We start from the raw sequence: 288,358 nt of genomic DNA, 5'->3' as shown, positions 1-288,358 counted from the left end.
AACGTATTTCGTGTTAAAATTTTGCTTCTGTGTATCTTCCTCTATATTGTCGGAGCACCTCATGATTTTGATTATCATGAATTTGAGCCGTATTTGTGCGTTATTATTGTATTGTGTGTATTTAATATGACATTTTATGTGTAAACATTGTGTTTTGCATTACTTAGTGTGCTTTATTTTGTTTTTGTAGAATTTACCCTTTGGAGGTTCAACTAACTTACTAGTATTACAATTTTCAACTGGTTAAACTAGATGCCATTCTCCCGGGGATATAGGGCAGAATACAGTTCCTCATCAATTCCTGGCTACAGACATAGCCATGTCTTGTTTAGGCCAAGTTTATTTCATACAACCCTTCCCAAAAATATTGGTCGGTTGGGAGGACTTTATTTTTTTTATTTTCTACACCTTACCAGATATTTGCTGGCCTAAGTTTATCTTTTTGGTATATAGACCTGTTTCATTGCCGCATCAGTTTCAGAGAAGAAACACTATTTTGGCCACCAATAATTGAAAGATTTGTATATTATAGTGCCTAAATACATAACCTGAAGTAAAAAAAATCCTGATTTTTTTTTAAATTCTCGCCCCATTTAAAAAGAAATGTCATTTTTAGGAGCGGGAGGGGATGTAAAAGAGTAATCAAGGGAACCAAAGTTTTGGCGGTAATCAAAAGAATGTAATCCAGGGACAAAGACCAGACACAGAAAACAGACATACACAACAAAGAACATAAAGTAACTAAAATCATACAAACAAAGTAACAAAATCAAATGAGCAACTCGGACTCCACGAAAACTGGAAGCATGGACTAGGTGCACCGGTAGGTAAGCGTCGTCCTCTGCCTTTTTAGAAACATCCGCCGAGGTGCTCATAAAAAGTCAAGTCTGGGGTAGAAAAACGAGAAAAGGAAAACTACGACCCGTTGAATAAATCAGTTTTCATGGTGCATATACCTATGAATTAATTTTATTTGATCTTAACAAGAAAACCATATCAGATTATCTGAGTCTTTACTTTCATATGTCCTCCCTTGATATTTATATAATATTTTAAATTTATTTTTCCTCGGAAATTTGACTAGCAAAAAAAATAGCACCATTGAAAATCCCAGAGTACACTTCCCACTCTCCCCATCCTCATTGGCCTATACCTATGCCTTTTTCCCCATGCATTCACCACCACCTCGTTCCCCATTCGTCATGCTCTATGTCTTATTCGCCCAATGATGCTACGAAGTACATGTATTATTAACATTTTATCATACACAAATTCATATTCATATCTAAAAACATAGATTTGTCATATCAGTATTTGCAAAGTCGATATGGATTCCCCACTTTCTTTGCTGTACGCCCCATACCCAATGCCCCATTACCCCTTTATTATTACTATACGCAAAGTAACAATAATTACAAAAATGTGTTTGATTACCTACATGTACATTAAAATTTCTACTATAACAATCGTGTTATTATTTCCTTGTGTAGAAGCTTTTTTTTTCTATTTCCTAGAATTGAATATTTTAGATTTCAGATAAATAAAGTCAAGTGTTTCAGTAGATTGTGCCCAAATTTGTCCGTTTCAATCTTTATCTTGAATACATGCTATCTTGTTTTCCTTCCTTTTTGAGAGGCTTGTTTCCCTTTCCCAAAACAGTAAAATCGTTCACTGTGCACTCCATCCTTTTTACATACATTTACAAGGCTTTAAAATAAAATATATACAAGATTATGACTACCGATACATTTAAGTCTAGTCTAAAACATCCAAACAATGAATTTAAAGAAGATATATAATATTATAATACATTGTGTGTATATCTCTGTGAAGTAATGGATCTGTACTTTAGATGGAGTATGACTTCAAAAAGCACAGCCAAAATACATATAAAATTTAGGAGAATTGTTTACAAAACCAAAAGTAAACAGTACACACGATTCTTAAATTGATACGCTGTGTACTTTAAATTTACCAACATATTATGTGGTACATGTATGTACATGCAGATTTTGTAAAATCTATAACGAAAACAACAGGCAATGAATGTAGTTGAATGAGGATTTGTAAAAGATAACGGGGACAAATGTTTTATTTCGTCAAATCTTATCGTTCTTTTGTTTTCGTATTAAGTAGACTCCAGATAAGAATCATGCAAAATGTGATTCATATGGTCGGAAAGCCTACATATTTTTATTTTTGACATTTGTTTTAAATGTTATAATAAACAGAAATTAACATGTGGCTTTTGGGATAACCCTTATTCTTGGGAGTTGAAAATTATATAAAATGTGCTATAGAATTTAAAAGATAGAGATCGATCCCCGGTTGAGTCATACCAGAGTTTATAATTGGTAGACAATACCTCTTCACCAAGTTTTAATTTTTAAGTGAAAATAAATGGTTCTCTCCCTGTTCGATGGGTCAATCGTTTCTAAATACCTGCGATTGGACATTAAACAACAATTATTCAGACACTCCTTGAGACGTTTAGGTTTCCCCGCACACGCAACACCATTAATACGATGATAAAACTATAAAGCCTGACTGTAATAATACTAACTGTGCATGAAATTGATGTGACCGGAAGTCGCAAACTAAGAACAATTGGGTCTTTTTGTTGTTGATTGTTTTCAACAGTAGAAGAGTCGGTTCAATGTAAATCGGAAACGATGCACACAATCCGAGTCGTCTGGACTGAAAGTAGTCAGACGAGGTTAGATCTGATTCCATTTTTTTTATTAGGTATTACTAAAGAATATATATCAGGGAAGGAAACAGACACAGCGTTTTGATTTTCAGCATCAATATTAATTGTATAAATATGAACTGAAAGACTTATTTCCTGTTATGTGTTGAATGATCAATTTCATGGAAAATCATAATTTCCAAAAATACATAGATCACAAACCATTTTCCTTGTAAGTACAAATGCATAATTATAAAAGTTAGAACTGATTCCTTTATATGAAATCCTTTAAAATACAAGTAAAAAATTATCTATTGATTGATTGAGGTTCAAAGTCATATTGCAGAAAGTACATGTACATGCATTTCATAAGCAAAACATGAACGTTTGACTAATCCAACAGATTTTTGCTTTGTACTAGTACGACAAGCTGAGCCGGATCTTTCTTCTGCTAGCTCACAGAAGCAACAACCCGCAGGTAGACATTTATCAACATTTTCGGAAAAATTATTCTGACTCTGAACCCACCAGTCGTCACTACATGTATATTCGTACAAACCGCACGCGCGACGTGCTTTGCAGGGACGCAGTTGCTACCAATATGAACATCTTTAGTGTGAAAGATTCCATGTATGACGATAAAAACATTGTATTGTACTAAAATAATCAAAATACAAAACAAATGTGTTACTGAACCAACATATATCAATTGGACCGTCAGTAGCACACGATGGTTTATCCTAAGCTCCATGCAGTGGCAGACGACTAAGTCCCTGACGAACAACTTGACAGGTCTTTCTCGGACAAACGAATAATGTCGTATAAAAGCATTATTTTTTCCCAACTTTGCAATATTTTTTCGTTTTCGTAAAGGGCTATCTGGAGATTAAATGGAGAGTTCGAACTTAGAGGATCTTCTGAAATTAAAATTATGTCTCATGCAGTTGTATAACAACGAAACTTACTTAAGGCTGTTAGCTGGTCATGTTCAGCAATTTTTGTCAGATTTTTCGGACTCCTCTGGTTTTATCCATTTCATCGCTTTTATATTTTTTGCACAGTAACCCCAACTTTTCTTTCCATAATTTCATTAAACACACCTAAAAATGTTGTTAGGTATTTTCTAAATAAAATCCTTATTATTACTTTAGTGTTTTTACAGATAGAACCTGCTGAGACAAAACCCCCTTAAAAATCTAGAAAAATCTTTTTCCCGCCAAAATTTAGAATGCTTATATCTCAAAATGCACAAATTGACCCATCTATTTTTTTCTTCTTATATTGTTTCTCGTCTTATCATGAATTATCTACAAAGATTTCACAACCCTTTGAAATCTTTGTTGTTCTTGAATAGAGCATTGGTTATCTAGTAATTACATTTCGATATAAACTTCTACATTCGTTTCTGAACTGTTTATCGAATGATAAATAAACAATCGGGTGAATCGCACTGTGTAGAAAATATCCCCTTAGTAAAATAGAGTACATGAAATTAAAATCGCCTAAATTTTCCAATCCGACGATGATGTAGATAAGGACAGAAGTCACGTGCAAAAGGAACCCCGTGAATGAAACCCCTGTTGCTACTAGCAACATTATACTAGTCGTTCTACTCTCTTTGAATCTTTTTTGACGCTTTTTTCTTCTTTGAAGTGTTGACGAAAACTGTTCCAATGTGTCAAAAGCAATGCTGTCTTTCCTGCTTGTAATTTCGGACGAGCTCGGGTCATCAGTAGCCGATATTGCTTCCGAAAATTTCATAGTTCTATGCTTCTCTGTTTTCAGTTGCCTCCTAATAACATGGACTATGTGTGTGTATGCGACTGCACACACAATAAAGCCAATGAAACATGCAGTTATCACAAGCGCTACATATACTTGAACAATAGAACCTTCCTGTTTAATATCCTGACATCCTTTCCCTACTACTTTCCCATACTCTGACATCAAATCTCTTTTGTCCACTACGTCGTATACAAATATAGCTGGCACTGATATGGCTGCGCATGATAAAGCTATGATTATTGTTAGCCTCTTTGAAATCTCAAGTGACAACTGCCATCGTAAAGGCGCGCAAACTTTTTGTCTTCGCTCCAGAGCAACTGATATTAATAAGGTTCCAGCAGTAAGGCTCAAGTAGTGCGTAAGATAACGCGTGATCTTACACAACGAGACCGATGGGTACGTTAACGTGTAACGGACTTGCACGAGCTCAAGTGGGATACACAGCACACAAGTCACAAGGTCTGCTGTTACCATCCATAGCAAGAGGATCCTAAGTGGGGACTGGGTGTATCGTTTGAAGATAAAAAGAGCAAGAATATTCCCTGTTGTTCCAAGAAAACACAAAATACTAAGAAAAACGGTGACAGGAATACTGTTTTTTATGAATAATCGTAAGTCCTCTTCTTCCAATCCAGCAGAGTTGTTGATAAGTGGAAAAGGCTCGTCGTTCGCACTTAGTGTTGTTGCAGTCTGGTAGGTGAATACTTCAAGGGTGTTGTTGTGGATCCTGAAATATATATATATGTACGTAAAGATACATGTATATGTATTGACTAACCTAAAATTGGGCTTTTTGGTTTTCGTTTTGTTTGTTAAATTTTATTCGACAGGAAACCTGTCAAAACCAGACCTAATTATAAAAGCTTTTTAAAAAAACATGTATACAGATTTAATGCGTTTTTAACTTGTGCAAACCGTCAAAATCGACATAAATGTACAAAATACGATGATAAATCCTACATAGAGAAGTTTTACAATGTATAGAACAAAAAATGAAGCCTCTCCATCCATAGAAACAATGGGTTAAAAATGGCGCGTCATTTTGTTGAATTAGGTCTTGGACGTCTAATGGGTTTTATGCCTCTCATCAAAAATGTAACTCTTTAATTTGAAGTTAAATGTGGTACCTTTATTTACAGAAACACGTTTTGAATGTCCCGAAGGTTTTGCAGTTTTTTGTTTGTGTTTTTTTTTGTTGCTTTTTTTGTTTTTGTTTTTGTTTTTGTTTTTTTTTGTTTTTTGTTTTTTTGGACAAGCAGTAACTAGCCATAAAGGGCCTATGGGGATACGTTACCCCAAAAAGCTGATCATGTGAATTTAATTTCGAAAGATATAATCAGAGAAAAATTGTAATGTCCGACGACGAAATGAACGGGACTTTCCAGAAAAAAGTCAAAGTGGCACCATTGTCAACAATACTAGCGTTATCAGCAAAACCCAAAAACAAAACCTTGATGAAACGTTATTAGCATTAGAACAAGAAAACAAAATAACTGTTAGATAAACTGAAATTATGTGAACTTGTGCAGAAAAATAAAAGACTTAAAATAAAACTCAAGCAAACAGACTTCAAAAGTAAGTAGAAACATGAACAACCAGAAAGATTGAACTTAGACATATTACGTCAAGATCTCCAACATAAAGTCACTGATAAACAGAAGAGTTTAGTGGGAAAATTATTTGTGTCCGACGACTCGGATAGTGATGCTGATTCTGAAGGTAAGACTCGGTTCATACAAACATTTAAAACACTTAACTATCCTAAATTCAAACTAAAAAAGAACGAAGGCATGTCAAAATCACGTGCATCCCGTAAATCAAGTGACAAGGCAGTTTTTCATGTCGCGTGGATGCTTGAATTTGCTGGTTTGTTTAACATAGGGTCATGCATTTAAAAAGATGCACACAAAAACACTGTCGGCTTAATGGAGGAGCATTTTTGTAGCTCATGTTGGATAAAAGACTTCCATAAACAATTTCAAACGAATCAAGGTCGAGGTCGAGGTTCAGACAGCTTAGCTCACAACTGGCAAAAAGACCGAGACTTTCCTGCCCGCAGATGAATACACGAGGGGAAAATATGTGTTGATTCAACGTGTTCTAAAACTGATAGAGTTGAAACTCGAACTGATAATTACTAGGTTTAATAATTGTGTTATCGAATGGTATACATACACGTATACAAAACATAGGACAGTTAGGTACACACTCAGAGGTCAAAACTCAATTAGTTGACATTGGTAAACCTAGTGAAGTTACATTTAACCCCCCCTCTGAACAACAGGTACAGTCAAAGCAGTAAATTAAAACTTTTGAATCTGATTTAAAATACTGTAACACCAATGATATTGTATTTACAAGTAGTGAAGTTATAGACACTTTGAACATATTACACATAGCAACATTGAAAATGTGTCTGCGCATGCACCAAATGTACATTCGTAGGTATTCATAATGAATATATTGATGAATACATCCAGAAAAAGTTAGAATATAAAGCATTTACTGGTCCATTCAAGGTTAACCCCTTTCAGGTCCCTTTAGCTACATTATTTGTACATCAATATTGTCATCTGTACCAAAACAGGACATAAGTGAGCGTAGGACTATCATGGATTTGTCCTTCCCGGCTCGGTCTTCAGTCAATGATGGTATACCTAAAAGCACCTACATGGAGACCCATTCACATTACACTTTCCACGACTGATTATTTAGTGTAGATCATAAATGAAAAAGGTCCAGGTGCCTATTGTACAAAGTCGATATTAAGAGATGCTATCGATGGTTATCAGTTGATTCCCATGATTATTATTTATTGGGTTCAATGTAGAAAGGTAATTTGTACTTTGATACAAAAAAAAATCATTCGGTTTGCGAACTGGGGCTATGGCCGCACAAAGGACGATAAACGGTATGAATGCACATATGCAAAAACATGGGCTTCAATTGTGTGAATTACATTGATGGTATCAGTTCAGCTGAACAGACAAACATGCTGAGAGTAGCTTTCAAAATCTCAAAACTCTGATTAATGATCTTAGATTCAAAGTAGCGAACAAAAATGTCTGGTCATCACTTATGTGTATATGAACTTCTTGCGATTTTAGTTAGTTTAAAAGTATGGTGGGAAAATTTACTAGATAAACGTATAGTGTTTCAGTATGACAATTCGTCGGCAGTTATTCTTCTTAACACGGGTAAATGTCGTGACCTTGTTATGTTAAGCATAGCTAAAACATTTAGTTAATATGTGCTCAATTTAACATTCAGATAAAAAGTGTCCATATCAAAGGAGTAAACAATAGGGCAGCAGATATATTATCGCGTTGGGAATCACTTCAAAATCCGAACTACAAACTTTATGAAGTTCTAGATGACAATTATATATTAGACATTGAAGTTCCGAACTACTTCTTTGATTTAAACATTTCAATCTAATTTCAGGAGCTGGTATAGATGACTGGTCATCACTTCATCAGAAGTCCAGGATTGTTTTGAAAGCTGCTTTCAGACCCGGAACTTATAAGAACTTGACAACTCAACTAAATGCGTACCTTTTATTTTGTTAATAGTTTTGCCGAACAGCATTTCCTGTTGACCAAGAGACACTCTGTGGATATTTGTGTTTTATCCGATAACTTTAAGAATAGTGGATCGGTTAGAAACTACCTTACAGATGTTAAAACCTGGTCGATACTGTTGAATTTCGGTTTCGAAGAATAAGATTGACCTTATCTGGAATTGACAAGCATAATACCAATGATCCTAACATCAAATTGCCGTTTCAGCCACATCATTTATATCAGATGTATGAAGATTTAGACTTGTTTAATATGCAGGATTCTGTGTTATGGGCTGCAATAACTTATGTTTTTTTTATGCCATGTCGCGAATGTCTCAGTTTGCAAATGATTCAAAGAAAGCATTTAACCCTAAAGAGCAGTTAACTCGAGGCGACATTCAAATTATAGAGGAAGGAATATTCATTAGGACTCAGTTGTCAAACACAAATCAAAAGCATAACAGCATTCATCAAATTCCTTGAAAGATAATTGAAGATTGCGTGCTGTGTCCAGTATTAGCATATTCTAAAATGTTAATACTGTTACCAGTACTTCCAACAGAACCTGCCTTCGATCTCAGTAATAGTGATGGAACTATTCGTGCTATCTTAAAATCAAATCTTTGCAACATGCTTCATAATTTGTTGGTGCGTTGACACTGATCAATATTTATTTCATAGTTTGCGTCGAGGCGGTGCCACGTGTGCGGTAGCATCTGGATGTACGGACTCGGAGATTTGTACAATAGGAAATTTGGCATCTTCTTGCTACAGGGGTTACATCAAACATTCTACCGACAAACTCTTATTTCACATAAAATGGGAGAACTCTGTAGGAACTTCAGACCTTAACCTTTATATATGTAACCGTTATTTTCGCTTCTGTTTTCTGTGCTTGGCATTGATTCGCATTGGTGCTGGTGGTGATAATATATATAGTATGACATTTATTTGCGTCTTTGCTCATTATATTTTGTATGCGTATTTGCATTAGTATATTGTACACACTTTATAACCTGTATCTTATTAAACACCAACTTTCAATGCCAACACAGATTTCAATCACTCCCTTTTTCTTGTGGCAATCAAAATTTGTCGATCCCATTATCCTTGTGTCCCATCCCTTTTTCATTTCATCATCATCATTTTATGTTCATTTTATCATCCCTTTCATGTTTATCGCCTGAATATATCTGAAATATTGCTGCTCGGGCGTTAGACCCCAAAAATCAATCAATCAATCTTCTCAGCCACCCTATAGAGTACAGAACAAATTACAAGAAATGATACAAATGTAGAATAGGATATAAAGTGAAATTATCTACAAAAGACTTATTTTTTTGGATGAGAGACTTTTAACTGATCAGACAGGTTTTCGTTCTTTACAGTTAAAATACATTATTTTTTTTTACTAGTTATTACCCTTGATTTACATGCATGAAGCGATCTGTGGAGAAATCTGGTTTATACCGAAATCGAACCAAAATATAAAAACTAACCCTGTTAGAATATATTTCAGCTCAAGGACAAGTGTTTGTTTCAAGTAGTTTAGCTATATTTGTAGTGTTAATACTACGTACATTATACTTAAATTCGATAATACTTATTTTGTTTCCTAAAACAATTTGTACTTTGAACTCAAACTGGTTAATCAAGTACATGTACAAAATGTACATAAGGACCGTTTGAATTTGTACGTTTGTACTCCCGTTTGCTATTTTCAGTTTCATAGATTGGTTATATTTGAATTTAAAGAACATGTATTTATAAACGAATATTATTGTGCTACTTACTAGTAGACTTCACTTCAATTGTATAACTTCGCACTTTTACTACAAAGAATTAGATTCAAAAGTCATTTTCTTGGACCCCTTAGTTTTTTATTTTTTCACCAAACGGTCGGCATTCTAATATGAACAAATTGTGCTCCTCTACTTGCTGACCTATTCCTTCACTCTTATGAGTCTTACTTTATCTCTGATCTGATCCAACAGAAAGAACATCGTTTAGCAAGATCATTTATCTCAGTTTCGCTATATAGATGACGTATTATCTTTAAACATGATAATCTTAGAAATCGATGACAAAGGAAAACTATTGACCGAACTTTACGACAAACGTGATGACTTTTTCATTCAGAATTGTCAACTTTCCTTTCATCTGTGACAACATTTTTAGCACCTGCGTATGGAGTGTTAATATCACAGCTCATACGTTATGCCAGAGCTTGCCGAAACTACGCAGAGATTTTGTATCGCGCTAGAATTTTAACAATTAGGCTTCTGGAACAGGGTTATGTTGCTACAGTATTGAAATCATCACTACAGTTTTATGGTCGTCATCTTGAACTCAGGAATCGTTACGGTGTATCCATCTGCGCCATGAAAACTGATTTGTTCAACGCGTCATAGTTTTTCTTTCTTTTTTCGTCTATCCCAGACTTGACTTTTTATCAGCTGCTAGGCAGGTGTTTCTAGAAAAACAGAGGACACTTACCCTACCAATGCACCTGGTCCATGCTCCCAGTTTTTAGTGGAGTCCGAGTTGCTCATTTCCTTTTGTTACTTTGTATGTATTATTTTAGTTACTTTATGTTCTTTGTTGTGTATGTCTGTTTTCCATGTCTGGTCTTTGTCCCTGGATTACATTCTTTTGATTACTCTTATAACCTTGATTCCCTTGATTACTCATACATTAAGAGTCACACAGTCGGATAACGTATTTTTTTGTTTGCTGTCATCTGATGAGTGCAACTCTGTGTGTAGCGCTTCCCCTCAACACAACTGACCATCATTCGGTGGCGGATCCTAAAGAATGGGCCTGGGGATTTCTGATTTCTGGATCAGATTCCATCGTCTCAATTTCTGGATCCGCCTCTGATACTTGAAAGTGACAAACAATGTAGCAGTCAAATGTCGACAACTGCAAGACTATTTTCATATTCATCCGGGGGGAATGCCGCCATTATATACATGTATTATATGTGACCTTTTTATTATATACTTATGGATAAAATAACTCGTCGACCAGTGGTCAAGCTGTACGCGTTTCTACACAATAGTAGAGTGTCTGGTCTGGAGTAGATATTGACCGTAAAAGTATGTAGAATGACAAAAACCAACCATTGACAACTCCTCAGTGAATTGAGCCATGTTCACCCGACATTGTAAAATTCCAAAAATTGAACTTGTTTCATACCTAAGTTCTAAACTTTTGGGAAAAAATGAAGGGCGTTATGTGATAGTGTGTTTTATTTTGTTAATGTGTATTACTAGTTCGCTATATATATTTATATAATAATTGTAATGTTTTCTTTATGTATTCTAATTTTAGCGGCTTATATCGTTAGCAACACATGGTAGTTAACCATAGACTTTTGGACATGGACAAGGTAGATGACGACGACGTGCGACGCTGTTGGATTTCCTTAGTTTTTATTTCGATTTTTTCCGAGTACTTCGGGTATCTCCGTCTCATGGTTGAGTTGGTCGCGCTGTGTAAACTTTCTGATTGCCTGCTACTTTTTGGCGGTATATTCTCCTCATGCAATAAAATTTTGGGTACTTGTTCTTATGTTGTCGGAGAGTTCACATCGAAAACTTTAATTGCATTATTTTGGACATCACCATTTTTTAGATAGTCTCATGTCAGGTTCGTTACTTACTTGCATGTTCATATCTTGGATAGTTTTGTTCATAATTGCCGCACTATACTATTTAATTCGTTATGGAAGTCTGGTATGAATGCGTGCTTAAAGTATGAACTGGTTTGTTTAATTAATTGCTTAACTTTTCATTCATAGTTCATTTTTATTATTCTTTAAATTTAATTGCAATAAACTTTCTATTAAAATAGCAAACCAGTTCCGTGAGATCTGCATACATGTAAATATTTAGAGTGTTGTGTGAAGCGCTTAATTTGTACAATAATGATTAAAGCTGCATTGGCTGTCAAATTTGTTCAGTTTTGATTCTCCTGAATTTTGCTGATTCAATGAAATAAGTTTGTAGTATTGCAATTGGAGAAATCAATGTCGATAATACCTATAGAATATTGTGAAAATAACGGGTTTTTTTAATCAGAGAAGATCGATAGCTCTGATCTAAGAATTTTTCGCCATTACTTCCGAAGATTGCCGACAGGACATACACGTAAGTTAAACATTTTTTTGCCCCGTGCAGGTCCGGGTGTTAAAAGAATAGGCCTGCAGCAGCGCTAAGCTTGTCGTAAAAGGCGACTAAATAGTGCTCAGAACCCTAGCCGGGGCTAGGGCGCTCTGCCCACAGACCAACTGGGATGTGTGCCCCAGGTGGTGGAATGGGGTACCCCTGGCGTGTTACATGCTGGGGTTGTCAGGCTATAATACGGAAAACCTGACCGCAAACCATAGTGGTGCACCGTGTTGGGAAAGATGCCACGTTCCTCGCACGTGAAAAAACCCTACTGTGGTATTCTCTCGGAGTAGGAAACATAGGGCTCCGCCACAGGAGGCTAAATTGCCCGACCCTACCCACCTCTCCCTATTTCCAGTGGCAATCAAAATTTGTCGACCCAATTGTCCTTGTGTCCCATCCCTTTTTCGTTTCATCATTTCATGTTCATTTTATCATCAATTTCATGTTCATCGTCTGAATATAGCTGAAATATTGCTGCTCGGACGTTAAACCCTAGCAAACAAACAAACAAACATAACAATACTTTTACCTTGGTAAAAAAATAACAAAAACGGCTACACAGGTAAGCACGTGTTTTGTTTTCATTTCATTTCATCTATTTCTTGATTAGTTTTCAAATGAATAATGACCATATTTGAGCCACTTTATATCAGAATAAGTAAATTTCAAAAGGATTCTTGCGTTTTATTTGAACTTTTTTCTTTTACGGCTTGAGTCCGTCGGTCTATCCTTCCCGTTGAATAACCACTTCCGCTTTGCAATCAGATTTGTTATTTTAGAAGCGACCCTTTGAGCACGCGCGTATAAGGTCACCAGATGTAACATGCATACGAACTTATCTAGGTCGATTATTTGTCTTGCAAAACAATAAATATATATATATATATATATATATATATATATATATATCTATAGATATAGATATAGATATAGATATATATATATATATATATATATATATATATATATATATATATATATATATATATATATATAGACACCTATTTCTTGTATTTAATGCATTTTATGTGCAGATATCAAATGAATTTATACATGAAAAGTACAAATTAGTAGAAATAATTCAAAGTTAAGGTATACTTCAACAGAAAAAAATTTACGAATTTGACAGCTAATGCAGGTTTAAATGTAAAGTTTATAACTGGTTCATTTTCACGGCAATTTAAGCCGGTACTTTTACTCTCCTAACAAGGTATAGAAATTACTATATCATGGGTCAATTCTTATTGACTAGTATCTCATGGTCAAGTGACTCCATTATTCAACTTTTGATGTAGAGCACTTGCACGATTATGTGAGGTAACTGCTATTTAATTTTCTTTGTATAGTTTTGTTGTGTATTTTACTCCTTACGCCAAATGCAACCAATTATTGCTTCATGCATCTGTATGTTTTTAAATTATTCAATTAGAAATCTGGTAAATTTACTTTAGATTTTTCCATGATTAGTTTTGAATACCGAATGGTAATGACGAATCACTAAAGTAGGAATTTATTTCATTTGCTCTTTTGCAATGAGCGCATATTTCGTTTCTTTTGTATTTTTGCAATTTTTAGTTAAGATTAACTTAACTGAGTATTAAGCTTAATGTTATAAGCGTTACATGTTAGATGTTTATATATTGAAATGTTCATTTTGTTACAGTGCCTTTTTATTCTGGAACTTAATAAATTAATTGAATCCTAACAGCGTTTATTTGGAAGATCACCCCAAAAATTAGCGCTACCAGTTACATGCACATTCATAATAACTCCGTAAGTTAAAAAAATTACTTGTACTTCTGTAATAATATATATATATAGTACTTACATCATTTTTTCCCTAGGATAATCTGCAATACAGAATACGTACTCTTTTGATACATTATATAAAGCGATTTCCTGCCAATTTGAATAAAAAATTTAAATTAAAAAGACCAAAATATCACTCATACTGATAATTACATTGTATTAATGTGCAGTTTATTACAAGTTTGAATAAACCGTAACATTTATTTTTCCTCTTCAGTGATTAAGCACATTCACACTTAAAGTCTTCCATGATATAAGGAAGTGGCTAAAAGGCAGAATTGCATGTAAATGAACATGCAGCTATAGTTTGCAAATGTGAGAGAACGAAAACTTAAGCTACTTGTACATGCATACAAATGTACCAACAGAGTAATGCAATATTTATCTTAAAAGTTTGAGCTCATGTTTGTTTTTCTTTTAAGCATGATTAATTCGGTTCCTCAGCTTTGAGTTAGCTGTCTTTTTATTTGCTCGGCTTTGTCCCTGGTTACTACTTATTTGAATTTTAAGGAACCTTAAGTCACTCCAGATTTTTTGTAGGAGTTCATACAGGATTGTTAAGTCTTTTTCTAGTTTCAGTTTTCCTTCCGGAATTTTAGATGTAGAACTATTGAAATCCGAAGACCGGTCTGTGTTTTATTGTTCGTTTCCGGGAAATTAAAACGCTGTATCGCTATGCAAAATCTTCTATTTTATGCTTTTCTTAACATTTTTATCCAGTAGAACTAGATATTTGTCATTTTTTATCAGTATTTTTTTCACAAAGAGATATTATGCTTTTAACATTGAACTCAATGCTATATTAATGACGAATCTCAATGCATTTGAATGGGAGATGAGGACCCATTCTCATGAAATCGCGGAGTCACGTGACGAGACTTACATACCCTATCACTAAAGCTTTAGATTTTACACCTTGTTTTCCTTAGTTTCATTTTTTTTATATATATAATAATATATTTTATTCGGTTCACTACATTGTGTGTGTAGAAAGTTTTGAATATATTTCCTGTTTTTTCGTTCTTGCCATGTACATATGAATTGTCTAGTTGTTCACGCCTCGGTATTTTTTCCCGATACATTCTAACACTTGATTATCATTGTTTTTTATTTATTATAACAAAGAAAACTTTATTCAAATCATCTCTTCTGTATTTCTCTGAGCTATGTATTTTATTTTGTTTTAATAAACACATACTGCCTGTAGTAGAGGGTGTTGCGCTATAGTATCACACGAGGTAAATATATCACACGAGACGAAGTCGATATATTTACAGAGTGTGATACGATGCGTAACACCCTCTACTACAGGCAGTATGTGTTATTATACACATACTGCCTGTAATTGAGGGTGGTATACACAAATTTACCACACGAAGGAAGAATATCGCACGAGACGTAGTCGAGGGCGATATTCTTTTCTGAGTTGTGGTGATCCACTATACCACCATCAACTGCAGGCAGTATGTGTTATATTAATATACTGAATATCTTTTAACCATTATACCACCCTTCTATTGATTAACAAATATCAAAAGATCCATTGACTTAATACTGCTCATTGTGAAGTGTGGTTTTTTTCTCTGCAAAACCATTCTTTGGCGTCCTTGTTTGCATCTTCAATAACCTCGGCAAATAGCCATTGTAACTGTCCCCTGGTGTTTTTGTTTTGGGAGGAAATTAGAAAATGAACAGTAACACCGGACTGCACAACGGTAAGGACAAGATAGATTTCCGGTCGGAGCGGGTGGTATACTCGAAGGAAGGGTTGTATACTCAAAGGAAGGGTGGTATACTGGAATACCACTTATCCTTCTATCCAATCAAAATTGAGAATTTAATATGATGTTTAATATATTATACTGAATACGACAGTGTGATATTTCGTGACGTGGAGGGTGATATATCCTAGCGAGTATGATATATCCCAGTGGAAGGTGATATATCGTGTGATATATCGCTGCCGACGGGGTGATATATCGATCCACCAATCAATGTTCAGTGGGAACGGGGCAAGAAAGTGTGTGCAGGGAATAGACTAAAATAACTCATCACCCTTTACCCAATCAGAATTCAAGATTTTTGTATGAGAAGATATTATTTATCTTACTCAATCTATATAATACAAATTCTGAAAGACAGCACCAGTTTACGAAAGGTACACAAAAAATGTACGTGTAAGCGCATTATCAAAGGCTGGGGGATCGTGGATATAAATGTAATCGACACTACTCACAGATGGTTTAAGAAGCAGTCTCTACAAAAATCAGACAGTTTTATTTCTATTTCGGAAACAGTTAATGGTCATCTAACCAATCGGTGGTTTCGTTTTTTGTTTGTTTGTTTGTTCGTTGTTTGTTTTTTTTTCAAGTAAAAATCATAGATTGTACATAAAATTGGCACTATCCAAGAGTTATCGTTCTTGATTTTGTTTTATATTGTTGATTTTAATGGGAGGTAAATGTATGATTTTCTCAAAAACAGAAATAATTGATGTTATGTTAAAATATAGTATATAAATAGACCGAAAAACCATCGTTTGTATGGTGGATTTTTCTACAGCATGAATCACTTTATCATATGGACTGGTACTTAACAGTGTAAGGTTTTTCCTTTTACTTTTTATTGTGTTACAAAATGTGTGTTTATGTGTGTGTTAATTATAATGTTTTCTACGATATCTTCTTTGAATTACTCCGGTACACAAATCAAACCATTACTGGAGAAACGCCTTTCTACGGCAAATTTTAACTTGTAGTAATTGTGTATAAGATTTAATTTCGGTATTAACTGCTCGCTTTGTTCATCCTTCCTTGTTGTTAAATAGTATTTCAACTTCCTCGTATTTATGTGAAACTTATTTTCTGTAAATCACAAACCAATAGCGATCCGGAACTATTAATCGGAGCATACGATCCGGTGATCAAGGTTGTGACAAAAGCCTATCCTTGTCAAAACTCTTGCTATGTATAGCATTCATTCTGAATTCTATAATTTTAACATATTTTTTTCTTTTTCTTGTTTGTTTGTTTGTTTTTGTTTGTTTTTTTTTTTTTGTTGTTGCTTGTTTGTTCTTTTTTTGTTTTTGTTTTTGTTTGGAAAAAAAGAATGTTAAATAATAATCATTAATTATATAGAGGTAATTCTGAAGGTCATATATCAATGAGATACAAATATGTTAACAAATCATTTCATTAAACATTTCATAGATACAAAAATCTAACTTTAATTTTTGAGATTTTTTTTGTTTTGTTCTATCCAAGAAGGGTAACTCTAAGGACTTGAAAAAGGCTAATATTAATGATTGATCTGACTGTATGATGTTATAGATGTTGAGGGTTTTACTTTACTACTACCGGTTGTAAGACGAATTTGTAAATCTAAATCTGGAGGTTAATGTGTTATTGTCCGAGATAGTGTCTATTAATATGTTCAGTAGCGGTCTTTGTAAGAATCATGCAAAATCTGAAAAATGTGGTACACCCCAAAAAGGCTACATATTTTTATTTTTGTTATTAAGTAGTTTTATGGGTGTTTATTATGAAATGTGTAATTTTTCATTCTATTGTATTTGAGTGTCATCTACAGTTATCTCCCTTAATTTTGAAATCTACAGTGCATTATATATAATTTTAATCTCCTAAGAATACGGGTTATATGAAAAACTTTATGTTAATTTCTGTTTACTATGCCAATTCAAACAAAATAACAAAAATTAAAATGTGTAGGCTTTTTACCTATGAATCACATTTTGCATGATTCTTAGCTGGAGTGCTACTTAAAATTAATTATCCAATTACCTGCTATAGCCATTGTGTTTTACGGTTTACAATTAATGACAAACTATTGTTTGATATGTTCACTGAAATTGAAGATGTTATTGTAGATACAAACCTGCAAGTCTGTTTACTTGGTAATTATAATGCTCACACAAAAAAATGTCAACGAGTATGTCGATATTGATAACCATTAAAGGCTTGTAATGTTGCAAACGATGATCAAGACTTGATTAATAAACTGCAGAGGAATGTGATGCGTCTTCTATTCGCTAGTCCAAAGATAAAAATAGATCGTCATGAAAACAGATTGATGAACTTATGTAAAAGTACGCAGTTGTTCTTTGTAAATGGTCGTTTTGTATCAGACAGGGGTATAGGTCAAAATACATGTAATAATTCTTTAATTGGCTATGTAACTGTTACTCCAGATTTATCTAAGACTTTGGTGTAGTATAATATGACCCAATTTTTATTGATGTTCATAATCCTGTATATTTAAATTTAATATGCTCAAATATAAGATCTGCCTGTGTTCAGTGTCCTGTTACCGGTACATCTAGATCTGACTGTGTTCAGTGTGCTGTTAATTTTGCCGGTAGATCTGACTGTGTTAAGTGTGCTGTTAATCCTGCCGGTAGATCTGACTGTGTTCAGTGTGCTTTTAACCCAGTCGGTTGATTTGACTGTGTTCAATGTGCTGTTAATCCGGCCGGTAGATCCGACTGTGCTCAGTGTGCTGTTAACCCTGCCGGTAGATCTATCTGCCTGTGTTCAGGTTGGCGATTGTGGTGATAATAGTGATACAGACATTAATGACTCTGATATCGCAATCACCCGTGAGGGTAAATCACATGTTAAACCTAAATGGTTTAGTGACCGGGCTGCAGTATTCAAAGATAACATACATGTATGTGTGAAACAGATTGATTAACTATTAGTTAGATTGGGAGACATTGATTCCAAAACCACAAACACTGTAACAGTTCACGATATAGTTGAAAACTGTAATTAGTATTATTAAGAATGCTGCTGTTGATATGTTTGTTAAAACTTCTAACAATGTAAAGAAAAATTGTAGCAAACATTTAGTCATTGTAAAAAATATTTTAACAGTGAATGTTATACAAAACGTAAAGTTTATCGTAAAGCTGAAATGTATCCTTATAGAGTACGCTCTGCTCTTAATTATAAGGATATAGTATGTAAAGGCAAAGAATATAAGAATATACTGAAAAAAAACAATTTTGAGAATATCAAAAGGCATTTATAAGTAAACTTAGAGGTCTGATCCTAAATCATACTGGTCATTACTGAATAAAGGTTGTAAGAAGGGTAAATCGACCCAGCAAAAGGTGGCTGTGAATGTATTATTTGATCATTTTAAGTTTTTTAAGTAATGTTGTAAATGATGTTGATATTGTTGTACCAGACAATGTTATTTAAATTCTAGATCTAACTGTGCTCAGTGTTCTGTTAATTTTTGAAACTATTGCCTGTTTATGTACAAAAAAATAATTTGGTTTTTGAAAGTGGTAATGTACCAGATTCCTTGTCTCAAGGTTATATATGTCCTATATACAAAAACAAGGATGATTCCGCAAATAGAGGTATTTACTATACTTAGCTGTTATGGAAACATTTTATGTGTATCTTAAGCAACACATTATTCAGTTATCTGGAATCTTTAGGTTTGTTATGCGAAGAGCAGGCTGGTTTTCGTAAAGGCTATGGTACTGTTGACAAAATTTTTAACTTGTCTTATTGATATGTATTTATTTAGAAGAAAGAAACTTTCGTTGTTGTGAACAAGGTATTATTATGGCAAAAACTGTTACGTAATGGTATTGATTATTGTACAAAATTTATCATAAATATATAGTAATAATATCAGAATGCTAAGTCTTGTGTTAGATCTGGTAACTTCTCAGAATATTTTGCCTCTATTGTACTAGGAGTCAGACAAGGTGAGAATCTTTCACCCTTATTGTTTTTAATTTTCTTCAATGATCTTACTGAATTTTATCACATGCTTATGATGGTTTCACTGATGTATGTAATATTTCTCATTTGTTATTTAATAACGATGAAGTTTTCTTTAAATTGTATTTGTTATTATGTGCTGATGATACTGTCATATTTGATGAATCTGCTACTGAATTACAATCTGCATTAAATGCTTTGTATTTGTACTGTGAAACATGGACACTCAATGTTAATGCAGCGAAGACTAATATGGTGATTTTTTTCAAGAAATAGAAAGTGTGAGAATACTCAATAATGAACAAATAGATGTATTTGGAGATTTTCAATATTTGGGTACAGTGTTACAGAGTTGGCTTCAACTCGGGGAACTTGTAGAGCGAATTAGCATTCAACGAAATACTATTTTCAACTTCTCGATTTTATTTTTTATTGCGCCATCTTTTACGCACTCCAACCATCAACAACATAAATTATGTACAACACATTCCGACACCATAAAAATACGGATTTACTAAAATGTATTTATCACGGAGCTGGACAGTCATATTCTTACTTAAAATTAAATATTATAATTCAGAAGAAAATATAGATGAAAATGGATGAACTTACAAAAGGCATGTGCAAAAATATCATATATTTCACAACAGTGTTCTCCAGAAAAGGTTCTTTTCATAAAAATAAGGTTAGACTTAAATCAAGAAAACAGTTTACGAACAGATATACTGTCACAATTATTTGACGCAATGGTTGCACCTATTTTTGATATATTGTGCGAAGGTGTGGGGTTATTAGAATAATGACATAACTAAATCTTTGCAATTAGAATTTTGCAGTATATACTTGAGATTGAAAATGTGTACGCCAAACTGTATTGTCTATGGTAAACTTGGTAGAACTCCAATGTCTATTTGAAGCTAGAATAATTGGTTTTTAGCAACGAATTATAAATGGGAAAAAAAGAGAAAATATCTCGAACATTGTATGACATGTTATATAGACATGATGAAGGTGATGTGTACTTTTCTAAATGGCTATTCTGTATAAAAAGATATTTCAAATGATTGTAATATTTGATTCACCTAAGAGTGTAAATTATAGAATTTATAAATCTGATTTTAGTTTTGAAAAATATCTTACTGTGCTTCCACCAGATTTGTTGTATAATCTTATTAAGTTTAGATGTAGCAGTCATAAATTGCCAATTGAGACTGGTAGAATTTTCAGTATCAATAGAGCTGAAAGTGTGATCTTTGTACATGTAATAAACAGGAATTGGGTGATCAGTTTCACTATTTTTAACTGTAACTTTTTTAGTCAAGAAAGACACAAATTTATACCTGTGCATATCGACATGTATAATAGCAGAAATATTGTTAGTCTGTCACGATAATTATTACTTGTCGGGTAGGTAAACGTTTGCAAAATTGTAATGTCTGTATTCATATGATCAATTAGATATGTAATTCATTCATCTGCAAACAACTACTTCATGTGTATATACTATATGTTAGTTCAGCCATTATTATTGTTTGCTAAATGAATTGTAATATTATGCCCATGGTCATGTGAGGCCATTAGTGAAAACAAAAGTTTCAAAAAGTTTCATGCATCCATGATGGTATGGTTGTCTGCAAACTTCTCAATCTTCGATCAGAAATCCTGTCCAGTTTTCCCTCTAAATTTGAGTAAGGTTTGGTATTGTATCCATTTGTTTATACATGTACCACTTTTAAATATATACGGGAACCCGGATTAGAGCGTTTAATCGAACACAAACAAGAGGCAATCTCCAGACTAAGAAAATCGACACACACAACAAAGAACATGAACCAAAACCTGTCCTAGAAACAACAACCACCAAGTTGCTAATAAAATGTCACGTCCGATGGAGACGAAAGTACAAAGAAAGGAAAACTGTGGTGTTAAATTTAACATAGATAAAATCTGTATGTAGTCTAGAACCAATATATATTGTATACAATTATTTTCGTTTCAATACGGATGAGAATTATGTGGAATTCATGCAAAAATTAGGAGACTATTTTTTTCATTCTGAAAAGCGGGGGAAGGGGGCTTGTTTCAGATTTTTTAAATAATCATCCTGACCCTGAAAATAAAAACATAATTACATTTTCTGACCTCAGTCCAGATCAATCCGCATTTCCTCTGATCCTACAACCCTCCTCTTTTTGTGTGGATATTGATATGTCGGGTTTGGGTCAGGACGACGTGCCATACAAAAAGTTGGAGATTCCGGAATCATTTTTCTGTATGATGTTATACCATATTTGCTACAACAATTTTTTATTGAAGTTTTGATCATTTTTCATGTCAGACCATGCTTTGGTGACATTTTGAATCGTAATCTCGGAATCTAACTGAATATTTCATAATTTCGGTGGAAAAGTACATGTCTGCTACCGTTCCGTTCCAAAGGAAACAAGCTCCGCCTACTCTCGTGTCGCGCCACTTCACAGGTATTACGATTCAAAATGTCAACAAAGCAGGATCTCTCGTGAAAAATGATTAAAACCAATTTAAATTGTAATTATCAATATCCACATAAAAAGAAGAGGGTGGCAGGGTCAGAGAAAATTTGCAGTCAAGCTACATCATACAGTGAAATGGAAATAAATAATCTTGCCCCGGTGTGGCTGAAAATATTTTTTCTGACCCACAAAATGTTAAAGAAATAAGTATTCTGACTCCTCAAGATTCGCTAGCCCCCTCTCAAACGCTAATGAGCATCCCTGTTAGATGAAACAACTATGTATGCATGTATATGCACGGAGCAGATGTAGACAAACTGACGAAACGGTTCAAATTGCACGGTAAAGTTGTACAAGTCGCCTCTCGTGAATACATTTTGTACTTCTTACTTGACATTAAAAACCAATGTAAAACAAAGCAAACCACTGCCCATACAATTACTGAGGTCTCGTCACACTTGTACGGTTAATTGATCAGTTCCTATTACATTTACAATAAAGCGTTGTTTGACTTTTTGGAGTGGTGTTCTGAAGTGGATACGTTAATTGGAGTATTGTGAACTAAGTTCAGATTGTTTTACACCTGGACTGTTTTAGTGAGAAAAGAGTATTTCACATTTTGTCTTTGTGTTCGCTTGCATGCATAAATCTTTGTAACAGTTGCAATGAGGTTTTCTAACGTAAATTAGTGCAAATGTATTTCTAATACGTGTAGAACGGCTTTTTCATTTCTATTTCTATTTTTGTATAGTATATATTTAGTAGAACTAGATTTGTTAGTACTTTTTCTTACGACTGCAAAACTGTTGCACGGGAAAGTGTTTGGTGGTATTTAAGGGTGGGTATTGGAATCAGCATATAAGGGCAAAAACGTATGTTAGAATCGAGGTGCCAACAGTAACTTTGAGGGTGTGAAGGTCTGCATAGTATATTTATCAGTTAGTAGTTTGATTTATTTAAGAAAGTTTTGTATTCATATTTCATATAGCTGTTTAATAAACTGATTGTTTCATTTATTAATAAATTAAACAAAGGTTAAAAATAGGAAGTTACTGCCAGCAAACCAAGACTAATATCTGTCTTATCCTTTATTAAAAGCCATATATAAGAGTAGAAATAATTCAAATTCGAACGATGAAAGAGGCATTTTCGCCACATGTGCTATGGAGTATTACATTGTAAATACTTTTGCAACATGCACTATCGTTGGACAAAAGTGTACGAATGAACTTGTACACGGTCATGTATTTACAAATACATACGGCTTCCTCTGAATGACGAGTAAAAGTACAGTGCGTACATCACCATTCCAACATTTTGTACTATAGGATTAAGCAGCTATTTTCGGTCGTTCATACATGCATGATATTCAATCCTTATAATTATATCCCGACATTTAAAATTATTTTTTTAAATGTGTTGAACCGGTAAATGTATTTATAGAAACTAGCGAAGTTCATGCAAGTATGAACTTTCCGGCAACAACGTTCTCGACCAATCAAAAACGGCTACAGCCATCAAAAATCTTATGATTAGAATTATATGTACATGAACTTGTTTTGTTCATATGTTGGAGAGTGTGACATGGCTCATGGGGGGTTCGATTGTTCTGTTATGTTATTTTAATATAGGTATCGTTGTTACTCCAAAACAAAAGACGGTACACCTAGACTCAAATATGTATAGTTCTTGGTAAAGATTCCTCATACTTTGTAAAAAAAAATCCCAATTCATCTTCCAAATATACCGAAGATGTTTTCAAAATGTAGGAATCGTTTATCGACAACATACTTGTCTACTGTGGTGGACGCGTTTTTCAACAAACGATCGGCATTCTAATAGAAACAAATTGTAAGGCTCTACTCGCTGACCTATAGCTTCACCCTCATAAGTATGACTTGCAGCTGATCAGATCCAAAAGATCAAACATCGTTTAGCTAGATCCTTTAATTTCAATTTACGCTATATAGATGCCGAACATTGTATTTTCGTTAAATAATCCTTGTTTCGGGAATTGTATACGTGAAGTTAATCTCATATCTTGACCTACACTTAGAGATCGCCGGTAAATGGAAACTATTGACCGAACTGAAGTTTTATTGTCTTTATGAACTCGTGGATCTTTACGGTGTATCCATTTGCACCATGAAAACTGATTTGTTGAGCGTGTCATAGTTTTCTTTTCCTCTTTCATCTCCCCTGGACTTGACTTTTTATGAGCAACTCGGTGGGTGTTTCTAAAAAAGCAGAGGACGCTTACCCTACCGGTGCAACAGGTCCATGCTCCCCGTTTTCTTAGTGGAGTCCGAGTTGTTATTATGTACAAATTATTTTGGTTATTTTATGTTTTTGTTGTGAGTGTCTGTTTTCCATGTCTGGTCTTAGTCCCTGGATTACATTCTTTTGATTTCCGCTAGAATCTTGGATCCCTTGATAACTTTTTCGCAGTGATTTACATATTACATTATATGTATATGTACATTGTATCGGATTATAAAATAATCATACTACTAAGCTTACTGAAGGCGTTTGGATTTGTTAAAATTGTATTTTTTTCTCCCAAGGCGTGATGTGTAGCAATACATCTTTTTCAAAGGAGGCTAAGGAAGTACATCTATTCATCCTCGTGACACTAATACATTAAGTAGGTAGACCTAGGGTAAGGGAAATAACTCTTGAAATCATTGATATGTTTGTATCGTATTCAATTTCTCCAAAGCCTATCAAGCATTAATTTGGAACAGAATGAAATCAATCCAAGTTACTTTAATCCTTACATTAGAATGATGTAAAATGCTTTATACAAACCTTAAGGTGATTTGTAAGAGTTATGCCCCTTAGCCAAGGCTTACTTCCTTAACTTACTACCTGGTCAGGTATATTATCAATTCCATTTTTTGTCTTGACTGTTATCCCACTTTAAATTCCCATTCCATGTATCCATGCCATGGCTAATTAAAGCCCATCTGAATACACAAACACAAAACCGTTTAGAAAATATTACAATGTACAGATTTCATGACAATATAACAACAATGGAATTTTTAAATGATCTTTTTAACTGTATAAAATTTCAATCGATTGTATGGAACTTAATTATATTTTTTGCGGTTGCTTTGTTTACAAAACTACTTGAAATACAACACTTTCATCTCAGATGCGTTTTCAATTTGTTTCTACGTGTAGAAATACATTGTAAATTAGGTTTATTATTTTTCGTGTCTAGTGAGGTAGGTTATTGTTTAGTTGATTATAGAGCCGTTTTTAATAGATTTATTTTATATATTTCAAAGACCAATAATAATTGGGCGTGTCATGTAGATTTCAAGTTTTCATACTTCATTTGCAAGTTCATTTTGTTTCAAACAAATAAACATTATTTTTGGCATTTAATACTTAAAATTATTTTCATCTCGAGGACAACATAGTTATAATCCACGGGGTTTACTTTCCTTTTCATTCTGTTTGTTTTTTTATAATTTTGTCTGGTTTTACACTTAAATAACCTTTTTCGTTTATTTTCTTTCAATGCGTTCTCAAGTAAGAAAGGTGTGAGTTCGTAGTATTATCGATAATTTTATGTCTACCCAATTTTTTCAACATGTACATGTAATTACTTTATAATTTAAGAGATTTTTTTTCGAAAAAAGTAAAAGTACCTGTTTATAACAACATGATCTGGAAACTTTTACAAATCCATCTCATGTTATGTAATACTCATACACTATGTATACATTCAATGCAACATCTAAAAAATAACAGCATATTATTATTATGACAACGTTTTTATGAAAATATATGCATGTAACTTTAGAATTCAGAGGAATTGAAGAGTTTAATTCAAATGGAAATGAAAATTATAAAATATTAAGTAGTACTCCAGCTAAGAATCATGCAAAATGTGATTCATGGGTGAAAAGCCTACATATTTTTATATTTGATATTTTGTTTGAAATACCATAGTAAACGGAAATTAACATTCAGTTTTTTATATAACCCCAGTTCTCAGGAGATAATAATTATATAGAATGCACTGTAGATTTCTAAATTAAGGGAGACGACTCTGTAAATGACACTCAAATTCAATAGATTCTATTGGATTTTCAATGTTGTTTATCTCCTAAGAGCAGGCAGATTTGAATGAATAATTACACATTTCATAGTATAGACCCATAAAACAACTTAATTCCAAAAAATGAAAATATGTAGCCTTTTTTTGGGGTATATCACATTTTTTCAGATTTTGCATGATTCTTACAAAGACAGCTACTTAAATAATAGGTTGGAAATCAGTTGTTAACTTTTCTACTCTTTAGAATAAAAGTACCGTTATAAAGTATAATTGTTTTCTTCGTCGTTAAGAAGATCTGAGCCAAACAGAAGTAACTTGCTATTTATTGCGATTGCACAAACTACATGTAGTTTATAATCAGATACATTAATATCGATAGATAAAGCCAACATAACAAAAAATTTCCACACACATATAAAAAGATCTTCTGTAAGTATAAATTTGTCAAATTCAATTCATATCTATATTATCTGATATGGCACTTCTATTTAGGCATATCTTTAAATCTTCCATTGTGTGGGCCTATCGTGGGTTAACATGTAGATGTATCTTATCAGCGCTAGCACCCTGGTAGTATTCTTTGTTTCTGACCCGAACGACCCAGGAAACTGCTGCTATTATAGACTTTTTTTGTTTTCTTGTAGAAAGCGAAAATTCACATGAATAAGGAAGAAGAAAATGGTACAAAAACCTTCTGTAAAGTTCACACCAATGAACGGGCCGAGTTTTTCTGTTGTCAGCATTCAATGATGTTGTGCCAGGAATGTTACCTTGACGAACACCAACAGTGTTCCCCTGTCTTGCCGGTAGAGGACGTCCTGGAAAATTTTAAAAATGGTGCCGCTCTTGAATCGATAGAAAACTGTGTCCGGAAATTGAATTCAACTTTAGATGACATGACTTCTAAGAAAGAATCAAATATTGAAGATGTAAAACAGAAAAAGCAGAGCATTAAACGAACAATACAAGAAGCAAAGCAGAAAATATGCGCATATTTGGACAAACTCGTCACAAGTTTGGAAATTGAAATTGACGAAAAATGTAACAAAATCGTTGAACGAATAAGAAAAGACAGAATAAAAATAATGCGCAAAAAAGATGAGTTAATGATATTTTTAAATGACATATCGAAAGCAAAAAAAGAAGGCTCGAAGATTCAATTACTTGAAGGTCAAGACATACAGAAATTACAAAAAAGCCAACACCAAATGGAAGAGCGTATCAAGTCGCTAGAGAATGATGACAAACATCTCGATATTCATTTAAAATTATCAGATCCAATATTTGCATACGAAAATGTATTTCCAAATTTTGGAAGCGCAGTTATTTCGGAGAAATCCATGAAATTGCATGTTGATGCTAAGAGGGTCACCAATGGAACCGACATATTATCTTCACAAAAATTCGAAATACAAATTCAAAACAGTATAAACAATCACTCAAAGGGGGTACATGTAATACCTGGGAAGCTTGTCCATGTAAGCACTTTTCCGACATCGGTACTCGGGAAAGGTGTAAAAATTTTCCGAGCATGTTTCTTACCCGATAATACATTGTTACTGGCTGGTTATCAAGAAAAGACATTGTACGTTTGTAACAAAAACGGAAAGGAATGCAAACGAATCCGGGTAGCGAACTTCCCTGGAGGGGTAGCTCTTTACAATAACTCCTGTGCACTCGTTAGTGCTTGGCAACATGGGATTCAAAGGATCGATCTTAAAACACAAAAAGCGTCAGACAAAATAAAGTTACGCGGAGAATGTTCAGCTATTGCAACCTATGCGAATAAAATATGCATAAAAAATAGCGATGAACATTTGACAGTGATTGATCTTTACGGCAAAATTTTAACAAAAATGCCTACCATGTTCAACCCATGGGAAATCTACCTCACCAATACTGGATGCGTTTACTATTCTAATCTACAAAACAATGACGTTCACTGTGTTTTTCCAGACGGAAGTAACTACATTACTTATAGTTGTCCTGAGTTGATGGATCCAGCTGGACTCGCGGTTGATAATCAAGAATGTCTCTATATTTCAGGCTCGCGTTCAAATAACATTCACAGGATATCGGGCGATAGAGAGAGAAAAGAAATCGTATTGTCCTCAGAAGATGGTTTGCGTTCCCCATCTGGAATGGCCTTCAATAGGCAGACAGACGAATTGCTCATCGTAAATGAAGAATTTTCATCAATTCGTATATATCGAGTAACCAGTTCTGAGAGTTAATGGATGGAACACAATGTGCTAACACTCCTCCACCGAATTTCGTTCTCATTAAATAATTTCGAACAAATATAAGGCCCTTATATCTTTTACCCATGTTTAGATCCGAAAACCAAAGGTTTGGGGAATTCAAGGATTATTCAAAAATATTTTAAATGCAAATTTGATGCTCATTAATTGTGTTTGACCAAATAGTATTGTATAATGAAAATAATCGAAGAAAAAACTATTAAACATATAATAAATATTTTTAATCTATTTTTTCTTCGATTATTTTCATTATGCAATTTTGAAGCTGAGGACATTATCTTCATACAATTGTACATGTGAAGTGTTGTGTACATGTACAATGTACATATTTAGTATACACATGCACATGCGCTATTCTGCATATAAATATTTACTAAAATTGATGTACTACCAAGCATGAGGACTTAGCACTAAAACGATTCGACCACTGCCGATTCTGTCCTAGGAAAAAATCAGACCGAACCTCCCCTTTTTCCATGACAATTTCTTGCAATAACTGCTCTGTACTCCTGACGATTCAGAATTAGTTGACAACGACAGAACGTACATGTAGGTCGCAACTGTTATTCATATTGAGTTTTGTTTTAATTCCAGGTTATTATTGATAGAAAATATATAGAAAAGTATTCCTATCTTTCATGTTTTGAAACGTAACTATAATAATTATTACGTTTGCGTAAACACAAGGACAGGTTGAAAAAATTTGTAAGCATTTAAAATGTTCCTGTTTACGCATACTTTATGTAATATTTGAATATTTCATGAGTCAAAGGTTACTTATTTGCATTTTAAATCAAAATATCCAGTTTGATCTGATAAGACTATCAATTTAATAACAAACCATGATATTACTGTGAACCGTTACATTTGATTGTCAATTTAAATAAAAGAATGAAACTTGAACAATAGGTTTTATCTTAAATATCAGCTTGTCTTTCATACGAAATTTCTAATAAACAAAACATGCAAGTACAATGATTTTCATCGTGCTCGGGTATTAAAATATACAATCGGACCGCATTAAACTTGCCATGCAGTCATTTGTACCAGGGGCAGATCCAGGATTTGAGTTTAGGGGGTCGTTAATTGAATTACATGCCGTGCAAAGCAAGGCAAAAATATCTTGGGGTCAAACTTGTGGTGATTTTTTTTTCTTACCAATTTACTTACATCCGGTACGCCAGTCCTCGGATCCCCGCCTGTGTAGTTATGTAACACAAATTTTCTTTACGTAGCAGTCTTTCTGAAAATTGGACCGAAGGTGATTTATATATGTCGAAAACCCACTGAATTCAGTTTTTATTTCTTGTGCAGAAACTGTTACTGATCACATAACCAGTCTTAGTTTTTCATTTGGTTGTTGCGCATTTGAGATAATGATTATATAAATTGTACTTGAAATTGGCACTTTGCAAGAGTTATCGTTCTCGATTTGGTTTCATTTGGTTGATTTTAGTGGGAGATGAATGATCTGAAAATAGTGCAGAAATGATTATGTTATGTAAAAGTACTTGTATAACGCATAGACTGAGAAAGCATTGTTTGTTTGATGGGTTTTTCTACGCAATGAATCACTTTACCATTGGCAGTGTCTGAATTTTATGTGGACTACTACTTAGATATTTGGTGGATTTAAAACACAGTAGTCACAATTTATATGGCTGGATATTGGGAAGAAAGATAAAGATTGCTTGTATACATGTAGTTACAATGGAAAAATATCGGAAAATAAAAAAAATGAATTTAAGCATCTCTAAAGGATTAGGAATAAATAAAATGAGAATGTATTTGGTAAATATTTCAAAGAGACAATGCCACCGGAATGAAACATTTCAGCTCATGACCGCCCATAGGTCTTCAGTGAACGATGAGCTAATCCTCACGCCACAGAACAGGTTGCAGCTGAAATAAAATCTTCAATATTCTGCATCGGTACTATAAAATGTGTGAAGTTTGTATTTAAGTATTGTGGATAATTTCGACAATACAAAAGTATTGTATGGTTCTCATAATGACAAACAATGTACTATAGTACCAGTCTATTTATAGTTCAGGTACTGCTTATTGTAGAGGTGAATCTTGGGAGTAGAAAAACCTAACGAAAATGGATGGGTCCTACATATCTTCCATGTACAAGTATATAGTATATTTACGCTACGATATTTAATTCTGTATTCTGATCTGTATTTTTTTTGAAAACCATGTACATTTTTATCTCCCACTAAAATACACCAAATCAAACCAGATCAAGAACGATAGAAAAAGAACGAGATAGGGCGAAACACGAAACATAACATACATCAGTGTATAACCTAAATACAAAATAATAAATACTTTCAGAGATCACTAAAAGGTCTTCAATAAGTGTAAACACACCTTTAAGTACATTTTGTAAGCTCTTGAAGGCCCCGAAAACAAAGTAATACAGTCCACGGTAACTGAACGATGACAAATCTTCAAAATCAAACGAAAAAGTAATATAACGACACAAAGACACATTAATGACGGAGGACAATCGCATGAAATCTGCGGTGGGGTTAAAGTAGTTTTACATGTATAATGCCTTAACCACCCCCTTAATGTAAGGTAAAAAATGAACTGAAACAACAAACAAACACACTATTTAATTCAGTCAATAATACATCCAATATTTTCCATGGAAAACCTCAAACCACATAGGCAAATTAGAATTCCTTTGAAAGAACGTTACTGAAAGCTATCTCAGAACATATTAAAGAATGACAATACCATCAATACTACCATCATTAGAAAAAATCGGTCACAACAATGTAAAATGCAAATACCATCAGAGGGTGCTTCAGGAATATCCTCATCTAGGAATTCATAAGTAAATCATGGAAACTCCATTTTACATGTATTTTTGTTTTACCATGGTCTGGCCATTTATGTCGCACTGTTTTACCCCAAGCGATAGCCAGGGATTAAATAACTACATAAATGGCCAGCCCATAGTAAAATAATGATAAAATATAGTTTCCGTGATTTATATCGATTCTAATAGGACTACATGTAGTTTCTTCATATTTTTAATATTTATAGACGCAGCCTATGAGTTGCACGAAATGTTGGTCATGTGTTTATCACTTTTTTACCTTGGCTGTGAAGCTTTGAAGAACGTCATACGTGATTAGAATGGGAAAGTTTACAAAAGAAAAATGAAAATCGTCTATTTTGTCATAAATTTTATATTGAAAGTGTAATCAAGGGAATCAAGGTTATAGCGGTAATCAAAAGAATGTAATCCAGGGCCAAAGACCAGACATGGAAAACAGGGATATATAACAAAGACCATGAAGTAACTAAAGTAATACATACAATGTTACAAAAGTAAATGAGCAACTCGGACTCCACTAAAAACTGGGAGCATGGACCAGGTTCACCGGTAGGGTAAGCGTCCTCTGCTTTTCTAGAAACACCCGCCGAGTTGCTCATAAAAAGTCAAGTCCGGGGTAGACAAACGAGGGAAGGAAAACTATTGAAGGTTTTCGTTCTAAATCAAGAAAAGGTGTATGAATACTAATACTGTTAAACTTGGTCAACTTAAATTCTTTTTGGGAGATATCTTGAACGTAGTTTTCAAAGAAAGGAATGTTTACGGTCAAAATATTATCTAGGTATCTAAAAGTACTGTATTCTTTAATTCATGCAAAAGATCATGTTTTGAAGAAACGTTAAAGAGTTACAAAGAGTGTAACAGTATAAAAACAAATCGGCTATAAGAGAAGCACAATTAGTCCCCGTCGGAATTCCAACGACCTGTTAACTCTTGCAAATTGCTAATTTCACAAACAATCTATATAAATTATTACTAATATGAAAAGTTTGTCAACCGAATGTCAAACTAAGACCAGTTCTGTGAACTGTACTTGTTTCTGAATTAAAATTAAAAGTGGCTATAGTGGGTTTTTGACATGCATGAATCATCTCCTGTCTGATTTTATAGATACTTATTTAAGTAATATACTTTATAAATATCAGACAAGAGATGGTACAACGTACGTGCAGAATCCACTTAAATTGAGAAACAGTTACAGAGCGCATATGTATCAAGTCTTCATTTTCATTTGGCCGTTGTACATTTGACATGTAAATATATGTATATTCAACTTGTATGCAGTTTTACACTTCGCAAGGTCTATAGTTCTTAATATGTTTGAATTTAAAAGATGGTGAATTTTTAGTTTTCTCCACAATACAGATTTGTGTACAGAAAAAATAAACAGGTCGATCATGCAGTTATTAAAACGTGGAATTTGTAGTCCGTGTACACACTTCTACCTGGCAATGTCTTCCTTTATATGGATCGGACCTTAAATACACGTACACTTGTTCCAACGTGGACACTTGTACATGATTTATTTTCTTATATCAAGTGTACGGTTAAGTCGAACATGTTGTTGACTGAATCACAGTAAAATACTGTGTATTGGGTTTATCAAATTAAGTTCAGTATTAAATTTATTTATAAATACAAATTGAAAGGTAAAACTGTGGGAGGTTGTGTATAATTAGGTACACTGGGGAAGGTGTGAAATTATTTGGGACTACATGTAGACGACGATTTTTTTGGATACCTACTTCAAAGGATATTAGTATGGATTACTTGAATGAAACTGTCGCTTTATCTCATGAATTGCATGTATTTTCACATTTTACACGGTACATGTATATTTATGTAGTTACCGATGAAAATTAGTAAGTATATAAAAAAAACTTTCAGCTTTTCTCTCATCATAATAATTGTTCGAATAATTTTTCAAACATTTTACATACTTTGTAATGTTCCTATTCTATATCTGAGATACTGTTAGATTAGTTTAAACATATTTATTAAGTAATTTGCATATTTTAACATCAAACCAAAAAGTCTTATATCAATCCGTCTCCTGAAATCATGAATAATAATTATATCATATAGCATAGCCCAAGGAATTAGTGCTCTAGTGCTTATAACGTGCATTTGGTGAGTTAGGTGCAAAGCGAATAGGTTGATATTTAATGCTCTATGAATTAACTCAGGTTATAAGGAATAATTTATTAAAATTATTCAAAAGAAGTAATTGTGTAATTTAAGTTGTTAATCAAATGCGTTTGCTCTGTATCAAAAAGTTTTGAACTTTGGAAAACATTTCAACGTTATACTCATCAGACATCTCATCTGATCAAAACAGGAGAATATTTGAAGTCAGTTGATCAGGAAGCTGAAGTGCTGAGATATGTTGTCTCCTAAGCGATTGATATAATAGACAAAAGAGTAAGAAGTGATTCGCAGATTCTATTTCGCCGGTATAATGTGGATGGAATAATGTCTTTGTCGAATAGATCTTTATTTAGCTCGCTACACTGAAGACGAAGTCTGGCATGTAGGATTTGACCTTTGCGTGATCTGCAATAGTAATATATTGGTTTTTTTACTATCTCATTTTCGAAATGAGTTTTGAAAATTTTTACTGATTGCCAGGTCTTAGTATAATTTGGTAATGTGTTCAATAACCGAATAGTGGAAGGTAGAAAATAATTAGAATATTGGTATGTTCCACAGTAAACTGATTTTCTCGCCGAACACATAATTTCTGCCATCAAGTTTCTATATATAAATTGTTAATTGATGTAATTCTAGTACCCGCTGTAACAATTCTTGCTGCATCAATTGAAATCTTTTCAACTTTGAGTTTAGAAAAAAAAGTAGTGTTTGTATCCCATATTACATCGGCATATTCGAGAATCGGTCTCATAAAAGTTATGTAAAGTTTTCAAGGGTCTGTCTTTCCAAAATTACTTTATATTTTCGTAATACATTTAAACGATTGTGTGCTTTGGTTGTAATCATATCAATATGACTATTCCACCCACCATTATCAGATATTGTAAGACCTAAGTGTTTATGCTGCTTAGCTTGGGCTATGATGTCATTATTAAGGTACAGTTCTGGGTGATAAAGTTTGTTGGTCTTTCTAGAGACTGCCACGCTTTCTGTTTTACGGGTATTCAATGTGACACAAATGTAAGCCATCGCTTAGACCACAAATGGATTTTGTTATCGTTAAGAGTAAGAGCAGCTGACTCAGGATTGTCAACAATAAGATATAGGCTAGTATCATCAGCAAATAATTTAATGGTAGACTTGATATCGGTAACGATATCATTTATAAAGATAAGGAACAATGAAGGACCAAGTACTGATCCCTGAGGAACACCGGCTCTTAGCAACAACCATTCAGAAAAACATTTTTTAATAACAACACGCTATTTCCTCTCCTATAAATAGTTTAGTAAACTAAAGTATTCTAACAAATCATTGCAAATTCCAATAGTCTTTAATTTACAAATCAGTCCTCGATGCCAAACCTTATCAAATTCTTTACTGATATCACAGAAGATAACTCTTACTTCCTTTCCTTGATCAAGTGCTTTTCCGAATTCATTAGTTATACTTATTAATTGGTTGACGGCTGAATCTTCTAGTGTAAATCCAGACTGGTTACAAGTAATTATTTCATTTGACCGAATGTTTAAAGACACATCTTTCCATGACTTTCCCAACGACATTTATTGAAGATATGGGTCGGTAATTGTTTATTTCGTTTTGAGAACCCGATTTGAATGCAGGGGTTACATTTGCCAGTTTCCATGTTAAAGGGAATCTACGTAAACGCAAGGACATGTTAAATAATTTGCTAAGGGGGGATTTCAAACAGAAGATGATTCTTTTAGAATTCTTGGACTTATATTGTCAGGACCAACAGCTCTAGTTGTGTCTAAGCATTTAAGTATATCTTCAACTTCTCCGTCAGTGAAACTAATAGAGGACAGGGAATATATAGTTTCTTGTTCTATTTGTTCTGGTAGGGTCTTATTCGAGTCGTCTATCCTACATTGATAATTGAAATATTCATTAAAAATCAACGTCTTTTCTTTGTCATCGTCGATTAGATCGTCACCAATCTTTAAAGGAGGTATTTTACGTTTATTAAAATTTCCTAAGAGCGATTTTACTCATTTCCACCAGTTTTTTGCGTCAATCTTATCATTTATTATTTTGTTTGATATGTTGCTATAAAAGTCAGATTTCGCATTTTTAACGGCTAGATTCTTATTTTTCTGTATTTTTCTGAATTTTTCCCAACTATCCGGACTATCATGCTTTTTTGCCTTGTTATGACAGCGGTGTTTCTTCCTAATTATTTTTTTTAGGCGAGAATTAACCCAAGATGGGTCTTTCTTGTTTATACTTATGATGCGCTTTGGTATAACCTCGTCACAGACAGAAATAATTTATCCGTAATATTTGAAGTATACGAATCTATTTGTTCATTTACAAATAGAGAGTCCCAGTCTACTCTAGCGAAACGATCTCTCAGTAGGTTATAATATGCTTGTTCATATAGATAGATTTTTTAAAGGGTTTTTGTGGGTTTGATTTTGGGAGATTTAATATTCCAAGAGTGGGTAAATGTAAGCAAACTTGGTTTAGGAGAGGCGGAGCTACATCAGTGATCAACAGATTGGTTGGATTATCTACTAAGGGATGATGAGTGTTTAGTAAAATGGGTAGATTAATTGATCAACTGCTGAAGGCTAAAGATTTGAAGAAGATCTTAAATTTTATTGTTTGGAGAATTAGATAGTTGATAAATATTAAAATCACCAGTTACAATAATGTCTTTATCAGTATTCAGGGCTAATTCTAAAGACTCGGGGACTTCTTCCAATATATCATCATTACTATTAAGACTAAAAAAAGAAAGAAAATTGTGTTGTACGGTACATTTTATGTTCCACCAAATAGTAACGATACTGTTAGATTACAACGTAGATACCTGTAGATACATGTACATGAAACTTAGAGAGTCAATGAGGTTATAAACAACATAATATACATAGACTTGTTTAGCCAGCACTCCACAGTATTGTAGAACTGCCTAATTTTGGTCTTGTAATCTGATGCTTTGTAACATTTATCACTTTAAAAAATTGTCAAGCATCTGTAAATCTATATATCTAGAAATAGCTCAAGCCAAGGCCTTCAGGATGCAGTAGAAATTTTCTGGAGAAAAATTACCCACAGCATATAGGGTTACCATAGAAACCATGCAAAAATATGCGAAAATTTGCAAAAAAGTTCATAAAATCAGGTTTAAAAATACCAAATTTCCCGCAAAATATCTGAAATTTTTATTTCAATCCCTGAAATTGTTCAAACTTTTCCCTTCAAAACCCCTTCCTCATATGGGCATCGCCAGTTAGATTTTGAGCTATTTCACTTTGTAATCCACTTATTAAATTTAGCATGGTAAAAAATTGACTTACTTTCACTTTCACAATGAAGTCAAATTGTCATTGAAAAAAAGCCCCTTCAACATTGAATATATATAAAACATTGCAAAATACTTTTAAAAGTCCCCTTTTTTCAGAAAATGTTTTATCAACAATAGATTCTTCATTTTTAATCACTATAGCAACTACCGGTTTCCATTCATGTCATTTTTCATCCCTAGCCAAAAGTGCGAAACTAAACTAAACTGTGGAGTGCTGGCTTTAGGAAATATCTCGGATAAGATTGTTCAGTACAGACTCATTAAACAAAGTGTTACTTAACAAAGACCCCAGTAACGGTTGTTAAGTACAGACTCACATATAAAGATCCCAGTGACGGTTGTTAAGTACAGACTCACATATAAAGACCCCAGTAACGGTTGTTAAGTACAGACTCACATATAAAGATCCCAGTGACGGTTGTTAAGTACAGACTCACATATAAAGATCCCAGTGACGGTTGTTAAGTACAGACTCACATATAAAGACCCCAGTAACGGTTGTTAAGTACAGACTCACATATAAAGATCCCAGTGACGGTTGTTAAGTACAGACTCACATATAAAGATCCCAGTGACGGTTATTAAGTACAGACTCACATATAAAGATCCCAGTGACGGTTGTTAAGTACAGCCTCGCATAACAAAGACCCCAGTGACGGTTGTTAAGTACAGACTCACATAAAGATCCCAGTGACGGTTGTTAAGTACAGCCTGGCATAACAAAGACCCCAGTAACGGTTGTTAAGTGCAGACTCACCTAATAAACTGTTAAGTACAGACTCACCAGACAAAGATCCCAGGAACGATTGTATAGGACAGACTCACCTAACAAAGTGTTAAGTATAGATTCACCTAACAAAGATCCCAATGACGGTTGTTAAGTACAGACTCACCTAACAAAGTGTTAAGTTCAGACATGTAACAAAGATCCCGGCAACGTTTGTTAAGTAGACAGACCTCAACTCATGCAAAGGGCGATGAGTCCATATTATGTCAACCTATCTTAAATACTGCGACTGCATCCAGTTTGTCACGTTAGTAATTTAAGTACCAACCATGATAATGGAAATAGCTGGGGAAATAGATAAAAATCATTTAGTAATTCTGCAATCTGTCAATTTTGATTTACAGTTGTATCATTGTGTACTTTATTTCTAAGATACTTAAAAGTAGGTGAACATGCACGTTATTATATTGATAAACATTTAATACGTCAGTCGTTTGGCCTTATTTCAAAACTATTGCCTTTTGATGCTTCATCAATGTGTTGTATTTTAAACTTAAAATAATACTGTTTCTGTACTTAGTCTAAATTCGGAAACAAATAATGTCAGTGGTTTAAACTGTGAAGTGAACTTCTAACATGTCTCTCAAGTGTATGGCATTTGCACAAATAAGCATTGGGAATTAATACATTGTGTAAAGAGACCAACAGAAACATACCGTTTTAAAAGCTCGACCTTTATCAAACTACAGGACAACTCTAATTTGAAACCGTGTAGCCATTAAATTGAATAAATCAGTCAAAGATTTTAATCCTCAAAATTCAATGCATAAAAATGTACTTCTAAAGTTAAATGCCAGTTTTAAATAAGTGAGTTCTCATATTACAATATGATTTTAACATAAAGTCTATCGCGGATCGAATGAAGATTAATTCTTTAATCTCGTTATAATTTTACGATTCATTGGTACTAATCAGCACAGATTTATAAACGACAGACATTAAAATATAAACGGTCATTCATTGTTAAAGGGGTCAGCCATCTTTAATGATGATTGTTTGGTTTAGTTATTCTAACTGATTTCGCGTTTCTGTAAGTACAGCTAGCAAAATTTGTTTTAGTCTAAAATTCTGCTCATGCAGTTGATATATGTGTTTATTTAATTTATTTTTATTCCATGTATCTTCTGTCTCCTGGAGGCGTGTTTGCGTCAAGTGTCGGAGTCGTGAGTTCAACCCCTAGCCTAGTTATACATAAACAGTATGTACCAAAGATAGTAAAATTAGTGTTCACTGTTTTCTTGCCATACAGGCGGCATTTAGGAGATTAAATTGCTCGTAGGCAGATTTTTCTTGACTTCGTGAAGGTTGTTGCTTCTATGCACATGAGCATTGAAATCCGGCTTGAGAACTGAAGGTTATTCATCACATAAGTTTTATAACACTTTAAACTCGGTATTTCCTGAGAAATTAAATTAAAATTTTACTTTTATTCATAGATTCCATTCATATACAACATGCGCATGTACATATACTAAGTTGATCTGTCTGTATGTACATGAATTACATGTACATGGTAGAAAACTGAGTTCCAGGATCATGGGGAAATACATTTTTGTAGAACTTCTAGATGTTTGTATTAGCTTGATAATACAAGTGTACAAACGTACCAAAGTCACGTGACAGTTCCATAGATATTCCTTTTTTTTCGTTCTGCAGTAAAACCTGTCTAAAGCGAAAATATGAATCCTGAATAAACCAGAAACTTATATCTGAACCAGATTTCGTAGCAGATTAAATGTGTGTTTTAACCTATGCAAAGTAAACATGCCCCTAAACAGGTCAAACTTCATACCAAGTCTTAAATGATTTCTGTTTAGACATGTTTCAATATGCAGTACTTTAACCCCGCCGCATTTGTCCGAAGACCGGAATTTCTTTAATCCGTCTGTATATATTGTTTAGTTTCCTTTCCAGTTTACTTTCATGTTGATGGTGTATATCGGGGCAAGTATTTAGCTGTACCTGTATACATTATTTTGGGGTCAGCTGCAGCCTGCCCTGTGGTTTGAGGCTTTCCTTGTCATCCACTGAAGCCCCATGGGTGGCCTTAAGTTGACATTTTTCATCCCGATGGCATCTCTAACATCTTCACCACATCTATTTTCGTTATATTGTTACTAGTATGCTTTATTTTATTACTTTTAGAAGCTTAGGGAAAAGTTAATAAAGAATATGTTTTTTTATATCCCTATCCTTCATTTTTATAGCTAGGTGTGGTGGCTTCCATTAACAACCTCTATAGCCTAATGTTTATTTCAATGAAAGCTACATAACTATGGACAATTGCACACAAGGAATGACGGGGCTTGTAAATAAACGGAATATATGTCACCTAGTCAACCTATAATTTTAAAAACGTTAAAAAATACAGGTTGTATGTATGTATTTTTGGCTTTCAAAGGACCTTTCAATTCTGGTTCAGTGGATATAGAACAAAGATGTCTTTCATAGAGTACTCCCGGGAAAATGCTATATTATACATACACATATTAGTAATCAGCATGCAATGGGATAACAAGAATTATGGTACGCATGACAAAGAGTGTCCTATGTAATTGTTTTCCTCATTTTTGTCCAACTTTTGCACGAAATCAACAAACGGTTCCAACAAAACAATGGGTTCCAAGCCCGGACCTCAACCGCCCTTTCAGATCCGCCAATGAAATACCTTGACGTCGATGACAGTATGAAAGAGTACATGCGTTATTTTACATCTATTTTTTCGGTAATTTTTTTGTCAATGTAAGAAAACAGAACATGCAATCTGACCATGGTGAATAAAAATCGTGATAATGTAAATGACGACACTGACTGTTACAATAAAAAATACCATGTACTTGTGTTTCAAAAAAGTTACGGCTTTGTACATGAACATGTATTCAGCATTTCGTAGATACTACGGATGATTCGAAATACATGTATAAATGTTACAAAGAATGCAGATAAAACTATTTAACGGATTTGAATTTCTGTATTGAATAGTAATATTATCAGATTATCACATGACATTTTTGATATCACATGTATTATTAGCCCTTGGTTGATATTGGCCCTCGAGCCTGCGGCTCTTGGGCCAATATCAAACCTTGGGCTAATATTATGTGATGTTCTTTTTATCATATGCTTCACAATAGCAGCGAAAAATAAGGCTATTAAATCATCCATTTTGAAAACACCAAAAAAAACCATAATATTTATCTTTCAACAATTTAATAATAACGGGATAATAACAGATATTTGATGTTGAAACTTTTAATTTTATTTATATTTCAATTCTTCAGTAGTGAATGGCTCAGATTTTCTTTTTTTTTAATTCCAAGCCCCTTTGCCTTCTTTTAGTTTTGATGATAGAACCTCTCTTTAGTGATGAAATCGTGGATCCTTGATTATGTTAATGTTGGCCTTTTCTGAGAAATATCTGGAGATACTACTTTGAAATGTTCTTATAGCTCCGGGTTCATATGGTGTACCATCACTTGTTGAAAGTTCCACGAAGAACCGGACCAATATTTTATCCAGTTCGGGAACTGGAATTTCTTCAATTTGTCGTTGTTCTGAATGTTCTTCCAGCCAAAGCGATAGCACTTTCATATCACTCACAGTTTTACGTTTTGTATTAATATTCTTCATAGACTCCATGATATCACCACTCTCTATTTCCATCATACCCAGCTGTTCGTCTACTTCGTCGCTAGACACCATATTGTCATCAAATACGATAATTGCCGAGCGTTTACGGAAAGGGGTGTAACATCACTTACGGAAAGCCAGGTAATATCATTCCGAAGCATGTAATAACATTTTGATATCAGCCCGCTTAGACAATCTCGAAAAATATCAAATTTTTTGCCCTAAAACTTGCTTTATTATATAGTAAGAAATGATACCTATTTTCTATAAGTACATGTATATGATAAATTTAAATACATTATATGAACATCGATTATGAAATAATAAAATTATATGAATCATACATGTGCATTTAACTGTATTTCCATAATTACATAATTACATTGAAAATTGGTTCTTGTACATGTATTATCAGTTTCGAACTGTACAAAAAGAAATTACATGGGAAACAATATATCTTTATAAGTAAAACAAATATGTTACACAAGTATTTATCAACTCATCAAAATATCGTTGGACCAAAGTTTAGATGCTGAACATCACGCAATTAGCAATAAGGTTTTTTTAAAAATTATGTTGATGGCTTGCCAATCATTGTATATTTATTAAATAGAGACTTTTTGTTCGAAATAATTGACATTCGAATACTTAACGAAGGAGTCGAATTTCATTCTTATGTGAACCGTTAATGCCAAAAAGAATTTTAAAATTACCGACTGGATCGTATTTTATTGTGTTGCGTGAAAGAGCGTAACAGTATTGTATGATTTAGTAACTATGTAATCTTCGTTGCAGATTTGAAGGAGAAGTGAATCATTAAAACAGGATGCAGTGTATTTTTCATGGCAATGTGGTGTTTAAACAATTATAGATATTGGGATGAGTTTGGTCAGTCTCTTAAGTTGATAGTCACGACGAAATTGCTGTGTGTCGTACATCTTTTTTTATTCCAAGTTGAAAGTGTGCTTATAAAAAAAGTTCGGAATTTTCGGTGAAGGACCAAAGTCTGTTCCAGGATTCCCCAGTATGTCGAATTCTACTTCATCTACCTACGGACTTGAAGAGCTCAATGATGACATGGCGGCAAGACTACTTCCGGTGATGATTATTGTTGGTTTCTACATGCTCGTTGGATTATTTGGAAATCCACTAGTTGCAGTTTATTACGGAATGTACGCAAAACGAACTCCATCACATAACTTTATTTTCTCTCTTTCTCTTTTGGATTTGATTATGTGTTGCGTAGATATGCCACTAGAAATAGTAGACCTTAGTCAGTATTACATTTTTCATAATGTAGCTGCATGCAAGTGTATGCGTTTCATCAGTTATTTTTGTAGCATAGCCTCGGGATGCATTTTACTCGCTATTGCGATAGATCGATACCGTAAAATATGCCAACCATTCAAAAAGCAGCTTACTTTAAAAACGACGAAGATTATGGTTTTGTGTGCTTTGATATTTTCTCTTTTCGTCTCCTGGCCTAGCTTAGCATTTTACACCGTTGTCCGTGTAAATGTGACTAAAGTCCCAGCCCTAGAAGGGTTTGATTGTACATTAATTAAAGATAATGAGTACACAGCACTTGTTACAGCTTATAACGTTTTTCAAGGAGTGTGTTTTATAATTGCAATAACAAGTCTCATCGTCATGTACAGTTTAATTGGGAGAAAACTCTATCAGCTACGAAGCTTTAAATTTTATGCATCTGAAGACACGCCGCGGCCAAGTAATGGTCATAGCTCATCATACACAAGTTACAGTGACAACGAAACACCACGTGCAACAAATTTACGACGCATGTCATCTAACATTATAGAAATTCCGGACGAAATTGACGATAAACCTCTTGCAACTATTAAAGTAATAAGCAGTGGGAGTAGTTACTACAACAAAAGTCGACCTACGTCCGCTTCGTCAGGTTATAGGTCAGCCTCGTTTAGCTCTAGGGGGTCAAAAGTTCATCCGGACAATTTAAAACATAAGGACTCCACTATGTCCGAAAGCAAAATACCTCGAACAAAATCGGATGTTACTGCAAAACGGACGAAATCAGACATGACAAATGGGGCTATTCGTGGCGTTTCAATTAGCAGCATCGAAATTCCGGATCGTTTCCGACATGGATCTGTTAAACATGCATTTTCTGAGCGGTCAATAATGAGCAAGTTTGGGTCCACTACGTCGCGTGTGACGCAACTATCAGGATTAACCGAATACGATGACACGTACTTCATTCCAGATGAACAACCGGAAACACGTAACGCAAAGCCTAATGGCGATATTGACGACCCGGGAAAGAAACTGAAAGCACAAAACATACGCACTACAAAATACACTGTTATCATGCTTTCAATTACAGTAACGTTCGTTATTACATATCTCCCCTATCTGGGGCTTATAACATGGCGGACATTAGAGGCTGACAGGCTGTCGGAAATAATGACAAAGTCAGAACTTGTGGCCTTGGAACTTTTCTTAAGGTCATTTTTAATTTCAAGTATTGCGAATCCATTTATTTATGGGTTTTTAAACACAGGATTTAAAACTTTTGTTATTAATTTATTTAGAAAATTTTGTTGGTGCTGTCCGTGTTTTAAACAAAAAGTGAAAACTTTTCATGAAACAGATCCTACATTGTCGTCCTAGGATGAGATTTGTTATTTATTTAGATAATAAAGAATACATTTTTTTAGTTTAAACATATTTATTAACTACATTTAATTTGCATGTTTTAACATCAAGTCAAAACAAAACTATAGCAAATTAATTACAGGATTCAGAAACAAGACTTAAAGTCTTATATCAATTCGTCTCCTGAAATCATTAATAATAATTATATCATTCACATATATGGCATAGCTCAAGGACGTAGCGCTCTAGTGCTTATAACGTGCATTTGGTGAGTTAGGTGCAAACTGGTTATGTTTAGTGCTCTAAGTATTTACTCAGGTCATAGGCAATTTCCAAAATTATTCAAAAGAAGTACATTGTGTAATTTAGCTTGTTAATTTAAAGCGTGTGCCCTGTATCAAAAAGTTTTGAACCTTGGTAAATATTTCAACGTTATACTCATCCGACTTCTCATCTTTTCCAAATAGAAGATTTGACGTCAGTTGATCAGAGAGTTGAAGTGTCGAGATATGTTTTCCTGAGCGCTTGGTGTAATGGAAAGAAGAGTAAGAAGTGGTTCGCAGATTCTATTTCGCCGGTATAATGGGGATGGAATAATGTCTTTGTCGAATAGATCTTTATTTAGCTCGCTACACTGAAGACGAAGTCTGGCATGTAGTATTTGACCTTTGCATGATCTGCAATAGCAATATATTGGTTTTTTGTAATACCTCATTTTCGAGACGTGTTGTGAAGATTTTTACTGATGGCGAGGTCTTAATATCATTTGGTAGTGTATTCCATAATCGAATAGTAGAAGGTAGGAAATAATTAGAATATTGGTAAGTTCTACAATAAACTGATTTAAATTTACAATGTACATGTACGAGTTTGGCAGTTGTATGGATTTGATTTACTTTGTTAGGAATCAGAGTTTGAAGATAGTACGGTTTCATATTGTTCAAAATCTTGCACATTAGTGCTTATTTGTGATTTTTTTTCTTGCCATACATATACAGCAATTTCTGCCATCCAGTTTCTATATATATAAATTGTTAATTGATGTTAATCTGGTACCCGCTGTAAGTATTCTTGCTGCATCAATTTGAATCTTTTCAACTTAATGAATTTTAGAATAGCAGTGTTTGTATCCCATATTACATAAGCATATTCGAGATTCGGTCTAATAAAAGTTATGTAAAGTTTTTCAAGGGTAAGTCCATCCAAAATGACTTTAAATTTTCGTAATACAAACAATGGTTATTTAAACAATTGTATGCTTTGGTTGTAATCATATCAATATGACTATTCCACCTATTGTTTACACTACATGAATAATGATATTTACTATAATGTATATTGAAAAAGACAGAGGTATTACTAATTGTACACTGGATATTATTTCATACTAAAACAATAATATCATGAATATCATTCAGATAAAGTGAACAGAATTCAAAATTTATAAACATGGATAAGTGTGTTCAACAATGCGATTAGTGTTTTGAAATTTTTCCTGGATAAAACTTAATCATTAAATGGTATCCTGGAAATGATATACTAATACATATACAATGTACCTGGAAATAAATGATATCCAAGATGATATTTATCAGTTACATGTAAATAATATTCTGGATGAAAAACTATGTGTAAAACATCCCATGAAATATATAACATCCAAGATACTTATTAATATCTGAAAACATCCTGGATAACACGTCACATCAAAATCTATCCGAATCTTTAACACCTAACACTGTGAACTCTATTTACCCATTACAAAAAACAGAGCCCCACTTTTTTTAAAGTACCCAACAAAAAATTCCTTTCAGACACTTGTATGTTTAATCGCCATAAGATTGTATATGGAAACACTTTAATATCCACGGAAACCATTTAACAGTTATAAAATATCCCCGGAATAAATTTAATATTAATTCTATTACTGTGGAGAGTATTTCACACAGGATATATGTACTACTGGATGTTACATATTCACAATTTCAAAGATTTTACATCTCAGTAATACTCAGCACTTACATAATATAAAGGAAATTAATATATTACATCGTAGACACAACTTTTTATACAATATTGTAGTCATATCTCATGGGGTCGAACATGCATAACTATACGTCCGTAATTTGTCTCGGTTTCTTTCTTAAATATAGAGACGTGAACATCGACTATACGATACTTCAAAAATCAGTCACACTTTTTATTACGTACATTACATGTACGTATACCATGCTTATTTGCGTATATAAAAGCACTATTCGATTTAACCACTCAACGTTCAATTTGAACTACGTTACATTTTGAGTTATCGCCCTTTGACTGCTTTTATACTGTTTTAAATTATTTATTTTGTTAGTCGTGATTCTGTAAAAAAAATAACGCAAAAAAATACTTCGTTGATGATACTCTGACACGCTTTACGTCATATTGCTTGTATGTGTCCATATGAAATGCCAAACCATAAAACAGGCTTACATGTACATACATGTACATTTACAGAATGTACATAAAGTTAGACTAAATGTAGGTATTCGATGAGAAATTTTAGTATTATACATGTACATGTACATGTAAAGTGGAATGATATTATATACAGTATATTGAGTGAAAATATTAGCATCAAGTACATGTATACTTGTACATACAGTACTTTTGAATCACAATATACTTTCTTTCACACGTTAATTTTCGTGAGTACAAAGCACAGTTATATACATGTTTTGTACCTGTTATGGGAGAGATCGACATTAGATGCACGAGATCTGAAGTTGATTACTTTGGAAGACAAACTCAATAGCTATCGTTACATGAATGAGATCGGAGATGCACAAATGTTTTACACTGTACTACGTACATGTTAATTCATAGGATACGTCTGTGTGCATCTACATTTAAAAACAATAGGTCGGGTAGTGTATTGGTCGCCTGGAGTGAGCAAGGTCGTGTGGTCGATCCTTATCGAATCACACTGAAGACTTTAAACTTGGTAGTCACTAGCACACGGTATTTAGGAGATAGGATGACAGTCGTGTGGCTCGGAATCAGAATAAAGTATCGGACGGGTGGCATAACATCTGTCATATCACGTTTAACTATTATTGTAATCAAGCAATCGTGTGTGTGTGTGTGTGTGTCTGTGTGTGTGTGTGTGTGTGTGTGTGTGTGTGTGTGTTTAAGGGTTAAAAATTTCGGTGAATTTCTACACCGATTTATATTAACTACAGAACTGGTAACCATCATGTATCGTACATGATGAGGAAACAAGGGATGCATGCCCGGTGACCGGTCGATTCAATACCCACCTTTGATTATTGGATATCCTGGTTATGGTTGTTAAAGTACAGGTGGTACAAAAATGTACATGTAATATAGACATTATAAAGCATGTTCTTTCAATGAAGTTATAAGTTCATATACAGCGCATACATGTATGTATTAGTTACGTCGATTATGAATGTATTATACATGTATATCTATATACATGTATATATACAGATGTTAGGTATACTTGGGAACGCATAGTTTAAAAAACAATAATGCTACATTGTACCATTTAACACATAAACTGATACACGACATCATGAGCAACTTACTAAACATTATACTATACATTTCATAATCACAATATTTGCCTGTCCATAAAGTTCCTGTATACTTGTATGTGTACGTGTAGGGCCGATTAATCTTTTAATATGAATTTCGACTACAATGTACATGTAGCTGATATCGGTGTAGTAGTCATTCAAAACATTTAAGAGCTGAACATGGAACGACTGATTTCTGCATTGTGTATATCATTCTTAAAGTAATATAAATTTCCAAATGCAACTAGATGTACATATAGGTCATGAATTGATATTTAAACACGTAAACCGGAAAAATAACAAAAATCTAGTACACTTCATTCTATGGGTGCCTCGATTTGTGAGGTACATTGTTCAGATGTGAATAATATGAAGACTTAAAAACAATTTATAATGGTTTGTTTGTTTATTTACCTAGTATCTTAAAATCGATGGTCGTGAACTTAAAAATCCGACCAAAGTCTGTATAGAAATATAAAATAATCCGGATAAATGATAAAGATGGCAATTACTTAACAATATTACCAACTAACAAAGAACGAAAGATATTTGTATAAAATCACTGTTTCATATATTTAAGCCACTTAATCAAAGATACATGTAGGCATCTTGTTTTTGATCAGTCATGCTACATGTATGTCCGACGTATACATGATATATACATGTACATGTAAACAATTGAATTGTTACTTTAAGTTTCGTGAGTGGATTTGTATACATTGTTCTGGGTTTCAAGACAATTTTTCATGTTTCTTTCTATCAGTCCTTTGTTTTGTTGTAAAATGGAAAACTTTTTTCTTTTCGTTTTTCGATGGATTTCGACGATAATATCAGATTTTGACTCGCGATGTTTTGAAAACTCAAAGCTGTGTTTACAATACAAAGAACAATATTTGATTTGAAAAAAAGGATATGATAGTTGGAGTTGATTCGATAAATTTAAATTTATTCCGATAAATCTCATCCTCTCAATTAAACACTTATGTGTAAAAACTTGAAAAATATAAAACAAAACAAAGCAAAAACAAAAAATCAAACAATCATGTTTATCAATGATTTTGAAGTTATCTGAAACCAACAATAAAAATAGGCCACAAATTAGATAGTCATGTCACAACAGTATATTCTGGCGGCTAGGGAAGATGACCCATATTTCTCTTATGAATGTGTTTTAATTCTATACCAACCCAATGATCTCCTCTGGTTTTTAGCTGGTCCTTGAATTTGTATTTTCTTTTAACACAGACAACTCTATAGTAGATTTATACTTTCACAAGCAGGTGACTCCATAATCGATGCCTAAAATGTAGATAAAATGTCAGATGAAGACTTAAAGGAATGTAGCAAAAGATTAACTTTGGCAAATCTTGCTGAGATCGGGAATGTGGGTATTTGTTTAGTAAGCCCCCTGTATACTTACGAAATAATGACATATTTTCTATCTCACACATTTTGACCTTATATCAAATCTTGATGAAATTCCCACCAAAAAAAATCACAGAAGGAAGTAATGGATATGATAGTAAAAAATACAATTTTTTTTTAAATGATCTATGATGTAACTTCACAAACAATGACATGCGTTAAAAAGAAGAAAAAAATTATATTCAAACGGATTTCATTTGACAGGTACAAGAGACATTATCTGAGACCGCTTTATAAATGTCGTTCATATATATAAAAAAATGATGTAATCCAAATCTTCGGTTGTTTTCTCTTTTGTTTTCTTTTTGTTTTATCTATTAATTCTATAAGTCAATAGTCAATGCTACTCTCATGACTCAATTCAAATTTCGATATGTGAATTATTATAGTACATTCTGATTTATTTTTTTTAAATTTGAATCATAACCTTATAATTCTTATTGATCAATGATGTGGAGGATTATGCACGAAAATGGAAAAAAATGAGAATAAGTAGACAATGAGCCATGGTCAGAGTGGGGAATCTAATCTTGAAACGTATGAAAACTATAAGTTCAAAATGTAGGTCAAAAAATGTCAATACTACATAATTTTCAAATATCTTGATGTAGCCAAAATTAAATGGTACAAGTTCGTTGTTGTGCACTACCGGCAGACAAAGCCCAAAACAACATTGTTTTTGTCTGCAAGACACATTATATTCAATGTTTATTACCGAATTAGACGTAGAAATTGATAGCAGTAGTAACTCTTATACTGCTACACTCTCGGGACACTTTGTCCATGATCCCAGTTTTAGTGGAGTCCGGGTTGCTCATTTACTTTTGTTTCTCTGTACTGCCTTTGAGTTAGTTTTAATTAGTTTATTTTGTGTGTGTCTATTTTCCCTTTCCAGTCTTCATCCTTGGAATAAATCCTTTGATTTCTGTTCGAATCTTGGTTTCCTTGCTAACTCTTGCTTAAAGAAGATCGAGGGGCAAGTATGCATGCATGTGTTATGACACTTTTTGGACCTTTAATTATAAAATGCTAGCTGGACCGACAAAAAATTATATGACAGTTGCTACGCTCCTTTAATCATTCTTTATGCTACCGAAACCAAACAAAGAATGTTTTAATAGACGGAGCCTGGCTTTCACGTTAGGCCAAAAAAATGTCTGTTTAGGGTTACATTCCTCCCAAAAATAGGGTACGGTCGGTCGGCATTTTCATTTTATTATTTTTTTTTTTTCATTTTATTTTTTCTCGAATAAAGTTGAGCCTATATTTGTAAAATAGCATCATGTTTAAGTCATGAAAGTGTTTCGTTTTAAGTAGAAAGTTTAATTTTTAACATACACACCTATTAATCATGTCTTTATTACAATAGGCTTATTTTTTGTAGGAATTTTGAACAAAACATTAGTACACTGTATTTAAGCTTGGATTTACGTGATATAAATAAGTCTCCTATTCAAACTCTATTGTGACCTGGTTTTACCGGAAATGATCCGTAATGTACCGGAAATTGGCGGAAATTACCGATTTTTTTAATTTTGGAGAAAAAAATGTATTAGGAACGGGAGAAAAAATTAGGGTCGACCGGGAAACCCGAAACAGACATATATATCTAACATCGTTGGGAATTTTTCAGACCCTCTTCTAAGTTTACGTTATCTTCCCTGTATCAATTTGATCCGATGGAGCAGTGTAGCAAATAGAGTCGTCACATTCTGAGACGTTGTATAATATTGATTTGTTGTGACATGCATCATTAATTTGATCCTCTATCCTACATAATAACACCTAGATGAACTGTCCCGTACTACCATACATCGTCTATTTAGTTACAGTCCTAGATTAATCCTACGAGGATGAATGACCCGGCCAGCGAAAGCTAAATTTTTATATAGCCTAGCTGGCCGAGTGGTCTAGGGCGCTGGACTTGGTGCAGGCGGTATTGCCATAGATGTCACAGCGTTACGAGTTCGAGTCCGCGGACGGAACGACTAAAAATTTGCTTCGCAAATTTGACAGTTCTAACATCATTTGGAATTTTTCAGACCCTCTCTATATGTATATGTCGACCGGGAAACCCGAAACAGTCACACACACACACACATATATATATAAATATGTCTGTTTCGGGTTTCTCGACCCTTATGTTTTATATTAATTATATATATAAATATATATAAATATTTGGCCTTAGAGTGAATGTACAATTATTATTTACTTCTCTTGGGCTAAGAAACAGGGGAGAATCCAGGAAAGGAATCCGGGGATCGGAATCATTCTGTTGTTGGCTTTTTTTTTAATTATGTTTAATTATGCGCAAAATTGGGGTAACTTGGAACCCACTTATTTGTGGACAGAAAGCTACAGATACATTTTACACATAGAAGTGGTATAGAATATGTCATTTATGAATGTCGACATTTTTACAGTTATTTGGTAGACAACTGCTTTATCAAACCGATTAAACGTTCATGTTTATTCAATTCCTGAACATGACATGAATTTAATGATTAATTAGGAATTGCATGCTCATATTATTTAATATAATGTACACAAAATTTAATATATAGTTCACATTGTCACAACGTACAAATTACGTTGTTACGTAATTAGTTCTACTAAAAACTAGGTAATATAAACATTATTTCATCTAATAATCAGCTGAATCAATATGAAAGCCTCATTTAAAATCCTCCAATAGATAGATGAGACCGCTTGTTTTTAAGTATCTAAACAACGGAACGAACTTCTGTGCTGATAACTCCGGGTAGGGATAAATTGTGACCTTGTGTCCTGAATTCGATACCCAACTCTTGACATGGCCGACCTTAAACGGGTAATCAGTAGTGATTGATTATCTGAAACCGATTAATAAATGACAAAATGTAACATGTGTTGCCCTTTGAAGAATACGTTACCAGGATAAGGTCTCCCAAGCAAATAATCGCACTGTAATCTTCGTATATTCTGCTAAATCCAGACTGGAGTTTCACGATGTCAATTTCTGCTTTTTATATCTCCAACTTACATGTAAAGCTGTTTTGATTGTTTCAGATTATTTCGGATTACAAAATCACGTTCTCTTGATATGTATATTAAGTTATGATTTAACATAGCAATATACATGTACATATGTAATACAAAGAGGACGTGAATGTACCACGTTTAAAATGAACAATTGTTTTGTCTTAGTGCGAAGTACAGTAACTGTTATAGGTCAAAATAGATTTGATTTGTTCTCTGATTGCAAGCACATTCGTTTTGATTTATTTTGTTTTGTTTTGTTTTAATTTTATGTTTGGTTTTTACGTTTGTTATTTAATGAAAACGATTACACAAAGGTTAGATATTTTTATGCGAAAATTTAGTAAGATTAATGAATACGGCAAAGTAAAAGTATAACTGTATTTTCATTAATCTTGTTTTGCGTTACGTCATCAATTCAGTTATTACATGTAATTGATAATTATATGACTCAAAATTCATGGTGTTTCGACAGTCATTTTTTTAAACAAACTTAGTCTTACCTTGGCGTTGTAGTCGGGCAAAGTACGTCCTTTTCTCATTTATATATTTCTGTCCCTTTCTTCACACACACACACACACACACACACACACACACACACACACACACACACATGTTTACAACTGGAACTAAAAGATGTTTCATACATGTAAATGTACTTAGCAACTGTTACAATACTAAAATGAAACAAATATTATTGATACACGACTAGGGCAAATATTGTATGCCAGATTGCCAATGAACAGTGCTTGACTCAACGAACATCTGTTCAATCGTAACCTTGTAAAGTTCCCTACTAGCACCTGTGGTCATGTCGAATCAACTTCCTATTTTTTGCTATTTTGTCCCAAATATAATCTATTTCGAAATGAAATTATATATTATATGACATTTGATGTACTTTTTACTGTAAACGTACAATTGTTGTATGGCTAAAATGAATAAAATGCTGAACAATATGTAGAAGTTTTTCTTAAAGTTCAGAAGTTTATTATCAAAAGTAAAAGGTTTATAAATGCCTAACTTCCATGCACTTCATCTATTCACTAATTTTGTAATTTCATTTTTTCTATTCATTTGTTTTATTTGCTAGTAAGTGAACAAATCATTCCACACAGCACTTTATTTATAAGCATCTTCTTGCAAGTTTATTCGTCAGGACACGGAACTTTGTATTAAGCTATTTAGCTTCTTTCCGAATCCTACATGTACCGTGAGTATTGTATGTAAATGTGTTTACTGTATTTGTTTGTGCTTATATACAAATATGTTTACACTAACAAACGGAACACGTTTGTCTCCGTGTGACATTCTAATTTTCCTCTTTCTTCCCTTTTTAAATACGATTTTATCCTTTGATTTCCAACAAAGAAATAGCGACACAGTATCTTTAATTTACACACTTGCATAATTATGTTCTGTTTTTACAAAAGAATATGATTTGCAAGATTGGGATATTCTGCTCTTAATATCTATTACAATCCGTTTTCTCCCTTAAAGTCATACATGTCTATCATACAATGAAATAGCTTAACAAACAACAAATACATGGTATAATTAAACGTAAATGGAACTTTTAAAAGCTATATGGGTTTCATTAAGGAATAATTTGAAAAGGGAAAAAAAGAAAGCAAAAAAAACAGAAAACTCATTATATAATTAATAAAGGTCAAATAATTTTGGCTTTTTAAAAATTCCTTGTGGTTATCAGCCATGGATAAGTAAAATAATTGCATAGTCCATACGGAGGTACAACAATTTCGTTGCCATACAATATGTTTATTCTATAGGTTTCATAAGCGGGGGTATCTTTCCCGCGGTCTAAATAATCCCCCCTATCTAATACTTCACACAGAAAATATTGCATAAACTGTGTTTTTATCTCTTTCTTCGACCCGAAAATCGATGTTGAGGGGAGTTTGTTGATATCATAGTGTCTACTAGTAATCCATCTATCTCATCGTAACATACAAAACTACACGGGGTACAGCACTGAATACATAATTCGCTATACTTATTATATATTGACTCGAAGATTCGACCGGAATTTTTATTCCGTTCCTATATTGATTTAGATATTAGATAAAAGACAAAATAAATCCATTGACGTGATTTTTGATAATTTTGTTTAAATTGATGGGAAGGTTAATAGTAAGAATATAAACATATCATTTGCTTGAACAAGACTTATTTCAATGAATAAGATGAAGTTTACGAAATTTTCTCACTCAGGGCACTAGGTAAACTAAAACAAATTGAAAAGAATGGAATTACGGTGATTTCTTCATCTTTTGTATTCGTATCAAAACTATAATTTATGAGTTAATTTTTAAAAGATAAAGTCGGTTTTATTATATTTGAGTTTAAAACTTATTTATCAATGACAAAATATACACAGTGTACTAGTCTATTGCAAATTTATGTATCACGTGTACATAAGAATCTCAAAACTGTCCAATACTTCACATACGTAAGACAGTGGACATTTGTTGTCACAGTATGTTATGTTATTTTAAAAAAAATCTTTCGGTAATACTTTGTTAATAACATCTAATTCTACAGTTGACTGTATTATATTGGTTCATATGAATTTATTCTGTAACATCCACTTTCTCTGTTGTTTAAGTCTTAATTGTTTTGATGGTTCTTTTTTTCATTGGAAGATAACATATCTTTACCGCATATTCAGAAAGTTATGGAATTCTTCTGAATTTTATAGATAGTCATTTGTATTTATTACTAGGACGCTGCAACATCTAATTTAAGTCAACAAAGTTTGTATTTTAAAACCTGGTAAAAAATCAAAATTATTACAATAATTATTTAAAAGGTCTTAAAAAACCAATATGCACAAAGTCTTATAAGAAATAACGGAAAATAATATTTATTGTTTTTCTTAAAACTCCCAGTTCATTTATATAAATACTAGTACATTTTTTCAGTAATTGTTACCTTGTAATAATCAAGAGAAATGAATATAACAACAGCAAAATAAAAATACCAAACAAAACAAAAAAAAAACCATACAAAACAAAACAGTACATAATAAAACAATAAATTATCATTTTCTTCACAATTTAACGGACCGGGTGTATAACATATTCAACTTTAATAACAGCGTTCTGTATACAACCCTTCACAGTGAACTCAAAAATGAAAACTTGTCACGTGTTTGATTTGAATAAAGTGAAATAATTAAGGTTCATATTGAGCACTGTAAGAAAGTTGTGGAATTCTTTTGAATTTCATACATAGTAATTCGTATTTGTTACTGAGAATCGTATTTTAATTTTTACAGGATGCAAGCCATTTTAACAAGTTTTAGCCACTAACCAACAAATAGATGACAACCAGGTTGACGGTTTCGATTAGGAAATTAAGAACAGTAAACATTAATTCTTGGAGACTTAAACTATTTTCACTTCGGTACATGGCGAAACGGTTTGAAATAAGTTTTTTTTAAGTATCGAAGTATTTTCCGCAGGTCCAATGAATAAAATATTTGAATTGAAGTCTATTGTTTTCCTTTGCTCCAGAGGACAGTAAACCAGTCTGTTTGGCTGAAAAGTTACTTCCCTTTGCTTAAAATAAAAAAAAGACGAAGTCAAAATCTGGAATATGAAAAAGGACTATAATTACGATTATCCCAATATGGAGACGACGGACATAAATATAAAATCAGTCCAGTTTTTCAAAATCGTGGGTGTTTTCGTCATCAAGATACATGTACGTCTAAGCCATTACATCCTTTATTGTTTGTACATGTACATTATATTTTTAGTACATGTATGTGTGTCGTATCGATACAATAGTTTACATGTATAATCTGGACAATAAGAAAATTGCCGTTGAGAATTTTTGGATGATAATAGTAATTTGGAAATACTCTTTTTTCTTAATAATAATTTTCAAATCAAATATTAGGAACTTGGAAGTAACGTGTCTTCTTGCTTTCCATTCGTATCTGGAATGGTTTATGTCAAATCATACGAAAGTTTATACATGTAGTAACGCAAAAATACGAATAAAAGTCGTTGATAAATTAGTATCTTTGACGCTTATTCCGTTTTAGTTACAACTGTATAAATGCTAAGCTTTTTTCATTCATGTACCTGATAAAAATATCGACACCTGAAGAAAATTCTACACTAAGCCTGTTATACTATGCCAATACTATATAGTTATATTCCTGAATCACCGTAAAACAGAACTTCGTCAAGCGTAGCATGATACGACAGCAGTATTTCGAAATTTTTTTTACCTTTGGCAAGTTTTAACACCATATTATTTTTGACACACTTAAACTTAATAAGGACGTACTACTCATTATGGACATAATTTGAAATTCAACGCATATTACAAGAAGTTCTACTTTAAGTTTGCTCATAAAAGACCTACTCGAAACTGTAAGCGATACGTGTGACTTAAATGTATATGAAACGCAAGCAGGGATTTCCATGAAGAATGTAATCTACATGGTACAAATCAGACCCAAAATTTTTAAAATGTTGGTTTTCGGGGGCATAACCCACTATGGCCCCTTATAAGTTAAAAACCTTGAGAATTATCCGAAATCTGATGAAAATATAAAGCAGAGAGAACATTTCATCAGGTAATATTTCAAAATCGAACAGAACATATCGCAACTCAAGAACAATTAACGATACATTTTTGTATGAAGTTTATTTTGTAAAAAAAATACATGAACAGAATGTCACAAGACACACATTGACAAATATTATGATTAACAATTAACTACTAGTTATCAACACTAATTATATCATTTATTTTACCATTTTCCCTTTCAGCAATTTATTTTAAAGAGGTGGCTTTGAAAAACTCCAAAAGCTATAGATCCTCCAAAAATTCCCAAGGAATATTTTGTTAAAATTTCTAAAAGATCCGACTTTAACGTAAATAGCGAAAGTAAACGGAGGCCAACGACGACGACGATGATGACAGAGTTCCATAATACCATTACACTATATATGTAAAAAATATTGTGGTCGTTTATTGAAATAGCCTCCCCCCTCCCCCCCGACATCAGACAGTCCAATTTAAAAAGTTTTGTATATTTTATCACATAGTGCGTGTTTTCCCATTTCAAAATTCACTTATATTTAGACTACTTTTCCAGGTTTCCAAAGTATGTTTCCTAACCATGTCCCCCACCTTTAAATACTTTAAATATGCCATCGGTGTTGCAACGCCATATATAATTTGCTTTGTGATTGTCCATAACAATGAAAAAACTATTCAATTACGATTATCATTTCTTTAATTTTCAACCGGAATTACAAATATTATGTTTTGCAATTACTATTAGCAACGGCAGAGGTGAGTTTTGGTATTTATTGTATAAACATTTGCTCAGTGTCGAGATAATATTTTGTACAGATACGACACATAATGTACATGACATAATGGTGAAGAAAACTTGCAACTGAGTAAGGCCGCAACCATTTGATTTTCCGCGCGGGGGGGGGGGGGGTATTGAATTGTTTGGAAAATTGTTTGGTTTCCGGAAATGTGGAAAGAAAATACTGCAGAATAACACGTAAGAACCAAAAAGTTTGTTTTAAAGAAATGACCTAAAAAAGAAATCACACTGTCTATGTGATAGATGCTACGCACCGAAAATCAAATGGTTGCTACCCAACTCTTGATTTAAGAAACTGGACAGAAGAGGTTTTAACTATTTCAGCAGTCGCCTTGGTAGTATAAACGTAGCTACAACAAAAGATGTCCATGACCCATAACCGGTCTCATCTGTGACTCCAAGCAGACTCGATTACTAAATATTTAGATTCCGCATAATTTATCATTTTCCCCCTAAAAACTAAATTTTATTCAAATCGAAGCATTTTTAAATTTTGGCGGAAAATCGGTCATCCTGGCAATGGCGACTTTCGATTTTTCTTGTAACATAACAAAATTCACTAGCCATGTCATTGTTGTATCCAAATCAGAGGATTTTTAAATTTTTGCGGGATTATTGGTCGCCGCGCATTGGCAATGGCGACTTTTTAATCTGCTCGAAACATAAAAAATTTCACTCACGTCATTTTTACCCTTACATGTAATACCAAATTCCATCCTAATCTAAAATTGTTTATTTTTTGGCGGGCAAGTCGGGTATCATGGCAATGGGCAACATACCTTTTGATACGTTTATTCACAAATTCAGCTGGTACCGGTACTCCGCCTTATGGTTTCTAAGATCCTGGTAGGACAATGTTTGAGCGGAAGAAGTAGGGAAAAATCAATAAGGTTCAAAATTCGTTCTGAGAGCCCTAATTACGATGATCAGTTGAGGGCACATAAATTGCAAACTAAAAATAAAGAGAAAAAACGTACATGTAATACATATATGTTATTTGATAACCTTAATGTACATGTAATAACGTTACATGTATATACATGTACATATTTCAGCAGCGGCACAATCAACACACAGCTAGTCCTTTTTTAATGTTATATATGTCATTGGCAACTTTATACAATAGGAGCAACGTTCGCAGCGTTATTGTTCTGCACCAGATTTGTCATGTTTACTACATTCAAGACCGCTGAAGTGAAATACAGAAAACTGGCAAACGCAGTCATGTAGAATCCAGTTGAAACATTGTCTTCGTCTGGATAACATGATGTTGGTTCATTGAAATTGTCGTGTTTCATTAGAGGATAGTGCATATGGTAATAGTACAATGTATAGATTAGTAGTGCACCTGAAATAAATAAAATTGAACTATTTAGCATTAAACCTAACATAGTATATTAAATTTATAAGATTTCATTGCAACATTGAGTATACTTCACGACTTGACCTATTTTTTCACTAGAGCTGCTGGACATGAAACACTGGTACAGGGTACAGGAATATTTTTATAGAATAGAATATACATGTATCTCAATACCAGTAAAAAGTATGCACATGCCCGATATTGACTAAATCGATTCTATTTCATATTCAGAATTTTGTTATCTAAATAATTTCATGTTGAAACATCTTTTATAATTTGACAATTAACCTCAGCATTACGTCCTTTCCTTCATAAAATGTAATTTGCAGATAACAAAAAAGGAAAATAAAACGCACAAAAGCCTCCAAATGAAAGTCAATTTCAATTAGTATTACATGTAATATCCAACATTGATATTCGAATATTGAATGGTATGTTAATGATATAACCATAAACAGACAGGTCCAACCAAAACATAATTAAATGGTGTTAAGTTTTCATAGCTTAAAAATATCCACATACATGTACATGTAACCATGAGTCCAGCTTAATGTTAGTAATTCACAGCTTCACAACAGAACTTGCAACAAGTTCTTAGCTTTCAGGACATTTGCCGATAATATTTCTCATTTTATTGTCGGATTTACAGACTCCTCTGGTTTTATCCATTTCATAGCAATGAAATTTGTTGCCTAGTGACTCACCTTTCTTTTCATAATTTCATTTATCACGCCTTAAAATGTTATTGGAAATTTTTTCTAAAAATGCCTGTTTTTTTTTCTGGAGGTTTGTTTTTATAGATAAAACCTACTTAGACAAAACATATGTAAAATGAAGAGAAATCTTTTTCCCGCCAAAATTTCAAATGCTTACAATTTACATTTCGAAAACGAGCACACTGATACATCTTTTTCTTCTACTCACATGTATATTGTTTTTTTTCTTGGAAGGTCTTTAACAATTTCACAACCATCTGAAATCCTTGTAATTTTCAAAACGAACAGCGAACATCCTAAAGATTATCAAATATCGTTCAAGCAAAATGTATCAGTTTCAGACAGTTCTGTAGATAGTTTTAGGTGAAACTAGCTCTTGATAAGTCTTTCCCAGTTTGAAAGCGATTCTTGTAGAAAACAGAGAACTAATTTACAGTCATTGCTGAGTATGGTTTGTTTCTGACAGTTCACGATTTTCTAGAAAGTGAGGTCACCGTCTGAATCATTATCCATTGTATATTGTACTATACTCACCATTTCCAGCAGACGTCATGGATGATACTATTCTGACAGCGTTCAAAGCAAGTGGTTTTCCTTTGAGTATGGGAACCATAGTCCCCATGAGTGTACAAAGAGTAAGAAACCCAACTCCAAGGCTTGCAATGACTAAAATTCTTGCAAGTGTCCTCCATGAATCTGAAAATTAGACAATCAAAATTGGTAATAGTGTTTTTTGTTGTTGTTGTTTTATTTTTTTGTTTTTTTGTTTTGTGTTTGTGTTTTTTGTACAGGCGAACTTGAAAATGTCCACCGCCTAAAGAAACAAATAAATGATATGCTTTCTTATATGAACCTCAAATACGGTCAATCTTAATGCAATACAAACTCTATTTACCACTATATAAGATCTGGATTCCTATTTTCCTCAGTATTGGACTTGCGCAATTTTATTCCCTCTTCGAAGTATAAGAACAAAATTGAATAGGCTTGAAGTAACTTAAAGGTAATTAAAACTTTAGAATATTTTATGGCTTATTTATGCTTTTCATTTTTTTAATTGCTAATATTGTTGGCGACTTCTTGCACTCGTAATTTCAGTACTGTACATTCGTATATGATGTGCATAATTATATATGACTACACCACCTTATGTTTCCGTAGAACCGTCATTTCTAGCTAAATACGATATAACGTACCTTTAAAATACCATACCTCGTGACAGTGTATTTACTTGTATAAGAGCGGGAAGTTTACATTAAAAATGAAATGATTGGTTAGCATTGAACTTTCTGTAATATAGCTGAGAAGCGCCAAGTCTCCGAATCAGAGGTTGCCAGTTGTTTTGATTGAGAAACATTCGGGTCATCACGGTTACGAAGTCACCCGATTTAAGAGCTTATCGCAACCTCGCTTGGGTTCGTACTATTTCGGTCTTACTCGAAGGTTGTCGATCTTAGCCCGTTGACAAACTGGATATTGTTCTAAAGTGTCAAGTAGATTTACATCTATTTTGTTAGTAATGAATGTATATTATCAATCAATATCTAAAATTGCATCGTCTTCCTAAAATCGACCGAAAATCTTCAGCTCACTAAAATTTGTGATTTTTTAAAATTCTGAACCAAGTCCTTACATATATCTACGCTAGGTTTTATGGTGAAAATTAGAAAATCACTGATTGATTGGGAGTTAAGTTAAGTAGAGCATTGGATTCGTCTGGACGTTGAAAGCATACAAGCAAAAATCAGAGCCATAGAGTATCTGACGATTAACGACTTTGAAGACTTCAGTCTTCGATTTAAAATAGTCACAGTGAGCATGTGTTAAAGGTAAAAGAAACGAACTTTCACACTACGATAACAAAAATACTCACTATAACATATTAATCTTAATAAAATGTACATGTTCCACTAAAGCATTTCCATTTCACCACTAATGTGAAAACCATTACAAATTAGGAATAAAAAGTTGGAAAACGAATAATTTTTATGTTTATTAGTTTTATTCAAATAATGTACATGTACATGTAGCTCCATTTTCTTGGTAATTGGAGTCTTTTTATTTCAACTTATATTTTTGCGTGGATTAAGGGATAAATTTCACAGTATGTTTTTCTTGTAATTTTTCACGTAAAGGACCCCATCGGAAGACTTTTTTCGCTTTTTGGTGAGGTTTATGTGTTATTATAGACTGTAAAGATAACATACATACATGTAATATACATGTAGATGTAGTTCGAATGCATCTATCTATATTCAGTCGTATGTATGTGTGTGTACATGTATGAATTATAGTGTTAAATGTTTAAACAAATCTGTCTTCGCCCCACCCATACATACGAATTAACATTATACTGGAGTGAAATATGTCGCCATATCCAAACATTTGATTGGTTAGCTTGACAGATTTTGAGGCCTTTAGGTATCCCCGTAAATGTGACCCAAAGGGCGAGGTGAGCTACATGAATATCCATCACTTTGCGTCGTCGTTGTCGTCGTCGTAAACAATTTCTCAAAATTATTCTTATCTGACACTAACTCCCAACTTGGTACATACATGTATGTATTAATGTTCTTCCGGATAATCTGCCGAGAACTGATGTGGGGATGTTTGATCCCTAAATAAATATGGCCGCCTTACTCAAAAATAGAACATAGGTGTCAGGCAGCAGTTTTTACATACATGTATCTCCTAAATCGTTAGGCTTTGTCAAATTCTGACATTATGAAAGTGTTCATCTTTCGTGGTTAAACTTTCATGAACATTTGTTAAGCAATGATGAAGTTTTTTGCCCTTTTTATACGTACTTTTTTTCTATTTTGATGTTATTAATTTCATTAATGTTGTCAGAAAGTACTAGACAGAACTAATGAATGTTGTCTCTATCGTCCCTTGGGTATGAGAGGTGGGATTTTTTATCGCTTTTAGTGATTCAAGCTCCTTCGAGTCCTCGAGTTTTTATTTTGATTGGCCTAGGACATGTTTTTATGAATCCCATGTAACCAGGCGTTGTTAAGCCATATATGCGAGTATATCTAGCCATTTCAAATGGAACGTCACGCGCTTTAAATTACAAACGCAAGGTCTTTTTGTGAATTCAAAGAGATCTTGGTCTCGTTGACTTTTTGTGTTAGAAAAAAAAGGAAAACAAAATAAAACAAAAACAAATACGAAAGAAAAACAGAACAAATCAAAATAAAATTCAAAAAAGTTATTCTTCATACTGATTGAAATTCTGCTACATGTATATTCGGGTGCCTAGACGATCCTCTGACTGCTTGAAATGCTGCTACATGTATATTCGGGTGCCTAGACGATCCTCTGACTGCTTGAAATGCTGCTACATGTATATTCGGGTGTCTAGACGATCTTCTGACTGATTGAACTGCCGCTACATGTATATTCGGGTGCCTAGACGATTTTTATACTGAATGAACTGCTGCTACATGTATATTCGGGTGCCTAGATGATCTTCTGACTGATTGAACTGATGCTATACTTTAGTGACTAGACAATTATTGGCTGCTTTTAATGTTCATGTAGTCATCTAATCTTGTGTATAATGTACAATATTTCAATACTTTGCCATAAAACTTATGAGTATGATTTCCAATGTTAATATTTTAGATATTTCATGTAGTTGTTTATAATAACTATTATTGACTTACGTTTGAATATTAGCCTATATGTGATAAAACTGCACTAGTATGGGATTCAGCCGTCCAATACGGCTTTTATCCGCCAAATTCGTCATATTAGCTAAGTTAAGATCCACATTGGCCCAGGCCAATGTTACGTATTGGACTAGTTAGTCAATAAAGGTAGAATTGCGTAAGGTTTTCCATATTGGCCGAGTTATTGGTCTTTGGCTAGAGTCATTTTGGACTTCAGTTACGCCTAAGTCAAATATGGCTAGCTTCGGACCAATGACTCGGCCAATATGGAAAACCTAACGCAATAATACTATATAACGACCTTAAAATGAAATATTTTAGAGTTGTAGTAATATATGGTAAGTATGTGCAATCTGTTAAGATATTTTTCAGTGTTTTTGAGTATAACGTAAGGTGTTTCGATTTCTTTTTGCAAATATTTGAGACTTCGAAGTCAATAGTTTCCACGAGTAATTCTACATCATTTTCACAATTCAAATGAATGTATTTCCATCCAAATGAAATATGGTGTTTTAAGCCTTTGCTATTATTTTTTTTCTTTCGTCACGGCTAAAACTTGAAACAATTCTGGCTTTGCCTTTATTTGTTCACTCAGTCTTGATAACCAATCAGACAGTTTTAATTAAACTGAACATTTCTATAATACAAAAAAATACCAGTTTTATATATTTTGTAAATTTCGATATGCTGTACACGTGTTTCAAGGAGTAACCTCTCATCAGCAGCATTAGAATCAAATATGTAGGAAGATCATAATCAAAATATTAGTTGTATACAAGAAGTACTCATAACCAAATCTATCGAAAGAGGAAGCCAAATCCATCACCGAGAGGTTCTTCCATTTGCAATGCAAGAAATGAAGCTTCGGTGTTTTACGTATTATTAAATTTGGAATACTGCAGTATTTCATAAATATTTATTTAATTTATTAAATATTTATTTCATAAATAGGGTAGATAAAACGTGATATTATTCGGGGTCAGACAAGTCTGACTACTGGGATGGTAAATACCCTCGAGGACCTCAGGTCCACTAGCAGTGGTATCGACCCAGTGGTTCTTTGTAGATTTTGTATAACAACTTGTATTTCGATGTTGTAATAAATCTCTTTTAGATATTTGACATTCACTCTTATTAACTTTCACTGATTGATATCTGTCCGAGAGGTAATTTGTATGAGCTTCAGTGCATTATGAGGCAATCAATAGCCTTTTGGTATCTGAAGAAATTGATCGTGTCATATGCAGTCAAAATCTTTAAACATAAATCCATTATAACAGATGCAATGTGTTTGTTTTCTTCTAGAGGTTGCTTTCAGTCGTCCAGAATTTGTCATTGTGTTACTGTAATATCTATATCATGGTTGAAAAGCAGATACATGTAAGTATGGGTGGAAATGTAAACTAAATTGACGTATTTTTTAGTGTCATGACTCCTAGATTATTAAGGCTTCAGTAACAAAATGGCTTATTTGGTATTTTCTATTTAGAATTATCACAACTAATAATGCTTGGGTCTATTTCATGCATTGTGGTGATTTTCTTATGATTTATAAAAAAAAATATTAAAAAAAGATTGTCGATATTCCCCTAATAGGTCGCATATATTTTACTTCTAAGTTATTGCTCAACTAAAACGTCTCAACGTAAATACATGTACATGTTTTATTCCATAGATTCAATTTTCTACGTAATAAACCACAAAAAGCATAATTGTCAAGAAAGAATTTTCACAGAAAAAAATTAAAATACATGTATTAGCCCTATCCCTAGAAAACTGGTCTCAGTATCAAACAAAATTCTCATTCACAGCATACCGACAACGTGAAAGTCATTCATAATTAAGATAATGAGGTATCCAACATATCTGATCAATTCAGACTCTTAAGATATTCCTTCTGAGGAATCTAACACCCCAAGGAGAATAAGAACATTTTTTAAAGATATTGCTTTCATGAGTATTCTGTCAATATACTTGATGTATTGCATTGTATCTTCAATTGTTCTATTTTTCTGATACAAATAAAAAAACATGAATGATTGAAGAAAAAAAGAGAAATGATCAAGTCGAACGTCTCGTCCGATCAATGTGTATTTAAGATTATAGTGTAACAAACCTTTTGCGTGAACAAGATAGACATTCAGATATTTCGTTGAATCATCATTAACCGCATCATAGCTTGACCAGAGAGTTTGATATCCATACAATTTGAATTCAAATCCGCTGTTAGGATCACAGAAGTAAGTAATTGAATCATAAAGATTCCATTTCACAGATTTGCCCAAAGAACCACCAGAAAGCGCGATGGCGACAACAATAGATGCAACAGACACTACAAATAACACCTGGGATAGAACATTCCTCATACTGTTTGATACATGTACATGTAACAAATATAATTGATGTCTAAAATCTTGAACAGTTTTTTTGAATGAACGATCCTTCGTTTCATCTTAACGATAGCAAAGCTTTTTATAGTCCGGAAAATCCGACTGTACAATCCAGGTTGATGCTCTTTAATTGATTATTTTACTTAAATGTCACGTCCTTCGCTGCATGTCACATATAAAATAGAAAGTTTAGAGACCTCATGATAATAGCTGTTTGGAGTGATAGAAATAGTATATAGTATGTTATTATATATGTATTACATATTATTATATATCATAACTGAAATTGTAAGAAAGGAAACAAACTAACAAGACGGACAATTAGTGTTTGAATCGAATATTGTCTTTGAGATTACATGTATTATAGTTACGAGTAGTTTGATCACCGAACTCGTTATATTATCAGTGGTGATAAAAAGAAGGGAAAAGGTTGTTAATGTAAAACAGTGAAGTTGAATTTTTGCGTGGAATGTTCTATAATTATAGATGTATTTATTTTGTCTTACATGACAGTTTATGGTTTGTATTCAACATAATTATTTTGAAACATGTAGATCATAGCAATGTCGTTATTGGGTTTACCGATTAATCAGCATATGTTTATCAGTATTTATGTGTATTTTTTTTTTTTTTTTTTTTTTTTTTTTTTTTTTTTTATTTTTAAGAATGTACATTGTATCTTACGAATATAAAATAACTCAAAAGTTAAACAAATGAAGTTTAGCAGACAACTGTGATAAACGAACACACTCATTCTCATAGGATTTTAACTATCACTCTTCCTAAAAATCAGGCAGAATGAGATTCATGCATGTCAAAAACTCACCGAATTCAGTTTTATCTCTCTTCATGCATGTCAAAAATCCACCGAATTCAGTTTTATTTCATCTTTAGAAACAGTAACTGATCACGTAACCAGTCTTAGTTTTTCATTTGGTTGTTGCGCTTTTGAGATGAAAATAGATTTACACAAAATTGACACTTTGCAAGAGTTAACATTCTTGCTTTATTATATTTGGTTGATTTTAGTGGGAAATGAATGTATGATTTTTTTAAAATAGCAGATCTCAATGCAGAAATGATTATCGTTATCCGAAAGGATAGCATATGTTGACTGAAAACAGCATTGTTTGTTTGGTGGGTTTTTCTTCACCATGAATCAGCTAACCATTGGCAGTGTCTGAATTTTACATGGACTGGTACAAAAGTACTTAAGTATGATAGAGCAAAGAAAGTTTTTTTCCTAAGAAAAGTTTCTAGGCCTACATGTATATCATTTATTAAAGATTTCAGCTTTTCAACTTAATTACCATTTGACATTTAATTTTACTTGCAAAAGAAAGAGTGATCCAAACAATAGTTTACATGTACATGGTGACTGATACAAGTATGCATACAACTGACCAAATATGCCTTTTGTTAGACTCTTCGTATTGCGTACATGTACATGCATATCTCCTGAACAATATGACAGGTTAGGGCTTTCCGACCCAAAGCATGTGTATGACAAGATAAACTTCAGTCAGTTATTCAAGACTGAGCTTCGTCATTAACAAAAGTTGGTTACCTTTAAAAAAAAATCTCGCATAATCCTAGAAAGAGGCGACTGTGATCCACAATGATAGAAAATATCCATGTATTTAGTGTCATGCAGCTTGTACAACTCAGAGTATGTTACCTAGTGTGTAGTGAAAGATGACACTCACCCCACAAATGATATTCGTCAATTAGTAACTTGATGTTAACTTTCTTTTATTTTTGCATGTGTTTTATGACGGGGTTAAAATTAATAGACATGAAAAGTATAATAAATTTTATCATCACAAAGGATACTACATGCATTATCATAGTCAGATGGAAGTTCATCTTATTCATCTATTATTTTTTCAGCATTTTGTCGTTTTAAGTCAGGTCATATTCATCAGCCAACCATTTGAAGGTCCAATTCTAAATAGGAATCACTGCGTTCTTTGTGTCCTTGATTAGTTTTACAATATTGATTACGTTTAATACAGCCGAAGTGAAGTAAAGGACACATGCAAAGGTCGTCATGTAAAATCCAGCGGAAATATTGTCTTCATCCGGGTAATGTGATGACGGGTCTATAAACCATTCTGATTTCAGTAAAGGATAGTGAGTGTAGTAATAGTACAAGGTATATGCTAAAATACAACCTGCAAAAATCAGAGAAGATTGTATTTGCCTTGATGCATGGACATTAAACATGTTTGACTGCATAGATTTGTACCAACGCTGGGCCCTAACAAGTTGCATGGCCTACTATATATATCCGATATATAGTATATATAAATCTGCATTAATTTTGGCTAGCTATATCTTGCATATGTACGACAAACTGCTCATACTCTCCGGGTATGTAAATGCACACCAATAGATAAATGGGGAAATGGAAAACTAAACAAAAACCAGTTATCAAAAACTCAGAATTTATGAACGTGTATGCAGGTCTTAAATATGTGCATTTACATATGCATTTGAAGTTACAGAAATATTTAGTGCTAAACTATAAATGCAATGAACTTAAATAACAGTATACATGTACATGTACCTGTAGAGTATATATATGGTGTAGACCCAACATGGCAACGAAATAGTTTCTCTTTGGTTCAAATACACCTAAAAACTCTCTACATTTGCAATTTCTAAGTATAAAAAGTCAATACATTTTTATTTATCTCTCGACCACATTACAAAATGCTTCAAGTACTTATTTTCATATTTGACAGCTTCTACCACGGATATGAACTTTAATCCTGAACCAAGGTCAAATAAATACTTTACAGGTAAAACTAAAAAATACTAATAGTTTATTTACATGTACCTCTACTCAATACATTCCTCAATCTATATTATGAATTTCCAAAATAAACACGTTTGAATGATTTATATACTTTACATGTATATGTACAGTAATTCTATCATAATGAATCCTACGTAGCTCATTTGAAAGCTAATTGATGCCTTGTATGTTTTGAATATTAAAAATATTAGTAACTATTTCTTTTATTGTAATTTCTTAAAGTGAATTTAAAAAAAAACTTACCGTTTCCAACGGTCAAAGTAGAAGATACAATGCGGAATGAGTTCAGAGCAAAAGGCTTTCTGTTGAACAATGGAATAAGCGTACCAGTTAGCAGGACAATTAGAGATACTGGTCCAACACAGATGCTCACCAAAATCAGAATTCTTGCCAATAAACGCCAGGAATCTATAAACAGCGAAAATATGCTCATGATTGTTACCTTGCTTCATATACAGTTAAAATATACACTATCAGTGTGTTTTAATATGAAATTTTCATAGACAGATATCGGTGTAAATAAAAATGTCAGAATATATGCATGGGGTGGGGTAAAAATTTTGGGGGCCGCCCACCCTGTACCCTTTTACCAGTTGTTACCCCCACCCCACCCCTTCCCCCTTGCCTAATTCGCATCCGTAATAAACGACAAGCGCTATATAAATACAGATAGTGGAAATAATTTTAATGGTAAGATGCAAAAATACCAAATCGTAACTACAGTAGAAACTTACCATGCGCAACAGGTGTATAAGCAATTGCATAATCGCCGTATTGACCTCCAGATGCGTCATAACTTGTCCATAGTGTTTGATACGCATACAGTTTGGACACGGGACCATCTTTTACGCCCCAGTTTGTTCCACTGTCGTAAATATTCCACTTGACAGATCTAGCTAAAGAACCTCCAGAAAGTCCAAGAGCTAACACAATGGAAGCAATGGACGCAAAAAATAAAATTTTCGAAAAAGTTACATCCATGTTGCCTCAGGAAATTTGCTTTTACTGAAACAGACTGAGTGTTTATATCACAAGTTAGTGATTAAAAGTAACAATAACATGTAGCTTTAATTTTTCGTTTTATTCTGCTTCCTACAATAACTCTGATGGGTTAATTCTGACTGCAACACATGCAAACTTTCTAAATCTACCAGAACATCTCTGTATTTCATACAAGTAAGTGTGAATATGATTGTTTCGAAAATCCTCTTGCGGCAAATCCTTAAAACTTAAATAAACTTATAATATGTCTCATTCAAATGAATTTATTATCATGCATGTATATACACAAGTCATATATGCACACGCGTGAAAATCCAATCTAAAATAATAAATGCATGTCTTTTTGGTGACAAAAAAAACAACGAAGTTCTTCTCTTAACAAAATGGCATTCGAAATAAATGTCTATGGTCATATATCCTCCTTTATATACAACCTGTATTTAATCTAGAATTAATATATTTACTGTGGGTTACAGAGAGATGTTATATGATGGGAAATGGAAGTGGGAGCTAGAGAAAACCACGATAAGACCGAAGATAATGTAAACAGTCCGTCGTCGCAGCGATTAGACATTTGGTGATTGGACTGTGTAAAGTGTCATTGATATCTTATATCCTGAAGTGTTCTTGATGATAATATTTTGATTTTGAAATTTATTCAGTTTGAAGTGGAATCAATGTGAAAATAGCCGTCAATACTAGCCCGCATGGAAGCTAGCCGTCAATACTAGCCCGCATGGAAACTAGCCGTCAATACTAGCCCACATAGAAGCTAGCAGTCAATACTAGCCCGCATGAAAGCTAGCCATCAATACTAGCCCGCATGGAAGCAAGCCGTCAATACTAGCACGCATGGAAGCTAGCCGTAGATACTAGCCCACATAGAAGCTAGCCGTCAATACTAGCCCGCATGGAAGCTAGCCGTCAATAATAATTATGAATATTCATAAGATTGAAGTGCGGTCAAACAAAGTTTTGTAAAAATTGAAGTATGCGAATCGATTTCGCTATTCTTAATATATTGCGTGCAGAAAACAAGAATAATGATAAAACATACGTCTGAGTCTGTATACTAAAGCGTACTTTTAATGATGTTATGAAATATAAAAAAAGTAAGTTAAGTGAAATAAAATAATTATAATGTATCGAATACGCAATAGGGGTGGATCCAGGATTTCAGGTTAGGAGTGTAAATAGAACGCGAAGTAAGAAAATTATCTTCGTTAGAGATTTTAAAAAGATTTCAGACCCAAAAAAAACCAAAAATTTTATGGGGTGGCAATCATGAATCACCGCCCGTGCAGGTACTTTTTTTCAACATATACACGTGCATATTACTCTTCCAATTATGTTCTAATCCTAAGAATTAGACTGTTAAGTATAATAAATAATATTCAATATCTTTTTAGTTTTGAATGGTAATAAAAAAATACTTTGACCCTAGGAATTATGATAATTTCGCTTATTGTTTTCCTTGAAGGTCATTTTGCTAATGGAAAAAAAATCTCTATCACTAATAATAAACTTTAAAATTTCTTATAAAACTATAAAAAGAAATAATGACTTTTCGATAATAAAGTATACTACATGAAATTTGCCGGAATTTTGAATTACTTGTAAGATTTAAAGTTTTCATGCATTCTACTGTTCAAAATGATCGTATTAAGAAAGTATTCATTTGTACAACAAAATTTGAGTTTGCGGAGCTTTAAATCCTCAAATATAAACTTTTTAATTGAATGGATGAAGTTGTGTGGAAGTAATTCCTGTCTTATTTCAAATTAGTTCGTATTAAAGATGTAGGCATGTATTCTCAAGGTTAACAAATCTACCCCGTGCAGGTCCGGATGTTAAAAGATTGATTGATTGATTGTTGGGGTTTAACGTCCGAGCAGCAATATTTCAGCTATATTCAGACGATGAACATGAAATGGATGATAAAATGAACATGAAATGATGATGAAATGAAAAATGGGATGGGACACAAGGACAGTAGGGTCGACAAATTTTGATTGCCACTAGAAAAGGGAGGGATGGGTAAGGTCGGGCAATTTAGCCTCCTGTGGCGGAGCGCAGTGGTTCTTACTCCTATCGAATACCACAGCAGGGTTCTTTAACGTGCGAGGAACGTGGCATCTTTCCCAACACGGTGCACCACTATGGTTTGCGGTCAAGTTTTCCGTATTATAGCCTGACAACCCCAGCATGTAACATGCCAGGGGTACCCCATTCCACCACCTGGGGCACACATCCCAGTTGCTCTGTGGGCAGAGCTACACGGGACCCGGATGCTAAAAGAATAGGCCTGCAGCAGCACTAAGCTTGTCGTAAAAGACGACTAAATAGTGCTCAGAACCCTAGCCGGGAGCTAGGGCGCTCTGCCCACAGAGCAACTGGGATGTGTACCCCAGGCGGTGGAATGGGGTACCCCTGGCGTGCTACATGCTGGGGTTGTCAGGCTATAATACGGAAAACCTGACCGCAAACCATAGTGGTGCACCGTGTTGGAAAAGATGCCACGTTCCTCGCACGTTAAAGAACCCTACTGAGGTATTCTTCCGGAGTAGGAACCATAGGGCTCCGCCACAGGAGGCTAAATTGCCCGACCCTACCCACCTCTCCCTATTTCCAGTGGCAATCAAAATTTGTCGACCCCATTGTCCTTGTGTCCCATCCCTTTTTCATTTCATCATCATTTCATGTTCATTTTCTCATCCACTTCATGTTCCATCGCCTGAATATAGCTGAAATATTGCTGCTCGGGCGTTAAACCCCAACGAACAAACAAACAAACAAACATTTCTCTTTTAACTTATCCTACGGTTTTGAAACAGGGGAAAGGGTAAATAATACCAACGTTTTGAAACGTGTTATTTGAATAGAAAAAAAGTCGAATGAATAAAATTTATGAAATAAAATGTTACATGTATTTGTTATATATAAGGCAAATCTTTGATTTCAATAATATAAGGCATATAAAATTGCATGGTAACTATTTAAATACGTTGGAATATGCAGAAACGTAGACTATTCAAGATACTTTCCAGCGCTGATAGCATTTCAAACTTTCCATTGCACATGTATTGATAGCGAGGAAGAGATTTTGACAAAAGATACAAATTTGCTACCAAATAACTCCTTGTAGTATCCAGCTGAAATTTCGAGCATGACGAATATACATGTAATGTGTAGCTTTTTTTTCAATTCCTTTTTCTAATACAAACCTGTATATATTTTCTCGCAGTCAAAATAACGAATTGGTTCATTCTGATATTTACTTTTATTCAAATTCGATTTATACAGTGGGCTTCATTAGGAATTGACCCCTGGGTCCCTACAAAGGCTAAGCCTCCACATGCTGTTGAGTTATAATGCAGCCAAAGATACATGTATCTCTCCCCGTTTTGTAAAAAGGAGTAAGATCTAGTAGTGCTTTTGCAAAGAAAAAAAAAACGCAGAATAAAATAATGAACCAAATTCGAAGTCAACCTGGGAGACCAAGGTCTATCAGTCTGTAGGTTCATCTTAGGACTGAGATTTTAACCATTCTTAAGGACTATCAATTCCCAAAATATTTGGAATTTCCGTATCTTCCTTTGTTATTTATTAGGCAATTTTATTAAAAAGCTTCACCGAGCACAGCATAATAGTGATCGAACAGTTGTGCAAGCGTGGACACTATATTAGTTTTTGAAACACAAAGGACTTACAATTTATATAAACACGACACATGGTTTTGACACTTTATTTAAAAAGAAATAAATAAATTAGTTAAAAATTTTCAAATCAGACCAAATATAAAAATGTCGACTTTTAGATTGTGGCTCCTGTGACCCATTAAAACTCGAAAAACAAGAGATACCTGAAATTTCTATGGAAAATGCAGGCAAAGATTTTAGGAGGAATCCAATAAAATTTTATGTTTCGAAATCGGACCAAAAATGTTAAAAAAATCGATTTTTTTATATGGCCCCTTTTGCCCTTTATAACTCAAAAACCGTACGATATAACTTAAGGACTATCGATTCCCAGAATATTGGGAATTTCCATATACATGTATTTTCCTCTGTCGTTGAGAATAATTTTAAAGCCCCCCCCCCCTTACCATTTATGTACTAACTTCGAGGTGGGTGGCTGGGACCAAGGTCCATCAGTCTATCTTGGGACTGGAATGAGATTCTAGGCCACTTAAGGACAATCGATTCCCAGAATATTGGAAATTTCAATATCCTCCTCTGTCGTTGAGAAAATTTAAAAAAGCCAAATTATAACCCAGTTATAATAGAATTTTTACAAATTTAAAATCTGGGAAAATACTCAACCGATACGTGTATTATATATTTATTTGATTATATTAGAATTAAGTAATAATGCTTAAAGCTTATCATGCTAGATCTACATAAAGCTTTCGACACAATCGACCATAATATAAGGTGTAGTAAATTGAAAATATTGGGTGTTGAAGCCATCGATTGGTGTAAATCATATCTTTCAGACAAAATACAATTTGTATCATGTGATGATATCATGTCAGAAGCAATGAATGTACATGTATCTTGTGGTGTCCTGGCATATTGGGTTCTCTTTTATTTTTAACATACATGTATGTCAATGACATGTCCAATAGAATTGACAATGAATGTCAACTTATTTTGTATGCAGATGATGTAATTTTATTTCGTCATAAAGATCATAAAGCTGTATCCTATAAATTAAGGAAAATTTTGGAAAGTTGTTTCGATTGGCTTATCGATAATTAAACTATCACTCCATCAAGAAAAAAAAACGAATGCATGTTGTTCGGTCAACCAAGGAAGATCAAACTTATATCCAATTTCTGTGTAAAATATTACAATCATGTCATCAAATCTACTGATGATGTTAAATGTTAAGGTGTATATCTAGACAAGTATCTTAACTGTGATTATATCATTACAAACATTGTCCAGAAAGTTAACTCAAGACTGAGTTGTATGTGTATAGAAATGCCAAATACCTATACCGTAGATCAAGAATGACTGCTGCATTAATACAGTGATATATTGGTTGTTCCTGTTCATCTTGATATAGTAGTATTGGGAAGGGGATGGCAAAGAAACTATAAATATTATTAAAAAAATTGTGATGATCATTCTGGTTTGGGACCAACAGCTAGCATAAACTGTTGAAAATATAGTGAAGAAGCTTACTAGCTACACTTAACCATGTTTTCATTATTTGAATGGACAATTTATCCTTGTTATTCATCGTCATGTTTTCATCTGAATCATACTAGTCATTTAATAAACCGATTTGAATGTATTTGTTCGAATTCTTTAAGATATTTTTAGTAACGAAAAACATAAAAAAAAACTACGTTAATTGGACTTCTTTTGATTTGCTCACAGCACTCGAAGACAACATTTCCCACGTTTATCGTCAAATTATTGGAATTCCCATGGGGACCAATTATGCACCACTTATAGCGGAATTCTTTCTGTACTAATACGAATCAAAATTTATGACTAGTATAAATATAGGCCCTTCTGAAGGTGTTATTAATTTTTTAAGTAAATATGTTTGAAAGGGTCTTCATTTATTCTAGCCATAAATTGTGTTTCGTAACAATACAGAAAAGGGCCCTCAATAAGTGTTTCATAATGGGTTCCCATGGGAGTTCCAAAAATTTGACCATATTAAACAGTATCGCCAAAGCGAATGAAAATATATTCCAACAGGAGTTCGAGTGCTATAAGCATATCAGAAGTTAACATAGACATATATATATTCACTTCCCGATTAGTCAAAGGACGCATAATACCTCGACTCCTCATGATGAATTGATTTCAAGTTAAGTATGTGGCTTCATATAGATGGGCATGCGCTGTTAATGATTTTGTTTGATGTCCATTTGTCTTTTTTTTCTTTTTTTTTCTTTTCTTTTTCTTTCTTTTTTTTTATTTTTGAGGTTTTTGTTTTGGAATGAAAGAGGGAACTTTCATCACTTAATTCTCGACTGTCGCCAGACAAAATGATTTCGTTATTATGTATGTCGCATTATATAGTTGTTGCATACATGTAACATCAACTCCATGGGTTATTCTGTGGAATTCCTGTGTGCATGAGTGGAAATACACCAAGCAGTACATAGCGTACAACTTCTATCATTTCCAAACCTATTATTTTATGCTTCGCAGATTTCATCGGTTCAGAGAAGGTACACTTACAAGGTTTTTCAGTGCACCCTCTTTGTACCTATAGAATCTGCGAAGTATACAATAAAACATAAGATTCTCATTTGCTGACTTTGTGCCATAATTTTGCAAGAAGTAACAAAATATCCTAACAAAACAAGGGGATATAAGCCTCCTCCTGCATCCACTACTTTCATGCATGTATGTAATCTAGGGCCCATCTATAAAAAAATATATCCACCCGAAATATGGACGTATTTTCATCATTCTCTAATACTTATTGTTATTCACTCATACAGAGATATCGACATTTTTCAAACATTTAATTTTATCCCATAATATGGGTATAAAGATTGTCAACAATTCATGTACCGATATAATTATTCTAATATATCATTCGTGGGGGGGTTCATCTTACCAATATATTGATTAAATGTGTAAAACATTCATAAACCCGGAAATCACGGATCTTTTAGGTTGACTCTGCAAAGAATTACATGAAGGCAGGCTAGCACTAATTACATGTACTGTGGAATGAACGTAATTGCATTGCAATATATTTTGATCTATACTACACTGAAGATTATAAATTTGTTGATTTTGAAATCGTTTATCGAAGTACTTCATTCCGCGTTGACGATGAACTTTACTGATACATTGCAACTTTATTATCATGGGTTACCGTACAATGCAACTGATGCAAAACGAGTCAATGTTTTTCAATACACTACCTATATGTCTTCGTACATTATGATTATAGCACGTAACGCATATCTTATTAAACAAGATTGTAATGAATATATACATACAATGAATAATCATATATATAAATATATGTACACAATTGGGGTACAAAGTTTTATGACGTTTTAAGACATTTAGAACAGCAATTTAAATATTGAAAAATTATATGGTAAGATGTCGGTTTTAAATTAATCAAATAATATTATTTTGGCGAAGTTGTCAATGCTTTATAATTTTGATACCTATAAAGATATGGAAACAAGTAATTGATATTGTTTATTATTTTCCAGTTTCAACTGCAACTATGTCGGTCTCTTTGTTAGGCGTCACAACACTTTTACGATATTTGAAATAAACGGCCACATTCATACAGTTTGTAATAGCGGATATAAATAACAGAACGCATGCACACGCAGCCATATAAAATCCGGTTGACAAATTGTCCTCATCCGGGTAGTGTGCATCGTAAAAAGACGGTGCTAACAGTGACGGGTAGTTGCTTTTGTAGTAGTATAAAGTATAAGCCATTATACAACCTGCAAAAGAAGTATAAACGTACTTTAATACGGGAGAAACATGTTCTTTAGGTGTGACTTTACGACACACATCAAAAGACTATTTTGTGTGCACTGCGGTGTATGCAAGAGCATCAACTTCAAGAAGGCGTTTGCAATTCTGTTGCATGGTAAAGTAATGAGGTATGATACATGTTTCTAGTCTGAGCAACAATGGCTGGTGGTTGTTTTGGTAGTAAGTAATGAATGAGAAAGAGACAACAAAAAGAAATATTGTTCAGGATATTTCACTACCACAGTACATGTAAATACAAGAGCCTTTCGGTATAGAATTCCTTTTTGACATGGGTATTTTGTAAAGCAGTTTGTTTGATTTCAAATATAAAGAAAGGAGAGTGTGAATCAATTAATATAATTTTATCTATTGAACACAGCGTTTCGAAAGTCTTATTCAGAATAAACCACCTCGCCTGATACCAGGGCCGCACAAAAAAGGAAAATATAAACATATTGATTGAATATCTATTTACATTTGATTTAAATATGCAAACATAATTAAGATTGCAGTATGAAGAACACATCAAGTATATTAAACATTTCTCGGATTCTTTTTCAGTCTTTTTCTTTGCAACCCATTGAGTCAAAAAGTCAAGTTTTTTTCTGACTCCATCGATCGAGGTGCAAGACATCCTTTGGACATCAAATATATATAAATTAATAATAAATGATGTCGAGAAAGTTTCGGAAACACTTACGGATATTGAGTGTAATCCTACTCATTGAAAAATCGCTTGAATGACTTATTTTTACGATGTCAAATCCCTAGGGTATCGAATGGCTTATTAAGTATATTATGCTTAGTACTATCAGTTAATACTTCTAATGTATTTTGATGACTTGTGACGATTTTCGTAGTCAACATTAATAAAAAAAAATGCCAAAATGACATTTTCGAATTCTCTATAACAAATTCTATAAATTCGACTCTATAAGTTATTGCACGACGAAAACGTCTCCAATATGATTCAATAGATAATTTAATGTTCTTAGACTACACCATGAAACAAAGAAAAACGCATTTTCCAAAAATATTAAAAGTGGTACCCCTACCCCTAAAAAACAGGTTTCAATATGAAATAAAATATCCATTCACCATGTACCAACGATGTTAAACTCACAATTTTGGCATTTATATCTAAAATTTCTGTTCAGTTAAACACCGTAATTCAAACAAGCTTTTATATAATACAGTACTTTAATATAGTATCTTAGCATTTAAATTAGCTCATGTTACAAACATTTGAACACTGATACACAGGATAAAAAATGTTTGAAGAACATAGAAGAAAATATCACGCGTATTGCATTTACAGACTTGTCGTGAAATTTTCTGTCCCACCGTATAAAACTTGTAAAATATTCTATTTCTGAAAACCATTCATTGGACAATGCCGTTCTTTTTAGTTATTCGTAATGAAGTTGGCGATTCCTTGGACAATCTTTTGTTTTAATTTTTTTTTTAATCAGTGTTGATTTTTGCTGCATCGTTGTCTTCACACAAAATGTTCCGAGTTGGATATCCCCCGCAGTTGTGGATTAAAAAATTGCATATTCTTGAGAATATGTACAGTGCACACTCACATACACAAATTTTGGAGTTAATCTAAGCCTGGAGATAGTGTATTTTAAGGTAGTAATACTAAGAAGCTTAAAACATCGTGGTTTTTTGCTTTTAACGTTAATCAAAACTTTTTTTTATTAATTGCCGAGAACAACTTGTCCAATAGTATGAGAAAAAAACATAATGAATAATTTTGACAATCTTTTAGATTTTCGATTAATTGCGTTGCATTGCGCTGTTGTGTGAAAGAAGCTTCGCAGACTAGAAAAAAGACATCGGATATCTGAATGGAACTAACCGAAGATAAAACAGATGTATACGTCATAATGTAATATATTATATTCTGTGATTGTGACAGTTGTCTGTCGTATTCGATCCTTAGGAGGTTTATTAATCGAGAAGATCGATGTCTAATTCCAGCTTGCGCAGGTCATTTCACACAACTATTTTTTACATGTTGTACAGAACTTATTTAATTTCGCACCAGCAGACGATGACAATAAAGCTGAGCCAATTCTACAGGAATTTAAAACAAAATCTTTTTTTCGTGTGAACGGTAGAAGAGTTGCTGTTACAAGGACAATCAGTGAAGTGCTCCCTACTCCAATACTGGATATAATTAGCAGTCGTGGTAGCACTCGCCATGAATCTAAAAAAATAAAACAAAACAATTGAAACTAGGATAAGTGTAAGCAAAGCTCAGTATCGCGATACCTACGATTCCCTCAACAGAAACCATATAGGGAACTCCTGTATTGATTTAAGGCATTCAGACGTAAATACCAATGGCAACATGCGAAGTATTTGTGAAAGTGTTACAAAATTCCATTCAGCAGTGCAGAGGAGTTGCAAATCAGAAGATGGTCTCCCTTGGTCGACCAATGACAAAGCCAATGGTTTACCCCAGGAAACAAAAAAAAACTATTCAGACCCCCCAAAAATATAGAGGTACACAATGGTATCTTTTCATGAAGAATTTATGCAAGTGTAATCAAAGTCCTTTTAGTGGATTTGAAAGGATGTGATCCCCTTAAGATTCGGTCGACCAATGACATAGTCCATGGCTTTCATCAGGATACCCAAAAGTCATTCAGATGGGAACACAATAAATAGAGGTGAACAAAGACATTATGTAATAAATAATTTCATCAAATTCCATTAAGTGGTTTCAGAGGAGTTGTAGATACAAGAAGAACGGACCGGCGAATGAGCGGATATCATGTACATGTACATACCACCCGCTTTTGTAGCCGTGGGCATAAACACACTTGATCTTATTTTTATCGTGCGGGAACTTCTCGCCCCTCGAAGACTTTCAACGGTATTAAGTGTTAAATAAATAATCTATCTTTGGCAGTGAAATTAAAATGAATTCTATTTCTCTCTAGATGTTTTGGAGCTTTTAAGGCAAAAATAATTTTGACTTACCGATTTGATTTTTTTTCATTTTTTCATTTTTTTTTTTTTTTTGCTACAAGTTATTTGCATGTAAAAACATTACATATTAAAGGATGCTTTTAAAAACAACCTATACACACGTCGATTGATAGGTAACTATACGTACATACAATAAAATGCAAATGTTTATAAGCACGTCAGTTTTCTCCATATTTTTTTTAATTTTTGATTTTTTTTTAAATTGCAAATATTATTTAGCCTATTCCAAACCAATGTTAATGATGTTATACCCTCAGAAAAAAAATTAATTAATAATTATTACCAGATAAAAGCAAGCTTTATTCATTTATTTTTTTATTTTACTAACTTTGAACTTGAACGTTTTATTATGGACAATAGTTCGTGCTTCACATTAACAACAACAGTTTATGTTGAACTGATTTCAGTGTCATTTTCTCACCTTTCTTGATAAAATCATAGGCCTGAACATAAACTTGGTCAGTGGAACCATTACAAGCATCGTAACTAGTCCAAAGATTCTGATACGCAAATATATACCACACTTTGCCGCCGTCCACACCAAAGGTTGTTCCAGTATTATAAAAGTTCCATTTTACAGATTTTGATAATGATCCACCAGAAACGCACAATGCTATGACGATTGAAATCGATGAGGCGACAAATAATGCGTTTGGTAATGTTAAGTATTTCATCCTTCTTTTTTGTTTTTAGCGCTATGATCTCTTAATATATTACATGTACATGTAAAATAATAACCTTCTACCGAAATGCAATGCACATCATGAGACTATAAAACACCAAAAGAAATGACACATCAAATTTACAAGAAATATTAAAAAATCAAAATAAAAGTAATCATTATTATTCCAATACAAAGAGAGAAAAATATAACATTAATGTCCAAATCACGGAAAGGTTTTGATGAATCCTTGGGTCAAGATGATGGGTTTTATATGTTTTTCGAACAAAGGAAAGTTATCTTGAAATTAAAAGAAGGGTTGAAATTTATCAGTTCATCATAAATTGTAGACAAACAATTTCGATTGATACTTTAGACCTCAGAGGGGAATGTTGACAATAGAGAATGATATACACGAATTGTGATGGATAATTTAGGGGACATGTTACCATAATCATTTGTAAAATTGACTTTTAAATCTGCCTTATTTAAATATATGACTGTTATGGTCAATTTTATTGGCACTTTAATTGATATATTTACAAATTTCTGTTGGTAAGAGTTAATAGTTCGCCAAATAAGTTATGAAGGTAATTTGGTTGATGATAAGAAGAAGCATGCATATATAATACATGTATCTGCCAAGTGTAACCTACCGTATTGATATATTTTAAAATAGTTGTGCATTTAACTATATATTATCTAGCAAAGGGTTTATTTTTCTTCAAAATTTACGTAAATATGGTATCTTAAATTCTTTTTTTACCAAAATTTTAACGTACTTTCCTACATTATTTTGAAACATTTACATGTAACCGTAACAGTTTTATTTTTCACAAAAATTGAAATGTTTATGTTTCTGTAGAAAAGAAGGACGTGTTCGGAAGCAAGGCCTATGAAAAATCTTCGTCATTAGTCATGTTTTCATCCATAATAATCGGCCTTTAGTCATACATATTCGTTGGTCTAGAAAATTACATTACATGAATTGTGTTATCTAGTATTAAATTAGTACTCGGGGGTTTCTGGTTAGAGTGAGATAGGCCTTTAAAACACCAGAAACGAAAATACAAGTATGGAATATTACATGTATATTCTTACATAAGCAAGTGAGTATGCCAAAGTTCACCAGACATTTATTTACGTGTCATAAAATTTGAAACAGAAAAATAGGAAAAACAAAACGTCTGTAAAGTTAATCCTGCAAAAAATATATAATTTTCTAGGTCATTTTAATTCCATCAACCAGGTTTGTCAAGTTTATGGGTCATGAACCGGGTAAAGGTAACCATTAAGGAAGTTTATGACAAATAATACTCTGCGGACATATAAGATCTTAAGACCTTTGACTAAATAACTCGTAGTGGTCGTTCTTGAAATCGTGACGTTTCTATAGTGATTTTAATTAATATTTGTTCACGTGATCATCGCATCATACCTGATCAAAATATAAAGTATTTTGTAATCTTCTTTCAAACTCAAATTTCTACATTTGTCGATTTTTTACATTTTCCTCACGTGCAGCAGGTGTCTCCAAAATGAATAAGTTTACAAAACCGGCTGTAAAGTCGGTTCTTTTGCATTTTCCAACTATTTGCTTTGTATTATTTTCTGTTTCCTTTGTATGTTGCGTGATATCTACAAACCAGGATGTCAAGTGGAATGAATATTATGCCGAAATATATCCAGACACTAATATTTATACTTTTTATTTCAATACACTATGGTACAGTGTTGACGCAAAGCAATATGAAGGGGCGAAAGGAACTGGAACATACCATTCGATATTGAAATTATTCCGAGATGGTAAGGAAACACTGTAATGCTGTAAAATTTCATATCACTTTTTAATGCGTTTGATAATTACGTTTTCTCTTTAGTTTTCTTTATATTCTTATTAAATAACTTTCCAAAACATGATCATTTGTTTTTATCCTGTGAAAAATTGTAAAAAAAAATTAGGAATGGACAATTTAAGACTAAAGAAAACACTAAAATTATTTAGGATAATTTAAGGATAGTCTGAGAAACAATCAAACATTGTGTATCTCTAAACATGATTTACCCTGAACAATACAGTTTGTTTTGAAATATTATACACTTTAAAAAAAACTGATTTATGCAGTTTTTCAGTTGTTTTGATAAATTTTAAGAATATATTTGCACCATCAAACCATATATATTTTGTTTATTTTTGTTTGCAGATAATTGGATGGTGCCAACACAGCAAGGTTTAAAGTTAGCAATAGGGTTTACAGCAAGTAGTCTGACATTTTTAGTCCTAGCGACAGCTATCCATGCTGTTACTCGCCAGAAGCTGTTTGTGATTATAGCAAAGAGTATCGCTTGCGTTTTCGGGATCGTAGGAGGTTAACATTATGCACACACAAATGCAAATAGTTGCGTTGCATACATGTAATTTTATATCTCTTTATAAATCGAAGATATTGGTTAAATATATATATATATATATATATATATGCAACGTCTCAGAATGTGACAACTCTATTCGCTACACTGCTCCATCGGATCAAATTGATACAGGGATGATAACGTAAACTTATAGAAGGGTCTGAAAAATTTCCAACGATGTTAGAACTGTCAAATTTGCGAAGCAAATTTTTGGTCGTTCCCTCCGCGGGACTCGAACTCGTACCGCTGTGACATCTATGGCAATACCGCCTGCACTAAGTCCAGCGCCCTAGACCACTCGGCCAGCTAAGCTATATAAAAATATTGCTTCCGCTGGCCGGGTCATTCCTCCTCGTAGGATTAATCTAGGGCTAGGGCTAGGATCAAATTAATGATGCATGTCACAACAAATCAATATTATACAACGTCTCAGAATGTGACGACTCTATTCGCTACACTGCTATATATATATATATATATATATATATATATATATATATATATATATTTCTTATAAATAAGAAAAAATATTTCTACAAATTTTAACGTTTTTATAACGATATCTTTCGACATTAAAATTGTTTTAAAAGATCTTGTATATGTTTATTGCGATTTGCAGGATACTTCAGCATCAGATCGGCCCTGATTTACAAAAATAGCATCATTGAAGGAATTCTCGACAGCGCCAAAATTCCTATTGACCAAGGAGGGTACTATTTTCCGGAAAATGAGGTGATGAAATTGGGATATTATCTTGCTCAATATAGCGGCATTACAACTATAGCTGCCTCTTCCGTAATACTGATAGATTGTGGTATTTACCTAATCTATGGGGATGGCAAATGGATTTGGAAAACTGAACGCCAATTTTCCCCCTCATGCAAAACAGATGATAGCATAGATTTTACAAAAGTGGAGTACCTACCACATAAAGATGGTGATGGAGAGGCCTACCAGAAAAAAATATAGACTGCTATATACCCGGATGAAATGAACTAACATAGACTATTAGCGATAAAGGAGAAATGATTATGACGAAACTTGAATTTGATTGTTTCTACACAAATTGAATTGAATGGCCAAAGTAATTATGCATTGGAAATTGTATTGAAATTACATATGTTCTTTTTTTCATTTACTGCTGTTTGTTATATTAACTCATTTGCTGTTTTATCTGTACCGACTTTTCCTTTTCCTGTCTAATGTTAACTTTTTCTTTAGATTCATGATTTGTCTACTATGTGATTGATATAAATAATATGAAAATTTGTGTCAAATAAAGGAGTATGAGTGTCTTTGAATTTATTTCATGTATGAAACCAACCAATAACAATCGTCAATGAGTGAAACATTTTACCTGTCCATGTGTGAAAACTGTGACCTTATTATGCAAACGACTATTGCCAAATCTAACATCGTTCTACTTAATTCGCCTTTTCCTTGAATTAATTTATATAGAAATTCGGGACTCGAACTCGTACCATTGTGACATCTATGGCATCTATGGAAACGCCGCCTGCTCAAAGTCCAGCGCCCTATAACTTTCGCTGGCCGGGTCATTCCTCATCGTAGGATTTATCTACAGTTGTAAATTAGTACACAATGTTTGTTAGTACGGGACAGTTCATCTAGATGTTATTATGTAGGATAGAGGATCAAATTAATAATGCATATCACAACAAATCATTATTATTTGATCCTCTATCCTACATAATAATTTCTAGATGAACTATCCCGTACTACAATACATCGTGTACTAAGTTACATCCCTTGATTAATTCTACGAGGAGGAATCACCCGGCCAGCGGAAGCTATATTTTTATATAGCCTAGTTGGCCGAGTGGTCTAGGGCGCTGGACGAGTTCGAGTCCCGCGGAGTGAACGACCAAAATTTGACAGTTCTAACATCGTAGGGAATTTTTCAGACCTTTTTATGCTAACTTTATCCTCCCTGTATCAATTTGATCCGAAATAGCAGTGTAGCGAATAGAGTTGTCATATTCTGAGACGTTATATATATATATGCATATATTCAAGTCATTACGTAACACCATAGTCATAAAACAGGCATGTATTTTCTCTCTGCATAACTGATGAAATTGATATTATGCGATATTTTTACAGATGTTGTTCTGCCTTTAACATGTGTATTCGGTTGAATGTATATGTATTTGCAGATAGCTAACCAATACAATTGTTGAATAGTTTATTGTACTCAAATTGTATGTGTATGTGGTGAAAAGACTGTGCCCCATTATGGCTAAAAAAGCACATAGTGCTACAAAAAATTTCACGTGGATGTCAACAGGAAATGTAAATAATCGAATGAAAATACTAAAACCCGGAAGACAAAATTCGATAATAACATATAGCACAAAATTTAAATAATGTGTGAAGCATTTTTTGGAATTAAACTTAATTAGTAAAATTGAATAAAAATGTATCAAATAAGATACAGCACACTCCTCGCCTGATATTAAAAATATCACTCTTTTCAAAATAACAATATTCACAGTGAATTTAAAAGTTAGGCTATATAACCATAATTTGGTCTCAAAATGAGTTTTTCATCAAAGAAAAAATGATGAAGAAAAATAAATTCAAAAATTGAACTTGATACCCTTATAGTTCAAAGTACAAATACAAAACTTGAATGTATAAACCGTCAAAAGGCATATAACATGACAAATGGCATTAACAATAGATTGACAATGTAATTATTCTGGCAACAAAAGAATGACTTCATGAATTGGACGTGTGTATGTCTTTGCTTCTCCATTGACGACTACACGAACTACGACTTTGCGAACTAATCCATCATCACTAGGAATTGATTTCACAATGAGACCCATAGGCCAAGCTGATCTAGATAATTCTTTGTCGCGCACTAGAACTACATCTCCTAATTTTATGTTTTCTACTTCTAAATTCCACTTACGACGCTTCTGAAGAGTATTTATGTATTCCACTTTCCATTGCTTCCAAAAGATTGCAGAAAGATGCTTAACACGTTCCCACCGTTTACGAAACAATGAAACACGATCGACTTTCATATCATAATCTACATCTGCAGAATTATCCATTCCATCGACAACGCTTGGTAGAACTGGTGATTTCTGGGTAAGTATCATTGAAGGAGATAAAACGCATGGATTTTCTGGATCTGTTGATATCGGGATGAGTGGTCTAGAGTTCATTATAGCTGAAGCTTCTGCGAAGAAGGTAGTAAGAACCTCATGACTTAGATTACGTGATCCATATTCCAACATCATAGACTCAAATATTCGACGTGTAATAGCTATCATTCTTTCCCACACTCCTCCCATGTGGGAAGAATGGGGAGAATTGAAAATCCAAGTCGTTCCTTGTGTGTTCAAATACTTGCGCATGTGAGTGTCATCAACGTTGATGCAATTCAATCTCAGCTCGTTTACCGTACCCACAAAGTTAGTTCCTTTATCAGAACGAATGACCTTAACACTGCCTCGGATAGATGTAAACCTTCTGAGTGCGTTGACAAATGACGATGTAGTCATTTCCTCGACTACCTCTATGTGTGTCGCTCTAGTCGTTAAGCATGTAAACAAAGCACCCCATCTCTTACTATTGGCCGATCCTCCACGTGTGCGTCGGGTTACTACTTCGAAAGGTCCAAAGATATCCACACCTACGTATGAGAACGGTGGCTCCCCATAACTTAACCTTTCTTCTGGGAGATCAGACATTTTCTGACTACTCGGTTCTGACCTTAACTTACGACATGTGACACATTTGAAGATAATTGACGAAACAAGTTTCTTCCCGCCTAAAATCCAATATCCAGCTGATCTGACTCGACCCTCTGTCGCGTGACGTCCTTGATGTTTGACTTCAATGTGGAATTTACGGACAATCAATGTAGTTGCTGGATGTTTTCCAGGAAGAATGATCGGATGTTTGAGTTGACCTTCTAAACCACTCGCTTTCCTTAGTCGACCTCCTATGCACAAAAGTCCATCCTTGTTCAAATACGGGTCCAACTGATAGATTTTGCTGTTTTTATCAATTGGTTTTGAGAGTTTCAGATTCTCGATCTCAGTAGAAAAGAACTTCCTTTGAACGTCCATGATTATAACACATTCAGTACTGCGAATCAAATCAATGTCATTGCATTTACCAGAGTGCTCATCCTTGTGTTTCTGTATGAATTTACGAATCGTCACTAATGATCTTACAAGTCTATCCCAATCAGAAAATCTAGAATACAAGTCATCATTAAAACCTTGAACTGGATCTGTTACATCCGCCTTGATGTCTACTTTGTTACAACGAATCTCAGAATCCTCGTCCGGATTAATCAGGCGGTGAGTGTCCTGATCAGAATTTACCAACTTCGGTCCACATAACCAAGTACTATGTTGCATGTCAATTGGGTTGATCCCTCTTGTTCCAACATCTGCTGGATTTTCCTCACTACGAACATAAAACCACTGAGACGGATCACTGAGCTTTCTGATGTGTGCAACACGGTTTCCGACGTAAACGAAAAATCGTCTCTGATTGTTGTTTATGTACCCCAAGACCACACGACTATCACTGAAGAATTTAACCTGGTCGAGTTCGAGTTGTAATTGATCGATAGCTATCTGACTAACCTCTATAGCGAGCACAGCTGCACACAGCTCTAATCTTGGTATCGTGTGTCCACTGCGGGGTGTGACTTTGGATTTTCCTAATACGAATCCAACTTTGGTTGAGTTGTTCCGATAAGTAACATGTAAGTATGAAACAGCAGAAATTGCAAGTTCTGACGCATCACAATAAGTAAGTAACTCTCGACTTACAGTTTCACTAAGGTAAGGAACTATTACTCTTGGAATTTGAAGCGATTCAAGATAATGTAAGTTTTCCTTCCATTTGTACCACTCTTGAAGTTGATCTTCGGTTAACGGTTCGTCCCAATCAACCGTAATTGCTACTATTTTCCTCAAGATTATCTTTCCACTAATGGTGACAGGTGATATGAACCCAAGAGGGTCAAAGAGACTATTCACTACAGACAGAATGCCTCGACGAGTTGCAGGTTTTTTGTCTGTCGATATACTGATCTTAAAGGTATCTGAGCCTAAATCCCACAATAGTCCTAGACTACGCTGAGTGAGAGTGTCCTTTTCAAAGTCAAGATTTACCAAGCCTTTAGCGATGTCTTCTGATTTGAATGAGCTCATTACTTCTCCACTATTTGAGGCGAATTTATGGAGTCTTAATTGTCCATGTACTTTCATTGCATCCTGTGTCCTAGAAACTAAGTCGATAGCTTCGTCAGCTGTTGAACAAGACACCAGTCCATCATCAACATAAAAATGGTTGATAATAAAGTCCTTAACATCGCTTCCATTTGTCTCCTCTGCTAAGCTGCCTATGCGTCTAAGACCATACATTGCGATTGACGGAGAGAGGCTGTTGCCAAATACATGTGCCCTCATTCTATAAGGTACCAACGGATTGTCAAATATGTTGTCTTTGTGCCACAAAAACCTGAGGTAATCACGATCTTGCTCGTTGACCAAGAACGAATGGAACATTTGTTCAATATCTGCGACTATGGCGATCATTTCATTTCTAAACCTGATGAGTATGCCCAAGAGACTATTTATAAGATCTGGCCCTTGTAGAAGTTGAGAGTTAAGTGAGATGCCTTGGTACGTAGCAGACGAGACGAATACCCCGCGTATTCTGTCTAACTTATGTGGGTGATAAACACCGAAAAGCGGTAAGTACCACCGCTCTTTATCTGGTGGAATTTCTGGTGCCAACTCTGCATGGTTACGATCGAAGATTTGTTCCATAAAGGTCATAAAATGTTCCTTTTTCTTAACATTTTTCCTCAGGGAATAATCCAGTGAACGAGCACGATTCAACGCCAAGTCGAAGTTATCAGGTATAGGTTCCTTGTTTGCACGGAATGGCAAAGGTGCAGTCCATTTGCCCTCAGTTCCTATGTGAAATTCCTTGTCCATGACTTCAAGGAATTGTCTATCGTCTGTAGATAAACCTGGAGTGTTATCATCATTCCTAGTCTCGAATATGTCAAGGTGAGTAACTCTCGTCTTCCTTTTACTCAAATCACCATCCGATATGTTTACGACTTGCTGACACGGTTCCAAAGTGCTAATGAGACCACTCTTACTGATGAAAGTTTTGTAAACTTTGGTAGAAGAAACATGTTTCCCAGATAAGCATACGTCGCCAATGATCGTCCAACCAAGAGGCGATCGTTGCGCAAACGGTAATTCAGGTGACCCGATCCTCTGATCAATAACATGATGAGCTTTAGGTAAGTCACGACCTATCAGTAATAGAATTTCCTTGTTTGTACTTGAGTCAGGTAAGTATTGCGCGAGATCCTGCATGTGAGGAAAGTGTTGAGCGACATTTGAGGTAGGTATCTCGGTTTCGTTTTCAGGCAGAACTGGAGGTAAGTGAACTTGAACATTATCTGATCCTTCTACGACTAGTTCATCAGCTAAACGTCCATTCGTTACACACGTTCCTGAGCAAGATTGCATGGTGTACTGTACTGAGTTAGAGTGTATTCCAAGACTGTCAAATAACGCACCTTTACCGAGAGACTTATTGCTCTGATCATCGAGCATTGCGAAACAATCAACAAAATTGTCACTTTGACCGTTCTTGTATACACGCACTGGGACGATACGAGCACATGATTTACCACGAAACTTTCCGCAGACTTCTGTACATTTTGCTTTTACTAAGACGGTACCAGTTACCTCCTCGCCATGAATTTGCGCACTAGGAAGGTCTTGTTTCGGTTTCGTTGACTCCTGAGAAATATGTAGAGCTGTACAGTGTCTATCGCTTTTACAAACATTACATTGTATCTTCGCCTCACATTTCTTCGCAAAGTGAGAAGTGGTTTCACAACATCTGTAACAAACGTTCTTAGACTTTAGAATTTCTCTCCGATCATGAAAACTTTTACCTCTGAAGGCATTACACTGATTGATTGTATGTTTCGAACCTGGATGTATTAAGCACAACAGTTTATCATTTCCCGCTTTCGTGACAACTTCTGTTTTGTGACTTGCAACTTGTTTAAGTTTCATGTTGTTCGATAACTGAGTCTTTCCTCGGAAATTTGTGCTTTCCTTCGACGAACCGAAATTGAGTCCTGGGTCGTTACGTATCGAACTAATTTCGCTAATAAAGTCAACGAATTCCTCAAACGGCGGATATAAAACACCGTGCTGTTTCTTGTAATTTACTACTCGATTTATCCACTTATCTTGGATATGTCTAGGAAGCTTTTGTATGATTTGTTTCAACCCTAACGAAGAGTCCAAGTAAGCAAAAATGCTGCTATACGCTGGCAACACTTTGACTGCCTGGATCTCGACCAACAAGTCTGACAATTCATATAACCTTTGATAGTCTAATGAATCTGGTAATTTCATGATCCTCGATTTCAATACCGATTCTATCAATTCTGGAGACCCAAAACGTTTGTCTAATCTAGACCAAATCAGGTCTAAACAGTTCTCTGGCTGGTCTGCGCATGAGGCACGAGCACTCATGACTAATCGGTACGCATTAGCATTTCGATTTATACAGCTGGTTAGAAGTGTTATTTCTTCAAGTGGTGAACAATCAATTTCAGTAGTCATTCTCAAAAATTGAGCTTTCCAAACAAGGTATTGTTCAGGTTTGTCGTCGAACAACTGTCTCTGCATACTTTCTAGTAAGAGATTTTTCTTTAACAAATAGTTTGAAGGATCTACAACATTCTGGTTACCACGATCGAAGGTGTGAGGCAAGGTTGACGTGTGTCTCGCTTGCTGTTTAACATGAGGTGTTGATGTGGGATAAAAGACAGGTGCTTCAGCAGAAAGTTTGTTGTCGTTTTCAGCTTTCGTATACGAAATGTCTCTTAAGAAGTTAAGCGTCTTTTCGAAAGGAGTTATCGTTTCCTTTGGCAATTCCGTTTCAAACTCATTTTTATCTGCTTGACTAGGTCTCTCATTGATCACACTCGCCTCTGCCTCTGCCGCGGCTACTGTCTTTAATTGTTCTAGCACTTTAATTTCACATTCCTTGTCAAATGTTTCCTTCTTCAATGTGAGTTCTTTTTCTAGAAATTTTAATTTCACTTTTTCTGATTCGACCTTTGCCTGTGTCTGTAAGGCCAATTGGCTCGCGTTCGAATTATCAGTTTTAATAGATCTACGAGTTTGTCTACTTTTGCTGGATTCTGTATCGCAATTGTCCTTAGCTAACTGGATTCTGTCCACTAATTTACACACTTTAGATTTCAACTCTTGAAATATTGGCCAGTATTGTTCTGTATAATCTTGTGCATTTTCTAATGGACAACGAGATAAAAAGTCCAAATATTCATTTGAAATTTTCTCAAATCTCTGGAACACTGTGTTTAAATTTGATTCTTCAGTTTGTAGTGCTTTAAGTGAAGCCGGTAATTGCTCTAGTTTTGAAAGAGTGTCTTTTAACATAAAACATGATGATTTGATCTTCTTTTCATGACCGTCTAATAAAGCTTTCTGAAAATCTTTGCCCTTTTCTGTAGGTACACTTTGTCGATGCTCTGTGTCTGCCATCTTTGATTATCAGAGTCTTTTCACTGTTCTGCCTTTAACATGTGTATTCGGTTGAATGTATATGTATTTGCAGATAGCTAACCAATACAATTGTTGAATAGTTTATTGTACTCAAATTGTATGTGTATGTGGTGAAAAGACTGTGCCCCATTATGGCTAAAAAAGCACATAGTGCTACAAAAAATTTCACGTGGATGTCAACAGGAAATGTAAATAATCGAATGAAAATACTAAAACCCGGAAGACAAAATTCGATAATAACATATAGCACAAAATTTAAATAATGTGTGAAGCATTTTTTGGAATTAAACTTAATTAGTAAAATGGAATAAAAATGTATCAAATAAGATACAGCACAGATGTACATGTAAAGTCATCATCTAATTGAAGAATTAAGAAATAAATCATGGAAACTCGATCCATTTTATCGTTGTTTTAAGATGGGCTGACCAGTTATGCCGCATTATTTTTTTCCCGGGCAATAGCGATGCATTATAAGTGTTTATTTAAACCCTAAACGACTTTATCGCACACCCTATATCAAATCTCTGGACCTATATCGCATACCCTATATTACACCCCTAATCCTATATCGCATACTCTATATTGCACACCTTCATGGGCCACACTTGAAGTATTGTTAAAAATTATGATATAATGTACATGACATGTCAAAATCTGCATCACATGAAGTATCAATCCTCGACCTACATCATCCCGCCGTCCCGTAGCCCTTGGGATGATATACATGTACTTGTTGAAGTCTCGGGTTGAAAATGCATGTGATACAGATTTTGACATGAAAAAAAATCCTTAAAAGATTAATTGAAAGTATGTAATAAACTTAACTAAGCACAAATATGATCAAACGAATGAATAACTTAAGGTAGTAGACCTAGGGTAAGGGACACAACTCTTACAAATCACGGGAAGGTTTGTATTCAGTATTTTACATCAATCTCATGTAAGCATCAAAGTAACTTGGACTAATTTCATTCTGTTTCGAATGAAAACTTGATGGACTTTTTTAAAATTAAATTTGATACAAACATATCACTGATTTCAAGAGTAATGTCACTTACCCCTATTGTACCTCCTTAAAGGATAAAATAAATTCAGCAGATTTGAAATACTACTACATACACAGCTAATTCACAATTACATATATTTAGATATATTTGTTACAAACAATTACATAATATATATAATTGGAAATAAATTGTTGTGGTAAAAAGTTTGGATATACATATTATTAAGAAGGAAATTTGGCTTCTGTTTGTTTTTTTTAGGGGGGGATTCGTCGGTTAATTTCTAATTAGATGGCAATTAAACTGATATTATTTTATTGATTAAATCATGTCATACATGTTAATAAGAAAATGTTTTGAGAATGAACGTGTGGATTTGAAATATAGAAATGACGATTTAAGGTTAACAAAAGCTCGTTTTTGTTGATGAAAAAAATGACAGTTTATGACATTATCATGATATCGATAGTGATTTTTTAGCCGAAATTGTCTCACTAATAACTGGTTTCATTGATCTGACAGATATCGTTAACTTGATAAAACCACCTCTAATGTTTGAATTTTAGCTTTAACTATAGTTTGATTGACGTATAAGTCACACATTGCTGTCTTTAGAAATAGCCACACAACGTGGTCACTTAAGATTCCGTGACTAAACCTAGGACACGCGTTGTTCCATCAGGATTGCATCACGTGACTAGATATCTTAATAAAATGATCCGCCCGAATTATCCCTATTTCTTCTAAATATTTAATGGAATGAGATAGACAGGAAAATGGCAAAAATATTAAAAACAATCATCAAGGTAGTGATTTCTGTTCTTCCGATATTTTGCATGTTATTTTTGGCAGTATCGGTAGTTTGCTTTACAGTATCTTTGAACCCAGATGTTAAATGGAACGAATATAATGCAGAAGTGTATCCAGGAACAGGAATTTATACACTTTACTACAATACACTATGGTCTAGTTTGGATGCACAACAATACGAAGGGGCTAAAGGAACTGGGAAATATCAACCCATATTGAAGTTATACAGAGATGGTAAGTATGTGAACTGAAACCAATAAAAAAATTCTGGTTCCGCAATATTACTATGACATGATAGGGCGAGTTGTTATGTTTAGAACTAAGGTTCTTTTGTTATCGGTAATGTCACATTGTATTTGGCGTAATGTATAATTTCAAATCGCCAAAAAATTTAAGTGATATGACAAAAGCCTGAATATCAAGATCAAGCAGTACGAGAAATGGTGAAACAATAAAATTACGTTAAAAGAGTTGATTTAAAAAATATATACATCATAAGTATGCATGTTAGGCTGCCATGGAGGGTGTTTTTATTCAGAACACGCGTGACATTTTTATCATATAAATCAATGACATGTTGATGTTTAATATGTTCCAAATCGAGCATTATTTAGCATAAATTCTCTTGTAATGAAGCGCCTATATAGGGGTATCAGGCGATTATGAATATTTCAGAATACGACATTTGCAAATTACGTATGCATCTTGATAAACGGATATAAAAACATGGACAAGTGCAAATTTAGAGGGTTTAAGTATATTAAGGTGCATTCCAACCCAGAAATATAATTTCATTTACAAAATGTACATGTATAGATATTCAATTTATTTATGATTTTATGTTTCCGAAGCAGTAGGTATAGCTTCGCTTCTTACCCTTTGACCTTAATGACGCTCTTCTATGGAAACGCATGTCACCTGATCGCAGTTCTTTTTCCCGATTGGCCAAATACTGATAACTTAGTGGCATTCGAAAAATCTGTATCGAAAATTTGGAATTAAGTTCGAAAAAACTTTATCGGAACCTTACAAATTGCGTGCCATGTGTTATTTTCTTGAAAGAAATGTAGAAACTGAGAAATAAAAAAGAACAAAAGTTTACTGCGTCGGCTATTTTTTTTAAAGATAGTACTTGTTTTTATATGAATCACACTCTGTACTACTTTAGTAGTACTTTAAGAAAATAAAGATTTTGATAAATTTTGAAACACTTGACCTGCATTTGCAAATAAATATTTTAAACGAGATATATATTTTATTCCATTTATCTATTTCCCCATTAAAAATAGCTATCCTAATTCATTTGGTTGTTTCTTTGTACGTGTTACTTTGGTTATTTCATGTTCTACCTAATCTACTGGTATATTTTTATTTCAATATAAAAATAAAACAGACAGTGAAACAAGATATCATTTCGAAGATGAATTGAACGGATTCTATTAGTTTTAAATTCCCGACAAATGATGTTTTTCATTTACCTTTTGAAAAGCCATATGTATACATTTGAATACTGTTTTAATAAAAAAAATAGCAATAAGCTTCCCATATAATATATTTCTATGGAGAATGCTTTAGCAGGAAATGTAAAATAATAAAAGATACTATTTTTTACAGAGAGCTGGAAAGACTCGATTCGACTTGATTTGATGAAAACACTTGGGTTGACAGGAGGGGCTTTACTCTTTCTTATCATAGCACTGGCAATTCATGCTGTGACAAAACAAAAGCTTTTTGTCATCGTTACGAAGGTTTTTGCCGCTGCATCCGGAATAGCTGGGGGTAAGAAAACAAATAAGATATGTTACTATAAAAATGAACCATATCCGTTTATTATTATTTCGAAACTATTTAATTTGTCGGTTCTCTTTTGGGTAGAACTATTGTTTGTTCACAGGAGTTTGTCTTACTATTTGGCGAATAGATTTCTTTTTGTTTGTTTGTTTTTTGTTTTTTTTTTCTGCATCAATTATGAGGATATATTGACTTATTCGTTAAACCCAGATTAGTTATTGAATGTAGAAATGTACAAATTGGTCCATATTGAACGTAGGCAATTCGATCGTGTCTTCTCTTTTTAGGGTATTTTTGTATGCATGCGCTTTCAAACTACCAAAAAGGAATTATTAACGGAATTCTTGACAGCGCAAAAATTCCCATTGACCAAGGAGGATATTACTTTCCAGAGCAGGAGATCATGAAACTTGGATATTCGCTGTCACAATATGGAGGCATTATTACTATAGCATCATCATGTCTAGTTTTGACAAATTGTGGATTATACATACCTTTTGGTGATGGAAAGTGGATTTGGCAGAGGACAACAGATATTTCACCAATACAAAACGACGTAGATACTTGGAATTTTCAGCAACTGGAAAAAGTGTCGAAAGAGGGAAACAGAGACATAGTAAAAAAATCAACAGGAGATACAAACGAAAGGGTGAAAGGTGAAGTTCTTTCAGGAAAAATGAAAAATGACGGAATTTTAACTGTTAAAGAGATAGAAAAGTCACCGTAGTTAAAACGCTTAATATTGGTTTTAACTTGCTTTTTTTCTGCGTTTTTATCTTGGCATATACATGCAAAGATTCTATTACTATAGTGATGATAGTGCTGATGTGTTTTCTTTATAAAGTCTACAAAAACTCAGTATTTCAATGCTTTATACATATTTTGTAATGTGTATGTTATTTTTGTACGAAATAATTACTCTAATTATGTTGTGTTTAAAATTGGATTGGATATCTTTAATGCATATAATGTTATTTGCATAATCTTTATTCCACTCTATGCTATTTATCTGTTGTGCTAAAGCATTTCATTCATGATGCAACAAAGATTAAGCCACAAGTTGAATGTACACTGCATCATAATTAACAAAAGGGTGTTAATTACTTTAAAGAATTCTTTATTTTTGTATATAAAGTATTGCATCAAGATATTCTACACTCTCTTTTTTTGTACTGGCTGGTTGTTTTGTTTTGTTTTGTTTTGTTTGTTTTGTTTTGTTTTTTGAGACGTGTGCTTATACAAGGGGACGATTTTTTTCTATATATAAGACATTTAGCCAAAGCGAAAACCTATATCTACGCTGCCTGAAAACAAGATTTATTCCTTATTGACAGATATTATTGACAAAATACTCAGTTTCTGACTAAAGGTTCATAGTCAATGAACTTTCATGATATCATCACAAAATCTGTCCTACAGTTTCAAAAATTGATTTTACCAACATCTACTGTTTTTGTCCTCCCGGTTTTTTGACAAAATATACGGAAAACAAGTGGCCGTAAAGGCAGTTGGATATTACGATTTCTATTAAAAATGGTCTGACTCATTATTTCCAAAAAAGTTTGCTTGTTTTAGGTCAATATAATTGCGTATTCAAATGTCTATTTTTTATTTTTTTTATTTTATTTTTATTTATTTATTTATTTGTTTTTTTTTTTGTTTTTTTTTTGCTTTGATATTTTCATTTGTTATGTACATGTAACAGGGTATCCATGTTTTATCGATTTGCTTTATTAATACTGCTATATTACATATTGTTGGCTATGACAGATGATACCTCATCGGAATATCGAAGTCGTCGCTATCCATTTTGGTCAAGGGACAATGACAATTGGGTTAAACACTCATTTTTCTCCCAAAACTTTTTAATATGTATATAGCACTTATCTTTGTATAAATTTCAAACATTGTTATATCAAATAATAGTTTAACTTCTAAGGTGAACTTTGTCGTAATATGTTAAAAATTATTTGATTTCTGTCAGTGTTATAGGGACTTGATCAGGTAGAGATCGACAGTTTTGACATTTTGTGCATCTAAAATAATAAGTTTCTTCGTTAGTCAGATGAAATTTCCCATTTATATATGTATGTCATTATTAAATTGGATTATATTTTAATGTCAAGTGTAATGGCTTGACTTTTTTTGCGCGTGGATATTCGAAGATAACAAAAGTGCTTTCCCATACTATAATTCAAAATTGGGTGAAATTCTTTTTTTTTTTTTTTTGTTTTTCTAACACGAACGCAGTCGTACTAAATTTGGGTTTCGTATTCAAATATCACTGTTATAAGGATGCATTGGACGTACACTCCAAAAACCTGAAAATTCAGAACACGTGACCATATATTTCGACGATATACAAAACTAAAACCTAGAGATACTTTTCCTTCGAATGAGACCACAATTATAACAGCCATGTGTCATACTATAAACCCTTTATCGAAAACTAGATGCCTTTCCAGATGTCCACTACCCTACTTATTGGACCTTTATTTAGTATAAGGGTATGAAGTAATTATCGACCTTAGTTAATTTTCGCTATTTATGAACGCCAAATAATTAAAAGATCAATTGAGTAATGATAAAAATGTATCATTTAAAAACACGTTGACCTCCTTATGGTGACCATTTTGCCGAGTTTGACAAATTCATCCGCGGTCGTAATTTGCAAAATATGGAGGCATACGTGTGGCTTAGATATTAGAATATATAAAATAATAACAATAAGAATAATGATATTTTCTGCATTTCTTTTTTATTGTGAAGTAATTGAATGATTTTAAAATTTTAAAACTTATTTTATAATACAAACAAGCTTATGATTGAATTTTATTAATATTCAATTAAATAGACAATATCAATAAGATAGCGACGTCACAAAAAATAATTATGTAATGGAATTAAAAACTACTCATTGACAAACAAACATAGAAATCAGCAATGTGAATGTTACGACTGTTGAAAGATATGTGAATAATTATTACAGTACCCAACACGAATCAAAGTAAGAAATCAAAATTTCCATTTAAATTGTTTTATCAAAATGAATAAAATGTTGATCTCAGAACTGACTGTGATATAGACACTCACTAATTTTGGTCTATATCTTGAACCATGATCTCATTTTCTTTGGTCTTGTTGATGAATGTTGCTCTTGGTGGTGTTTGTTGCTCCGAAATCTGTATTTTGGCATCTGGATGTACTCCAGTTGTTCTCTGCCAAATCCACTTTCCATCACTGAACAGGATATATACTAAAATATACAACAGTATAAGTCCACTGGCAGTAAATGCAAGTATTGTACCATTAAACACAAGTTGATAACCTAGAATCATTATGTTCTTGTCCTCTTTGTAAAGGTGTTTCCCGTTTTTTGATACGTCTATGTACAGTGAATCTCGGTACTGTTTTGTTGTGCATATATTGAAGTAACCTGAAGAAAAATTGAGAATTAACTAGCATGTCTCGTTCTTACATAAAGATTTCGTACGGGAGCCTACGTAACATTTTTTAAATATTTGCTGAAATAATATAACATATATATAAGAAAAAAGTTGACGCATTTTATAAAGTCATAGACTAGAATCCAGTCCCAATTACTCAATTAAGAAGTCGCCTTACGCCACAAGCATTTTTACAAGAAATATTGTTTTTAATGTGACATTTCCACATTCATGAATTGACATTATTGAATTCCCTTACGATATATCGATGTAAGACGCTGGATATCAATATAATTTGATGTTTTATTGACAACTTTATACTGGATTTCATGCATTTTGTAACAAGAAAGTTTTATTTGAAATTCAACATAAACAAGTTATATTTTGTACCATGTAAAGATCCTTTAATCGATGAAATTTAAGGATACTACAATATTTTGAGATTTTGTGTACACTTACTCGATATCAAATAGAACTCACTTACGTACTAAATACTGTAAACTCAAAATGCATAATTTTCATTATGTTTTTGTTATTGTACTCGAAAGTACAATAAAAAAACGAAAATCAATACAAAAACAATACTGGTACAGAAAACGAAAGTAATAAACTAAACATGGTTAATACGTTTTGATTGTTTGGAAGCAGAAAGCGGACAAGTCAACATTGAATACGTTGCAATAGCAAGACAGAGAAAACATATAGAAGACATTCCTAAATTTAGTACACTTAAGGGTAAATCAAATATAAATGAATGGTGTTGTTTAAATAAAATTAATCCATAGTGCTATTGTATAATTTGATACTATTTTGTAATAAACATTGAAGAAAGTCTTTCACTCTCACACGATGTTTATTATATATATCTGTTTAAGGTAGTAGACCTGGGGTATCCCCTAAATTGTCTCATACTTCAATTTTTTTTTAATTTGTACATGATACTACACTGTGGTGTATAATCTGTCAAATTTTGAAGAAAATTCACCGTGCGGATTTTAAACAATAAGGACTAAAATATTTTTATTTTAGAAATCTGACTCATTGGCCAAACTGAATCATATCTGGTATTTTAGGGTCATTTTGACAATATATTTAAATAAATAACTGAATATTAAGTCAAATTCACTTTAAAAGTATTAATATATTAGATTTTACATGAAATTTTATTCTGTTTATATTGTAGAATAGATATAAGGCTTTTAATTTACCAAAATAACGAAAAAGGTGTAATTTTCAGCCATTTGCATAAATAAAAAATCCATTATTCAATTGTCGTACAAAACTGATATTGTATGGACTATTCATATGCAAATCAATAAAAAAAAATTCAGTAACGTTCATCGTGAATTTTTTTTAAAATATTTCAATGATTGTAGTGTAAGGCATTGAAATTTTTAATTAACCATTCTGGCTAAAATCATATTAATATTCAATAAGGTTACCAAATATCAAATTATGATGACTTTTATTGATGAAAGAGCATTGCCAGAAACAGCGTGAATCAACTACTTCATGAACATTTTAATGAAACACAAATATTCATACTTCTGCATGAAGGGACAAACTTATACGCTAAACATAGCTCAGTGCTGTATAGAGTTTAACAATTTTACTAACCAAAGCAACAAAATGAAACAGAAAGCTTGAAGTCTTATAAGGAATAATAATAAAGAATATATTTTTAACTCTAAAAAGTTATAAAACGGGCAAGGTCAACCGTACTGTCTCATGTCATTACAGAGATCATTTTCTTTTTTCAATTTGAATGTTTTATTTACAGGAATCTTGGTTTGCAAAAGAAGGCAACATTTTCCCACCTTATAAAAATAAAATCCTAAATATGCCCTTTTGAAACACTTAATGAATACTTCAAAGAGCAGGGTTCCTGGTGGCTGGCATTTTGACTTTGTTCTAGAACTGGAACCCTTTCTGGAGATATTTCCCTTTAACATCAGTATCACTTTGAAGCTTTCATAATCAGGAGTCATTCAAACACTCTAGTGACTAAAATCTTTTCAATTTGGATAACCTCCTTTACCGCAGGTATACTACCTTAAACAGAATATTAAAAGTTTTGACGTCAGGACGAACAATATTACAGTGAACTAGTTATTGCGGGAAGGGTTTTTTGGTCGATAAGTCAAAAGCAGAAAACAAGCAAACATAATTGTATTGCTTTGAACAGAAGAATTTTACCTGCAGTTATTCCGGCGCCGCTCGCTAATAGATTGCAAATTACTACAAACAATTTTTGCTTCGTAACTCCATGAATAATAGTGCCAAAGATAACAAAAAACGTTCCGCCACCCAATACTCCAATAGATCTGTACAACTGTTGTCGAATCAGTTTTTTCCATTCAGCTAATCACCAGAAAGAAATAATATTTTTAATTCTATGTTATTTGTAATTACATTTGAATTTAAGTATCTTAAAGTATTGATTATAAGAAAGGTCAATATCAACGGTTGAAATTATTTGTTGTTCTAGCTTTGTTTAATTGTAAACAGTAGTATACCTACATTGTGGAACGTTCTTCAGAACAGGTGAATACTTTGGTAGACCTTGAACGACGCCTTCAATAACCCCGCTGTCTAGGTACGTCCACAACGTGTGGAAATAGTTTGCCTGCATTCCCCATCCAAGATCGTCTTCGTATTTACTCCACTGAACTGATGGATTTAGCGAAATCACCACAAAATTAATAGAAATAGCAAACATTGCGATGCAGGCTATCGGTAAAAATGACAAAATACTATCCAATACAATTTTTTTGCACTGTGCCATTATTACAATGAACAGACCTAACTATGCATAAAACTAAAATGTGCATCTGGAACTTAAAATGCCCAATAAATACATAACTGTGACAGGTTCCATTGACGTCATAATGACACCATGCAGGTAATATACATGTACTTTTATTGCAATAAAAAAAAACCAATAATTTCATTGTTGCCCATATGCAAATCGGATAAGGTATTGTACGTGTAATCATACATTTGATGTTAAATAAATGAATATGTGTATAGATTGTAAGTTCCAATATTGACGAAATATGGGCTTGGAGTACAACTTTAAACGCATATGTGTCAATCATTTCAATATACTAGTGCGTTATTGAAGGATTAAAAGAAAAATATTACATCTGTAGCAGTTGCTATCGGTGAAGCTGTATAGTAACCCGAGTGTTTGGTAGAGTCCGGGTTGCTGATTTCATTTTATTTGTACGCTTATTATTTTGTCGTTTCCATGTTGTTGTGTGTGTCTATTTTCATTGTTATATCGTTGTCTCTAGGTTGTGTTCTTTTTTATTACCATTCTAATTACGGTAATCTTACGGTTATTAACAAGGAAATTGTTTATTACTGAATGACTCAATCATTTCGCTTTTATATATACACTTAAATAATGATATAAACCTTAATACAATGTAAAAAAAACATCATCAATATCACATAAAGGGTAATAACGAAATTGCAGATTTGATTGATAAACAAAATATATTAAGTTATTGAACATTCAAGTAGATTAGCTATATCAGTTTCTCTTATCCTTGTAAATTATTACAATGTGAAATGAAGGTATAGTTTGTTGACGTTACGAAAGATATAATAAAACTTTACTTCTCACTACCACATTTGAACTAGTTAGTTTTACATACTAAGCTTTCTGTTTGACTTGCCGCTCGTATCCTTTTCTTTGCTGAATGCTTAATTCACCGTATACCCAAAATAATTTTATTGATAGAAGCATGTAGACGAGGTGAATTTTGTGCGTAAAAGTGCCAAAAACAATATCATTAGTTTTTTTTTTTTTTGTTTTTTTTTTTCAGTGTATGCTGAAGATTTTCAGTATTGATTTTCTATTCAATAGTTCGAAGTAAATTAAGACGGCAAAAAAAGCTAACACATCATTTTTAACTATTTTCTGAAAGTAGAAAGTCGGGCATCACTCAAAGCAGAATTTAATGTTGAAAAGTAAGGTGTTGCGTTATGCTGCGTTTTGAAAAGACGTCACACTGCTAGAATAACGTGTTTTATCTTATGTTTGACGATGCTTCGAATGACTGGTTTAAGTAGAACACTTAGGTTAGGTTTAACTATTATGTTTATTTGATAAATTTGCGCAATATTTAATCAATATTACGCGGTGTTGTCATAGATGTCACAACGGTACGAGTTCGACTCCCGCGGAACGAACGACCAAATATTTTAATCGCAAATTTGACAGTTCTAACATCGTTGGGAATTTTCAGACCCTTCTGTAAGTTTACATTATCTTCCCTGTATCAAATTGATCCGATGAAGCAGTGTAGAGAATAGAGTCGTCACATTCTGAGACGTTTGCGTAATATTGATTTGTTGTGACATGCATCATTGATTGATCCTCTATCCTACATAGTAACACCTAGATGAACTGTCCCTTACTACCATACATCATGTACTAAGTTACAACCCTAGATTAATCCTACGAGTAGCAATAACCCAGCCAGCAAAAGCTATATTTTTATATAGCCTAGCTAGCCGAGTGGTTTAGGGCACTGAACTTTGTGCAGGCGGTGTTGCCATAGATGTCACAGCGGTACGATTTCGAGTCCCGCGGAGGGAACGACCAAATTTGTCAGTCCTAACATCGTTGGGAATTTTTCACTCTTTTATATATATATAGTCTAAGTAAAGCTGTCGCTGCCAACCAGCGAACTTAATGGGTATTGGATCGTCGAGTTATGACGATACAGCGCATACGAAAATAAGTAAATAAGTATGAAGATTGAAGGTTTACACAACGATAGCGATAAAGATGTTAAGAGGCTGTCCATGAGAAAACCATGCAAAACCGTCCGAAAGTGATATTAGCAATTACATATAAACTTTAGTGCATCTGGCAGGACCTCATAAGAAACTTATAATTGCAAAATATTTTTTCGAAAAAATAAAGATGGCCGCCATTTCGTTTTAAAGAAATTTCCTTTCCATGGTTGAGATATGCAAAAGAAGATATAAAGTTAGGTATGAAGCCTATAATTGTCCTTTCCTAAACCTTTCTTTTAAGTTAACTGTATTCAACTCTATTAAACATAACACATATACAGGTTCTAATAGTGACCTTGAATTTTGGCCAAATTGTCATTTTTACCACATTTTAATGCCCTGTATTTCCTACAATAACACTTTTAACAAACGGCAGTTTTCTACCTTGTGTGTCTGTGTTTGTTTCTTTTTTTTTCATTTAGCTTTAAGGGTAAAGAAAATTATTGGAGAAGGTAAAACATGATAATATAAACCTACAAAATTCCTAAGTAGTATCAAAATACATTGGATGCCCTACAACCCTCACTCTGTCTGTGCGTCCATCTGTCTCTTTTAAACCATGTCAACGCTTTTTCTCTTTAATTTGTTTTTATTTCAAGATAGACGTTTGATATTTGGCATGTGGGTAGATACAACCTCAAGATGATGTGTTAAATACCAGAATTTGTGACAATTGACCTTGAACTTTGACCTTTAATATTTTGTGTTCAATGTGGCTGCTTCTAATCATCTACATGTAACAAAGTGTGCCCCGGCTGTAAATATATTATTATTCTTTTACCTTTCGATAAATACAAATAGCTGTAGCCTTTTGATATTTGGCATGTGGGTAGATTATCAAACGAATGCAGCTTTCCAGAGTTGATGACCTTAAACACCTGCAGGTTTAAACATCTATAAGGCAGCAACAATTTCCCCGTTATACCAGATAGTCATTTTACATGTACATATAAAATTTAATAAAAAATCGTGAATGATTGTCCACTTGGTGCTTAACCAGGTCAGATGTGTGTGGTTACAATGTACATTGTATTTCCTCCATCATCTTCTGCAATACTTGTAGCCGTACTGACTCATGTCATGACAGAGATTAATTTCATATTTCAATTTGAATGTGTTATCTACAGGAATCTTGGTTTGCAATAGAAGGTAAAAATTTTCCCAACTTATACAAATAAAATCCTCAATATACCCATTTGAAAAATTCAATGAATACTTCAAAAGAGCAGAGTTACTGGAGGCTGGCATTTTGCTTTTGTTCTAGAATTAAACCCCTTTCTTGGAGTTATTTCCCTTTGAAGCTTTCACAATCAGGAGTCATTCAAACGCTCTAGTGACTGAAATCCGTTCAATTTGGATAACCTCCCTTACCCCAGATATACTTCCTTAAATAGATAATTAAAAGTTTTGAAGTCAGAACGAACAATATTACAGTGAGCTCGTTATTGTGGGATTTGTTTTTATTTTTGTGGATAAGTCAAAAACATAAAATAAAAAGACAGGAGAATTTTACCTGCAGTTATTCCGGCACCGCTCGCTAAAAGATTGCAAATAACTATAAACATTTTTTTGTTTCGTAACTCCATGAATAACAGAGCCAAAGATAACAAAACAAGTTCCGCCACCCAATACTCCAATAGATAGTAACGTCAAAATGGCGACAATTCCTCTACAAACTGATGATGATCTAGAACTAGAAAACGAGCTTGGAACTAAAGGCTCAAGAATAATTCTCCTGGAAATAACGAAAATGATCCATGGTTTATCAACACGCATGGAGAACATCGAAAGGGAGGTGCAGAAAATCCCCCAAATAAGTGAAAACCTATCAAATCTAGCAACGCGTGTTCACAGGAACGAAGACTTAATAGAAGAATTACAAGAGCAAAATAAGCAAGTAGAGGATAGCTTCGAACAAATGGGACAAATAGTCGATTCATACCTTGGCAAATATTCAACAAATGCGGAACAGATAGCCGAAATAAAAGGAAAAATTGAGACAATAGAGAAAGAACAGGGAATAGAAACCACGAATTTTGTTAAAGAACTACAGGCAGAAGTGCTAGATCTTAAGTACAGAAGTACGAAAGACAACCTGATTTTCTCCGGTTTAGCATTTCAGCGCGAAGAAATATGTCAACTGAAAGTGCAGAACTTTATCTCAAACGAGCTCGGAATACCATACAGAGTAAATCTAGGCAATTTCCATAGGTTTAGAAAGCCAGGACTAAACGGCGTACGCCCGATAGTAGCAAAATTTATCCACCATTACGAATTAGAAGAAGTTCTGAACAACGCAAATAATTTGAAGGGAAAGCGCTATGGAATTAGTGAACAATAATCCAACCCCCCCCCCCCCGAAATCGATAAAAGACGGAAATTACTACATCCGGTCATGAAAAAAGCTAAGAGCGAAGGTAAGAAAGTTAAAATGGTGAGAGACAAATTATATATAAACGGAAAACCCTACGAACCATCTGAAACTAAAAGCAATGAATACCGAGATATCCTGATCCGTGAAAATCAAACACAAGAAGTTGATCGTAGCTGAACGTTGGTTAAAAGAACTCGCCGTGAAACTAACCCAAACGAACCTATAAATGACGAAAATGTCACTACACATATGTAGGACAGGTCGAGAGAGTCCTCCAACATTTTAAATGCGCATTATAATTATTTAAAACTTATGTACATTAATTGTTGTGGAATAATATCAAAACTTAAATACCCTGAATTTTGCGAATTAATCAAACAAAATGACATTGCTGGCTTTGCAGAAACAAAACTTGATGATATCGATAGTATTGATTTACAAGGATACGAATTTATTTTCAAAAACAGATCAAAAATTGGCAAGAGAAGATCAGGAGGTTTGGCTATAGCATACAAAACAAACCTTAAGGAAACTATTGAATATATTAAAACAGAATGTAAAAATGTCTTATGGTGTAAAATAACTAACAAAATTAACCAAAAGACGATATACTCTTGGGAGTTGTTTATGTTCCTCCAGAATATACTTCTTACTCTTCCCCTGATGCAATTAATGAAATAGAGATGGAAAACCTTCAGCTGTCGAACAAATTTTCAAAGTCCTTAATTATTGGCGATTTTAATGCAAGGACCGGTTCAGAAGACGATTTTATCTACATCCCTGATAGCGATTTCAATGTATTAGAAATGGAAAATATGTCAATTAATGCCATCTGCATTTAGAAAAATTTGGTTTTAATCGCAAAAGAAATAGTAGGGATAACAATGGAAATGGATTCGGAAACCAATTATTAGAATTTTGTCGTGGAAATAACTTCTTTATAATGAATAGCAGAACACCGGGTGACTTAAACGGAAAGTTTACTTACATGCCGTAATTCTAGTGTGGTTGACTACTGTTTATGCAACGAAGACCTTATCAAAAACTTCATAGATTCAACAGTACTAGAATTCTCATGTCTCTACTCAGATGTCCATTCGGCATTAGATATTTTGTTGAAAGAAACCGGGGAAACCGACTGCCAAAACGACGAGATCCTAGTTAACTAGCAAAATGTCAAGTCCATAAGAAAATGGAAAAATGAAAAATCAAACCTTTATTTAGAGCATCTGAATTTAACAGAAATAGAAATTATAAATTCTGAAATGGGCGATGCCATAGAAGTAACGCAAAAAATGTAGACTCAATCATTAATAAAATTGGAAATGTATTAATCGATGCGGCAGGAAAAACGTTTGGATATTATAAAGTCAGAGGAAATAATAGATCAAAGACTAAAGAAAACAAACCGTTTTTTAACAATGATTGCAAAGTAGCAAGGGCAAAATTCCATAAGCTGAAACGAGAGAAAAACATGTCACCATTTCATCGACAAATAACTGAAGATGTCGATGAAGAATATAAAAATATCTTAAATAAAGCACACAAGGAACAGAGAAGAGAAATTAGAAACGAAATGGATAACTTAAAACAAAATGATTCCAAAGAATTTTCGCGAATTCTAAACTCAAAGAAAATTACAAACCAATCTAACATCGACTTCGAAAAACTGGTCACTTATTTCAAAGAACTTAACAGAGCTCCACCCGAAGATGACGAAGCACACGAAATTGACCCGTGATACAGTGGACAGGAAATTAATAAAATGTTAAACTGTGAAATAACAAAAGATGAAATATTAAAGGCATTCAAACATTTGAAAAATAATAAAGCTTGTGCAGAAGACGGACTGACCAACGAATATCTAAAACCATCGTCCCATATCCTAATAGACGTGTACGTGAAAATATTCAATGTGATATTCGAATCCGGAAAAATTCCTACGAAATGGATCCAAGGAACTATTAAACCGATTTACAAAAACAAGGGAGAAAAAGGTGACCCCAAAAACTATATACCAATAACCATTGTTAGCTGTTTTGGAAAAGTTTTTACAGCCGTATTAAATGAGCGCCTCAAGAATTTTGCTGAGCATACATCACTGTTAAAAGAATACCAAAACGGATTCCGCGAAAACTACTCAACAATTGATTGTGCATTCATCCTTAATTCCCTAATAGAAATTCAACAACACTCTAAAAAGAAATATTCTGCGCATTTGTAGACTTTGAAAAGGCATTTGATACTGTTGATCGTAAATCTCTTTGGAATAAATTATTAAGCAGCCATATAGACGGTAAAATGTTCCGTTTTATCTACAATATGTACCAGAATATAAAATCAAGCCTAAGTTATGATAATCAAACATCGGCATTATTCCCATGTGAAGTTGGCGTTAGACAAGGAGAAAATCTGTCGCTTTTTCTGTTTTCTTTGTACTTAAATGACTTGGAAGATTACCTCATGTCCGAAAATTTTGCCGGATTGAACAACATAAGTTCAGATATTGAAGAAAAGCTAGGAATATTTCTTAAACTGTTTATAATCTTCTATGCCGATGATACAGCGATCTTAGCTGAAACACCAGAACAACTGCAAGAAGCCTTGAACAAGTTTAGAAACTATTGCGAGACATGGAAGATGAAAGTTAATGATAACAAAACTAAGATAGTTATTTTCTCAAAAGAAAGAACAAATTATCCAAATTTCTACTACAACGGCCGTCAAATCGAAGTATTAAACAACTTCAATTATTTAGGAATTACCTTTAGTAAATTTGGCAGTTTTAAACAATGCAAACAGCAATTCAAGGATAAAGCAACTTGTGCTATGTATGAAGTTCTAAGGAAAGGTCGTCTGCATAATCTATCTATAAAGTGCCACATAGATCTATTCAATATACTTGTCAGACCGATATTACTATATGGATGTGAAATATGGGGATTTGAAAATATTGACATTTTGGAAAGAGTACAATTAAAATTTTATAAGATCATCTTACACCTAGAATCATCGACTCAGAATGATGTCATTTATGGAGAATTGGGTTGTTTTCCGTTATACATAGACATACCAAAATGATATCGTTTTGGACAAAACTGATAACAGGAAAAGAAAACAAAATTGCTTCAATCATATTTAAATACCTATTTAGATTAACGCATATATCTACATTTAGATCACGACTTCTAGACAAGATGAAAAATATTCTCGATAATTGTGGATTTTCGTATCTTTGGACTTCTCAAAATACAACTAATATAAAACACGTAATAAAACAAAGACTAGAGGACCAGTATATTAAGCAGAAATGGGCAGGAAACATCAACAACTCACCAAAAACTATTAAATATCGGTTATTCAAGAATTCACATAACTACGAACAATATTTTAACATACTAAACGACAAAAATATTATTACATTTTCGAAGTTTAGGACAACGAACCACAAATTAAACAATAGAAAGCGGCAGATGGCAAAATATAATCAACGAACATGCCCTGTATGCAGAGGCCATTGGTGATGAGTACCACTACCTGACGGAATGTCTAAATTTTCGAAACGATAGAAAGATTTACATTGATAAAAAATTCATATCTAACTGTAATATTTTAAAATTTAGTGCTGTTATGAATCAAAAACAGCAATCCAAACTAAGAAAATTGTGCAAATTCATTAGAATTATAAATGACACTCTGGATTCTCTCTGACCTCTAAAAAACTATGATTGTATTTCCCTTCGCAACTGTACAACTCAATGCAATTTGTAATTATATGTTTTTCTGCTTATCTTTGTACTACATCGGTCTTATCAGAATAAATTATATATATAATAGATCTGTACAACTGTTGTCGAATCAGTTTTTTTCCATTCAGCTAATCACCAGAAAGTAACAATATTTTTATTTATGTTATTTGTAATTCCATTTGAATTAAAGCATCTTTAAGTATTGACTATAAGAAAGGTCAATATCAACGGTGAAAATTATTTTTTGTTCTAGATTTGTTTAATTGTAAGCAGTAGTACTAAGCACTAGCAGGCTATATATTTACTAAAACGGCCAAAATGCACTGAGCATACACTGAATTTACTGAACATAAAATCGTTCAGTATAAATCAATTGTTCGGTGCAAATTAAGTGCGTTTTGCCCGGGTCGTGTTCAGTGTATTAAGTATACCGCTCCGTGTGTTCAGTATAGTCCGCTTCAAAGTAAATTCAGTATCTTCAGTAATGTTCGGTGATTGAGTTCAGTGCGAAACAAGAGCCTGTTCAGTGTGATTCAGTATAAGAAAATAATAGCTTTGTTATCTCCCTTTGACCTCCAATTAAATAGTGCATAATGCACTTGCTTGCGAAGTTACATATGCCAGCTGCACAAACAACTTGTTTGTTAATATTTTGTTTTTGTGCTCGTTTGTTTTGATTTTATTTATTTATTTATTTATTTATTTATTTATTTTTAATTCTATCTATTTTTGTTTTTGTTTAATTGTAATTTAGTTGTAATGCTGAATAATCTTCAAAATATTCCGCGTGCAGTCATTTAAGATATAAGTAATTTATGTTAATTACAATATCATGGTTTCGATTTTGAAAAAAAAATGCCGATTTATTTCAAACGTTAACTAGACGTATTTAATCGTAACTGTACATGTACATGTACTATTTTCGAAATGTCCGGATTTTATTAATTAATGTCAATTTATTTTGCATACTGAATTTATGCCGTCACGTCGATTTTGTTTTCAATATGTGAGCGCCGAACCGTGGAAAGATAAAAATATCACCAGATCTGCAATACAAAGGTTACAATATTACTAAGATTAATTAGTTATAATCTTGTGTTGAGCCCACTTTAATTTAAAATGATTTTTTGATATCATTTTTTTTTAATTTGAGTTTCTGTTTGCGGTTCTCCGAGGAACCCTGCCACCCTGTGCATAAACAAATAAGTGCGTTTTAGTTTAAGTTACCAGAACTGGTTCTATTCAAGTATCTATTTAAGATACTAATTGTGATTATTAAATTTTGTTCAAGTATTTACAAATGCAGCTCTAGATAGACCTACATTAATTAAAATGCATGATAGTGAAAAATTTAACCCAACGCAATTGGCTATGCAAAATGATTAAATCCTTGGTGCGTGTATTGCACTATTTAATATCCCAAGATAATCGTCTATTGCTCATACACAAACATATTTTCAAATACTACTCATACATTTTAAAAAATTCCTTTTTTATAGACAGAAAATATCTGTAGGTTTCTTCCTTGCAAGCATAGGGTCACATTATATATATAGAAAGGTCCGAAAAAAATCCAACGATGTTAGAACTGTCAAATTTGCGATGCAGATTTTTGGTCGTTCCCTCCTCGGGACTCGAACTCGTACCGCTGTGACATCTATGGCAACACCGCCTGCACAAAGTCCAGCCCCCTAAACCACTCGGCCTGCTAGGCTATAAAAATATAGCTTTCACTGGCCGGGTCATTCCTCCTCGTAGGATTAATCATAATAGCACCTAAATGATCTGTCCCGTACTACCATACATCGTGTACTAAGTTGCAACCCTAGACAAATCTACGATGAGGAATGACCCGGCCTGCGAAACTATATTTTTATAGTCTAGCTGGCTGAGTGGTCTAAGGGGCTGGACTTTGTGCAGGCGGTGTTGCCATAGATGTCACAGCAGTACGAGTTCGAGTCCCGCGGACGGAACGACCAAAAATTTGCATCGCAAATTTGACAGTTTTAACATCGTTGGGAATTTTCCAGACCTTTCTATACGTTTACATATCTTCCCTGTATCAATTTGATCCGATGGAGCAGTGTAGCGAATACATTCTGAGACACGTGTATATATATATACATGTGTGTGTGTGTGTGTGTGTGTGAAAACCTTTTTTTTGCATAAAATCTTCATTTTTTCACAAATGTTACCCACTAAATTTTCTTTAATTATATTTAGCACCCCCCACCATCCCACCCCCGCCCCCCAACCTGAGATCCTGTATATACATGTATAATTTAAGACTATATGGTTTATTGTGATATTTCCTATACTTAGGGATTTTCCATTGCTCTAATTAAAATTTCTTCGTTACCTAAAATTTGCTTTCCGTGGTCGTATTTATATATCAAGTCTTTAAGGTACATGTTATAAAATATACATTTGTACAAACACACATCTTTCAGAACTTAAATGAAAACCAAGCTGTCTACATCGTTGATATAAAATTAGAATGAGCATAACTAAAAGGCGTAAGTCATAAAACGGGGGGAGGGTTGCGAACGTTTAACGGAGCAAGAAGTGGAACACAATCAGGTCGAAATTATAAATACATTTTAAATTCAAATTCGAACTTGAATAAATGTTTTGTAAGAGTGTTACGTTTTCAACTATAAATTACAAAAAAGAAAATAGTTAAATTATCAAGAGGTTACAGTTCTTATGCAACAACTGTCTGTGATGAAGTCTGCCACAAGTTTGCACTGCTTATATAAGTTATGGTTGGATGGAAGCTCACACAATTTCTCATTGTCTGATATATCACGGAAAGTCACTCGAATATCATCAAAAAGTTTGTTTCTTCTGTCTGAATATTGGACAATGAAATAAGGAAATAAATCTCGTCCTCAACTGATCGTGTGTCGCACATCTTAAAAGTTCTTTGCGCGACTGGAATATTTCGACTTTTACATAATTCAGTGCTGATCTATCGGGACTGAGTCATATTTCAATATCAATCAAAATAAAAACGAGCTACCAATCTGGGTTTTCTAATGTATGTACCCCTCAGAAAAATACATGCTGACCCCAGTCAGGCTGGTTTAATATGTGGCTTGTGCACGAATCAGTAAATTTATGTCAATAGTGCATATATCAAACTCCTATGTACAACCACACATATTAATGCATACTTTCTATTGATTTTTCAATGGCCAGTACATTTTTGTGAAATAATGTAAAACCGTCATAAAACACCTATTTGAATATTAAAATGATCAAAAACGAAGTCTTTTCAGATAATTGTCTGTCTTCGTTTTTATTAATAAAAGACTTGCAAGGATATAGAGCAATAACATGTACAATCGGTCATTATATTCTGGTACACTTGTATATGAATTTTACCAAACGTAACCATGCCGTGTGATGTCACTATCGAAAATATAGCCTTTTGTGCTAACGTTTGGGTAGTCCGTGAGCATGCCTATAGCATGCTCAATATACACTTCCGCGAGGGAAATTCTTTTGTTCTACCCAAGATCTACCTCGCGGTAGTGTATATTGAGCATGCTCACCAACCTACCACAAAAGGGTCTATACATTCGCCAATCATCACGCGTGTCACGTGGTTTAAATTCATGTCCAGTCGCTCACCTGTGTTATAAAAATATACTATAGTCGGCGTCACATAAATAACATACTGTTAAAATTTGAATAAAAATATTTTCTACTACTTTATTGACACCTACCGTCGTTTAAATTGTCTTAAATGACTTGCTCATTCGTTTAGCCAAACGGCTTCTCCCTAAACATTGAATCGTTAAATTCCGGTCAGATTTTAATTCTAGGTGCCAATATTTACATTGTAAAAAGTCAGCCATGTTTACAGTGATCGGGTTGCTAGGAGATGTTGTTTACGTTTAAATGGTTTGTCCAAACACCGAAGAACCCAGAATGCACTTCGGCGTTATTTCGGATATCTCGGATTTATTTTACGCGAACAACGTACAATACCGAGAAGTTGATCAAGCAGACGATTGTCACCGGAGTTCGACGGGAACTTACGAACTTCGTTTGTAAACAAATCGTCCCGTAAAAACCAACATGGCGGATATTAGTATGGGATTTTCACGTAAGGATTTGTTACGCATGATTTAAGCTAATAAGCGACTTGTTTTTGAGAAGCTGTTTGGCTAAACGAATGAGCAAGTCATTTAAGACAATTTAAACGACGGTTGGTGTCAATAAAGTCGTAGAAAATATTTTTATTCAAATTTTAACAGTATGTTATTTATGTGACGCCGAGTATACACAATTATTTAATGTTTAATTTTGTTTGTTTGTTTGTTTGTTTGTTGGGGTTTAACGTCCGAGCAGCAATATTTCAGCTATATTCAGACGATGAACATGAAATTGTAAAATTAACATGAAATGATGATGAAATGCAAGAGGGATGGGACACAAGGACAATGGGGTCGACAAATTTTGATTGCCACTGGGAAAAGGGAGAGGTGGGTAGGGTCGGGCAATTTAGCCTCCTGTGGCGGAGTCCTATGGTTCCTACTCCGGGAAAATACCACAGTAGGGTTCTTTAGCGTGCGAGAAACGTGGCATCTTCCCCAACACGGCGCACCACTATGGTTTGTGGTCAGGTTTTCCGTATTATAGCCTGACAACCCCAGCATGTAACACGCCAGGGGTACCCCATTCAACCACCTGGGGCACACATCCCAGTTGCTCTGTGGGCAGAGCGCCCTAGCCCCCGGCTAGGGTTCTGAGCACTATTTAGTCGCCGTTTACGACAAGCTTAGCGCTGCTGCAGGCCTATTCTTTTAAGACCCGGACCTGCACGGGATATGTTTAATTTTGAAAAGATTTAAGATTTGATGTTGTCATACATGTATTATACCAAATAGAGATCTTGGATCTAGAAATGCACATTTCCACACTTCAAATGTGGTTTTAATTCTTGCACCTTATACTCAATATGTAGGTATATAATTACCGTTTAATTTATTTTATTGAAGATTGATTTTAAAATCACTTCTGGTTCTTGATCTATATTAGAGTTTGAACTGCACATAATTTCTAATTGCAATTAAACTATTTTCAAACTATTTTCCGTACAACGCATGCATGCTGGTTTTCTGTTTTATGAAGTGTGATTATTCCTATAATAATCCCATCTTCTTAAAACTTATTAATTTTAATTGCGGGGGAGGGACACTTTTATAGGGGGGTGGGGGTGTCTGACAAGGTTTTTTCTTCATATTTTTGTGTATAAAATGGTATACAGCAACTCCCGACAATTATATACTGAAATAATCTAACACCGACATAAAACAAAACACCTACTTTGACCCCAACTTGTATACTAAAATGTTCTACATCAAAATCGTATTTTTTTTCCTTTCATTTGTCTGTCTTCGTTTTAATGAAAGACTTGCAAGAATATAGAGCAATAACATGTACACTCGCTTAATTTATTGTAGTATACATGTAGATGTATTTTCCGCATGCTGTGTAATGTCACTTAAGAAAACTAAGCCTAACTAATTCCCCAATTACATGTAACACCAGCGTCACATGGTTTTGACTCATTTTCGCACATCTTTGTTATATAAAAAAAATACTGTACCATTAATTAATGTTCAATTTTGAAAAAAAAATAGTTTTAATGTGTTTATGCATGTATAACACCAAATGAAAGATCCTGGATTTAGAAAGCGCATTTCCACACACATGAAATGTGGTTTCAACTCTTATCAAGCCATACTCAATATGTAGGGAATATAACCTATAAACATGTGAGAATTGTATTTGTCTTATCACTCGTTCCGCTGTGCTTCACTCGTCAAAAGGCAGAATGAAGAAATAAATCACGGAAATTCCATTTTATCATTGTACACTTTACGCTAGCTATGTCAGTTGAAATTGTCGTTTAACTTAGTAAAACTTCGCATTGTATTTTTGTTAATGAAGTAAAGGGAGAATTAAGAAGAACGTTGCTATGATCGTTTGCATTATAAGGTCACAGTATTCACTCATGGACAGGTACAATGTTCCATTCATTAACAATTTTTTATTATAGTTTTTTTCTAAAAATGATATTTAATATCTGTATTAAATATTAATTATAAATGTGATGTTCATCCACGCTACTCAAAGGAATGAAAACAGCCGATCGGAATGATACGTGTTTGTTTACATGATTAAATTGGACAGTAATTTACAAACACACAAGCCACGCCCAAAGCCACGCCTAATAAGTCGCGTGCTGCTCATATGACAATCGAAAATCAATCACAGTTATGGTCTCAAAGCCTGTTAAGGACGTCATTTTAGAATTTTTCACAGTCGCGGAAGCGATCTAAGATCTTTAAAAAATACTCGTGTAAGAACATATTAGTCTTGAACGACTTTTCGGATCTCTCACGTCCACCCCTTACCTGGGTTAGGGGGTATATCTGGCTGTTAGTAGATACCCAATGGATGTTGGTGGCGGAACCCAGCCTTTGAAACAACTGGCTACAAAGGTACATCACATGTATCGTTCACATGCATAATTAATTAGCGCACTGGGGTTTTTATGTAGTGCATTCTTGTATATGTACCGAAGAGTATGATTCCGTAATATTGTCGTTGACCTAATCCAAGACCCCACGTGTCCTCCACTTTATCGGTCTGAGAGTAGATCGACCAATGATCGTGATTAGGATATAATTTCCTTACGTTTACATATTGCTTATCAACTGAGACATGTAGCTAGTTGAGAAAGACACGTATCTAAGGGCATGCTTTATTTCTATGAATGTGGCTGAAGTTTAAATGATTTGACAAATAGTCTCGACCCGGAGATCTTTATGTTGAATTTCGACTTGAAAATTTATAAACACGGAAAGGCCAACTAGTAGTTTGTAGTTCAATTGTGCAGTATGTTGAATGTGTTGTGTGAATTCGTATAGGTGTTCCATGTAAACCATCATCAAACCTAAATATTTCGCAAACTGGCGCACTGCATGCTACGATGCATCACGACTTTTCTTGTGTGTTCATTAAATGTCCTTCGTACATGTAATCAGAATTGTGAATTGAAAAATAACTCAAAAAGTTCAATATTAACCATTTACAACATAAGCTTGTGTTTAGTTAAAAGTTTGGATTCGATTCCTGAACTTTCCTTTTATCCCTGCTTCTATCCAATATTTTTGCAATTTGACGATTATTTGAGGCGTAAAAATTCAAACGATCGATATAAATGGACTCAGTACATGAGTACTTTGATTATAATATGTTGACTTAATCTGTGAATGGTCGCCTTAAATTTAGAAATAAAACATACGTGTAATATGATAAAGACTAATATATTGAAAGACAGTTTAATAAAAAAGTGCATCAGTGTCACATTGACAATTCATTACACAGGTACATGTATAAACACGTAAAGGTCAATATACTACATATATACTATACTATGTAAGAAAAGACATCTTTAACCTCTATACTCCCGTGTTACTAACTCCTTTATGACACCAATAAACACAAAAGGCATGTTCATTTAAAATCTTAGTAGTTCACCTAAACTACCGTTTTTTTAAATGAAAAGCTTATAAACCATAGAAGCAATCCGCTTACATTTCAGATGATTAGGATGATCACAAGTTCCAACATCGATTCAACATTTTCTTACTAGACAAAAAGAGGGATATTTCACAAACCTTTATTGTAGGCAAATGTCAAACATGTAACCACAGAGGCGTCAACTACACAATTTATTATTATTATTTTTTGCGTTATCATGCGAGGTTTTGCATCAAAACATCACACGTGAAACATCCGCTACAGATTTTGAATACGCGTCCCGTAAAACTTGTATGTTACATATCTTTACAAATATCTAGCCAGGCACATTGCTTTCGGTGCAAGCGAGAGTGTCAACTTCCTTGATTTTTACTGTACGACTAGTTCAGAGCATGGTCTGTTCGATTGGTAAAGTCGTTCTCGTTCTTTCTGCCAACGTAGCCAGGCACAATATTGTTTTCGGTGCAAGTGAGATTGTTAACTTCCTTTATTTTGACAGTACGACTAGTTCAGAGCACGGTCTATTCAATCGGTAAAGTCGTTCTCGTTCTTTCTGCTTAGAGAAGTTAAACCATATTAGTAAATGATCAGATGTTTATAGATTGTTTTAATACCCCAACTTGCAAAGTGGGAAAATACAATGATGGGGTGTCCGCCCTTCCGTCCGTCCGTACTTCCTTTCTTCTGCTACGTAGGGGACGCTTCTCTCATCTCTCATATCTTTTTTAAGGTCTGAATTATATTTTTGTTTCTCTTCCGGAGTTGATCGTATTTGTTCACTTTAAACATATGATTATTCTGGATTGTTACCTACTAATTTCTTTTATACTTTTTATTATTTTAAAATAAATAACACACACAACATAAAAAACACAAAAATAGGAGAAAAGAAGAGAACTGTTTTTTTTTTTTAAATTAATCTTTCATAGGAGCATAATATATCACCATAGATCTGTAACAAAGTTGAAGGTCTATGGTATAACATTATCATTTTATACGTCGCCATGTTAATCTCTTATGAGATATTAAAGTAATAGGTATATATATTGTAATTTTGCAGATCGTAAGAACTCTGCCACGTACCGTAGCGGTTGTACGGTATATTGTCTAAATAGCGTTAATACTCGTACATGTATATTAATATTTTTCAAGTATAATGGTGTACCCAGGACTCCTCAGCGCTGTTTATATTTAGATTCTTTCTTAAAATACCTTCCGGGGCGAAACGTTTTTTTTTCTTTTTTTTTAAAGGGGGCTGAGAGGTTTCCATGGAGGAAAGGGATTAAAGCTATAATCTGCACATTTTGCCCGAAAATTATCACGAAATTAGAAGAGTCAAAGACAGCGCCCCACAACATACATGTATTTAGATCTCCAATTACAATAAAATAATGATTGATTAAGTTCTTTTTAATGGAAATATTTACATTTTAAGAACTTATTTTCGTTTGAAAAATGAAACACAACTTCACACTCAGACTTGACTGGGGAAAGTGTATTAGGTTAACTAAATGGATGCCTTCACGCCTTTATTATAAGCGATTTTTTTAAGTAGAAGAAACATTTGCAAGTAACCCAGCGTTTTATTACTACATTGTACATGTACCTAATCAGGACCTAAGTAAAATAGATCCACGAAAAAAAAGTATGTCTAGGCATTTTCAATGTCTTTTTTCTTTTACATTTAGATAAAGGAATGTGCTTCGATATATTTAATATCATCGTCAGACTAATTAACAGGGTTGTGATTTAATTAATGGACACGTTTGTTTATGTACCGCCTGTCCCCTATATACGCAAATGTATCCCCAGGGCGTGTTCACTGAAATGATTAATACGGGTGTGAATCGCGTTTTGAAATAAAGAACATCTAAATAACACATTTTCTATAACGTTACTTTATATGACAAATATGATTGTCTAAGTTTGGCTGAGTTTCTCACACATTTTGTTTTCACAAGACAGGCAGATTTTTTAAGAACTTGTATAGACATTAATTTTTTCTTAAATGTATATTTATGCTAGGAGGTCGATAACAACCAAATAAATGTAACCTTATTATTCTATAATTTTCTATTATAATAATTCATTTCATATATATTGACATATTCCCCTTTGATTTAAAATAATAAACGTCTGGTGTAAAGTTTTAAAATGACTTAATTAAAAAAAAAATAGGTTATCTTTTTTGAGCTCTCTTGTAAAAAAAAAACAACTACTGCATTGTTTATATAGATTTTATTACCATAGGCTTCCATAAGTCTACGCAGCTGTTGGCATTTTCTAATTATTCATTTAGCTCAATTGTTTTTTTTTCTTATAAATTTTCTATATTTATCACTAAATTACAATTTTAATCATTTTATTACCAATAAATAATAAATTTTTCCTCGTTTATTAATTAATTAGTTAGTTTATTTATTTAAATATTTATTTTACTGTGATAAAGAAAATAAGAAAAATAATTATGATTTATTTCCCACCAAATTTAGCCGTCCTTACAAGACCCTTAGTAACTACACTTTAAATTTTCACTTTAAAAAAAAAAATCTAATTTAAGGGAGGTAACTCAATCTGATTTAATGTATTTTGTTTGTTGGGGTTTAACGTCCGAGCAGCTTTTTCTCACATTTTAAGCAAGTGGTTGAAAATGTACGTAACTTTGTAACACCCGAGTAGTGATCAAATTGCTGCTTGAGGTTTCTCACCATTTTACATTTCCTCAAGTTTCTACATATTTCATGTATAATCCGATTCGCCTTTGACCTATTCTTGACCTAAATTACGCCCCTACTCTCTATGGTAAAATTAAGATTTTAACATGTTCGTCAAAGCCTGCATGCTGAAATTCTTAATTTTACCATCTTGAGATGTGAATTAATTTAAAACATTGACAACTGAAGGAGAATCTATATTTATCTATTATTCCTGAGTTGTATTAAGCGTTTTACATTCGGAACGTCCTTTAGAATAGGGGAAAACTTTGATAGACCTTGAACAACGCCTTCAATAACCCCGTTGTCAAAGTACGTCCACAACGTGTGGAAATAGTTTGCTTTCATTCCCTATCCAAGGTCGTCTTCGTATTTACACCATTTAACTGATGGATTTTACGAAATCACCATGAAATTAATAGAAATGCAGGCTATCGGAAAAAATGACAAAGCACTATCCAATACAACTTTTTTGCACTGTGCCAGATTGCCGAAGAACAAACCTCACTATGCCTAAATTCAAAATATACATCTGGAAATTACAACGCCCAATAAATGCATAGCTGTGACAAGTTCCATTGACGTCATAATGACACCATGCAGGCAATATGCATGTACTTTTATTGCAATAAAAAACAACATTAATTTCATAGTGGCGTATGTGCAAAATGGTTAGGGCATTGTTATGTAATTATACATTTGATATTAAATAAATGAATATGTGTATAAGTTTTAAGTTCCAATATTGACGATCTTGGGGCTTGGAATGCAACTTCAACCGTACATGTGTCAACTGTTTCAATATACTAATGCGTTATTGAAGCATAAAAGAAAAGTATTACATCTTTAGCAGTTGCCAAGGTGAAGCTGTTTAGTAATCCGAGTGTTTGATAGAGTCCGGGTTATTGATTTAATTTTATGTGTATGGGTTTTTATTTGTCGTTTCCATGTTATTGTTGTGTGTTTCGTATCAATTTTCATTGTTACATCCTTGTCCCTAGGTTGTGGTCTTTTCGATTCCATTCTAATCCCGGTAAGCTTGATTTCCCTTCAGAGAATTGTTTATTACTGCATGTATATACAATGGATGTGTGAAATAATGTTATAAAACTTAATATACAATGTAACAAACATGATCAATATGACAAAATAACAGATTTAAGATTTTCAGTACTGATTTTCATTTCAAAAGTTGAAGTATATTAAGACGACAAAAAGACTTGCACATTAATTTAATCTATTTTTATGATTGTACCATTGGTTATTTCCTAATGATCATTTTTTAATAATAACTATTTACAATAGGTAAACATTTAAAGGTTAAGCAATACTCAAAACCAAAATTGAAAATGTAGAGATTCAGAAGTAAGGTGATACGCTTTTCTTGCGCTTTTGACAGGACGTCACCATGGCGTATCAATGTTTTTTTTTCATCTTATCGTTTGTTATTTTTTTTGTATGATTTTTATGACTGTTATTAATAAACCGCCATTCAAATTTAGTTAATGGAAAATTTCGATGCGAAGATCTGCAAGTTGTATTCAGTAAGAATTTCGTTTTGTTTTGTATTTATTGTACTCTTATGTTTTAAATTTATTTTTATTGTAGTTGTTATTTGTGTTCTCATTTTTAAATGATCGGTTCTGACAGACGCTTCGTTTATTTTTTGGTTTAAAAAATACACATTTTGTTTAACTCAGTTTTAATTTCTTCCGCAAATATTTGAGTGGGTTCTGTTTTTAGTTTATTTCAAAAACGGTCTTCCTAGATATTAGAGGAATTGTCCACGACACCTACATCATTGTCTGCAGGTTTTATTATGATCTATTCTTTGATTCTGATAACTTGAAAGGCAATTTTCCCTGTTGTCAAGGTGTCATGACTGTCTGTGTAGTTTTAATCAAGCTAGAAATTACGTTACCTATAATCTATTCTGAAGTTGGATGTTTGCTCTTTTATTGGACCCACTCAATCACCTTGGAGTCGTGGTACTCATTGATCCTCAAACCTCTGTCAAAGGTGTTCAATTCCTCGGTCTGGATAGTTTCATTGGCAGGCCCTGAACTGGCCCTTTATATAAGCCCTTTATATAATATCGATGCTTTATCTTCAATAAAAGACAGATTTATAAAAGCACCAGATGGCTGACTGTCAGTTTTGTTTCTTTGTTTGAAACATCTTAGAATTTGAGGTAATGAAACGCTAACAGATGTCAAGTCATTATGTTTATGACACAATATATTTCTTTGTTTATTATGAAGGGCTTTATTTTGTGCATTTGGGATATATCATCTTTATGTTGAGATATATTCAATAACATGACACAGTCATATTGCATAATGTTGCATTCCTAAAAAAGGATACTAAACAAATGTTCAATCAATACATTATTTTTAAGTATGCACCCTAAATATTTATAACGATAAACATATATCAGATTGCAGGGTTTATACAAATAATGATATACATAGGATACATGACATTATAATTTTATATTATATTATAAATGTGAATTTTGTCATTATGAGTAATTATAATTGTATAAAATCACTAACTATAGTATCCTCAAAAGTTTTTTTCGCTAGAATTTTGGCTCCCTGGATTACTAAGATGTGTGTATCTCTTCTCTTTTTTAGGTTATAAAAGAAAAGTGTTTATGTATTAGAAAGTCTTTTCTTTATCTGTCAATTTATCTGCCAATGGTTCAATCCTAGTTATAAATAAACCAAGTTTGATATCAAAAACACTTGAACTGTTTATCCATTTTAATGTTCGAATGCGCGAACGTTAAAGTCACATGATTTCACATTATAAAGGTCGTAGTATCTACGTTCTTCAAAATATTAATTGAAATTGGCAAACATGGCTACATGTCTCAAAACCATAGTGAAAATCGTGCTTGCAATATTGCCTATTATTTGTGCGATTCTGTTGACAATTTCAATAATGTTTTTAGTCATTGCTAACAACCAAGCAGTGAAATGGTCTGAATATGACATTCCGAAATGGGGAATGCGTCTCCATTATTACGCTACTATTTGGAAATCTATCGACTTTTCACAAATAGAAAATAGGACAAATGGGGGAACGTATTTGCAAGTTTTAAATCGGCATGCAGGTAAGCTACAGATATATATTACATCACTACAATATAAAACGTTTCACTGCAATTTCAAAACAAACGTAGGTCAAATCTACGAAGAGTAATCACCTAGTCATCTAAAGTTATAGCCTGACTTACCGGGTGGCCTTAGTCGTTAGACATAATGCAGGCGGTGTCACCGTGGAAGTCACAGCGGTAGAATGTGGAATCCCACAAATGGAGCAAAATAAAATAATGTCTTGCAACTTTGATAATTCTAATTTCGTTTTGACGTCATTAAAATGTTTTGTATATGCATATATTAAAACCTAGGGAATGCATAGATCACCAATTAAGACAAGGCCTAGACAGAAATACACTCAGTTATCCCGATAGAAATATTTTGATTGTATTACATACATAAGATGATCTAATATAGATAATTTTTTTTAAAAATCAAATAAGTTAATTTTGTGAAATTATTAGGGAAAGTATTAGTCTCTGGTTGATGTCATTTCGACCATTATAGCAATAAGGAGGAAGCTTGCCATCCACATAAAATGTAATCTTGATACATATCTTTTTAACCATTTGTGTGCTATGTGTTGACACATATCAGATGTACCGTTTTATTTTGTTACATGTAGTTACAATGTAGTAGTTTTATTTTGACATTTAGCCTGTTTAGTCTTTATCCTTGGATTGCCTTCTTTGATTTTCGCTATAATCTTGGTTTCTTTGATAAGTATTAGATATACTTTCATCATATTTGTTACACGGAAAGGGTAATGCAGTGTTCCTATTTACATTTGTGTGATAATTTGGGGCAATGGAATACTTGAAATTGTCAAACTTGGGGACATTTTGTATTGCATAAATGTAACTTTGATTGCGTTTAAATTTGTTTTATACCTGCAAACCACTTAAATTTATTCTTTGACAACTTTCTCTAGCCGGCCTTCCTGGTAGTTATTAAATTGATAATTTCAAACAATTACTATATAGACATGCGTGCACGTTCCATTTTGTCGCTATAGATAGCTCAACCATATCATCGATGGTAATTAAATTTTATTAACAAGTCTCTAATTTCTTATTAATTTTGATTTCAGAAGACTTTAAAGTCCCTGTTCGTGATGCCATGATGAAATCAATAGGACTTGCTAGCGGTGCTGCATTTTTCCTCACAGTTTCATTAGCAGTACATGCTGTTACGAAACAAAAATTGTTTGTTCTAATCTGTAATGTGATTTCCTTGGGCGGTTGTGGAGCGGCAGGTAATAAACTAATCTAATTCAAAATTGTGAATTGAGTGATCATGTATTTTGTTTATTTTATCTCTTTAATTTGGAACGTTTACAGTTATAGAACAGTTCATGAACCGCAAAAACTGTTTGGACCGACATGTCACTGTTGATTTCTACAGTTACGTTTAAGTCCACAAATCATTCTGTGAGTTTGATGAAATTTAAAGACAACTGAAATTATCATTACTTGATATGGAGGAGATACAGGATAAAATGTATTGATGCTATTCAAATATTCCCTAGCTCAGAAAAATCAATCAAATTAAACAAAAACCAAAAATCGAAGAAAATTAAACACCTAAACAAAACAGGACAACAAACAAACAAAACAAAACAAAAGCCTACAGAACAAAGACCCGCCAACCTCAAAGCAACAGAACTAACAAATGAGCAAGGACGATTATATTTGACAGTTATCGCCGATTTTACTTTCACCTGTTAAATGCCTTTGAGCATATTTTTCTCTGCTAAAAAAAATGGTAATACATGTTTTTGATTCGTTGCATTAAAAATTGATATTATTTTAGGATAAAAATAAGAATTATTAAATGGTTTTATGTTCAATGCAACATGGAAAATGTTTCACCTACATCAAGAAATCCAAATGAAACTGATTATTTTAAAATATTTTTTTATCTAATCTTTAATATGGCTATTTCATCTTTATTTTATTTAGCTTTTTTTACGGTGCAATCAACTAGGTTGTATAAAAATCAAATGAAAGAAGCCATTGTCGCTACAATTTTACCACAGTACACAATAAGTGATGAACAATTTCTTCTTGGATATTCCGTGACCAGCTATAGTGGAATTATAAATATGGTTGGGGCTGCACTCCTTGCGATCAATATTGGACTGTATGTCCCTTTTGGGGATGGTAAGTGGATCTGGCGAACAGAGTCAGAGGTTGCGCCAGTCAATGATGAAGAGAAGTTGTTCCAGAAAAACAACATGACAAGAAATGCAATTGCAGAGGCTACCAAAAATTCTATGAGCACGGGGTCTTCAATGAAAATTAAGGATATTAAGTAATCAAAAAAACGTATACCCATGGGATACCAGATTCCTACCAGATTCGTCTGTTATCTTTATTTTAGTTTTATTTGTTTGTTGTAGAGTACTATAAAGCAATGATTCATAGCGAAATCGCTCTTTTGTTACCTTTATTTTGAAGATGTCAATTGAATTATCTACAATTTATTGACAAATCGGATTGGAACTGAGAAAGTTTATTCACTGGAAACTTTCAACTTTTACTCTTGAAAAACAAACATTCAGGAGTTATTTTCTTTCAACACATATTTTTGGCTGGATGTCATTTTGGATTTTAAGGACACATAAATGTGGGCATGTTGACTTCGTAGAGATTCAGTAGATTTGAACTAGCGTACCACTGCAAAATGCTTAAATAAAATGTAAATCACGAAAAGAAATGAACAGTCTAGTAACTATTAATTTAAGAAAATGACCAGATAAAGTTGAGTGTCTCTTTAGATATGAATAAAATTATAGTGTCGTTCTTTCTTATCTTGAGCAGCGCATTGTCTTCGCATGAAAAAAAAAAATGAAAAAAATACCAATTGTTTTTTCTATAACTTCAAGTCATTTAAATTCTAATACGGTCTCATTGAGAAAAACGTCGTCACTAAGTGATTTGATATTGTGCGTTTACGAGAAATCAAGAAGAAGTTAGACTTACATTTGTACATTTATTTACGCGCACTTGTTTATTGTTTACACTAAAATGACAAGTGTCGCTAGTTGAGCTATGATTGCCTACCGGAGCATCCAATTTCATGACCGATTTTTGTTTGTTTTGTGGTTTGTATTTTTGTATTTTTGTTTCGTTTTTTAGCTATCTTGCGAGTGCTTTAGTTTATTGTATGATGCCTTTTTTTGATATCTTCATTCTTATATGCAACTAATTTCATTCTGTTCGCTTTATTTTATACGTAGATTGATTCTGCTTTTTTTTACAAATTTAGGCCATATTCTTGAATTTTGTTATCTCTGAATTGTCCTTTCGTTGACATTTTTTATTGTTCTTCTCTGTCGAAAGTCTATTAAATAAGCATTTGCTTTATTTTGTTTTCTGTATTAAATACGAGCAACATATGCCATTATATGATAAGTTTTAGGATCCTGTCCCTAGTTTTTTTTTTCGTGACACAAACTGTGATGCGAACTGTCAAAATTTTTATGGCAAAAAATACCTTTAAATATAATTTTGTATCAACTCTTATATACCCTTCTGATAACGCAGTTGTTGTTTCAATGGAAAGTGGAATCGCAAACTTCATTTTTATGTAAGAAATAAGGACATTGGACTTGAAAAAAATTGCAAAAGACTCGAATCGTATATATTTGAAAATTGCGTCATTAAAGTTAACTTAATCAAAATTAATGCTTTTTGACAATGTATCGTACGTAAAGTCGGGAAAAATGTGACTTAACTAAGAAAATACAGGCATACCTTAACATGTAGAACGATTTCAAAATCTGCCTTTTAAATTCTTTAGGATGTTATTTTTTATTTGCTTGATATCAAATATCGGTGTTTTTCATTATGTACTCGAACGACATTTTTGTTTTATAGTAATATTTATCGCCTTAATTTCTTTTTTCTTGGGTTATTTTCCAAACTTTTCCATCCTTAAAATTATATTGGATGCCGTGGAAGACTACGCAAGAAAATGGATAAAAGGAAAACAAAAAGACATGTCTTTTTCTGCCAGAATGGGTAAAGACTTCGAGGTCTTTAATTTTGAAACGTTTTAGGCCAATGAGTGTCAATGCTACTTCAGTTTTCAACGTCCTCGATGTAGCAAAAATATGTAGCTGATATTTTATTGAAATCATTAATGAACATTAGTTTATTAGTGTCAATTGGTTAAGTAACAGCTCATAAATAACATAATTAGAAAAGATCAAAGAAATTATTATCTCTGGATTTCCAAAAAGTAAGTATATTTTAAGATGCTATGTAAGGAGGAATGCAATAGAAACAGGTTAATTTAATCATAGAATAAATAAAAACAAAAATAGTTTGACTATTTGTGATGTTTTCTTTCTGTTTGATTCACGTTGTTATTTAAAAATGCATTTGTCGGTAAAAATTAAATAACTGAAATCTACTTTAATTTGATAATTATTTGTTAAAAAACCGGTGTTTTATAAGAAAGAAGGCAAGATGCTTTTGTTTTGTAAATAATAAAAAAAGTGTCAAAACGAATCCAAATGATTATCAGGACACTCTAAATGGAAGAGATAATAGAAGGGGCGTACAAATACCCAACCCAACATCTTCTTCTTTGTTGGGGTTTAACGTCCGAGCAGCAATATTTCAGCTATTTTCAGACGATGAACATGAAATGGATGATAAAATGAACATGAAATGATGATGAAATGAAAAAAGGATGAGACACAAGGATAATAGGGTCGACAAATTTTGATTGCCACTAGAAAAAGGGAGAGATGGGTAGGATCGGACAATTTAGCCTCCTGTGGCGGAGCGCAAAGTTTCCTACTCCTATCGAATACCACAGCAGGGTTCTCTTACGTGCGGACCAGTGCAAGTCCGGATGTCAAAAAAATAGGCCTGCAGCAGCGCTAAGCTTGTCGTAAAAGGCGACTAAATAGTGCTCAGAAACCTAGCCGGGGGCTAGGCGCTCTGCCCACAGAGCAACTGGGTTGTGTGCCCCGGGTGGTTTCTGAGCACTTTTTAGTCGCCTTTTACGACAAGCATAGCGCTGTTGCAGGCCTATTCTTTTGATATCCGGACCTGCACGGGGCCCCAAACCAACCGTTACGTACCTATAGACCTCTCCTGAAACAGATATGTATTTTTGAGAAAAATCATACATTCATGTCCCTTTAATTTATATGATTTATTGATATGTTGTATCAAGTTTCAGTTCAAATTTTGGTGTGTTAGAGTAATTTGATTCATCTATTATGGAAATTTTTTAACATTTCTGCATTATTTTCTCTACCTACATCATGACACTTTATTAGATTTTCTGATATCTATCTAAAAAGGAGTTGCATATAATGTTGCTAGACTTCACCGGATGATATTCATCTTCAATAAATACCGCTGGTGGAGCAAGATACACATACCTTTAGGAGCCGCTGATGTCATTTTCTTTTAGGGCGTTCATTTTGCTAGTAATTTAGTCTTATGTGTGTCGTTTTGTTTTCTTTGTCTTCAATTTGTTATTAGTAATCAATTTTATTCTACATTATGTATGAGCATTTTTGTCTGTTTTCACGTTCAGGCCGTGGTTTTGGGTTTCGACGTATTGACGTATTTAAACTACAAAACTGTTTTTAAGGAGGAGGGTTGAAATTTCATGCACCATCAATATTCTTTTCATCTCAAATATAATAACAAAATCAAAAAATTATAATTCATTGTTTTTTGTTTGTTTACTGTTACGTGTTGATTTCACGTATCTTGGCGCATTTTTACTACGAAATAAAACAGTCATATAGTTCTACTGTGCAATAAAAATGGGTACGGCAACGTCTGCTGGTAATTACAATTTTTCATTCAACACTCATTATATGAAAAAATCAATATACGATTTTGTATTGTTGCAAAAAGTAGCACCGGTTCACCCTTCTGGGATACTTTTTATTATTTGTGCAAATTATTGTTCTGTCTGTACTTTTTAAATTCCATTGTTTTTGCACGAAGCTGTTTTGTATGAAGTCGTTATATTCAAGTTTCCAGCTTATTTTATCAAAGGATTTGTCCCCTATGCTTACACCTGGTTTCGCTTCTTCGTCTTTCGGCCATCATTGCATGCAGTTATTATTCAACAAGAAATCTCATTTGTACAAATAAAGCAAGTACAAATGAAACAACAAAACTAAACATATACAAAGTAAGCAAGTAGAGAGGCAAACAAAAATTGTATGACATTACAGGTATTCAATACATTGAAAACCTGTCAACCAAACTCGGTTTTGGTTTTGACTTTGTTCCATTTTGATAAGTGTTTGGCTTGCCAAAGTCCTAAATATTAAACTCCACTCGGCGGAAGACATTTCTTCATTTACTAACCGCTGCAGCCCCGTGCAGGTCCGGGTGTCAAAAGAATAGGCCTGCAGCAGCGCTAAGCGTGTCGTAAAAGGCGACTAAATAGTGCTCAGAAACCTAGCCGGGGGCTAGGCGCTCTGCCCACAGAGCAACTGGGATGTGTGCGCCAGGTGGTGGAATGGGGTACCCCTGGCGTGTTACATGCTGGGGTTGTCAGGCTATAATACGGAAAACCTGACCGCAAACCATAGTGGTGCACCGTGTCGGGAAAGATGCCACGTTCCTCGCACATTAAAGAACCCTGCTGTGGTATTCAATAGGAGTAGGAACCTTTGTGCTCCGCCACAGGAGGCTAAATTGCCCGACCTTACCCATCCCTCCAATTTACTAGTGGCAATCAAAATTTGTCGACCCTACTGTCCTTGTGTCCCATCCCGTTTTTCATTTCATCATCATTTCATGTTCATTGTATCATCCGTTTCATGTTCATCGTCTGAATATAGCTGAAATATTGCTGCTCGGTCATTAAACCCCAACAATCAATCAATCAACTAACCGCTGCAGATAGGCCTTTTGAGATTCACGGCCGTCATTTTAATCATACGCCGTTAGACAATCGTATAACGCTATTCACGCTTTCCCGAGTTTGCACGAATCTTGTATTTTTTTAGGAGGGCTGTCTGCAGCGTTTTGAATTCTGAACGTCAGACGCTCTTTCAGAGCATGTCAAAATATATTCAATTTTATATAAAACAGTGTCTGGTTTAGACGGATTTTCGTATTGTTCGGGTTTTTGTTATGACTGGTTTCACTGTACATATGAGTTGAATACTTTGCCTTTAAATTTACAAACAAGATATAATAAAATTATTTTGTGTATGAATTAATTGAATGTATCTTGGCATAAAAGTATATTTCGACAGCTTAATTCAATGATTTTTCACTCACAAGAGTTCAATTAATTCCAAATACGTTAAGTAGTACTTTCTCATTTTAGACTGCATATCACAGCAACAAAACCGTTTATATTAATGTGTAAATATAAGTATTAAGATAGTAAAACAATTCATAAGTTAATTTATTCCAGATAATGGATTTTCAGTTCATTTAATTTCTAATAGAACAATGCTTTGGTGTATATCATACCCTATGATCTATAATCGCTCATCCTATTTTTGATTTAGTGATGAATATCGACACAATTTGAAATATAAAACGTAACGTAAAAACGATTAGTAGTAACACTATGTATGGGCAAAAATCACTGCTAAAAGTGGATTATAATTATTCATATTCTTATTAAGAGATAAATTTAAATCCACATTTATTGTACATGTAAACAAATATGACTAATTTGTTATGAACAGCTAAGAGTTAAAAACACATACATAAAAACCTAATGCAAGATAAATATACTACAAATAAAAAAGGTTACAAATTAAAATAAATCATATATATATATATATATATATATATATATATATAATTCATTGCAGACAACAGTGCGAGTTTTGTTTTTAATTTTAAAGAACCTAAGTGAAATAAAACATATCACAAATGTTGAGACATAACATCCCTCTTAGAAATCAAGAAATAGTTTAAATAAATTGAATCATTCTCCATAAAGTTGACTAGAGGTTGGTAGGAATTCTGGAAATTGATATACCCTCATTTGGTGTCTAAATCATGAACTGTCATCTCATCACTTTTTGGTCTTTCTGTAAACGCAGTTGCGATTGGTGCTTTTTGCATAAGAATTTTTACGTCTTTATCAGGCAAAACTTCGACGGATTTATTCCAAATCCATTTCCCTTCACTATACGGGACATAGAGCATCATATTAAATAATAGAAGACCACTGGCCACAAGAGCAAGTATACTTCCATAAATTACAAGGTGGTATCCAAGAGACATTGTGTTGCATTTAGCATTGTAAAGGTGCTTTCCATTCTTTGAAACGTCTAGATAGAGCGATTCTCTGTATTTCTTTGTTATGCACATATTGAAGTAACCTGAATACAGAATAATATTTATTTTTTTCTAATTATAAAGGACATTCTTTTCAATTAACGTTTTTAGTAAAAAGGGAAAAAATATCAAGATGCTTGTTTTGATTTGATTTTTTTGTCCTTTTTTGTCTGTAACTTAAAAACTGTAGCAAACCAGTTAGCTACTTTTATATTATACAATAAAAACAAATGAACTTTCTCGATTATGTTATAGAAAGTATCAATAAAAGAAAATAAACACACATAAACAAAACATAGTGAATACAATCTTATTTCTTCACAAAATATCCTGGTTCCCGGGACTACGTTCCAGGTATTAGCTACTAGCAATACACTCTCACGTAACATACTGAATATTGCGATCGGGAACCAGTCTATCCACAAAACAACAATGGTTAAATAGCTTTTAGTATACGAATTACAATGAACACGAAAAATAAATAATTATGATATACAGTTTAAGAGATTTATTCTGATGCTTACCTTAGTAGAGATATTAACACTTGTTAATAAGTAAGTACGTGTACGTAACTTAAAAATTTAGTCTACATGGAAGTGAATAAATATATATTAAAAACAAAAACAAAAAAATGTATCTTACAATTTTCCTGTATATTGAATATATCTACATACATCAATCTGAATCAGAAGCATAAACCAGTGATTTGAAGTTCTTTTCAGAACCTAAAACAAAAGGCTTCGATTGGTAGAAACCATCTAAAGTAATCAAAGATTCACTATATTAATATCACAGACGGTATAATACCTGCAGCTATCCCCAAGCCGCTGCCTAAGATGTTGCAAATGACAACAAATAATTTCTGCTTCGTCACCCCATGAATGATTGAAGACAATATTACTAGAAACGTTGCACCACCAATAATTCCTGCTGATCTGTACAACTGATTGCGAATTGGATTCTTCCAATCAGCTGTTAGCGAATAAGTGAAAAACAAATTATAATAAATTGTATTTTGAATATTATATTTGTCTTATGTGATATACTCTGGGACGTTTCTGACTTAAGGGACTCACGGCAGTCGATTGGTACGATGTCAATGAATCATACATGAATTCATTTTAACGTGGTATATAACTCACCTAAAACTTTGTGAAAACATAGGTTTCTTTTTCATATTTTATGACGTCATAAAGATTTTGTCTGCTTTGTTCGCATTGTTGAAAGCAAAGTAAGCTTTTAATTTCAATTACTTTTGCTCAATGAAATAGTACAAAACATACATACTGATTCTGTCCATGGAAATTGTATTCATTTATTTGTTCTCTTTTCTTTCTTTCTTTCGTTTGTATCATGTATGCTTTTCAGTACGTTAGACATGCACGTACACATCTGTAATATGCATTTAAGAATCTCCACGATGTAACTGGGTAGTTTTACTCATGAAAGTATTCTCTAAATGAAATTACATGTACCAATCCTGGATTCATTTTTTTGGTAAGGTGTCTATACAATGTAAGAATATTTAGGTTTTTGATGAAAATATATGTTTTTAATATTAGATTATTTAATTTATTTTCAACCAGAGGGAGTTTCTCATGCTTATCTCGTCGAGCGACTTTACCACGAGTTGAAAAAATACTTAATAATCTGTTTATCGCAGTTTTGCTGAATTGTAAGGTATTAGTTTTTTTTCATTTTCAGTTTTCTTGACCTAAATATGAAAGGTTTATAAAAGCTGCAACATTTTCTTTCCGGACTATTTTTCAGCGACGTGCTACGTGACGCCACGTATGTTGTGCAGCTGTGATACACATTTTTTACTATGACGGTCGTGTTTAAAATTTGTGGAATAATTTTGGACTTTATTCATTCTAATCGGGTAAGTTACTGTATTTAATCATTTTCCACTGTAGACTAGAAAATATTGCCACAAATTAGCCATTATTTCATACGCAGTAAACAAACAGACCGTTATTTGGATCGTCAAGTATTCCTACGCTTATGCTTGTATGTCACGCGGAGACATAAAAACTAGCGATAATTTTCATTCTCACTCGACTTGCGTGAGATTGAAAATTATCGTATAGCAAGATCAAGATTAAACAAAATAGCGATAAAATTTTCATTCACAATGCAATAATTTAGAGATGATACATATCCTTTGATTATCGAAATGTAATTATATACTTCTTAATAGTTTTAAAAGAACAATCAAGGGAACCAAGTTTATATCAGTAATCAACAGAATTTAATCCAAGGACAAAGACCACACATCGAAAACAGACATACACATCAAAGAACACGAAGTAACTTAAATCATTCATACAAAGTAACAAAAGCGAATGAGCAACTCGGATTCAACTGAAAACTAGGAATATAGCCCAGATGCACTGGTACGGTAAGCATAGGGCATTTTTTTTCTCAAAATCAGAATTTGCTGTTTTTAAACAGGCGATAAAAACAGTTAACTTTAAACTAATTTTAAGTCAGGATTTAAAAGCATACAATTGAAAATGAGTTTCATCTTGTAAAATACCTACTTTTCGGAATATCCATCAATACAGGAGAGTACTTTGGAACACCTTGTACGACTCCTTCAATAACACCTCTGTCCAAATATGTCCATATTGTGTGGAAATATCTGGCTTGCATTCCCCAACCAAAATCATCCTCGTAATTGCTCCACTCAACAGCAGGGTTCAATGAAATAATAATAAAATTAGAGGACAAAACAAACAGGGTGATATTAGCGACAGGTAAAAAAGATAAAATAATATTTAAAGTCTTCTCCTTGCAAGTAGCCATATTTCATTGAAAAAAAAAACACAATGTTCACGCTATAAATTAAATGTGGAATATGACATGCATCGATTTCAATAATATATATAGTATGGCAAAAATTATTGGCGTCACAATAACATCATGCAAAGACATGATGAATTAGGAACACAAATATTGCAATCCTATTCACTGTCACCGACGTGCGCATCGAGTATTTAGTTTATATTTTGAAATGATTTAATATGTTTTGAATGATTTTGTTTTCTTGATAACTGTTATTAAATTGCTTATAAACGAATGATGCTATTTTCATTTTCAAATCTAATTTATTAGATTCATTTTAAGGTTTGACGTATCTCTATCTTTATAGGTGTCAAGAGGTACACATTAAGATATAACAAGGTTAAACCACATCCATTTGACACTAGAATTTGTATAAATTAGGACGATATTTTTTGAATGCATTGAAAATATGAATATGTGACTTTTCTATTTCACACTGTATATTATATGTTTATATGTTTATGTTTTTTCTTTAAAATTCCATTTTACCTAAAGTAAAAAATTGTCGTGCTAGCCCCTTTTTTGTATAAAAGTTAACAACCGACTACCACATTGCAGCTGGCTGTTCTGACATTCAGAAGGGTCTATTTAAACATTAGATGTTTCAATACCATATATGCTGTATTCTAGAATTTTATTATTTTTTTTAGTATTAAAGTTTCATTGATATCATGTAAAAACTGTTGACAAGGGTTAATAAAATGACAATAAAATTCAGAATTATTGAATTACTTGTTTTAGGCTATACATACATACATGTAAAACTATAGTGTTATTGATAATTAAATAAGTAGTTTAAAATGTAGATATATCACAATGAGAAAGATTAAAAAGACTATTTTATTTATTTTGAAATTCCTTTGTAGTGATGAATAATGTTAAAAAATCTTTCATATATTTTTTTTTGTTAAACAACTGGTCTTCTTCGTCATAATTTCTTTAAAAAGTGTTTATTTAGTACATTATTACTTTCCCCATATGCACTTAATATTTTAAAAATGTGATGGACGATCTTGCCAGTTTTTTTGTTTTTTTGTTTTTTGTTTTTGTTGTTTTTTTTTTTTGTTTTTTTTTCATGATTCTAATGATACAATTAGTCAAGCAAAACTTTAAAAACGGTGTTTTTTTATACCATGTTTCACCTACTGCCTTATTCCTACAGAGACTGACACTTAAGACATCTTCAGTGTGTACATGGCCGAAAATGTCTTAAGTACTTTGACCTGATATTGATTTGAATTTAATTAAACATACTTTGATTCAAAATGATCCACTTAAAGCCCATTTGTAATTTCTATGAGGTCGTGACATTAAGATATCTGGCTTAAATTATTTCATATGTCGAATTAACTCTTCAATTATTCAAAAAAATAAGATATCGTTAAGACAATGTAATTAATTAAATAGAGTAAAACTATATCAACAAATGATATACTATTATATATAAATTAATAAAGTATTATAATATCAACAACCATGATACTGTGCTTGATAACGGACCAATATAAAACCCCTACGAATTAATAAGCAATCATATATTTGACAGCACTAGTTGGAAATATAACTTAAATTCAAACGCGTTCACAGAGTTGAATTCTGCATTTGTATGACAGAGCTATTATATTTTTTCTGCGTTTCACTGTATCTCTTTCCTTTCCTATGGAAGGAAAATCTACAAAATTATCGATAATCGGATATTGCATCATGCTACTACTTTCCACTATATCCATTCTAATGATAGCTGTTTCACTTAATTCAAAGGTTACATGGAGTGAATATAACCACACTTACATTTATGATAATTATAACAAAACCGGATACTACATATGTAATCTGTGGAAAAGTATTGATGCTGCGGAAATCGAGGGTGACAAGAAAGGAAATGAAAAGTACATACAAATTTTACAACAATTTCGGAAGGGTATGGATAGTTTTTCTCTCGTTTCAATTATTATTTCATTTTAAATTTAGTTTCGACCATACCAAATTAAATGCATATTTACGTATTTAATCGCTCTTTAAAATTACAAAATTACTTTCATATTAATGATTTGTCAGCATAGTGAAGGGTAATAACAAAATTTACAAACTGCTTATCCTTTAGACACTAGTCAAAATGATAAGTCAAAAAGGAAAGTCCGTGCAACAATTTGCAATGTCGAGGCCAAAACCGGAAAGATTGAAACCACTGTAATTTTCCATGGTACGAAAAACCAGGTTTTATATCGCGCAAGTCTCTCATCCAGTTTCCATTATGTGTGTATTACACAAACACAAATGAGAAGAACACAACCATAACTTATGATATAAGTATAACAGTAAGGTTTCTTACCGATATAACTTTATTGTGGTCTGATGTTTTTGAAAACTTTCTTTCGGTCAGAAGAAAATTTTTAATGGTTTCTTGTGATATCCACTTTATATTCTTTTATTGGGAATTATTTAACGATACATAACAACAAGAGGCTCGAAAATGGTATTTTGTGTTGTTACTAGAGATAACGTGCACGAAAAATCAAATTTAGATGCATCAATCACCAGTTATTTTACACGAAACATTAAATACACGATTCAGCTGATCCTGGAAGTCCGTGATAAAAGCCAAATATTTTCATTCAATAATATAACTATCATTTTTTACCATTTGCAGAGGATTGGAAGACAGGAATTCGTCTCAAACTGAACATATCGATGGTCCTAGTGTCATGTCTTCTCATTCTGCTAGTTATTAATACGGTTCTTCATTGTATTACTCCAAAAAAGCCTTTTTATAAAACTGTGGTAGATATTTTAGCACTCGGAAGTGGTATAGCTGCAGGTAAATCATATGTAACAGTTCAAGTGAAATTCAGACATTGCTTATAGTATAGGTAATTCATTGTGCTACAGTCAAGTGCAAATACTATGATGTACTATTTGTATAATTTTTGCCAAATACCAAACATTTTCTGGTTTTGTGGTCCGTAGCGGTGTGTGTCTGAGAATCAAAGTGTTTATTGTGTTATTTTAAGCATTCGACAACCATGAATCAGTTCCTGGCTATTTTAATCAATATACCTGCTTACAATTAAAATTGTGACAATAGTAAAAATCTATGGTATATATAAAGTAAAGATATTGTGTATCTATTTTCTTCAATATGCACGTGTAATGTATCATGTACATTGTACCATGTATCAAAAATTCATAAATCAGTATGAAACGTATAGAACATGTATAACTATAATACTTGCCTCGAACACCTCAAAAATAAAAAATGCACTTGTTTTAATTTATTTATTTTTTTTTTTTAATTTTTTTTTTATTTTGTGTAATTTGCACCACACTACAATTGGCATGAGGACTAAAATTCATAATGATATTGCAAAAGTAGCAAAGGAAGCATGTTTCACTTGTTACCGCGAGTTTTGACTGACTTAAAAACCAATATACTATTAACAAACCATTTATAAAAACAAAAAAAAAACACTCGATTAGTTCTTCGATTTTGGTCAGGATGAAATAAATAAACATATATTTCATTGCAAGAAGGAAAACTTTTCATTGATGCATAATGCATTAAATTATGGTATAGAATATCATTTCAGTTTGTGTATCCATGATTGCATGTACCAACTACAAGAAAGGATTGGGAAGTAACATATCATCATTAGCCAAAAGGTTTTATTACAAGCCAGAATATGAAGAACATATAATTGGGTACAGCCTAGCGTATTATAGTAGTATTCCAATATATGCTGTCTTTGGTTTTGTGCTGTTAACTTGTGCTATCCGTTTAAAGCTCTATTGTTTAATGAAACAAACAAGAAAGCAGAGCAATGTCACGGAGGTCAGTCTTAAAAAGCAGGAAATAACAACAATCGAATCGCAAACAAGAACAGGAAAAGTGGAAACAGTACCGATAAAACCGAATGGTAGACCAATTTATGTACGGGAGGCCTGTTTCCATGAAAAACCAAATTTTGAAAATTCAAAAGAACAAATATCACTAGGAAATAATGATGACTTGGTCAAAGTAAAGAAAGCAAAATTGCGTCAAGTAAACCGTAGAATATCCTTAATTAACGAGACCATAATTGTGACCGAAATGGCTCAAAGTGAACGTGGAGAATTAAATTAGTAACATTGACAACATATGTATCTGTATAAACTGGAATTTGCATTTTAGGTAAAAGGGTGAAAATGAATGTTTTATGTAAACTTTTTTCAATCATTGTTGTTTTTCAATGTATTTCAAACGTTTCTTATTGTATTGTGTTGTATTGCACCATATAAGAGCCAATATACATTATTAGTTTACACAAGATTGTAAACCAGTGTAAAACACAGTAAAGCAAACAACTGCCTCATCAGAATAAATGAATCATCAACCAAGGAAACCACAGAATATCTTTAATTGATGAGACTATATTTGTGACCGAAATGACGTAAATGGAAGAGATATCGATGGAACAATGGTTCTACCGGAATCAAAAGAATGTAATTTACGGACAAAGACTAAACATGGAAAACAGACGCACACAAGAATGAACATAAAATAACCAAATGATACATACAAGGTAACACAAGTAAATGAGCAACTCGGTCTGCACTAAAAACTGGTACACCGGTAGTTTAAACGTCCTCTGCCTTTCTAGAAACACCCGCCGAGTTGCTCATTAAAAGTTAAGTCTAGGGTAGACGACAGAAAAAAGGAAAATCACGACACTTTAAATAATTCAGTTTTCATGGTCCAAATTTGGAGACACCGTAACAATCCTCGAGTTCATGGTGACGACCATAAAAGTTTTGTTGTAATGACTGCAATCTAGTAGCAACGTAACCCTGTTCGAGAAGCTTAGCCTGACAAAAAATGTATACGTAGTTACGGCAAGCTCTGGCATAACGTATGAGTTGTGATTTAAAACTCAGGTGCTGCATGGATTTTGCCAAAGATTAATGGAAAGTTGACAAAAAGAAATAGAAGGGTCATCGTGTTTGTCGTATGGTTCTGTCAGTAGGTTTTCTTTACCACAGATTTCTAAGTGTAGTTAAGATATGAGGCTGACTTCACGATGTCTGTAGTATTCATCATCTCAAGTTCTTTCGGGTAGGTGCGATGTATCCAATCCCAAAAATTAGGATTGTTTAACGATAATACGTCATCTATATAGCGGAAACTGAATTAATGATCTAGCTAAACGATGTTCCTTCTTTTGGATCACCACACTGAACAAATATGTTGTCGGTAAAAAATTCGAGCATTTTGAAAACATCTTCTTTGGTATATTTGGAAGATGATTTTGAGTTATTATTACGAAGTATGAGGAATCACTACCAAAAACTACATATCTGTATATTGGGGTACCGTCTTTTTTTTTGGAGATACAACGATGTATAGTGTTTTATGGTCGTGATTTTAACTGAGTATGGGGAATAGAAGTATAAAGAGTTGAAAAAACATAAGTTTTTATTTAATTGTATTCTGATCAAAATCTTGAATTGAGAGATTCCAGAAGATCTTACGAACTTTTCAGGATAAACATTGAAATAATACCACTACGGGAGTAACAAGTGTCGTTCAGAAGGTAGTAATAGTGTAGCTATTAGCTTTTGACTGTTTTTGTTCTCTACGTCTACCTCTGATAATAAACAACGGATGTAAACAGTTTTGCAGACAGACAATTTGTTTCAGGCCTTGTCTGCTGGTACGACAATATATTTGTCATTAGTAGTAGACAATGTTTTTGTTATGTCAGGGTTTTTGTAACTGACGTAGCATTGACACTCATTGAGCTACCGATATCATTCATACGTTTCAAAATTAAGACCTCACAGCCTTTACCCACGGCTAAAAGCTCTACAGACTTTATGTTTTATGTTATACTGAAACCCGACTTTAAATAAAATGTCTATTTAACCATTGGATTTCTACTATGGCGACTTCTAAAGAAAAATAGTTTTACAATATCTTATTTTACAATGCTTACAGGTGTAACAGATTCTCATGAATATCGTTTTTTCTTTGACAATATGTGTGTAAAGAAAGACAACTGCAAGGTTTGATCAATGCTGTGTGCCTTTAAATAACAATTCAACAAATTCACATTTTGATTTTAAATCAATACTTCTTCCAAAAAGTCTTCTATCATAATATAAGCATTTCTTAGGACAATAAGTTTTTTTTTTTTAAATGAAGTGATATGGAAATTTCTCGGCATAGTTTAAAAGATACAGCATTTTCATTGTCGCAAATACCAAATTAATTCTGAATACTTTGTTGATTTTCATCTTCAAATTAAGAATTATTTCAGTCTCTTCCGCTCATCAACACCTTTAACTTTATGTATTTGAGTAAGAATATTGATTTCGCAATATATGCCATCAATGAATAAAATATAAACAATATTAATTAATGTTAATTTACTTTCTCCCTTTCTAAGCCGGTGTTGATAGATACAACAGATTCTCCTCTAATGATCTATATAAAAAGACAGATAATGAGCATGTAAAAAGACCGTTGTGCAAATCTGTCACATTACTGCCAGAGCTAGCCGAAACTACGCAGATTTTTTGTATCGCACTAGAACTCTAACAATTGGGCTTCTGGAACAGGGTTATGTTGCTACAGGATTGACGACATCATTACAGAAGTTTAATGGTCGTCATCATGAACTCGTGGATCGTTATGGTGTATCCATCAGCACCGTGAAAACTGATTTATTCAATGGGTCATAGTTTTCCTTTCCTCGTCTGTCTACCCCGAACTTGAATTTTTATTAGCAACTCGGCGGGTGTTTCTAGAAAAGCAGAGGACACTTACCCTACCGGTGCACCTGGTCCATGCTCCCAATTTTTAGTGGAGTCCGAGTTGCTCATTTACTTTTGTTACTTTGTATGTATGATTTTAGTTACTTTATGTTCTTTGTTGTGTATGTCTGTTTTCCATATCTGGTTTTCGTCCCTGGATCACATTCTTTTGATTACCGCTATAACATTGGTTCCCTTGATTACTCTTACTAATAACCTTGCTTTAATCCAGAAAAATCAATACAAACAACTGTACATAGCTGGAACTGAAAAATCTACCACCAAACCGTTTTCAAAACTTTTAACTTCTATACGCACGACACATGTTATGTTACTTCCGTTATGGTATTAATTCAATATTGGTCCTGAAAAATCTTCTAGGAAATCCTCGATTCAAGATTATTATCAGAATACGATAACATTAAAACCGACATTTTTCAACTCTTTACCATTCAATTCAATATACTCATTTAAAATTCAAATCTGAAAAAAACTCAAAAAATTAACATCTTTGTTACTTCATAAAAGCATAGATACAGGTATGAAGTACTTTGTACAGATTCTTTAATTCTTTCTAAATGCTTGAATTTTTTATCGACAACATATTTGTCTAGTGTGGTGGATGCATTTTTCTACGAACAAAGCAGAGAACGTTGCCCTTACCGGTGCACTTGTTCTATGCTCCCAATGTTTATTGAAGTCCGAGTTGCTCATTTATTATTGTTTTATTGTACATATCATTTTGGTTATTTTATGTTTTTGTTGTGTGTGTCTGTTTTCAATGTGTGGTTATTGTCCCAGAATTACACTCTTCTTTTTTTTCTTCTGGATTTGCGCTGGAATCTTGGTTCCTTTAAATACTGTTTAATATGATACGAACAGCATTACATAGCTGGATCTGCAAAATGTACCACAAAACCTCTTTCAAAGCTTTTAACTTCTATACTCACAGCTGTCAAAGAGAGTCTGCACTCCTACCACAACACTTGTTACTCCCGTAGTGGTATTATTTCCATGTAGATACTGAAAAATCCGAAAGACCTTTTGGAGATAATCAGTTCAAGACTATTATCAGAATATAATAACATTAAAACCTATGATTTTTCAGCACTGTATACTTCTATTCCCCATACTCAGTTAAAATACCGACTTAAAAACATTATACATCGTTGTTTTAAAAAAAAAAATGATGGTACATCTAGATACAAATATGTAGTTCTTGGTATAGATTCCTCATACTGTGTAAGAAATAATTCCAAATCATCTCCCAAATATACAGAGGAAGATATCTGCAAAATGCTGGAATTTTTTAATGTTTGTCCAGTGTAGTGGACGTGTTTTTCAACAAACGGTCGGCATTCCAATGGGAACAAATTGTGCTCCTTTACTTGCTGACCTATTCCTTCACTCTTATGAGGCTGATTTTATAGCTGATCTTATCTGAAAGAAAGAATATCGTTTAGCTAGATCATTTAATCTCAGATTCCGCTATATAGATGACGTATTATCTTTAAACAATCCAAATTTAGGGGATTTGATACATCGCATCTACCCCAAAGACCTTGAGATGATGTATACTACAGACATCGTGAAGTGTGCCTCATATCTTACTTATCGATGCTTTATCTCAGTCCAGGTAACAGGTCAATTTATTAACATTGGTTGTGTTTGAATTGTCAATAACTAGAATAGGAACATACTAGAAACGCAACGTGTACGCCAGTACCCCCTTAAACGAAAGACAGGAGAGTATACTGAAACAAGATAATAAAGTTAGTAGTTTAACATTCGGATATTAATGAAAGTACCTCTCACAAAATGCAATTGCCCCGTGCAGGTCCGGGTGTTAAAAGAATAGGCCTGCAGCAGCGCTAAGCTTGTCGTATAAGGCGACTAAATAGTGCTCAGAAACCTAGCCGGGGGCTAGGCGCTCTGCCCACAGAGCAACTGGGATGTGTGCCCCAGGTGGTGGAATGGGGTACCCCTGGCGTGTTACATGCTGGGGTTGTCAGGCTATAATACGGAAAACCTGACCGCAAACCATAGTGGTGCACCGTGTTGGGAAAGATGCCACGTTCCTCGCACGTTAAAGAACCCTGCTGTGGTATTCGATAGGAGTAGGAACCTTTACGCTCCGCCACAGGAGGCTAAATTGCCCGACCTTAACCACTTCCCCTTGTTCCAGTGGCAATCAAAATTTGTCGACCCCATTATCCTTGTGACCCATCCTTTTTTTTTCATTTCATGTTCATTTTATCATCCATTTCATGTTCATTGTCTGAATATAGCTGAAATATTGCTGCTCGGACGTTAAACCCCAACAAACAAACAAACAAACAAACAAAATGCAATTAGTTATTTTTTAACCATAGATCACTTTCTTTACACATTTTTGTTACAGAATTATTTGGTCTTTAAAAAATACGACAATTTATAGAGATATGTTTGTTAATACTTTTACCAATGATTGATTGATTGTTGGAGTTTAACGCCCGAGTAGCAATATTTCAGTTATATTCAGACAATGAACATGAAAGAGATGATAAAATGAACATGAAATGATGATGATGAAATGAAATGGGATGGGACACAAGGATAATAGGGAAAACAAATTTGATTGCCACAAGAAAAAGGGAGGGATGGGTAGGGTCGGGCAATATATCCTTCTGTGGCAAAGCGCAAAGGTTCCTACTCCTATCGAATACCACAGCAGGGTTCTTTGACGTTCGAGGAACGTGGCATCTTTCCCAACACGGTGCACCACTAAGGTTTGCGGTCAGGTTTTCCGTGTTATAGCCTGACAACCCCAGCATGTAAAACGCCAGGGGTACCCCATTCCAATACCTAGGGCACACACCCCAGTTGCTGTGTGGGCAGAGCGCCTAACCCCGGCTAGGTTTCAGAGCACTATTTACTCGCCTTTTTCGACAACCTCAATACTGCTGCAGGCCTATTCGTTTAACACCCGGACCTGCACGGGGCGTTTTACCAATGAAGTGCGATTTTATTCATTATATTTATCAAAAGGATGAGGGTCCATAAGGCCTTGTTTTGCCTTCTGAAATAATCAGTAAAAATATCATAAAATCGGAAGGAAACTTAATAATAAAATGTAATTCTTACTGCAAATTTTCAATTTATGCATTAAGTTCGTAGTTTAAAATTTACAATTGAGAAACGCTTGAAGGCTCTTCTCTACATAATAAAAAGCATTTTTCAATCGTTTTCCACTTGTTTTATCGTGAGATTCAGCATAAACCAAACAAAGATTGAAACTGATAGTGTGTATTTATTCATTCTTTTTACAGGAAAAGGGATTTTTTTGGTTAATGTGAGATCTCTATGTGGATTTAACAAAAAACCTTAAAAAATCACGCTTAAAATCACTTCAAAAATTGGAAAAAAGTCCAACTTAACCTGTACATGCATCATTTGAACTAGCTAACTGTCGCATGATTAAGCACCCGGCCACCCGTGTAATACATTGAAACCCTTATTACACGTTTGCAAGCAGAGTAGATATATTAATTGAAGAGCTTCTATCTCAACTTTATGCAAAAAAATGAAAAAAAGTCTGAAATAGGCTATGATCAGATGTCGATTTTGATATAGCCACTTATGAACATGCATAAATGTACGTGAATGCCTTTGAACCACGTCCCTGTCATTTACGTGGAATTTTTTCTACGGATTTAAAATTGAAATCTAATTGTTTTCAACATTTGTTTGCTATAATATCCGTATAGATCTCCTCGATAAAAGATTGTTCTACGTTATGATTTAATTTTGCGTTGAATGCAGTACAAAAATGAGAGGCATTAGATAAACTCGTATAAGCATTAGTGTATAGAAACATGTAGCACGGTGTCTAAACATAATTGCTTTTTGTGTTAAATGTCGCAACGTATTTTATTCCCTTATGAGATCCGGCAATGTTGGAGACACTGCTATAATATCAAGTGCGAATAAAGCTTTGACTCGCTTCTGTTTTTATTTTGAAAGTAGGAAAATTAAAAGCCATTTACATTGTTTCCTGTAAAAAAAATCCAGGGATTTATCTATTCCATTGATTATGCACAGTTCTATAAACAAAGTCCTTTCAAGACTGCTTTCTCTATCCGGGAAAAAATCTTGAATACATATAAATTTATAATGTGTACATATCAAGCATGTCCCTACATTTATTCGATATTGCAAAGTTTATATGCAAAATTTTTGTTCAATTTTACACATTTGTGTGTGTATAAAATTATGTTGCTGAATAAACAGTAAATTTTATAGTATTAATAGTAAATTTTCCAACATTTCTTTCTCATTTAGTTTACACCTACACATGCGCCAAAAACATGTAGAAACTTCATATACCCGTATTTATATCAAAACTGTTACCTGATGAAGTACTTTGATGCATCGCTCTGGAGGAGCATGAAAGTACATGTAAATTATTTATTTATTTGCTTAATAGCCTTCCATGTAGTCTTTTCGAATATTTAATGCAAATATTTTAGCGTCTACATTTTATGTGGACAAAGTCGTCTGTTATTTCAATCAGCTGAATCCTGTGTTACGTTTGTATTCAATCCATGTCTCCAAAATTTTGTTAAACTGTAAAAAAGGAGACTCCTATTATTTTGGTCCAAAATTGGAGAATATCACTTCTGGGCTTCTTAGCTTCCATTATTGTGATTGATGAATAGCGAAAATTTCGAAAGCGGTAGAATTCAAGCTCCCTCCGGGAGACGAACAAGACGACGGTATGCATGATGTGCGTGCTTATTATCTTTCAGCTATTGTTTCAGCTATTGTACTCAGAAAATATTTAACACATTGCTTAGGGAACTGTATATCTGTCTGTCTGTCTGTCTGTAGTTAAGCAAGTGAAACGTTTGTGACTTTAAACTGGTTATGAATATATATAAAGTCACTCATGTAGTGTTATCATGTAGTTGAGGAGGAAACGGTAACGCATGATTTGTATACGTGCCTCATCATTGTTGATTCTGTTTTCAAAGGAACATACTCTGTGACTCGATGATCACCGATTTTTACACAAGTTTGATTCAAGTGAAACGCTATTTTAGGGAACGGGAGACAAAATAATTAATTGCCTAAAACTTTATAAAATGTAGAATAAAAGGTACGAATGTAGACATTCTTTACAGGGCTAAGTGCGCGACTGCTCAATGATTTATTACATGGGATCAAACTGATACATGTAAGATAATGTAAACTTATAAAGGGTTTGAAAAATTCGCAACGATGTTAGAATTGTCAAATTTGCGATGCAAATTTTTGGTCGTTCCCTCCGCGGGACTCGAACTCGTACCGCTGTGACAGCTATTGCAACACCTTATTTTGAAGCTTCAATGCTCAATTCATGCATGGACATAAACGCTACATAAAACATTCTATGGCCGATTTTAGAACGCAAAACCATAAAATATTAATATTACGTGTATGATATTAACGGGATGAGTAATAACGGGAATCAAGGTTATAGCGGTATCCAAAAGAATATAATCCAGGGGCAAAGACCAGACATGGAAAACATACATACACAACAAGGAACATAAAGTAACTAAAATCATACATACAAAGTAACAAAGCAAATGAACAACTCGGACTCCACTAAAACTGGGAGCATCGACCAGATGCACCGGTAGGGTAAGCGTCTTCTGCTTTTCTAGAAACACCCGCCGAGTTCCTCTGAGAAAGTCAAGTCCGGGGTAGATGAAAGAGGAAAGGAAACTATGACACGTTGAACAAATCAGTTTTCATGGCGCAGATGGATACACCGTAATGATCCACCAGTTCATGATGACGACCCTAAAACTGCTGTATTGATGACTTCAATCTTGAATCAACATAACCCTGTTCCTGAAGCCTATTTGTTAGAATTCTAGCACGATACAAAAAGTCTGCGTATTTACGGCAAGGTCTGGCATAACGTATGAGTTGTGATATGAACACTCCATATGCAGGTGCTGAAGGGATGTTGCCACAAATGAAAGGAAAGTTGGCAATTCTGAAAAGTCATCACGTTTGTCGTAAAGTTTGATCAATAGTTTTCCTTTACCATCGATTTCTAAGTTTAGGTCAAGATATGAGGCTGACTTCGGAGAGTCTGTAGTATCCTTCATCTCACGTTCTGTGGGGTAGATGCGAAGTATCAAATCCCCGAAATTAGGATTGTTTAAAGATTATACGTCATCTATATACCGGAAATTAAAGATTAAAGGACTTAGTTAAACGATATTCCTTCTTTCTGATCAGATCAGCTATAAAGTCAGCCTCATAAGAGTAAAGGAATGTCAGCAAGTAGAGGAGCACTACTTGTTTTCATTGGAATGCCGACCGTTTGTTGAAAAACGCGTCAACCACACTGGACAGATATGCATTTTGTAAACATTTTTCTCTATATATTTAGGAGATGATTTTGAATTATTTCTTACAAAGTATTTGGAATCTCTATCAAGAACTATATATTTGTATGTAGGTGTACCATCTTTTTTTGGAAAAACTACGATGTATAATGTTTTAAGTCGGGATTTTAAAATATTGTCCATTCGAAAGTCCATTCATCATATATATCAATTGAAAACACACACACACACACAACAGATCAACACTGAACAGAAGAAAAAAATATTCGTCGTACTATTATGCCTCTATGACCAGGTTTTTCTCCTATCCTTGTTACTATTTATATCTAACAGATAGCGTAAAACAAATAACACTAAGGTGTAATTGTTGGTTTTAATTTATTCAATTTATACTGGTTGAATATGCATATAACGTTGTTTATTTCTTTTATGAACGAGTATATTTGTTTTTCTTTTGATTTTGATAAAGACCAAGTTGAAACATCTTTATTTTAATTTAAAAAATATAGCAATTTTGAGTTTATCAAAGGGAGATAATTTTTTTCTTCTAGTAGGCGCTACATCACTTTATGTACCCTCATACTTTGCAGTATTGCACATTTCTAAATACATTAAACACTGAGGCTTCATTTCTTTGTTTTTGCATACGGTTGAATCTCTCTGTGATGGATTCGGCTTCTTATTTTCGATAATTTGGTTTTGAGTACTTCTTGTATACAATGCTGTTTTGGATTGTGATCTTCCTATATATTTGAAACACATTGAAATTTGCAATATATGTGATGGGTTCTTTTTTGTATTTTATAGTTATAACAATAATTTATGTTAATACTAATATTCAGCCCATTTAACATTATTTTGGCACTATTTTTTACGAATGATGCAATGTACTATCTATTTTTTTTCTTTATTTGTCCTTTGACAAAGTGGGAATGCGTTATTCAATACATATGTTCAACGGAATACGTCTTTTTAAAGATCATTTCATGGCCACTGTGAGATTGTAAAATGATTTCATTTTGGAAAATATTTTTGGTGTCTGTAATAACATATTCGTCTGTATTCAACAAGAATACCCGTGCAAGAAATTTTTACAACAGTAAAAGAAATCCATAAGAAAAACTATTATTTTTACTTTATTTTAAGTGGGATGTCCTAGGTGTATACCAGTCGATTTCAGTAGTTCTTTATATGCCAATTATTTATGTGCCAAGCTATAGCCACAAATGTCGGCGAAAAAATGTAAGGAACCTTATGGAATCAATAATTCAAAGGCTGTGAACTAATACATGTAAAGATAATAACATTTAACAAAAGATTAGTTAACGCCACAAAATAGGATAATCGGACAAACCAGAATTTTGTTGGAGCAAGACCTAAATTTTCACTTTTATGTTATTTTTACACAAACATAGAATTTAAAAATGAAAACAAAAAAAACTAATTTCGACGGTTCTGTGCATTTTTCATATCCAGTAAATACCGCAGTTTTTACATTTTCAATTATTCATTTAACTATTTTTGTAACAATTAATTTTATATGGTTACAAGTACCGATAACTTTTTAACAATAAGCATTTATTTGTATTTGTTTTTGAACAAACGAAATAAAATATGGCTGGAACGATTACCAAATTGTTTTGACATATTGTTAATTCTATATATTAATTACCTCTTTTGAAAAGTTTCATACTAACATTTAATATTTAAAATCAACTGTACTGTATAGGAAAATTGATTGCTATCATTGTGAAGACTTTACACTTTTGAAAAATTCTAAACTGATAGGATTTCAGTATTTCAGCGCATGATTTAAATTTAAAGCAGTACTTGTATGGTAAATGCTATTCAATTTGATATGAATAGGCGGTCAGAGAAATAGAAAGTACATTACATTTATAGAGGCAATATTCGCTGCAATCCGATTTCATGCAGACAAAACCTTTCTTGGATTGCTGTACTTTTAATAGAGCCTGGAGAGCTGATTAAAGGTTTTAATATTTTATTGCAAATTTAATAGCTTGATATTACATGTCAAAATTAAAATCGTTTATATCAAATACAAAAACAAAAAAATACCAAACTATATTTTGCAAATTCCCATATGCTGTGTATGTGTTTCAATGAGTAACCTTTCATCGTTAGAATCAATTATGAATTATGATATTATTCTCAATATCAATAAGTTTGTGTTAGAAATATTTTCTGACGCACCGTTCTTTAGTAACAGAACAATGTCACTCCGCTTTGCAAAATTGTTTTGTCATTCTGCCCTCATTTGCGAAAAATACTTTCTTTGGAAGGGTAGTATTCATCTTAATGGAGAAACTCAAGGACATGTACATGTAAACCAACCCCTGACCTTTCTGAGGATCGATGTTGCACCATAACAATTCATCTTCTTTAACCAATGAAAATCGTATAATTTTATATTAAGTGTAATCTAACAGAATGATAAATTGTCTTTGGACCAAACGATATTTGTTTTTGTTTTTTTTCGTGAAGTATTAAAAGGTTTTGTTTGTTTGTTTGTTAGGGTTTTACGTCCGAGCAGCAATATTTCAGCTATTTTCGGACGATGAACGTGAAATTGATGATAAAATGAACATGAAATGATGATGGAGTGAAAAAGGGTTAGGACACAAGGATAATGGGGTCGACAAATTTTGATTGCCACTGGAAATAGGGAGAGGTGGGTAGGGTCGGGCAATTTAGCCTCCTGTGGCGGAGCCCTATGGTTCCTACTCCTATCGAATACCACAGTAGGGTTCTTTAACGTGCGAGGAACGTGGCATCTTTCCCAACACGGTGCACCTCTATGGTTTGCGGTCAGGTTTTCCGTATTATAGCCTGACAACCCCAGCATGTAACACGCCAGGGGTACCCCATTCCACCACCTGGGGCACACATCCCAGTTGCTCTGTGGGCAGAGCGCTCTAGCCCCTGGCTAGGATTCTGAGCGCTATTTAGTCGCCTTTTACGACAAGCTTAGCGCTGCTGCAGGCCTATTCTTTTAACACCCGGACCTGCGCGGGGGCGTATTAAAAGGTACTTCCAAATATAGATACATCGTGCAGGAGAGAATGTGTAATACTTTCTTTTTTACAAATTCTAACAAAAAGGCTTATGGAACAGGGTTATGTTGCTACAAGTCATCACTACAGAAGTTTTTTGGTCGTCATCATGAACTTGAGGATCGTTGCGGTGTATCCATCTGCGCCATGAAAATTGATTTATTCAACGTGTCATAGTTTCCCTTCCTCTTTCGTCTACCACGGACTTGACTTTGTTATGAGCAACACGGCGGGTGTTTCTAGAAAAGCAGAGGACACTTACCCTACCGGCGCACCTGGTCCATACTCCAAATTTTTAGTGGAGTCGGAGTTGTTCATTTGCTTTTGTTACTTTGTATGTATGATTTTAGTTACTTTATGTTCTTTGTTGTGTATGTCTGTTTTCCATGTCTGATATTTTGTCTTCGTTGTGGTTTTCCTATTATTTATCTATATTTTTTGGCTTTTTGTATTGTATTGTTATGTTTGTGTGTTTGTTTGTTGTTTTATATTTTTCATGTTTGTTTTTCTTTTCGTGTTGAAAAAAGTAAGTACGAACATCGTAATGAGCATAGTGAATAGGGTAAATAAGGTTGTTTCAGGTGTTTCCAAATCTTAATAAAACAGAATAATAAGATATTTAATTGGAAAGATTGAATAACTAAATTTGATCACAAGTGTCGAAGAATGCACAGACTTGGCGAGTGTGCGGAACTTGGTCCACGCACGCGTTAAATCTTTATGCGTGCTCGGCAGGTATGATCATATTATGGTTATTCAAGGTAACCAATGGATTATCCTATTTGTTATATAGATTTAGTCCATAATTCATTGCTTTTTTCCACATGATAAATTGTTACACCGGGAACATTCGGTAACTCACTGCTACCGATATAAAAATGTTAAATAATTACATTTGATGGGTTAACAGGTGAATACTTAAAATCTTCAAAAGATTGTTTTAATATTTCTTAAAATGATGTAAGAAATATATATGAAATAAAAAAATTGAAAAAACGAAAAATCTCCCTATGTTTCCTGACCCCTAGACTAAGAATCTATAAAACCTAAAATTATCGATCTTGTTTACATAATGGAGTTGAATCTATCATTGACCTGCAATTAGTTTCATTTAATGAATTAAAGACAGGTTATATGCTGAAGCAACATCAAAAGATCATCTTATCAGGAATACAATGAACGTCTTCCGTCATAATTTAGGATATACTAATAGATAATATACGTCATATGGATTTCCTGAAATAATAACTTACATAATTAAAGGGAAACTAGAAAAATGACCATCAAAGTGGTTTGTCAAGATCTATTTAACATAAAGGCATAGTTGCAAATCGGATCTTAATTTAATGAGCACCTACCGGTATTCTGGTATTTTGCTTCACCACAAAGTATGGTGATTCTACTCTCGTTAATCCGTCACACGAGGATTCCAATCCCACAAACAATTTAGCCTCATTTGTTCCATTCTATAACGATGTTAACGACCAAGAGTATGTAACATTCTTCGTGGTAAGATGAATCAGAAAAAAATGACATAATGAAGTTTTGGTCTAAGCAAATCTAATGTTACAGTTAGTTGACATACTATAAATGTAACGATAACAGAAAAATGTCCCGAACGAGACCAAAAATGTCCCGAACGAGACCTGAAACTTGGTTTTAAAAAAGAGCAAGCTGACGATCGTTTGTAACCGCTCTTTAAACATTTATGTCCAACTTGTTATTAAATGTAATTCGATGATTGTTATGTAACTCTTATTTTAATGTTTAAGAAATGTTCAGTATCTATTCTTGTGGTTTCATTATTGATATTGATATACCATTTTACTTGTAAGGCGCATTACAGTACTACGTACATTGGCGTCATTTTCTATGATGTTAAACTATTACGAGGTTGTTTCCTCTGTGCTGTAATTGTTGACTGGATTTAATATGGCAGTCTTTTTTTTTTCAGATCTACACTATTCTAAAATAACGAGATTGTAGTCGGTAAGATAAATTTAATTGAATTCATATATTCAAATGTATTCACGCTAAAAGAATGTTTAGAGAATTTATTTATTTTATTTCATTTAATAATATTAATAATAAATAGTTTCTAAATGTGTCGATATGTTTGTGTTTACATGTTTATTGCTATTAACTATGTAAATGTTATGTAGTACATTGTCTTTGAAATTTACATTCTAATTCTATATCAATTATTTGCAATGATACTTGTACATGAAATTTGATTGTTGTATATAAATATATCATATATTTAGCTTTAAATATAGTGTTTTTGTATATGCATTATAGGTGTTTGTTTAAACCCTATATCTACCCAATATCACACCTCTAGTCTTATATCGCATACCCTATATCACACCCCTAAACCTACATTGCATACCCTATATCATACCCCTAGACTTATATCGACTACCTTATATCACACTCCTTCACAGACCAAACTTAAAGTATGGTTCAAATATACAATATAATGAGCATAACATGTTACTTTAAACATATTTATTCAGTCAAATACATTTCTGTTGGAATTTTTACACAGTACGATCATATACAATGGATCAGGAAACAAGATAAACTTATATTAGTCCATCTCCTTATAAAAACATGACATGTTGAAATCTGTATCACATGCTTTATCATCCCTCGACCTGTATTACCTGTATATAGGAGACACGATTTGATACAGCATGCGATAAGGATTTTGACATGAAATATTCAGTATATATCAGAGAGTCGACAATAGGGGATATTAAAAGTATTGTGAATCACTCGAAATCTCCAGTGTCCCACAGGGACGATCATCGGCCCACAGTATAATGCCTATTTATGCCAGATGACCGATGCATCCGCCCAGTCAAGAACCTGTCGTCCTTGACGTCACACTAGCAAGGCCTTTGTGACGAAGAAACTAGTCATTGAGAGGCAAAAAAGGGAGGGTCCATAATTGAAAGTCTTGGTAGTTCACCAGTCATTTTATTAAGCAATTATATATTTATAGATATTTAAAGTTATTTGGCTGGATTACTGGAGGGCCTAACTTCCACAAGTTACTTTCCGATGCCGTTACATATACTGGTTATAATAACATTTAAAATATTTTACGAAAAAATATTATCTTTATGAAATGCTTATACATACCCTTTATGGCTAAACAGTGTACACGCATTCATTTAAATATATGAGCCTTGGCTAACATGAACCTCATTTTTCCAATGAATTGTTTGTCTTGAGCCGTTATTTGATTTATATCAGTTGCTAGAAATAAATCTTTGTTTTTTTTATTTTTTCTATTATAACTTTTTTCTGTCGAACCGAAGGCCACGCGTCTAGACCTATTCCCTTCATCCCAAAAAAACGCTGCAGGCAATGTTTTGCATTTAGCATGCCAAACTTGTACAGGGAGCTGATATCGGAGATATACCAAAATCACTTGCAACGTATACCTATCTTTATAAAGCCACGCCAAATTTTGAAACAAACCTATCCATTGGGAGCAAAGATAAGATGATTTCAATCTCGTTGAGTGGAGGTTTAAAGTGATGAAATAAATAAAAATAATACCAATGAATACACAGATACAGAAGCCTAAATCGACCATTCTTTTTTTATCTTGAATTTTCAACTTATTAATTTGTTATTTTTTAATTAAAAAAAGAGTGGCCGACATAGGCTTCTATACACAGATCTCAATTCATTTCACATAAGTCGAAAAGATTAACAACGAAATTCTATATCCTAAAAACATGACATAAATAAAGCGATAAAAATATAAATGAAAAGTTTTTTAACCTTTGTTTATTCATTTGTGTCAAACTTAACCGTCTCCATCACAATAATTACAGTTTTGGCGAAAACAAAAAAAAGTGAACTGTTCGCCCGAAAAAAAGGCATTATCGGTGTTGGCTTTGTCCGTATATTAAACGGATTGGAAATTTAATCAATTGTAAGATAATGTGAATTTAAAATCTGTCAAAAGCTTTCTTGATTTGTTACCTATAGTCCCCAGCCCCCAGCCCCCCACCCCCAGAAAGTGGTGTGATGGGTAGGACTCGCAATGCATGAAGCATGTTTGTCTACCAAAGTTTTGTTCGTTCTAGTCCTCTAATCCTGCATTGTATGTAAATGAATGTGCGATGCAGTAAAATTATTACCATGCATACCTGCAAAAGAGAGAACTTTCGATAAAAGTGTCCATATATATTGAAGCTTATAGGTGAAACTCCTCCTAAACCTTTCATTGAATGGATTGGGTGAACACTAAATAAAATACTAATCTTACATGTATCGGATGAATAGCATTGTCTATGAAATCATTTTTGTTTGATAGTACTCACTGTCCTTTTTATGTTATTCATTCGAGAAAAAAATACTTACATATACAATATAAATTAAAAGTCTACTATAAATGTAGGTGAAGTGAGGTAGCATCATTTCTTTTTCATTTATTTTATTTCTTTCAAAAGGTCTTTTCCCGTCGACAGTGTCGATTGCTTTTTGTCCATTTACGTTCACATTTTGTAATTTTTTATTTTTAATGTTTAGCTAGGCTGCCCTGTCAATATGTTCAGATTTCATATCAAGGGAAAAGCAATTTAAAATAAACGATAATGGGAAACAAGGGCGTGGTATTCATTCCATCCTCTTGACGCCTCTTATCGGAGGCAGCATTGTAACGTCATACCATCGTTTGCAAGACGAAAGGTCACAAAACGATAGCTCGGAAAATATTTATCAGAATACGTCTGGCGTCTTTTAGAGAAAAATCTGACAGTTAAAGGTTAAAATATGTAATAGAGAATTTCCGATCTGTATGCATTCTAAGGTATTTAATTATACTCTAACATACTAATCTGTGTTCATTATGTTTTATCTCCTTCCAAAAGTCTTACAGCGTTTAATTATTTCGACTAAAATGTACTTAATAGCTATGCAATGTCGTTGCATAGTCGGGATAGGTTATGTTTCCATCAAACGTCAAAATGACGAATGAATTGTGAAAATATGCATGGGTTGCCAATACTGACTTAAAAAAAGTTCTAAAGACAGTATTTTTACCCATATTACATTTCTTGAATCAGTGACGATACCAGGTAATTTATCTATTGTAAATACAAATATATTCATGTATCGTAGCATTACTGAGGTCTGATTATAAATCAAAAACAATTTTAAGTATTGAAATAAACCAAACTACGGAGTGCATAATGAAATATTTCTTTTGTACATTACCTGTAATATTCAACCATCGTTCTTGTTATAACCTTCTTGATAATCTTACACACACTGACCTGCACGACACTGAACATACCTGTTGGCTTGTTTATTTGTTATTTTTATTATTATTATTATTATTATTATTATTATTATATTAAATCTCTATTGGCTTTTTCTGGTAACTGATATACTTTTGTCTTTTTTGCTATTACTGTTTTTTACTGCGATGAGTTTTTTTCTAGTATATGGTCATGTTCTTATTTTCCGTTTTCTGAGGTGTGAGTTGTATCGATTGTCTACTACTATTACACATAACTATTGTTTTGGTGTCTTTAAGGTAAGGCAGCAATATAGTAAAATATTTTTTTAGCTAATTTCATTTCAGATCAATTGATCACGTTTTATTTTTTGCATCTTACTGTTTTCAAAAGCATGCCTTTAACATCCTGTCTGAATTTTCGACTTAAAAAGCAGTAAATCAGTGGATTCACAGAGCTACTCAAAAGATACGATCGGAGGAACAGTTGATATACTGCTTTCTCTGTGTTTGACAAATTTGTGTAAAAATCAGCACCGCTCACATTTCTTAGTATAGCAATGACACAATACGGAGCAAATGTCAACATAAATACGATTGTCACTGCAAACAGAATGAATGTTGTCTTACCAGCTTGATAAACTCTACCATGCACGGCGGAGTCAGACCCAGAACACCCCGAAAGCCTCTTCGTGTTTCTTCGAAATTGAACACTATTGGATCTGATTCCACTCATGCTATCTTTTACGTCTGAGACTTTAATTGATGACATCGATATGTTCTTATTCATGTCAATATCCGACGGAGAACTATCAACGCAACTAGTACTAAATGCAATACTAGAAATTTCTGTGCTTGATATGCTTCCTCTTACTTGTTTCTTGTTAGTTGTTGTTTTTGACCGGAAAGTTGAACTGTTTCTATTCATAACAACGGTTTTACCAATGATACTATATACTACAATGAAAAATAAGTCAAACAACAAGTGCATTGACAATAGAAACATTGTTAAAAAGAAAGGATATTGGGTGGTTAAATATCTATCTTGGATCAGACAGGTCTTGCCGACGACATTAGGAGCGAGTGGTACCGACATGGTTCCATAAAGAATAAGTCCTGGCCACGATACCGCAAGGGAAATTATAATTGAACCAATAATAAACTTTATTGCAACTTTTTCGGTAAACCTATATTTAGAATGGCTGTACTTAATTCCAATAAAGCGGTCTGCTGCTATTCCAATAAGAACAATAGACGATGCTGCGTTAAAAACCATCGACAAAAACCTTGATATCTTGCATAACCACTGATGGTCAAATTGTAGAAAATACCGAACCATGAATATTTCAACCGGAACTGAAAGTGCACAGTTCAGAACGTCTAACCATGCAAGCGCTAGAATGAAAATATCAGATGACTTCCGAGCATACGCAACTGTTCTCCCGTTTGATGTTTTGCGAATTTTGTTGTGGTAGATCATGCAGACCATCGCGTTTCCTGGCAAGCCAGTTACAAGTAACACAATTAAGTAAACCATTGAAGGTAAAAAAATGGAATAAAATACTTTGTCATTTGCAGTTGTAACAATAAAATGAATTAGATCATTTGTAAAAGCAACTTTCCCAGGAGTATTTAAGCTTCCGTTCTGAAACGACGTATTACGGATCAAAGTAGGCATACTTGGTGCAGGTGTTGTCTCTGATATTTCGTTAAGTTCAGTCTGATTCTGTGTCATATGATCTGAAACTGAAAAAAATGTACTTAAATCAGAAATGTTCATCTTATTATAAGAACTATTTAAAACAGAAAGTGGAAAGAGGAATCATTTGAAGAGAAAACAATCCTACAAAACAATAACAAAACCAACAACTGTCTATTAGCCGTAATTGAGAGATGAGAAATGTCCATTACCGCAACCTGCATTTAACTGGTCCTTTACACGACACTTTGCAAATCACTGACGAAAGAAGGTCTATATCAAAATTACTGAACACTTCACAGATTCTACATGGTTATAAGACATTTCCATCTCTCTCTAATTACAACCAGACTTTTTTGCACATTTTATTAACTGAAAAATAATTTCCTGTAAGTAGTCTGTTGAAAAAGTAATATTAAAAGCAAACTTTGCTGATCTACATTAAAATAAACCGTCGATAGTAGGTGGTTACAAGTCACCTATCTGATGTTTTTTACTTTTACAAAAGGGAATTCAAGGGAAACAGGATTGGAATGGTAATAGAAAAAAAAACACAATCCAGTGATAATGACCAGACAAAGAAATTAAACACACAACACAAGGCACATAATATTCAATACGTCTCTTTTGATTCTTGGCTTTAAAATCCAACTTGAATTTTTGTTGTTTTTAAATGTGATTGATCAATTACAGAATAAAAGAACTATATGGTATTGCTATGTTAGTAATATAGCACATGCATGATATAGATTTCCCGTTTACACCCTATACACTCCAACCCTTCCACAGTCCCACTCGCCCTTTTCACACTCCCGCCCCGTGCAGGTCCGGGTGTCAAAAGAATTGGCCCGCAGCAGCGCTAAGCTTGTCGTAAAAGGCGACTAAATAGTGCTCAGAACCCTAGCCGGGAGCTAGGGCGCTGTGCCCAACTAACTGGGTTGTGTGCCCAAGGAGGTGGAATGGGGTACCCCTGAGGTATTACATGCTGGGATTGTCGAGCTATAGTATAGAAAACCTTACCGCAAAACATGGTGGTGCACCGTGTTGGGAAAGATGCCAAGTTTCTAGCAAGTTAAAGAACTCTGCTGTGGTATTCGATAGGAGTAGGAACCTTTTCTCTCCGCCACAGGAGGCTAAATTGCCCGACCCTACCAATCTCTCCCGTTTTCTAGCGGCAATCAAAATTTGTCGACCCTATTATCCTTGTGTCCCATCCAATTTTTCATTTCATCATCATTTCATGTTCATTTTATCATCCACTTCATGTTCGTAGCCTGAATAAAGTAGAAATATTGCTGCTCGGGCGTTAAACCCCAACAATCAATCAATCAATTTCACATTCCCAGTCCCCCTTCCCACACTCCCACTCACTCTTTTTCACCATTCCACATAGAGAAAAACTTATTCCCATGCAGTAAATTCCAAATTCATCTTTGTGTGTGTACCGTTTGCTATAACTGTATTATTAGATAAACAACTAAAATTGTTTGTATTATAAAAATTTAATTTAATTCATTATTTTCAGGAATTAATGTATTGAAATCGATTTTTCCTTTATGCCTTTACAGAATCCTCAGTCCCAAACACTATTTCCCATCCAACACTGCTAATCTAACCCATTTTATATCTCATATTAACCATAGAATGAAGGTTTTACCCAATTGTATGTACTGAGGTTATAACCTACAATTACACGTGTAAATCAGCCCATATAAAAGGCTGGCTGCAAACCGAGAAATGATATATTGCCAAAAATGTCACATGCACTGTAAACGAAAATTAAGTGATTTTTAAAGAATTTTAAAGTACTAAAAGCTTACACATTAAATAATACATGTAATAACTTAATATGATAGATGCTAAACGACTGCTATGAAATATGTATAATATGAAATACTCAAATTATATGCCGTTACAGGACAACATTTTTAAATTTGACAAATGCTTAATTTTCGTGAACAAAAGTCGATTATAATATCTAATACGCTTTTCTGTTACGGTACAAATCGTGGAAATACAATCAAAATATAAATATTTTGATATAATTTAATAATGTTTATATTCGTTAATTATCATTTTTACACTTATTAACTCGACGGCGAGAGAAGAATCAAATGTTGTATCAAAAGGTTTGCACTATTTTTGAATGAGGAATTTCTTTGATTTTATTTTTTGCTTTTTTTATCGATAATATTATCAGAAGAACATGAACGATACACCATTGGCAGCATATACGTACCCATCGTATGTAACTTGAATAAAATTATCATTACCAGTTATATATATATAAAAACGTTTCAGAATATGACGACTTAATTCACTACACTGCTCCATCGGATCAAATTGATACAGGGAAAATATGTAAACGTATAGAAAGGTCTGAAAAATTTCCAACAATGTTAGAACTGTCAAATTTGCATGTCATTAACTTGATAAGTTGTTCCACTGTGTAAGCATACTCCATTATATTAACAACCCTACACAACAATATATGATGTAGAGATACACGAATCACGTAAAACACCTTTTTTTAATCACTCACCGACAATATTTCCATAGCAATAAGTTAGATATTAAATAATGTTGATAACATCACCTTATTACTGCACTTTGGTCACTAAATTTAAAAAATGTTTCCATTTGTATTATATGAATAATAGGAATATGAATGATTACAACATATTCCATCAATCTGATAAAAGTTAATATAGATATGATTGTATCATCATACAGCCAATTAAATGAATACCAACATACAAATCCTTCGTCTACTAGTGTAAAACTTATTATTAGCTTTTTTGCATATCACACGTTCATAAAGATTGTCATTCAAGATAACTTGTATAATTACATTGGATAGATATGTGTTATCTTTAAACCATCCTTAAACATATATTCGGTGATGGCAGTGTTAAAAAAGTCACATTATTCATGCAACGCGCTCGTCTGTAGGAAGTTATACATTACTGTTACATCTAAATATCTAGCAAACAATACAAACAATAAACATAAATACATATGTTGTACATATAGATTCGTACGTTTAGGGAAAAGCGAATTAATCTTATAAATGAAAAAAATGCAAGTGTAATCACTCTTCATCATACGGGTTTCATGACAAGGGTCTTATCTAACTGGTACGTTTAAACAAAGGGGATACACAGTCATACTTTTTATTATCATTTGACAATAAGGTAGGGATGGAAAAAAAACAAATACAAATACAAACTAAAACACAGACACAAAATAAAACTGAAAAGGTTTGACACCAATTTGTTCAACGTCACGTCATAGTTTTCCTTTCCTCTTTCGTCCAACACGGACTTGACTTTTTTATGAGCAACTCGGCGGGTGTTTCTAGAAAAGCAGAGGACGCTTTCTCTACTGATGCACCTGGTCCATACTCCCACAGTAGTCCGAGTTGCTTATTTGTTTTTGTTACTTTGTATGTATGATTATAGTTACTTTATGTTCTTTGATGTGTATGTCTGTTTTCCATGTCTGGTCTTTGTCCCTTTTTTACATTCTTTTTATTACTGCTATAACCTTGCTTCCCTTGATTACTCTTTCAAGCCTGAGTCTCTGAAGTTTCTATATCAACAGACAATAAATAGGTAAATATTGTTTTTTTTATGAAATTCACGTGAGTCGAGCTTCAAGTGAAACGAATATTTACTTAATATGAAATCCATGTGTTTTCGCGTTTGATTTTTTTCTCAATGATTTCGATTATAAATATTATGCGAAATGCATGTAAAGGCTCCATTCACACGATTTCAGGTGAAGTCTGTCACAAAGTTTGCTCGATTCAGGAGAAAGTCTAATGAAACTCATATAAAAATCAAGTGAAAATATTTTGCCTGTATAAGGTTCGGATTGCGGAAACTAGGAATCAGGGTATCTTGTTTCCTTACACTGAGTTTCTTAAATAGATGTCGCCCACCGTACTTTTAATTTTCTTACAGGCCATGTTGACCATACTTACATTTTTTATAAGATAATTATCAAACAAGCACTCAAAATTATAGCAAGGAAGATATTACATAATGCATCTGAATAATTATGCAAACCTAAATACCTATGTTTGCTACTTGTCATTATGATTCATTGATGAGTAGAAGATATGCAAACATACATGCATATTTTTACGTTGAAATATAATACAACTGTGTAACCTGGAGATTTTGAAGAAATCATATGATAGGACTTGAATGAGATAAAAGGACGTGAAGAAAACAAAATGTCGTATTTGAAGATTTGTATTAGGTGTTTCTTTAAGAAAATCAACAATGGATAATAGCATTGCACACACTGAATTACAACTGTCTCCGTTGTGTCAGAATTTTATAAAAGATAAATGGTTTTTTTTAATTTAAAAATGCTTTTTAAAGGTGCTATTCATTTTCTAATATAATTGTTTCAGTAACATTTAAAAACAAAGTTTTCCAATGCCTACGTCATTTTTATGATCGCGTTTTAAACTTAACGATTGGCGTTTTGATTTCCTGAATAAAATGCAATTTACCTTCAATCGCATTTTTTATTTCCTGAAAGCTAAGTTCTTAATGGCTTCCCTTGAGAGGAAAAAGGGAATTATTTTACAAACCTCTTTTTTTTTATAAAAACCGTATTAAGCAGCACCGTGTGAGAAGGTATCATATTCAATGAAAGACCTTGGATAATAAGAACAACTGCTCAAGACCTTAGCTTAACATCCGGGTAAAACTACGTCAGTTTCTTCAGTATTCAATTGATTGCGATCTAGTGCTTTAAAAATACAAAGTTAACATAAACCCATAAACCTAAACTCCAAAGCAGCTCCAGTTCCGTACCGTTGACGTTCCTCCACTAATTCTGGAATGGCAAAAGTAGTGCAGGCATGGAAGAGACCAATGCTCCGGAGTTTGCCATAAACCTAACAACTTATTTAACAAAATAATATAATGGACGATAGACAGGTTTCCTCTCAAAATATGGTTAATAACTTGGAAACGTTGAAACATGTCTTAATTTATGATTCACTGAGATATTCGGTTTTTGTATATTTTGACTTTCTATAAATTTAAGTGAATTAAACGTTTTAAGCAATAATTGGACAAGGACAATGCAAACGTGGAGATACTTATTATTTAAACATAGGTGTGACTTTGAATGCTTCTTTTCAAATTGTGTAAAACAAAACATCCTAGTTTGTCAACCCCGGACCTGACTTTTTATGAGCAACTCGGTGGGTGTTTCTAGAAAAGCAGAGGACGCTTACCCTACCGGTGCACCTGGTCCATGCTCCCAGGTATTTAGTGGAGTCCGAGTTGCTCATTTGCTTTTTTTACTTTGTATGTATGACTTTAGTTACTTTATGTTCTTTGTTGTGTATGTTTGTTTTCCATGTCTGGTCTTTGTCCCTAGATTACATTCTTTTGATTATCGCTATAACCTTGGTTCCCTTGATTACTCTCTCGCAAACTAATTGTTAATGATATCTAGTGTTATTTGCCGTCTCCAGCAAACTTGTAAATATGAAGCGAACAATCGTCAGTATTTAATACGTCAATGTAATTTAATCATTTCTGTTTGCTGAAAAAACGCCATTCTTTAAACTTGCTTCTACTTTTGCAAAATTTTAATCACAATGACAATGTAACTTAAAATCCCAAAATATATGTTAACTCTATACATATACATATGTGAGGGCAAAACTTTTTGTAGGTTATAACTGGTATGGAGCTGATATGTCAGTTAACTGCAAGCTTTATAGTCGTCTTTTGTTTGTGTATTTCTGCAACATATAATCAGTTCCTCTATTTCTGTTTTAACATTTTGCTGATTTTTATGTGTGCAACATGCCGTTTTTTTAACTCAGTTTCTCGCTCGTTTTTATATAATCAGGGAAAAAATACGGAGGCGTTCCGAATGTCGATTTTCATACTTAACCTAGATCGTCCGATATCAGAATGAAATGGCGGAACGTGACATCGCCTATCTTTTGATCACAGGCGAATTAATCAAACCAATAAAAAAAAAAGAACAACACCAAAACAATTTAATCGTAGACAAAAGCAAAATGCAGACTTATAGGTCAATAGAAAGAGTACACAGCCGTCAACTGTATAAAAGGAGACTTTAAAGATGGTGTACAAGTGGCTGGAATCGAATTAATGTCTGAAAATTGAAAATCTAACATATGCATTACAAGTGATTTAATGACTTTCAGTTAAATGCAATTTTGCTTCACTTGTATGTATACTTGTTTTTAATTTGTTCCAGTTCCTGATGTATAGAGATTCTAATTAAAAGTAATGTTTATAATTATAGTTTTGCGATATATATCCGATCTCTTTACGCCTTCATTTTAATGCATGTCAACCTGTAGAAGACACATAATGCAGTTCTTTTCCTCCTTTGTAAACTTTTACGCGAAAACAACATGGTAAGAGGAAAAAGTAAAAGTACAAACGGTTTTCAGTACACAATTATATTTAATACATTTATTCTTTTAGGACACGAATGTGGATAGTTGCGGGGTGGTAATCCAACAAAATACCTCAAATGAGGTTAAATGATGATTTAGACTAATAATCATAACCTTTGTCACTTTAACCGAATTTATAATACGTCCTTTACCTGTCAAGTCTGAAGGCAAATGATGATAGCTTAAATCAAATTCAGAGGCATGAAGATAATGTCTTATTGCATAATTCAGTTGCACCTTCCCATTTATAAGTAGATATAATATATCAGCTGAAGAATCTATTGGCTTGAAGATGCCCATGAAGATAGCAACAGCATACAATATCTTATATGATTGCACAATGGCACTCTGTTTTCAAGAAGGCGCACAACAGTGTGAAAAATTCTTCTAAGATTATTTAATAAATGTGTTAAATCTGACGTTTTTTTTGTGTGATGGAGGACTTCTTGTACTAATAAACGATCTGGTAATGAAGATTTTCTACGTTTTCAAGCAAGGGAATGTGATATCACATTAGCAGAAATGTTTTCAACATGGATATCTGTAGTTTGAACCTATTTTCCATCGGAATAGCATCCATGTATTAACTATATAAGAAACTCATAATGCACCAAGAAGAAAAAAGAAAACTAATGTCATTGAGAAGTTCGTGCTGAGGATTCAAACTAGAATTTCATTTATTGCAGAAAGAAGTAGATCTCCCTGAAGAAAACTGATTCAATAAAAGTGTTCCTATAACTCGATTTTCTTCGCCATCAGAAATATATATGTATGCTTCTATATGTCATCCTGTAGATGTAATTAGTTTTATTAATCAGATAATAAACATATTACGAACGGGTATTTAGGAAGTTTGAACTGATAGTGAAGGTAAAAACTGCCAATAGCAGGGAACAAAATACATCAACTTTTCACACAAAATATGGCCACCGTAGAAATTTCGGTTGCTTTTCCTATATAACAAAAATAAATCGCGCATATCTTTTTATGATCTGAGAATCAAGACTGAGATAATGATGCACCTGGAGACATAACATTTAAGTAATCTGCTCAATAAATTGTCTGTCTGAAAGTTACTACAGACTTGTTCGGTCACCGGATTTGTTAAACAAGATATGACGAACGATGAATTTTTTTTTAAAAAATTAAAAGACTCAAAATCACTTCCTACTGCAATTTTCCAAGCCATTACATTTATTGTATTAACATTAATGCATTTACTGCAATTTCCTGTTATTTCCCCTTGTTATTCAATATATCTTTAATGGATTAATTCTTAACTGGTAAACCAGAGATGCATCCCTTGTGAGAAATCAAAGATTATTTTACATATCGTCTCATTAAAAGTTTATTTCGCATTATTGATCACCTATTATGTCAAAAACGAAGGTTTACCATGAAAAAATTATTAATCTCTAACACAATGTTTCTGTCAAATTGAAAAAGAAAGTACAATTTATATCTTATTTTCGCGCATAATTATTCATTTTGTGTGCTCTAATAGTTTTTTTTCTAAATTTAACAAAACTCTTCCATATGGCTTACAAGTTACCCAGTCGTATTCCCCCTACACCCAGACAAGTCTAAAATACAAAGTTGCAATTAAACATCTTGTTTCATATAGCATAAAGATGACCCTTGTCGAATGGTGTAGGATAAATACGCTATTTTAATGTAATAAAGTACATGTATACGAAAGGTTTCAGCATATCCTTGATTTTGGAAAATATTTTATCATTCATATCATTAGTATAGGGCTTTGTAAGAATTAGGCGAAATGGCAAAAATCAGAAACATGCATGGCAAAAACCTACCGATCTAACCTTATGATTTTACTCAAGGATACTTTCTCCATTTGTAAAGACTATCATATGAACTCTGTATCCCTTGATTTGCATATAGAAAATCAAGCCTTATTTCCTTGAATCAAACGGTGCGAATAGTCAAATTAAATTTTAAGAATGGTGGGTTTTCCATACCATGTATAACCCACTGCCTGATTCTTATAGATACTGACACTTAATAAGTATACAAAGTAGATAACACTTTGTCTAACAAATTAAGAGAGATTACTGTGGAAACAACACAGAAGTAAAATTTTCATGCCTTCCCACTTTACGCACCTATTGGCCATTAAAAAAAATCACAATAAATATTCTCAGCAATTTTATCTAAACTGATACGTTGAATACTTTCATGAACAAGACAGTTGGACTGGAAAGAACACGCAATTACAGAAAAAGCAAATCTGCCCCTTAGTATGAATTTAATTTCGAAATCGACACAAACGGAGAGCTATCACCTATTTTTTTGACAACTACGTCTTCGATTTCACGATTTGTAATTTCCCCGTTCTCGTGCCGTTACATTTCACTTCCTGCAGTGTATGAAGTGGTTAATATATTCACTTTTCTATGAGTCACGTCCATTTCACCGCTTAATTACTGAGAAAAATACGGTATTTTTTTTTTTTTTCCGTTCAAAAATTTTTTATATATTGTGTTTTTTAACTCAAAGTTACTTCTCAAGGAACACGGTAAAATTTAGCTGTATATGTAAAAACATGTTTATTTTGTATTTCAAAGAAATATGTTTTGTCAAAAAGATGTTTAACGTCGCTATTACAATGTCGGTTTCAAAATTTTCTATTTCCTCATGGTGTCTTTACTTTTAGTGTGTTATGAGTAAGTGAAACGGTAAAATCTGAAATCGGTAAAAAAAACACTTTCATGACAAAACATCAGGATTTGACAATATTATTTCATTCACGGAACTTGATATTGCCACTGTTTCTGCAACACTGGAAACGATTTTCATGGATTTGTTTACACTTTGTTTTTGCAGTGTATTTCAATGAAATTATAATTATTTTATTCAAATGATACAAAATGTATCTATACAGTTTTCTTTCATTCTGATGAAACAAACAGTCAAATTACGCTGTCAAAGTGCTAGCCTACGCCATACCACTGCTTGCTTCTTACTGATACTGACACTTGATATCTGAAACCTATATGTCGGAAGCAAAAATAATCGCTCATACAAATGTATATTATTAAGGATACAAAGAAAATATTTAACAATAGCTAAGTTGTTAGTAATAAGTACTTACAAACCGATGCCGTCGATATAGTACTGCTTTGCATATCGAGCCATAAAACTTTACAGATCCTTCTCCGTCATTCCTGCCTTAAATAATGAAGGCATTTCCATATTGTATAGTAATTTTATCGTTCTTGGAAGCAGTTATACAATCAGTCGACCCGGATACCACGTTCTAAGAACTTATTTAAATACCGCATCTCAATTATTATTGGATAGCAGGGGAATAGGGAATAATGTCAAGTGGGCTAATCTTATAACAAGTTATCGTTAACCCATCATATTGCCTAATGATACAAATATTTATGGATCTTAACATGTCGCTGTTAAGTGAGCACAAGTGTTTACTTTATAAAACATAATTTAGTTATCTTCATAACCGTAAGTTATAACATAATGACGGATTTTTAGAATCAGTGTCACAGATATTAGATATTCCCAACTCATTGTCATTCCACGCCTCGAAAGCTGCAAAGCGATTTGATAATAAACAAACACTATCCAAATGTTAGCATGGTTTATCTTTGTCAATTATTAAAATTGAATTCCAATATGTTTGAGTTTAAATTTATCATAGAAGACTTTAAAATGACATTAAATAAAGAATTTGTCGAAACTTATCAAATCTGATCGTTTTCAAATTGTACCATCAATCATTGGACCAACCAATATACAAAATAACTCGGTATACAGTAAAGAGACCTAACCAATCAATAGCTTTCACAAACCAATACAAACAATAATGTTCCCTTTAAAAACTTTTTAAAAAAATGCTCAATGAAAACCATGTTCTTCTGAAACATAAACTCCGTAAATACTATACTCTATACAAATGTCGCATGTGTTACACAATTTCTATAGTCCTTAACTTTACCTAAATTATCAGAAAAAACTTCTTAATTTAGGTCAATTAGCTTAAATATTAATCTACTTTATCATAACCTTACGTATTTGAACAATAATGATAAGAAAAAATGTAACTGGTTACTTCTGAATCGCCAGTGTTAAAGCTTATACATTCAGATTTAAATTTTTTCGTGAAATTCATAAGGGATGAAAGACGTTTAAGACAACTTGAAATCTGCGAAAGTGCAGAAACTTGTGATTAAGCAAATGATATACATTAATCAAGCGAAATATTCTGAACGGAGAATAATTGTTTTAAAAACTCAGTCACAGCAACATTATAAATTGTTAAATTCTTTATACAAAAGAAAAAACGTCAAACATTGGGAGTCTATTAAAATTTGTTTATAAAAAAGTACACCTACAGTTTGTTTTATTAGCTGTTCGGTGGATGTTTCTAGAAAAGCAGGGGACACCCACCATACCCGTGCACATGGTCCATGCTCCAAGTTTTTTATGAGTCCGAGCTGCTCATTTACTCTTGTTGCTTTGAACGTATTATTTTGGTGCTTAAATGGTATTGGTTTTGCGCATCTGGTTTTTATCCCTGGAGTGCATTCTTTTGATTTTCACCATAATCTTGGTTTCCTTGATTACTCTCTCATACTTAGTGTGTGCGTCTTACAGTCATTGTTACGTCACAATGAATTTCTCGTTTTTCTTTTCGTCATCAAACTTATCTGTCCTCGCTTTGTGTATATGGTTGATGAACATGGTTCACCGAAAACACTTTAGAATGTTTAAGAAAATAAATTTCATAATAAGGTTTAATTATCTTGCGAATGTGAAGGAAGAAACTGGATTTAACCACGAACACATTTCAGAAGTATGAAATTGTCATAGAAACATTTGTTGAATCAATGTAATGTAGTGTCAAGAAATAAAATAAACTGAACTCTGTTGATTGTATCAATTGCAGTAAGGTCGAATATATGATGTAGACATCAAGCGATTGCAAAATTGTAATTTGAATTAAGTTGCGCTACTTTTGGGAAATGAATCGTGCTTATGATACGTTATAGTTATTACCAGTTTACATAATTACTGAGTGCACGGATGATACAAATCAATGAAATCATCCAGATCTATATTAGAAATTGTCTTCGTTATATTGCAAAATGAATAGTAGTCATTCATGTGTTACATAAAGTTATTAATCTATATCGTTATCATATATTTTTTTCATCATCCAATTGGGTTGTTCCTTTCTTGAATGCTCGTGGAAAAGGACAGTCTTTAATCTTGTGGATTAAATACAAAACTATAGTCTTAAAAAATGTAAAGCTTGATGATATAAACGGTTGAGTTATGTGCCAGTATGAAATATCAAACTTTTTTTAGGCAACACTTTTATAGGTTTTTTTATCTTCTAACTCTGAGAACTTTTCTTCACAACCCCGTGATTATTGATACCAGCAAAACATTCGTATTCCCAAGAATCCACACCAACATGAAACGATTGGAAAAATGTTATATATTTTAATTCTAATGTATTAATCTATCTAAGTACCTTCGAGACCATTAAAATATTTTAACACGCACATCTCCACAATAAATTATATTACATATAAATGGCCAATGATGGAATCAGTCAAAAATTCCAATTAAATTGAAATTAGTATTATGACTTGTAAAATCAATATCATCAAATATTATCTCACAATTAACAGTACAGCACAGCAATTATTCATGAGACAAAAAGGAAGCGTATTCTCATCATTTTATGTAAATTGTAACTATTGTTTTAATCATTTCTAGAATTACCTTTTAATCATTTCCTACTTGTGCAAGTTATATCAAATACGTAACCAAAATGCACTTTAGGTTTTATTGAAACGGGTTTCAATTTTTAGACATTTCAATTTTATCCTATCATTATTTTAACGACTTTAAAAGCACTAGAATAGAAAGTTTTTCACTTGGTATGGATCATTAGTCATGGTAATTATAACGTAACTACATACAGATGATACTACACCTACACTCATACATACATCCTACAAAATTGAATATCAAAGTTGTGTATCAAGAACGCTACATCAAACAAACCTCTGATAGATGTAATAAACAACGGCTATATAAAGCATATAATCCCCATTGCATATTTCGTATCAAATATGTACATTATCAAATTATATAGGTTTAAATTCTTTTATATTGACACTATTATGGGTTTTTTTTTATCAAATTAAATACATGGTTAAAGAAAACTATTGACCAAACTATACGATAAACGCGATGACTTTTCATTTCGTATTGTCAACTTTTCTGTCATCTGTGGCACCATCCCTTCAGCACTTGTGTAGGAAGTATGCCAGAGCATGCCGTAACTACGCAGACTTTTTGTGCAACTCGGCAGGTTTTTTCTAGAAAAGCAGAGGACGTTTACCCTACTGGCGCACTTGGTCCTTGCTCCCAATTACAAGTGGAGTCCGAGTTGCTCATTTACTTTTGTTACCTTGTATGTATTATTTTGCTTAGTTTGTGTTCTTTGTTTTGTTTGTCTGTTTTTCATGTCTAGTCATTGTCCCTGGATTACATTCTTTTGATTTCTGTTAGAATCTTGGTCCCTTAATTACTCTTTTACATCAATAGATACTAAAAAACCATATTTACCCATCCTCCCCACTCAAAAGCCCCATCCACCCATACATTATACCCCCATTCCCCATCCCCATTATACAGTAAATGGGAAGTTTCCAATACAAGAATATTGTCATATATTTTACTCCCCGATTCACCTACTCTCTCTTATTTTCTTATTTTCACAGAGTCTGACTCTTTATTGACTCATGAATAGTTTGTGGTCACTGCCTTGGCACTATGTCATTTTATTTTTATTAGAAATGTCAATACTCTGAATAGCCTTCTTATTACATGTAGGTTCAGACGGCGATCGCTTAAGTGTTTCGACCTTCATTTTGCTGGACGTGTAATTGTTTAATCAAACTTCAAAATTAAACCCCTGATTGTTATTATAATACAGTCATCAAAGCCATGTTTAGATATTGATAGATTAAATCGACAATTTTAGGCTAAGTAAGAATCACACAGGAAAAATTGATAAAAAAGTATTTCGAAATAAAGAGAAAAAATATCTGGGACGAAACAAATTTAATTTCAATGATATCAATTTTATGAAATTGCAGTATAATGTACGAGTGTACAAATAGTTCTATCATTACATAAGTGGTTTAATGAGAAATATACATAATACAAGACATGTAGATTCTCCTTCAGTCCAGAGACAGTTAAATTTTAGATTTCAGCCCACGAGCTCCAGCGAGAGAATTGGAGCAGAAAAATATTTCTCTCATGAAATCTATAGAAAACTCAGCGTAATATGGCAGGAAAACTCTCACAAGAATGTTATAACTGCCCGGTGGTTACAAAGACATGTGCATTTTTAATCGGCCTGAAATGGGAGAAAATAAACTTAAATATCACAAAAATTGAATTGAGATAAAAAGCAAATCCTAAACCCACATATGATACAAAATATCTTGAGAACAAACACTTATATTTAGAAAAATAGTCACAGGTATTCTCAAAAACATAAAGAAGAACCTTCAAAACGTCTTATGGCGAGGTATTTAGGTCAAGGAGAAAGTGAAAACTTTTAACTGGAAAAAAGAAATAACAGGTTAAAGGCAAATTACGAACTTGCGAAAGGTCAAGGTTACATACAGAGCTAAACTTCGGCTTCATTACGGGATAAATTCATTGCTCTTTTGTTGAATATATTTGACAATTTAAAGACCATAGCAATTTTGATGAGTGTACGAGTAAATATCACTTACGCTGATTATTGAATTGATATTTTGCTGATGACGTCGTCTATGATAAGACCAATAACGTCTTTATTATGGAATGATATTTTAAATAATCGCTGTACTTTATCGACAATGATGCTGTAATTGACCTTAAAATCACAAAATTCCCATAAGAGTAACCTAAATAAATATTTGCCTAATTAAGCGAAGCATAATCCTTTCTGAATTAATTAATTAATTTCAACAAATCCTTTCTACTTCTGTGCCTTATTTGTAAACTGGTTATCAATCTTTCATCTTAAAAGCCGTGGGCAAACTTCTGGGAAAATTATTTCCGCACAACTGGGGCACAAAGCAAATTACTAATTTTGTGTCACATTTTACAACCAAAGAGGTTTTGAAAACAATTGTGACATCTAATATTGGGTTTATGTCATTTTAATTTATGATCAAAGATTGATTAGTCCTGTTATTGAGTTTAAACAGGATACATAAACGGTAATAGATAAATATGTGTTTGCACTAAACTAAAAAAAAACGCAAGCAAAAATCAAATTCAATTTGCTTTATTCCATATATTCAATGTAATTTACAAACAACTTAATACATAAATCTTACCTCAAAAAGTGTGCAAAGTCTTTAACCAAATTTGTCCACATGTTCACACAGCAAACAAAACTGTCATGAATGAAATTTCAATGTAAATATAATGCATGTCTTATTTGTCTTATTTTTCCTCGTGCAATTATTGTCTGAAATACTTTTCTAACGTTAATTTCATGTTAATATTCTTATCAGTTTTATCCTTGCATCAAATGGGCTCAGATGAACTGCAATGTACATGTTTATATATTTGCATACTATTAAGGCAACATTAATATAGGAGCAATTGTGTCTTAGAAAGCATTGTTGATATTAATGTCGTCAAATGAATGATATGAATTAATGTCTGCAATATAGCAATAAACTTTTACCATTGGTTGTTTACAAGAAATATAAGCCAGACATGTTTTTCATATTTTTTTCAGATGTTTAAGGGTATATTGATTACCTTACAAACGTAGTGCTGAATTCCTTGCTTTTTAATAAAGCAGTCTTTATAAAGAGCAGACAGGAAGTAATTCATGCATGTAAAAAACCCACCATACTCATTTTTATTTCTCGTTCAAAAACTATGTTACTGGTCACAACATCAGCCTTAGTTTATAATAGGTTGTTGCATTTCGAGAAAAAAAATATATAGTTGTACATAAAAATTGACATTGCGCAAGAGTTATTACTCTTGATTTTCTTTAATTTGGTTGATTAGAGTGGGAGATGAATGTGTGATTTTCTAAATAAATACAGATCTGAAAACTGGAAGGGATTTTGTTACGTGAAATATAGCATATGTAGACTGAACAATAATTGTTTGTTGGGTTTTCTAAATCATGAATCGCCTTTCCTTTGGCATTGTCTGAATTTTATATGAAATTGAACTAAAACAGTCGGTCAATAATACTAGATCATGTACATGTAAATATATAGATAAGAAAACTATGGGAAATTTCAGTACTAACTAGGGTTAAAAAGCGCACGTATAAATGTATCACCATGAGATAAGAAAATCTTATTTCTATAACATATAAGTATGCATGGCATCATTAGATAAGATATAAAACTTCCAAAACTAACTAGTGTTTAATATATGTACTATCAGTAGGTAGGAAATGTTTTGTGGGAAACTTCATCACTGACTAGGGTTAATTAAAGTACATATAAATATATCATCATTAGATAAGAAATATCTTATAAAAACACAACACTAACTCATGTTACTACATTTGCATGGATCATCATTAAGCCGTAAAGTATTTCTGCCTACATATTAAATTAAACAGTGAATGAATATTACTGTAACTTTCGACAACATGGCCTATCATATTGACTATGAATAATATTTCTTAAAAATGTGAAACAGTATGAACACTTCATGATCAATTGTGCATTGTAATACTCCTTCAAACAGACACTGATCTATCTTTATCTTTGACTAAAATAAGTTTATTAATATAAAAGCAAAAAATATATTTTTATGACAATACATAGTGTGATATTTTGAGGGATATGTTTTTGCACATCAAAGCAGACATACTTTCGTTATCATGTAAACGAATAATTAAGGAAACCAAGATTCGAGCAAAAGTTAAAAGAATTTATTCCAAGGATAAAGAATAGACAGGAAAAAACATGGTAACATATAAAAAGGACCAAAGTACGTGAACATCGAAAGAGTTCTCTAGTATTAACTGGAACAGGATTGTTTACATATGTAACAATTAAGTAGCTCTCCAGATTAGAATCATGCAAAATGTGATTCATGGTTGAAAGACTACATACTTTCATTTTTGATATTTTGTTTAAAATGTTATAGTAAACAGAAATTATCGTGTGGCCTTTCTTGTAACATGTGCTCTTAGGAAATAAAAATCATATAGAATGTGCTGTAGAATTCAAAATGTAGAAAGATAAATTAAGGGAGATAACTCTGTAAATGACATTAAAATGCAATAGAACCTATAGGATTTGGATTATCACCTAAGAGCAGACAGATTGAAATGAATGATAAAACATTTCATCATAAAGGGCCTCAAAACAACTTAATCACAGAAATTGAAATGTGTAGCCTTTTTTAGGTGCAACACATATTACATAGTTTGCATGGCTCTAACAAAGAATGCTACTTAATGCGTCGTTTGAGTAACGTTTCATTGATTCTCTGTTGGATGTTCTGTGGCCAGATTTCTAGGCAAAAACGATTGACTCTGTTGAATTATATTTATGATCTTAAACTGTGAAAACTGTGTGAAAGAGTAATCAAGGGAATCAAGGTTATAGCGGCAATCAAAAGAACGTAATCAAGGGACAAAAACCAGACACGGAAAACCGACACACGCAACAAAGAACATAAAGTAACTTAAATCATACATACAAAGTAACAAAAGCAAATGAGCAACCCGGACTCCACTAAAAACTGGGAGCATGGACCAGGTGCACCGGCCGAGTAAGCGTTCTCTGCTTGAAAGTCATTATCACAGTCAAAGTAAGACACAAAGTCCAAACAGCTAACATTCCGGCCAATAGGTACAATGTATAAAATATGGAATGATCACTGACAATTTTATTTGGACAGCTATTATTCTTGGAAGTTAAAATGATATGTACCCAGATGTTTTTGGTTTTAAATCAAAACCTTCATTCGTTTCTATATATTTACATGTTTAAAATATTTTTTTGTCGTATACTCAGACCAGACAAATGTATTGATAATAACTTCCCACTGACTTTTGATTTGATCTGACAAAATTATGTTTATACAGTTATAAAGATAAAAATATTCTCTGAGAAGGTGGACAATTTACACAAAAAATAATTCAAGTTTAGAAATTCTTATTTATTTTGATCATCAGAGTTTTTGAATTCGTTCACAGATTAATCCAATTGTCTTAATATTAGATTGTTTATGCTCCATTTTGTTCTGAAAAAGAAAGTATTCTTTAGAAGATAATTACTTATTCGTGAGGTCACTTTTCCACTAGATACGAACAAAAATATACCAATACTAAATCATATATATACATAGGTTAAATGTCATAATTTCTATATTTGTTTGTTTGTGTATGAATTGTGTAACATAACGTCCCTTATGATAAACGAAATATCTATACATATGATGATAAAGACAAAAAGCTTGAATTGTCGATATTAATACAAATATGAAAAGCAAGATCCATTTCAATTACACTTCTACAACTTTCAATCGTGTGAGTTAGCACTAAGATAATTAGTTTTTCTGCAATAAACGAATTGTAAGGAAACCATTATTTTTCCCAATCCACACTATTTTAACTTTCATAAAATATGTTCATTTTGTACAATGAGATTTTTACACTGCGTCGTTAACCACTTTACTGCTTTGCTCTTTTATGTCTGCAGAAAATTATTTATGCCATTCTAATCACAATTATATGGTATTAATAGTGCCCCGAAATACCAACAAAGTAGAACCAATCAAACGTTCAGTCTAATAACTTCCCATTCCAGTACATAAATTCGGACATGTACAAACTATTAAAGCCATGTTCAATCACTTTAAATGATATACTGTAAACGTATTAATTTTCGCGGATTCTGTCAAGAAAGCAGACTCGCAGGTATCAGTATCAATTTGCGCGGATTAAAAAACGCATAAGCGTTATATAGTGTTAAAAATCATTTCCGCGTGTACTATTTTTCGCACTTTTCCGTCCACCACGAAAAGAGCGAAAATTAGTATACCGTGAAAATTAATACGTTTACAGTATTTGACTACAACAATAACGAACCAACCTGTACAATATCACAAAAATGGAATCCAAAATTCAAAACTGCAAAACATACATCATTCTGATTACCGACTCTTTTTTAACCATTACAAACAAAACACTTCACATTAAAAAGTAATGATGACTTTAGCATGTTTAGTTGCAAATCAACCAAATTAATCTACGGATTAGAATGCAATTTATGTATCTAACAAGATCATGATTCAATCCCCTCTATGAAAGTTCATATTCTTGATAAAAAAATATACCACCCAAACGATCAGTCCCATCCTTAGTTAAAACTACCGTAGCGAAAGAGGGAAGTTACGGATACGCCGACTTTGCACTGCAATACCTAACTAATGCAGTGATAACATCAAACGTATATGAAACCTTTAAAGCCCTTGAAAGATGAAAAATGACTTTTTCACAGTTTTCAGCGAATATCTTGAAAACTATAATAGATAGAAAAAAACTTTCAAACGCTGAACTGATCCTTGTGATAGTCCTACCAAAGCCTTCTTGAGTCAAAATTGTTGGACAACTCCTTGTTAAATTTATTGCCCTTGAAAGACAAACTTTAACAAGGTCAGCGATTCAGGTTCATGGAGCCTCTTGTTTTCAACTGATGGTCGGCATTCCATTTGGAACAATTTATGTTCCGTTACTCGCTGACCTATTATTTCAATCTTATGAGGCTAACTTTATAGCCGATCTGTTCAAAAAGAAGGAATGTCGTTTGGCCAGATCCTTTGATCTCAGTTTTCTTTATATAGATGACGTATTGTATTTAAACAATCCTAGTTTCAAGGATTGTATACGTCGTATTTACCACCAAGAACATCAGATAACGGACGCAATAGACAATATGAAGTCAGCCTTATATCTTGAACTATGGAAAAGGAAAACTCATGATCAAACTATTGGACAAACTCGATAACTCCTTTCAACTGTTGCAAAAATCCATACAGCTGATCGTATTAAGTTTTCATATCACTACTAATATGTTATGTCAGATCTTGCCAAAACTACGTGGACCTATATACCACGCTAGACTTATAACAATTAGGATGCTGGGACAGGGTTTTGTTGCTACAAGATTAAAGTATCCTGAACTTGTGGTCGGTTGAGGTGTATCCAACTGCACCATGAAAACCGATCTTCTCACTGTGCCAGTTTTTTTTTATTTCGTTTAATTTGGACGTTACATTTTTCAGCAACTCGGTGGTTACTTACATAAAACTTATATAAAAGCAGAGGACGGTTACTTTATCGGTGAACCTAATCCATGCTTCTAATTGAAGTGGAGTCCGTGTAGCTTATTTACTTTTGCTTCTTTAAGTAAATTGTTTTGTTATTGTATGCTCCATGTCGTATTTGTCGGTATTCGCTGTCTGGTTTCTGTACTTGAAATATGTTCTGTTGATTTCCCCTCGAATCTGGGTTCCCTTGATACTCTTAAATACATGAATTCTACAGTTTGCTTTAAGTATTTTTCTTTTAATTTCATTGAGTAGTTGTATTTTCTATCCTTCCGTTTCAGTTGGCATAAATAGAATATATAAATAGAATAAATAGAAGTTAATTGACCATGAGAAAAAGTCAGTGTTGTGTAATTTCTCATCTAAATTTGAATCAATACAGTTTTTCACCATGATAAATGGCCGTGTTCATTGCAATGAATATGAACCAATAAAAATAATATACAATACCATGTAAAAACATTAAAAGCTGCGAAATAGCCTTGGCGTAGTTAAAAAGTAAAAACAGCAAGGCATTTGCCTTTTACCTTGTATTTTTAATTGTTCATTCTTGTAGATTTACAATTTGATTTTCCTTGATTTGTTTGATCTTGTAAATTGCTACTGAATATTTACTCCGAGTCAACAGCAAAATTTCTGCAATCAGTTTACAAGAGGGGAACGTAAATTGTAGTTTTGTGCAATGACTACACATATAAATACAGCCACGCCCAACAATTTGTTTAATTAACAAATAAAGCTATTGCTATACCAATAACTTGGGTGATAATTTCTTGTTGTTCTGTGTTTTGTATTTTATAAAGTTTAAAGACATAACTGTACATTGATGAAATAGAAGGAAGCGCCATACAGTGCCTGAACCGATCCGTTCAGCTATAATTGCAATCGTTCATCGATCACCAATCAGTGTCCCACCAGTCATTGATCCTCTAAACTGATCTTTTAAACCGGTGATCGCTTCCTTTTTACATCACATGACCAAAGATCGGTTTATATATTTTACGGATCGGCTTATTTTTCTCACATTTACTAAATTATGTAAATTCAAACATTAATTAGTTTATTTGTCTGTTAAATATCCTTTTTTTTTAATTCAAAATGTTGATTTATTTTTTTAAACTAAAAGTAAATTAAATATGGCACTTTAATTTGATTCGTTTCAATTAAATTTGGAAATTTACATGAACCTATCCCATCATTCGTCATTTTACAAAACAAAACTGCAAACAGATCGGTCACGGGTCATCGGATTTTGATCCGTTAGCGATAATTTAATTATCGGTCATCAATTCTACAAATAGTTGCGCTGATAGGTTCAGGGACTGTACCTTTACAGCATAAATAAACATCGAAATTGGAAATTGGAATAACTTTCCACACAAACTTAAGAGGCAGGTTTAACGTTATTGACGAAGTCATAAGCCAGAGAAGCTATAAACAATATTGCAAAATAGTTGACATTACTTGTCGATATATAAAAAAAACAAATCATAAACTGCATTCATAAACTTCGAAGAAGAAAGCAGATACATAGTAAATGATTCAATAAATATAAATGAGTAAAATATGCTCCATAAAGACACAATTTATATGCGAAGCTAAAAAAATTATTGATGAATTTCACTACAAGCAAAACTGTTTTATCTCGCTTGAGGCATACCAGTCATGAATTTTCAAGTCGGTAAAAATATAAAAAAAATATTTCTCTGTTTCTGTCTCAAGTTGTCATGCGCAAAGGTAACAAAAGATTCTATTTTATCTATCAAGACGGTGTATAAGGAATCATATTCCAAAAGAAGACCATATTATCTGCCTATTTTAATCCTTTGCATGCATGGTCAAAAAAGCCAATGTTTTTTTTTCTGTGGAAATTATTTAAAATCGAAAACTGTGATTCAGTATTGTCTAGACGTATTCGAGACTGTATAGGGTGCACGTGAAATAACACGTCCTAATTTTCAATTAATATCCAACCTAGAGTAACCCAATGATACAGATGAGATAGGATTCAGTTCAGTTTCCCAACTTTTACTACCAGAAATAACGATGACTTACCTTTCCATATTGTCAACTTTCCTTTCATCTGTGGCAACATCCCTTCATCAACTGCGTATGGAGCTTTCAAATCACAGCTCATACAACGCAGACTTTCTGAACCCCACTAGACTTCTTACAGTTGGGCTTTATGAACATGTTTATATTGCTACAAGATTGAAGTCATCACTACCGAAATTTTATGATCGTCATCATGAACTCGGGGATCGTTACGGTGTACCCATCTGCACCATGACAACCGATTTATTCAACGTGTCATAGTTTTAATTTTCTCTTCATCTACATGTACCCAGTCTTGACTTTTTATGAACAATTCAGTAGGTGTTTCTAGAAAGGCAGGGGACGCTTATCCTAGCGGTGCAGCTGGTCCATGCTCCAAGTTTTTACTGGAGTCCGAGTTGCTCATTTACTGTTTGTGCTTCGTGCGTATCACCTTGGTTATTTAATGTTCTTTGTTGAGTGTGTGTCTGTTTTCTTTGTCTGGTCTTCGTCCCTGGATTATATTTCTTTAATATCTGCTAGAATTTTGGTTCCCTTGATTACTCTTATAACACCACAACAAGATAAAATTTCAAATATTAAACGTTTGATGAAATGAATCAATACGTGACACGGTTTGTGTAGATAAATACCAACGAGAAAATTTTGATATGCAATATCTTTTAGATGTTTTGAAGATTGTATTGAACAATGAACACCATATTGATGTCGATATGGCGGATATAAACGTCAAACACAAGACAATTTAAATTTGCAAAACACTGAATTGCAAATCTTGCGCCGCTTTTTCTTCAACCTACCATGTCATGTGAGTAATCATTGGATGCAGATTTGCATGGGATTTAATAAAATGCATTTTGTTTTACAATATTTACTAAAATAAATTTGTAGTTACAATTTAAAATTCATGGGATTTTTTTATCCCATGGGATTTTCATAGAATCCCATGGGATTTTTTTGTGTCCCATGGGATTTTTTTTCTCCCATGGGACTTTTTTTCTCCCATGGGATTTTAATTTCTCCCATGGGATTTTTTTTCTCCCATGGGATATCTTGTGTTAAAATACAATGATAGTCATAGAGAGTGTATGCCTTGCATATTCACTTAGTGCATTTTTCTTCTGTGCAGTATGAATAAAAAAGCTGTATGACTAAAAGAGAGAGGTTTTTTGTATTGTTCTGGGATGTTTTTGAAATTTTTAATCTTTTATAGCTTTGAAATGAAATCACTTTGAAAATTCACTTATCAACCACAAATGTAAAACAACGGAATAGAAAAAAATATTCAAAGACACTCTGACTATAAATATGTTGTTTAAGAATATAAACTTAAAATGCTGTATGAGCAGTACCTTTATCTTAGTATTTAAATAAATTATAAAAATTCTAATGGAAGTCTAAATTCAGGTCCATAATCAGCTTTTTGGCACTTCTTTTTCTTCTTGGTCAGCTTCAACCCATGAAGCATGCTTCATTTCTCGTCTCTAGAATAAAACAAGTAAAAATTTTTATGCAAACAAAATATATAAAATATTTTACAATACCATTTTATTTGTAATCAAAGTGATCTTATTTTTTCTTACTTGATATATGTTCATTTCTAATATCAACAGCTGAAATTACTTGCAATCAGACATCTAAAAGATAACATGAACAGACAAACAGACACACAGATAAAGTGCTTTCTATATAAGTTCGTGGCAGCACTTTTGATTTATTGTGCAAAGTATGAAGAACAGATGGACGGACACCAGTATGCCATAATATGTCCCGTCTCAAAAAGCAGGAGTACAAAAATTCTGGAGAACAGTGTATACCTGATATGATAAGCTATCAAGTTTGCATATACTGAATTAGTCGTTCACCATAGAGGCAAGCAGGTGGCTGGTTCCTGAAATGGTGAAAAACAAATCTGCATGATAATACATATGGTACCTCTGAATTTAGTTGAATTAATTTTCATTGCAAGCATCCTTAAAGCAGTTATCTTGTAATGCACATAAGTAACATTCAATGTTAAGTCCAACATGCTGGGGGTAAGTTTAATCAAAATTAATTAAGAGATTGTGGAGAAAGCTGTCGTTGAACTTTCAAAAAATGTAACAAGTTTAGTGTAGTCTGAGTTGCTCATTTGCTTTTGTTACTTTGTGTGTATGATTTTAGTTACTTTATGTTCTTTGTTGTGTATGTCTGTTTTCCATGTCTGGTCTTTGTCTCTGAATTACATTCCTTTGATTGCCGCTATTACATTGGTTCCCTTGATTACCTTTGAAACACAAGGTATGTTAGTGGTGCAAAGATAAGAGCTTAAATAATAATGGTCCAGTTCAACTATAATTTTAGAATAGGACTTGACAAACTCTATTTGCAATTGAATATTCACACAATAAAGATATTTGTTTTTGGCTTAATCATATAACAAAAGCATCTGTATACAAAAAGAGATATCTCCTGATAGCAAGTAATAGTGATTTTTACCAGAACTTAACATCTAGCTAGAGCTTGTTTATCTTGCCTCAGACATAGTTGGTTTAATACTTAATTTTCTTAATTTAATTAAGTTCTTTATATGTCACTCACCTTTTACGAGTCATTACTAAGAATCCTTTCATGCATCCTCTAATCTCTCTTGAGCAACATAGAGCACCTTCAAAACAAAATTATACTTATTATGCATTAATTCAAAATTAGATAACTTTCAGATTCTGTATATAGACAGTAAAATGGATTTATAAACATGTAACTGAAACAGGGGCTGCACTGGCTTCCAAAATTCTGTCACCATTTTTTTTTAAATCAATGTTCAGAAATAAGAGCAAAAAGTGGTGCCAAAAAAATTTCCAATTTTTTAAAATATGACAGTACTAAGTCCACTGATGAAATTCCATGAGAAGAAAAAATGAAATCAGTACAACTTATATGCCATATATATACAATTTCCAAATCGTAACACAATTTCTCTTCAAACACAAGAAATCTTACACCCCAATTCCCACTAATGAAAACTTGCATCCAATCTTCAGTGTGTGATGGACAGGTTGAAAAACTAAACTAGTATTTTTATATTTACAATGCTAAAATCAAAACTCTGTACTACATTTGGGTCTAAAAGCACTGAATCTATTATGGTTTCAAATGATCATATCTATATTGTTAATTTCAAATTTAAAGCCTTTCTGAATTGTTAAAACAGAAGATTAACAACATAAACATGTTACATTTGTACCCATAACTATCCATATCTACATTTTAACAAAAAAAAACATTTGTACTGTACCTTATGTGAGACAGTACCTACCTCTATCTAGTTTGTCTTACTGCGTGCACAGATAAACTTATGGAACATATACAAAATGTATTATTCCAGCATTCAAAAATGGTCATTGCTTATACTGTTTTAGTCACATTTTTCAGTCAATATTTATTCCATCAATTGTAGAAGAATTACCATTGCAGTACATAAATAAAAATCATTGCTTAAAATATGAAAACTATAAAGTTTGACTCTGCCACATTTTCCCAAAAAAATGGCAAAATATTGAAAAAAAAATCCAACAAAAAAGGGGGGGTCTAATCCAGACCATACCCTTTAAAAAGCCATCGTGTTTACACGGTTTTAGTAAACATTATCTGGAAGTGAGATGTGCTGTTGTCGTCCAGTACATGCAGCCCCACTTGTAGCAGTAAAATGGTTATGACTGAGTGATCCTTCAACTCGCGTTTATTTCCGTTTAGTAAACGACAATATCGAATACTCGGGAATGAATGATACTAACCTGTTTCTATTTTGGAAAGAACGAGTTTAAAATATTAATTGCATCCAACATTTTGAAAGCAGTGAAAATCCTTATTCTCGCGTGCTTATTCTCATGCGAAGAGTTTCTCAATGAGTTTGGAAATACAGGGGAAAGAAACGAATTATGGTGTAATGTGACAAGTTATGATTTGACCACGGACCAAAAGGTAACAACACATGGAAACGTTCTATCGTGCATCACATTTCACACTCCTAGTATTTTAATCGTAAGTACTTTTTTATCAGGCTTTCTAAAAATCAGACAGCACGTCAAAAGCCAACCCAATTTAATTTTATTTCTTGTTTAGAAACAGTTACTGATCACATAATCTTAGTTTTTTATTTGTTGGTTGCGCTAAATAGAGAAAAAGTATGTACAAAAATGTAGATTGTAAATGAAATTTGCACAGAAGCATCGTTTGTTTGGTAGGTTTTCTTCACCGTGAATTACTTTTTATCCAACATGAATCACTTTTCCATTAGCAGTGTCTGAATTTTATGTTGACTGGTACTTAACATTTGATCTAAACGGAACCTTTCAGGGTTCTCCTAAGTGTTATTTGTACAAATTTGTTGTTGAATTTGTACCAAGTCTGCAAAAATATTTAACAAAACGGACTTATTACAAAAAAATGCCTTACTAGATGTAAACTAAGATAATCATCACATTCCTTGTTTGTTGAAAATGGGGGTTACTATGGTATAGAGATGTCAAATAGATAGTGTGCTTTGTGCACAATGAAAAGTGTCAAGGATGAATTTCATTTTGTATCGAGTTGTGACGCCAGTATGTCTAGCCTAATTATTTTAGAAGCCCCTCCTCTTTCAAAATATAGTACATGCATATATTTCAAAACCACTGGAAATTTCAAGGTGATGCGTAATTTATGTAGGTTCCTTGTCCATGTATTTACAGTCTTAACTTAATTACTTTAATTATGATTGTGTATTTGCATTTGTAACGTATATTAACTTCTGTTCAGGTGTTAGAATACTGGGATATGTACTGTTGTTTGTTGTAACATTGTACTGGTGAGCATGATTGCCTTACTTAACTTATACAGATATTGATTTGAATTGATCTTTACAATGAATTTTAAAAATCAAAATCTGCAGTCAAAATGTATACGTAAAACTCAAATTTTCGTTTATTACGAGAAAATTACTACAGGTATTAACAGCTCGATATTCCGTTTTACTGTTAATTAAGTACAATATACAGGAAGTGGTCGGTTTAGCTGGGGGCACTGATAATCTAGGTAATAAATACATCCCGTAATATGGCTTCGCACGTGTTTCGTGTGGCAGATCAAGATATTTACAAAATAGGAGCTGACATAGGACCCTAAATTTAACCAAGAAAATTATGAAAATGATATATTCTATTCACTTTTATCGAAAATATGTGAAGCAACTATTTGTTTGATTATTTCTTATGCACAAATGTCACATTAAAAAAATCAATTTATAAGGGGACCAAGGACAGCCGCCATAAAACCTGGTTTAATTCTCAATGTCCAAAGGAAATGTCTGTACCGAGTGACGATGACCATTGCAATGGTTGCAAACTTTCCGGTTGTACTTTGATAATACCATTTAAATTTTATGCAGACTTTTCATTTCGACTCTTATATAGATTTTATCACTTCGATAACTTTGTTAATAACCACTCATTTGTTATGGAAAAATATTCATGTTTGTTTCTCACCCTTTGTTTTACGGTAATATTCTACACATAGCACGGAAAGCTCGATACTCGCCCAATAAGTAAACTAAACCGTTGAATAGGCTTATTCGTAAGGAATATAATGTTATGATATTCTTGTCATTAGATTCTTTTATTCTCTAAACACCATTACAGTACAGAGAAGACAATACAGTTAATACATAAATATTCAGCGCATGACAATTGTGGAAACTATAATAAGATAACAGAAAAAAAAGATTAAGTAAATAACATTTTAACACATTTTGACAAATTTCAGATAGTGGCATTGTAGAGGACTAACCTTGAGAAACATTTTTAAAATCAATTTCGATGAGTTTAACAAAATTACATAGGTTTCGTAATTCATGCTTGTTTTTTGTCTGAAACAGATCTTTAAATTTCAGAACATTCACTCGCTCTAAATATCTTTTGTTTAAAAATTGCTTCCTCGTGTCCGAAAAATGGAGACATTGGAAAATGACATGGAACTCATCTCTATGTTCTCCATTATTACATAAGGTACATAAACTTGAGTTATCAAAGTTTTGCCAAGTTGCTGTTTCGCTTGGTAGTCTATGGTTGCCTACTCTGAATCTACAGAGTAATAGCATCCTTTTCGTGTAAAATATCTAAATAGTTTTCGAATTCAAATTTTTCTTTAATCAATTTATAACAAAAGCATTTATGCGAGTTTTCTACGTCGGATCTCCATGTTTGTTGAAACTGGTCTTTTAATCGCAGATCTTTAAGGATGAAATTTTTTTTGGTATTTCATTGATTCGCTCATGGAGTCTTTAAATAGAAATTGGACCACTATAGGAGAGTTCGCCAATCTCATTAGTGATGTCATATTCACTAATTTTCATATCATTAAGTGTCAAATTGGTTGGCAAATAAACAACGAAATAAACAATTAGCAAATTCATGATTAGAATCCCAATTTTCAAAACTTTATAACTTTGTTATTCTACATCCATTTTTAGTTCTGTAAAATGTTTCATTTAGATAAAATAATTCATATTTTATGTGTAAATTTATTACTCTTTTACTTAAAAAATAAATTTGAAATGATATTTATATGTAAACCTCTATTATCATTAAAAATTATTTAAAATTTTTTATGCTCACATAGTCTAATTACTGAATATTTATTTTAAAATTCCGTGGATAAAAAGAGTATTATTGGCAGTGTAGAGAACCAAAAGAATTTGTCAATTACCTTAAAAAACGAAAACGTTATGATGATATAAAGTTGATGCCCCATGCCAATCAAGGGATTTTTTGCCAACCAAATCCAAATCACAGGTAAGTGATGAAATCACGAAGAACTCTCCAATATTTTAAAAAAGTTTTTGGCATGACATTGGTTGTGTCCTTATTGTATGACGTGTGAAGCACCGTGGCTCAACCGCGCATGGGAAGAATTGAAATTGATTTTACATATGATAGGGACATCCAGACTTGGGACCGGCAAGTTATCCGGGCGGAGTTAATGTCCATTTAAAAGATTTTTCAATAATAGATCCAATACAAGGTAGATCTATTTAGGTGTAGATTACATCTTTTTGGCATTTTTTGGATATATATATATTCCTAACTTCTATTTTATTTTCATATTTTTATGAAATATTTGATATCATTGCCTTTTACAGGTAGACTGATACAATTAGTGCCAGTCTTTTTAAGCGCAATTCAACCACGGGGAAATATGTTGGGACAATTAAACTAGTTTTTTATCCAATTGGCGCAAACGTTGAATCGAAAAACGCGCAATGTACACTTTCATTGAACTTCAACGTGTAGACACTTGGTAACCAATATGAACTGTACAAAATAGTATGTTCAGTGTACACCAGGTATAGATTGTACATATAGAATCCACCGTATAGTGTTTCGAAAAGTAGAATGGGTGAATCTTATTACACGTATGTACAATACAGTTTAATGCATATCATATAAATTGTAGCTATAACCAGTTTCCCTACATGTATGTAGGCGATTTTGAAATTATACAATTAAGGATTTTTACTGTAATGTTGGAATATACTAGTATACCTTTGTCATCATCTCATCTGTAAAAGCTGCTTGTATATAACAGGAACGCACTTTTGTACACTATGTACACACGGATGATCAGAACTGTAAGTGGACGAACATCTACTGCAATATTGGACAGATTCTACCGTATAGTGTTTCGATAAGTTGAATGGGTGAATCTTATTACACGTATGTACAATACAGTTTAATGCATATCATATAAATTGTAGCTATAACCAGAGGTATGACAGACTTTAGAACTTCAATTTCCCTACATGTATGTAGGCGATTTTGAAATTATACAATTAAGGATTTTTACTGTAATGTTGGAATATACTAGTATACCTTTGTCATCATCTCATCTGTAAAAGCTTCTTGTATATAACAGGAACGCACTTTTGTACACTATATACACACGGATGATCAGAACTGTAAGGGAACGAACATCTTCTACTGCAATATTGGACAGGTAAATCCTGTCACCTGTTGAGTCACCTGTTCTGTCTGAGCCATAAAACAATTAATTTTTTTAAAATTACCTCAGGGCGATTCTATTCGTCACCTGGCCTGTGTAGTGTCGTATGTAAACTTAACCGAGATTTTGAAAGTGGGTTCTAAAAGGGGTGGGGGTCTAGAAAAAAAGGTGTGTGTCATAGTATAATATTTCCTTATTTTCACCAAAATTTTGCATGAAATTATCCACGTTAATCCAATTATATCATTTTTAATACTTCTTTTTTTAATATAACAACCAAAGATTTTGATAGGCTATTATAAAAATCCTTGTATATAATTATATTTACTGAAAGGATCTGCTTACTAGTGAATGAGTTTTTTTTCTTTTAATTTATACAAGGTTTTTATCATTTTAATAGCGAATTAAAACCGTACATGTAACAGGGAGTTATAATTAATTACAGGTCTATGCGTGTAACTGTCACCAATGATTTTACAGTCCATGCTTTAATTTACATTACAAAACCGAATTACTGCAGCCCGTGAAAGAGGTTCGCTTGCATGGAAGTTATTTTCTGATATAGCACCATCCTATGGACGAACGGAAATGCCAGCATCTTACGTTAGATCTGGGTATTAAAATGTACACGTACTATGTTTAATCAAGACAAAGTCCCGAGAAAGTACAGTTTCATTCGTTAGCCCAAGGATTTATATTATACATAGCATTTACCTAAATTTACTTTTTGTACAACTATTTACTACGTTACTGGAATGCTCATCTTGTGCGTTCCTGCATCGATATAACAACAAGTGTTATACGAAAGGATAATTACAGAGGAAACCTCAGATATGTATTATCAGTCAGTGCGAAACGGGGTGCCGAAATCACGCATGACACAAGACGCTTTTGTATACGGTTCATTCCCCGCTATGACCTCGTCCCAGCAGCGAGATAAGTGTTGAGGTCTCAGTATCGTATTAATTTTCCCATAGACTTCTATAGTGAAGTGCATATTTTTAGGATTTTTTAAAAAATATGTAAACTGATTCAATAAAACTTTCACTTATGTAGCATTTCTAAGGACATGTGAAAAAATAATTTCCCGCAAAGAAAATAGGGTGAGTCCACGAAGATCGGACAGAAAAGTAGTCTCGAACTATAAATAGCCATTTTCCCTACTTTCACTTTCGTTTTGCACTTACCAAACCAACCTTTTCAGTGGAACATTTTTATGATATTATGTTAGATTTTCTTTTCAAAAAGTTCTTCATCTTACAGTGTGATGTTTGCTCTATTTTATAAGTCATTTTTCATATCTTTTGACAAAATATTAGTTTGTAGAGAGGCAAAAAGAAAATGCACTATATTTTTATAGCATCCATGTTTTGACGTACACCTGCTCAGGGATATGCAATACGATACTGGTACCTTGATGCTGCAATCGTTCAGAAACTAACGAATTCAATACAGCAATGAATGCATACGTCAAGTTCCGACTACAATAAGTTAGGAGTTGTACTGCTCCAGAAAATCTTCATGATTTGCTCTGACTACTCTGCTCCTGAAACAGTTTCCTCCTTCCACAGTCACAGGTTGGGAACTACAGCTGAATTCTCGTGCGGTGTTTACCCATTATAAAATTAGAATTTTTTTTAAAGTATTTTATTTGAAGGGGGAATATTTATTGTATCTGAAGAATCCTTTTTTTTTTTCACTGTAATTGTAATATTTAATGATTAAGTTACCGTGGTCAGGGAATTTATATTACAGGGACTGGTCACTCCTTACCAAGTTTATAATATGGAGTAGGCATTTCCTAAATCAGCGAGCATCGTGAGCTTTACTGTATATGTACCATCTTTGCAAGACTAATAAAAATAATAATGGACATTACAAAGAGGGGGGAGGGCGACCCGGATGAAAATTTTTGCTTCGCAATGGCAATATTTTTATTTATATTTAACCAGCAAGCAAAATCAATATTTCTACTTAAAAATATGTCTTGTTAAGTAATGGGGAGTTTTTTTCAGCTATACTTATTTAGTGAAAAAATGAACACCCAGCCCTTTTTACAAATTTCTGGATCTGCCCAGCATATAGCTACTTATCTGTCAAAGAAGAATTAAAGTATTTGTAATCAATTCAACCTCATTTGAACATTAATTACAAGAACAAGTCACAAGTTTTCAGTCAGTAGAATAGACTTATAATTTGTTTACTTATAGTACAAAACAGGCACTACCTGACAATCCTGCAAAAAGTTTTAACTGGATTTGTTGCTTAGTATGTGTTCCTAATACATGTTAGTTCTTAAAAGTTCTTAAATAGAACTTAAAATAAGATATGCTGTGTGCAAAGATTGAAATATGTTGATTGGCATTTGTTTTTTGTTTTTTGGGGTTTTTTTTTGAGTGAGGAGGGTTCAATACCAACAGAAAAGTTTCAACAGAACCATATTGAACTCCATCTTTACACATGTGGCTGGCATTTTAATACTTGTACAACTAAATTTGTCTAGCTGTATTTTTACTTTTTCAGAACTTTAAGTGAAGACTTGTATTTAAAAGAGAGACACTTACACATTTCTTAGAAAAGAATATTGACCAATTAAAAAGGGCAATTATCATTTGACACTTTTACTGTAGAAGTAAGTACTTATACATGCAATACTCAGTGATTATTAAATGATTAAACAATTTTTTTTCATCCACAGGTTTGCATTTTTTAACATAATCTTGATGACATTGTAAATAGGCTGAAACAGTTTTGCTTTGAATACACAGGAAGCTTTCATGACGCACATTTTAATAGAAAGCACACTTAAACTCGTAAAATAGTAGTGGAGATGTTTGATTTTGTTTTTCGTTTAACAGACTATCAGAAACTTTCACGCATACTGTTTGAATGTCATCTAATTTTTTATATTATTAAAATTGGAAAGTTAGGCTTTATGTAAAGATATAATATATTCACTAGACCCATAAAGGGAGATAATTAAACTGATTGGTTTTTAATGTGAAAACCTTGTTAGCACAGCTCCTCCAAAACCACTCAAGGTATTTTAAAAAAAATATGTGAAGAAATGCATCAGTAGAGATTCAATGCAGTACTTTTAGCTTTGTATATTGTAGGGACAACCTGATAATACCAGATGACTATTAATACATTGACCAACCTGATGGATTGGGTTTTGGATCCTGTAGTGAGAGCAACATATGATAACTTGTAATTACAGGTATTCCTATATATGCATGGTAAAGCATTACTTGTACATGATTTTGATGTTTTTTTTAGGTAATCAGTTTACTTCAAATTGTTATTAATGTTTTGCACTCTGTTAGTTAATTGAGCACAAGAAGCATATTACTTGTAGTTAGTTTTTCAACTTAGCACATTAAGTTCTGTCTTTATACATGAATGAGTTCCATATAAATCAGAATACATTAATAAGTTATTAATATTTGTAAGAAACCTTTAAGAGTTGAAGACCCACAGATTATGCTTTGCATGGCTTTGAAAAGTGAGGGGGTGGTTGTTGCCTGTTGAAACTGACCAATCACCCTCATAGTAATTATTCAGCCAGTAACACAAATCATGTTTACATTAGGTTGTTACATTAGGTTGTTACTTTATTATCTTTCAAGGTAGGTTTTTGATAATTGGCATGTTGTTAAGCATTTTTAAGATGTATAGCCTTCTACATGCTCTAGGGTTAATTACCATTGACCTTGACATCACATTTTTGTGCTTTGTTTGCATTTTTTTAAATTAAAAATCTACCCAATACTATGACATGTTTAGTTCTTAACTATTTTTTAGGTATCATTATTGGTTGGGATTCTATGGTCAGAATAGCTACTGGTATACAGCAAGAAATTCCTGCAAAATTTTAGGAGGATTTTCACATTATATTTAAGAGCAACACTATCATGATCAGATCATCACAACAAAGTGTGCAGTACATAACATGAGCTTTTACTATTATTACCATCAAATGAGAAATTGAGAATAGTTTATATGAACGGTGGTTCTTGCCCATGATATAAGGTTCAAAATGAGTTAGACTTTGATTCAGACATTTAATTCCTGTCAAATTGCATGGACATCTATTTCATATCCTTGGAAATTATGAAAGAAGGTTTAGGCGTTAATTTGCTCATTTTTGCCAAAATTTTGCACAAAATCAACCCAATTTTTACACTACAGGGGGTGTATTAAATAAAGTTGATTTTGCATTTTAACACTTTTTGTTTAAGAATGGACATAAAATGCCAAAAAATACAGATACTTTTGTGTTGAATGTGGATATGGTTATGAATTGTGATGAAAGACTAACCTTTTTGTAGTTTATCAACAATATCAGTACTTTTGCAATGCAAGAAAAAATGAACTATATTTTGTTATAAAGCATGTTCAAGAAATAACACTTATCAAGATAATTTAGCTTCAATTCTTTTTTAAGTTGAATAATTAAATACATAAAAACATGCATATTCCTTATAAAATTTAATAAAGTAATAAATATACTTACTAAATGTGAGAATGCATTGGTTATTACTTGCTTATAAATAATAGAGATGTAAAATTATTTAAATTCTATAGCTTTATTCAATCTACACACACATTTGTACTTTCTGGTATCTTATCATAATACCTCTTCATACACATGTACCCATTTTTATATGTTTCTAACTGTATTGATTTACAAACAAAAAATCCTATGGGACAAAAAAAATCCCATGGGAGAAAAATAATCCCATAGGAGAAAAAAAATCCCATGGGAGAAGAAAATCCAATGGGATAATGAAGAATCCCATGGGATAAAAAAATCCCATGATTTTTAAATTGAAACTATAAGTTTATTTTATCAAAAATTGTAAAATAAAATGCATTTCATTAAATCCCATGCGAATCTGCATCCAATGGTTACTCACATGACATGGTAGGTTGAAGAAAAAGCGGCGCAAGATTTGCAATTCAGTGTTTTGCAAATTTAAATTGTCTTGTGTTGTCAGTTTCTATACCATTCCGTTTGTTCACTTTATTGACTCTTGTATTCATACAATCTTAATGATAAACCAACTTCTCTCAAGGCTTTAAGAGATTTTCATATAAGTTACATCCCAACATATCAAAGAAAATGCTATACAGTGGGACTGCGTCTGTCTTTTAAATGCAACTGAACGCTTTAATGAACTTGGTCATTAAATTTAAAGTAGAAAACAATGCTCTTATAACGCTTTACGTCAAATTAAAACAGTTTTAGTGCCAGGCTGATCAATTACGGATCACGTTGAGGGCGAGAAGTCAACTGCTATATACCACACTGCTGCAGATTGTTATTCAATCTGAATAGAAAAAACTGCTTTACTTGTATCTGGTTTTTTTTCATGAAATTTTAAATGTAATTTAAACATATATATATATATATATATATATATATATATATCAATCATTAAAGATTTCAAATATATCATAGCCTTCAAGTAATATATTGGGGAAAGTGTCTCTTCAATACTATATGTTTTACCCTCAAAGAAGAAAATGGGGAATATATTTGAAAATGTATCCAATATGGGATCAGGACAAAAACCTCCCATAAGAAAACAAATTATTATTATTTAAAATACTACAACTGTAAAATTTGAGATTTTAATTTGATATACTACATATAAATGTAGAACACTTTTTTTCGCGGGGGGAGGAATGAATGCCAAGTGAAGTCAGTAAGATGTAATTCATTTTTATTTTTTCATAATGTTCATAATAGGTTATTTAACTATGAAAACAACCTTTAATTTTTTGTACACATCAGGCATATTTTAAGAAGGGGGTGTCTGGGACTTTTTTTCCTAGGAAGCTTTTGTCCAGGGACTTTTGTCCGGGGGCTTTTGTCCAGGGACTTTTGTCCGGGGGCTTTTGCCAGGGGACTTTTGTCTGGGGCTTTTTCCTAGGAGGCTTTTGTCCAGGAACTTTTGTCCGGGGGCTTTTGTCTGTAAAGATTATGTCCTAGACCCAATATTCATCTATATTATCTACTGCGTTCTAAATTACAGATGCCATGGTTTTGTATGAATATATGTCATGTAGATACATGTATTCTTTGAAACTATGAGTTCCTTTGCCCATATTCATCCTATATACAATTGAAAAAAATATGCCGTATAAATATATAATCCTTTCCATTTAATATTTGTCCCCAAACAAAAGCTCAACCCCATCCCCACACCCATGATATAAAAAGTGGAACAAAACTCACTTCATTAGAGTTTTGTATTGATGAGGATATGTTATCTACGACTCTACGACTTATACATACTAGTATATTAATAAATCCAGTTTTTGTCAACCTTTGAACCGGTTGATAAATGTGAACAAGTAGGTTTATTTCAGAGTTATCTCTCTTACCACTGTTAATTGATTGTGATGTAAGTTTCAAAACATAACGTAAATAGGTATGGTGAATATGTCAAAGAGACAAAAACCCCACCTGGATGAAAATGTCTGTCAAAGGCCACCCATTGGTTTTCAAGGAATGACGAGGAAAACCTAACACCACAGGGCAGGCTGCAGCCGAACCCAAAACATCATTATAAATAGGTACAATGAAAGAGTTTCCCCTATATTTTGCTCAAATAACATAAAAATAAACTAAATTTGAAAACGATACAAGAAGAGGCCGGAAATTCCTGACTTGGCACAGGCGCAAAAAATACGACGGGGCTAAAGTACTTTGGCGTGATCACAACCCTCCCCTTTAAAATATGGCCACTGTGGAAAAAAAATATATTACACAATAAAACACAGATAAAAAGGTCCGAGTCTCTTGTTACAACGGAAATAAAGAAACTGAATATATATTACACAAATGTACAAAGAACTACTAGCTGTTAACTGACATACCAGCTCTACACCAGTTTAAAGCTACAAAAAGTTATGTCCCCATCTCCGCCAATTCTTCCCAAAAAGTTCACATACCAATTGACTTGAGAAGAAAAGATAAAGAAGAAAAGGAAGAAACCGAACACAAATAATATGTTTCCTACTTCGTTTAAGGAAAAAAAATCATGTAAAAAATAAATTAATTGTACATATATTTGTATGTATAATAATATGTTGCAATGTAATTCATGTTAAAAGAAGGAGTTTCAAGTCGTACATGTATTTTTTGTGCTTGATCAAATTGTCGCTGTTGTATTGACAATAAAATATAATTTAAATTTTAATGTTTCTATTGTAGTGGCATACGATTTAAAACAATCTAAACCGCCTCCTTTACGATCATTGTATAGTTTTTCAAATCGAACAAAAAATATGAAATGTTAGATACATTATCTTAAATGCTTTTCCTCAATGAGAACTAGATTGTTAATCTAAGGAAAAATGTAGAAATCATTATAAAATGTAGTCATTTCCATGATAAAGTGTAAAGGTCGAAGTGTTGCATTTAGCATTTTATGACAAACTGTTTATCAAAATCAATAAAACATGACTTCATATTTTTTGTAAATGGTGACCATTTTTACAGACGCCATTGCTTTGTTTATGAGAGTTGCAGTTAAGTTTTAATTTTTGAAAATTTTAAAAAAGTAACAAAAGTGTCCGGAAAAGCTCTGGTTCACGACCCTTACTCTCTTTGTTATTGTTGTTCTTGTTTGTTTGTTTGTTTGGGTTTTTTTTACATTGTAAGTGCATAACTATTTTGTTTTTGTTTGCTTGATAAGTTCAGTGAAATGGTGTTCACAATTTTTAAACAAAAGACACGGTTGTTGATGACAGATCGTATGTTTCACGATTAGAAAATCACAACAAGGAAATATCTGCATTTAAAAAATTATGAATAAAACCTTGACACACAAACCACTGTGCCAGATCTTTACTATATCCAACACAACCACGTACAACATAATTCCTGGAAACATTTAGAACACAACTTTATTGTCTTTAATTGAAAATCATTGGAAACCATGAGACAAAATGGCCAATTAGTTCATAGCTCTATGTCGTTTAATTGAGTTTGTTTCCTCACAAAACTTTTGATGTTGGAATAATTGCACAACATCGCAATATAAAATCCTTTTAATGACGTCAGTGTTGTTGCTAAGTATTGAATTATAGCCTTTTGCCTCAAATCTGATATATGTATATGAACCGGTATCTTTATGAATAAAAATGATAGAAAGAGGATCACAACAATGACCCATGCCGCTTTTATACACGTTATTATCTTTGCTTCCCTTCTCAAGTGTAGACGTAATCGTTTGTTGTCTTCATAAACGGACAACACCAGCAAGAACGCCATTGATACGAAGCAGAGAATCACGGGAACTTCGACAATCCAAATCGAAGCTAGTTTCATGTGACCATCCCAACATGTATGTTTGTGTTCGACGATAAGAGTTATTACCCAAGACAAAATCGGTACCACGGGCATTAAATATCCCATGCAAATATAACCTTTGTAACCGGATATACACAAAAATCCCGACCTCGCTGTTATGTAAATAAAATGGCAGTCATTCACAATCCACACAAGTACACAGAATTCAAGATATTTGTTTGAAGCGGTCAAAATTTCACACAAAACCGGTTTGTTTACTGAAATCGAATGGTTAATCGACAGAAGTATTTTAGTTTGTATGACTAATTTCAAAACTAGCTCAAACGAAAGAGTGCAAAACAAATGCTTGTGAATTTTGACACGAAGAATTTCATTAATGTATTTTGGAAGAACAAAACGATACACAAAAAATGACGCCAATATTGCAAATACTGAAAAAGACAAACAGACAAGTGTTATTATACTCGAGTTAAACAAGAAGTTGTGAATCTCGTAAAAATTCGTAATTTGCGTAGGAGAAGTTGGTGCGTGACTACACAATTCAAAATTTGACTGTCCAATAACAACAATACTCTCGTTAAAAGACTCCCATTGTCCAACTCTTCCGCACTTCCGGTACGCCATATTATATTCATTAAATATCGCTAGTGGAGGACAAGGCTGTGCTATCAGTACACCAGGTGGCGTTTCTGGCCAACAAAGAATTCCGTCATTAACTGTTGGGCAGTATGATTTACTATTATCGTCTGCGATGTAACCATCGTTAATGTGAGATTTGCAGTCGTATGCTTCTATAACAAGAGTGGTAAAATTTTCTTGCAGCATCTCAATCCTAAAACAAAATTGAAAATAGTGCATATCAAATAAATTCAGAACAGAATCTAATATGATGCACATACATACGAAAACAACGAATTTCTTCGAATAAAGTAGATTGAATTTAAAAATGAAAAGAAACACTAATGCATCATGTACCACCATTTGAAGAACAAACAAATATATCATCAGAAAGGTCGATGATCCCAGAAATAGATAGGACGTGCTCCAATGGGGTTTGATTATGGGTATAAATGCACTTAATGACTAATCAGGCTTACACTGTATATACATCAGTATTTATTTAAAACAATGTGTAGCTAAATTGTAACTGATTAAAGAGATCTCAGAAACAAGTATAGGTTTTACTAACCACTTCTAACATTACTTTGCGTGTTTAAAAAGTAATTTTGCAAAGTTTCACTGTAAATTTTCAGGATAAATGGCATATAAAAGTTGCATATCATTGCGAAGCTTGAAAATAAGATTTAAAAAATTATTGTATTAATGGTACGATGACCGTATAACTTCAAGTTTTCAAAAAAAAAAATACTTGAATAGATGTTTTTTTTTCACTGAAAGTCCGTATTTTTACCTATTCTGCTAACTGAAAGCATTGATGTAAAAAAAACTCGCACATGTAAACAATATTCATTCATTTTTGTAGTAAACTATAAAAACAATTTTAAAGTACATGTCCTCATCAATTTTGAATAATTTTGATAAACATTCACACAGGCTATGCACTTGGAATGCTTACAGTTAGGTTCTGTGTGTATTTGGTTCTTTTGCATAGAAGGATGGGCATTTGACTCGGAAGTGGTAATTTAGTAAGACATATAAAATTCGAATTGGAAATGCTCATGCCTTTTGAAATTGTTCATATACTGTATAGCAGAGCATAATAGCGAGCGGACTGATACGTTGTAATTGGGAAGCAGACTATGTTAATAGGTATGCAATGGAGATTGAGCTGTGATCTCTGTCATTGATATCGTGCAATGCGCAACAAATATGTTCTGTCTTATTAAGTTGTTTAATTTAACTTTACGGTTCATCTTTTAATTGTTTTTAAAGTACAAGTAACTTATTGATGCGTTGAAAGTATTTCTACATTTGCCATCTGCGCTATTCTTACACATGCACGTCAATATTAAATTCAAACACTGTCCATACTAAAGTGAATCATGGTGAAGAAAAAACCACCGAACACACAATGCTCTTTTTAAATATACAAATGCTATATTCTAACGTAGCAGTTATGATATTCAGATCTGTACTTTTGGGAAAATCATACGTTTATCTCCCACTGAAATCAATCAAATGGGACAAAATCAAGAACGATAACTCTTGCAAAGTGCTAATTTCATTTATAATCTATATAAATTTTACGTCAAAAGAGCAACACCCAAATGAAAAACTATGACTGCTTATGTGGTCTGTAACTGATTCTGAATAAGAAATAAAAATGAATTCGGTAGGTATTTGACATGCAAGAATCGACTCCTGTCTGAATTTCATAAAGACTTCTACTTAAATACATAATGATTTATGTACAACAACTTTTTTAGTAGATGTTTTATTTACCAACGGATTGGCAAAAACATCTGCTATACTGTTGGTATAAGTGCTTTGCAATAATTCATTTGCCAATTTGTTATTGATAGTCCATTCGTGGATTATACTGCTCTAATGAAGTAACTCTGTAGTAAGACAATCTTGGTCCCTAGATTCCATTATATCAGAAGGCCCAAACAAGATATCCAAAATGTTATTTTTCGATTAATTAAAAAAAAATTGAAGAATGAAGATTTTCCAGTTGGTACACAGGCAAATATTTTTCACGTGAAATTCGTGTTAATCGAGCTTCACATGAAATTAACATGATTTTCATGTGAAATTCACTAAACACGAATTTCATGTGAACATTTCGTGTGAATTTCACGCGAAGGCTCCATTTACCCGAATTTCACGAGAACTCTGTCACTTAGTTTATTTGCTCAATTCAGGTGAAAATCATGTGAAATTCGTGTGAAAATCATGTGAAATAATTTTGCCTGTGTAACTGCATGTTTTATTGTAGATTCAATATTTTATTAAAGTCTCACCACATCCAAACATATACACATATTTAAAATCTACAAAGAACAACCAAGACATTAGTTTTGTATGGACCATGTAATCTTAAAGATTTATGAGAGACATAAGTGTATTCTATATACAACTATATAAATTATAATTATAGAATTGAGTTTATTTCTTAAATAAAAACATGTAAAACTATCAACAAGTTTTTTTTTTTAAATTAGTGATGTAAGAGACTATTTCTTCTTGATAAAATATTGCTGCATGTTTTGGCAGCTATATTTCTCATATTTTCATTATTAAATAAAAATATATTTTTTTTAATATTCTGACAACAGATTTTAATGTTTATTTGAATGTTTTGACTAAGATCTGTATATAAAAGGCATTGTACAACAACATGTACTTTAAGATTAGTACTGCTATTGAAACAAGTTCTATAACAATTTTTAAATCTTTCATGTCTACAAGTTTCTCTTATAATTCTCATTGCTGCATATGAGACAATAGTGTAATTAGATCTGTCACATTAGTCTATAGAGAAAGAGAGAAGCCAAGAGAGAGAAAAAACCAAACATTACTGAAACGCTTTTGATTGTCTAAAAATTTTTGTCCTAAGGCACCGACCATTTTAATACTGAGGGGGGATTTATTTTAGAAAAAAAATAAATTTCCATATTTACCAAAAATTATTTTTTACTAGGCCGTCGACAGAAAAAATGTGATGCAATATTTCACACATTTAAAATTGTAGATTTTCAAATGAAAACATTTTAACTCCGGTTACTGCTAAAAATATTTTTGAGCTTGCGCTAAAAAAATTCAAACTCAACACAAAATCCCAGGCCCCCTCCCCCTCGAGAAGATAATGATGCATGCCAAAATTAAGTTTCGAGGGAAGAAGATTTTCTTGATCATTAGAAATAGGGACAAACACATTTGTTCATATGTTTTCTCTCAAATATCATATATATTCATTTGGAGGAAACAAGTAAAACTGGTTTTAATAACATGAGAAAAAAATGAGATGTAATTAAAATCATAAATAATACTATAGTATTCTTACCTGAATTATTCAAGTCTAAATTGTTTTACGTTTCTTCTAAATCAACAAAAGAATCCGTCATAAAGAATAAAATTGAAGGAATAAATTACCCTCACGTGTTACAGAATGATGATTTAAAACTAAAACACTTCATATTGGCAGTGCGTCGATCATTTCATTAGGTACGTATCCCAAGGAACATCTGGTAAAATTTTTAACTAGTTTCAAAGTTTATTATGGTTTGTTCTGCAAATCATGCAGAACATAAATAAACACCCTTACATTTTCAGAAATTTCTAGTTACTCCCTTTGAATAAAGACGCTTTCCAAGTTATGAAAGTTACATTCTAATTGGCGGATCAGGAAGTATTAACTAGACCCCTAAATTAAATGTATACCCGCAATATACGTTTCTTAGAAATTATGTACATAGATAATTTTTGACTGGTTGTATTAATCAACTGACCAGGGGAGGATCCAAACACTTTGGAAAGGAGGGTTGCCAGCATTGGTTCCTCAGAAATAAGGCGTGCTAGGATATTATTTACCATTTTTTGTCAATATACTCGTGCAAATGACAATTTTTCCTACAAAAAGGAGAGGTGCCTGCCCCTAATGTTCCTCACTCAAATACATACTCAGTTCAAATATTGACCAATCAGATTGATTGAAATTTAATATTTGATGAAAATCTCAAGGTTCATTTTTATGAAGCCAAGGCCCGATATATAATATGCCATAAGATAACCAAAATATTCCTCAGAAGTCTTAATTTGAAATAAAATTTAATGAAGTAGAACCAATGTAGAAAAAAGAAAAACTAAACAGATTTGAACAAAGAAGATCTGGAGGAACAAAACAAAAAAGGAACAGTATGTATTTGTTGCATTTAAGAGAAGTTATACTTGAGCCTCACTCTTACAGGGAATTGTACTTAATTAACGAACTGACACTTTCTGCCTAATGCACTTAAACTAAAACAGTGAAGACTGATAGCCTGGGTAAATTTACAAGAGAACTAAAGGTGCTTATCTTTTATTGTCTGAGGGGAAACAGCGATCTGAAGAGATACGAACCAAATAAATTATTATTCATCGATAACTTATCGGAGTATTCTGTACTTAAAAGAGATATCACTTGAAATAAATGTTTGTTAGGAGATATTTTCTGTTTTTGTTTTTATTTTTTTTTGTATTAGCCGTTAGAGCTGAAGTGAACGTTAAATTGTATTAAGAGTGAATATAAAACAAACAGTGCGATTTGGTTTGGTATCATATTTTGGCTTTATATCGTATTGCTCAGTAGGGGATCCAGAGAAGGGTTCTGAGGGTTTAATACTCCCCCCATTTTGTTGAAAAAAAATACTGATACGTTTGTACAAGACTAAGACAAAAATGAACAAATGTCAGCCTGGAGCACAAGGTACACGCGGGTATTCCTGCTAAGGAATAGGGTCGGAATTACTTTCTTCCTAACAACGAACTCAATACTACAAGGATGGTACGACGTCAGAAAAAAAATAGCTTTCCAGCTAACTACTTATATTTGTAGTGTAGTAGATAGGTGAATGATAAAACTATTACGAGAGAAAAAAAAACTATCATTTAAGATGAAAATGGGCGTTTCCTATTGGTCCTTGAAATTCCATACTAAAGTCATATATGTTCTTACCAGTTTATGAATTAAAAACGCCGTATTTCATATTCGTGTAAACAAACAAAATCAACCAAAAATGTCTGAATATTGAACAGAAACCTATTTTTTGGTGATTAACTCGCTGTTCAAGTTATCTTTCACATCATAAAAAGTAGTCACATAAAGAGTGTTGTGTTAGTCAAGTTTAAATTAATTTTACGGCTAATTTCATTTTGGTGTCGCGTTTCTTATTTTGTTATAAAATAAACGGCTATTGTTACGAGGACGTTATTTATAGGTGCACAATTTTTTTCTTTAATATAAAGAATAATAAATGCAGCCGTATCAGTCATTAATATGTACTTTATTAACAATTAGTTTTTATGTCAGTTTTATTCCTCGCAGGTCGGTTCATGTATATGCTACGTACAGCGTTCTCCCACGGTGTATCTCTTGGTGTCCGTCTATGTAGGGACAATTATATTGAACTATTTGAAGTACAATCATGCAAGTGAAGAAACTTCCATTAAGTCATATAATTGTTTTTAAAAAGGTGATAGGAGTTGTGTCCCAGATTGGAAAAGTAATAAAGTTGTCTAAACAGCCGTACATTTTTGCATGATTGTTTGCTTGTTAGTGTTAATGTTTTTTCTTTCTCTTTTTTGATTTGGATCTCCTAATGGCCAGTCAAAAATAATTTTTCATTTTCCATACCAAATAGTTTATTGAATTGCTATACTCGATGCATCAGCACTAGTCGTTTCTTTGGAGAAAATGTAAATGTAACTGTGCATGATACTTACGAGAACTTGTAAGTTTATATAATATTGAAGAATAAAAATGATAAATATCACATTGTAACTAATGATAACATCTAAGATGTCCATCTGATTAGGATTGGCAAATAACTAGCACTTCGTTCACTTTAAGTGGTGGTATCACTCCCCTCCCCCTTTTTAAAGTCCAAAGTACACTCCATGTTTTGGCTGAAGTTCCAAGTACAATTTTACTCTTTGGTCAAGTCCAAATTCCATGAAATTTGAAGTAAAAAGTACGGCTGTTTTGAAATGATAAGTCCATGTATTTGTTTACCTAAGTCTAAAGTACACTCTAAAAATGACCAAAATTCCAAATCCAAAAAGGGGGTGGGTGATACCCTCTTAAGCGGGCAAAATATTAAATTTATACGACAGCATACATTTCCGGTCGTATATAGGTTACAGACCACCAATTCAACCAATGAGCATTTGGAACGTACGCAAAAATAGTCCTACGCAGAAATTACCCCTGTTCCTCATAGTGCTGTGAAAAAAGTTCTCATCTTATTTAAAAAATTTAAACAGTTTCTGAAAGGAAAAACATTTCTGTACATTTTATAGGTGCATTTTGCTTCTTGTGATGTGAAGCCTAATCTCCATAATGATTTTTAAATATACCCCTGTCTTGTGAAAACACTGGGATTTCCCATGCTATTTATAGACCCTTCACTTCCGGTGACCAGTACTGCACTGCAAGTCTGCTAACCCCACATGCCATTCTGAGGATTGTGAGCTGACATATGTAGAATCATGCTGATATATAGTCCTCTGCAGGTTAAAGTTAAGGTAAAGTCCATAGAAGCCATTGAATATTGTGAAATTAGCATAGAAGCCTATGGAAAGTGGAATTAGTGGTTTTTAGCCTATATAAAGTGCATGGCGCTGTCATCGTCAGCCGTCGATATTTGATTTTCGTGTGATAACTTGAACATTAGCGGCTTGATTTTTGATAAACTCGTACCGCTGTGACATCTATAGCAACACCGCCTGCGCAAAGTTCAGCGCCCTAGACCACTCGGCCAGTTAACATCGTTGGGAATTTTTCAGACCCTTCTATCGGTTTACGTTATCTTCTCTGTATCAATTGATCTTGATCCGATGGAGCAGTGTAGCGAATAGAGTCGTCGCATTCTGAGAGGTTTATGATCTTTATGATGTTGGTCGACAATATTTGTTTTTTTTTCATATTTTGGTAAATACCGTTAAACTTTATGTCAACCGTCCTAATGTAGTATTAATTCCAAAGCAGTCTATGTTCATTCCCAACAATCCTTTTTGTGATGTATGGAAACTCGAGTTCAGTTTCATAGAGAACTGTACACTTCATTCAATATATTGTCCGGAAACTGGAAACATGTCATTTTCTTAATTTTTCCCTACGCTCTTCGGTCCCAAAATAAAAACATTTTTAATTCATAACTTCTAACTTAAATCCAAACCTTTAACTGCTTTGCCACTCTAGACATTTCCAGAGATCAAATTTATTTGTAGTATGAAATGAAAGACGATGACATCATACACACGACGCTCATTTTTTTATATGTTTGTGCAAAATAAAACCTCTTTTTCCCTCACTTGTTCATACTAAATTAAAAGTACCATTTACATGCACAAATTTTACCTATGTTTGTTAACATGCACACATGCAAATTAACACACTGTGTAAAAGCAAAATTGCTACGCGTTTTATACGAGTTTTTGTACGGTGTGCATTTTAATTTTTTAATCAGGAAGTTAGTCAATATTCGGTCTTCTGTTGACACATCCGCACAATGGATGGAAATCTTGCTTTAAGATCCATTTCCTCCTACAAATATTTGGGAGTGGGTAACATTCTAGGTCAAAGGTCAAAGTTTGAAGAAATTAATGTGGGCTTTTGACATTTAATTTGTTTGATGTTAGAAACAGTGGCTTTAGTTCGAATTTCCTGTGACCCTGCAATCTTGGATATAAAAAAAGAGGGTTGCAGGGTCAGAAGAAATTCAGACTAATTTAAGGGTAGATGGAGATGCCTACAGAAACGAAAAGTTGTGCATGTCGAGTTTGCAAGTATGTGTATTGGCGCTTGAGCGATACAACTGTTATATTTGTTATTTCCGGGGCTAGTCGAAACAGAATCCGGGTGTGGAAAGCAAATGGCCTTTAATGTGTTCACTTTCAGTTGTATACTGTAGTTCTCGGCCTCTTTGCTTGACGATTTTTCGTAATCGTTTATTATCTAAGTAAAATGTATATCTGTATGTCAGATAACAATTTTCTGTCAGTCCATCACATACTTTTATGTATGTTAAATACCTGGTTTCAAGCCGGTCAATGCATGCATGACTACTTGCAATAAACCACGTCAGAAGACATACATGTAATATTTTGTAAGTCTCGACTCGTGACTCCTTGGTTTCATGACAATGGGTCCTCGTCTACCATTCAAATGCACGGAGATTCGTCATCAACATATCATTGGGTTCAATACCAAAAGCAAAATATCTTTTTGGATAGAAATTCTAATAAAAAATGACACTAATATCTAGTTCTACAGGATAAAAATGTTTAAAAAAAACATAAAAAAGCATAAAAAGATTTTGCGTTGTGTACACGTTTCGATTTCCTGGGAGTAAACAATAAAATGCAGATCGGTCTTCGGATTTAACTACGTTCTACATAGTGAAACTGAAACTAGAACGAGACATACAAACCCTGTAACAAAATAAATTTCAGTTTGTTCAAATGACTTTTTTGGAGGGACTAATATCATCCGTACGTGTTTGAATCAGCAAAATTTATTTCATTCCATTTACGTTTATTCCAGATGTGATGTAAAAATACACGATGTATAGATTTACATTCGTGTGTATTTGCATTTATATGCAGCTTGTGCACACCCATGTATATTTACACAAGTGTGTAAAAATACATACGTTTGTAAAATTGTGCATGTAAATTGGGCTTTTGTTACAGTCACTTATTACATACTTTTATTGTTTTGTTTCGATTATTTTTTCCGACTGTGTGCTTTGCCTTAAATTTGAATGTAAGATGCATCGTTTTGTATGCTTCGGCGGCTTTTAATTTCTTAATGTTTTTTGCGTCAATTGTATATAACAATCATCTTTTATTTTTAGTGGCAGTGTAAAATCGATTTAGATGGCGCATACTCCAAGTAACTTTTATGTCTACTAGGGCTAGGATATGTCTTGCTTATAGATTGAAGTCGAACTGTCAAAAGTTATACGGTCGTCACCATATGCATGACCTGACCACAGTAGCTTGCTCCCACTTTCAAATATGCAGCTCAACTACATGTATAGTATATAAGCACGTTTATATACATGTAATAGTCGGGATGCACATAGTGAGAACAAACCCCTGTGACCTGACTGACCAAAGTTAAGCGATCATTTCGATATAGTAAGGGACCTCCTATTGTCAAAGATTTCCTTTCCATTCACTGGACTTGTTCATCAGTTGAGAATACAGTTGGTGTCTTGCATGGAGCGGGAACTTCTGATTACTCTGGCACATCTGAGTTCGTCCCGCTGTTTTTATTCGAGTCTAGGCTATTTGTTGTTCAGTAAGAACTTTTTGTTTTGCTTATTTTTGTAAGTTGTACTAGTTTTATTAGTCGTGTGTGTCCTTTAAATGTTTTCGGTGTTGTTTTGCCCCCCCCCCCCCCGATAGCACCTTTGGTATTACTTCTTCTTGGTCTGAAAGCCAAATTAATATCATTCTACTGCAGACTGGACATTCCGAAAGAATAAGGGTACTGGCGGTCCCTGTCAAATAAGGGTACTGACGGTCCCTGTCAAAAATAGTTTAAGTAACAAACAGTAAATTCTTATTTAATGACAATGAAAATTAAAGGTGGTACGTTATTACTCTTTATAAAACCCCATTTACATTTTGCTGTGAATCATTCATTTCGTCGAAAACAGTTTTTAATTTTAGCGTCGTTGTTTACCCAGTAATTGTTTTGCTTTATTCAAACAGGCAAGGTCTCCTGTGGCTTTACCGTTGGCCCAATGCAACAGGAAATTCGAATTAATCTCAGTTTCAAGATTGTGCAGTGCCTTGTGTGCTCCTCGGATATCATTTAGATAATACGAAGACAGACAATCAACAAAATGTAGCAATGTCAAGGAGTGAAAACTCGTCCACATGCCTTCTAAGAGATCAGCCCACACTGCGTAAAATCGTATTTCCAAGAGGTCTTGAAGATCAATATCTATTTGTGGATTAATTATATTCGAAACACCTGTCCGCCGTAGCTCGCGGCAGCTATGAAACTTTTCTGAAGTACAAAAATACGGTATATTCCTTTCTCTGATTTTGCTGAATGTTTCAATATTTTTGTGTACCCTAAGAAACGTTTCATGATCTTTAGGTTTCAAACGAGGTCTGATTTCTGCTGGTAATAAGTTAGAAACTGAACTGAAAATTAGCTCATTACTGTTGTAATGTTCTGTAAAATGGGAAATATATCCCCATTTAGGTTTTGTAATTACGTACGACTTAATTTCACATAGCGAATCCTTAACAGATTGAAATACGTCTAAGCAATGTCCGGCAACAGTTTTTGATTTTAGGTAGTTCCCATGGCAATGAAAGAGCAATGCAAGAGCTGACCACGCACACAAAGCATTGCAGCACGTTGCTGAAAGTAAAAGCGATTTACACGATGTATAATCTGAATAAATGTCTTTGTTTGTTTTATATGAACCAACACATGCATATTTTGTTACCTTGTCAACAATCAGACGTGCAAAATAGAAGAAAAGTAGTCTGATATTTTTTGAAGTGTTGAAACATCTCAAAATATGGAGAACAACTCTCATGCTGATAAGATATGCATGGTGTTTGAAACCAGCCAACAGGTTGGATTCATTTTGAATTTCAAAGTTAGAAAATGGGTCAAAATTATCAACGCCTACCACACGATTGCTTAGAAAAATGCTTTGCCATCCGATATCATTTATTTCTTTTAATGTAATAAGCAACTCGGTTTGTTGTTGGTCACTGAATCGACATTCAAAGAAATTAACATCAGAAATAAAATAATGCAAGCATGTTCTATATTCAACACAATACACGAGTCGCTTCAAGCAAGTTTCGAAGCAGCATAGCATGTTTTGTGGGGCCCAAAAAGTTGGGTCTTTCTCCTCAGCTAACCAAAACATAATCGTCTTAATGAAATATGAGCACAACAATTCTGGATGCTTAGGTTGAATGAGGTCTTTAAGTATGCACTTCATGGCAGCATAGCATAACATTTGCGTGTGCGTAAAGGAGTAAATAAGTAGTTTCTCGGCAACCGAAAACGATATTCTCCATTCTAAATCTTCATTTTTCGACTCTTTGCAGCCTTTTGGTACAAATAAAACACCATAATTTGTTACAGTTTTAATCAAATAATTACTGGGCCAACCGAATCTACTCCTGACAGGCCACTGTTGTGCTGGTTTTGTCCATTTATTACAACGGAGAGCGAAAGCCACGTCAAGAGTGTCATCAATTGTTGAAACACATGGGCCATGTAACTTGACATTTACTTCTCGATTTGAACTCATCATAAACTCTTTAAACTGCTTACATGAAACATATGACTCTTCACACATGAAGGCTATAGCATCCACAAGTCCACGGACGTTGTATACTCGCAGTTTTGTAAAACCCAATTTCGTGTTTTCGTTGTCCATTACTATTTTTACAATACAATCGTTACATCTATTTGCTTCCTCCTCCGTCTCAAAAACAGATACAAATGATCTTCCGACGCAAAACATGACATCAATGTCACTGTCTGCAAATTCTAATCCTTCTCCAAAACTTCCACTGCAAACCATCTGATTTAGTTCTGGATCCATTACGCTGTTGTAAAGTTTGGTCTTCATTTCATTGTTGTTTTGTCGAAGTAGAGTAATTTGTTTTGAACCAAAAACATTACTAAGTAGACGGTACATTTCCAATGACCACTCCTGTTCATTGTCTTTTGATATGCCTTCAAATAGAAAATTTAGTTAAATATTACAGTGAAACCTGTTTAAGGAGGTAGACCTAGGGTTAGGGACACAACTAATACAAATCATTAGAACGTTCGTATTCCACATTTTATGTAAGCATCAAAGTAACTTGGATTAATTTCATTCTGTTTCAGATGAAAGCTTCATAGGCTTTGGTGAAATTGAATATGATACAAACATATCACTGATTTCAAGAGCTATGTCTCTTACCCTAGTCTACCTCCTTCATCATCATCTTTCACTATGGGAGTAGACTCCGCAAGGAGTGTAGAACCTCCCGGAACTTGCCGTGCTATATACATGAAAATGGGGGTTCGGAAATTTAACGTTAAAAGACAAGTTCGCAATTCATTACAATTAGTGTTAAAATATATAGCATAAAAGTTAAACATGTTTGCATTATGTACAGTGGTTCGGTTTATTTTATTTTATTATTTAGATAGATAACGTCCTTCAAATTTTAACGAGAAGATACCACTTTTGAACGACTCTAGGGAAGGTGACATACAAATAGATTCTTGGAGATTGTTCCAATCTGTTATAGTGTTTGGTTAGAAGGAATACTTATATAAATCTTTGTTTGTATAAACTTGCCTAAATTTATATTGGCGTCTAGTGCGCCTATCTGATTGTGTGATCATATTATTTGTAACTTCCACTAACCCCCATTTATCTTATAAAGTAAAACAAGCCTTGCTTTTGTCTTGCGAGATTGAAGACTCTCCCAATTAAGAGTGTTTGTCATGCCAGTCACTGCACCTGGTGTTTTATTTGTGCAGTCATTGAAGACATACCTTGTGGCTTTTCTCTGAATCTGCTCAAGCTGAGCAATTTGGTGTGGTTTATATGGCTCCCAAAACTGGCGAGGAGTACTCCACGATCGGACGCACAAGTGATGTGTACGTAAGGCTTTTAACCTTCCGTATGCAGTGTTTCATATTTCTACGTAAAAAGCGTAAGTTTATTTTGTTAATATGTGGACCCCAATCGAGATCACTACTTAAAGTGACACCTAGATATTTGCTGTCTGGTATAGTCTCAAGTATATGGTTATGCAGTTTATATAGAAATAAATTGGTTTAGCTTTTTTAGAAATATTTATGACATAGCATTTTTCTGGATTGAATTTCATGTTCCATTCTGATTCCCACAGTTCAAGATTTGTGAAATCCTTTTGTAATTCATCAGATTCACTTATTTTATTTGTTATCCTGTATAATAAACAGTCTTCATCAAAAAGACGAGCTTTACTAGATACATGCTCTGGCAGATCGTTAATAAATAATAAAAATAGGGTAGGGCCCAATATGGTACCCTGTGGGACACCTGAATCTACAGATAATTTTGATAAGATTGAGTGCCATTTATGATGACCTGTAGTTGTCTGTTTGATAAAAAAAATCGTTTATTCAATTAAGATTATTATTTCTAATTCCACAATAGTTTAGGATATGTACTGAACACAAGTTATTAGTTGCGCTTCGCACGAGCGTGTACTTCTAAAGCCATGTTGACAATCACTTAAAATATTATTTATGTCTAGATGTTTCCTGATGTTACTTATTAGTATTTGTTCAAGGATCTTACAACAAATAGCTGTTAACTAATGCCTTTAGATAAAAATGGAAAACTGAACCTGAATAAACCAGACAACGTTTGAAGAATTTTTATGTCAGTTTCAATGCACGTTAAACCTTTGTAAACCAACTACCTTCTAAAACTAAACAAATCCTTCATGCAGCCTAAAGGGGATTCAGTTAGGCAAATGCACATACAGTACCACTTTGATCATTTGTTTAATGGTGAACAACCAGGATTCAAATTATAACATAATTGAATATAAAGAGGAACCAAATTGTGTGAGAAAGTATGAATTATTATTATTATAAACAAAGTTTATATAGCGCAAACACTAATAAAATTACTCTAGACGCTTTACATTACATAAATAAATATATAAAAGTACACACAAGCTCATATCCACACACGAGAATACCATTATACACCCACATACATACCGACACTCACAATTGCGCGCACAGTCGCATACCATCACATACACAACACCATAATCACCACCATACACACAAAAGATGTACAGTCACATACATGCATGCACACCCATATGTCATTCAATAAAATATAAAATATATTACACCAAAAATGAAACCAACGATAAAAATATGAACGTCATGAGAAATGGAGAATAAAAATACATAAAATTTACAAAAAATTATGAATGTCATGAGAATAAAAATATATATTTACAAAAAGCAGCAGTTAAAGTCTAAAATAATGAATAATTATCTAATATTTAAACCCACTAAATTAGAAACAAAAATGAAAATAAAATAATCATAGAAATGTTAAGTATTGTTAAGTAAAAGCAAACGATATCACAGTGTTCGTCAAACAAGAATTCAGTATAGTCATTCATATGCTAGCCTAAACAGGTGGGTTTTTATACGTTTCTTAAAAACCTCGAAAGACTGTTCGTTCTGTAGAGTTGACGGTAAACCATTCCAGATCTTTGCGGATGCCCTGTCAAAACGACGCTCCCCATATGTTTTTCGTCGCACTTGGTTCACTTGTCTGTGACTGTGAACGTAAGGTTCTTTGTGGCTCATGTCGTTTCACAAGGTCTTTAAGGTATTGAGGAGCACGTTCACGCAACGCCTTGAAAGTATACATCAATATTTTGTTGTTACATAGGTCTAAATTTCAAAGGTAACCAATGAAGCAATACAAGAACTGGTGTTATATGTTCGTATCGTCGTGTCTTTGCAATAAGGCGAGCATATGTAATCAAATATGTTGCAGCTTGATCAACAAAAACTGTTCTTAGATATGAAATATGTCCTGCTGCCATTGGCCCTGCCATTTCCAAACTCATAAATTATTGTACGCCGTCCTCGTTAAAGGTACGAGAATAAAATGTGATGTAAAATTTCACATTCAAAATATTTATTCCACGCTCTAAATCTCTAATTACATGTACACAAAAAATTATTACGCACTCAAAATGTTTGCTAAGCACTCAAAATATTTTATACAGCACTTGGTCTAGAAATTGATAAATCGTTCTGATAAATGAGAGGACGCACCCCAAAAGAACATAACCAACAAAAATGTTGTTTACATACTTAAAATTGTGCGCAATTTTAAAACGCAGAAATAACATATAATCATGTCTATGACTAGTTCAACATATCACCTTCTACGATTTATCGATTGCACCAATCGGAACTCCTCAGATTTTCTCGTTACTCAAAAGAAAAACTTCAGAGGCACTAGGCGGAAGAATCTGTCAGGAATTTGACCGATCCGATTCCAAAATCATAGTTAAATTGGTTGAGATTTTCACCATTACCTTTATTCTAAGCTCCTAACTTCGCGCCAAAATTTTTGAAAGAGTCATTGTTCTTTATTTCTAGTGATAGCTAACTATTTTAGCGCTACCTGGTGGATAAAGCTACTTTGATTACTATGATTACAATTCTGGCAATTTGTTCAAAAAGAAATTCTCCTTTCTGCATCCGGTTATAAGTTAGTGTAGCGGAAATGGCCGAGTACTTCCGATTGGGATTGAACCGGATGTATTGTATGAGATCAAATATATACGCACCAAGAAGGATGCATAGACCAAATATGGTATTTAGTCTATTAGGTAATATGATGAAGGTGAAACCTTTTAACGCTCCCGAAGAAACATTAATTAAAAACAATCCTGATAATTTTTGTCAGCTCTGACTTGATATATTATACTTATAATCTTCAAAGTTGGTAAATTTTGTATAAATGATATATGTCCGAAAGCACTATACCAATTGTCATGGTCTGATATGTCTATATTGGCCGAAATGTCCAGCATTCATAAGGAAATAATTGTTGTCATGGTTCAAAATGTCTTTGGATCGAATTGTCCGGCACTGGTAAACTTCATGGTTCTTATAATTTGCGAAACGTCTGAAAACATTTCAACATATCACCTACGATTTATCGATCGCTTACCCTACCGGTGCACCTGGTCCATGCTCCCAGTTTTTAGGGGAGTCCGAGTTGCTCATTTACTTTTGTTACTTTGTATGTATGATTTTAGTTACTTTATGTTTTTTGTTGTGTATGTCTGTTTTCCATGTCTGGTCTTTGTCCCTGGATTACATTCTTTTGATTACCGCTATAACCTTGGTTCCCTTGATTACTCTTTTATTCAATTTAGTTTCGCTTCATTCTGTTTCTATTTGTATCGTTCAATTATGTTTTTATTACGATTTGATTCATTTTATCAAATTGTTTCGTTTTGATTCTTTCTTTTGTCGATTATTTTCGTTTCGTGTTCGTTTCGTGTTCGTTTCGCAATTTTCATGAAATTTCACAGTTTTAAGACGGTATGCATGCACAAACCTTATAGTTGATGGTACATGGCAAGGATAAGGTCACCTTTTGGTTATTTTTGGCAAAGAAATTATGTCCACACCCAAACAACAACTTTATTATTGGTGAACACATTCATTATTACATAGTTTATCATGTGTGAAAATATACAGTTGTTCTTTGGTGTGGAGGTATTTTTGTGGATGTAAATATGTCCGAATAAAAAACAACCAAAATATACCATTCTTGACTATTTATGTTAAATGACGTCAAATTTGTTGCACCATTTGAACATCATTTAAACACCTCGTTTAAAACAAGTTGGCGCATTTCTCATCACAAATGCATCTTTTCTCGAAGTTGAATGATTGTCTTCGCTCCAACGATCTATACATACTCCCGAGATAATTCGCATCTATTTTTAGAGCTTCGGAGTTCCGTTTTAAATCTTCCATTGTCTTTGTTAAAACAATATAGACAACATAGAATAGAAAAGGATGGTTACATTTAACTCACTCAATGAGGCATTTGTAATCGGACCAATATTTTATTAAGTGCTGTTAGCAGTCAGCAGTTAATAAAACACAGGTTCGCAGTAACTCATAAATCATATTCTATTAGGGACGGGTACCTTTACAATGCGAAACGAAATCGAAACGAAATAATTCGAAGCAAAACAAAATCATTCGAATCGATACGAAATCTATAAATTGCGAAACGAAACTGTAAAGTGCGAAACGAAAGGGATAAAATTAATGTACGTGAATTGTAGCTATATGCACACATATGTACTTGAAATAAATCTTTAGATATATACAACGATAAATATTCAAAACGGATTAACCAAGATTAACGTATGCATATGTATGTATGTAAGAATGTACTAGGTCTCAGTATCGTATTAATTTTCCCATAGACTTCTATAGTGAAGTGCATATTTTTAGGATTTTTTAAAAAATATGTAAATTGATTCAATAAAACTTTCACTTATGTAGCATTTCTAAGGACATGTGAAAAAATAATTTCCCGCAAAGAAAATAGGGTGAGTCCACGAAGATTGGACAGAAAAGTAGTCTTGAACTATAAATAGCCATTTTCCCTACTTTCACTTTCGTTTTGCACTCACCAAACCAACCTTTTCAGTGGAACATTTTTATGATATTATGTTAGATTTTCTTTTAAAAAAGTTCTTCATCTTACAGTGTGATGTTTGCTCTATTTTTTAAGTCATTGTTCATGTCTTTTGACAAAACATTAGTTTGTAGAGAGGCAAAAAGAAAATGCACTATATTTTTATGGCATCCATGTTTTGACGTACACCCGCTCAGGGATATGCAATACGATACTGGTACCTATTACTAATAAACATTTCAATATAATCCTAAAAGTTGTTGTTTTTCTGCTAGAGTATTCATTTCCATACTGAAAATTCAGAATATCATTGCCCTGCTACAAACATGAGTTTTCTATTAAAATTCTTATATAGGTACCCTATTCCAGGCATAAGACTAATATCTCAATGTTAGCCAGAAAATATTACTTTTGATAAAAAGCTGCTGTATTAATCAAACTAAGCAACTTTGTGGTTTATTCTGACATGGTAGATACATGAGCTGTACTATGAGTTCTAAATCATTATTTAATCCCCACTTGTGAGTTCCATATATGGAAATATTAATATCCGAACCTCCTTTTTTGTCTTTAACTCAAGGGAGCCTCTTGTTTAAAGTAAAGTATAATGACCGGTACAACCAACTGTTTTAAACTATAGATATGGTCATTTCAATTATAATAAATCCAGAAAAAATTATACCAATATCATAGTTTTAAAAAAATATAGCTTTTCATATGCAGAAAATACAGATTTTAAGCCATTTTGGTACCCCAGGCAGATACAAATGGACCTCAATGTGACAGGAAAAGGACTTTTTCTTTAAAACAGATAGCTATGATGCAAGAAATATAGTTTACTGGTATAAATATTATAATAACAATTGTCTGCTTTAGATACTTTTTGAAAAAATTCAGTTTTTATATGAAAAAACACCATTATTTTTCTTGCCGCATTAGAATCTGTCCATTTGAACCACTGAAAAAAGTCCACTAAAAAATTGGCTGATGACTTTTGTGACATTTCTGTGTTTAAATCAACCACACAGTTATATGGCAACTCATTTTAGCTATTTATTTGAAAGAAAAACAAAAAATAAAAAAAATATTCATTTTTTCATATATAAGAGGCAATGTATGGAAAATGACTATTTTCAAGTCCTAACCACATACTTAAAATGTGTTGTAACTTGAAAACTATCCTTTATGCAGGAGTATTACTTGCTTTAGGTTACCTGAATATAGATATGCTCATCATAAATAGTCAAGATAATAATTTTATTGAACTGATATCCTACAAATTCATGAAAACAAAATGCATTTCCAAATTTGGTAAAAATTAACTATAAATGCAAAAAACCAGAGCTACCATAAAAAATCAGGTTCAAAAGTTGGCTAATTCATCTTAAAAGTGTTACCTGTATTGGGGTACTACTTTTTCAGCTGGTAAAGACCACTTGCTGAATATCCAACTTTACTTGAAAAACTGGCTTACTAGGTCTCAGTATCGTATTAATTTTCCCATAGACTTCTATAGTGAAGTGCATATTTTTAGGATTTTTTAAAAAATATGTAAATTGATTCAATAAAACTTTCACTTATGTAGCATTTCTAAGGACATGTGAAAAAATAATTTCCCGCAAAGAAAATAGGGTGAGTCCACGAAGATTGGACAGAAAAGTAGTCTTGAACTATAAATAGCCACTTTCCCTACTTTCACTTTCGTTTTGCACTCACCAAACCAACCTTTTCAGTGGAACATTTTTATGATATTATGTTAGATTTTCTTTTAAAAAAGTTCTTCATCTTACAGTGTGATGTTTGCTCTATTTTTTTAAGTCATTGTTCATGTCTTTTGACAAAACATTAGTTTGTAGAGAGGCAAAAAGAAAATGCACTATATTTTTATGGCATCCATGTTTTGACGTACACCCGCTCAGGGATATGCAATACGATACTGGTACCACTACTCTTATTCGTGTCCATAGCAGAGTGAATGTCTTCTTCAATGTAGCACCCGGGACAGAGCTAAAAGCCTCCTTTTTACAACTTTAAAACCAAATTATGTACAGGTTAAAAACATGGCCTCTTGCTGTCGATGCCTGGTGGGAGTCAGTTATGGTGTTGGTTAGCTGCCCATTGAACGCCTCGGTGGCACTGGCATATCTGGCACTGACTGGAAGGCTGTTCCAGTTCCTGATGGTTCTGGAAAGAACGAGAATTTGTAGGTGTCTCGGTTGGTGTGCAATTATCTATAGTTGCTGTTTCCCCGAGTTATGGTATATTACCGTGGAATTTGGTTAGTTACTGGATTAAATATTGGAGCATCATTGAATAATGATATGGAATTTACACTCTAAATGAGAAAAAAAAAGAAAAGGAAGGAGACATTCACTCTGCTATAGACACGAATAAGAGTAGTACATTCTTACATACATACATACATATACATACGTTAATCTTGGTTAATCCTTTTTGAATATTTATCGCTGTATACATCTAAAGATTTATTTCAAGTACATATGTGTGTATATAGCTACAATTCACGTACATTAATTTTCTCTGTTTCGTTTCGCATTTTACAGTTTCATTTCGCACTTTATAGTTTCGTTTTGCAATTTATCGATTTCGTTTCGTTTCGAATTGTTTCGTTTCGCATTTTATAGGTACCATTACGGACCGGCTTAGTGCCAGTCCGTAATCAATATTAAAGATTTATGCGTGTAAAAAAATCGCCAAGTTTTGAGTGTGCAATTCCGATTTTTGAGTGTGCCCTTTCATTTTTCTGCACAATTTAGCAAATTCTGGTGCATATATGAAATCACAGTGCAAAATACAAATTTTGAGTGTGAAATAAGACTTTTAATTTTGAGTGTGTAATTTTAAATCGCATTTTATTCCCATACTTTTCCAGTGGAATCCGAGTCGCTCATTTACTTTTGCTGCCTTGTACGTATTATTTTGGTTATGTTTATTTTCTTTGTTGTGTGTGTCTGTTTTCCCTTTCTGATCTTTGTCACTAAATCTTATTCTTTTGATTTCTGCTAGAATCTTGCTTTCTTTGATTATACTCTTTGTCGAGAACGGCATACCATAACAAAGGGATCAACCAGATGGCACAATATTCCTGTTCTTTCTAATAACGAAATATCCACCTTGTCAACCTTGAGAAAATTAAAATAAGGTGAAATGACGGTTTCGACCAACCCATTGAAGGACATGACTACTCTGAGCTTACTTAACCGCTCATTGCTGTCAATAAAATATATTTCAAAGAATTACAATTGGCTAATTTCGTTTGACCACAAACCACTGGTATATTCACGCCGCAATGGGAGAGGGAGGTTTAGCGCTCTGTAAAACCTAGATTTAACCCAACATTTCGTTTGAAATGCTTGTACCAAGTCATGACCATTGCAGTACCAACTGCTCCGGTGGGGCAATAACTATTCTGTCAGATTTATTTTGGACTTTGATTATGGATCGGATTAGTGTTTGGTAATGCTGTTGTTACTCTTATTGACTAACCCTAGGGACTATAGCTCAGCATTTATACAAAGTTTACGTCACTTACCTTAGGGACCTAGCTCAGCATTTATACCATGATTACGTCACTTACCCTAGGGACCTAGCTCAGCATTTATACAATGTTTACGTCACTTACCTTAGGGACCTAGCTCAGCATTTATACCATGTTTACGTCACTTATCCTAGGGACCTAGCTCAGCATTTATACCATGATTACGTCACTTACCCTAGGGACCTAGCTCAGCATTTATACTATGATTACGTCACTTATCCTAGCGACCTAGCTCAGTATTATACCATGTTTACGTCACTTACCCTAGGAACATTAGCTCAGCATTTATATCATGTTTACGTCACTTACCCTAGGAACATTAGCATTTATATCATGTTTACGTCACTTACCCTAGGAACATTAGCATTTATATCATGTTTACGTCACTTACCCTAGGAACATTAGCATTTATATCATGTTTACGTCACTTACCCTAGGGACCTAGCTCAGCATTTATATCATGTTTACGTCACTTACCCTAGGGACCTAGCTCAGCATTTATACCATGATTACGTCACTTACCCTAGGGACCTAGCTCAGCATTTATACAATGTTTACGTCACTTACCCTAGGAACATTAGCTCAGCATTTATATCATGTTTACGTCACTTACCCTAGGGACCTAGCTCAGCATTTATATCATGTTTACGTCACTTACCCTAGGGACCTAGCTCAGCATTTATACAATGTTTACGTCACTTACCCTAGGAACATTAGCTCAGCATTTATATCATGTTTACGTCACTTACCCTAGGAACATTAGCTCAGCATTTATATCATGTTTACGTCACTTACCCTAGGAACATTAGCTCAGCATTTATATCATGTTTACGTCACTTACCCTAGAAACATTAGCTCAGCATTTATACCATGATTACGTCACTTACCCTAGGGACCTAGCTCAGCATTTATACCATGTTTACGTCACATGCCCTAGGGACCTAGCTCAGTATTTATATCATGTTTACGTCACATGCAGTCAATCTCAATTAAACCATGCATTAAACTTCACAAAATGTAGAAATTATAATTTCTTGGTAGACATATGGTTGATTTGTATTTTAGACCTTCAATACCTCACTGATTTAGGGATCAACAATTTGATTTTTTTTTTTTTTTTTGGAGGGGGGTAGGATAATTTTTTTCGTCCTGGATATTTATGTTTTGTAGTTTCCTGACTTTTTATTTTTGATTCCAGCCTGTCCTGGATTTTTTTCATGATATATACAAATATGACAAATTAATTGTTTACAAAAAACTTATTCTGATTTTTTTTTCAACAGATGCATCCTGCCTTTTTTTACCAAATGCTACCACCCTTCCTTTTTTCAAATTTAATCCTACAACATAAAAATAAAATGATTGCTCCCTTATATTTAAAATTTAATCAACATAATCTGTGCTTGGCATAATTATGATTAATCATTCTGTTGGTTAATTCATTTTTGATATGCGGTTCAAATTTCGTTTTTTTAATATTTATTATTATGTTAGTATATTCAAATGAAGATATTATTAATGAAATAGTTGGAATAATTGTACTTTACGAACCCAAGTATATGTGATAACATATCCGATACATGGAGATATTTTCCGGAATGGAAGACATGTGACTGTGAAAACCATCCATTGAAAACTTATTTTCGTTCTCTTTTGGAATTCACGATTCGGATGACCATATAATTTTTTATAGATATATGTACACAATGTATGGGTTATGTGATTTACTCAGTAATTATGTAATGAATTCTGATCTCAACCATGAACCAGGAGAATTTCACCCAAAGCAATTTCATCCTTTGCGTTATCACACTGTAGACCTGTATATAAATAAAAACTATTACATGACCAACCTGACATAGTCTGATCCTAACTTCTCAACAGGAACTGTATGAAACTTATATCTTTGTCCAGTGTGTACAGAGAGGCACGTTGACAAATATCTAAATCAAGCCACAGTTTGTGAGATGCATGTACGTTCACTTTCCGATTAAACATGTGTTTATCTGACAATCAGGGAAATAAACACTTTTTATTGTATGTCAATTCTTATAGAATCACTTTCACACGTTACAGGAAACTTTTATCTTCTGCAGCATTTGTCATAGCTAAATATAACTCCAATGTCTCAGCATCATTCAGCTTTATCTGACTGGACCTACCTTAACAGAGGATAGTTTTTTTTTTTTTTTTTTTTTTTTTTTTTTTTAATGCCCACTTGATACTTCCGCAATGTAAGCAGATAACAATTTAACAATTAATTTTCAAACATTTCTCCTCTCATACCGTACTACGTAATTAGAACAGAATTGTTACAAAAGGCTTTAGGAGGGGCGAATACCAGTGTTTTGCAAATACCCCTAAAACCAAACCATTAGGTTTAGACAAATTCTGACATAGATAAATTAGTATTCGGCAACACAAACTCTATCCATGGCGAAATTTCCATATATTCCATGTGGAAGTTATTGCCCTTTTTGCCGTTTTTTGTTTGTTTGTTATTTTTTTTATTATTATTTATTATTTAATTTTTTGTTCTTTTAATCTAATATGTTCTTCTCTGAAACTATAAAATATTCAAGTATGTTTCTTCTATTGTGCGTAGATGTAGAAATTATTTTCCGTCGACAACATGGCTGTCGTTACTAAAAATATATCATCGGGGTAAACAGCAGTTTTCTTTTGCAGTAGTAATCAAGAAAAAGAATGTAGTTCAAGAACAGAATGAAATAACCAAAATAATACATACAAAGTAACAAAAGTAAATGAGCAACTCAGATTCCACCAAAAACTTCAAATATGGCAAAAAAATGTTTAGTTTTGACTTGGGTGAAAATATTAAGCATGATGTTACATGTATCAGATTTTTTTTTGTTGGCATCATAGCCCTTTTTGTAATTTGTTTTGCTTTTTTAATGTTTTCATTATGAAAGATCGACACCTCTGAAATCTCAAGTGCTAATGTTTTGAAATTTAATAGAGTTTTGGACCTCAATGCTTTTTACAAATGATTACTGTTATAGTTGTTGTTTGGCCCAGATAGCAGAAAATAGCAGAAATGATACAAGTATAGAGACCCCTTTTATTTATGAACAAAATGATACGACAAAATAATATCAATTCTATAGGTAAGAGATTTAGGCTCCTTGGGGCCTCTAGTTATACTGAAAGAGAGGGTGAATCGTATATATATTCTTCTTAACTTCGTTCAAATGTCTTCTGGTAATCATGATCATTGATAATTTCGTAATTTCTAAGCATTACTTTCTCAAAGTGCAAACAGCAGATGTTTTACCTGATTCTTACATAGAATAGTTTCTCTGAAGCGTTATCACATCAAAGCTTTATCCGATAAAACTCAAGTCAAAGGACTTTGAGCTTTTAAATTATCTGATGTTGAGCAGGAATTCCTCTTTATTCTTGTGTTTTAATTGTAGAATCACTTTCACATCATAAAGCCGGACACAGTTTTCTAGTCAATTTCCAATTGCGTTAAATAATAAATAGGTTGCCTCTAATTGTTTGTTTGTTGGAGTTTAACGTCCGAGCAGCAATATTTCAGCTATATTCAGACGATGAACATGAAATTGATGATAAAATGAACATGAAATGATGCTGAAATGAGAAAGGGATGGGACACAAGGACAATGGGGTCGACAAATTTTGATTGCCACTGGAAATAGGGAGAGGTGGGTAGGGTCGGGCAATTTAGCCTCCTGTGGCGGAGCCCTATGGTTCCTACTCCGGGAGAATACCACAGTAGGGTTCTTTATTTAACGTGCGAGGAACGTGGTATCTTTCCCAACACGGTGCGCCACTATGGTGTGCGGTCAGGTTTTCCATATTATAGCCTGACAACCCCAGCATGTAACACACCAGGGGTACCCCATTCCACCACATGGGGCACACATCCCAGTTGCTCTGTGGGCAGAACGCCCTAGCCCCCGGCTAGGGTTCTGAGCACTATTTAGTCGCCTTTTCCGACAAGCTTAGCGCTGCTGCAGACCTATTCTTTTAACACCCGGGCCTGCACGGGCCGGTTGCAGCTAATGCTTAGCGGCCTTTTGCGCCAATTTCATATTTTTAGAAGTATCATTTGCGCCACAAACTTCTTTCTGATTTTTTAAATTGCGTTAGAATGGGGAAATCATTTGCACCAGCCAATTTACATGTAACTTTAACATATTCACCATATTCATTATCGGTATTTCAGTGAATATACTCATGTATCGTGTGGGTGTATGAATAATGAATGCTAAGTGGCGGTCGAGAGAAATGTTCCAACTATAACTTGATATAATGTTATTTAATAAAGATTAGTAAGTGCAGTCACATGGTAGAGATTTGTGGTTTATCAAAAAAGTGTTCACAAATCAGTTTTCAATGACATTAACCCACCCAGTTCAGATACTGCCAGTCCCAAGCCGGGATAAAAGATGAGGGAAGTCATAATAATTGTCTTCAATTTTACAATATTGCATTTAAGTGGTACATAATTGGTGCAAATGAGTACACGTTTTTTTGTAAAAGTAAGGGCGAAATTGATACAAATGCGCAAAAGGACGCTAAATTGGCGCAATCCCTTAGTAATTATGACAACCGACAAAAATCAAGTCCTAGGGCGGATCCAGAAAAGTATATAAACTTGTGCTGAGAAAATATTAAAAGAGTTTAAAACTCATGGAACTCCTAGAATCCGGCACCAGTGAAATCTTAAAATTTATTCCAAATCAAATTATGCTACACTTTGATGTGTCACTAGGGGCGGATCTAGGATATTTCAGGTTAGGGGCGCAAATAAAATTGAAGACAGAGCAGAGCGAGGCATGGAAATCGGGGAAAGTGGGTAGATTCGTGAAGAATCCATATTTCATGCAAAAAAAAGACCCAATTTAAGGGGCGAACCTATGAATCCCAGCCTGATTACTGGTAATCTTTCCACCAAAATAATTATAAACTATTTTCTCCAATGCACTTACTTTTAATTTATTATAGCAGAAGGTGAATTGATGTAAATTAATGTTATATCCTTTCTCCTTTCAAGATTCCCTCTTTTTTCAAAATATTAAACCATTACTCTCCAATAAATAAGTGTCCCTATTAAAGTAGAACTATTGTACATACATTTAACCTTTAACCCCATTATTTGTCAAATTTAATTGAAACAGTACCTCGATCGGGCTATCAGATTTCAGCTACTAACGGGGTTGAAATTTAACAATAAACTTGTACGATACGTCCGATGGCAATAAAATTTGCCTTCAACACTTTGTTAATTTATAGGTTTCTTGTGGTTATTCCAAAAAGATATCTATCTTAACTGAATTGTCACATTTCTAAATAGATAAATACTTGAACAACAAGTCGTGAATCTAGTTTGTTGCCACGACCAACAATAATTGTGCAATCCGACTTAGCATGTTGGACTAAGTAGGGTCTAATCGTTTGACCAATCGTTCGTTCGTTGAAATGCAAACAAAAAATATATTTGCCAGGTGCCATAGAACTATTACAAATCAATCAATCATTTTTTAATTCCATGAATTTTTTCTACTTAGTTTTATGGCCATATACATCTCAAATTATAAGTTATAATATATTTTACCATATTTAAATTAGGTAGATATTCACTTGAACTTGGTATTAAACTAAAGATGCTAAATTTTTGGTGTAAACCTGTACACAATGACAAAAACTATCTGGGAAATTGTATCAATTAACTTTACAGCTACAAGAAACGGAAACTGTAAATCAAAATGGTTATCTTTTATTAAGCCAATTTTTGATGACTGTTGTTTTAATGAGATGTGGAATGTCCAAAAAAACCTGCATGTAAATTTTGTAAAGACAATCATAAAACGAAGTCTTCAACATCAGTTCATACAGAAATAGTTTGGGAATATGAATATTTCATCGCGGAGGAATTTTATTCAAATTTCAAGACTGAGTTTAAACTTGAGTCATACTTACTTAGACTAAATCGTGCACGGTGGATCACTATCTGTAAGTTACGTACATGTAACATAAAATTTCCGATCGAAACCGGTAGATGGCGAAATATTCCGGGAAATGGTAGAATTTGTTATTTATGTATGACTGGTCTTGGGGACGAATTCCATAATATGTCTTTGCACTGATGATGATATTGTAAGTTTACTTAAAAAGATTGCTCCCGAATATTACTATATTAATCCGCCCATTACTTAAGTGTATACAATGTTAAAATATAGTAATACTAATGTACTCACCAGATTGTCTTAATATATTCATCCAGAAAATTGAAAAAATAATTATTCGGTAGCATCATATTTACATTATATTTGTTTGCATCCACGTGTTAATTATTATGATACACATATTTAAATTACCTGGACAATGTTATTGAATTTAAGTTGATAGTGTCGCACTCGATTTGTATGCTACCTCTGTATTTATAAATAATGGTATTTAGCCCCTGTTACGCAATAATTGCGGCTGTGAGTTTGCTAATAAACAGTTGTATACTAATACCAATCATATGAATATTGCAAATGTCGGCGCATGTATGCTGCACACCAGATCTCACCTGCTGTACCATAGGACGTTGGTTGCTGTCGCCTATGGAGTCGCATGGATGGACCATTTGTTAAGGCAAACCTAGAGAGTTCTGATGATTTGCATTTGCATATGTAGATTTATAAAGGTTACAATACATTCTCTCAAAATCAGAAGCTGATTATAAAAGGCATCCGTCGCGATCCTTTAGTTCAATCAAGCCGAACCAAAAGTTGACTGTTCCCTAAAGATCAAAGTTTTTCAAATGAAGTTTTTAAAAAAAAAAAGCTGTTAAAAGATCGCGGACAACAGGCGAAGAGACCCATAAAATGATGGGATGAATTCACATTGGCCAAATCAATAAATGAGGATTATTAATAAATGCAACGCTGACTTGTTAATATGTTCTGTAATCTGCAATCGGTTTAGTTGTAATCGGTACATGTAGATCCATCTAAGTATTGCTTTACACAGTTAATAGCTGTTCTACTTTAGACACAGGAGGATATTTTTTTGTTGTCCATTGATAATGATTGGGGGTTTTTGCGGTTTTGACTATCCATACGGATCTTGCACGACCGCCCCTTACGGGGATTCTGTTAGCAAATGTCCGTTAGTAGTTGGAGGTAGCGGAGCCCAGCCTTCGGGATACTCGACCGAAGAACTCAGAGTATGTCCTACTAGCGGCTGGGCTGCTCTGTTGGGTCCGAGAGCGTTTCCCCATGCACTCAAATTACATGTATTTGGGAGTACGTCAACGTGTAGAGTCGTTGTCCATCGATCAGTCATATATCTATATATATATACCATATATACTGAATATTACATGTCAAAATCTGTATCATAAAATAAAATATTTGTCATATATACTAGATAAAATATGGAATAGACTACAGAGTTCATGTCGACCATACTAAGAAAATACCAAACATGATTACATATAATAATCACTTATTGTACTTACATGTACATGTAATAAGCATAATAATAATTATATATCTTATTTAAACATGCACGTGTGTATACTATTGTTATTGTTAATGTCATATAATTATAATTGTTTATAAATTTTCATGTCTTTGGAGGGCCCTTAATGGGAAAATAAATATTTTTCTTCTTCATGTACCCATATTTTTTTTTCAAAATTATAGACATTTCACATATACATTAAAGGCCTGCAGTTTATTATAGTAACATTATGCATACAGTACAATATTTGCTCAATTATTTGGCACATTGCATGGGCAATAAAAATGATAAGAGCTAGACACATTGTAGCTAGACCAATGGTTACAATGCAATAACGTTTGTAACGATGTATAAAAGAAGGTCTTCAGTTCTCCTTTGTCATCTGTAGGCAGCTCCTCTCTTTTGCATAAACCCGTAACAACATCTAGGAGTTTTAAATGAGTGTTCTTCTGTGTGGTCTATATACCTATCAATACCACACAGTTGACAAATCCAAAGTTCATACTTTTTGGCCAGTCTTTTTATATCGTCCTTCGCCTCGATTGGAGTTTCCTGACCTTGTTTTCCGTTTTCGAAGAAAACTCTTCCTAGTAGAGACTGCACGTATGCAATATTGGAATTCCCCTTCATGTAGGAGAAATCAGAGGGGAGTACCACTTCCGGAATGTACGACGCCATGTCTTTCTGAAATCTACGCAATGATATCAACATAGAAGTATCATTTTTAGACTTAAGCGCCTTGTTGATGTGAGATTCTAACTGAATTCCTCTCTCTAGTTGACGCTTAAGTTTATCAACAGCGCCAGTAACTTTCTGTAATTCTTCGGACTCTTTTTCGCGGAGTTCCCTTATCATGTCAGCAATAGTCTTATCAATTTCTGTCTTAATTTTTACACCCTCGCTTTCGATTTCTTTAATCGTTTTATAAACTTTTTGTCTATAAGAATGAAGACTTGATTCCATACTATCGACGCTTTTTCTCGCGCCATCCAGCTTACGGATATACACTTCCCATGTTGATGCAAGTAATTTCTTCCTTTTTGCCACCGTTTCTGTAATATCGGACATATTGTGCCCCTTGTGTGACGTAAATATGCACACTTTACAACATGGCTCTTCGCACCTGTCGCAAAAGTATAGATAATCCTCATTGTGTTGCTCGCATATCGGAACCTCAAAATCTTTCCGGAAGGCGTCTACCTTTTTAAATGTATGGTGGCGATTTGATTTAGTCCTCATGTGTAACATTTTGCAACTTTGACAAAAATACTGTTCGCATTCATTGCAATAGTCTTTAACTTTATGTTCTCGACATATATCACAAGTATTGGAAGACCTATATGCCATTTTTGAAGACATTTCGATTATTGCGTCTTTCTTTCCAATATAATACAAAATATTGTAACATTTAATGTTCCAAAATAAGCTAGCAGATGTTAACACCAGTTAAGTTTTTAAAAAAAGATATCAACACCATTGATCATAGAACATAGGGGGCTTAGTATTGTAAAGTTACATTGATCAAACGCTGATTGTAATTCTTTTTAATAAGTAATTTAAACGCGTGTTTGAATGATGAGACAGCAATGTTGTAATCTGTATTGACATAATTATAAATGTATCTTTTTGATTGATTGGTTGATCATAGTTTGTCGTTTAATGTCAATATGCAAAAATGTCATGAACATTGGCGGATCCAGAGAATCACCTAGGGGCCCACCAGGGGGCCACAAAAAAAGTCCTTTATAAACACAGTTTTAATGCATGCATTTGAACACAAATATTCGTTATTATCATTAATTTTTTAAAAAATTGATAAGGAGGCCCAGGCCCCCGCCTTCCCACTTGGATCCCCCTATGGAGAATATTGGGACCTTGCCTAAGCCCTTGTACATGTACAATTGGCACTATTATAATTGAAGATGGATCTTGAAACGTTTAAGTTCTTTAGTTACATGTAAATCAATACACAGTCCGCTAGACCCGTAAATTTACAGCCACGGACTACATAGTAGTAATATAAAGTCCCTGTTACGGTGTACATATTATGTATAAAAATGTCTGTTGCATGTGCTTAAAACATTCCCAGTAATGTTAGTTCGCTAGCTAAATACAATTTTCGGTATTGCGATATTCAATAGCGCCAAAACACTGATATGACCAGTGTCATTCATTGATTAATAAAATAGTTACAGTAACTGTAACATAATAAGACTTAGTACTTGAGTAGCTCATCTTAGAGAGGCCGTTTTTACATTGGTTTCTAACCATCAGTATCAGCGTATTTTGTTTTGTTTTGTTTTATTTTATTTTTTGCTTGTTTGTAAACACTAATTCTTTTCTTTTAACTTTAATTACTTGCTGCACAACGTTTAAGTGTACATGCGACCTAAAAGAGGCCAAAGACCGATTTACCCTTAGCAAAATGAATAAGCTGAAAAATATCTGCTTCCTTATAAGTAGTATTGTAATGTGTATCTCGCGGAGTTATATGCATACACAATATATAATCTATGTTCGTACCAGGTGAACTGGATGTGTTAAGAACAGTGATATCAACGTTATTGAATGACTCGGTCATATAGGCTAAAAACCACTAATTCCACTTCCCATAGGCTTCTATGCTAATTTCACAATATTCAATGGCTTCTCTGGACTTTACCTTAACTTTAACCTGCAGAGGACTATATATCAGCATGATTCTACATATGTCAGCTCACAATCCTCAGAATGGCATGTGGGGTTAGCAGACTTGCAGTGCAGTACTGGTCACCGGAAGTGAAGGGTCTATAAATAGCATGGAAAATCCCAGTGTTTTCACAAGATAGGGGTATATTTAAAAATCATTATGGAGATTAGGCTTCACATCACAAGAAGCAAAATGCACCTATAAAATGTACAGAAATGTTTTTCCTTTCAGAAACTGTTTAAATTTTTTAAATAAGATGAGAACTTTTTTCACAGCACTATGAGGAACGGGGGTAATTTTTGCGTAGGACTATTTTTGCGTACGTTCCGAATGCTCATTGGTTGAATTGGTGGTCTGTAACCTGTAACAGTTCTTCAACCCTAGCTATTGTCACTGACTACATGGAATGGTGTGACCGCAAACCCTTGTAACAGTTCTACAACCCTAGCTATTGTCACGGACTACATGGAATGGTGTGACCAGCAACGCGTACTTAAGTAGTGATGTTTTGATGAGGTCTCGGCAAACCCGCGTTTTGGCGTTGCTTTCAAACAAATATTTCGATAAAATTTAAAAAGCCTGATATATGTATACCTTTTCAAATTCATGGTCTTATCTGTCAATCTAGCTTACTGTTCGATGGTCTAAGCAAAAGTGACAAATTTCAGTTTCTGTGGGTTTTTTTACGGTTTTGAAAACTGTAGCAGAAATTTAATCAGCGCCCGGTGGTAAAAAAGCCACGTACATTTTTATTCACTGGCTTGCTTTTTTTTTTTATTAATAAGGGTATTTAATATAACACAAGAAAAACAAACGTGTAACATGTTTCCATCATAAATATATTTCTTTCATGATCTAGCATAACAAACTTATGATAAAATGCTAACATTCAATATCAAAAAAATACTACCATGTACAAAGCATACAAAATTGTACCTACATGTACATGTATACAAATGGAATGATACTTCCAGTATTTTTTTCATTTTACAATATCAAAAATATTCTCATGTTTTCATTATTTAACAGTGCAAGTTAAACATTGTCAAATTTTCTATAATTTTGAACTTACATGTAACTGTCCATGCAAATTAAGTGTGACGTTTTGTATTTTTAACACAAGTTCAACTGGTTCTACCATCCAGACAAGTGGCAGATCCAGGAGAGGGGATTATGTGGGTTGGACCCCCTCCCCTTTTCGTAAAAAAATCAATGATTTTATGCAAACTTTCTGTGGGGAATGCAATAGCCTACTGTAGAACTCTCCCCATTTATAATTTCTGAATCAGACCCCTCCCTTCTCTCTGGGTCTGTCTCTAAAGACCGTCCTAAAAGCCTGAATACGACCTTGCACCCCTATACTTGGCAATTAAAATTCACACTTTGACTGATTTACAATCATTTCTACCATGTCTACTGTTCAATAACAATAAATGACTTTTATCAATTGAACACTGTGTAACAAATACAATACTTTGTGTTGTGTTATGTATTTTACATATTCTAATGAAGTAAGAACCATAACCCTAAAAATTAGTATTGTAAGGAAGCAACCACCTGATTTTATTTTTCTGAATTACTATATGTTGAGAGATCCTGTCTCAACCTTCCCATTTCTATACTAACTCCACTACAACATGCCAATTATAAATAAGTAGACAGATTCTTGCAGGGGCATTCCAGATATAAACCCCTTTCCAAAACCTAGAAAATAATTGAAAATAAATTCTAAACCCACCAGAAATTGTTTGCTTTGCTTTGTGTAACTCCTCTTTTTTAAAATTAAGAATCACCTTGTCATATTCTATAAGATACCTTTGTATATAAAATACCCAAACTTATAGAAGCAAATTGAAAATTCAAGTTTTGGTCTTTGACAATTTTCATTATGTCCTAGCAAAAATATAACTCCCACATCTCCAATTCCTAGCACAGAGTTGTTTGCCCATTATATAAATCTTACATTACTATACATTGCAGAAACCTAAGGACCGACAAACCTGCCAAGGCACTCTCTACATAATGTACTTCCTGAAATGTATAACCATTCCTAATCACACACAACAAAGAATAAAAATGACATATACATAGTAAATACAAAGGGGAGCTATTGTTTCATGTTTATTTGGGAGGGAGCTAGAATCAATTTTGATCATTAATTCTAATACCATATAGCGTGGAATTTTTGTTAGGTGCAAATTTCGGCATATTTTAGTGGATGATCTAAAAACACTAAAATTCCACACAATATTTACTTCAGGCTGAAGTATTTAGTGCACCATTTAGCATCCACCAAAATTGTAAACGCCAAATTATTTCATATACCTTTTTGCCTAAAAATCACCTAATTTTACTCCCAACATACAGAAACACCAAATTTGAATGTGAAATTAAAGCAAAGTGTTTTTTACCTTTGGGGCTGATATCATGGGTAACATGAGAAAAATCTTCTATAAATCTACAACTTTATAAATCGCAACACAATGTGACATGGACCTACAAAGCATTTGGAAAAAAGAAATGCAATATGATTTTTCGAACAACAAACACTGAACCCCTAAAGTCTCTTTTGTTGTAACTTCAGCCCAATTCCTGCCAATGATAGGTAGAGTTGTCTCCCATTGAATTGACTGTGTCAATAATAATACTCTACTGATGAAAATTCATTGAAAAAATGATGTAATACAATGCACACACAAACTATGTGGTGCAGATACTTAATTTGTATGATACATACATGTACACACCACACATAAATTGGAGTGGTTCACATTTCAGTTCTTTAGCCTACAAGTAAATATACTACTTGATACAATCATATAAACTATTCAAATTATCACAATTACAAGTATATCTTTTCAACCAAGAATTATGATGAACACACCACACCAACACCCATGGGTACAACAACTTCATTCTGGAAGGAGTGGTGGCTAGAAATTTTCATAGGATCTGAATTTTTTACAATTATTTGCTAAGTAAACAATCAATTAAATTGAAAGAGGAACTTGTATTTTCTGCATCAGATTCAGATTTACAGGCCAGAAGATTAATTTCAATTTCCAGCTCTGAATATTGGTAAATTAAAAATTTCAATAGATAAGACATCTTTTTGGAAAAAATGCCACCCCCATCCCAGAATCAAGGTTGCCTCTTAGAAGTCAGAAATGTAAATTTCAAAATTTCATTTATATTTCTGACTGAATAAATATTATAAACAAATATGGAAGGTCCCAAAAACACTTATGACAGCATAAGGAGCATGTTAAGTTATATATAAAAAGTTGCACCAAATCACTGCATGTTTTACATGTTATAACAACCATACTAGTGCATAAAATATGTGTCAAACAAACTAAAATACTATTGAGGCCAACAAAAATATTTTTTTTTGTTCCAAGATCCTTGCTGATCTCTCTGAACAGTACCTGCCTTAATGTCAAATCATTAAATTCTGAACAGAAATGTACCTCATTCGTCATTATTTTCTTTCTTTCATTAAAAAAAGAACACTTATTAAACTTTAAAGAAACATAAAGTGTAAAAAACAACCCTCTTGAATTGCCCAAGAATCCAGGAATTAACTTGGAATGGCATTGTGAAAAAGAAGGTTGGAAAAAAAGACATATAAAAATAACAGAATACATGCAGTGAAGGTTAATTATATTTGCATAACTTGACAATAATATATCAACATTCAGGCCATTTGTGTTAGTTTTCTGGGTTTTCATACCACCCCTCCCAATTACCGATTTTCAACCATATATCAATTAAATGAAAATAAGAAAAATAAACACCTCCACCCATCCTTTCTTCTGGTAATATATTTTAGTGGCAATAAAACATCAAAAGAAATGCTGTCCTACTGTATCATTTTCCATGAAATAGTGGCCTGCAAATCAAGAAATTCACTTTGAATGGCCTTATAATAAGATAAATTTAGCATCAGTGCAAACATTGAAATGAAATCATAAACAAAATGAATAAGGTATTTGAAGTACATTGTATACACTGTAAGTTCACAATTTATAGGGATGATCTTATTTTTGCCCAAAAAAAATCCAATTGACATAAAATCACAATAATTAAAATTGTATTGTGGAATTTTTAACATTGTTAATGTAGAAGGTTTCTCAAAATCACAAAAAATTGATGTACCAAATTTGGCTTAAGTACATTTCTGTCTAAGAATCAGGCAAAATGTTTATAAGATGTGGCACATGAAGAAAAATCTGCCAAGATATTTTGGCATTATCGAAGTATTTATATCTCATTACCCTCCAGAAATTACTACCAAAGTGTTTGTAAAGTTGGCCTTTTTAAGATATTAATAGGCCAAATTTAGATGAAATGTACCATGGAAAAATGGCGGGAAAATTTACCTGCACATTTTCCCTATATAAGCAGTCAAAAAATATTCAAGTCACAGATGCTTTAAGATGAACTGAAAATTGTATTCTAGATAAATTGAATATGTTTGAGGCAAAAAAGACCAAACTGAGAAAAACAATGTGTCACTCATTGTCTGATTCTTAAATAGAAATGAACATAAATGACAAAATTGCAATGATTAATGTGGGCAATAATTTCAGAATTTACAGTACATTTACATGTATAATCTCTGGTTACTACATCAATAGAAAATAATAGCAGTACAAGCATTTAAAACAAAAAAAAACATGGTGTACATGTCAACCAAAAGATTGTTATAACAAAACATATTAAAGCACCCATCATAACAGCACATTAAAAAGTAATTTTTTTCATTACATGATACAAGAAAATGTTCCTCTATAAGGTCAGACCTGTCTTAACTGACCGAGGAAAAACAACATCATGGTCACATAAGACAGGTTAATTTCATATACATACAATACACTAGATAATTCCACACTAGGTGGTTGTTAAAAATGTTTGCCAATAGTTGCAGTAGCTACCTTTCAAGTTTTATGCATTTTCAGAGTATATTTTAGGTGAACGGAAAAAAGTTTGTTTGACAATAAACCCAAGAAGTCCTATACAAATAAAATAAAAGAGCCCCATCTAGTTATCAATACAGAAAATGACTAGAAGTAAACAGTAAGCTTTAACTTATCAATAAGCTACAGTAACATTCAGGTAGTGCTAAACTGCTTAAATTTATAATTTATTATGTACCATTTTAGGAACTCAAAAGTATTAAAATCTGCAAGATTAAAAAGTTACATGTATGACATGATATCTCAGAGAAAAATCACCAATAAAAATGATTTACATGTACATTGTACAAGTATAAAACATGTATGAAGTGATAAAACAGCAAATAAATTTGATAATATATATAAATATATAATGATCTTCACACTGGTTAATATCACAATGACACAATATAACAAAATTTGTAATGGCTCCCCTATAATATTGGTTTGTAGTAGATCTAATAACATACCATGTGATGTCATGTCAGAAGTTATCTCTTTAGAAAAGTGCAGTATTCTATTTAAAAAAAAGTAAGCTTAATGAACAGTTTGTTTTCTATGATAATACAACCTAAAATTAAGAACCATAACATTTGTTGAATAGTTAATTGGTATTATGCAGATTAGATCTTCTACGAACAGGAGGTGGATGTCATTAAAAATTTTGTATAATAGGATTGACTATAATATAATGAGAAAGCATCAATGGGCATAAAGAGTTGTATTGACTGTCAGTAAAAATAAATCTGGGTCCCAAGACCAATATTCGTTGCTCTCATAAAAGTCTAAAAATGAATACTGGGCTTCTTTCTTCTCTAAATATTCTTGCAGCAGCTAAAAAAAAAAACAATTGTAAAACATGCATATATATTTATATTCACTTTCAGTTTACTTTTATGTTGCTTGAGTATATAGGGGCAACCATTTTAGTGTACCTGTCCATAATATATATTGTTTTGTTTGGACACCTGGATAGCCTGAAGCTGAATTTTTTCATCTCAGTGAGATAGTTGTCTCTTTTACATATTCACCATATCCATTCTCATAATATAATACATCATACAACACAGAAAACACGGGGTATATGTGTACCTTAAATTTCAATACCATTCTATGTAAGAATCAGGCAATGAGTGGCACATCATTTTTCTCATTTTTGTCTTTTTTGCCTCAAACATATTCAAACACATCTAGAAAACAACTGAAAAGCTATTGTAATTTATCCTGAAGCATCGGTGATGAAGATATTTTTTTAGTGCTTACACAAGGAAAAAGTTCCAGAAAATTTTCCTGCCATTTTTCTATAGTGCATTTCAACTAAATTTCAACTAAATCTTAAAAAGGCAAATTTTACAAACACTTTGACAGTAATTTTTTCAGGTTATGAGGTATAAAGTATAAATACTTGGTTAATGCAATAAAATCTCTGTGTATTTTTTCTTTATGTGCCACACCTTATACACATTTTGCTTGATTCTTAAGCAGCGAAGTACTTAAATGTTAAGCTTGTCAATGACAACATGAACAAAACTAGTGCCAAATGTGAAACCATCAAAAATTCTGATGCGATAAGGTTTTGCTTACATTAGTTTTAGCACATAGATTTGTAAATCAAAAGGGATAATTTGATTTTCTTAATAGGAATAAACATACTCTGTATACATGTATGTATTACAATCAACAAAAACAACTTGAAACCAATTATCCGACTAAATTGTTACCTCATAAGATCTTAAAGACGTTCCAATTTGTATAAAAAACATTGCAAAACAAAAAGTCATTCCACACAAAGCTAGCAGGCGAATCAGCAGAAAATCTTCTAAAATCAACAACCTAAAAAACAAAAAGACAAATCATTAAATGGTAAAGTACCAATGTCAATTTCATAAAAAAAAACCTTAGGCTAGTAAAATCTTGTCTCGAGTTAATTACAACATATCGGTACTAGATTCCTTACTTCAGACTTGACACTTACCCTACCGGTGTACCTGGTCCATGCTCCCTGTTTTTAGTGGAGTCCAGGTTGCTCATTTGCTTTTGTTACTTTGTATGTATGATTTTAGTTACTTTATGTTCTTTGTTGTGTATGTCTGTTTTTCATGTCTGGTCTTTGTCCCTGGATTACATTCTTTTGATTACCACTATAAAATTGGTTCCATTGATTGTTCTTTCACTTTTAATTGAAAAAGTTTTTTTAATTGATTAGCAACTTTTAGAACTTGTAAATTTGTTTTGGGGTGTAGGGGTGTGGTGTATAATACTTATTCACTTTTTCCTTTTGAGATTCATATATATGTTTTTTTTACCACCGTGACAAAACAAAATGTATCTCCAGTGTGGAATTCCAAAAAGGATATATATTCATTCACTACAATATTCAACAGACTAAGGACAGAACCACTTTTTTCTAAAAAAAAAATTTAGTTCACATTACATGAAATAGTCAAATAGGGTACATGTATGGATGGATGTTTTCCAATTTAGATAAAAACAACGAGATGTGTACAGTATCAACATCTAAGACAAGACATGCACTTAGTGAGATAATGTGCGTAACTGTTAACCCTCTCTCTTTTGGGTCAATCTCCCTCTTAGAGAAAGTCTCCCATGTGAGAAACACAAATCTCCCTCATTCATAAATTTTTCCCCCAAAATGTCCCTCTTAGTAGAAATATTACACAAGTTATGTTCTTACTGGCTTATTAAATTGATATAAATACAATGTTTATGTAACATAATAATAACTGATAAACAATCATCAAATAATTGATCCTTTTGTTGTATTAATTACTACATTTTTTTTTATTAGAAACTTTTAGTAGAATAATAAGATTATACAGTAATAAATTTTACATCTTTGAGCTTGAATTTCTAGCAAAAATTCTTTTTTTCTGTGAAAAAGGACGTCATGCTAAACCTCCCTCTTAAAACAGCTGAAAAGGAGAGATTTACCTTTTTGAGCAATCAAAAGATTAACAAGTATGAATGAGAATTTGCAGAGACCTATAATAATAGGTCTATGGAAATGTACTTGTTTACAGTAAATGTTTCAAACTATGTTTGTATTTCACTTCTTCAACCCAGAGATACCAGAATATATTTAATGATTTTTTAAGCTAACCAGTTCTGTGCCACAAGGCTGATCATAGGCCCAAAGTAGTACTCATTTCAGTGTCAGAGGGCTGATGTATCAGCCCCATCAAAAACTTGTTTTTTCCTTGGTGTCACAGTAGCAAGGCCTTTGTGACAACAAAACCTGACATTGATAGGCAAAAAGGGGAACGTCCATAAAGGAAAGCTTTGGTAGTTCACCAGTCATTTTATAAAACTTATTTATTTTTTAATTTACTTGGTTGGATGACTGGCAGGCCTAACATCAACAGTTTCTCTCTGATGCAGTTACAAGTACTGGTTATCATAACAATTAAAACATTTCATGGTAAAATATCATTAACAAATCCTTACATACCCTTTAGGGCTAGACAAGAAGCTACATGACTTCTTCAATAAACAGTGTACATGCATTCATTTAAATATAGCCTTAGCTAACATGAATCTTATTTTCCCAATTAATTTGTCTTTTAAGACTGCAAATGAGCAGTTATTTGATTTACACTCCTTGAGATGTTTAGGTTTCCCGCATGCACTATACCTAAATGAACGCTAAATGCTCACTAAACACTTCTATCATATGTTTAAAGGAACTCTCCTATGGTGCGTTTAAACGCACGAAAAACGAATGCTCCAAGCGTGCGTTTAAATGCATGATAAACAAACACTTCTAGCGTGTAGAAGATAGACGAGCAATGAAAAATAATAATAATAACAAATAATGGTGAAAGAATAAATAGAAAATGAAACTATTGAAAATATAAAGATTAATATTAGCAAAAAATAAAAAATTTAAATCAAGGAAATAATCTGAGTACAAAAATAAACGAACGCTTCTATCGTGCGGTTAAACGAATGCAAAATGATGTGTAAACACATGATAAACAATGCACGACCGCTAAAATGGGAAATGTGAATGCCTCAAGGAGTGTATATCAGTTGCTAGAAATAAATGATTAGTTTTATTATTTTTGCCCTATTTTTCTATTATAACTTTTTCTACAGGACTGAAGGCCACACCCCTGGTCCCATTCCTTTCATCCCCCCCAAAAAAAAGGTGCAGGTGCTGTTTTGCTCTAGGCATGCTCTGAACATGCTGATATCAGAGATCAACTAAAATCACTTACAACTTAGGTTGCACTATACAAATGAGATTGGGGTGCACTGTTTTGTACACAAAACTGATCCGGTCTAATTTTGTAAAACTTAAAAATAAAAAAGTGAAACTTGGTGGAAATATTGACTGTGGGTAGTAGAGCATTTCTACATAAATAGATACAATACTTGTGAAGGTTATTAGGTGTAAAATGCATGCTTTAAACTATCTGGAAAGATTCAGGTCCTCACAGGATCGAGTTCTCTTCCCTACACCAACTGGCTATTTTTCAAAAATGCAAAATTTCACATGAACTTTAAGAACTGAAATCACGAACAAATGAGCAGAAAAAGATACAATTTTTATTTGTTTTTTACCATAATAACATGCCCGCTTACTTTTTCTGGCATTTTTAAAGTGTCTGATATTTTTGAAAACCTGATTTTGACAATTAATTTTGGGAAAGCACCCAATATTTGTTATGAAAACTGATGTATATTTTTATTATGTCACCATGGCTACAGATTTTCATGACAAAATAAAAATAAAATCTATCTTTTTTTAATGGATCTCCATAATGCAAGGTTTTGAAAAATACATACTTTTTACCAAAACTTTTTTTTTGGATTTGCTTGTTTACATGTAAGTGCCTCAATTTAGCTATGTTTCCACAAATTGTCATTAAGTTATCTGCAGTGACCTATCTATATAGTGGAACCTTATGCCCAATCTTTATAAAGCCACACCAAATTTTGAAACACAATCATTCATTGGGAGTCAAGATAATCAAACAGAATGACAGACAGATATTAAGGTGGTTTCAATCTTACTGAGTGAGGGTTTAAAGTAATAAAATAAAACAAAAGAACAAAACCAATGAATACACAGATACAGGGGTCTGTATCAGCCACTCTACTTTTTATCTTGAACTTAATCAACTGATTATCTGAATTTTTTTAATAAAAAAAAAGAGTGGCGGATATAGGCTTCCATACACAGATCATAATTTACTTCGCACAAGTCAATAAGAATAACAACGCAAATTACATATACTAAAAACATGATACAAAAAAGTTTTTTTAACTAATGTACATTCATTTTTGTCAAACTTAACCGCCTCTGGTCCAATAATCACACGAAAACTTAAAAAGTGAAGTGTTTGCCAAAAAAAGGCACGATCTGTAACATTGTCTTTGTCAATATATGGATTGGAAATTTAACTAATTGTAAGACGATGTGAATTTAAAAACCTTAGTCAAAATCTTTCTTAATTTGTTAGCTATACCCCCCACCAAAAAGTGTGGTTCGTTTGTAGGACTTGCCATGCATGTACCATGTCTGTATTCCATTGTTTTGTTTAGCTAGTCCTATTTTACTGCATTACATATGAAAATACATCTGGCACTCTCTTAGAGAAAACTCTGGCAGTCAAAGGGTTAATAACTTTGATCAGCAGAGTATAGAAAAAATAATTATATAAAAAAACATCCATAGATCTATTCTGCAAGTTACATGTGTACATCATTGTTAATAAAAATAATGGAAACATTCCTGGTTTCACCTCTCTTCCATAAGAAAAAAAGATAAAGTATATTAAAATAAGGCAAATTTATCTCAATGTTCACATTGGTGGAGGCACAATGAAAGAAAATAGTTACTTTACTGAAGTGTATGCTTATGGCTATGCCAAGGCCAAGGGACATGGGCAGTGCCAGATGGTTAAACAATAAAACAAAAGAACGCCAAATGACGTCATTGGGAAATGCGCCAAAATCCTGTCACGTGATTATCTGTGGATAAAATGGAGGGAGCAAGAGAAGATATTGAAAAATCTCAATTGTTAACGGGTATTTCTTTCTTGACACTTAACATTTGAAGGAAGTGCTGTCGTTAATGGTTTTGTCTATTACTTTAGAAGTCGAAAGACACATTTTGTATCGATTTGTTATTCTTCAGAACATGCCTTGCGGAACGGAACTCATTTTTAATCAGATTCCAGTTTCCCAAGACTCCTTTCGTCCTTGCATCTGTTTCTTTTTCGTCTTCACTTGCATTCGATGTTTCGTCCATTCTGTGTTGTAAACTTTGAATTATCTCCCTTGGTTCATTTACATTCTCTCTTGACTTTTCCTTCTCTTCATATGATTTGCTTTGGACTTTCCGAAAAACATAAGTTCATGACCCCATTTTAGATCAACATTACACACGGTGCAGTTGAAAATGTCTGGGGACCAACTTCAGTTTTCTACAGTTCTTGGGAAAGAGCAAAATGGAGTTATTCAGCCAATTCTCACTGGTAAAGCAAGCACAAATGTCTTATTTTTAATTCTTATTTTTATTTTAAATGTCAGCTATGATTTGTTTTGACAACCACAATTTAATCAATACTTATTTGCAACTCAATTTTATGTACTTTTAGTTTCATTTTCAGTTTCCTAAAATGCTGTGTTTTCAAGATCCTACATTTACTATGTTAGACTTCATTTTTAAATTAACAAATGTGTAAATTAAAGCCTCCCGACCTTGAAAATTAATTACCATCAGGATTTAGACTTGTTGGCTGTCTATTATTAAAATGAAAGTTAATCCTTAAAATACTTTAAATCTTTGCTATAATTTTAAGATTTTGTTGTAGTTACATTTATTATAGTTTTTTGATAGAATTGAGATAAATTGACATGTTAAAAACAGTAATAATTCATTTACATGTAAATGCCATTTATTTACATCTTCATGTATGATATCATTAAATATTTGATAGTGAGGTCCAACTTATACATTTATAATTTGGCGATATAAGACATGAAATATCATTATTTAATTGAACCTTATTGATTAATGTTTCCTGTGAACAATCAAAGAAAGATGTGCACTATTATCAGCAATGACTACAGTTTTCACAAGTATCATTAGTTTCTTCAACATTTCTAATGTATATTCAAATGAACAGGAATGTTCATATTGTTATCACAAAATTTATTCATAATGACAATAGACACTTTGCTGGAAAACTTATATATAACAGCACTGAAAACCATGTTGTGTAGCAAAGTGACTATACTTACAACATGTATGTAGTAAGCAAATAAGTTTATGATGTTCAGGGTCATATGGCAATATATGAACCAATTGGTTGACCCCGAACTGAGGTCTACTGATTTTTTGGGGCAACCAACCGGTCCATATATTGCAATTTGACCTGAAGTATCTGGAACTATCAGCTACATGTATAACAATATATAATGTGCTCTGGATCATTCATATGAAAGAAGAGAGAAAAACAGACACAAATTAATAGCCGACAGGTACATTTGTATATTCCAGAAAGTATACAAATGAAGATCTCAAAAGTATAGTATATCAATTACAGGTATTGTACTGTAAAGGTTTAAATATGATTGACCTATCAACATGTTTATATATTTCAGATTTATACCAGATCACTATGGCATATGCCTATTGGAAGAGTGGAAAGATGAATGATATGGCTGTTTTTGACCTCTACTTCAGAAGGAATCCATTTAAAGGAGAATTCACTGTATTTGCTGGCTTAGAAGAATGTGTCAAGTTCATTCAGAACTTCGAATTTTCTGACAGTGGTAAACTTTAAACTTAATCAATACTCACAACCGAACCATGAAAATATTGCCAATAAATAAAACATTACTGGTAATTAGAAATCTATTGATCAACTGGATTAGGTCAAATCTTGAAATGTCCACAAAACATGAATGTACATGTAGGAGTTCAAGATACAAAAATGTACATGTACAAAATGTAGGTCTTGGGCACTTCCAATTTCAAATGGGAGGTCCACTTGTGGAAAATGAAAGATCTTCAGTAAAGTACCCATGTCATTATAGGCGATTGAACATGTGTTGAAGGCACAGGACTTTCAATGGAAATTCAAAGGTCTTAGATTTGGAATTTAAGGGCTTTGGACCCAGGTCCACTATTAATACAACCCCTGAACTAAGAGGTTACGATAAGCAGGAGTTCAAATTAGTATTGGTTAGAGCTCTCTGACATAGGATATATGACAGTTCATGTACCTAATGTCAGAGATTTTCATCTATATTTGTTGACATATTTCAGAGGTTTATTCAAGTAGACCATTGGCATTGAAAATCCAGAACCTTCAACTCTTGAAAGTAATTTTTAACCCCTGATAAGCAAAATCTTGTAATGTGAAATTTCCATTTCAGATATACAGTATCTCAAGGCAGTTTTACCACCCTCAGTAGAGCCTGAATTTTTCCACTATCTGAAACAATTAAACACGAAAAATGTAACCTTGCATGCTATTGAAGAAGGGACTGTGGTTTTTCCTAAGGTGCCTTTGCTGACTGTTAAGGGTCCACTACCAGTTGTGCAATTGATGGAAACCCCCTTGCTAAATTTAGTAAATTATGCCAGGTAAATACTGCAGAGAAGAAAAGGTACTAACCCATGTAATAACCAGACAAAAAGATAGTGACAATTTAGCATGAACTTTATTTTTTTGTACTTTATGACTTTTATTGCATTCACTAAAGCAAAAAGGAGAACACAAATTGCATTGCTCAGCATTTATTTTAATGGGCAATTTTTGATTTGTTTGGCCTTGTTGACTTTATGGATTATTTTCAAATTTGACAGGTTGTTTGATGTATAGATCACTTAACGACTCCTGAATTCTGTAGTTGTATATCATGAGCTACAGCTGCAAATGTACATTTTTTTTATTACATAAGAAATAAACCTAGGTTTAAAGTAGATCATACCTAATATTTCTAGTAGATAATTTTTTCTATTTTTTGTTTAAAGATGATTTTGAATAAACAAACTTTAGAATTTTGATGTAAACAACATAGGTCACCAAACTTGATTTTGAGACAATTGAGCCTTAGTAAAGCCAGCCTTAGTAAATCCACTATTTTGCTACATATTATATGGGTTCTGTAGGGAATTTTCAATATTTCGCAAACTTAAAACAAACTGGTAGATGAAATTTCTTATAACTTCATATAAAGAACACTTAGTGGACATTCTTTCAGATTTCAAGCTGAAAATAAGTTGTCACCAAACTCTGTTTTTGCAATATGACAAAAAACTAAAATTCCCTATCCATTTCAATGGAGCATTTTCCTGCCAATTATCTCCCCTTAAAATATTGTTTATAATTTTACCATTCTACTTTTAATGTAAAAAAAAATAATTTGAAATAATTCAAATATATTATTTTTACATCATTTCAAACACCAATGATCTCTATGGTCTTTGTAAGATGATATTGTAGGTATCTTCGACCTTAAATCTCCAGTTAGAATATTGTCTCTTGATACAAAGTTTAACTTGACCATGCAAAACTCAGATATTAAAAAAGACATTGATTTTTCCTTTTTTGAATGAGTCAAAGAGTAATCAAGGGAACCAAGGTTATAGCGGTAATCAAAAGAATGTAATCCAGGGACAAAGACCAGACATGGAAAACAGACATACACAACAAGGAACATAAAGTAACTAAAATCATACAAAGTAACAAAAGTAAATGAGCAACTCGGACTCCACTAAAAACTGGGAGCATGGACCAGGTGCACCGGTAGGGTAAGCGTCCTCTGCTTTTCTAGAAAAAGTAGTAACTAAATGAAAAGCTTGGCCCTTTCAAATTTAAAGTGAATTAATATTTCTTTGGTTGGGACAATATTTTTAATTCCCACACTTAATAGAGTCACCTACATCATGACATTGTAACTAAATTAAACACTTGTTTTTTTTCTCCCATTTTGTTCTTGTAAAATATTGAGTTCCAGTTCTTTCTATCTTCTTGTTCCCATATCAATGAAACTTGTCAATTTGTTTTTTATTTAAGGTGAAATTATAATATTTCACTCTTTTAAAACACAAGATACTATAGAGAAGATTGTGCCCAGTCATTTTCGACTCTCCCAACATTTATGGTCTAAATGTAACTTTTGAAATGTTTTAATAATTTTAATTGAAGTTTGGTAGCTACTAATGGTATGAGATTCAGAATTGCAGCAGGGCCAGACCGAATTCTGTTGGAGTTTGGGCTACGAAGGGCTCAAGGACCAGATGGAGCCTTGTCTGCTTCCAGATATTGCTATTTGGGAGGTAAGATATTGTCATTACACTCCATTCAACTGATGATGGGGGTCTATATTTATACTCATGTCTATCAATCTCTCTGTCACACTTTCCAAGCGGTAATTGTAGAGTATACTACCATACCTGTTAATCTTTGGAACATATCATATGGGAGATTCTCCCCATTGACACCGTCTCATCTGGGAGGTATTTACATGAAAGCAAATTTTTTTTATGTAAAAATTTGATTTTTTAGTATTTTTCATTGAAAATACAGTAATTTTAACCAAATACCTCCCACAAATCTTACTTTATTATGAAATGTGTGGGAAATTCTATATTTTTCATTGTTTTTTTAGGAGTCCTGTGGGACCTGGGTTAACAATTTTGATACTCCTTTACTAATTTTTTTTTTTTAAATTCTTTGACACTTTGCTGAAGACCATGATATTCAGATCAATTTCAGTTTTAATGTAATTTACATTTTCTGTTCATGAGATATGGACATTTATTTTTTTTTAAAAATGTAGAAATAACACCACTAATTATTAGTTTATACTGTGTTAAATTAAAAGTGACAAAAATTGTTGAACCAATGTTGGTTCAGAAATCCTGTAGAAAATCATAAAATCAGCCCACAACTCAAGGAAAGCATTTCTGCAATGAAAATTTTTCTCAGCTTCTAGGCTAAAACCCTCAATTTCAGCATGTTCATATTATCAGTTAACAAAACTCTGTTGAATTTCCACTCATCAATTAAACTACACTTGACTCTGATATATTCCCAGGCTAATGCTAAGGCTGAATACACAGAATGGTAATACACTATGGTGAAGCCAAAATTTGGGGAAGATTGTAAAGGAATGAAGAGCGATTTTTGGGGGGGGGAGTGAGCAAATTTAAGATTTTGTGCTCAAAATATACTTTTTTAAAAAATTTTCTGGGGTAGGGGTCGTACATTGGGTTCTCCCCCTCTGAATTGGCCACTATTAAGTGCCGTCTTCCATATTTTTCCCCTTTTACCCTTGTCTTCTAGCCAGAACACGTTGTCAATCTATCCAGGGGATCTATCAATCAAGGCCAGTACAGTTCTCTATTGATTATCTTTATTTCTACTTCACTGATTAAAAGTAGTCAATAGATGTCTTTGTTTACAGTTTTAAGTTCAATAGAAATGTTAGGTATAAAAAGTATGGGTTGAAAAAAAGTTCTTGAAACTTATAGTTACAATTCCAATAAAGATTCAGGCATGTTTGTTTGGATATATAAATGTAGCATATCTAGGCTTTATATAAGTATATGCTTTTTAAAACAATTATCTGTATATTTCTTGAGTTTTATTAGCCTACCTAGCCATAGCCCATATGAGCTATTGCCATCACTTGGCATCCGTCTACTTTTGTTGTCGTCGTCATTGTCATTAACAATTTTTCAAACATCTTCTCCCCTTAAACTACTGTATGGATTTTGATGAAACTTGACATGATTGTTCATTAGAGTATCCTGCACAAAGTTTAATCTTCAATTTTTGATCTGTCAAAAACATGGCCGCCATTACTAAAAATACATATAGAACATAGGGGTCAGATGCCAGTTTTTGCATATATCTCAGCAACCGTCAAGTTTTAACCAAATTCTGAGAAAGTATAAGTCTTCAACATGATGAGATCTATCTATGGTTAAATTTTGGTAAAATTCTGTTTACCCATGTTGGAATTATTATTCTTTTTTAACTTTTGTGGCAATTTTTTATGTTCTTATTTCTAAAATCTTCTTCTTTAAAACTACTATTTGGAATCAAGTGAAACTTGTTAAGATTGTTCCTTAGGGTATTTGCACAAACTGATAAACATGAAATTCTGAGTTGACTGGCAGCAGTCTTCACTGTTAAGCAGTAGTCCAAGGCCCAAGTCTTGTCAAAATATAGGTGGGTCTGAAAAATTAACTACTACAGGCCAACAGTCACTATATAAAAATTTCAAAAAAAAAATAATTTTGGGACTGTGAACTGGAAAGTATAGTTGTGAAGACTGTGGTAGACTTGAAATGTTTTTTAGGCAGCCATTTTTAAAATGAGTTATGGGACTGAGGTATACAAAGATTATGAGTGTATCATGTGTTTTAGCAAAGTTATTTGTAACTGTCTGTGGTCAGATTTGGTCTTTTTGATCTAGAGGTACAAAAGATAATACAATATTAGGGTATTGTTGATAGCCTGTATGACGTATGACATTGTGTATGAGGGATCAGACAAAATGTGAGATTTCCCTGAGCATTTTCAACATCCTCCACCAAGAACATGTACTGTGTGTATTTTGACAATACCCTTATATTGTTTTATCTTCAAAGAAAAAGTGATGAAATTGTTATTAAATATTGGTAGAATTTGCTTAATTATAACTTATCCCTATCGTGTTCTGTAAAATTGATTTCATATTATAACACTGAATGCATGAAGAATCCTCTGCTGCATAGTGTTCTTCAATTTTTGTACTTGGCCAAAAATACGGGCAAAAATGTACATGTTCAAAAATACATTGTAGATGTACAACATGTTTTTGACATCTTGTATTTGAATATAAAGACAGGATAGATTATCCCTTAAAATCCTTCCCACTATAGGTTTAGGGAAGGAAACAGATATGTCTTTGGGAAACTGTAATTTGTGGATGTTAAGATGATTTACAGATATAATGCTGGAGCTACAATTTGTATTTTGAGATAATATCTTGGAAACCACTTCATATTCTACGATGTAGATAAAGATAAAATATAAACATTTTGAATGTTTTGTTTTGACAAGAGTGTACACGTTTTCCTGTTTAAATGAGAAAAAACATGTAATACCCTCATGGGAAGATTTCAAAGTTATCCAACACTTATTTGGCATAGCCTTGTTAGAAAAGTTGAAATCTTACCCTAGGCTGTTTGCAATTTATTGGTCTTGCACTCTCCTTTTGTCTTCAAGTCATATTGGTAGATATATTCTAGAAATGACAGATTCCAAGTGTTTAGATTTCTGCCTGTGTTTTATAAGGAGTTGTACTTCCTGTTTGATAGATAGTGACTAAAAGTGATGAAAAGGCTATCATTGAAAAGTAATAATTAATCAATGAACAATTTGAATTCTTTGATAACTAATGGTAATTAAATATTGATTGGCACAATACAAAATAGCATTGATTTTCTGACTGTTTGTTCTTTATTAAGATTTCATGTTAAAATCACTGATTGGGTTTACATTTAGAAAGCCTTTATTTAATAAGCCTTTTTAAAATACTGTGGTACTCTTTAAAAGACAAATGAACATGGTTGGCATTTAACTTGGCATGTTTTTTAAAGGATTTTTAATGGGAAAGTGTTGTTTTTAATGCAGAAAGCTTAGAAATTTTCATGCACTTTGAAAATGGAATGCAGGGGTGGATGAAAAGGGATGTTCGAGCCTATTATTGGTAAATGTTTGTTTTCCAAATTTAGTTCAAAATTATTAAAAAAAAAAGCAACAAATGGGGAGTGGGAGGGTTCCAACCGCAGAACACATTATTTTAAAATACTTCTCAGCATTATTTCTATGTTCATATTATTCAGGGCATAACAACTAGTTCGGCTTGTACAATTTACTCTCAAATTAAAAAAGCAAGTTTTTGTTACATCTCACAATTATTACCCCTATCCTTTGATGTCAAAGGTGTATATCTGCCCCATTTTGTCACTTAATTAAGTAGGTACTTTAGTACAGCTCTGCCTTAAAACCAGGCAGATGCTTATCAAGGGTGATTAATGCATTTCTTTATACCAAATATTTTTGATTGCTAATCTTTCTGTAGGCCCCATAGAAACTGTGTTAGGAAATGTAAGCACTAATGAAAGTAGTCCATCGGACATATTCAGACAAATTTTTGTTATCTTCCACTATACAGAAAAAGTACAGGAAAACTTTGAGCTCCTGCCAGAATTTTTACACTATAACCAGTCAAAAATTATTTCACGAAAAATAGCAGATCCAAGGACATGAACATAGGAAGAGTCGTTTTTAGGACCTTACAAATGTGTTTATACAGTTTAATTGATTATGTTAAGATATGAAGAATCACCCCCTGCCTGGTTTTTAAACAGAACCATATACTTAATTAGCATACATTACTTGTCAGTTAAATAAGTCTATTTGTCAGATAATTAAGTGTCAATAAGATGTCATAAATGGTCTTAACACTCAAAATTTGTTCTTTTTAGATGGGTATTTTTAGTAAATTTGACTAAGTAACAAGTTGATGTATTCAGTTTTTAAGTATACGTAATTACTCTGTAAGTACTTTTATTCATGGGTACCAGTTTTCATGGTGAAGGGATAAATTATCAGTTCACTGGTTCTTGAATTTATGTATTTGACTACTCTTTCAAACAAACAAATGAAAAAATTCCTTTTCATCGGGAACCAAATTTAACGGTTAACCAAACCCACGAAAACCACAAAATCTGTTACCCCACAAACATTAATACTTTCATGGTATGTGACAAGTAGGGCAGATATATATATATACCACTATACCTCCTCCTTTAGCCAGCCATCTTTCTGACCATACTTATACAAACTTGGATGCTATGCCATGGGTTGTCAGTTCTGACCATACTTATACAAACTTGGATGCTATGCCATGGTTTGTCAGTAATTGGGATTAAAATTTTAAGAATGGGCCATTTCAATGATCTTCAGAATTTCAATGGTTGATTCTTTAATATTCTTTGTTAGAAATTCTGATTTCAATGGGACATTTTCAGCTGGAATGTGATTAATGTCACATGACCCCCTCTAATCCTAATCACTGGTCTGTGACTATTGATTTCTATGCTTGCATTGCTTTATTACTTGTACTTGTTTATATATTTTGTAGGGTTTGATGGGACCAGTAATGTTTTGGCAGGGAAACTGTATGGCATTCCAGTAAGAGGGACCCATGCACATGCTTTCATCACATCTTTCTCAGATCTTACAGATATGAAATTTAGGGTAAATACATAAATTTGCTCTTGTCATTACATTTTCAAAATACATTTAGCCTAGTAGTACCTTTTTTTCCTACTGAGGTAAACTGTTGAAGACTTTTCCCATATGTAATACAAATGTATGTACTACAGAAAAGAAGTTGAAGATCATAAAATTCATATGCATTATTGAATTTTAAAGACTTTTTCATGTTTTCGAGATTAATAGAACTCAGACTTCATGAAACAACCTAATTAAAAAGTTTCTTTGTGACTTTCTGCACAAAACAAGATATGATATATATATATACACGTGCATATAATTTAATTTCAGAATTAACATGGTTTCTGAATGGATAAAAAATTTCGTTTATCTTCTCATAGACCAAATTTTGTAATGACTGTGACATCATCAAACTTTTTTAATGATTTACTCATTGGATTTTAATTTCTTCATAGATTGAAAAAATATAATAGTCATTCCTTAAGTATTAGTAAAATATCACACAAAAATACTCTTCATATGTACTATATGGGAAGTTGATTGATTCAGACGATATGAAGTGAACAGACATAACTTCCATGACAAATCTTAGTAGGTTTTTGAGTGTTTTTATAGCTCATTAGGTAGAATTCTACCCACATTGTAACAATCTGTCCTACCTTTGTACATGTATATAGCTCATTAGGTAGAATTCTACCCACATTGTAACAGTCTGTCCTACCTTTTTACATGTATATAGCTCATTAGGTAGAATTCTACCCACATTGTAACAGTCTGTTCTACCTTTTTATATAGCTCATTAGGTAGAACTCTACCCACATTGTAACAGTCTGTTCTACCTTTTTATATAGCTCATTAGGTAGAATTCTACCCACAATGTAACAGTCTGTCCTACCTTTTTATATAGCTCATTAGATAGAATTCTACCCACAATGTAACAGTCTGTCCTACCTTTTTATATAGCTCATTAGGTAGAATTCTACCCACATTGTAACAGTCTGTTCTACCTTTTTATATAGCTCATTAGGTAGAATTCTACCCACATTGTAACAATCTGTCCTACCTTTTTACAACTGTGAACTTTTTGTTTTTTGGCTTTTAAGTTTAAATAGCTATCAATTATGATGACCTTAACATCTAAATTTAACCTATCCAACAGCTTTTCTAATGAACATTTGTAACCTTTAGCATACCACTGGTAATATTGATGCCAGTTGTAGACTAAAGAAACCACTGGCCGTTGGCTCTGTATGTATTTTTAGAAAATGAAAAGAGCTGTCAATTATGATGACCTTAACTTGTAAATTTAACCTATCCAACAGCTTTTCTAACAAACATTTGTAATCTTTGACATACCACTGGTAATTTTGATGCCAGTTGTAGACTAAAGAAACCACTTGCAGTTGGCTCTGTATGTATTTTCAGAAAATGAAAAGAAAGGATACAGATGAAGAAGTGGATTTTGTTGATATAGCTGTTAGATGGCTGAAACAGTTAGCTCCAGTTCTGTGTAAGATTTATCAACTGGGAAAGCTCCTTTAGTTGGTAAACTTGTTGTGTGTATTCAATTTATTTTGCTAGGGATGTTGATTTGGCTAATACAATCGTATCAGGTAGTTTATTGTTGTTGTTTTATTTTGTGATTTTTCAAAAGTGAGATTTTAGTTTTGGAAAATAGAAAAGTAACACTGACCAGTTTATTGTTTCAGAAAGGTCAAGATAGAAAAATTAAATTGTAATTCTAAAAAAAGTTGAACAAAAATTTGTTTGTTTTTATTTTTCTGTTTCTGTGGCCATGATAAAATTTGCAAAAGTGAAACCCCACACCTTGCACTCAGTTCCTGTTTTTAGTTATGAATGATCTTTTCAACTCTGTATGTAAACAAAGCTATTGAAATAATTTTCGGATTTCATGGATAATCTCACACACATGTAGTGATAGTGTTATGCCAGATTCATACATACCATTAATAAACATTGAAAACATTTCAATAATGCTTTTGTCTATACCATCAAGATGATGTACAATATATTGTTGACAAAAATATATCATTTAAACTCTATTATTTTAATTTTGTAGGTTTCCTTGATGACCAGGTGTCACAGAGTGAGTTAGCTGCCTTTTTATCATATGCTATGGCATTTCCAGAGGGATTTTTAGCCCTTATAGATACATATGATGTCATTAGGTATTGTTATTCTATCTAGAGCTACAGATATATTTTAGTCAAACTTTTTACAAAGCTATTACAGAAAGGTTAGCATGAGGTTTACAACAGTGAAACACACTGTCACGTGAAATTTTCCTTTTAAACAAAATTACATTCAAAATATTTGGCAACTTTTTACTGTCTGAAATGCATACATGCAGCAACAAAGTCATACACTATCAGTTCAACTGTGTTTTTGTGGCTTCATTGACTTTGTAGACATTGAGTTATCTCTCTTTGAACATTAACGGACAAGTCACCAGATATGTCCCAATTATGTTAGTAACTCTGTGCATAAATGAAGAAATATTCATGTCCTACAATATCACCAAATTATTGCTTTTACTTTAAACATACTAATACCAAAGCAGTATGTGTACAGGATCCTGATGGGGTTGAAATTTCTAGTGTTGTTAAGAAATAACTTTTATCAAGATTCAAATTATTTCAACTTGCCCAAAATGACATATGAATTTGCTCTAATGTAAAATTTTAAGATACTATATTTTCAAATTGGCAAGAAAATATAAAATCCAATGATTATTGTCATGTTTTTGATTTTGATGAGCTAGGCTTCAAGCACAACAAAAAAATAATTTAAAATTATGAAGAAGTCTTACGTTGTATTTTCTTACAGAACTGGTTTACCAAATTTCTGTGCTGTTGCTATGGCTCTCCATGAATGTGGATACCAGCCTAGAGGTGTACGATTGGATAGTGGAGATTTAGCTTACCTATCTAACCATGTTCGACAAACATTTGAAAAAGTAGCGAAGAGGTACTGTACAGTCCTTTTCATGTATACTTTTACTACATATGAGGTTGGAATTCTGCTCCCCCGTACTCCAATCTATTATTTTTGAGTGTTGTATTTCAAACCCATGTTTCAAAATATTTTGATGTTGTGTAAAAATACATAAAATTTAAAGCTTATTATATTTCCTTTTCTTTCACACAGGGGAAAGTGATCAAATTAATGAAAAATGTATATTCTTCCCCATGAAAAAATCCAGCAATCTTGGAAACTCAGAGCTGTACTAAATCAACACAAGCTAACAAAATGTTAAGAAATTACAAATAGAGGTTTTTACTTGTACAAATTTGGAATATTTTTAACGAATTTTGACTGCAAATTACTCTTTAAGGATTGTAAGTATCTCCATAGTAAAAATAGTACCTGTTTTAAAATTTCACAAAATTTAGGATTTTACTGATAAGTTCCATAGAATATGGTGAAAAATATAGTTGCTCATCATGTAGTATAATTGGGTTTGCACAGAAATAAACACTTGTGAATTGACTGCAAAATGTTTGGCATTATATGTTATTATTTTTATTTTAGTTTTAATGTACCTTGGTTCTCCCAGTTAACCATAGTGGCCAGTAATGATATTAATGAAGACACTATACATTCCTTAAATCAACAGGTATAGCATAAAACATTAAGCTAGAAAATTTTAGGGGGTTTCACAAGTGTTCCAAGGAGGCCATCTTTCTATTTAGAATTTTTCTTGTAGCTGATATTAAAAATTACTGGAAATTACTAGAGCTAACCCCCCGTCTGTAATTTCTGCGATTCATTTATTTTCCAAAATGAACATCAGTTTATTAATGTAATATTGTTTGCTCCAGTCAATACACAGTAATCTTGTTTACTCAAGAACATGTCAGTAATTTGGCAGTTTTAAGGAAGAGTTTATTTTAATTTCTGATATTTTCTGTCGAGTTGTGGCAATTCAAATAACAAAACATTAATATCATATTCTTCAAATATATATACAAGTTTTTTTTATAATGAACCAGAGCTATGAGGTAGTTAAGTTTTTTTTTATGATGAACCAGATCTATGAGGTTAAGATACATTGATATATTTTAGCTTTTAAATTGGATTTATATCAACTTATTCACGTACCTGCACAATATTTTATAGAAGTTTCGAAAACCCTTCTGTCAGCTGAAATATTAAGTGAAAATATTAAGTATTGTAACACAAATTTCCTGTCATCATTATCAAATCTTGAATATAGTTTGATGCTTGCTTGTTTTTTTCTTATAATTATAGGGACATAAAATAAATTGTTTTGGTATTGGGACACATCTTGTGACTTGTCAGAAACAGCCTGCCCTTGGTGGTGTATATAAGGTAAAAAAAATTTGTTTCAATATCTCGAGTTCCTGTTCCTACATTTTTACATTGCATTTTCCATATCAGCCTGTGTATCAACATAAGACTTCTATATCCAACCATATAGCTTTGCTTGAGGGCTGATATAAATCTAAGGTTGATGGAAGGGGTAATATGGAACAATGCAATCTCATAATGTTTTTATCACATACATACATGTATTTAAATCATTACAAAAGCAAAAAAAACAACATAACTATTTTATGTCATTGAATGTAATTTCTTCACTTATAAACATACAATTGACAACAGGCTGATATCAGTAATGTCACCATTGACAACAGGCTGATATCAGTAATGTAACCAATTACAATGGGCCATTAACCAGGTGTCCCGCTTGCAACTTCCAATGTTACTTAAGGAGCAAAAGCATCCATATCACTTCTAAATATGTGTCAGGTGTCACTCTTGTGATAAAGGAATGATAATACTCTGGTTAACATCGTAGACAGTGCCCTGATTTGTAGCATAATAAATTAGTTACTACCATGTTAGAACTACATCACAGAAGTTATTTTCTTTGTAACCAGTGACGCATGAATGGTCATTCTTTCATATCAGTCAAAAATCAGTAATATCGATTGGATAAAAGCTGTTCACATGATGTTTTACCAGTCAATATCATGATCTGATAATGCCCGGTTACTAGTTTAGAGTTACATCCCCTTATTCAAACACATACGTAATCAAGCAGTTGTCAATGAAAATATGGCGAGCCGCACATCTGCTACTGACGCAGAAAGTTACTTGATATAATATTACTTTTGTTAAATAGAAAATAAACATGATTTATACAAGGCCAAAAAAAATAAAAAACCTAGATCCTCATGACCTTTTAAATCACATTTTCTTCAATGAAATAAACACAATAATTACTTATATAGAAGGCATTACCATGATAAGTTGACAGCCCTTGGAATAGCAATATTACCTTCAACCAAGATAATGCTCTTGACTGTGTCTCGAGCATTATCATGTTCTCAGGTGATATCACTGTCCTTGTGCAGTCAGTTTTTCATGCCCTCTTTATAAGCAACTATTGTATAATTGATTTTCTGTTACCTCATCGTTCCACCATTGTGGGTCAGATCTCTAGCTGGTCCCAACAAAGGCTTGAAAAATGATTGTCAATCAGTGTCACTGCTTCTCCGCCATTACTGATTACACAGGTAGCATTTAGAGGATATAAAAGATGATAAATAATAAAATGATGTGTTGAGTGGGATGATATGTTTTCAGAAATGATTTATTTCTGATTTAAATTGGAAATCCAATTTTCCAAATCTAGATTTTCTGTAAAGTTGTTTTTTGCTGTATATTTACATCTGATTTTTTTGTTGGCTGTGTCTTCCTCAAGACTGTTGTTATTGTTTCCAGGATGTTAAAGATCTAATTCCATTACTGCAAGCAGGGTTGTTTTTTGTTCTAACTGTAGTCCTGAAATGCATACAATATCAGACAACAGATGTTTAACTGCAATTAAGCAATCTGTTTTTTTCTTTAACAAATCAACCTTTTGAAATCTCCTTAAGACCTTGAATGAATCTATACTTAAAAATGTTACTTATTTTAGTTAGTAGAAGTAAACAGTAAACCAAGAATTAAACTGAGTGAAGATGTAGAAAAAGTAACAATACCAGGACAGAAAGTGGCATACAGATTGTTCAGCCATGATGGTAGGTTATAAACTGTTTAGTTACAATAGTAACAATACCAGGACAGAAAGTGGAGTACAGATTGGTTTTTTTTGCCACCTCCTTTCTGGTCAGTTTCTTGTCCAACATTTAATCATGATTCAGATTAAGAGCTGTATCAAGTGTGTATATTTTGTTCTTACAGTTTGTCCTAACAGTACAGTGTTTGACCTCTGTGGTTATATCAGGCAGCACCCTGACATTTATTAAGAGCACCTTCCTCATTGTTTACTATGACAATATTTTTGATAGTGGGGTATTAATTTTCTTTTGTTTGGTAAACCATGAAATTTGGTTCCCAAAGAAGAGGGAATGTCCTATTTGTTTTTAATGATAGAGTTGTCAAATTCATGAATTCAAAAATTTACAAACTGATAATTGTTTCCTTAATTACAAAAATTGGTATCCACAAATAAAAACTTTCTAAGTATTTGTTGGGACTAGGTCAATATAAATATACCCTCACCACTATTTGGGTCCATAAACTGTGAAAAAGAAATGCCTTCCTTGCTCATTTGATTAATAGAAATTAATGGCCAGAAAACCTAGAAATTAAATTGGATTGGCCTTAGAGTCAAGTTCATACAGAAAATTTATGGTTGCATATAGTTTTGTCCTTGCAGTTCTGAACAGTTGGAATGTTTTTGTTTTCTTAGGCAATGCCTTGGTAGATCTGATGTTAAAACCAGATGATGACCCACCCACAGTGAATGAAAGAGTCTTATGTAGACATCCATTTATAGTAAGTTTTCTGCCATAACAAAGGACATTATATGCATCAAATTAATGTTTTGTTTTTTTTGTTTGTTTGTTTTTTTTTTTTTTTGTTTTCCTGCAATAACTTAATTATTAGTTGGTTGAATTTATTTAAACATAGCATTGTATCTTTAGAATCGTAGGCAGCCACAACATACCATGAACCGAAATGTCCAAAAAATACATAATTTTGGTACATACGCTGAATCATTTTCGCCTCACAAAATTGTGTAACAAGATTTCAAACCTCTGAAGGAAGGTTGGTATTGGTTTTGGGGTTATGGCTCCAACTGTTTTATGATTAGGGGCCAAAAAACATTATTTTATTGAATACGGTAAAAGAATAATCAAGGGAACCAAGATTATAGCGCTAATCAAAAGAATATAATCCAGGGACAAAGACCAGACATGGAAAACAGACATACACAACAAAGAACACAAAGTAGCTAAAATTATACATACAAAGTAACAAAAGCAAATGAGCAACTCAGACGCCACTAAAAACTAGGAGCATGGACCAGGTGCACCGTTAGGGTAAGCTTCCTCTGCTTTTATAGAAACTCCCACCTAGTTGCTCATAAAAAGTCAAGTCCGTAGTAGACGAAAGAGGAAAGGAAAACTATGACACGTTGAATAAATCAGTTTTCATGGTGCAGATGGATACACCATAACGATCCACGCATTCATTATGACAACCATAAAACTTATGTGGTGATAACTTCCGTCTTGTAGCAACATAACCCTGTTCTAGAAGCATGTTTTTTAGAATCTAGTGCAATACAAAAAATTGGTGTAGTTTTGGCAAGTAAAACCATAGGAATGTCTTTGATACTGTACCACAGTGGTCAGACCGGTTTTGATTTTGCGGGTTTTGACTTGAACATTTTAGTTATTCATGTTATTAGAGGCCAAAAAGTGGGCCAGAAACAAGCATGTTCCTTAATGTCCAGACAAAAGCTTGACTATTAGTGACTGTATATCTCATCTCTTTTAAGTTCTTTTACAAGATGCCATTCCACCAAAGGATGGATAGGATTGATTTTTGTTGTTAAGTCTTAATCTTTTTGGAATTAGTAGCCGAAAAGGTGCCAAAAACAAGCATTTTCCCTTTGTTGGGGCAAGAACTTTAGTTAAAGTGAATGGATGTCTTTGAAATTGTACTTTCATATCACAAAAGGAAGACTAGGATTGATTTTTCAGGTTGTGGTTTGAGCTAAGTAAGAATAAGGGGTCACAAGGGGACTAGAAACAAGATTTTTTTTTCAGATTTAAGACTATCCTCTTATCCAGTATCAAATTTCTGATTGTATTAAATCAAAATTGAAAGCTGTATCAAGAAAAAGTGTTGCATACTTGGCCCAACTGTTCAGATTTCAACCTCTGTGGTCGTATCAAGTGGCACCATGTGAAGCATTTTATTTTATTGATGTTGGAAAGCATTATTTGAATAAATTAACATTTTCAATTATTCATTTTAAAAAAAAAAAATCAAAGAAATACTTAAAAATTGATATTAAACTGGCAAGTCTGAAAGCTCTTACAATACCCCTAATTTCTGAAATTACTGTATTGAAGATATTGTTCATTATATAAACAGGGCAACAAGAAGTGACCTCTATCTTTTATTTAAAAGGTTAAAATTAATCTGAAAAAGAAGAAAAAAATTATTTTTCTTCTTTGTTTGGATACCATGTATCTTTACAAGGAATAATGATGTGACTAATTACCAACTTTAATTTATGCGCTTATGTAAACTTATGTATTTCAGGAATCAAAAAGGGCTTATGTTTGTCCTGCAAAAGTTGAAAGGTTGCATAAAGTATTTATTGAAAATGGAGAGGTAAGATACATGTACATGTTGAGACAGAAATAATCTAACATAATTTCAACATTTAAAATAGACAAAACTAAATACTCAATGACTTTTAAAAATATAGAGGTCCAGATATGAATGTAGTTGGATTTGAATAGGAAACATATGCTACATGTGTATGCATGAATTTTGAAGCAGATGCCGTGTTTTACTAGTTTCGTATGTTGTGAAAAAGAAAAAAAGATTTGTCACTGAAGCTGTTAAACATGTGAAAAGGTGTGTTCATAATCAGTAGACCATATGACAATGTACCATATTTACTGCGAAAAAAACTGTTATTGATGAGTTTCTCTCTTTCTGTTGTTCTATCAAACTATTAAGTTCAAAATTCTGATGACTTGTAAAATTTGAATCTAAGTATTATTGAAAACTCTGATTATCTAATGAAGAGATGGTCTGAGGGTTACATGTTTGCTGCGGTTGGGACTTGGTAGTTTTGATCCTTGACTAATGAGTAAATGGAGACTTGCGAGAAAACTTGGTAGTTTTAGAAGATATAAATTGTTGAAAAAATCAGATTGACAGCTGTATTTATAATACCATCAGTTAAAATATTTTGTGTGAGAAGCATTCACTTATATCAAATATTTAGATTAAAATATAACTTATTTGTATATTCATTATAATTGTTTGTATAAACCCTACATTGTCTACCCTACATCGCATACCCTATATCACACCCCTTCACAGACCACACTTGAAGTATAGTTAAAATATATGATATAATGAACATGACATGTCTAAATCTGTATCACATGTGGTATTAACCCTCCACCTATATCACCACGCGGGCCGTCAGCCCTTGGGGTGATAGAGGAGTCTCGGGTTGATACAGCATGTGATACTGATTTAGACATGTTATACTCAGTATGTATAACCAATGAAGAAAGCAGTTCTAGTATGCATTTGATGATCTATTCGTACTCCTGTCCATTATGCTTAGGGGTACTTAGTGTCATCTGTAACTCAAAAACTATTGAACCACTATTTTCAAACTATGCATTTTTTTTATTGACATATTGTTTTTAGGTGAAGCAGCCACTGCCTACCTTGACAGAACTACGATCGAAAGCTCTAGCATCATTGAAGACTCTACGTAACGATCACTGTAGAGCACTCAATCCTACCCCATATAAGGTATTAAATGATTTTAATATTACTGTGAAAGTACTATTATTTGTGGGGAACCAATTTTCATGGTTTTCATGGGCAAAACCACGAATTTGGTTACTAACAAAAAGGAGATTTTCATTGATATGTATACTGAAAACCTCAAAACCATAAATTAAAAAATCCTCGAATTTGTGTTTTTTCCCTGATCCACAAAGTTTGGGATACTTTCACCGTATTTGATATTGTACAAATTTTTTTTTCAATGTTCACAGTAAAAAAAGGTAAAATTTATGAATTCTGTCACAGTTACAATAATTCTAAGCTTAGAATATTAATTGATGATGTAAAATGTTATGAGACAACCATCTAAACAGTCATGTACAGATAAAATAGACCAAAATGGGCTGTAATTTTAACAGATTTTATCAAGTGAACGTATTAATGGGTATCAATTCAGAAGAAGTTACAAAAAATGATTAGTTTAACGTGTATATAGTGTTGAAAATCAAATTTGCGGCATTTTTTTTTTCTTGCTTCTTTTGTCCATAGTGAACATTAGTATAATGCGATAAATTAAACTTACAATACCAGTCCATGTAGTATGATATGTGTAATTCATTCTAAATGGATAAGTCTTATTAACCTCTATACAAAATATTAACAAAATTGTACAAATGAAACTAATCCATGAATATTTAAAATCAATGTTTCACAATACTACGTCTGGCCTGGGTTTCATAAAAAAATTCCTCAAATCCAGAGTTTTTCCCCAAATCTTCAATTTCAAATGATCTGATTGGTCAAATTTTGAGTTGAGGAAGGATTTGAAGAACATCTTAGTTTGAGATTTTTTATAAAACCAGACACTGAACAAATAAATATCCTAGAACATCGAACTAATATTTTTTTAACTTAAACACAATGATTTTAATGATATGCAGCTTCTGTTAGTTGGATAGTATGTTGCCTTTACTAACTAGTAAGGAGTTATGCTCCTTTTCTGTTTAATGAAAAATTATAAGTAGGGATATTTTTTATTATAGGCATTTGAATCAATTTTCATTGTTCTTACTGCCTGATAATTTCATGCTACTGCTGTTATACTAAAAAACATCAACAGTTTCTAATTAGAATTAGGATATTGTGTAACGTCTACTGTTACTTTGGTGATAAACAGAATAACGCCAGTTTTGAACGTCTTGACAGAAAATCAAATCTTGCCCTGTCATGTTTACTGTGATTTTTTTTTTGGTCACGACTTCCAAACTACTAACATAGTGTGCAAAATTTCGACGTCATATTTGTATTGCGGCTTACATCGTTCTATAATTGTGACACGTAAAAAGAAGTAAGCTTATTTAATTTTTTACATAAAATAACACACACAACTTGTTTTATAATTTAATTATCCGATTCAATATTAATTTTTCTTACGTTTTGGTCAATTGAAATGATCAGATTACATCCTGATATGGTAAATAGTTTGGCATCAACCATTTAAAACTAATTTGAAGGAAATTTTATCCTATGAGAAAAATGTTAGGAATTATGAAAACAAATTTCGTGTTGAGCTAAAAAAATGTAAAACACCCTCACTAAACAGAAAGTCAACAAACCTACAAGAAAAAAGTCAGCAACACCCCTCCTCCTAGAAATCAAATTGTGGAAGCCTATAAAGTGAATTTATTTCTTTCCTATTTGATTATATATCTCTAATGTAGATATATGTTGATCTTTCTGAATACATGTACTCGTTTCGGAATTCTAAGGTCTGTTGCTAAACATAAAACATTGCTAAACATTTCGAGAAAACAAAACCTTGGGAAAGTTCCCTCTTTGAGAAAATTTGAGAGTGAAATCTCCCATTTGAATTAATACGATGAAAAAAACTTGCGGTCATGTAATGTTATGGCGCAGTTGTTGTGGTCAGCAGCAACGTTGTCGTCCGCGCATTCATCGTCGTGGTCTGGGGACACCTCGTTTCTGTGAGATAACTTAAGTTGTAGTTGACGAATTGTTCTGAAATGTTGATATGATTTTACCAACAACTTAGAAGATTCCAATTGAATTTGGACTTTGTTGCCCCTGCCACTTTAGAAAATGGGGCCAAAAAGGGTAAAAATATGTGTTTTATTAAAACCCGTGTAGATTTTTTTTTTTTTTTTTTTCAATTTTAATTATTCTATTTTAATGTGTTCTTTATTACGGGTAAACAAATGTACAGCAGATATTTTGTGCATTGGACCGTTTTCAAGTTATAGGGGGTCAAAGTTGGGCAACACCTAAAAACATTTTCATGACTTTTTTTTCAAATTTTTATTTCATTGGATTCTTCATTAATAATCCTGCCTGCATTTTTCAATCAGATTTCGGATATCTTTTATGGTTTGCAAGTTATAAGGGGTCAAAAAGGCCACACCAGAATAAATTTTCTTTGTTTGTTTTTGGTCCGATTTGAAAAAAAAAATTCAAACAAAATGTTTTTTTTGCAATATTTGTACAGCTTCTTATATCTTATAGCTAAAATAATTGTCAAGAGGTAATTAAGTCGATCATGAAATGCGTTGATTTTACAATATTTCACTAGCAAATGTGCAAGCGCATGTGTACACACTTCAAAATAATTTGATGCAGACACGCTGATCTCGATTTCACTAGGACATCATTGCATATGAACAGACAGGAGTGCGGGCAAGGGGGGGGGGGTGCTCTTTCCTTTTCCTGTTGTTTTTTCAACATTTCTTTCATTATTTTATCAGATTTGCTAAAATTGTATTTTTTCTATTCATTACATCTAGAATCGTATTAATTTAATCTAGTATCTTAACTTTTCAATTGTTTTTTAATGTTTTTGAAATTGACGTTAAAAGAGTTTTTACGTCGCAAAACAGAACGTTACATTGGAAACATCAAAAATACGCTTTGTGACATTTTTGTTAGACACGGTTTTACATATATATATAACCCATTTGTTAAGCCAAAGAAAAAATGAAATGATAAAACCATAGAGGAGGATGAATACATTTTTAAGTATATGAAGAAATCAACTCAACACAATTTGCCTTTTTGAACAATTCTTTCAAATTTTGCATGGTGTACACGTGAACAAATAAAATATATAAATTTTAGATGTGACATTTTGGTTAGACACAGACAAAATGCTGCGCTAAGATATATATTCAACCAACTACCATTATTTTTAGAATATACTATCTGCAGCATATATACATGTAAAACTCAAAATTTCATAGTTAATAGTACACTCTAAACTGTTAAACAAAAAAAGCATTTGATAAATACCGGGTAGCACGCAACGTGTAGAAAACGTCGGGAAAAAGACTACGTGACATCACAACCAACGTTGGTATTTATTTACTATTAGACAATAAAACATTTTTTTTTTAGAATAAACATGATATTCTGAATCTGTATACAGTCCTTTAAGTGTGAATATACTTTGGTAACAATACTATTTGTCGTTATATTTTACAACCGTAAGCCAGATAGTAGCCAATGGTCAACGTCGAAAAAATTAAGACTTGTGACATAATTGAAATATGGACTTTGGGGTAATGTAATAAATTGTCAATATAGTTAATAAAAGTCCCAATTAAAAAAAGCTGTTCAAATAACTTTAAAAAAATGTCTAACATTTTGTCTTTAAATCGATTTCTTTCCATTTTTACAATGCTGACATTAAAAGGGAGACATTTGTGATATTGTAATACGTTTTGATCTTACCATTATGTCATGAAAAATATGACATCATCTGTAGCACAAACTGCTCTTTCCAAAAAAGTTTGTTTTATCAGAATAGGCCAAGAAACAACTTACATATATTGGTGAAATGGGAAGCAAGCATTTCTTAATGTTACCCGTCCACATATGAAAATGGACGTTCTTGTGATCGAATAGTGCTTTCCCTCCACAATTAATGGCATCTATCAAAGATTTATGATTATAATCCTAAAACAACAACCATTTTCGAACATTTTAAGATCTATATTGCCTTTGATAACTCCATATTCTAATAGCAACATTTAAGTTTTCGTAACCAGCCCCCGGTTCAGTCGAATGTGACACCAACAACGTCACTGTTTTTCTGTATTCTCTAGATTTATCTAATTCATATATTGTGCAGTTGTCTTCTTATTTTACAATGTTTAGGTGTTGAAAGCAGTTATTATTTTGATAAATATTTAAGTAGGGCTTCTTCCAATTTTCTCAACCAAGTTTCACAACCACCATTCTTTTGCTTCATACAGATACATCTAGCAGAAAACAAGAGTAAAAGAAAAAAGATGAAATTTGTTGTTGTTTTTTTTTTCAGGTATCAGTTAGTAGCAATCTCTATTCATTCATGCATGAACTGTGGTTAGACAGTGCACCAATAGGAGAGCTGTCCTAAATCATGTGATTTGTACTCTGAACCATATCAAGGGCAAAGAAGAAACCATGTGATAGTCATGTGATAACTGAGTTGTTGTTAGTTATACATGTTGTTGTGTGTACTGTTATGAAGTATAATGTGCACAAGTTTAAGTTTATTGAAGTACTTTGTGTATGTATTTGATAATGACCTAAGTTTTATAAGGGCTATTTTATAATTGATAGTGAGGTGGGGAGGATCAGGAAGCACCTCTATTAAAATTTGATCGGTGGTTTGTGAGGGAGGTCAAATTAAAAATTAAAAATTTTTAATTTGATTGGTGGTTGTTATATATGATAGTTAGCCAGTGAAAAAAAAAAATGGTATGCATTGTTGGTGCAAATAAAAAGTGCCTCCAACACCTCATACATTTGTTTTTGGAATAGTAATAATTAAATATTATTCTTGTGTTCATGGAAGACCAAGGCATTGGGTGGCACAAAGCAAATTTTGCTCCAAAAACTTTTCATCCATATATATATAGAAAATACAAACTCTTATTTAAAAAAAAATAAATAAAAATAATCATATTGGTTTCTAATGTACTGAAATTGTAAGAATGGAAAGCACTAGAAACTTTAGAATAAAGGGAAAACAAATTTTGGGGCCAAAAAAAAAATAAATCTGTTTCCTGCTACCCTACCTACCTGTTCTATGACATCATAATGAGATAAACATATTACATTGGAACAAAAACAATTTGGTTGGTATAAAATTTACTCTGTGTTGCCCATATCTGCTTTTACATGGATACACAGAATACCTTATGATTGTATCAGTCTAACTCTTGTTACTAATTTATATAGTTTAATTAGATCTGGTTTAGTTTTGAAGTTTTTTGTTCATTTTAGGAGGCAATTTTTTTTCCTGTACAGGGTCTGGAAAGTGGTACTTAGCAAGTAAAGGGAAAAGAAATTATTTAATCTCTGCTGCAGACTATCTAGTTAATGATAATGGTTATTCTTATTTCAATTAATCAAAACACATTGGTTAATATTTCTTGTGTGAAATACGTCTTGTATAATGTTTCACCCCAAGAACAGTAATAAATTGTATCAGCACTTCCACTCAATGTGACTATTAAGGTGTTGGTCCATGCATAGTAAAGATTATGAAATCTTTTAAATTGCAAAAAAAAAAAATTCAAATTAACTAGAAACAAAATGGAGTATGTCATTAGTTTATTTTTACACTAAAATTCATTTTGAATCAATTGCAACTAGGGAAAACTTTAGTATTGAGATTTTTTTTAATGACCATTTTATTCAATGACTGAAGATCATAGTGGTTAGTAGTAATTGATGTAGCACAGGTCTAATTTTTTTGTATAGTTTTTCCAGTCCAGATTTAACCATAGTCACTGTTTAATGGTACATTAACATAAGATTTTTTGTTGGCCTTATACAATCAGTTAAAACTGTACATTTGTAATTGCTTCATAGGAAGTATGATTTAACTTAAGATGTACAGTTTTCATTTAGTTTATCTTTATTTTAACTTTTTAAACCAAGTTTTTAATCCTCAGTATATGTAATTTATTTTTAAATGTATAACCACAGGGGTTCAGATAAATTGTCAAGAATGGAAGGTCCTGGACTTTTCAGAGTTTAAAATCAATGATCCACTTGAGGAAAACCGAATGTCACCAACAAGTCAGTGAATAGAATTTTAGGTCAATGACATAGGTAAATCAAATTTCAAAGGTCGTAGGTTAAAAAGTCAAAGGTTCCAGACCTTGGACCACCACTTAATAAAATCCCTGTAACAGGTGCTTCTATTTTGGTTGGCCTTAAAGTGTCATTTTTATTTACAATTTTAGGGAGTAATCAATTGATACACTTTGGCTGGGTGTAATTATTTTGATCCTTGATTTAATTTCCCTTTTACTAGTAATTCCTTTCTTTTTCATGTTTTTCTCAGTTTATATATTTAGGAAAAAAAACTCTTGTCTTAAATTAATGTTTCACCATGAAGTCAGTTTAAATCTTAGCCACCTTTTCCTTTTGAAATTATTACTCCCTGAAAAGAGTTGGATGTGTGTGCTCCTGTGTTAATTTTGTTTTTGCCTCCTGATATTAAAACCACACGTATCCCGGTGTTTTTTGCTCACCTGGCAAAAGGCCAGGTGAGCTATTGCCATCACTTGTTGTCCGTCAACGTCTTCGTCGTTAACAATTACACAAAACTCTTCTTCTCTGAAACTACATGACTGATTAGAACCGAACTTGGTATAAATGTTCCTTAAGTTGTCCTGCATTGAATTGGTGTGGGGATTGTTGATTCATTGAAAAACATGGAACATAAAAAAAAAAAAAATAGAACATAGGGATCAGACTGTAATTTTTCACACATATCTCCAAAACCGTTAGATTTAACTGAATTGTGATGTTGGTGAAAGTTTTTAGCATGATAAAATCTATCTCTGGTCAAATTTTGGTTTTAATCTGTTAAGCCATGTTGGAGTTATTGCCCTTTTTCAACGATTTTTGCTAATCTTCTCCTTTGACACTACTTGACCAATTTAAATCGAACTTGGTATGAATCTTCCTTAGGGTATCCTGTATAGAACTGATGTGGGGATTTTTGATTCATCGAAAAACATGGCTGTCATTACTGAAAATAGAACATAGGAGTCAGACAACAGATTTTTGCGTACATCTCCAAAACTATAAGGTTTAGCTAAATTCTGACATGGGTAAAAGTGTTCAGCATGATGAGATCTATCTATGGTCAAATTTTGGTTTTAAACTGTTGAGTAATGTTGGAGTTATTGCCCTTTTTCAACGATTTTTTGCTATTTTTATCCTTATTTTTTTCAAAAATCTTCTCCTCTGACATTATTTGATCAATTGGAACCAAACTTGGTATTAATGTTCCTTGGTGTATCCTGCGTAGAACTGATGTGGGGATTATTGATCCGTCAAAAACATGGCAGCCGTTACTAAAAATAGAATGTACAATATATGGGTCCGACAGTAGTTTTTTGCATATAAATCCAAAACCGTTAGGTTTAGCCAAATTTTTTCAGTAGCTGAAATGATGCTTACTAATAGGACTACAAAAGTCTTCAAGGATAAAAGTTGTCAGATGAGGTTTCACTAACCACTTCTAAAGTTTCCATTACTTTACATGTTAAACAAGTAATTTTCAATGTTTCACTGTGAATTCCTGGAACAAATGACACATTGCGAAGCTTGGAAAATAAGGCTTTCAAAATCATTATTCTAATGGTACAATGACCATAGAAATTCTTCACAAAATTTACTTGAATAAAAAATACTGAAAATCAACATTTTTACCTTTTCTGCTAACTGACAGCATGGAGGCAAATTACTCACACATGTAACGATATTCATACACTTTTGTAGTAAATTACAAATATGATTTTAAAGTACACATTATCAGCTTTATTATAACTTCTTTTGATCAGAATACACACAAATAATGCACTTACAGTGCATATTTCTAGGTTCAGTGTGTTTTTGGTACTACATAGGGGGCCATTTGACCCGGAAGTGGTTACTGAGACCTGACTTCTTGTAAGAGTTGTTGCCTTGGAAAGGGGAAAATTTATCCTTTTTTTTAAGTTTTCAGTCAATATCTGGAAAACAGTGACAGATTAAAAGAAACTTTCAATTGTTGAAATGATCCTTATGATAAGCCCTACCAAAGACTTCTTGAGTCAAAATTGTTGGACAACTTCTCGTTAAATTTATTGCCTTTGAAAGATTAAACCAGGTGGGTGATTCAGGCTCCTGGGAGTCTCTTGTTATAATTTAAGGTGCACTTTAAATTTGTAAAAAGTGTGAGTTTATATGCATATTTTTTTATGAATTGTATGTTATAACACCACAGAGTTAACCATTGATTGTGTATTACGATAACAGAGTGTTAACCATTCGAATATATGTAACAGTACAACAAAGTTAACCATATTTTACAATACCACAGAGCTAAACATTGACACTCAGCATAAGTGAGTACTGCTGCATTTGGTTAGAGCTTAACATTTAAAGATATGTATTTAAATATTTTTGATTTTTAATCTCCCTGAATTTTTTTTTTTTTTTGTCCCATCATTAGCATTAAGATTCTACTAAGTTTAGAAAAGTGAATCATTTCCGAAGGGAATTATTATCAGGTCTCTAAGAATTATAAATTTATCAAGATAGACCATTGCTTTCTAAGTTTGTACAATATGTATTTCTTAAATCAAAAATTAAACAACTGCCTCGTTTTTCAAAAAATGTACCTTATGAATGTTTGATTATACCTTAGAAGTCCATGGTAGATGTGTCAAGTTATGTGTTTATGGATTGTATTAATTATTAGTTTAAATGTGATACATTCCAGGAGATATAGTCCTTAAAGGATTATTGTTTAGGCTATATGAATTTGAAGTTCAGGGTTTACATGTACTTCATTTTTTAATGTGGTAAATCTTAAGTATGACAAAATGACAAGAAGCAAAGGCAATGTTCATTTCTATATTCAATCTTGTGTACATTTGTACAATCATGATTTACATTTGTACAGTTTTTATTACACAATTCACTGGAAGTGTCAATGTATTATGTGATACCCACTGAAAAGATGCATGTCTATCAGGCTGTCTGTCCCCTGGCAATTTCTTGGTGACAACTTGAGAATGGATCAGTGATTTTTTTAAAACTTTTGCACAGTTGTTTAGTACTATAAAATACAGGTGAAATTCAATTTTCAAAGCAAAATCTGAAATGTAGTTTTCAGGTTAGGCAATTTTGAATATTTTGCCCTGCCACTTTTTATACCATTATGTGGCAGGGTATCACTTAATGTTTTCTTAATGCCCCATTTTTATGTTCATACAAACATGATTTACATGTGTAAAGTTTTGATTCACATTTGCCAGTCAAATTGAGTTCCTTAATTTTTTCCAATTAAAAAACACTGTTTTCAAATTTAAAGTTACTTAACAATACACGATCGGTCCATTACTTCAAACCTTAACGAAACTGTCTCCATAACAAATATGGAAAAGAAAAAAGAAATTTGTGTGAGTTCTCTGCAATAAGCATGATGATAATCCAGTATTTTTTCTCAATACATGTATATCATTGTTAAGTCTATTCACTGTTGAGTAGTGCAATAAAACTTCAGCATTTTGCACATTTATTGCATTCACATAACCCTAAGTAATTGTTGTGTATGTAACATTTTTTATGGCAATAAAATGCTGTGCATTTGGATTGGCACCTATTCCTATTCCTTTATACAATGTACATTATGTGTTTTCAGATTTTCAGTATTTGTTTTGCCATTCATGAGTTAAAACTAGTCATACTGACATATGAAGTAGCCACCCACCTAAGAGTCAGGCATGGGTGATTTATAGGTATTTGTTTAGTATGTTGTTAAATATGCTTCAGAGTATTTAAATTCTTAGTAGTGTTTCATGTACTGTAAACATTTTAATTTTCACAGTTTCTAATTTTCACGGAATATATCAAGTGGAAATATTTATCAATTTTCCCAGTTTAAAACAATGACAAATGTTACATAGTGTTAGCAATCAATATCCTGGGTACTATTGTTCACACTTTACAATTAACAGAGAAAATAGTGATAATAAGTACACTACAAATAATAATACATTTATGGTAAATTTTCTTATTAAGATTATAAAAGTACAGTGTAATAACAGATTTGGGGAAAGCACTTTCTTGCCAGGGGACTGGCCTACATGTATAGAAGCAACTTGTGCTAAATCTTTGTGCTTCAATTAATTTTCAAGAGTTTTGACAACCACTTTTATATAAATATATAAAGTGTCTTCCTTCTGTACCTTGCATATATGTTTTAATGTAACAGACCTTATGGTGGGTCAAAGAAATCTAATATCAAGTGTCAAGGGAGATAACACTTACCTAAAATTTATTGTACTACAAATGTATAAGGCTTTATATGGGAAAACAATGTCCATTCCATAATTTATATGCCTGAAGCTACTTAACATCATAGATGAAAAACTTATGTAATTTTTATTCCAAAATGAACTCCAAAGTCTAATTGTGCATGCTTCTAAAGCAAACTTGGCTGGATTCCATGTTATAGGATGTTTAAACTGCCTTATTGTAAACAACCTTAAAGATTTTTTTTAAACAAGTTTTCTTGAGAAAGTGAACATTTAGATTCAACTTTCAACTTATTTCTGGCTTACAATATTTAAAGATAACTGATGAATGTGCAAAGTCAATTTCTAAGGGGAAGTTATCATGAAGTAATTATATTTTTTCCTTGGCAGATTTTTACATGGGAAAATTTTGAGTTCTAGAACACTGATTAATTATAATTTTTTACACTCATACTGCTGGTAAGGATATTTCCTATTTTTTTCACTTTTTTATGTTCCCATATATTATACTAGTTCTGTACAATATATTTTTTTTTAAAATTGCAACCTTTCTGAAAGTGTTTGGCCTCCCAAGTAGTCCTTTAGTTGACATACTGGATTTTTTTTGGCAATATGAACATCTTAATACCATTCTGTATAAAGATCTGGCAAATGATGGCACATCATAATTCTCAGTTTAGTCATTTTTGCCTCATATATATTCAGTACACACAGAAAACAACTGAACACTATTTAAATTTATCCTAAAGAATCTGTGATGTAGATATTTTTTACTGCTTTTATAACGAAAAGGTGCAGGAAAATTCCCCCACCATATTTCCATTCTTCATTTCAACTAAACTTGACCTGTCAATATTTTAAAAAGGCAAATTACTTGGTTAATGAAAAAAATTTGTTCTTTCTTCATGTGCCATACCTTACACAAGTTTATCTGATTCTTAGACAGAGCAGTACTTAATAGTCCAAAATGGGTTTTGTGTAGGCGTGTTTTACTGTAAAATCAGTTCATATGACCAGAGGTCAGTGACGTGTTTGAATAGAAATGTAGGTTATCTGTTAAATAAGTTCTGTGTATTTTACTATGTTGGACATTCTCATTAAAGTAATACAGTTATACTTTTTTAAGATTTTTTTTACAGAATGCATTTTAAAATCAGAACAGTTTTAGATACCTTATCAATCTGGCTGTGATTAAATATTCTGTCAATAGGGTAGATTTTATTGGCAAATAGGGGACCTTGTTTTAAGTAAATTATTTTTATATGCAAAAAATTTGCGGTGTTATAATGGTATGGCGCTGACTTCATTGTTGTCAGTGATGTTGTCTGTAGACACTAGGTTTCTATTTAATGTTTGATCTTTTTTATAATTTTAACAAGTTTCCAAACCACAGAAAGAAAGGTTGGTGTAACACAATAACTTGAGTAAAAGTGAATGGATCTCTTTTAAATTGTACTACAATATGCCATACCTCAAAAAATAGGCTAGGATTGATTGTGGGGATTGTGACATGAGCCATTTAAGAATATGGGGCCTCAAAGGGAACAGAAACAAACATTTTTCTGATTTCTGGATCATGACTTGAGTAAAAAGGAATGAATCTCTTTTAAATTCTACCACAAAGTACTATCCCAAAGGAAAGTTGGGCTTGATTTTGGGGGTTGCGACTGGAACCATTTTGGAATTAAGGGCTAAAAATGGTTAAATTTTTTTCCTGTGTCAAATGTCTATTCACAATCAAAAATCAAAGGTGTCTGAAGTTTGTATTATATCTCTATACTTGCTCCTACTGTTCAAAGACTAGTTGTACGATGCTGCGCCCCACAAAGGGTTCAGTGACTAGTTGTATGATGCTGCGCTCCACAAAGAATTTTATTATAATATGTAAATGTTATTTCTTTTAATATCTAATATTTTTTTGGAGTATTTTTTTTTATTTTTCAATTGTATATCAGATTTTTAAAACTTACAGTTGAGCATGCAGTTTTGTTTTATCTTATCATGCTGCTCAGATGCATCATTGTATAAAATGTAGAATATCAATTGATTATTAAAAAAAAAAAATAGAAATTGTGCATGACAATTTTTAAATATTTTGTGAGTTATTGAACTTTATCTCAAAGAAAGGAGTTTATTATATGCAAAGTCTGTTGGTAGTTATAATTGATATCCCTTTTCATTGTCATACAAAGGACTGTTCATCAGAATAAGAGGAGTTTTTGGTCCGGTCTAAACAAATTGCTATAAGCTAAAATGTGTTAATGATTAATATTGTATTTCTCTAATATTAAGAGATTATTTGAATCCTGTCTGTTGTATTTGTATAGATAAATTAAGGGAAAATAAAAATGTGTTAATGATCAGTATTTTATTTCTGTAATATTAAGAGAATATTTGAATCCTGTCTGTTGTATTTGTATAGAGAAATTAGGGGAAAATAAAAAATGTGCAATACATCACAGTAGTTCTATTTCTTTACTAACTTATATCATGCCCATATTGTCACTAGTTGCAATGCCATTGGGGACTTTTAATGATGCCAATTTGACTCTGCCTTTCTCAGTAAAAAATACTTCCTTTAAGACCAGTTTTTGCATAAAGGTTTGTTTAACACTGTATGTACTGAACCATATTAGGGATGAATCCAGAAAATTATTTAAAAAATGGGGGTGTATATGCAGTAATTAATAAAAAGGGGTCCTGTCTGTTTGCATTCCCCTAATATTTTGCACTATTACAGTGTAACCTATTTTTTTAACAATGGGGGGGGGAAGGGTTGCTGTAGACAAGAGCCCCCTCTTGATCCAACTCTGCATATACATCATACAGCTATTAAATGTATACAATGAAAATGTAAGGAGTAGGTAGTTCTTGCAGGCAAACCAAATCAGCGCCCTCAAATCAATGGTCATTAATGGGTTTGTTGTTTATGATATAAAGAATATACTTAAGCCTGCAAATAGTCGAATTAACAACACCGAGCCTGACAACTACACCCTCCTTTTTCTTTCATTATTTAAAGGGATCACAGCTTTTGGGAAAAATGTGATGATTCACCATGCAAGCGTTACGCCGAAACATCATGAACGCTTCAAAATTACTGTTATTGATATTGTTACTATTCTACACGTATCACTATGGGAAGCCAAAGTGGACAAAAATGAGCATTTTCTAATATTAAAAAATGATTTTTTAATATTACAAATTCATTTTCTAATATTACAAATTAGATTTCTAATATCACAAAACACTTTTTTAATATTAAAAATTCAATTGAATTTCTACTATTCAAAAACGATTTTTTTGTCGTATTCAGTTGCGATTTTTTAATATTAGAAAATCATTTTGTAATATTAAAAATTGTGACTGATTTTCTAATATTACAAATTCATTTTCTAATACTACAAATTCAATTTGTAAAATTATAAAAAGTGTGATATTTTATAATATTACTGAATCAGGAATTTGTAATATTAGAAAATGAATTTTTAATATTACAAAAGGAATTTCTAATATTAAAAAATGATTTTGTAATATTTTTAAAAAATCATTTTCTAATATTACAAAATATTGATTTTTGTCCATTGAAACTAACAATTATATTTATTGTAGTCGTACTCCACCACTTTCGGTATTCCACTAATTTCCGAAAATTATTGGTAGTATATGTATTATAACACTACGTTTGCAAGTATATAGGACTATTTGTGTTTACCGATTAACATGCTCGGTGCCCGGACCGGTATGATTATGCTGCCTTGCATTTGTGGCCCGTCCTTTCACTAATCACTGTCGGATTTACAAATCGGGGGAGCATTTTCAGAAAGTAATAAAATTCGTTTGTCTTAATAATGCAATAATATTTCGAAAGGTTATTTATACAGATATGATTGTTTTCCTAGTCTTTCGAACTTGTAACAAATTCGAATATTATCGATTTCAAAAGGCGGGAGATGGGCCTAGGCACCCAACACGATCCTTTCCGAATTCACTAAATAGGTACCCGTAGGCAGGGACTCAAGGAGTTACGACGCACCTCCTTGGAAGAAATAAGGCGGCAAGAACTGTTAAAAAAAGAGCTATTAAAGTCTGACATGTAATGTTAAATAGCTACTTGCATATATACTTTATAAAACCTCATTTTAAGCAATATGGCTACGGGCATGCAAAAATGGGGGGTAATTTAAGTTCAACGGGTAAGTACAGATGTGCGGCCCATATCGGTCTACTTTTTATAATTAGTGATATATGAAAAGGTATGTACATTAGGGTTGCCGTATATGTGATTGGGGTTAAAATATGAATGGGTGTCAGTTTTTTATTGTCAGAATATATGAATGGGATGGGTAAAAAATTTTGGGACCGCAGACCCGTACCCTTTTACCTGTTAAGTTACATGTAATCCCCCACCCCCAACCTCTGTGCGGGCATGAAAAGTTTGAGTAGGTATACGCGTAAATTAAAATATATTGTATTAGAAAAATGTGATACATGTGACCAGTATATATACTATACAGAATACAAATCCCCTGTTTTATTTCCAAGCCTCTATTTTACGGATTCCCCCTTTTTCTAGATCCGTCCCTTTCGACATTTAAGTTTTAACCACTATATGCACATACAAAAATAATATTCCTCGTCGAGTCTATTGTCAAATTAGCTAGTACGTCTCTCTCACTTTATTATTTAGATTTATTTGATTAACCTCATTAATAACTGATATATGATTCATAAAAGACCAAACTTATTTAAAACTATTCATGTCTGACATATATATGAGAGTGGTGACGTAATTGCGGTCGATAAGCCATATCCCACGACCATGACATTGTAAACATTTGTGTACTTCGTATGTCAGTTTAAGTCAGTTGATAATATGTAAAAGGTAAGTTTTATTTTGGTATCTATAAATATATTGCAAAATAACATTTGAACAAATGCTTTTTTCCTTGTTTCAATATACATTCGTTAATGAAACATACACAATGTTGTACTGCATGGTTGGCGTTTTTTTTGTTTTGCTTTTTTAAGTCAAATGTTCTAGTGTTAAGATTGACAATGACACGTTGGCAGATACATAGTGTTTTGTTCATCTTTTTTCTTCGTGGTAATGTAATCGAAATAATTATAATTATATTATCCTCCTAGATATTTAAGGGTGACCAAACCATAACGTTATGATGTTCAATTACATGCGAGTTTGGGTCGAGTTAAAAAATACACGTTTTAATGAACATAGCAAAGTATTTTTTAACTCATTCAAACTGGCGGATTTAAAAAAAAGCCAGTGCCAAAGATGCATTCAAGGGGGAGATTTCCCGTTGGTTAGAAATCCTCTTTGTATGATAAAGTTTGTCAATTCCGTGCATTTTGGAAAATAAAATAACCAATGGTAGCCAGGAACCCTCCATCGAAAATTGTGTAAATTTGATGAACTATTGGGGTGGTATTGACAATAAGTAACCTGAAATCCTTCCGTGGATCCAACTTAGGAGGGTAATAAGGTAGGGCTATATCGACATGCCCCGAGAACCCGAATTCACTCTCTGGGTCCGTCTCTGAAGGGGAGTAATTTAAGATGGGGTAGTATCAATAATAATAGCCTGAAACCCCCCCCCCACCTCCTTGATCCTCGTCTAAACGATAGTTAGGTAGGGGTAATATCAATCACAATAGTCTGAAACCCCTCTCTGGATCTGCGTCTGAACTATAGTAAGGTAACAGAATCTATTGTATTTTAGTGTCATTTCCAGAGTTATCTCCCTTAATTTTGAATTTACTGAACTTTCTATATAATTTTTATCTCCCAAGAGCAAGGGTTATATGATAAGCCACATTTTAATTTCTGTTTAATATGACATTTTAAACAAAATATCAAAAATAAAAATAAATTATGTTGGCTTTCCAACCATGAAACACATTTTGCACGATTTTTAGCTTGAGTGCTACTCCACAATATAACCTAAGTATATATATGTACCGATCTCTATGAAATTGTATCATAGGATTCTATACCAATTAATTCAGGTATTTTCGAAGTGATTATTTTCAAATTTATGAAGATATTAGCAACTAGAAGGGCCTTGCATATAAAAACAACACATTTCAGGTTTCTGGACAATAACTTGATTTAGAAGTGGGCAATGTTTATGAATTGTACTATTAAGTTTCATACTACATTTCCACAGAAGAAAAGTTTTGACGGATTTTAAGGGCTTGACCATTATGGAATAGAAAGTAGGACCAAAAAGGGGTTTGATAGAAGCATTTTTTTTAAATCGCTTACTTGTAATGTCTAATTCCAAATTGTAATGTTCTGTGACTACTTTTATTCTGGTCAAAATTTTGTCAATCATCATGATAAGAATTACGCAGGATTCTGCCTACAGACGGAAATATGACAATTATGTCATTGCCTTTCGCTCAACTCATTAGTATTCACAAAATAGCGTTGATACATTGAACAGCGGGAACAGTATAAAGCAGTTACTGTAACACTATTTTACCGTTGAAGGAAAATTAATAACAGTATGCCTTTATCAAGTTTAATGTTGTGCCCATATGTATTCAATTTGTTTATGGTCTGACCAGGACTGTTCCCACGTGCACCTTACCAAGAAATTGCCATGTGTTCGTCAGTATCTTCATTGATATTACTTCTGTTTATATTCCCTTAATTTTATTTTGAATTCGACTCAAACCAATTCTATAGACTAAACATTAGTGTACGCCTGGTAATGCGTGGTTAAAATAACAGGATATAAAAACCTGGATCGTTTAAAACGTCATGAAATAAAGCTTCTCCTTCCACGTGCACCCAGGCTAGCAATCTAATAGAATACTGAGAGTGCTATCAAGCAACTGTGTTAGTATTGATTAACAACTAGCAAAATTACCATTTTGGTTAGAAATTTTAACCTCTCACCCTTTCAGATTTAATATTGTAGTACATGTACACGCATGTTTAAAAGCTAAAAAGCTAATAGGTATACATAAATTGATTATTGTAGATTCTGATTGAGAGAAAAATTCCGTGGTAGAGTTAGTCGAAGAACTTAATAGAAATATTTGCAGTCCAAAATATAATTCATATTGATATTTTTAATATGATTGCAGAACATGTACATGTAAAACCATGATATATATATATATATATATAACAGTTCTCATGTACTTTACATTTTACTATATATAATAATTAATTCCACAGCTATACAGTAGATAAAATCTGTATGATATTATGTCATAATGATTCATTAAAAAAACAGTCAAGGTCTCTCTACTGGAAATTTTGCATTCAGTCTCCTTCTGGAACAGGGTTATGTTGCTACAAGATTGAAGTCATCACTACAGAGGTTTTATGGTCGTCATCATGAACTCGTGGATCATTATGGTGTGTCCATCAGCACCATGAAAACTGATTTATTCAACGGGTCATAGTTTTCCTTTCCTCGTTTGTCTATCCCGAACTTGACTTTTTATGAGCAACTCGGCGGGTGTTTCTAGAAAAGCAGAGGACGCTTACCCTACCGGTGCACCTGGTCCATGCTCCCAGTTTTTAGTGGAGTTCGAGTTGCTCATTTACTTTTGTTACTTTGTATGTATGATTTTAGTTACTTTATGTTCTTTGTTGTGTATGTCTGTTTCCCATGTCTGGTCTTTGTCCCTGGATTACATTCTTTTGATTACCACTATAACCTTGGTTCCCTTGATTACTCTCTCATTAATGAAGTTTTATGTAAAAATCCAACAAAACATTTGTTTACCAGGTGATTTGCACAGAACGAAGTAACGTGTTATTTTTTTCAATATAATATTACATGACATTGTACATATATTTATTTTTTTTTTGTTTATTAAGGTGCATACGCATCATATGAAAAAAAAGTACTTTAAAGTAATAGAAATAGAATTGCGGACAATCAATAATATTTGAAGACACCAAGTGCTTTGGCTTGCTACGACGATGGGAAAGGTTAAAGGCTTAGTGATAAATACATAGTAGTAAACAATGTCTCGAAACTTTCTTTAGTGAAGCGCCATTTCGTTGCTCATATACAGGCATATTGGTGATTGCCACTTCATCAAAAGGTTAATTACATGATGCATTCAGTTGATGGTAAGGTATCTAGTATTAGACCCGAACCATTTGATGAAATGGGGGGGAATTGGGCTTGGAATTAAAAAAAAAGATGGTTACTTTTGAATTGCATAGATAGTTATATGGTCCACATTTTGTCCTTGGGAAGAATAGAATTGTCAAAATATACTATTTTCAGTCATATATAACATGAAACATACTGCGAAATATATTTTAAATGCGTATTTGAACGCAAACCGCTCAGTTATTCAAGTATTTTTCCCTTGTTCCCAGTTTATTATTTTGAAGTGACCTATAGGTTCAATGGGCCAGGTGTTTTCGTCTTCTGATTTAAGATCTTGACTATTGTTTAATGTGTTAAACATGTCACTATAGCTGGCGAATAAAATTTTCTTGACTGTATGGAAATCCTAGCCCAGCAATGTCTGTTAGTAAACAAATTTGAACACCATCGACGAATTCTGCTGCTCTCGCCCTTCCACGCCTCATTTAAAAAAACATGAAAGATTTGCCTATGTATAGGTCCTGTGTCATAGGAGCTTTATTTTTGTAGCTTGCATTCTAGGTCGATTATAAAATTGTATACACTCTGCCTTTGGAAATAGATAGTGCTAGATAGATTTATTTTAATACTACCTATAACAACCACTAAAACACTATATTTTGACTACAATAGATTGCATTAAAGGGAGAAAATAAAATCAGTGTTTTGATTAGGGTATTTTTATGAGCTGGTAGGGAAACAGCACACAAATATACATATGTACATATTTGTTTTAACTTTTGGTGAAGGGAATACTTATAAACGATATGTTTAAAGCAAGATTCGGTTTATAGTTTGTTTATGTAAGCAACTTTTCTCAAATAAATTAAATCTGCACTTTAGCCAAGCATTTATTTTTTTTTAATTTTCAAATCCACATAAATAGGATAATCCTGTAATAATGACTGCATTTCAAAATAGCGCATAAATTATTATGTAGCATGTGTGTCTATAAATCACTGAGGAAGTCCCCGGCTAGTATATAAACACGAATTCATATACTAGTCAGGCTCTTTATTTGGTAGCGGGAACAAGCCTGTAGTTTAATTGTAAATATATTGACCGAAAAGTTGCATTCTCTTACATGTAATAAAACATCTTGAATATTGCACGACGGTATGTAGTAATTTAATTTTTGGATACGACCGGTATTTTGGACCGATATTTAAGTACCAGTCCATATAAAAATTCAGACACCGTCTGTGGTAATATGTAGCTGACCAATTGTGTAGAAAAACCCACCCAACATACGATGTTGTTTAGATTAAGTCAAGTCTGAATATGCTATATTTTTACGTAGCGATAGCCCTTTCTGTGTTCAGATCTGTATTTTTTTTTAGAAAACCGTACATTTATCTCCCTCTAAAGTCAACTAAATCAACACAATCAAGAACGAAAACTCTAGCAAAGTACATGTACCAATTTTATACACAATCTATTAAATTTTTATTTCGAAGTGCAACAACAAAATGACACTATTATAGGTGGCGGCTATGTGGTGTATAAGTGTTTCAAAATAAAAGAACATTTTGTTATATTTTGCATGAATGAATCATATTTTTTTTTATTTTTATGAAGATTGGTATTTACTAAGCCATGACCCTTTGGAGGAACATGGATAACAAAAAGATACACCATTTACAAAATGTAAGACTTAACTGGCATTACCAATATTTTAATTTTTGATATTTTGTTTAAAACTTTATAGTTAACAGAAATTAACATCTGTTTTTTCATATAACCCCTGTTAATAAGATACATAAATTAATTAGAATGTACTGTAGAAATCAAAATAAAGGGACATAACTCTGTGAATGACACTAAAATACAGTAGAAACCATTAGGTTATCGTTGTGAATTATTATGCAGACACATTGGAATGAATGATTCATATGAACCAATAAAGCAACTTGTTAACAAAAATTAAATGTGGAGCCTTTTTAGGGGTATGTGACTTACATATACATAATTTGCACGATTCTTAGCTTGAGTACTTAGTCTACTTAATATTAAGAACAGTTTTAGGAAACAAAAAAATATATATAAATTGCATGCATTCGGAACTACATTTCCAGATACAGCATTGACTTTTAACAATAATGGATGTTATTTATGCATGATGAACAGGAAACTTCAAGTATTATAACACTCCGGAAATATGACAACGTGCCGTAATTGAACTTGTGCATTGTCCGTAATGGCCTGTTCAAAATGTCATCCTTTTGCGGAAGTAATTAACATATTTAAATAGAAAAGTATTGTATGCGTATTTTTATCGTCTTTCTTATTTCAGAGGTCAAATTTGGTTTGAAGCGGACAGAATGTGTCACCCGCCATGTCTTCCAGACGGAAAGCGATATCACGTGTTTATTTCTTATGCTACAGAAGAGGGCGACAAACAAATAGCAGATCAGCTGTACTCGCAATTGTCAGCCCTGAATTACCGATGTTGCATTCATGAAATTGAGTTTAAGGCTGGTCGGCTTATCCAGGAAAATATTGAAAAAAGTTTAAAAAAGTCGCTAAAAACTGTAATAATTTTGTCAGAAAATTTCAATAAAAGTTTCTGGTGCCACGTTGAAATGACAGAAATAGTACAGTTACATATGGACAATAAAGGTTTCCCGCCAATTATTTTGAAGCTGGATAGTTGCGAGGTACCGAAAGCTTTGCGACCATATACGTACCTAGCTCTGCAGGCTGGACTTGGAAATGAAATGTCGAATATAATAGAAGCAATAAACAATCTTGATCAAAAAGGTATGTACAGAGAAGTCTATTCATGTTTTTTTTCAGTGGCAGTCCTTGACTTAGAATCTCTTTGTTGTTGGAAAATTTGGGTGATAATAAGCAAATTTTATAACTTTCTGGATCTTACCGACTACTTTTATAAATTTCTGGATTCGTCTCTCTTTCTGTTCAGATTCAAGACTTAAAAAATACGAAAGATTTGATGAATGATACAGCTGGTGACACCGAAATCATGTTTCAACTGTAGCAATGGTCTTAAGATATTGGAATTTATCATTTTGTTACTATTTTCGTCAACTGACAAATTAATGTTTTATCTATACTCTGTAGTTTTCAAGAATGCCTAAACTACAACTTAGATCCAATATGAACAGTAGTACAAGGTTATGTATGTTGTACATATTATATTCGTGTTTTTCATGCATTTTCTTTTCCAGATATACCCGGAACTTTCCTGAACATTCCATTTGTACCACTGCCATGTATCAACTACAACCAAGACCTAGCTCATTCGCCATGCATTTGGCCGCACGTCTGTGCAAAACATATTTTATCAGACTACGCATGCGACGGAAGTTGCAACAGATGCCACATGATCAACCAAGAGTCTTTAGAAAAACTTCAAAAATGTGGATTTCCGGTGGAAAAAAGCAGCTCAGAATATTTGCTTAAACTTTATAAGGACAAATGCAAGACATGGTTGCGGGATTTTCCCTCTAAATCGGTAGCAGGACCGTGTTATTACTACAACAACAGAGGATGCTTTTTAAATGAAAATGAGTGTCCGTTTACTCACATCTGCAATGACTGGTTTCTCGGTAAATGTAGAAAAAATATGTGTTTATTGTCTCACGACATCTCTAATTCACAAACTCAACCACTTTTACATAAATTTGGAATCAATGTTAACCATCCAGATGACATTGTACTGTGGCAGTATAGGGAGAAGTGTCCGAACTATAGAGAACCCATTTTGAGCCCCCGAGGTAGTGTCGCTTTCACTTTTGATTTTAAGAACACAGAATACTTAAAACTAATGGTTAACTATATTGTGTACTCATTGTCAGTATGGCAAAAATGTCATTTCTGATATTTTTTTATATAATAAATTACTAGTATGTATTTTTTTCCGTATTGAAATTTGTATGTGAACATATTTCATTTTCATTAAACCTTTAAGTTTATAAAATCTGTCGCACAGATAAAAAAAAAGTCGAATTAGATTTGGAGGTATGAACCAAGAACCAAAATTACAAAAATGACTCAATGGACATAAATTAAATTATTGATTTTTACTACGTGTACTTGTCACTCCGACGACATAACCATGGCGAATTCAAAAGTTGAGGTTCCGAGTGTCGGGGCCCACTTCTGATAATTCTGTGCCAATTTTGGACAAAATGAGCAAATAATAGCCTAGACCTCTTTTCAAAGTCCCACAGTCTATCCTTAAGTAATTATAACCTACATGTATACGAATCATTGACGCATTCAACAACATCATTATGGAACCAATCTATTCGAACTTAAATTTTGGAAAAGTTTCACTAAGGTTATTAAACTGGCTTTGGAGGAGTTTGGAATTCGAAAAAGGTACCATTATTGTCTATGGAGTAACAGTGACAAAACTAAAGAATAGAATTAAATCAGTATTAATTGTAAAGTCGTGTTTTGATTGGCTGTCAGTTGTTGTTCATTTTTTATGCAACTGCAAATATTTTTCGGTCGTATAATGAAATCACCATTTCGTCGTCGTTGTTGGCGTCCGTTAACTCTAGTTTCTTTTCGGTAACTTGAGTAAAACTTACCCGATCTTTTTGAAATTTTAACGCATTGTTCCTAGGGAAATTGTTGAGGTTTTTGTTCAATCCCTCTTTGGAAATCAGAGGCTAAAAGGGTAAGCTGGGTATTCAAGATCATTATAATTGATAGGAAAAGTTTGTTGTTGATCCGATTTTTATGTTTCAGATGTCAATCTTCCTTTTGACAGAGTAATCAAGAGAACCAAGATTCTAGCGGAAGTCAAAAGATTGTAATCAGGGACAAAGACCAAACATCGCAAACAGACAAAACACGACAAAGAACATCAAGTAACTAAAATAATACATACAAAGTTACAAAGTAAGTGCGCGACTCGGACTTCACTGAAAACTGGGAGCATGGACCAGGTGCATCGTTAGGGTAAGCGTCATCTACTTTTCTAGAAACACCTACTGAATTGTTCATAAAAAGTCCAAATCCGGGGTAGTCAAAAGAGGAAAGGAAAAATATGACACGTCGAACAAATCCGTTTTCATGGTAGAGATGGATACACCGTAACGATCCACGAGTTCATGATGACGACCATAAAATTTCTGTAGTGATGACTCCAATCTTGTAGCAACATAACTCTGTTCCAGAAGCCTAATTGTAAGAAGTCTATCGCGATAAAAAAAAAAAAAGGTCTGCGTACTTACGGCAAGCTCTGGCATAACGTATGAGTTGTGATATGAAAACTCCAGGCGCAGGTGCTGAAGGGATGTTGCTACAGATGTAAAAGGAAAGTTGACAATCCAGAATGAAAAGTCATCACGTTTGTCGTAAAGTTATGTCAGTAGTTTTCCTTTATCGTCGATCTCTATGTGTAACTAAGATACGACGCTGGCTTCACAGTGTATATAGTATTCTTTATTTCAAGCTCTTTCCAGTAGATTCGATGTATCGAATCCCCGAAACTAGGATTGTTTAACGATAATATGTCATCTGTATAGCTGAAATTAAGATCAAAGGATCTAGCTAAACGATGTTCTTTCTTCCGGATCAGATCAGTTATAATGAAGTCTGCCTCGTAAGAGTGAAGAAATGGGTCAACAAGAAGAGCTAGATCACAATTTGTTCCCATTGGAATGACTACCGTTTCTTGAAAAACGCGTCCACCACACTGGACAAATGTGTTGTCGATGAAAAAATTCCAGCATTTTAAAACATATTCTGTATATTTGGCGGATGATTTGGAAGTGTTTTTTTACAAAGCATGAGTAATCAAGGGAACCAAGGTTATAGCGGTAATCAAAAGAATGTAATCCAGGGACAAAGACCAGACATGGAAAACAGACATACACAACAGAGAACATAAAGTAACTAAAATCATACATACAAAGTAACAAAAGTAAATGAGCAACTCGGCCTCCACTAAAAACTGGGAGCATGGACCAGGTGCACCGGTAGGATAAGCGTCCTCTGCTTTTCTAGAAACACCCGCCGCCGAGTTGCTCATAAAAAGTCAAGTGCGGGGTAGACAAACGAGGAATTGCTACCATGAACTATATATTCGTATCTAGGTGTACCATCTTTTTTTGGAGAAACAACGATGTATAATATTCTTGAATCTGGATTTTAACTGAGTATGGGGAATAAAGTATAAAGTGTTGAAAAATCATAGGTTGTAATGCTATTATATTCTGATAATAATCTTGAATTGAGAGTTACCGGAAGATCTTTCGAATTTTTCCACATTGAACTATTACCACTACGGAAGTAACAAGTGTTGTTGTAGGACTGGAGGTCCTCTTTGACAGCCGTGAGTATAGAAGTTAAAAGTTTTGAAAGAAATTCTATTTCAAAACATCTTTCAGAGCAAACTTATCTTAAACCGTTTTGGATTCAATGAGGTACAAAATTAGCCCTCGCCAAAGAAATCCACTTGTATTTTTGGTTCGATTTTGAAATATTTTTTTTTTATTAGTTTCCTACAGAAAATCCCGGCCTGCGTGTACCAATCTCATACAGTTTGCAACTTAAAAAGGGTCAAAGGGGTCCTAAAAATCTTTTTTTTTATTCCTTATGCAAATCCCTGTGTTTTTCAATCAGATTGCAGATTATCTCTTATGGTTTTCAAGTTTTGATTAGTCAAAGGGGTCACACACCAAGAAGCGAACCCTCATAATGTGTTGCGTGTGATAATTAAGACGAAAGATGAACACTGACACGTTGAACAAAGCGGTTTTCATTGAGTTAATGAATATGCCATAACGATCCACGCGTTCAGGATGACGATCAGAAAACTTTTGCAGTGATGACTTAAGTCTTGTAGCAACAACTAGCAACATTACCCTATTCAAGAACCCGAACTATAAGCAGTATAGCACGGAACAAAAATTCCGCGTCGTAGCCGTAGTTTCGGCAAGCTTTGACATAATGTATGCGTTGTAGTCCATGGGCTGGAAGGGTCCACCGTGCACCCCACTTATCAACTTCATGGTGATTTTTAGGTACCTTTATACCTCCCATTACCGAATCAATTTGTCGCCAAAGAATATTCTCGGATTCTTTTTCAGTATAAGCCTATATTTGTACCCCAATGGGTCAAAAAGCCAAGATTTTTGTTAATCAATTGTTTGACCGTCTTCCTAAGCCTTCCTAAGATAGCATGTGTGAACAACCTAAACATATTTATGTACCAAAACAGTTGCGGTAACACTTAAGATTTTTGGTGTAAATTGAATAAAATGTACCCTTAACCCGCCGAAAAATCGCTAAAATTGACATATTTTTCAATGTCAAAACCCTTAGAGTATTTATGCTTCAGTAAAAAATGGCTTATTTTGTATTTTCTGTTTGGTATTATCACAATTTATACTTTTGGGGTTCTTCCGACGAATTTTGGCGATTTCGTAGTCAGAATTTATCCAAAAATACAAAGAAAATGGGATTTTCGAAATTTCCGTAAAGAGTGATAATAAACTTCAGGTGTTTAAGGGATGTAGCCAGTTAACGATACAAACCTCGAGGTCATTGCGTTTGCCGTATAGCTTGGGCATGAGTTGGGTTCCCTTCTCATCGAACTCACGGAGTAGGTCAAGAAATAAGGCTGACTGCATAGTGTCTGAAGTATCCTTTATCCCAAGTTCTCTGGGTTAGATGCGATGTATAAATATAGCAATACAAATCATATTAATATTACACAGTTTGGTATGCAGTACACATGTTTCATGGAATATCATCTCATCAGTGTATTAGATCCAATTACAAGATATCTTAATCGAAAAATAAATACAAGACTCAAAACTAAAAGTACCGAAAAAAGGAAGCCAAATCAATCACCAAAATGTTCTACAGAGTGCATTACTGGGAATAAAAACTATTGTGGAGGAGTTCATTAGTTTAGGAAGCCAAATCAATCACTGAAAAGTTCTACAGAGTGCATTACTGGGAATAAAAACTGTTTTGCAGGAGTTCATTACTTTATAAACTCCCCAACCCACACATTTATATATACACGAAACCACTCTGGTGTCATTTATTTTGTGAGTGAATTATTTGGTACTCCTCCAAAACAGTTCTTATTCCCATATCGATACAAAAAGTTAAAACAAAAATATTATACCAGATTGTAAGATTCAATGCATGTATGATAATCATCTAGCACCAAAAAATGTAGTTTAGAAAGTCCAGATAAAGCAAAAATGGGAATCTCTACATTTGCATCTTTTCGAGTCCATTTTTACGATTTTAAGAGATATAACTAAATAGTAGGTACATTTACAATGACAGAACCTAATAATTGCTTCCGTGGACAGTTATAGAAATCCTGAAGTTCTTAAAGATTAGCGGTCTACGTCCTTGTACCATTTTGTACCATAAACATCCAATTATTTATCAAGATCAAAACAAAATGCGATTCTTCATTATAATTTCAAATGCCATATCTGAAGTATTCTAAATATAGTTACTAAGTCAATTCTCAAATCTATTCACATATCTTTACAATAAACAATATAAACTGTGAGTTTTCCGAAGCAGTTGTATGCTTGTAGGAAGACATGTAACGACACGAATCACATCGACAGAAGATGCAATTTTTGAAAAGTTGCACAAGTGTTATAATGGGAATAACAACTTTTTCATTATAAGGTTTAAAATCTTCCTTGTTTATATTACATGAGGCCTTTAGGTGACGTAGATCATATCGGGAAGAACCACAATTAGGTCACTACGTTTTTTTTAAACAATTGTTACATGTATACATAATTATGTAGGAACGCTTTAGTTATATCACTGAACTATTTATTAAAACACATACCAGACAACTACATGTCTTTGAATTTGGGGGTGGGGATGTGGCTATGAAAAAATGTATAATAAGATATTTTACTCAGACCTTTTTGAAAATAAATATTTTGATCTTAATATGAGGGAAACAAATGTTAATGATCCTTACAAATCATTCCGATCCAACAATTATGGTTTTAACATACATTTTGTTTACGAAGAAATAATAATTTGATTAGATGTATGTGAAACATGGATATTTCAACATTTAACATGGTGCAAATAAATATGTATACAATACACGCTTTCCCTTAAAATCAAATGGTAAAAAAATATGATTGATACTCGTATGGCTAGATGAAAAATGTGTACATCACTAATGTCAAAAACAATCGCGGATCCAGAAATTTTCACGAATGTGCAGCCTTTGAAGATGAACAACTTTGAAAAAAAAACCAAAGGTTTTTTTTTCAAGATATTAATTTGTGTTTTCGATACATTAAATTAGTAATCCCTTGCAAAAAGGTACAAGTGGGATAATTTCTAATTTTTCTACGACTCTGTCAGCTCTGAAATTTATAGAACTGTCAGGGATCAGAATGATTATGGTAAGGAGTTCTTTTGATCCAGAATTGTCCAGTTATTGTCATAAATCATTCTGTCCTAGACGTTTCAGTCTATAATCCATAACATGCCTCAAATTATATACTAAAAATATATTTATCTGCATAAAAACATACAATTTAATTATGAAATTGCATAGGGGCATTTGGCGTAAATTAATATCGTTTATTAATTTTCAATCACAATAGAATTTCATGGACAAATGGGTGGCTGAATTGTCAGATATCTTTCTGAACTAGTACTCTCAGGTATTGTTCTGATCTACATCCTCAGGTACTGTTTTGAATTATATCGTTAGGTAGTATTCTGACCTACATCGTTAGGTACTTTTCTGACCTATATCGTCATTACATGAAATATTCAAAATTAGTGACTAGAATTGCTCTAAATTTTAGGGACATTTAAAACACAGACCTGTTCTTAAAAATATTCTGTTAAACTTGACTGTGTAACCAATTTAACGCCCGATGAATAGTATAACAGCGCTTCAAACCTGTCCGACTGTTACGATTAGGATTTTTTGTCCAGGGTATCAATTGATTAAACGTGCTAAATATATTTTAGGTGTCATTTTTCAGTATTTTGAACAAAAAACACCGCTTGTAGAAGCCAGTTGGAATGAAATTATTGAGTACATGTATATCAACTTTAACATTCATTAATGGACGTGTACTTCTTGTGTCATGATAAACGGAAATAATAGAAACTTATACAACAAGGAATTTCTGTAATAATACGTTTTGTTCGCTGGATAGATCCTCATGTCAATATGAAAATAATTCTAGATTAATTGGCAAATTTCCCGGTAACCACGTAAGATCATTCATAAATTTCTGCCTTAAGAGACTGTATAAACGACATTCGAAAAAAATAGTGGTATTGAGTTTCTACTTTGAATCCACGTTGGCTTACCAACAACGTTTAATTACCCTATGAAGATTATAGTCAAGAAATGATGCTCCACCTCTCATTCGTGTTAAAACAAATATTAAGTCGTCTGGGTCCAAAAGCATAGTGTTTAGTGATATTGGTTTTTACTTTACGTTTTAGTTTTTTGAATTTTGATAACGAATCCAAATCTCTTGTTGATTGATCTAGTTTATTCCAAAGTCTTATCGTAGAGAGAATAAATGGTTCTGCCGTTATAGAAAACCTACAAACAGGGAATATTATATCTGAAACATTTCTTATGGGATAGTTTGTTTGTTTGTTGGGGTTTAACGTCCGAGCAGCAATAGTTCAGCTATATTCAGACGATGAACATGAAATTGATGATAAAATGAACATGAAATGATGATGAAATGAAAAAGGGACAGGACACAAGGACAATGGGGGGGGGGGGGGGTCGACAAATTTTGATTGCCACTGGAAATAGGGAGAGGTGCGTAGGGTCGGGCAATTTAGCCACCTGTGGCGGAGCCCTATGGTTCCTACTCCTATCGAATACCACAGTAGGGTTCTTTAACGCGCGAGGAACGTGGCATCTTTCCCAACACGGTGTACCACTATGGTTTGCGGTCAGGTTTTCCGTATTATAGCCTGACAACACCAGCATGTAACACGCCAGGGGTACCCCATTCCACCACCTGGGGCACACATCCAGAGCGCCCTAGCCCCCGACTAGGGTTCTGAGCACTATTTAGTCGCCTTTTACGACAGGCTTAGCGCTGCTGCAGGCCTATTCTTTTAACACCCGGACCTGCACGGCGGCTTATGGGATAGTTAGTAGTACTTTGAATTGTTTGAGGAAGTAAATTACACAGAAATTGAGATGCAATTTGGTTGTTAAGTGTATACATCATTTGGAGTTTTCTTCTCTCGCGTCTAGATTTAATGTTTCCCACCCAGTTTCGCGGTAGATTAGATCTATCTTGGTAAATATAGGTAATCCAGTTACACTTATCGCAGCTTCACGTTACACATTTTCTAACTTATTCGAATAAAGTGCACCACAGTTGTCCCACACTTCACATGCATATTCTAAAATTGGCCATACGTAAACTAGATAAACTTTTTCTAATGTATTCCTACAAATTTTATATTTAAGCTTCCGCAACACATTGATATGTTTCGTAGCACTTTTTATGATGTTGTCAGTGTGAGTTATCTATTTGCCATTTTGACTACATGTTACACCTAAGTGTTTATGAGAGTCAACAATTGGAATTGCTTGATTACTGAAGTTAATGTTAATATGAGGTATAATCATATCCGAGATCATTAAGACTTCCGTCTTATCCGGGTTAAAGGTCATCAACCACTTTGTATACCAGTCACCTACATGTAGTTCAGCAAGATCATGATCTATGATATATTTAATATGTACAAGATCGGTTCCGGAAACTCCAAATGATGTATCATTATTATCTACAAAGAGTCGTGTCAATGAAATTAGCTTTTCTGATATATCATTTATATGATAAATAATAGAAGACCTAGCACAGACCTTTGTGGAACTCCAGCTGAGACACCACAAACGAGGGACATTGTATTTTTTATTGCAACTCTTTGTTCCCTGTTTTCAAGATAACTTTTCAACCATTTTAAAAGATCACCAGTTATGCAGTATGATTTCAATCTATGCAGTAAACCTTTATGCCACACTCTATCAAACGCTTTCGAGAAGTCACAAAAAACGAAACAGGTGGTTTGCTGTTTTTTTCTAATCCGTCAAGAGCAGAGTTATGAAGCTTTAATAATTGGTGCAATGTTGAATATTCAGGGAGGATCCCGCTTTGGTATTCGTACAAAAGTTTATTTTCAAATAAGTGATTGTATACATGTTTATGAATTATTCTCTCCACCACTTTGCCCACACAGCTAATCAAAGAAATAGGTCTGTAGTTCAACGGTAAAGCGATATCCCCATTTTTAAAAATCGGAGTCACGTTTGCGGTTTTCCAGTTGGAGGGAAATTTCCAATTATAACATAAGATCTGAACAAATCTCAATCCATTTACAGATAATATTTAATAAATCCATTCAATATTGCAAATAATCCGTTCTTTTTCATATAAGTACTCAGGTGTTACTTGATTCAAAGACTTAAAAACTAGTATAGCTTTTCTATATATAAAGTAATCAGGCATTGGCACCCATCTCAATTTGTCAAATAATGTACATGATGGTGTCATAACATTACGCATATTTAAAATGATACGTGGAGCTTTTTTGTAATTCAAATAATTATATTGTTTACACTTTTTGCTA

At 33.1% G+C, this 288,358-nt stretch overlaps 19 protein-coding genes, 3 long non-coding RNA genes and 2 pseudogenes across 34 annotated transcripts in view; 11 read left to right on the top strand and 13 right to left on the bottom strand.

Moving 5' to 3' along the window:
* LOC148598709 (uncharacterized) overlaps positions 1-1,393 on the top strand; it is a 5,395-nt gene extending 4,002 nt beyond the window's left edge. The window contains exon 3 of the long non-coding RNA XR_015918492.1: positions 191-1,393. This is a non-coding gene — a long non-coding RNA (uncharacterized LOC148598709). The remainder of the gene's footprint in view (positions 1-190) is intronic.
* A 497-nt stretch (positions 1,394-1,890) lies between these two features.
* On the bottom strand, positions 1,891-14,248 carry LOC148598706 (uncharacterized). Its single transcript, XM_088561242.1, has 2 exons — positions 14,040-14,248; positions 1,891-5,201 (listed from the first exon to the last, which is right to left on the bottom strand). The coding sequence occupies exons 1-2, from the start codon at positions 14,042-14,044 to the stop codon at positions 4,052-4,054; spliced, it is 1,155 nt and encodes a 384-aa protein (XP_088417368.1). The 5' UTR covers positions 14,045-14,248; the 3' UTR covers positions 1,891-4,051.
* Positions 5,504-6,537, top strand: LOC148598708 (uncharacterized; annotated as a pseudogene).
* On the top strand, positions 7,086-13,107 carry LOC148598707 (uncharacterized; annotated as a pseudogene).
* Positions 14,249-25,344: 11,096 nt separating the features above from the next.
* Positions 25,345-29,510, top strand: LOC148598705 (uncharacterized). The gene is made up of 2 exons (XM_088561791.1): positions 25,345-25,501; positions 26,988-29,510. Exon 2 carries the CDS (start codon positions 27,003-27,005, stop codon positions 28,575-28,577), a length of 1,575 nt encoding a protein of 524 aa, XP_088417917.1. The 5' UTR covers positions 25,345-25,501; positions 26,988-27,002; the 3' UTR covers positions 28,578-29,510.
* A 3,599-nt stretch (positions 29,511-33,109) lies between these two features.
* On the top strand, positions 33,110-44,055 carry LOC148598704 (uncharacterized). Of its 4 annotated transcripts, none has more exons than XM_088561496.1 (2): positions 33,110-33,284; positions 42,156-44,055. In XM_088561496.1, exon 2 carries the CDS (start codon positions 42,387-42,389, stop codon positions 44,007-44,009), a length of 1,623 nt encoding a protein of 540 aa, XP_088417622.1. In that variant the 5' UTR covers positions 33,110-33,284; positions 42,156-42,386; the 3' UTR covers positions 44,010-44,055. The 4 variants fall into 4 exon arrangements, with proteins under 4 accessions (XP_088417622.1, XP_088417620.1, XP_088417623.1 ...); XM_088561494.1 differs by having other exon boundaries at positions 33,110-33,320; XM_088561497.1 differs by lacking the exon at positions 33,110-33,284 and adding an exon at positions 38,708-38,760.
* Positions 44,056-56,863: 12,808 nt separating this feature from the next.
* LOC148598703 (uncharacterized) lies at positions 56,864-65,707 on the bottom strand. Its single transcript, XM_088561961.1, has 3 exons — positions 65,275-65,707; positions 60,019-60,180; positions 56,864-58,753 (listed from the first exon to the last, which is right to left on the bottom strand). Exons 1-3 carry the CDS (start codon positions 65,522-65,524, stop codon positions 58,521-58,523), a joined length of 645 nt encoding a protein of 214 aa, XP_088418087.1. The 5' UTR covers positions 65,525-65,707; the 3' UTR covers positions 56,864-58,520.
* Positions 65,708-67,390: 1,683 nt separating this feature from the next.
* On the bottom strand, positions 67,391-69,713 carry LOC148598702 (uncharacterized). Its single transcript, XM_088561960.1, has 3 exons — positions 69,104-69,713; positions 68,613-68,777; positions 67,391-67,722 (listed from the first exon to the last, which is right to left on the bottom strand). Exons 1-3 carry the CDS (start codon positions 69,348-69,350, stop codon positions 67,496-67,498), a joined length of 639 nt encoding a protein of 212 aa, XP_088418086.1. The 5' UTR covers positions 69,351-69,713; the 3' UTR covers positions 67,391-67,495.
* Positions 69,714-76,567: 6,854 nt separating this feature from the next.
* On the bottom strand, positions 76,568-80,535 carry LOC148598701 (uncharacterized). The gene is made up of 3 exons (XM_088560251.1): positions 80,283-80,535; positions 78,909-79,073; positions 76,568-76,824 (listed from the first exon to the last, which is right to left on the bottom strand). The coding sequence occupies exons 1-3, from the start codon at positions 80,533-80,535 to the stop codon at positions 76,568-76,570; spliced, it is 675 nt and encodes a 224-aa protein (XP_088416377.1).
* Positions 80,536-85,651: 5,116 nt separating this feature from the next.
* Positions 85,652-91,546, bottom strand: LOC148598700 (uncharacterized). The gene has a single exon (XM_088560249.1). The coding sequence runs from the start codon at positions 91,544-91,546 to the stop codon at positions 85,652-85,654; it is 5,895 nt and encodes a 1,964-aa protein (XP_088416375.1).
* Positions 91,547-93,350: 1,804 nt separating this feature from the next.
* LOC148598699 (uncharacterized) lies at positions 93,351-95,902 on the top strand. Its single transcript, XM_088560248.1, has 3 exons — positions 93,351-93,618; positions 94,999-95,389; positions 95,527-95,902. Exons 1-3 carry the CDS (start codon positions 93,351-93,353, stop codon positions 95,900-95,902), a joined length of 1,035 nt encoding a protein of 344 aa, XP_088416374.1.
* Positions 95,903-97,924: 2,022 nt separating this feature from the next.
* LOC148598698 (uncharacterized) lies at positions 97,925-101,464 on the bottom strand. Of its 2 annotated transcripts, none has more exons than XM_088562145.1 (3): positions 101,142-101,464; positions 100,818-100,982; positions 97,925-98,431 (listed from the first exon to the last, which is right to left on the bottom strand). In XM_088562145.1, the coding sequence occupies exons 1-3, from the start codon at positions 101,404-101,406 to the stop codon at positions 98,268-98,270; spliced, it is 594 nt and encodes a 197-aa protein (XP_088418271.1). In that variant the 5' UTR covers positions 101,407-101,464; the 3' UTR covers positions 97,925-98,267. The 2 variants fall into 2 exon arrangements, with proteins under 2 accessions (XP_088418271.1, XP_088418270.1); XM_088562144.1 differs by having other exon boundaries at positions 97,933-98,611; positions 101,142-101,460.
* A 21,204-nt stretch (positions 101,465-122,668) lies between these two features.
* On the top strand, positions 122,669-125,741 carry LOC148598697 (uncharacterized). Its single transcript, XM_088561955.1, has 3 exons — positions 122,669-122,951; positions 124,028-124,192; positions 124,899-125,741. Exons 1-3 carry the CDS (start codon positions 122,696-122,698, stop codon positions 125,252-125,254), a joined length of 777 nt encoding a protein of 258 aa, XP_088418081.1. The 5' UTR covers positions 122,669-122,695; the 3' UTR covers positions 125,255-125,741.
* A 4,747-nt stretch (positions 125,742-130,488) lies between these two features.
* Positions 130,489-136,743, bottom strand: LOC148598696 (uncharacterized). The gene is made up of 3 exons (XM_088561105.1): positions 133,778-136,743; positions 132,042-132,206; positions 130,489-131,278 (listed from the first exon to the last, which is right to left on the bottom strand). The coding sequence occupies exons 1-3, from the start codon at positions 134,040-134,042 to the stop codon at positions 130,935-130,937; spliced, it is 774 nt and encodes a 257-aa protein (XP_088417231.1). The 5' UTR covers positions 134,043-136,743; the 3' UTR covers positions 130,489-130,934.
* A 29-nt stretch (positions 136,744-136,772) lies between these two features.
* On the top strand, positions 136,773-138,323 carry LOC148598695 (uncharacterized). Its single transcript, XM_088561106.1, has 2 exons — positions 136,773-136,899; positions 137,669-138,323. Exons 1-2 carry the CDS (start codon positions 136,773-136,775, stop codon positions 138,199-138,201), a joined length of 660 nt encoding a protein of 219 aa, XP_088417232.1. The 3' UTR covers positions 138,202-138,323.
* A 14,497-nt stretch (positions 138,324-152,820) lies between these two features.
* Positions 152,821-167,351, bottom strand: LOC148598694 (5-hydroxytryptamine receptor 2B-like). 5 transcript variants are annotated; one of them, XM_088561102.1, is made up of 3 exons: positions 166,868-167,351; positions 157,268-157,333; positions 152,821-156,544 (listed from the first exon to the last, which is right to left on the bottom strand). In XM_088561102.1, the coding sequence occupies exons 1-3, from the start codon at positions 166,899-166,901 to the stop codon at positions 155,952-155,954; spliced, it is 693 nt and encodes a 230-aa protein (XP_088417228.1). In that variant the 5' UTR covers positions 166,902-167,351; the 3' UTR covers positions 152,821-155,951. The 5 variants fall into 5 exon arrangements, with proteins under 5 accessions (XP_088417228.1, XP_088417229.1, XP_088417224.1 ...); XM_088561103.1 differs by lacking the exon at positions 166,868-167,351 and adding an exon at positions 159,526-159,780; XM_088561098.1 differs by having other exon boundaries at positions 152,821-157,333; positions 166,868-167,140.
* Positions 167,352-180,051: 12,700 nt separating this feature from the next.
* On the bottom strand, positions 180,052-183,110 carry LOC148598693 (uncharacterized). The gene is made up of 4 exons (XR_015918530.1): positions 182,973-183,110; positions 181,777-181,843; positions 181,014-181,087; positions 180,052-180,680 (listed from the first exon to the last, which is right to left on the bottom strand). It is a non-coding gene; the product is annotated as an uncharacterized LOC148598693 (long non-coding RNA).
* LOC148598692 (uncharacterized) lies at positions 183,090-191,165 on the top strand. Of its 2 annotated transcripts, XR_015918531.1 has the most exons (4): positions 183,090-183,219; positions 189,736-189,844; positions 190,329-190,432; positions 191,017-191,165. It is a non-coding gene; the product is annotated as an uncharacterized LOC148598692 (long non-coding RNA). The 2 variants fall into 2 exon arrangements; XR_015918532.1 differs by lacking the exons at positions 183,090-183,219; positions 189,736-189,844 and adding an exon at positions 188,771-188,789.
* A 3,893-nt stretch (positions 191,166-195,058) lies between these two features.
* LOC148598691 (calcitonin receptor-like) lies at positions 195,059-201,285 on the bottom strand. Of its 2 annotated transcripts, none has more exons than XM_088561957.1 (2): positions 201,156-201,285; positions 195,059-196,370 (listed from the first exon to the last, which is right to left on the bottom strand). In XM_088561957.1, the coding sequence occupies exon 2, from the start codon at positions 196,361-196,363 to the stop codon at positions 195,188-195,190; it is 1,176 nt and encodes a 391-aa protein (XP_088418083.1). In that variant the 5' UTR covers positions 196,364-196,370; positions 201,156-201,285; the 3' UTR covers positions 195,059-195,187. The 2 variants fall into 2 exon arrangements, with proteins under 2 accessions (XP_088418083.1, XP_088418082.1); XM_088561956.1 differs by lacking the exon at positions 201,156-201,285 and adding an exon at positions 199,506-199,881.
* A 4,494-nt stretch (positions 201,286-205,779) lies between these two features.
* Positions 205,780-219,323, bottom strand: LOC148598690 (uncharacterized). Its single transcript, XM_088561245.1, has 2 exons — positions 218,869-219,323; positions 205,780-207,929 (listed from the first exon to the last, which is right to left on the bottom strand). Exons 1-2 carry the CDS (start codon positions 218,873-218,875, stop codon positions 205,876-205,878), a joined length of 2,061 nt encoding a protein of 686 aa, XP_088417371.1. The 5' UTR covers positions 218,876-219,323; the 3' UTR covers positions 205,780-205,875.
* Positions 219,324-224,712: 5,389 nt separating this feature from the next.
* LOC148598689 (transcription intermediary factor 1-beta-like) lies at positions 224,713-225,958 on the bottom strand. The gene has a single exon (XM_088562152.1). The coding sequence runs from the start codon at positions 225,875-225,877 to the stop codon at positions 224,897-224,899; it is 981 nt and encodes a 326-aa protein (XP_088418278.1). The 5' UTR covers positions 225,878-225,958; the 3' UTR covers positions 224,713-224,896.
* A 2,067-nt stretch (positions 225,959-228,025) lies between these two features.
* On the bottom strand, positions 228,026-238,490 carry LOC148598688 (uncharacterized). The gene is made up of 3 exons (XM_088562428.1): positions 238,336-238,490; positions 233,887-233,998; positions 228,026-232,999 (listed from the first exon to the last, which is right to left on the bottom strand). The coding sequence occupies exons 1-3, from the start codon at positions 238,440-238,442 to the stop codon at positions 232,868-232,870; spliced, it is 351 nt and encodes a 116-aa protein (XP_088418554.1). The 5' UTR covers positions 238,443-238,490; the 3' UTR covers positions 228,026-232,867.
* On the top strand, positions 238,143-262,848 carry LOC148598687 (nicotinate phosphoribosyltransferase-like). 2 transcript variants are annotated; one of them, XM_088562426.1, is made up of 16 exons: positions 238,201-238,219; positions 238,565-238,668; positions 239,801-239,971; positions 240,578-240,788; positions 242,356-242,486; positions 247,352-247,467; positions 248,872-248,956; positions 249,527-249,635; positions 250,294-250,434; positions 250,999-251,083; positions 251,719-251,799; positions 253,415-253,517; positions 254,192-254,277; positions 256,060-256,131; positions 257,194-257,301; positions 261,608-262,848. In XM_088562426.1, exons 2-16 carry the CDS (start codon positions 238,593-238,595, stop codon positions 261,683-261,685), a joined length of 1,653 nt encoding a protein of 550 aa, XP_088418552.1. In that variant the 5' UTR covers positions 238,201-238,219; positions 238,565-238,592; the 3' UTR covers positions 261,686-262,848. The 2 variants fall into 2 exon arrangements, with proteins under 2 accessions (XP_088418553.1, XP_088418552.1); XM_088562427.1 differs by lacking the exon at positions 238,565-238,668 and having other exon boundaries at positions 238,143-238,219.
* Positions 262,849-272,343: 9,495 nt separating this feature from the next.
* LOC148598686 (uncharacterized) lies at positions 272,344-279,616 on the top strand. Of its 2 annotated transcripts, XM_088561262.1 has the most exons (4): positions 272,344-272,484; positions 277,322-277,390; positions 278,037-278,503; positions 278,932-279,616. In XM_088561262.1, the coding sequence occupies exons 3-4, from the start codon at positions 278,065-278,067 to the stop codon at positions 279,582-279,584; spliced, it is 1,092 nt and encodes a 363-aa protein (XP_088417388.1). In that variant the 5' UTR covers positions 272,344-272,484; positions 277,322-277,390; positions 278,037-278,064; the 3' UTR covers positions 279,585-279,616. The 2 variants fall into 2 exon arrangements, with proteins under 2 accessions (XP_088417388.1, XP_088417389.1); XM_088561263.1 differs by lacking the exon at positions 277,322-277,390 and having other exon boundaries at positions 272,363-272,484.
* The last annotated feature ends 8,742 nt before the right edge of the window (positions 279,617-288,358 follow it).

The sequence above is a fragment of the Perna viridis genome, chromosome 14 (genome assembly GCF_037379345.1).
Source record: "Perna viridis isolate PV_CMFRI_1.1 ecotype Kerala chromosome 14, ASM3737934v1, whole genome shotgun sequence".
Classification (NCBI taxonomy): domain Eukaryota; kingdom Metazoa; phylum Mollusca; class Bivalvia; order Mytilida; family Mytilidae; genus Perna; species Perna viridis.
Note: the sequence above shows the minus strand (reverse complement) of the source record. Positions and strands in the feature narration are given on the sequence as shown.

Coding starts and splice junctions, on each gene's coding strand:
- LOC148598705 (XM_088561791.1), top strand. CDS start 27,003: ATGAATAAGGAAGAAGAAAATGGTACAAAAACCTTCTGTAAAGTTCAC.
- LOC148598704 (XM_088561496.1), top strand. CDS start 42,387: ATGTCGAATTCTACTTCATCTACCTACGGACTTGAAGAGCTCAATGAT.
- LOC148598703 (XM_088561961.1), bottom strand. CDS start 65,524: ATGAGGAATGTTCTATCCCAGGTGTTATTTGTAGTGTCTGTTGCATCT. Junction 60,181..65,274: donor CTATCTTGTTCACGCAAAAG/GTTTGTTACACT, acceptor TCTAATTTTCAG/ATTCATGGAGGACACTTGCA. Junction 58,754..60,018: donor CATGACGTCTGCTGGAAATG/GTGAGTATAGTA, acceptor TATTTATTTCAG/GTGCACTACTAATCTATACA.
- LOC148598702 (XM_088561960.1), bottom strand. CDS start 69,350: ATGGATGTAACTTTTTCGAAAATTTTATTTTTTGCGTCCATTGCTTCC. Junction 68,778..69,103: donor TTATACACCTGTTGCGCATG/GTAAGTTTCTAC, acceptor CGCTGTTTATAG/ATTCCTGGCGTTTATTGGCA. Junction 67,723..68,612: donor TACTTTGACCGTTGGAAACG/GTAAGTTTTTTT, acceptor TGATTTTTGCAG/GTTGTATTTTAGCATATACC.
- LOC148598701 (XM_088560251.1), bottom strand. CDS start 80,535: ATGAAATACTTAACATTACCAAACGCATTATTTGTCGCCTCATCGATT. Junction 79,074..80,282: donor CTATGATTTTATCAAGAAAG/GTGAGAAAATGA, acceptor TTATTTTTTTAG/ATTCATGGCGAGTGCTACCA. Junction 76,825..78,908: donor TTTATTGTCATCGTCTGCTG/GTGCGAAATTAA, acceptor CTTCTTTTGCAG/GTTGTATAATGGCTTATACT.
- LOC148598700 (XM_088560249.1), bottom strand. CDS start 91,546: ATGGCAGACACAGAGCATCGACAAAGTGTACCTACAGAAAAGGGCAAA.
- LOC148598699 (XM_088560248.1), top strand. CDS start 93,351: ATGGCAAAAATATTAAAAACAATCATCAAGGTAGTGATTTCTGTTCTT. Junction 93,619..94,998: donor ATTGAAGTTATACAGAGATG/GTAAGTATGTGA, acceptor TATTTTTTACAG/AGAGCTGGAAAGACTCGATT. Junction 95,390..95,526: donor TATTCGTTAAACCCAGATTA/GTTATTGAATGT, acceptor AATTCTTGACAG/CGCAAAAATTCCCATTGACC.
- LOC148598698 (XM_088562144.1), bottom strand. CDS start 101,406: ATGGCACAGTGCAAAAAAATTGTATTGGATAGTATTTTGTCATTTTTA. Junction 100,983..101,141: donor TCTGAAGAACGTTCCACAAT/GTAGGTATACTA, acceptor TCTGGTGATTAG/CTGAATGGAAAAAACTGATT. Junction 98,612..100,817: donor CGGCGCCGGAATAACTGCAG/GTAAAATTCTTC, acceptor ATTTTTCTTCAG/GTTACTTCAATATATGCACA.
- LOC148598697 (XM_088561955.1), top strand. CDS start 122,696: ATGGCTACATGTCTCAAAACCATAGTGAAAATCGTGCTTGCAATATTG. Junction 122,952..124,027: donor AGTTTTAAATCGGCATGCAG/GTAAGCTACAGA, acceptor TTTTGATTTCAG/AAGACTTTAAAGTCCCTGTT. Junction 124,193..124,898: donor GGGCGGTTGTGGAGCGGCAG/GTAATAAACTAA, acceptor TATTTTATTTAG/CTTTTTTTACGGTGCAATCA.
- LOC148598696 (XM_088561105.1), bottom strand. CDS start 134,042: ATGGCTACTTGCAAGGAGAAGACTTTAAATATTATTTTATCTTTTTTA. Junction 132,207..133,777: donor ATTGATGGATATTCCGAAAA/GTAGGTATTTTA, acceptor ATTCGCTAACAG/CTGATTGGAAGAATCCAATT. Junction 131,279..132,041: donor CGGCTTGGGGATAGCTGCAG/GTATTATACCGT, acceptor TTCTGTATTCAG/GTTACTTCAATATGTGCATA.
- LOC148598695 (XM_088561106.1), top strand. CDS start 136,773: ATGGTCCTAGTGTCATGTCTTCTCATTCTGCTAGTTATTAATACGGTT. Junction 136,900..137,668: donor CGGAAGTGGTATAGCTGCAG/GTAAATCATATG, acceptor ATATCATTTCAG/TTTGTGTATCCATGATTGCA.
- LOC148598694 (XM_088561098.1), bottom strand. CDS start 166,901: ATGCAAAGCAGTACTATATCGACGGCATCGGTTT. Junction 157,334..166,867: donor TATATCGACGGCATCGGTTT/GTAAGTACTTAT, acceptor CATTTTTTTCAG/TTTCAGATCATATGACACAG.
- LOC148598691 (XM_088561957.1), bottom strand. CDS start 196,363: ATGCTGCAAGAAAATTTTACCACTCTTGTTATAGAAGCATACGACTGC.
- LOC148598689 (XM_088562152.1), bottom strand. CDS start 225,877: ATGTCTTCAAAAATGGCATATAGGTCTTCCAATACTTGTGATATATGT.
- LOC148598688 (XM_088562428.1), bottom strand. CDS start 238,442: ATGGACGAAACATCGAATGCAAGTGAAGACGAAAAAGAAACAGATGCA. Junction 233,999..238,335: donor AATGAGTTCCGTTCCGCAAG/GCATGTTCTGAA, acceptor TTTGTTTTTTAG/GTTGTTGATTTTAGAAGATT. Junction 233,000..233,886: donor CGTCTTTAAGATCTTATGAG/GTAACAATTTAG, acceptor TTTTTTTTTTAG/CTGCTGCAAGAATATTTAGA.
- LOC148598687 (XM_088562426.1), top strand. CDS start 238,593: ATGTCTGGGGACCAACTTCAGTTTTCTACAGTTCTTGGGAAAGAGCAA. Junction 248,957..249,526: donor ACAGTTAGCTCCAGTTCTGT/GTAAGATTTATC, acceptor TTAATTTTGTAG/GTTTCCTTGATGACCAGGTG. Junction 251,800..253,414: donor CCCTTGGTGGTGTATATAAG/GTAAAAAAAATT, acceptor TACTTATTTTAG/TTAGTAGAAGTAAACAGTAA.
- LOC148598686 (XM_088561262.1), top strand. CDS start 278,065: ATGTGTCACCCGCCATGTCTTCCAGACGGAAAGCGATATCACGTGTTT. Junction 278,504..278,931: donor AAACAATCTTGATCAAAAAG/GTATGTACAGAG, acceptor TTTCTTTTCCAG/ATATACCCGGAACTTTCCTG.